We start from the raw sequence: 288,358 nt of genomic DNA on the forward strand, positions 1-288,358 counted from the left end.
CACCCATGGGACTTGCCCCCACAGAGCACTACACAAAAACGGTCACAGTGCAAGGTTTGCAAAGTGTAAGGTTTGCATCGATGACATCTGGTCATGTCAGGAAGCTGTTGCTGCAGGGCAGGGAACGTGCAGCTGGCACAAGCAACAGCTGGCTAAATCACCCATGACAGACTCCCCCAAAATGAGAAGAGTAACTTCCACTGTGCAGTTTAAGACTCCCTGAGCAGCACTGATGGACTAGGAAAGGCAAGGGAAGCATCCTTGGGAAGCTAAGGAAAGTAAAGTTACAGCAGGAGCTGGAAAAGCCCCTAGTGAGGTATCAGCATCGATCCCTTGAACAAAAAAGCTGGGGAATTACAAAATGTGACCAGATCAATGCACCTATGAACCCTTCAGACTTAAAGGAGCTACGTCTGCACTGACCTCTGCCATAGGCCATCCTGGGTTCCTGCACTCCCCAGGTGCACAGGCGATGGACTGGGGAGCTGAGCTTAACAAGGAACACATATCACTGCTTCACTTCATGCTCTTGTGTGCGCACCCAGTAAAGCTCATCTGTTAGAGCAGCTGCCTGTCTGGGGTGCTGACTGCCCGCTAACAGGATTTATCTGTGCGAGGAACTAACCGCTAGACAAACCACTCGGACCCATGAAAAAAAGCAGTCTCTGGCATTTCGCAACAGGAGTCATCATGAGACCAGCTTCCTCTTCTTTAATGAACAACCTAGATTTAACATCACAAATGATCAGTCGGCATTTTAGTTCCTCTCCTGCTTCCTGTTTTTCTCTTTTTTATCCCAGAGGCTCCCAGGAGTTCTTCCCCACAGGGATCACCTTTATTTCTTTTTTCTACCTTGCATTTGGCCAGTTCCATACCACAGACCTAATTCTTAACAAATTCCACAGCTGTTGAAATAATCGGATTGTTGGCAGTGGTAAAAGAAGTCCCCGTTGCTATTATTTCCATCATTGTGTAGGAGTCATTCATTACTGAAGGCCAAATTAACTATTTGGCAGAGGAAAAAAAAAAAATCTAAAAAGCAGCAAGTCTTTTAACTATACCTCCTGCCAAATTCCTTTATGAATTTCTCCGTAACGTACAATACCATTTCAGGTAGAAAACAAATACATTTATGTTCTTACCTTCATTTTCTCCCTACTCAAGCTCTTCTCCACTTTCTTTTAAAGTTCTTTTTTTTTGGTCACATTTCTATTTTTCAGCACTTTCTAGCCTCTGCCTTTCTTTCCTTCAAGATGTTCTTCATAATCTGTAGCTCTTGTAAGTCCTAGAGTAGCAGAAATAAACAAAAACATTCTGATGGAACTAAAACATTGCCATATAAATTGTCTCATTTTGTTGACATCTGATCTTTAACCTGTGATCTCCCACATTTCAAAACTATTTTGTTGTTTTATTAAGGATTTTGTGTTCTCTGTCCAGAAATAAACATTCCAGATCTTAGACTCTCCCATGAACTGCGAAAAATCGTTGTGGTTAAAGTTATTTTAAAAGTAAAAGCTGTGAAGCAGGTCAGGGACTTCAGAAGGACCAAGATATAGGAAACACCAGAAACAGGTGGCAGGTTGTTTAACACTTCTCAGTGGTAAAAAAAACCTTGAGCTGTGACTGGTTTGCTTTCAGGACTTCTCCGTCTGTAAGATCAGCATTTTACCATACGCTGTTCTGAAAGCCAAGACTTGGTAAGACCTGGGACATGTTGTGAAAGATCCGGTTGTTTTACTGTCACAGTCAGAACAACTACACAACCCAACTGTTCTGCTGCAGCACTTACCCAACCTCCTGTGCCACAGACATTTCATTGTCTCACATTTGAATTTACACTTGTAATTAAATAGACAGTTTCAAGTGGAGTCACCCTAACAGAGCAGTGAGGCAATTTTAGCTACTCTTGCCCCATTTTCTGAGTTCATCTCATGCCACCTCAGCATTCCCGTATGTGCCCCGGGACTGCCTGAGCCCTCCCTGGCTGCTTCCTTGCTGTTTTACATCTCCAAGGAGTTTGGTGTGAAGACTGTTGAGGTCACCTAAACGTACTACTTTTCAAGTATTAGTGAAAATGAACTGGATTAAGCTGATGTTTAATAAACTACTAGCTTTATTTGCATGGTAAAGGGAAAAAAAAAAGGTTTCCTGAGATTGCAAAGTTATCTTTTGCTCTACATTATTGAGAAAGAAAATCAACTGGCGGTTTCAGAATCTAGTCTTCCTTTAAGCAGAGCAGCTGCTGGAAACACCAACTCCTAGGAATATCTGCTCAGATCTGACAATCCTATTGTTGCCCTGAGAAACTCGAACATACCAGAGTGATTCCTAGGAGGAGTGATAAGCTGATACCACACTTACGTGCTGGGGAGCAGCACTGAAGCCACAAGTCTACGCTCCATGAGAGTCTGAACTAAGAGACCCTAAAATTTCTGCAACGATGTTCAGTGCTGCAACTCTGGAAGGACTTTGGTGCTGAGAGTACAGAGAAGAGAATTAAGTTTCTATGTCAGAAACAAGTTTGTGAAGATAATCTGTAAAATAAAACAAAGGTACTCAGATTGAAGTCTGTGAAATGCCAGACGTTGGCAAAAGAGCACTGATAATCAGGATCAGGAGGGATGGAGAGAGAGGACCATGCAAAGGCTGGGTACTCTTCCCTAAACAGGACAAGGAAAAAAGGATTGGAAACCCCCTACAACAAAAATCAAACAAAATGTTGGTTTTGAAATACGGTGCTGTTTTCAAGTTCCATCTGAAGGAATAGTTATATGTCCCTACTGAGTAGACAGCAGAGCCAGACAACAAATGTAAGTGTAAAATATTAAATAGTTAAAAGGAAAAAAATATATTTCTTTATGGATCCAGGTATGTCCCAAGTAACCATGAGGTCAAAATTACTCATATAGATTGAAAATCTATTATGTATTTTAGGAAATAACTAAGTGGAATACAGAGGAAAGCTAGGCTGAAGGATATTTTTCCCCAGAGAAATCAAAACCTCAGTTAAAAGAACGTGCCCACTGTCATTATAAGAATTACTGTTTAAAAAAATAACCAAAAAAAACCCACTTGCTAAAGGTAAAATTAGATTTGTTCCACAAAATTATCTGTGCGAATAAAAGAGCAGAGGAGGAGGAGGAAATGCCAGATTTGCTAAAGGCTTTATTTTAACTCCTGATCTATGGAGGAAAACAGCAAAGAGCTGTGTATGGAGGAGGGCTTGAGGAAGCTGTTATCTAGACAACAGGACAGACTGTCAAAAACAGATTCCTATTTAGAGCAGGAAAATGGGATTCTGACAGCATGGTGCTTGTAAGTGGATATCCAAAATTAAAGGTCAGAGATGACAGAAGTGGACAGCGGTTCACTACTGAGCCATAGCTATTGTGTACTTTTTGCTCCTAAGGTTCCCACATCAGATTCTGCCTAAAGACTTTGAGATGCAAGAATGAAACAGAGGCATTACAGGGAAAAAAAGTGACCCAATTTCACTGTGCAAAGTGTTATCAAAGCAGCCCAACAGAGCCAAATTTGGGACACTACTACAAGGTCTCAAAGGCCAGCAGACAGATTCACTTAAAATAAAAACAGAGACAAAAATAGAGACTCTGTGTGTGTGTATGTGTGAGTGTGACCATATATATTTTAAATACCATCCTACTGTTAGAAATTAAAGGGTAGAAGAATCCATCTTGCTTCCAACCTGGGTCCAGAGCAACATTTCTTATTTAAAAAAAAAGAAAAAGAAATCTTTCCCACAATAAGAGCATGCACAGAGTTCAAAATGGCTCTGTGCAGTCCCAGTCCAGACCAGCTCTGGCTGAGAATCAAGTTCTTCCCGGTGCGCTCCGGGTGTCTGCCAGCCACAAGCAGGCACCTGCCAGCACTTCTCACTCAAGAGGATGCCGTGAATTAATTCTCTGCGGTTGGCCTGCTCTTGCTAGCTTGCTTAATGGCGCACTGGCATGATCTTCATTCGGTCAGCTTTAACCTTCACTCTGCCAATCCTTAAACCAAGCTAATCCTGCATGTCTTAGCATGCAGTGCACCCTGGCAAAGATTTGGGATGGGAGCCTTTTTTTTTCTTTTTTTTTAATGCCCATGCAACTTAAATGCGGAGGAAAATTTGGAAGATCAAAGAGAATCAGAGCAAGATTTTTTTGTTGTCTCTCCCTTAAAATCTAAGGTATGAAAAGCACTGAAATAAAACAATGATACAGGCTGGTCAGCCTTACTTGCTAGGTTGTTGTTGTTGCTTAGCACAATGTTGCTATGTTCACGTTTGCAAAAACGTGAAGATGTTCATATATATAAAAAAAAAAGCCCAAACCAATGACCCCATCCCAGCTCTCTCTACTTGAATTAGAATTTGCATAAAAATTGCATATTGATTTTTAACAATTCCATTTTAAACAAATATCTTAAAATTTCCCCATAGTGCAGAATCAAACTATATAGACAAATAGGTTTTCATATGATTACATTTGCTCCAAAACTTCACAATTACAGTTTGTTTTTTTTAAAAAACTATTTACTGGTAGGAGCTTTGGTAGCCTAAGTTCCCAAGTGCTGTAGAGTGATACGTGCAAAATCTTAACTTTGGGACAAAAAGATTTGGGAAACTTTGGAATGGGAAAAAGGCTGAGCAAAAAAATTCCTTCTTGATTAACTGAGCAGTTTTGCTACTGGTCCGGACAAGCAAGAGGTGCCTGAGAGCGTTACATAACTGCACCAAAGGCATGAGAAAGCTGCTCAAAAAAGCAGACAGAGACAAACGTGAATGCGTGAGGCATTCAGTGGGATAGTGCCAAGGTGTGCTAGAACAACAGAGCTGGGAGACCGAGGACCTTTCTGATACCATTAGAGGGACTTCAAGTTTGCCACACAGTAACCTAAAAATCTACCTTTGTTTGGTTAGGTCTTCATCGCTAAATATGTGTTTAAAATATATTTTTTTCTTAAAAATAATCTAAAATGATAAAATGACTTCAGTGGGAAGGGCTAAAGCAATTTTTCAGACAGTCTTTCCTGCTCTTCTACCAGAAGATAGACCTCTTGAAGTTTCTCCTTTGGTAATTCCTGCTTCATTTCCTTTATTTGCAGGCAAGTCAAAAACCTTTCCATCTCTTCTTCCAATTCATCCAGCTGTCCTGCTTCCGCTTGTACACGGACAGCCCAGTCTGATGACAGAAGCTGTTTGAGGTGTGAACAACTTCTCCTTCCCACTCTTTCCCAGTCCTCTTTAATTTTAGGCTAGTGTGAAGAGAGTTCTTGCAGAGCAGATTTTTTTGGTTTTGCATGAGAATGAATTAAAGACACTTCTAAAATCACTATTTAACAGCCACTGCCTGACTGGGGTCCTAACCATGCCCAAAGGAACTGGAGTTCAGAAAAAAGACTAAAAGGAGCAGGTGTTTCCTTAGACACTTATATATACAGCTTCTTGCTCACAGCTGTCTGCTATTAACGTAATTTCTAGGGTACACTATAAACCTTGGAGCATCAAGGATCTTCAACAAACTCCCAAGGGGAGTATTGAAGGGACTTTAATTTAGGCAAAAAGACCTAATTTTGAGATGGAACCTGCTAAGTTTATAAACAGAGTTTTACAGCACATTTGCTGTAAATGGATCTGGATATGGAGACACAGGAGACCACTTCCAGTCCTATGTTTCTTATTAAAGGCAAAAGAAAACAGAGCCACCTGTTTTACCTTTTCTTATAGCTGTACTAGCAGATCCAACCTCTGGCACTGTCTGGAATTCACTTGGTAAGTCCAAAGTCTTCTTCCCAAACTCCTCCAACCAGGGAGAAGAAACTCTAACTTCTGAAGAAAGCATAAGCTCATTGCAGCATTTAATTGCCTGAAAAGAAGGAGGAGAAACAGCAATGCCACAACAGGGCCACAGCCACTCTATGCCAAACGAACCTCCAAGTGGCATGTGGAGGGGCCCACCCCAAGAGCAGGACGAATGCGGGCACGCAGAAGGTCGCTGCAGATAACCGTGAAGCCGTGGGACGGGGGGCTGAGGAGCTGGCGTGGCGCCCCAGGCTGTGGGAGCTGGGCACAGCACTGGGATCCCAGCATGGGCGCCCGGGGCAGGGGCAGGACTCGTGGGCTGAGCCCGGGGACATACGGTAAGAGGTGGCAGAGAAGGATGGAGACGTTTCTTCCTGCCTGGTGCAATCCAGTGGTCACCATGATGGGGTCAACATAGATACTGCTTCTGACCCCTGAGCAAATGAAGTTGGTGCTCTTGCCTACACAATACCATGTGCTAGGAAAGAAGAGAGGACTCATTGGAAATAGTCTGGACAGTTTTACCTCTGTGACCTTCTGCTGATTCGTATCTCTGAAGTGGTTACAGAAGATTAAAAGGTTGAGGAGTGCTGCTGTGCCACACTGATCTGGTCCAGAAACTTGCATCTGCCCGCAAGCCATGTAAATCTGCATAACAAAACACACACTGCTCATGGGTCACCTTGGGTTTCAGACCTGTGTCTCTATTCTAAAGTACTCTAAAAACTCTATTTTAAATGTTGCTACCTGGCCATAAATGCCACTAATGTTTCAAGGTCATATTATTTAAAGTAAATGAAAGAAACTGGAATAATCCTCTTCTGGGATACCCAGAAGTCCATTTGCTATGTTTGTTAATGAACAGCGTGCTTGAATAAAAGGTTGTTTTCCTTCAGACTTAAATCTTTCCCTATTTGATCAGCTGATTCTTCAGAGAGGTCACGATGCTGAATGTGCATTTTATCACATTGTGCCAAACTGGACAGTGAGCAAGAGGCAGGGGGGCAGAAGGCAAGCTTTTTTTCCACCCCTTTTTTTTCCCCTCTCCTTTTTTTTTTTTTTTTTTTTTTAAAGTACCCCTCTGCAATAGCAGACAAATTCAGAAACATATAGACAGAAGCAGCTTACAAACTTGATTTTAGGCCTAATAAGCATGTTTTCAAAATGAAAATGAAATTTGAGTTGGTTATGACCATTAGGATGATCATGATTATGATGGACACTTAGAGCACAGAGAAGAAGCTGATCTCTAAAGTTTACCACTTTTTCCTTTTGTGAGATGAGAGAAAAGACACTACCCAGCAATAGCACTCACTCCTGAGGTGAATTCTAGCCCGTGGAGTCAAAGGGAAATTTAAATAAAATCTCTGGGCTTGCAGCCAGAGCTACCCCTAACACACAGTGCAATGCGTCCTGCATGGAGCTATGTGAAGGTGAAGGGCTACGTCTACACTGCTGCGTGCAGAGGGCTGGGAGCAAGCCTGGGCCCGGGGCCAAGCAGCCCCAACTAGATGCCTACACACCTCTGTCCCTTCTGGCGCAAACTCAGCTCACGGAGCGCGAGCTGGAGCAGCCCGCAGCAGAGCCAAGGGGCTGGCTAGCGACTAGGCTGTGCTGGACAGACACCAATGGGATGCCTGTTGAGGGAGAGCATGCACAGTCTTCTCCAGAAACATTAACCAAGAGCTGAACTGGAAAGCTTGAACTCAGAAGGTAGGTTAAAACTCAGTAGGTTAAAATGGTAGATACGGATTCAAAATATGAATTAGGTCTCAGCTGGTGGAAAACCTAACAGCTCTCTTGTGAGACTGAGGCCATGGCTAAGCACAACTTGTGGCTAAGAGAAGTACAACCAACCTCTTTGAGTGCGAGTGCTCACACACACACGTGTGTATGGGCAGGGGGGAGGAGGGGGAGGAGGTGAGCATCTCAGTAGTACTACTTCACACCATAAACTGGCACAGGAGAGATGATGGAGTCACCAACAGCAGCTCCCAGCCCTGGTTCAGGCTGACTCTGTCCCCACTTTCCCAAACTCCGCCAGAAACAGCCCTGCCACCCCTCCCTCCCTCTGCTGCACAACCAGCTTCAAAGGATGGGATTACATACAATTTTTTTTTAAAAAAATGCAGTGCTTTTAGGGCACTTAAGGTTTGCCTGCTGCTTTGCAAGCTGGCCAGGTATTTTCCTCCTATTTGATCATATTTGGCAACTGGGTAGCCTCAGCGGAAAAATGCAGGAAGCTGGCAAGGAGAAGGCTGCTGCCAGAACAGGGAGCAGCCCCTGCAGCAGCAAGCAGGACAGGCAGGATGAGGAAGCCACCCACCAGCCCACAGCCAGCCAGGCTGGCAGGACACCTCTCCCCATGGTGCAGGTGCCAGTAGGCCAGTGGGGGACCCATACAAAGCAGCAGCCCAGGGGCAAGAGGCCAAGCTATAGCAGTAAGGAGACAACTGTACTTCAGGCCACAGTGCAAAGGGCAGGCAGGTTTCCTAAGGAAATTTATTTATTTAAGTGTCCTTTATTTTTGATTAACTGAAGCAGCACTGAGAAGAACTACTGACAAGACAGATGTGTCCTCTGCTGTTGCAGAGGAGAAAAAGGGGACGATCTCATAGGGAAATGGTCCCTTGAGAGCCAGCTGGCCACTGACAGACCAAGCCTAATGCATGGCAAGGATGTCAGAAAAGCATATTAGCACTCACTCAGGCTTTTTGTGGGATCTGAGCTGATTCTGACAAACTCATTTAGCTTCTGTCCCTTTGGACAAAGCTTCAGGTGCGGGGCAAAGCCCCCTTCACCAGAATATACTCCTTCTCGTATTTGCAACCTTGACAAAGCTCTTCTAAGGGGAGTAATAAAACCAGTTAATGACAAGCCTGAACATCATGCCTTTTCACCCTCTTTAGAGTCCCATTTCACACAGCAAAGACCATTTTCTCCACAGCGCTTGCTTATACAAGTCACCACTGGTTGCATGCAGCAGCTCTGCAGCACAGCAGAATGCAAGAAGATGCTCCCATTCCCAGCGGGACGTTGGGCTAGGTGGCCCCCAACCATCCCTTGCAACCAGCATCTCTATGTTCAGGAATTCAAGCTGTCCAGGATTAAGCTACTGTAGCTTTCAGCTTCTGTGCTACTCTGCACAACCCCCAGCCAACATGGGTACAATCCTTCCTCACTCAGCATCTCCTATCTTTCAGAGCAGCAGCTGAATATTTCCTTTAAAATCTATTATGCAGGGTCATTTCCCAAAGGAGTTGATTGCTGTTCTGGAAGAACATGAGCGGTTGGGAGTATACAAAAAGAGTCATCTGTTAAAGTGCAGCAGTCAAACAGCACTGTTTCCCAAGCTTATAATGTTTGTGGAGGCATACTTAAATCTTAAAAGCATTCCCCAAGAAGTTAAATCTTAAGCACAGTGCTACACACTGAAAGCCGGAGCACTGACTGCTGTCAGAATGTCTTAGGAAAAGCCCCATATTTTAAGTCAGTGCAATTTAACCTAAACATGAAACTCTCAATTATATTACTATTATGAGGGTTACAGAATAGTTAGAACTAACTACAATCTGGATATCATATACAGTTAATACAATTTAATTACACACTAATTCCTTGAAATACATTCTTACCTTAAAAACATTTGAAATTCTTTGAATACATGCAAAATGTGGGCCAGGGGAACAACTATAACCATTTAAGCTAAAATAAAATCCAGGAAACAATTACTGAAATGATACCTTTGTCAGTTTAATCATAAATCTGAGAAAGTGATACAAATAGTTATGCTCCTAGTGTTGCACTGTATCCACTATTTCTCATACAGAACATTTTTGCTTTTAAGTGTACTCTAGAGTAACTTTCAACTATTAGATGAAACCTTAACACGTGCTTAGAGACTCGAACTGTAGCTCTTGAAAGAAAAAGAGCTTCTAGCTATATGAAGCTTTGTCTTGTCTCAGTATTCATTATTAGAACAAGTTTGTACAGAGAAAGTTACTTGTTTACTGAAATCTTTGTAAACTCAATTACACATTTGCAGTCTCATTGAAGGCAACCTGCAGGAGCCACAAAAGTGTAAATAAGCACAGCAAGCAATTTAAACTCTTGCAGTTTCAAACAAACAAAAACCACCCAACCCAACTCCCCTCCCAAGCCCCCCCCCCACCTTCACTCAGCTTCTTGTCCGAGTTTGCAGGGCTCACAAAAAGCTTCCCCCACCTTTGCTTTTTCTTTTAAAAGAAGTCTTTAACACAACTAGGAGTACCACAGTACGTGGAGTCACCACAGCATTTTTAGTGAACTAAATGGACAACCAGATCTCCCATAACAATGAAAATCTACAAACAGCTCAAATGCAGCAGGTGGGTATAACATCTGGCTACTCAGAAAGCTATACTGCCCATATGAAAAACAGAAATTAAAATTGCACTTGTAAATACGCAGGATCATTCCTTTGGAAAAAAAATAGTGTTGTTGGGCAGTAGGAAATGTTTCCTTGATCTAGTAGCATTTTCCTTGAGAATTAAATTATTTAGGATAAGGGCTTAATCTGTGAAATATGTTAAGAGAATTGGTGTATAAATGAATAATACTTACTATTCTTTCCATGCTGTCAGGTTGGGAATGTCATTTCACAATGATGTCAAGTTTGTTTTTTCCTCTCTGCCCTATGGCGTGATAAAGCAGTGAGGAAACACCTCCTCCCCTCTATTTTGTTTAAATGTTGAAGTTCTCAGTGGGGCCTTTTTCATACAGTACACTTACCTGCCCATAAGCACAAACACAAGTTTCTCTGCATATCAGAAAGCTGCTTTTAAGCATGGGAATGTTCAGACCTTGAATCCAGACTAGTAGCCAGCATGATATACAGTCTTTTTCAGACACCCTTATATCACCTTGTATCAGTTTTAAAATATCACTCTAATAGTGAAAAGCAGGAATCTTTCCAAATGAGTAGCAGCAACTTCTACAGATTACCAGTGTTTTACTCTAGTAGATTAGTTTCATACTTCAGAAATAGAAACGGTGTAATCATCCATTAGACACATAAAAGCCAGACTAGTATTATATTAATGCTGACTGGTCCAGTAACAACACTCAAACGCAAGCTCAAGGCTGAAATTTGCAGTGGACACTAACCAAGAGAATATTTCCTATGGCAACAGTTTTTTTAAAAAAGTTGCAACAGAGGCAGGGGCAGTAGCCAGCCCCAAATTCAGTAAGGCAGGCCAGAAAAGGATTTTTAAAATTAGTTGGAAACATCTTTCAGCAGAGCAGGGAGCTAAGAGAACTCTCTCGGAAAGGAGTGAGGTAGAGCAGCAGAAGGCTACGCTGACAGGAATCTGGAAAACCATCTTGAACTCAGTAAAGCTTGGGACTACTGATGAATGCGAACAAACAAGTGACAATAACTCCTTAAGCTGGTAATTTTCCTTATACTACAACAAGTGCCTTCAGTCGACACTAACAAAATTACCTACATCCAATTCAAAAAGTTAAATGTGAGGTTGTTTCTGTGGTTATTTTCTTGGTTATCTTCAGCTTTCTTGGATCAGCCTCTCCAATTTCGTGGCACACAGGTCAAGCTTGTCTTACCTTCCTTTACAATATGACCATTAATCACATCTATTATAATAAAGTCTTCAATAATAAGAGTTCCAAGACAGATCAAAAAAGCAGGTGCTTCCTAACTCTATGCCTGCCTCTGGGGCAGAATATATGTAGTTCTTAACAACAGTAAGGGCTGAAGCACTGTTTTAAATAACGACGGTTATTTATATACTAAGGAAAATGGATAAACTGTTTTCCTATGATTTAGAACCAATCAAAACCACTGAGCAAATGAAGAATTTTGTGGGGGAACAGATTTGTTTGTTTTGCAGTTAGGGGGCATGAGTGCATGAAAACAAGATTACATACAGAGATTGCCAAACAAGTGCGAATACAAGAGATCTGGCCAGTGACTACAGTGGAGAGGAATAAAGTTTAAGATTATACAACATCCAGTTTAAGATTTTTTAATCCAGTTTATTAAATATTGCTTTTTGGGGACATGTTTACAACAAGCCCAAATAATTTGTTTAAGGATTCAAAGCAGTCATATTAAAATACAGCTTCAATATAAAGTTTGTCACAGTTTTACAGTATTCAAAATGACAGACCTGCCTTAAAAAAAGACTATTACACCAAAACATAAGAAAAACAAAAACAAACAAGTTTGGCATTTTCATAATCTTTATAGTATAAAACAGAATATTAAATCTATTACCAGCAAGCTGATACTTCAATCTATTACCTAGTCTGAAGTGTCTCCCATTAAAACACACTATACAACAGCACTATACAAAAGTCGTGGTGATACTCATTTGATGAAAGTGCATCCCTGAAAGTTTGCCAGTTTATTATATTTAGCTCTTAAAAAAAGTAAAATTAAAACGTCCTCTTTTAACTGAAGGCTTATTTCAGAGAGGGTTTTTTTTTGTTTTTTTTTTTGTTTTTTTTTTGCTGTTTTGTCTCATTTTTTCAGCCTTCTTTTAAAAGTGTCTATGGACGCCCACCAGGGGGCAGCGTAAGATTAACCATCAAATCACGAACTGCTGCAAATATTGTGCATTCACCTAGAACAGGGAAAAAAGATATATTAGCACAACACAGAACACAAATTCAACAGTCAGGGGTTAATTCTAGCAAGTACACAAACAAGTGTGCCACTCAGACCCCCTCTGTACTGGGACTCACCCTGGGCCTGCTGATGCATGTTAAAAGAACAGCTAACACTGAGGTTACAGCCTAACACGGGAAGGGGCTCGCAATCAAACAGTAATTGCAACTTGCAGATTCCAGTTACCTCCAAAGAAGTCAGGATTTGTAATGATTTTTAACTCAAGTAGCACTTGTTTTCTCAGCGGGAAGTCTCTTGTTGTTCACAAAATTGTCAGAAACCACTGAGAGCAGCTCTTAACTTTTAACAGCTTTTGAGAATGTCATGAATCCATCACAGGGCTTATCATATGGGATTATGATCCATATTTTTCTGTATGTTCTTAATCAAAAGCACTACATCTTATCAAAAAGCTTTTCCAATTTCTATTTGTATTGATTAAGAGCAAAATCTAAACATTTCAAAAGACCTGAGTCTGGAACAGAGCTGGAAGACGTTTTCTTGTCCTAACCCTAGATGTAAAAGCAATTTTAAGTCAAGACTCGACAAAAGTCAGAAATCTTTTTCTTTCAGCTGAATTGCCCTGGTTCTAGCCTTGACTTCTACACTACAAAATAAATGCAATAAAAAGGAAGAAAGGAGAACTGTTTCAATCTGCTGAAGTCTGATACAAAGATCAATCACAGCTGTTTCAAGTTTAACAGTGGCATTTTTTGACAAAGATATACAAATATTCTGAAATAGTTTCAAAAATTAAAACCACTAGAAGCGGGTTTAATTAGCCCAACAAAAGGTGAAAAATTAGGCAGCTGTAACTTTGATCTACTGTTTCATGCTAAGAGAATACAGTTAATTCCCACTATTGTACCCTGTCACTGTGGGCTGGGTTTTTCCTGCATATTTTTAGAAACATCAATTAGAAGACACTGAATTTTATTGCTGCAGAGCAACGGTGTGAGCTACGTGATAAGAGCAGAGCATGTTAGGATGCATTAATCCTAACTGCCAAACTAGTGATTCCCAAGATTATTTTGGGCAAGTCATTAGCATATCAAACCTCACATCCTGCTACAAATCTGGGCTAAATGCCATCCACAGCATCACTGAAAACCTGACACTGAGGAACGCTTAGCAGTCAAGTGTTTTAAAGAAAACACCACACAAGTCCCCTAAGCTCCTCTCTAAGGGTCCCCCCTTGGATCTTGTAGGGACCTCCTTTCCTTGCCAGACTAAGGTCTCTTACACAACGCAGGTTGTAGACTTACAGCCCAAGTTAACCCTGTTATTCCAGGGCACTGATTCCATTTCTCAGTTCACAGAACTACTGAAAAAAGTATTTTTTCCCCCCATGGAGGCATGTGTAAAATGCTCTCAGAAAGACAGTATATTCACAATGAGTCAACATTTTACTGTTAAATACAGCTTAATGTGCTTGCCCACAGATCTGAAAATAAAACTCTTCCAGAAGAACTTACTTTTCAGTTACTAACATTTTATTAAGAGGAAAATTAGGCTTAATACAAAATAACTTTCTCACAAAGAGAGAAAGGTAAAAAAGATACAGCCAAAATGAGGCAACACTGATTATGAGTTACAACGAAAGTGCCAGTATATCAAACGTGCATGGTGGGAAGCCCTGGTCCTTTCTGACTGAAATGAAGAATTCACTTAACCAAGCAAATTGCAGTGAATGCAGCAGAAGAGCTAGCACACAGGTAGGAAGATCCTGGATAGAGCAGCAACAACATCATAAGAGAAAGGATGCGCATCTGGGATCTCCCATGTACTGCTGTTGTGAAAGGAGAAGTCTCCCAGTTATTTACTCTTATTTCTTACAGAGAATTTTCTTAAGGTGGCTCTCCTACACCTTTCAACAGCAAAGTAAAGAAGGCATCGTATACTTTTCTACTGGATATAATAAAATTTTTGTCAATAAGAACACAGGAAATTTCAAAATGTCCTCAGGGAAGACTTTTTTTTTAAAAAAAGTATCAATACAGACACATCCTTTCTATTAGAAGTTGGAAGAAAAACTACCAGAAATGTCCTCTGCTCATGCTCAGCTAGCTATATTCTTCTTTGCCTGGATAAGGTCCTGCTTGGGGCCACAAGCTCTTTCTATATGGACTTTTTCTTGTCTGTGTTCTGCTTCCTGTACTGCACTCCTAAATTCCATGAAGACTTGTGTGACACACAAAATTGTCTGCCCTCATCTACCTACTGATTGCAAGAAGACATTTCACCTGGGATATTCCAGAGTAGCTCTGACAATTACTCCCTATGCTGTGGCATTTTGTGGAGGGTTTACCTTAAAGCACAAAGGCAAAACAAGTGTCTACCCCTCCCCACTAGAACTAAGTGGGGAAAGACTTTCCAAAAGGAAAATCTGAAGTATATTCAATGTATCGTGAAATAAAAGTGCTATGCAACCAGTAGTTCTAGCCTATCACACACAGAACTCTTACAGGCAGGCCACACCCCCTCTAAAGGATATCTCTCTCCTATTTACCTACACTACATGTTAAACAGAAAATGCATGTTAATATTAATCTCATCACAATTTTAAAAAGTGTATGCATATCCATACCAATTTAAGATAAACATTACTTATGTTCTAGCACTCCAAATAAACCGTCAAGCATAGCAAAAGTTACTGCACAATAAGATAAATAAATATACAGAACAAAAGTAGAATTCAACCTCTGGATTCACGACTTCAATCTATTCACTGGGTTATACGGACAGAGACTTTGTTCTTCAGCATGCAACTACAGCAGAACTGAAAGCTTTTGTTCTTACGAGTTATTTGTGTATTAGGTTCCCAAACCATCACTTGTAGACAACATGCTGCCCAAAGAACCTGCTAGTATTATTCAGCGTTGTCAGATATTAACTAAATGAAAAGTAAGACCAACAGGAGGGAGAGCAAAGAACAACGCTGCTCACAGTGCATCATCTACAGGCCAGTGAACATTCAGAACAATCTATTTAGCTCAAACACTTCACAGCACATTTGGTGGACAGAACTGTATGCGCCTCTGCTAGTGTACACACTGACAGAAGTGCATACAATTACTCCAATTACTTTTTATCATTCACAGTACATGGACAAGTTTTGACAATTATTTTAACATCCCTTTATTCTACTGTTAAGCTCAATAACTTTATAGTTAACCATGAAAACTGATACTTAACCACAGCGCATTTATTGTGATTCATTCTGGGCCCATTTGTTAAAATGTTATAATTGCTACTGTGCAGCAAGAGTTAGGCCAACAATAGGTGCATTCTATCCCCGTGGCAAAACAGGGAAAACCAGTTTGCATCATTGTAACCTTCTGGCATAAACGTCTGCTGCATTGCCAGTACTAGCTATTAAGTTATCTATCGCCTGTCACAACAGGACTTTGTGATCACTAAGGACATAGAAATCAAGAAGAATTCAGACTTAGAGATTTAGTTTTACACTGGCGATTTGTCACAGATGTCTGGGTGGACAGAATATATCTATTGGACATGTACAGTACCTGGTCGTGGTGAATTCAGTTCAGCAAACCTCTTTAGAATATTGCTAACCATCATTGGAGCAGCAACAGAAGAGTTCTGTTGCCTGGGAATGTCAGCCTGTTGAGTTGTACCCGAAGCCATATCATAAATAATTGGGACAATAATACTAACAGCTTCCTGTGGGACTGCCGTTTTCTGTGTTAGCTGAAGCTGTGGGCAAAACAAAAAAAATGCATTAAATTGAACTACGTACTTCAGCACAACTTCTAACACAGTTAAACACTCCAGACCTACAGACTGTGTGCCTTTCCACTCCCCTCAGTTTTCAGATATCAATTCTGCAACTGGTAAGTTTTCACCCAGCTGTAAACTATTTATTCTTGAACATCCCTCAGAGATCACAACAATACAGATTTGACCTATCCATCTCCATTTCTACTTTCCTTTCCCAGCACCACTTGTGTATCATTTTATATAAGGAGTAAGTGCCTCAAAGAATAGCCCCCCCCCCCCCCCCACACACACACACAATTTAAGCATACAAAGATGATACCCACAGGCCACAGGGAACTGAACTTTAAGATACACAGTTAACATCTCTACAAGGAGCACAAAAGGAAAACCACACAAGAAGTTACATAAGAGTTGCTGTGATTTTTATAGAAAGGGGAATAGGAATACTCTCTGAACTTGCTACAGAAGAGAGGCATGCAACCCTAGGCTTCCAAACAGCAGAACATTGTTAGTTACTACAGTTATCAGACATAGCATGCATATATTTTGCCACTAACCGGTGATCATTTTGAATACATGCAGCCCACAAAAATTTTAAAACAGATAAGTGACTTACAAAAAACAACATTTTGGACTTCAGCACAACAGCAGGTGTTCCTGGAGGCGCAATTGGCGGTGCACTGGGAGGAATTGTTAAACAAAACTGCACATTCCACTTCAGCTGACTTGCCTGATCAGGGAACTGTTTCAAAAGAGCACCCCAGAGAAAGATAGCACAAGTCTCATGTCAGTGACATACGTGTCCACGACCTAGGGAAGTATTAGTAAGTAGAATATGCCTCTCTAGCTAAACTTACAGATGTTCCCAGGTTTAGCACAAGTCAGAGTAAGTCTGAAAGAACTGAATATGTAAACAAGAACACATTCAGGAAGGTTCCACCCAGGCTACTCGTATGCCTGTCATGCAGAAGCATGCCTGCAGCTTCTCAAGATCATCAGTGTAGGGGAGAAGTTTTGGGAGTTTCCAGGAGAGCTTACAGTAAATTCAGAACTTCTCCACTAATGCTGACTAGCATATATACAAATTCAGAGTAATTTATGTGTTTATAGATAAAGATAGCACCTATTTTTAATATAGTAACTGAAGCTGAGTGAACAAAACAGAAGAGTTAACTTACCAGCTCAAGTTTCATGATGTGTACACAGTCCCTGAGGATGTGTGTTGGTGCCCCTAGTAATTTTGTGAAAGCTATTAGGGTGTTTGCTTTAAAAGGTGGTCCTGCAACCTAGAGTGGTAAGACACCAATTAGTATTGCCTATTTAGACAGAGCTGTATCATTTAATATCATAATCAGCATGTCCAGCTGTTAATCTTTTACTTTGCAGCCCTTACGTATCACTATTCCCAATGAAAGTCATCAGAACCACTTAAAACAACCACAGATTAAAAGCAATACCCCAAAATTTGAACATTAGTAATCTGAGTACATACTCTTGTTTCAAAGAACTTCTCCAAAACTTGTAACTCTTCTGATTTCCACTGTCCTGTATTCTCAGGTGTTACTTTTAGTTGCAAGGTCTGGTTGGTTTTGGGATTGAGAGCAACCCTGCATTTCAGTGCCTCTGTCTTGAACATAATTACACCCGGTTCATTGGAGTTTATTAGTTGTAGCTGTATGAAAAGTATTATCATATTCAATTAGTCATTCACTAAACAGCATGAATACATTCACTCCCAAGAGTCTAGAGATTAATCTGTCCTCTCTCCAAGAAGAAAGTATTCAGCCGCACAGAAACATGTGATACTTAGAGAGGGGTCAAAATTGTGTCGAGACTGAAGCTTATGCAAGATTCATCTTCCTTCTCTGTTCCTGAATCAATGCCAAAGTGAAGAGGTACACATTTTCTGTCCCAAACCCTAAAGCAACATTCCTGGCAGAGTACTTCAGTTATTGCCAGCTGGTAACTAATTTTTTGGCATTCCTACCAAGTAGCAGCATCCAGAGTAACCCTATGGCTATTTCTAGTTATTTAACAACTAACATGCTGAACTCACAGAAGCTACGGCATCAGAAAATATGGCTGTAGTCTTGCTATTACATCAGTTATCATATTTCACCTGACCAAATAGGTTTTCCGCTCCTTATTTCTGTGGAAGAGAAGCAAAACTAAATGCTCTTTTAAAATTTTGACACTTGAGACAGCAAGATTCAGAAATATACCATAATAAGTCCAACAGCAATAAGGGTAGAGCTTAAGATATGTCTCCAAACTAGATGCTAAAATTTATGTTCCAGCCAGAAAAATGGGAACACTAACTAGCCCCAAGAACATTCTGAGCTGTTCCCTGATTTTACTGTTGGCAACTCTAAAAGAGGAGATAAGTTAGATTTGAAGCAATTCAGTTTGCATCTGATTTGAAAGACATGGGGCATAGAAGCATGAAAAAGAACAGTTGTAGAGTCATACTTGCAGGTCAATGCTAGAAGTTAAACCATACCGTTTCCTGCTGGATGATCCTCTGAAGATGTCTCCTCATAATAACTGATCCAAGGAATCGCTCAAGAGGGGAACAAAGATAGCTGCCAGCTAGTCCCGGCACAAGCCCAGGGGTAGGAGAGGGCAACAGTAAAATATTCAAGGCACTGTGAGTGAGGATTGTGGGTATGGATGCAGCCCAAGACCGTTGAGGTAGTTTACGAGGTGGAGGCATGCTAGTCGGCATTGTTTGGGAACCTATTGGTATGGAAAAAATACCTACAGTAAGCATTGTTTTAAGCTGAAATGTAAGATATGCGTTCACTTTATTTGCTGCCACTGCATAAGCAACAAGCTTTCTGCACCAAAGCTTAATCTTTCTCATTTAAGAATTTGGCTGTCCTAGGGATAGGGCTTCAACAAAGCAAAGTCAAGGAACTACAGCTTTCACCCTCCACACCCATGCCAAGAGTCTCAATAACACTCAGGCCTATTTCCATCTCTTTCTTCAGCATGCCAGCAGATACAAACTTTGTACAGACAACAGTGAAATGTAAAGACAGCTAAATCAGTCTTGCAAAAGCAGCATTACAGCTCTATAAAGTAAAAAGTTACTTTCTGGGTAGGCAAATATGCCTAGCATTGCTTTCATTCTGAAGGATTTTTCCTCACATTCACAGAACTCAATAGTTTAAGACTAATTTCTACAGCTCAACAAGAGACATGACTCCTGTTGAAATTTACGCTCTATGATTTAACTTGTTCTTCAATTTGTTATAAAAAAAGCTGGCTAGGCCAGAACGAAGGCATTGTTTCCTTATATATTTCACTGCACAAGAGCAGTAAGGACTGTTGGGCTGAAACATAGAACTACCAAAAAGACAGAACCAGAAATGTTAAACACAAGTGTTTCACAGTCATAATACTGTTAACGCGACCTACTTGTTCCAGCTCGTGGGGAATGAGAGGCATCTGGGATGGGTGAATGAAGGGAAGGGTTGGCTGGTGACATTCCAGGCATTCGTGCTGCTGGTGAGGGACCAGAGACTTGGGGAGATCCCGGCCAGTTCCCTGCACGCTGACTGGGTGACATCATTGTGTATGGCGAGCTTGGGTCTATGGTACCTACAGAGGTTACAAGACCATAGTCATCTTTAAAAAAAATAAAGGTTTTCTAATCTAGAAATTAAAAAAAAAATGCTTACCAAAATCTTTAAAATACTAATAGCAGAAATATCTGCAATCTTTTAGAATACATTTTACAACCATATAAAAAAAGTGTAATAAGCGTGTGTGGGTTGGGGGGTGTGTGAAATGAAGATTTAAGTTCAAGTGTTTCCTGGTTGTATTTTTCCAAAAAATAAAATAAAATTGAACATCAAGACAAATCAATATATTTAACACCTATTTAGCACTGAACTAAAAAGAGCTCTTCCCTATGGACTGGGTCCTCTACTGCTCCTTAGTGAATGAAAGCCTCAGCTAAACTGTTCTTTAGCTATTAAGTATCAAGAGAAGTTATCTTTGCAGAAGTACCTTTGCATTAGTACTCCCTTACAAAGACTGATCAGAGCAAGGTTCTTAAACAGTCTGTTGTATATCTATCTCACTTTGTCATCTTGCCAATTGTAATGGTGTGCTGAAGTTCTGATCTGAACTGTTTATTTATTGTGATCTATGGAGCAGTTTCCAATGTACGCGATTACAACACAATTGTTGTGGCAGTTTTCAAAATAATAAAGGAAAGGAGTGAAAGACATTTTGCTTGCATATATGTATGTCAAACGAGTAGGACTTTTTCCAACTGCAAGCATTTGAGTTTCTAATTTGTTCCAGTTGTTTTTCCAGGAAACTTAAAACAGTGAAAATAAAGTAACTAATCTAACAGGAGACTGCTCATTGCAGACAACTAAGAAGCTGCAGCCGTTGTTTAATTGCAAGTCCACATAGAATTTCCCCCAATTAGTAAGCAGGAAAGACCATGACTGATACTCAACTTTTAAAGTGTTAGAAACACCTCCACATGCCATGCAGTTACTTTTAACTACTGTTAACAAGTACACCTACAACTACAAAAGCAGCTACTTAAGCCAATAAATATTATTTTTTCCCAATTAACTTTGGTCTGCTCAGAAAGGCTTAATTTTCAGAGACAGATTTGCTCTCCCTGTCACCACATACACATACCAGTAAAAGAACTCACCATGTGGGCTGGCAAAGTTGGCCGTTTGTCCCATTGTGATTCCAAGGGAAGAAGGTGAAGGAGTTGGACCAAACGACGCTGGTGATGGTGCTCTTAAAGCTCCACTAGGTGAGCTTGCAGCATGCAGATTTCCTAATCAAAGATACCAAGACACTTACCACACACACTTCCCATTTCTCTGTCACAAGTTTTTCTATTACCTGTTACAGTTATCTCCTTGTTAGGGAAATGGCAAACAAGATGCACTAGAATTCCCTCTTGCGCTCAAAGGCTGCATTTTCTACATGCATGAGGATTATATTTTCCAGATTGATTCAGCACATAAAGCAAGCTTTCCAAGATACTCAGCTTGCAGAATGGCATTCTCTCCCTCCCCACCCAACCCTTCCCCAAATTTAGATATTATTTGTTGTTGCGCTATAACGGCTAGGAGTAGAAAGCTGAGCTTTCATGATGAAAAGCTTTTCTGAAGAAACAAGTATTAAATGAATAGGCTTTGATAAGCTTTAAGCTTTTTTATAAGCCTTAAAACAGTCCCAATGGTCCCTTCGTGCTGAGGTAAAATATTACATAGCTAAAAATGACAGTTTAGCTGCGTGTATTGCTTGGTTTCAAAATGCACTTTCCAAATTATGCATGGCAGGACTTTCCTATTTTGCACATTGTAAGATGCATTACCCTTGATTAACTTGGAGCTAAACACAGATCAAATAATAAAAAAAAGCACGCATACAGAAAGCAGCTGTGCATTTCCAGCACATGATTAGCACACAAATTCTCAGCCATCTTACCTGGTGACTGTGTGTGCATCATAGATGGAGATGGTGTCACTGTGTTGTGATAGGAGGTGGGTGGAGAAGTAAGAGGATATGCGCCTGATGCTCCTGCCTGTTTTGCAAATGGCTGGAAGCATCAACACAGGACAATGAAAATTATCATTCTGTACTAAAATTGAAGTATGTACAGCAGAATATTAATGCAAGCTCGGTCCCTACCTATGAGCTCTGATAGGTTCATCAACATTTTATTTTCTATACCACCTTGTTCAGAGCTCACCATTATTTTTTTGATTTTTTAAAATTTAACAATATGGTTCTTCAAACCATATAAACACACACCTTACACCTCTGCACCTCATTACTCTTCATCTGGCGCCTTATACAGAAAAGCCTTTTGCCCCCTCTTCCCTCCCCCAATATCTTCCATCTTAAACCACAGTTTCTCCCCTTCAGTCCTTTGCTTCTAAGGCAGCAAGTCACAAGTGACCCTCCAAAGCTGCTGCTGATATGCTATGTGCTCCCTGTGCTGCAATGAGAAGTGATCAGATTAATACATTTCCCACCAAGGGCAATTCTGGAACAGACCAGTTTTATATTCTCCCTTCACTTTTTACTGCCAATCCTTTCAGAAGGTAAGTTCTTAAAAACCTATAGTTGTGGAAGATGATCAACATTTCTTATTTTGCCTGGACGTTACCTGTTGCTGTGGTTGCTGCGGTGGTTGCTGGGGTTGAAGCTGTGATATCAATGAATCCATCATGTCACCTCCAATAGGAGAAGGTGGATTATCATCTTCATTTACAGATCGTCTTCGTGCATCCTGATTGCTGTCAACAAACATGTTCAGGAATGTCTGTGGATAAATCAATTTTGTTAGTGAACACTTTCCCTAATTAAATTTTATTATATAATTAAGCACAGTACTTGTTGAGGTTTAATACTACTACCTTTACCAGCTACAGCACATAAACAGGTAGGTCTCTAGATCCAACTACTAGTCATATACTATATTAATAGCTTAAAAAAAACCATATCAATCCATAAACATAGCTTCTCAGCGGATGTTTAAGCTTATGCCCCCCAAATCTTTTTTCTTTTTATTTTAGAAGTCTTATATAACCACCAAACAAGAAACCTTGCTCATTAACATGAAATACGTCTAGTTATCTGAAGGAGCAACAATTATTTTCCCTAAAAAATAATGAATTATCTGCACTTGGAAATAGTCCTTTCCATTCCTATACTTCGGCAGCTCTGCAGCTGTTCCAGAATGACTCATCAGTAGCTACTGGCCTACTGCACTACACCTAAAACTGCCCTGTTGGGTAAGAGTGCACAGGTCACCTCCTCTCTAGTGCTCTCTTCAAAAAGCAATTTACCAACCCTCTTGAACTATCTGCTCCTATACCTCTCCTTACACTTGCCACTGCTATCTGCACCCCTTTCCTCTTCCCCTTATTCTTCTGCTTGGAATTGTTGAGAAAAGTAGATTTTGAATAGAGTTATAGGTTTAAGATTAGCTAAATGCAGTGCCAGAGAATAAATACTCAGTAGCGATCATCAGAAGAAGAGTTAGGAAACTATCTTGTTTCATAAAGGGTCCATCTTCCAATATTTCAGCAAGACTAGGACTGGTACAAGCTGCTGTCAGCTAAGGTGTTCTGTCAAAATGGGCAGAGATTCATTTTTCAGCAAGAATGAGCTAGCATCATATTTAAGATCAAAGCCACAGGCTCCTGCCACACACCAGTGGAAATCATTTTAAGAAAAGTATCTAGAATCATCTGATACAGAACATTTCCCCATCTGCAACAGATAAGAACTGTCCCACCACACAAAGTTTGGGAGAAAGAGTCACTTTTAATCCTGAAGAATAAACCTAGCCTAGTCACAAAGCTTCAGTGAGTTTTAACAAAAGGAATGCCTAAAATGGCCTCTACATTATATTATTATGATAAAAAAAAAAAAGACACTGGATGCTAGTTGTTTTAAAGAAAATGTTTTAACTCTAATTAACAAATTACTTATGAATCAGAAAATTCATTTTGTGCTCATGGCTTTGGAAGCACTGCAACTCTTCACAAAATTCGTTAAATCCATGCTTCAGGTTAAGCTCACTTCTACTTACGACATGCCAGAAAACACAGAAACAGTCACCTTTAACCCAGGTGCAGGGTAAAAGCCTTCAACTATTTTGCTGTTGTCAAAGAGACTGTATGCTCCATCGCGTATCGCCACAACACCACGACTCCGGCAGTAGATGTCAATGCAGTACATATTCCTAAAAGCCAGCCTGATATGCGTGGGTGACTGTGGCAGAATCGAGAAACACTGATAGGCAGTGTTGGTGCGTTGAGTCAGACCCAGCATGGGCACAGTTGGAAGTTTGTTGATAGCATTTAATGGAGCCTGAGTGTCAAACAGAACCTGAGAGAGAACAGATAAAGAGATCAAGTAGCTCATCTTTAAAGTAAAAGTCAGGGAAAACCTGAAAAGAGATACAGTCTTCCGGAGGCCACTTTCTTCCAGTGAGATCCATAAGCAATCATAACACACATGTAATTTTGAAGAAAAGATTTTCATCTGAACCCAGATCTCAGTTATCTTACATGTTTTTTAAAAATAGTTTACAAAATGTTACCTGTAACAGCTGCACCACATTTGGTGTTTTATTAAACATCTCCTGGAGCTGGTGCAGAATTGTGTTGTGACAGTTACTGCAACCTGAGTTTGGGCCAACAGTTCCCAGTGAAATGTGGAACTTCTGGAGTATGGAATTCCACTGAATGCTAATCTGCAACATCAAGAACACAAAATGATCTTGGAAACTAGAACAACTAAGCTGTTATAACATGAAAGTTGTTCTGCTCTTTTTTTTTTTTGTTTTTTTCATCCGACCTCAAAAGAATCCTAACTCACCTGCAACAAAAGTTGTTGCAATTCTGAGCAAATGCTGTTGGCTTATATATAACTTTTACGTTTAGATAACTGGACTGTTGGCAACAGTAAAATTGGGCAGTTACTTTAGTAAGTCAGTCCAAAAAGTCTTTTCTGACAGAGATGTTGAGAGTGGAAGTTAAACTCAAGAGGTTCTTGCTGCAGAGAAGTGATTAATGAGTTGCTGCAAGTGGACTGATTTTGTCAGTCATAACACAGAAGCGAGAACTGGACATGCTAATATATAAGGAAGTGACATGCAAAATCCACAGAGCCACTCCTGCTACTTAGTAAGATTAAACTGTCACAATAAAATGCACAGAAATGCTCTTAAAAATTCAGCTTAGAATATAAACACAGAAAAGGCCTTTCAGGATGCAAATTTCAAGTGCACCAGCTACTTTGCCTCAGTTGTACACGAAGTTATATTAAGTCCGTGATAAATGTGTGGTTGGTTCCTCCTCTACCCTGCATTTAATTCAGTCCAAGGGTATGAGCAACACAGACAACTGTCAAAGTAACCAAATATGCTTTAAATTCAAACACTCTGGAGTACAGCCAAACAGTAAGCTAGAGTTCTGAATGATGGAACAGTTCTGCTACAAAATAATTAAGGACTGGCTCATTTGAAAGCACATCACTACACTGAAATCTTTGCTAGAGTGCTTTCTTTCAAGGCAGCATTAAGCACGTACCTTGCACTCAGATCAAAAGTTCCATATATCCTAATATGACAGTGACCACTTAAGAAAGAGACTTGCATATAACCCTGGTACACCATACCAACTTTCAATCCATCAGCAGCTTCAGAAGCATACAGAAAGAGCACACAACTGTCCTTAGAAGCATATTGTAGAAATCCTCAAAGATTCCAAACACCCAGGCACCTAGCAAATTAGTAATCTAGCACCTTTGTATCTTCTACATTCATCAATATTAATTTTACAATAATGTAATACAATGAAATATTTTGTAGATCAATTCTGAGAACTCTAAGCCCATCCATTCTGTTTTCACACAAACATTTTAAGTGTGCTTAGGAGTTACTTACTGAGCTCCCCTTGGTAGCTCCATAACAAAGGATAAGTTTTCGATAATTGTAGACACGAACTTCTGAAAAAATGTTTAAGTGGTTGGGTATGTCTTTGAAGAGAGGAAGGAAAAGAGGTAGAGTGAGAAAGCTGTCGTAATCTATAAACATGTAATAAAAAGAATAATTAAAAAAGGAAATCATTTTTGTACCTGGTAAGGATCGTGCAAACTCCAGGACACATTCATACAGCCGAGCAATACTGTTCCAGTCATTGAGGAACATCTCAACAACTTTGCGACCCCCAACTGGTTCAGACAACTGGTTTTCATATGTCAGGTAAACATGACGTGTTGGTCCTGCAGTGTTAGGAGAATGGTAAATACTGGTTAAACTAGAGGTTCCCAAACTGTGGTTTACAGACTGTGGTTGAAGTGTGGTAAGTGACCTGGAAGCATATTTAAATAGTAAGAATGTGCCATCTCAGCAGTCAAAAGTTTTATTCAGGTGAACAGTGGTTCACCAGAAATCTTGAGGGTTGTCCATTAACACAGAGATTGGAGCTACTGGATCAGATTAATGCAAGACACAAAGAAACAAAATTTACAAGACTTCCCAAATAAAACTTACCTTGCTCCCTGGATGAAGTGCTGTTAAGCGGACAATTTGCAAACACCAGCTCAGCCACCCATGTGCGATTATTTCTACCTTGTAATCGGAAAGTGCAATCAAGAAGAGATCGGTCCAGAGCCTTCTGTGTTTCCTCATTTACACCTTTACAGGGAGGAACTCTGTTCAGGAAGAAAAGAGCATATCAACTGTACACAGTGCAGCTCCAAAAGCGAAAAAAATAATTTAACAATTCCTGAAGAAATTAAGTAAACCTGAGCATGAAAGAATGAACAAATTAATGGTAAAAAAACAGAAACAGCTGGACTGCAGAAGAACAGTCAGATATCTTACTCCTCTTCACAAATTTGGGGGGGGGAGGGGGGCGCACATGTGGAGAGATAGAATGAATTATAAAAGCACCCTTAGTTAAGACCAACTTTTATATTGATTCAACACCTGCAAATTATAAACTGTTAAGGGATCTGCCGAATTGGATTGGCCTGGTCTCCTGATGTGTATGAACACATTGATATAAAGATTTTATACAGAGAAACAAGCTAAAAGATGAAGATAAAGAAATTGTGACAACCTGAATTCATGAATCAGTTCTCCTCTTAGAACAAGTTCATTCAAAATGCAATGAACAACCTGGTAGCTATCTTAGTACCCACTTATTCATATCCCAGTGCAAGAATTTAGTTCAAAGGACAGACTAAATAAAGCTTAAATAAAAACACACCAAACTTTCAAACCCCTGAGAGTTTGTTCCAGAAATCTGATATACCACCTTTAACTTCAGCTCACAAGTTCTCAGGACTTCTCTGCTCATAGGCAAAGTTAAAAAGGTAGTGCCTGATACATTTAGAGTGAGGTATTCATATCACTGTATATTTCTGCAGTATAAAAGAAGTTAGGCTGTTTAAATTCAAAAAGGTGTGTTTGCTTTTTTAAACAGAGATAATCTGTTTTATTTGATGACATAAGCCAAAGTTTAACTAGTAGACTTAAGGTGGACTCCAGGGAGTGTGAAAAGCTGGCCGGACTGCCAGGCAGAAAGCACTGTGGTCAACAGTTCTAAATCCAACTTGGAGGCTGGTTATGGCTGGCATTCCTCAGGGGTTAACACTGAAGCCAATACAATTTAACATCTTCAATAACCTACATGATGCAGAGGAAGAACAAGTTGGAAGATGACACAAAATTGAGGGGCGCAATCAATAGCCTGGAAAGCAGCGATGCTATTCAGAGGGACTGCAGCTTGCTGGAGAAATGGGTTAACAGGAATGTCATGAAGTTCAGCAAAAATAAACGTCAAGTCCTGGATTTGGAACCAAATAACCTTATGCAACAGTCCAGGCAGGGCATTGACTGGCTGGGTGGCAGCTCTGCATGAATGGACCTGAGGGTCCTGGGAGACAAGCTGAACAGGAGTCAGCTGTGTGCCCTTGCGGCAATGACAGGCAACTGCATCTTGGGCTGCATCAGCATCAGCATAACCAGGCAGTCAGGGGAAGTGAGTATTTCCCTCTAGTCAGTATTTGACAGATAACACCTCAAATACTGTGTCCAGAGAGGGCACAAAACTGTTGGAGATTTGAAAATTTGGGAGGTTGAACGGGAGGTTGAACTAGATGACCTCCACAGGCCCTTTCCACTCCAAAGTGCTGTGTGGTTCTAAAGCGCTTCCTCTACAAGTTGTTTATCATGCAATCGTCCTTTTTGGGATTCCTTTATTTTCCTCTGGAATATCAGAAACTGGGCATTGTCAAATAATATACAGAGTAAGCAGGCCTCTGATCTGATCTAAAATTGCAACTCCATGTTCATGAATCATTGCACCATATCTTCCTTAGCACTGCTGAGATTTTAGGCCTGAGGACTGTCAGGAACTGTTCTCAGAGTTCCCTAGTTTAGGCTAATGAAGGAAACAAACCCAGTTCAGGCTCTAAGTCTATTCTTCTTTTTACTTTCTTCAGTATCCCCCTTTTCTTCACTTGGGGGTTCAAGATCCATGATAGTTAAAAAAACAGAACAAAAAAACAACTCCCAAAATCCCTAAGATATTTTTAGTGCTGCTCTCCAGATTTATTCCTTCTTCTTTTAGGCATATATACAATAATAAAATCAAGTATGGGAGCACATCCTCTTACTTTAATAAACGTATGGCATGGCTGAAGCCATCTCCTTCTACTTGTACTCCTTGGTGAGGAATGTCCATATTAGACAGCTAAGAATGAACGAGAAAAACATTATCCCAAGCAAAAAGTCAAGCAAAACAACTTTTTTGGGGGGCTAAGGGTGGCACAGATGTTTCATATTCTGAAGCACTGGAAAGCCAAAACCCAGATGTATAAATTTGGTATAAAGTTTTCTCCCATCCCCTCCTCCCACAAGCATCTCTTTCATCCTCTCCCTTCCCCCCAACTTTTCGAGCCTCTTTCACAGTGCTCAGTATTAGAGAACCAGCTGCAACACAACTAAAGCCACCCAGTGCGAAACATCAGCCACCCAGGCTCAGCTGGTCAAGGGGACTATGAAGTGAACATGTCTACAACTTCTCCAAACAGTCACATCTAGACAAGGGAATCAGGTGGTGAGAGGGGAGAAGTGGGGAAGGCAGAAACAGTGTTTAATACATACCTCCATACGAAGCCCTATAAATGGCATATTTGTATCACACATGGCTACAATATGAGCTAGGACTTTATTGAAGGCACACATTTCTCCTGATCGTTTTGGTTTCTTAGGTTCTGTTGAACATGGGTCACCAGATAACTAGAATTAAAATAAAGACAAATGTATTTGCATGTTTGGGGTAAGCATTTCAAAAAGATGTCAGAATAATTTCATTTATCCAAGTTTTAAATGAATTACACCCCGAGGACAAACTTCTCTGAGGAAATGCTTTAGTTTAGGACTAAAACAATTCATTTAAAGTAATGTTATAGTCACCTCCTTCCTCAAAACAGTATTTACACATCACCAAATTTCCATATGTAAGCTAGGTCAATCTGATCCCATAAAGCAACTCTTTGTGGTCCCTTGAAGATTATGCCTACATGGCACAATGCATAGATACCAGTGCTATGCTTATACAAGTTAGTCTAGCTACCTCGGAGTGTTCTGCTTTGGGTCTTTAGACCAGCTGAGAAGGCCTGGCATGAATTAAAACACAATAACTATTGCAAAATAGCTTCCCAATATCTCTAGAAGCAGACCAGAGAAACAAGCTGCAATATATAAGACATCAGCCATACAATTTTTGAAACAATACTACTAAAGTTGGTACTGATCCTCAGAACACGCATTTAGCTTTCATATTTTAGAACAAGCCTGATGGCTTTTGAAGCACATACCTTGCGTTTGACACCACTTTTAATTTGTTTGCCACTTTTTGTGTCTAGTACTAGCTCTTCAATGTTTGGTTTGAACTGCTGTAGTAAAAGTGCAGTAGCAGGGCTGTCATCTCCTTCAGCATAGCTCACAGAGAGAAAATGGTATTTGTATTCTAGTTCTGTAGGGTTGCCAGGAACATCAAACATCTCTACAACCTGCATTTAAACAAAGCAACTAATTGAGAAGACCCTCAAGTTAAGACTAAGTGCATCTCAGTTCCTGTCTGCCCCCACCTGTTTGCTGAGTAATAAACTTATGTCCCCTCCTTGTTATGAGCCTGACAGCTTAACAAACCCAGTGAGAGAGAGAAGGGAGGCAGAGGGGATAGTCAAGGCTTATAGCAATCAGCTGGTTCCTAATGCTAGAGTTAACAGTATGAACTGGCTCATATATCCATGCCTGGGAGCAAAAGATAAGAAGCATTTCTCCATTACTTACAATGTAGTACTGTGGAAGCCGGGTGAGTTTGATAAACAATTTGTGTTTGGAAAGATTTCCCACTGGATGGCTAGCATAATTAGCCAGCTGAAGAGTTTCACTGCTCACTGTAGGCAGATGTTTTATAGACTGTTTGCAACGTTGCTGTCCAAGCCAGAACCTTGCATTGAAAGAAAGGCATTAGTACCCTGTGACTGTATACTGTTTTTCAGAGCACTAGTGTCAAATTAAGAGTCAGTCATATTCTAAATTAACATTTATCACTGTTGTACAAGTTACACACAGGATGTTACACAGAAGATTTCAGGGGTTTACCTTTCCTTATCACTATCTTTACTAATTGTCATCAGCTTGGGAAACAGACAGCCATTAGAAAATCTTTGCTCCCATATGCTGGTAAACGATACAGTATAAAGGTCAAAGCTGGATTAAGGTCACTCTCGATGATGTTATACATGAACTCATTCGCCTGAATAAGTTTGGAAACGCAGAACCACATGCAAGACAGCAAATTTATTCTGATGTTTTTTTTAACCAAGCTTCATTATATTCCAATGGATTTTGGCTATAGTGATAAGACCACAAAGCCTACCCAGGCTTGAAGGGGGTTCGGAAATATACAGCTTAGTTTTCAGTCAAACTTCCACTGAAAACAGTAGTGGAAGGTATGGGTGCTCAGCACCTCTCAGGCAAGACACATGTTTATTCTTATAGATACATTTTAGATATATTTGTCCTAAAATACATTTCAGGGGACTGTCTAGCTGCTTCAAGAACTGCAGCACTACCCAAACCATCAACTAGATGTCATTTGTAACAAAGAGAGGTTGATTAGTTTCTCCAGGGTGCCAGTGCTTCATGCGTCATCATGCTTTTTTTAGAAGCAAAATTCCTCAAGTAGAGGTTTCACCCTGAAATTTGGTCAGAGTATTCAGAATTTCCAGAAAGACTGAACAGGTGGAACTTAGTTTTCACATAGATGCAAACTGTATTTGTATTATTTGCTACAAGCACTCATGGGAGCCCAGTGCATCTTGCGTTAAGTACTAGTGGGCGTCTAAATCTCAGGGCTTCAAGGGGGCAAGATCAAAGGTTTAAACCAGCAAGGGTTGAAGCATTAAAAAGAAAAATGGCTATTATTTAAATCATCTTAGGCCACTTCCTGGGTTTCCCCTTGCATTATGAAAAGGGAGGTCCTTCTTGCAGAGAAACAAGCAGTGTTCAGCTGTAGAAACAGACTGGAATAAAGGAGAAAGGAAACAAGCATGAGCACAAAATAAGATCCCCAGGAAGCAAGTGTTTTGCTACTGACTTAAAGTGAGAAGATTTCATGCAGCGTGTGCACACAGCAATGCATGGGACTATGTGCAGGCAGGCAGACCAGGGCTGATTATAGAATTGACTCCCAGCAAAAGCAGTTTCCTCCACCCATTTAGAGGGGACAGCAAGGACTCGAAGCTGCTTAGAAAAGGGATAAAGTATTTTCCTGTCTGTGTTAAAGCAAAAAGCTATGCAAGTGTGTCCCTACAAAATACAAATATGGCGATCATGCTATGAAAACTAAATGGATCATACAAGTTGCTTACTTGAGCTGCTGGAGCCAAGGAATGATGCGCTTCATATCATCATTAACAGACTTCTCTATGTCATCTAGTGTCAGTTGATCTATAAGAATATTAGGTGAGTGAACAGTCCTAACATTCACATTTCAAACAGAAGTTTTGACCTTTTAGTGAAAGTGTCTCAATTTGACAATCACAATTAAGATACTCAGAGTGATCCACGATGCTTATAGAACCACAGCATTATGCTGTTAGGCAAATAAACTAGAACAACTCACGTTCCTCCTTCTCCTTTTTTTAAGCAGTCTGAAACACCAAGTTAGGATTTATTATGTTGAACAATATCTCAAGAAGTGTAAGGTTCCATAACATAACTTTCAATTAGGTGTATATTACATGACTGCATCCATTAAGGGCACTGCCCTGGCAGCGTGAGTCATATAGAACACGCATTGCAAATGAAGCCTAACAAGATTTAGCCTGTCCTCCTCTTAAAATATACCTAGCTGAACTATGAATCTAAGCACAAAGATCAAATTCTCCATTCTTCATAAGCTCAAATACCTAGCTAATGACCTAACCTGCAGTGTTCAGTTGCATGACCCTTACTTACAGAACTTCAGAGATTTGATAAAACTGTTCACGCAAAATTACCTTAGTAACTGAGAATTCTCTCAAGGTATTAAGTACAAGCTGTTTCAGCTACTTACCAACACCATGCAGCATCAGTTGAAACATTCCAGAATGGAGATCAACAAAAACATGTAGGCATTCTGATCGACCACATGGTTCCAAAATTGGAATTACAAGAGTTGGAAGAGCCGTTTCAATGAATGCTACAGAAAAATTGATGTTAATAATTTGACACGAAATTCAGGCTCATTATAGTAAAACTTAGCCCATTATAATCACAAAATCTTTTTCTTTTTTTTTTAAAATATAGTTTACAGGAGCAATTTTTACTTGCAGTAGTCCTGAACTCGTTAAATCTATTTGCATGTTATTGTACAGTTCATGTAAAGGGGAAATTGAAGCAAATGAACTCCTCTGTGAAAATAGGTCTAGTAAGATAAAACCAGCCATTGGGGAAAGGGAGGAAAATCAGATTAAATTTAAAGGAGAAGGATGATTAAATCCTTGAATATCTTAACTGACTTCATCAAGATTATAGGCTCAATCTGAATCCCAGCAGTTTCAACAGTAGTTAGAGCAGTCTCATCTAAAGTCAGCTCAAGATGGTGAAAGATTAATTTTGATTCTGAACACAAGTTTTTACAGTAGACAAATTTTAATCCTTCCCCCAGAACATAACGCACTACCAGCTTCACCTATTACACTACATTTAGAGGTAGATATTGTTGAGTATTTTACAGTTATTAATGCAGAACGATTTAAAGCTGTCTTGTTACTTCTGAACACACTTCCCTTTATTTATGTTCATATATTTTCTATTCAAATTACTGAAAAGAAGCAGTATCAAGAAAAAAGGAAAACAATCGAAGGCACAGAGAGAAATAAAATTGACACAAAGTTCAGCAGAAAACACATACAATTGTCATTAACATTGTAGCTCTTAAGAATAGCTTTCAGCTCCTGGAGTTTTTGATGAGATCTTGCATGGACACTGTCTATTAGGAGTTTTTCTATGGACAGGTGGTCAATCTGTGAAAAGGAATGTACATGGGCAAGTTCAAATTTGATGTGCAGACATTATGCACGAGCACACTTTAACCAAGCTACTGAGCTTAATAAAATGATCACTTTAGAAAGAACCTTCTTCTAATTAATCTCGCATTGCTTTGCAAACTGTTCAAGATGAATCAAAACCAAATTTTATTCTAGCAAAGAAAATAAATGCAGAAGAGATTTACAGCAGTACAGAATTATACAGAATTTCAGTACATGTCTTTGTATACCAGAATGACCTTCCCCTGAATATTAGCTTTCCAAAACAAGGCCTTAAAAAAACATGTATTTATCCATCCACAAGAGCATTTCAACTCAGCAGCTGCTACTACTTAGTGTTCTTCCTCACAGAGGACTGAGTAGAGCTTCTACTCTAGCTAGATCCAATTTTCAGTAAATTAATGTATAATAACCTCCTCAGAGAAGCATACTTGTTTGTGCTATTGTTATGTATTGTATTTTAAATAAACAGAAGCATAGCTTGCTATGTCATTACAGCTATGCAATCATTATTTAAGTAGTAGAAGAGCAATGTATACAAAGCCAATACAATTTTTAAGTTCAGGTCAACGAGTTATAAAGGGAGTCAGTGTTAACATTGACATATAAAATGGCCTCACATCTAGTTCTACAATCTGTAGTCCTGATTCTGTAAGCTTCCTTAGATTCCACCAACTCCAGCGGAACTTCAGCAGATGTTCTAAATTAAGTACATTTTCCTATATTTAGGCATAAATACAGGATCTTCACTATAAAGACTAGAAGGAAGTTGTTCTTAGATACCATCAGCTGAGATCTGGAATTACCACAGTGAAATCTCATCCAAGCAGGAAGGAGGACTGCAGTTCTACATTTTGGATCATTTCAACTATCCCATCTTTAACATTTAGGCATTTGCACAACAGAGAGATACAATCAAATAGGCCAGCTGACATAACCTGGTTAGTGATAATGTAAGACCAGGCTTTACATAACACTTTAACAAACAAGCCATGTTCACTCCTTCGTATAACACTTCAAAAGCATAACATAAGACTTTCCTAAAGGGAATAGCAAATCAAGACACAGAGAAGCTGATTTTCAGAGGAAGATTACACAGTATCTCCAAAACAGGAAACGGAAGAATTGTCTCTTTCAAACCAAACACTAACCATAACTGAAACTTGACTACTGTTTCCCCACTCAGCGTTGCCTCATAACAAAGTTTAAAGACACTGAAAAAAACACGTTCAATTTTTCAGATGAATTCAAGACCAAGAATTTGTAACAACAATTAAGATCTCAACAAAAACACATCAATCATGACCTACAATAACAGGCAGGTAGAAATCTTAGAAACAGCTCTTTAAAGAGAATCAAAGCAAAACAAATCTTTAACACAAAGTATTTAAGTTTTTGATTTATAAAACTAGATGCCTACTGCAAAGCAAATCTTTACCTTCATGGCTCTTTCCATCAGTTTGGAATCACAGGCTGGCAGGGGAGGCTCATGAGATATTTGTAAGGGTTTTGAGACATCAGTTTCATCAATCTTAATAGTGACCTTATGAACAGATGCAGTTCCTGTTTTCCTGCCAAGCACCTGTTGGCTTAAAATAAATAGAATAATTAAAACATAATCATAATGGTAGGAAGTATGTGCTTCAGTAGCCAATCCTTGATTGTAGGAGTTCTGCATAAAAGTAACTTCTTCATTGTAATTCAGCTGACACTGCGTTTTAGTTTAAATGTTAATACAGCATTTAGTAAACTATAACCCATAAAGATGTCTTAGAATGCTAAAAATTCAATACAGGAGTTAGATGAACATCTGGACTACTCTTTTTTTTTTTTTTTTTTTTTTTTTTTTAATGTAGGGCCAGTCAAGCAATACCTCCAGGGACCAATAATGATCAGGAAAGATCGACAAAGAACTAACATATTTAGACACCCACCTAAACATGAGCTGATTTTATGACTGCATCCATTGCCCTCCTGTACATTAGTGCACATCCCTCGCTCCTTTGCGAGTCAAGCACCACGTTTAGGCATTTAAATACAGGAATTTAGGAGCCTCACGTTAAAAATAGAAAATCCAGTCACAAAAATTCTTACTCAAGCTTAATAAATAAAAAGGATCTCATCATTTTATTAAAATTTATTAAGAACAGCCCTTGGAAATTAACTTACTTCCAAACAGAGAGCGAGAGGCATTTCCCTGCATGATATCGCTCCACTTGCACAAGGTCACCCCAGCGTTCTCGAATCAGCATTAGTGTTTGTGAATGCAAGACTTCCAACTGAAGCGCTAAGCAGAAGGAGTCTAGAGAACGGAGTTAAGAAAACACAACAAATCCAAACAGAGTCTGCACACTACATAAATCCATTTGTCAAAGACAAGATGTTGTCTGAAAATACACTAACATACTAACCAAGAGATAAACACACATAAACAGCATCAACTATTTCAAGATTTCTCCCCCGACTCTTATCTAGGACAGGGTGTTAGGCAAGAGTAGCACAGTAACTTTGTCTCAGAGATTTCAATCCTGATCATCTTTTGGGGCAAAGATTACTAGCAAAGAAATTCAGTTCACATTATAGTTACCCATCAAGTCCGTCTTCTGCATTCACCCTTAAGAAACATTGTGTTTGTTTCTCCAGAAAAACAGTGTTTCACTGAGAGCCGTTTCCCATTATGTCAGTAACTTGTCCTTTGCACATTGGAAGTCACTGCACTGACTTCCTGCATAAGCTCCACCCTACTACAGTACTTGAGAGTAGAGATAGTTAGCTACTGCATCTTAAAAGCCAGCACTGTATTGCATCTCCAAAATCAGCACATGCAGCCAGCTGCTCCTACACTGACTTATCATATATCCTGCTGTCTCCAGTATCTCACCTTTACCTTTGATGATTAACTGTGTACTGATCTGATTCCAGATGACCAGCCCAAGCAAGCCAATAACAAGAGACTGTTTTACATGCCAGTAAGTGACAGTAGCTGTCTCGAAGGCCATCATTTTTACTCCACTTACAGACATTCTCCCCTAGCATCCATCTTTCTTGACCTCCAGCTACTGGAAAGACCAAGGCCATATCAGTTTACTCAAAAGCAACTTTCAGAAGGATACGCAGACAGCTGTACATGTCCTGAAGTGGCTTTTCATCAGCAAACAGCCGTGACTGAACCAACTGATGGATGAAGTTGATCTGCATGCTGTGAACCAAGGCTCGACCATCTTTCACGAATTAAAAATAATGCACATTAGGCATCAGGCAAAAGGTTAATATTAAGAAATATTTACCAACCCAAATTTTTAACAAAATAACCCAGTCTTTGGTTTACTCAGGAAACGTTAGCTACAGTCTACTATTGGCAAGGAATCAAATACATACAGTGCAAGGTGATAAGAAAACAGTATAGTATATATAGCTTCATTATCTTGAGTTGTGGTATGCAAAAGACACTGTATAACAAGGACTTATGCAACAGAGATGAACATCATGCTAAAAGAATAAAACGTAAATATACTTTATTTATTTATTTTTACCACCAGTTTCTTTGTCTTCAACCAAAATTTCCAGTTTGAGAAGGCGCCAGGGGATGTCAGGGTCATCACCCATCACTGTCAAGGTGGCCTCGAACTCACCCTCCACTCGAAACTTCACACGACCATTGGCTAAAGGAAGGAAGAAAAATGTTTTACTTTACTCAATCTCACAAGATGCCTCAGAATATCAATATGGTAGCTTCAAGCACTCAAAACTGATTACTTCCCTATAGAGTTTGCTGTGCAGTATATATTTCCATATAACTCTGATGATTTGCGATTTTTTGCAACAGAACCAGTGCCAATGAGCAGCATGAACAGAAGTAAAAAAACTGTCTTGAACAGCAATACTTTAGTCATGATAACTTGTTAACATTCATGTTACTTTAATATAGAATAACATTGAGATGACTACCAGCCTGACAAGTTATACAGACAAAATGTCTAGTTTCTTTTTTCCTTTTTTTTAATTCTTTGCTATATCAACAATGAATATCTTATGTAACACTGCAAACCACTTATATAAAGTTAATATTGTAGCTCTATTTTCACGTGGGCAAGATATTCTTTTGTACAATTTATATATAATATATGTATAAAAAAAAATATACACATATATATATGCACACAGGCAAAGATATGTAAGACTATCCAATTGACATGTATATCCTCACAACTTCTGGACAATGTTATTCTATTTCAAGAACAGGGAACAGGCAAAACTACATAAGCAAAGTCATAAAGGAAATGAGTGGCAAAGCAAACGATTTCATACAAGTTCTTACTATAAACTGTGGGTCAATCTTCTTCTCAACCACCTAACAAAATATGCCATGCATCTTGACAATTCTTTACACTTAAAATTTCTACAGGAATATTTCTAACTCATGAACTGAGTTTGATTTTCAAAAGCACCCTAGACATGCTCTTAAAGCAAACCACCAAACCAGAAACTAACAGTCATTCAAATATTTAATTAACTGAAAAATCTGAAGAACTCAGACACACCATTTACACTTCAATTAGACAAAAATGGATCCAATATTGAAATTGCAATGGTTCATAGAGGGAGCAGTGAAAATTATTACTAAGGTTTTTCAAGGATATATTCAATTTGTATCTGTGGATATGGTTTACACATGGTTAACCTTGCCTCAAAAGCATAGACTAGGTCCATTCCAGCCCTATTTTTCTGTGATTCTGCAATAATCTAGTCCAATTTTTAGCCATCTTTCCTATAAAAAAGTTTTTCTTCTACCACTACTTGGCTAAATGAAAACAGCAATTAAAACAAAGTTACAAATTAGCAACAAATGGAAGATACCCCACACCAGAGGCAGAAGGAGTAAGGAGAAGTGGGGGGGGGGGAAGGGAGAGAGAGAGAGCGCGTGCTGGAGTGAGCTGCAGAACAAGTCACATGCAGAAATAGGAACAAACTTTGTGCATGAAGATGAATATCAAAACAGATTTAAAAAAGGAGCAACATTAGACCAACTTGCTTAACCTAAAGTTCAAAGAGTTTCCACACAAGCACTTAACAGTTTAATTAAATTGGATTTTTAAACTAACTTAGGATAAAAGTTATATTTTTACGCCTAACATGGACTGGGATATGAGCATCTCTATCTATGTTATTGCATTATCTTCAAAGAAGGGGAGAACCTTTCATAATATATTTGTTGAAAGAACAAGACAGTGTCTACAACCTTTTACCATTATCAGCACAGGATTTCTTTTTGAGAGTAAATATTATTTCAGCAACATTATCAGTGTCCTGTTTTTTCAAGAGAGGAAAAAACCATACTTTGTTGGTATGCAGAGACAGGATCCCAGCCTTACTAGATTAAGTATGCCTAATGACCTTGTGTAAGCTATCTTTTAGCTTTGCTTTAGCACTAAACCAACAATTTTAAATCAGCCTGCAATAAACTATTCTTCAAAAAGTAACTTGAATTCTCACCAACTGTAAGGTTTGCCAGCTGGGGAGGGAGATCCGTAGTCACTAATCGATGTCGAAGAATCTGGTTTAGCTGATGAAGTGTGGTTTGCTTTTCACTCTTTGTAATGGGATCAGGAGGGATTATTTTATCCTGTTAAGATGAAAACAAACGAATTTACACATCTCAAACATGTAAAATACATCATCAGTAACAATGATGAAAACTAACCAGACTAGAATTCTGAAAATATAAATACTGCAGGCCATTACACACAAGCAAAGCTTTAAATTTTGCATTCAGACTTTTTCATCTTCCAGTTAATTAGATTTTACCCAAGACTGATCACTGTGGACAAAATTGTTCAACCCAGACCAATCAAAACAGTTCTGGGCTTTATATCATGTTAAACACATTTTCAAATATTAAAATCTAAAGCCAATCTTTATCTGTAGGGATAGATATCAGTTACAGTTCTACTGTTTAAATTACTTCGCAAAATCGTGTTTAATTTCTCTTTTCTCAGGAAGAAAAAACAGCAGGATTAAAGATAGTTCTAAGCATTTCAATACATCTAGATAAAATATGCTGCAGCCAAAACCACCGAGAACAACAGATGTCAGTATCTCATTTTTAGACTGCATTTTTCTGGGATGTTGGCTTAGCATGTGCAAATACATAAACAACCAAGGGAGAAGTGTTGCTATTATACTGGTACTAGAGCAGAACCAGTTCAAACAGAGAATGAGAAAGCATAATGTGTACAAATAGGAAATGCTCTATGTCAGGATCTGACACTACAGAAACCTGACACCTGGCATGCATTAAACTACACTTCCATTTAAATATATCAGAAAAATAGTTTCATTAACATGCGTTTGATATCATACAGGGGATTTTTCTTTCTAGCCATGTTGTAACATTACTTACCCTTATGCAGGTAGGCAGACGTGGGTACGATCCAGTTGTCAGGACATCAATAGCATACGGGATAGCAAAACTGGGTAGACGAGCATGAACCAAAGCATCTCTAGCTAGTGATGCCAGACGATCAGCAGTGTCCACAAACAGAATGGCTTGCTGATCTAGAAAGCTTGATATCATCTGCAGAGGAAGGGGGGGTGGGGGGAGAAAACACACATGCATGTCAACAAATGCACAAATTAGCACCCCTTGGCATTCAGCTCATCTAGTATACATGACTAAGAAGATTATTTGACACTTCCTTTCAATTCAAGTAATCAGATCTATAAAACAAAGAAAGAATGAATGCTCTGGCCATTTCTTACATTCTTATGCAAGGATGCTTTAAATGTGTATGTCATTTCTGATGGTGTGGCAGATGTGTGAAGCATCACAGCTCTTCATCTGATGATTGCTATTGGAATGCAACCCATCTTGTTTGTATTCACTCAGGGCTGGCTTTTTACAACATTCTGGACTTTAGTCTTATTTAACCAAGAGCAGGACGAACATGACTATAAGAACTAACACTGAGATCACCATCTTTCCTGTCCTGTCACCTAACCCCAAGCACTCCTGATACAATGTGCAGACATGCCTTTCTTCACCACTGATGAGTTTTGGAGAACATTAACTGCAAAATGACTAATTTATATAATTCCTCAATAGGAAGAAACAGGTTATAGAGGTTTTTTTTAGATGTCTATATTAAGGAAAAGTTAGAATGTATCAAAATCCCATACTACTTAAAGATTATTTCATATTAAACTCTGTTGCTAACTTACCGCACATTTTTCCACCTTTCCAGCATTATTAGCCCATTTGACTAAGGCTAACAAACGAACAAACAGTTGACGAGTGCGGCTTGCAAACTGCACGATTTCTATTTTTCTGTAAAAAAGAAAAAACATTAAGCCAGTGCTCAAATATCTAATATGGCTGCAATTCAACTCTGTGCTAATATAAAGCTGTAATGATAACTTCTAATTGTGTTAATGCAGGCATCATTAACAGCAGACTTGTTTGAATAGAATTACTGAAAAAAAGTTGAGCCCGCTGTTTTGAATACCTAAGAACTAAAAAGATACATGGATTCTAAGCAACCAAGACTGTCTGGGAAAACAAAGAAGGCATGCTCACATGAACAAATCACCTATTTTAAGAGAAACAATCACATGGTGAACTCAGATTTTTTTTTCTTTAATCTTTGACAAGATTTCCCCAGAATTTATGATTGAATTTAAAGCAGACAAAGCAAACTACCTAAAAGTTACAGGACCTGATAGTACTATTACACTGATTTAAAAAAATACAATCAAATACTAAATAAAATACTACTCTAGTAGTTTTGAGAAGTCTTTACATTGTACATTACAGTATGCTACCATGTTGCCAGAAGGGAGGAGGGGAGTGACACAAAATTCTTACTTTCCCCATCACTCCTACCTTGCAAAGAGATCAGTATAATGAGAAATTACTGATATCCAATATTCTTCCCACTACGCTTTGTATGAGATAGTCTAGGTGTGCCCCTACTATGCTCTCTTTAAGGAAAAAGAACTCTAGTAAGACATGGAGATGTACACTGCTTCACTTTGACTTTTCCCCCATCATTATGGAAGGCACCCTGAAATCCCATTTCATCTACTGTTCACAGATGTTTTCCTCCCTTTCTACACATCATGGTTTTTCAGTTACTTGGTAGGGTGGGAGGGGGGGGAAACTGTTTTACTGATGACATTTTCTAAAGTGACAAAAGCACATTCATCACCACAACAGATAGTGGCCTCTACCAAACAACTTGCACCTCTTTTCTTTGATTCTAACCTAGAAGGCATCATCCTCTACCTATTCTATGGGTATAATGTGTTCTCAGTTTACAGCAGTGTTTCTGCTGAACATGTTGGTTAACCCTTTGGTTTTGAGGTTAAACAAGGTTAATCCTTTTGGGCAATACATAAAGCATAATCTGATGATAGCTGACAAACTTTTAGGGCAGAAGCACCATTAATATCATCCACTTCAGTGTCTGCATAACAAACTACAGATCTCATCCAAGAATTTATGCACTGAGCCAATAACTTCTGTGTTCTGGAGAATATGTTTTAGAATGACATCCAACCTGATATTAAAATTCCAGGTGCTGGACAAGCTGCTGTATGTGCACATAGCTCTAATAGCAATTACAATATTAAAGCAAGATGTTGAAGACTTTAAAAGATTCAGAAAACCATTATGAGATTTGGAAGATGTCTATAGTGAGACTTTGAGTTTGCCTAAGAGATTACTGGCACTCTAATATACAAGTTGCTAAAATCTAAAAGTAGTTATGTCAATCAAACTCCTGAGGGGGATTAAAACTAGTAAGAAAAATTCAAAATGACGTTTTGTGTCTGGAAATCAAAGCTAGGCAAAACTTAGGAAAAAAGCATAGCAATTTAATAATGTAGTTTTAATTACTAAAAAAGTTAGACACAGTCTTTCAATAACCATTTTATTAGTATGAAGCTATAGAAGACTTGTTACTTCCACTTGACAGAATGCTGCTGCCATAATCACCACCATCACCCCCAAATCACAACTGCCCTGGGAGTTCATATTCCTCTACTTGTCTATCAGGAACCCAAAGAGTCATTCAGCGTTGCTATGCTCCTTTGCTCTTCATTACAGATGATCTCATGCTGAGCTGCAGGGGAAATTATATTCAGGGAAGGTGGAACTTAAGAAAAGAGTGCATTTAAAAGGCCTATAAAGGCAAAGCACATTAAAGAGGTTTTCTAATGATCACATCTAAGAAACAACCCTTCAGAATAATTCATCTTTAATACAAATAAGAATCACCAAAACTTGTTTTTCTACAGTTTCTAACAAAGTCCATTCCAATGTGCAGCAAGCTGAGCAGGTGCAGCAGAGGGCCAGCTTGGCTGAACTGGGAACTCCTGAGTAAACTCAAATGCAAACAGGAAGCACAAAGAAGGTGAGAGAGGGGAATGGGCTACTTAGGACTACACAAAAACTATCCAAGTATGCAGGGACAAGTGTAGGAAAACCAAAGCTCACCTGGAAAAGAAACTAGGAAAGGATGAAGGACAACAAGAAGGGCTTCTATGCAACAGCAGAAGGAAAACTAAGGAAACATGAGCCCAGCAGGGCGAGATAACAGACACTGAAAACCCCAAATCCATTCTTTACCTTGGTTTTTACAGGTAAGTTCTGCTCTCAGATCTTTCAGACCCTTTGGCCTAGTGTTCAGAGTCTGAGTGAAGCATTAGCCACAGTAGAAGACCACCAAGTCAAGGACCATTTAAGCAAGCTTGACATACACAAGTCCATCAGACATTGGACCAGGTGGGATGCACCCAAGGGAGCTGACCCATCTCACTGTAAGGCTGCTCTACATCATTTTCAGAAGGCCATGGTGATCAGAGAAGGTTCTTGATGACTGGAAAAAGGCAAACATCATGCCCATCTTCAAGGCAGAGGAAAGATCCAGGAACACAGAGGCCAGTCAAACTAATCTCAGTTCACAAAAAAATTAATGGAGTAAATCTTCCTAGAAGCTATGTCCAGACAAATAAAGAACAAGAAGGTAAATGGGAACAGCCAGCATAGATCTACCAAGGGCAAACTACCCCGATCAACACGAATGGCTTCTACAGGATGGCAGACTCCACAGAGGATCAAGAGGATTTATTTACTTTGACTTTAGCAAGGCTTTTGACAAGATCTCGCATAATATCCTTGCATTGGTAAAATATGGCCTGGATAAGTGGACAATTAGGTAGATGAAAAACTGGCTGGACTGCCAGGCATGAAAGGTTGTTACTGGCTGCCAGTTGGACTTCCACATTAGTGGCGTTCCTTAAAGGTCAATACTGGGGCCAATACAGTTTAACCCCTCCATCAACAGACTACATGATGTGAAGGAACACATCCTTTACAATTTTGCAGAGGATACCAAACTGGAAGGAGCAATCAGAAGGACGTCAGCTGGCTGGAGGAATGGGTCAACAGGAACCTCACAAGTTTCAAGAAAAACAAATGCAAAGTCCTGCACTAGGGGAATCAAATGAACTCGGGTAATAGCACAGGCTGAGAACTAAGTGACTGGATAACAGCTCCACAGAAAAGGACCTGGGAGTACTGGTGAACCAGTGGAGAGGAATCAGCAATATGCCCTTGCAACAATGAGAGGCTGTATTAGCATCAGCACAGCCAGCTGGTCAAGAAAGTGATTATTCCCCTTTAATCAGCATTTGTGAGACTGCACCTAAAGCAATATGTCCAGTTTTTGGCTCCACAGTGCAAGACAGACATTGATGTACTGAAGTGAGTTAGGGGCTGGAATACATGACGTACAACCAGGGGCTGAGAAAGCTGTATTTGCTTATGCTCAAGAAGAGAAGGCTACGGCTACTGCTGCCTTCAAATACCTAAAGGAGTATAAGAGAGAAGATGGAGCCAGACTCTTCTCAAAAGTGCAAAAGGATGAGGGACAACGATTACAAACTACAGCAGTGAAACACTAGCTAAATACTAGGAGTAAAACCTCTCCATCCTCAGAGAAAATATCTCACTCAATTAGATACAACCCTGTGCAACCTGAACTAACTTTGAAATGGGCTTCAGCTTTAAGCAGGGAGTTGGACCAGTCGTTCTGTCATTAGAAAAGAATGGAAATCAGTGTTTCACAAGAAGTTAGGTGTGTAACTGCACTGTTCTCAGTCATGAACAACCTGTTTTTACAACAGTACTAAAAGTTTGTTTTTTGATCTTCCTGTGTATGTGATAGAGCCTTTGCTGCAAATTTGAGAGAAAATAGCTTTGTTCACTAACTACTGCAAAACATTTAGGAAAACAACATGTCTGTATAGTTGTTGGAAATATTTGAACAAGACTCTAGAATATTTCTCATCAGGAACTCTTAGTTCAGAAAAGCAGGTATAAGATAAGGCCTTGTGAAATCACTATAACCCAAGTTCCAGTTAAAACTTAAACAACCATTAATGTATTTGGATAAAAATCTGACACATGCTACACTACTGGAGGATTAAAAAGGAAAAGAGGAAGAAGTATACTGAGCAAACAAGGTCTCCGTTCTCAAGAAACAAGCCCCTGGATTTCCCCTACCATTATAGATTTTTCACATTCCCAGTACTATTTTGCACCACAATAATAATGTTTCCCATCCAACTGCTTCTCTTCCTTGCTGCAAAAGATACTGAAAGTGATATATTCTTATTAGTGATAAAGAACAGCAATGATTTGCAAAGAAAGGCCATATTATATTAAGATTCATGATTTCCTATCAGTTTTTCTTATCTTAGAGTCCTTCAGCCAGGCATCTAGATGTTGTATTTTCATTAGAGAATAACACCATTACATCTTCACTAAAGCATGTATGCCATGTCACCAGGCCAGCTTCAAGAAACAGTGCTTGAAGTACATCTACTGCTGTCATCATGGCTCTCAAACTTAGGAAAAACAGAATAATCTGAATAATTAAACTGCCTCCCTTACAGATTTCCTTCAAAGAGCTGGAAAGCTACTTGATCAAGAAGAACTACAAGATCAGACAAGTTTAATGAGGATATGAATATTTAAAGCTTCAGAACATCTTCAATTGCAAGACATTCTTTGTAACCATTCAACACTATCTTATTTAACCTGTAATCCACTAGGACTTAGCATGTTGCTTCAGTCCTCTGTGCCCCACAAAGTAGGTTTTAACTTGACCAAGAAGTGCTGAAAAGGTAGATGGGACAAGCCCCCACACCAGTAAGAGGAAGCTCTGGACACAGTTGAGTGTCACTACCTAAGCAAATAGAGCGATAATTAAAAACAAAATCTGTTGGTTTTTTTTGTAGTTTACTTAATAAAATATTATGCAAGAGGAAAGAAAAAGGAGGTTCAGAGAATCATCATAGGTCTTGATTTGCTGAGAACAGGATTAACTCCACAACAGATTACGACAGTTTTGGAAGATTTGAGTTATCTGAAATGTTCATCCTGGTGCACAGAATTCTTTATTAATATTCTTAGGAACTTCATAGCTGCAACACATCTCCAAAGTAAATTAGATCAATTAGAGTGCTAACACAGATAAAGGAACCAATTTTCTGGCAACTTCCATATTCAAAGAAACAAAGAAGCAAATCAAGTTCTTTCATCTCAGGGTGGGGAGGGGAGTCTGTTCTGGTCTCTTAAGTCTGTTTTCTGGTAATCTTTATACTTTAGAAATACACAGAATAGACACAGAAAGCAGGGCTCTCAGTTAGCATCTTACGATGAGAAAGATGACTAGGTTGCATAGAAAAAGGCAGAAAAGAAGATTCTACACTGTTTCCACTGTTGAACTGCTATTCCGAACAAAAAGTTTCTCCATTACAAAAATCAGAATCTACTTAGGTTTTCCAGTTCCCTTTCACATTCAGGTTTATTGTCACACCATTGCTTCAAGATTCATCGTCATTAAAGGAAAAATGTCCTTAATGGAGCTCACCTACTAGAATAGCAACAGTTACAACTCCTCCTGAACAGAGGAGCAAAAACAAACAAACAAAACCCCCCCCCAACTAGTATTGTCATTGATGCTGAGAAAAATCTTGAATTTATGTAGTAATAGCAAGACAAACAAGGCTTATTTTATTGTATAAAACCTAAAATTATGAAAAAATATTTTATTTGAACAGTTCCACGTTAACCTTAACACCTTAAACAGAGTTCTGTACTTTAGCATGTGTCACAGCCTATCTTGTTGCAACTCACCTTTCCATATCAGTCTTTCTTGGTAATCTATATTAAATGAAAAAAAAAAAGCATTATTATACATTATTCTATTATATTTCAAGCTATTTGAAAAGAAATTTTAATCAACAACCTTCAGTTAAGTACAAGAAGAACTACTACACACCTACAAAGAGCATTTTAAAACATTTTTTCTTCCATTTAGGAAATATTCAAAATCATTCATGGTTAATAAAGAGGGTAGCTTGATAGTCCTAGAAAACAGTCTATGGGGGGGGAGGGGGAGGGGAGAACAGAACAGGTGTGTAATAGGACCACAGGGCACCTGCCACTACTATATGCCAGTTAAATTCATTTGTTCAGTTCCAGGTAAAGTTAAAAGACTGAATGGTGTTCAAATCTCAAGACTTGCCCATTCAGTGAGTCATGTAGTACCACAATTTGTGCTTTGTAACTGATGATTTTCACTAAGTATTTACAGCTAGAGTTAATTGATTAAATATGGTAAAGGAACTCATTTTGGGTAAGTCAGGAAATAGCCAGATTTAACAGTTGCTGTAGATGAGCTAGGATTGCTACTATGAATTAACCTAAAGGTGAAGAAACGCCTATTCCTAAACTTTACCCACTACCAAGATAGTAGATTTTGTACTTTTGTAAACCAGCACGTTCTGGAGGTATCACAGCCATCTCATTTAAAAGTGTGGTTTTTTGTGTGTTTTTTTTTTTTTTTTTTTAATTGTAGAACTAGGCTGATGCTGACAAATGAGAGAAAGTTCACTTTGGTGGAGGGAAGAGGAGAATACTTTCCAAAGGAGTTTTGTTTTTGTTTTTAAAGCCAAACCCACACTTTAAGGGGGAACACAGCAGAAAAACTAGCTCACTCCACTTCTGGAGAACTTCATAGCTTATAAGCCACATAGTTTATAAGCTTCTGGGCAATTCAGAGTGCCCAAAGCATTGTCTAGGCATTGTTCACACCACCCATATTACTTTGTACCTTAATTATACACTGAAGTCAAAAGGACCAGTTCTATACCATAAAGCAAAGCGTAAGAGACAACATCACAGACACATATTCCTACCAGGATGCATACAGTATCAATCGCTGTCTTTGTGCATCATAAATGCATAGGAAAGACTTACTGATCAACATTTCAGAAGTTTTCCATGAAACAAACTGAGATTCCCAAAGTCCTTGTCCTTTCTAGAGCTTGAACACTCTTGACACCAAGTCAAGCAAAACTACATTTGTGTACTTATCAGATACAGTATTCTACAAGAAGTATGTATTTTTTTCCATCTGCTCTGTATACCATTTCTAAAAAGCACACAGCCCTCATAGGAACCTCTAAAGTTAGACAAACTAAAAAGGAAACAGGTTTATTCAGAGTCAAAATGTTTTCAGGGAAGTTTTTCTAGACCCCAAAACACTCCTTTGTTTTGCAACTCCAAACAACAAAATCAGCACATCTGACTGTAAAACACAGTAAAGAGTGAGATGTAAATAATTTTATTCACCTCTTCCAAAATAAAAAAATGGTATTTGAAGCAGCATATAGGTAATTCATGCGTAAGGAGTGTAATATCTGAAATATCTTGGCTTCATATGATTCAGTATTTTAAGGCATTAGTGCAAATAATAGAGGGTTTTGGGGGGGGGGGCGGTGGGGTAGTAACCTGGGGACGAACTGAATTATTTAACAAGATAAATCGCATTCAACTATTCTGCTTCCCTCCCAGCCCCTTTTACTCTTTATCTGACAGGTCACTCGGCAGCTTTCGCCAGGCCCTGGAGTACAGCCCGCCGCAGAGACGGGGCACTTCCCCAGGGCGGGAGAAGCAAAGGAGCCGCCGCCGCCCGCGCCGGCCCCGCTCGGCGCCGGAGGAGGCAGACGGGGCCCCCCCTCCCGCCCCCCGGCAGCGGCACGAACCGCCGCGGCGCTCCCGGCGGCGGAGCCCGGGGGGCCTCGGGGCACTCACAGGTCGGCGAGCACGGTGAGCTCGGCGTAGGTCCGGTGCAGGAGGAAGTCGATGAGGGTGCTGAGCCGGTAGCCGGGGCTGGCGGCGGCTGTCACGGCCCCCGGGGCCGGCGGGGCCGGGGCTGACGCGGGGCCCCCGCCGGCCGGCACCAGCTGGTTGTTCTCCAGCTGCACCGGCGCCATGGCGGCGGCGGCGGCGCCGCCTCAACCCCGGGCACGATCCGCTCGGCAGCCCGGGGCGGCCGGCGCTCCCGGCGGCGCCGGGACCCGGCCCGACTCGCTCCCCCCCGCACAGAGGGAGGGAGGGAGGGAGGGAGGGAGCGAGGCAGCCCCGGGGAGGGGCGGCGGGCGCGGGGAGCCCCGGCGCTGGGGCGAGAGGCGGCGGCGCCGAGGGGGCTCCGCGGCGCTCAGAGCCCGCTCGGCACAGGGGCCGCCGCCATGTTGGGGGCACGGAACCGGAAGCGAACAGCTGTGGCGGACCGGAAAGAAAACCTTTCCGGGAAAGCCTTATTCGGAGGGGCCCCGCTGCCCGGGAAGGCGCCGGAGAGAGGGGAGGAGCAGCGCGGGAGGCGGGGAGAGGGGGCGGGGCATCGGGTGAGTAGGCGGGGTTGTAGCACCCTGCTCTGAGGCGGCAGGTGCGGGTGGGGTTTCGGGCGGCGGGGGGTGCGCGGCAGCCGCAGAGCCGTTGGGGCGGGGCGTTGCCGCCGCTTGAGGGGCCGCGCGCGCCGCCGGGCGCCGGGCGGGAGCTGTGGTGGGAGGGCGCCGCGTTCCGGCTGGGGACGGGTTTCTGGGGGCTGCGGGCGGGGCGGCTTGGGAAGGCGCTGGCGGGGCGGGGCTGCCGTGCCCCGGGAGGCGGCTTCGCGCGTCGTGCCGCGGGCTGCCGGCGGGGCATTCGGCCGCCCGGCTGGCTGCCCCTCCGCTGGGGCGCGACGGGGGGAAATGGCGCCGCGCCGAGCTGGGCAACGGCTCGGCTGCCCTCGCGGAAGGGCTTCCCGGCGGCGCCGTGATTGAAACATCTATAAAAGATAATGTGGAAAAACAGGGATGGCTGTGCCATTGTATCTGGCCGTGTTAATGAAATAAGGGATGAAGGAGCACCAGATTACAGATTTAGCGTCTCAAAGGGCCTTTGACGGAGTTCTTTCGGCTGTCAAGGAATCAGGGAAACAACGGTCTGTGTTAGGCTCAGGGTTGGCTAATCCCTTTCTAATGACTTGGAAAATGTGAGACATTTGTAAAGGGTGCAAAGCGATGCAGGGAAACCGGGATTAGAGGTAGCTATACATCCTCCTTTAAAGGTGTTATGAAAGCTAGAAGAATGAGCAATAAGCAGCACAGTGGGCAATGGGATTTGGTGATAAATGAGAAACTATGGGAAGTTTCAGATGAACTTTTACATATTTCTGTCTTCCAAATTAACTGATGCTAAAGGGGGGAGGGGGAAAGATCTGTAAATTACTGAACATGGATTTTTGTGTGTACCAGTTACCAACGTGACTGTGCAAGGAAGGGAAGAGTAAATGCTGGGCGTTTAATATCATGATTCACACAGATGTTATAAGTTCTTGTCTTATCATTACAAAGAAACCCCTAAAATAGATGAGCTTCAGGCAATAAACATCCAAACTTTCAATACGTGTTAAGACAGTACCATTTGTGAAACTTAAAAAAAAATAAAATTACTTGCTTTGTTTAGAATTGAATATAGACTTTTAAAAAGCTTCGCTTATTCATCTCCTTCCAAGAGGAAAGTAAGCAATAAAAGAATAAAAGGAAACATTTATCAACCTGAGAAACTTTTGGCCAACAGTTTATTAAAAAAAAATAAACAGGCACCTATGGCAATAGCTAGAATGAGCAGTTGTATTTTTACAGGGGGTGTGTTTCTTGTTCAAGGTTATGAGCCAGTTACCAACTGAAAAGGAGCACTTCTCCAACAGGCAAGCTCTCCCATAACCTCTGTGGAGCTTAGAAACAGTATGTTGAGCAAGATGGACTGTTAATCCACACTGGCACGTCAGCCCCTGTGTTGCTGAATGGGCTCACAGCCAATTCCTCAACTCTAACAACAGAATTGATAACCATCTGCAATGGAGCATTGTATCTAACCCATCTGGTTAGGAAGAAGCTGGATGGCTACAGTGGTGAGCCATGCCAGCCCAGCCTGCTTATTACTGTGCAATTCAGAAGGATTTTTGCAGGCTCTTCTAGTGGAAGTGAGATGAGCCCAGAAGTCCTAGACTGGAGAGGGCGGCTCGTGGCTGGGAACTTTTTACCCCTAAAATCACTAAAATGTGTTTAGAGCTAGTTTCTATTTCTTTTTTTAGTTCAGTGGAAGGTATTGACAGAGAATTGATAGAATTGATACTCATGCAGATGAAAGAAATGTCTATTTTGTGCTATTTAAAAAAATGAATCTGTAAAGGATGAAATGACAAATACTGTCTAGGTGACACAAACAAGTACTTTTTGCTCAGTGTATTCTAACTTTTTGCCCCCTCTGTTGCAAATATGCATTTTTCCAAATATATGAAAATCATTTTTTTCCTCCATATGCATGAATAAATGCAGTGTACCCATTTTATGGCTAACTAGTTGCACCACTGAAGAAAATGCTAACTTGCATACACCAGAATGTGGTTGGGCTATGTATTATGAGAACTTTGACTTCAAAATACAGGCGTTCTCATTATTCTTTTCCCTTCTTTCCACCTCCTTTATTTCACTTTAATCTGTAATAAAATTCCCATTGATTTCAGTTGTACAGGCTCAGACTTTGTTTTTGAAAAGGCAGGTGAAAAAAAATGTTGTGATGTAATTTGACTCAGCCCTTATTAAAGCTGTTCTGGCAGTACTTAGAGAAGCTCTAGTCTTGCTGAATTTTTCAGCCTTGCCTGGGGGAAGGTACCCTCTGCTTGGCTGCCTTTCTCCATTTTTTCTGGAGAGGAGAGGCTAATCAGAGCATTTGCAGGAGTCATGCTGAGTTCTCCCCTCACTTTGCTTAGGAAAGAAGCTCTTGATGCTGTTTTCACAGAAAGGAAGAACAACCACAGAAAAATTTTAGAAACTCGAGGGTTACATGCGTTTTCACACAACAATCATGCTGTTGGGAGACTCACCAAAATTAATTGTTGGAAGAGTATGCTGGAGATGAGTGTTAGGAGTTCAGAAATAAGACAACTGGCCTCCATAAGACTCTTGTAAAAAAGAAATATATCTATGGATTTTCTTCTTGTTGACTTTTTGAAGTTGGCAGCACTATGACTTTCTGATACAAGAACTTTTAAGAAGGATGTGCATTGTATCTGAATTCAAAACCTCAGCTTGGAAAAATTGGAAGTAGGTTCCGAAAGTCTATTGGGGTGGCAGAAACAAAGCTATGGGAGGGAGAAATAAGGGACAGTGAGATTACTGGAAAGGGTAACAGAAGACTTAGGAGGGAGAGAGGGCTTCCTGCACAGTACTTGCACGTAGACCTGATAAATTGTGTGTGTGTGTTTGGGAGTGTGTGTGTGGGGGGGTTATAGATAACCTCTGTATAAAGTATCTTGCTCCCTGAGATTGTTGAATGGAGTTTGGATTAATCAAGTTATAAAAAAGGATAATGAAGCTTTAGTTCTGATTGGGACTGTTGATTTCTGCAATATTATAAATACTCAATTTCTTAGCATTTAAGTACATACATGAAAAATGGTATACCTGATTGTGGACTGAGAGGTCAGGGCTGCAGTCATTATATAGGCAAATTTTCTGCACATAGGTAACAGAAAATGTCTTACATTAATACTTCAAGATAAATAGCTCTTTCTAGTTGCAATTCTCCAAATAACAAAACACTCCAGGCACAGTATAATGTAGCATTTAAGCAGAATAGTCAAGCTGAAATACTGAATAATACTGAAATTTTATTCAGATTGCATTATTTCATACAGTACTGTCACCAAATTGTATGACTTGGGAGACTCATTATGAGTTACAGAATTTTGCAGTTACCAGATGCAAGAGGATAATTCAGCATAAAATATAATCTGATTTTACTTGACAGGTGTATTTTATTTTTCTGCTTATAGTTGTTCAAGCTTTCTATAGTGCCCATAAACTGTGATTATGATATTTTATTGAAACTTGAAAATGTGCTGTTGAACACTTTTCAAAAGCAGTGAAATTTTAGCAATCTCCAATTACTGTCACACTTTTCTAGTGGCTCTTTGCTAAGAGGTAGACAATGCAGTGCCGTTTGTGGGGAAGAGGAGGAGGGTAGTGTTTATGTGGGATTTTCAGCTAGTTAAATATAGATTTCTGCGTTAACTTCATTTGCATTTATTCTCTTAATTCAGCAGTTTTCAGTCTTCTGCCAGTTAAAGCCCATGGCAAATTAATAACGGGAAGAAATCAGACCAGGTCTTGTGCATGGAGTGTCCTATTCACACAATTGGCTCTCCCCTCAGGCTTTCCTGCAGACAGGCAATACCTCACATGCTTACGCAGTGTGGCTCTGAGACCCCCTCTCCAGCTCTGCGACCTGACATGCAGAGCATGGCCCACCAGTTCAGTCCTTAGCTTGATGATCAGCTCTACCTGGCTCACCTAGTCATGCAGCCTTGGCCAAACCTTAGCATTGCAGGGAAGCCGGGGAAATGCCTGGTAGGAAAAATTGGGTGGGCACATGGAGGAGTCTAAGTGATGTCCCCTCTCTGGCAGCTGCCTGGTGTTGCAACCTGTCTCCTGTCCTGACAGAGCTGGCCAGAGACACCCACCATGATCTGGCTGGCCATGGTGTCCTCTCACATCCCACTGGAAAAGTACTTGAAGGACATAAGGAAGCCTCTCCCAGTGGCTGGTGAGCGGCAGCTATGCCAAGGCTTGGTTGTGCTAATACATCCTTGTTAGGCATGTTTTTCCTCCTACTCTCACCCACTTAGCTGGATCGCCTAAAGCCCTTTGATGCAGTTGTGTATTTAAGAGCTTGGTCATTCCATTTCTCTGTCAATCTCTTTTTATCTGGAAGCTGTTTAATCACACAGACACCTCCTGGACTTGACATTGAGGCATTCTTTTAATAGTACAAAATAATAGCACACAATTATTATAGTGTGAGGAGTTCTTACTAATAGCTTGTTTTATTTTTAAACAACTGTTGTAGCATTTAGCAATATAACATCTGAATGCCTCTGTAAAGTACGAGTAATAGAAGTTTGATATCTTCCATCCTTAGCAGGGGAAATCAGAATCAGATAATGTATGAGTGAGTTCCCACACATCAGATCAATTATTGCAATGCTGCGTATTGTGGAATCATAAAGCTTCAAACTTGTATTCAATAAAAATTAAAATATGTATTTAAATTCTAATGAGATTACATGCATCACTATACACGAAATATATACCAATAGCCAAAATATCTAGATTTGTGTAAACTCAAGACTTTCTCTGTGATGTTACAGCCGCAGTCCAATTGAAAAATATTGACCTTGTAGTCACAAAATAATAAAACAGACCAAAGGATGGGTTTTATCACCTATATCTTTATTAGTGATTACATTCTCCTTTGATAATTCAGGACTTTGTGACACAAACCACTGGTTTGTGAATTGCACAGGGTTATTGTATGTACAGTAGACCACTCTTTGCAAAAGTGTATTTGTGTGTATTAGAGGAAGGGGGTTCTTAGCTGGTTACTGCACATGTGCTCTTCTTCTTTCTTTTTATTAGAAGTGGTGCACAGGGAGCCAATTTTGTTTTAAAAAAACTTATAAAAACTGTAAATTTTAAAATCATAAGTATGTTATTTCTCTTTTCTGTTCTCTTTTGTTCATATGATTGGGTTTGGCAACTATTTACTTTTGGAATGGTAGAAAATATATAGTGAGAGATTGAAAGGTCTCTGGCAGTCACTCATGCTTTGTAAGACAGTGTGCTACTGTGAGATAGAGAGTCTCTTGTACAGTTTAGTAAAGTACACTGCAGTTCCAGTTACATGTTCTGAACAACTTAAGAAAAGAAACATTCTCCAAGTCACAAAAGAGAATCTTTGATTTTATTTGAATTTACAAAAGTCCCTTTTCTTGTAATAATGCAAAATGCATTATTTTTTATATGCTTAATATAAATATGTTCGTCCGAGCTTCTTTTTGGGCTTCTTTACTAACAATGTTGACATCCACTGTAAATTTTAAATCAGTTTGTCTCTGTCAGACTGGAACTAAAGCTCGCTAAAGGCCTTGCTATCCTCAGAAGAGTGTGGTTTCATTATTATTGTAATTCAGTTAATTACAGCTCAATTTACTATTTCAACCATACAAGCTGCATTTTCAGTGGGTAAAAAAATGCATTGTTCACAAGTAATTCTGAAATAGGAGCAAAACAGTAACATCCTTTCTGGACCCCACATCTTTGAAAAGCTAACAAAGGAGAAAGAACCCCTGATCTAGCTCATGGCACTGAAGTGATGAATTGCACTGTTCAGTCATTGCCTTGAAAAAGTTGACAATATCATCCATAACCTGTGGTTTCTCCCTGTCTATCACTTAGTGTTACTCACAGAATTTGAAAAAATACATGTATGCAGGAAAAATGCAAAGTGAGCATTTATCTCAACATGAAAGTATTTTTGGTGAAAACAATTTATCTGCACAAACACCTAAAGAGATGGAGAAAATATCAGGGAAGTAGATCTGATTAGTCATACCCAGTGGGAGAAGGACTGCAGCTGTGAAGTATTTTGTCCTAAACTTAGAAATAGACAGCTTGATTGTATTTAACTGCTGCTGGCTAATACATTCAGACAGTGCAAACTCTCATGCTCTCCTAAGACAATGGTGGGTATGAGAATATGCTTAATTGAAAATGCTTTGTAGATCTGCAGCTATAGTGAGATAATGTTGAAATGGTGACCCTCATTCTCAGAAGCAAGGACATAAGAATTATGCCTGAGCTGCTATCCTCCACCCACACTTAGGATATCAAGGGAGTTGTCTGAATTTCCATGCTAAGGTGCTGTCCTAGAGTTTCCTTCTTCCTATTTGAACTATGGGCTTTTTTTTTCCCCCCCAGAAAGTATAAATTAGCACTTCTTACAACAGTTAGGAGAAATTATCTGAACTCTACCTATGTCACAAAAGCCCAAGTAAGATGTCAGCTCTGGCAAAAGGGGATGCCAGAACGGGTTTGACTCCAGAGACTGAACAGCTGATAACATGTTTAGCTGTGTGACTACAAACTTCATTGGCTGTTAGTGAACTCCAGGAACTCTTTAATGAGAGGTCCGTTAAAATTGAAAGAAAAGTACACTGAAAAGACAGAACGTTACATTTTTAGTTGTTGCAGGAATATTGGTTCTCTGGAGGATTACTCTCAGAAATTCTGCTTATGGAGAAGAGAAGCTGATTGCTCTCAGATGCAGTAGGGACATGCACACACAGAGAGAATTTCCAGCCAGTGCCAGTTTTGGAACATAAGATAATGGAGGTGGAGGGTGGCATCACCTCTGTACAAGGATCCCAGTCCCCCGGAGACATGAACTTCATGTACCAAACTAATTGTTGCCTGTTGTGCCAGAGAGACATGTGGCACTTTGTGTGAGTGAGGCAGTGCCTGGCCTGCTAGTTGTTTAGAGATTTTTGTGGGGCACAAACCACGTCTTGGGATCTGCATATTGCCCACACTTTCTGCAACATACATTTTGGCTTAGAAGGTTCCCAGCCCCACTGATTGTAAAGGTAAACTAGAGTCTGAGGCTCAATGCAATGCTGTCCAAGTCTGCAAAATGCTAAAAAATACTACCCTTCTGCACAGCTGGAGAATGCAGAAGGCAAAATAGAATCTCACTAAATCCTAGCAGTGTTTTACTTTACGTTGAAGTTCAGCTGGGAAAGCTGTAGTCCACTCCCTCTTTCGTTTTCTCTTTAGAAAATCATCTGATCCTGAAAATGGGCACTTCTTGGGAAAATGCCTTTCAACAGAAAATACAGTACTGGTACAATGGCACTGTAGCACACACTGAATAAATCGTGGGGGAAATGACTGAGCTTCACCTCTGTACATCCCTTATTAAAATTGTTTCCTTCAGGCTTGAGAGCATGATTGGAAAGAAGAGTAATAGCAAAACTATCTCTGACCCTCTAGTGCCTGCAGAGCCAGACTTTTTAGAGTGTGGCAGCTCAAAGTAAGATTGAAACATATGCAAAAAGCTGATGTCTTTCTACAGTGTATTTAGGACAAGCAAAAGAACATTCACAGCTAATTTTAAGCAGCCTTCAGAATGCAGTATAACACCTTATTAACTCACTTGTACTTAATCCATTGCATTCTGGTATTTTTAGAAGCCATCATGCAATTCAGCAGTACTTTCAGCCCATATCGTCTTTGTAACAGATGACACTGCTCCATTTCCCATTTTAGTTTAGAATTAGCTTTTCTGACAATAAGCCTTGCTCACACACAGAAGTTATACTGATTTAACTAAATTAATTTAGAAATGGAATTAGTTAAACACACGCACTTTTCCTTCCCCTCCCCCTAATGTGACATTCTTAAATTGGCTAAAGAACGCCCTTTGCTGCATTTGAAATTAAACTGGTAAAGGCCTGCCTTAACCACTTGCCCATGCCTGATCCTCTGCACCTTGATGAGAGTTTTGCCTAGCTGAACCTCTTAACAATCTGAAACAGTAAGATGGCAAAGTCACCTTCATAGATTTAAGACTCCTTGCCAGAGGGTTAGCTCCCTTGATCAGGTTTGTAGTGGAAGTACCCCTACGAGTGCCGGATCACAGCAATTTGAACGGGTTTTCAGCCTGCTGAAGATGGTGTCTCTTCCTTCTGAACTGAGAAGCTTAGTATTTTTTGATCACTTGGGAACTCAGGGCATAGCTGTATAGAGTATCCACAGTCCTATCTTGCCTGCACCTAATTTTATCTTGAGGCAGTATCCCCCAACCAGAAGCTTTAAGTCAGCTTTGGGCTGTCCCTAATGAGCTACAGAGGAAAACAGAGTCCTCCTAACCCCTGTGTCTCTTTGTTAAGTGTTATCAAATCAGGAGTCTCTGCAAGGGACTTTTGGAAAGCTGTTCTCTGCACAAGCACGTGAACTAGACTTACCAGATAATTCGTGTGATGGCAGCTGTAGAGCAGAGAGGAGCTTAGAGACATCTTTTTGCTGTAAGTTTCTCTAAGTCTGTAATGTGCTTACTTACACATAGAGAAACATGCACCAACTCCATCTTTCTCTCATCTCTCCTAGTACAGTTTAGCTTAATCTGTGAAGAAGAAGAGTCCATGTAGTGATCTAGTGCAGAATACCTGCTGCAAAATAACTGGTCAGACCCATTTCTCTATGCAAACGAGCTCTAGCTTAACTGCAGTTAATACAATCAGAAAAGAGCAACAGACTTCTGTGCATGAGGCATGTATCAGTCTAAAATGTGACATGTAAAAAACAAAAAGTTCCTCCAAAGTGCTGAGCCTAACCTCATCTGGAGCTTTCCCTTCATTTTCCCCCAAAGTTTGTCCATTAAAGAGATTCACAACTTTAATTTGTATTATATTACTACTTTATTTGTAATATTACATGATATGAAGAATTTGTTCCCCAGTTCATACTGGGACTTCACTGTGCTGGGAATTGTATACCCACATCTTGAAAAGAGAGGCAGAAGGGCAGAAGGAATGAATATGCAAGAATTCCATAAGTACCATAAGTATTTTACATGGGTGCTTGAATTTGGGGGAATTAATTTAGACTCTTTGTGTGCTCTGAACTGTATCCAGTTTTGATGCCCAAATGAGCTGATGTGAATACCACTCCTCTACACATGCACAGATACAGCTAGTGAAGGTGAGTATCCATACACAGTACATAGCAGCAGGGAGTGTTGAACTTGACTGGGACCATTATTCTCTTGTATGATCCTATGATATGAATAATAAATCATAATATTCAGTGTTTGCTAAGAGTACAGCTGGGTAACATCTGCACATCTCTTTGGCTATGGCATTACAGCCTTTTTATTATGGGCTATAGATGAATGAGGACTTGGGAAGCATAGTAACAACAACAAAACAAGTCTGCAGAAATACAGGGAACAGGTGTAAATCTATTTGCCAAGCAAAAGATCTTTTTGGTGGAAAAGCCTGATGTTATTTAAGAAGGAAGAAAACTGGCATTCATTTAAAACTCTTTAGTGAACAAGAAACACCACAAGAAGAAACTCACTGAGTTCCATGTACAGAAAGTGCAGGAAAAGTAGCAAAGAGCTCTGAAGATGGAGGCTTTTTCCCCACCTCAGAAAAATAGAAAGGCTTGTCTTCTAGTTGAGAAAAACAAGCAATTCTATCCAATTTTTTAGGCTATCCCATCAGGGTGTAATTTTATTCTCAGACACAAAATCCACCAACTATCTTGAAGAGATCAACCCCCCTAAGCAGATCAATCTGCAAATGGTCTTTCTCATCTGAGAGGGAATGACCAGAGGCCCAGTCTGTCAGAGGACCCACCCTGCTTTCCTCATTTTTTAAGGATTCATCTGACCTCTTTCTATCAATGACTAATAATCTTCTACTAATCCCAAATAGCTGTTCTTAAAATGGTTCTGCCTCTGAACAGATGTGGTTCACCTTAACGTGTGTGATGCTGCAACAGGAAACCAACTTGCTACAAAACTATACTCATTATTTATGGTAGCACCAGAGCATGGGTGGAAACTTGTGACAAAGAGATTTTGACTCAGAGAAAAGAGATTTGTTATAGGAAAAAGGGAGAAAGTAGAAGAAATGAAGAAATTGAGGGAGTCAAGAGGAGATACTGACTGCTTTTAATTTGAGGAGGAGAAATGAAATCCATAACTTGTCATGACTGATGGGAATGAGAGCTAACTAGGATACTAATTAAGCCACTGGTGGACTCTGGTTTAAGGAATCTTACAGAAAGGTGCTTTGCATCAAGCCTATTGTTATAGCAGGCACTTAAGACTTTAATATCTGTTGTTCTGATTGTAACTTTATGCGTGCATTCTGAATGCAAAAAGTTACACTGAAGATGATAGGAAATAAATGTGCTTAATCCATGAAGAGAAGCTTAGAACCTCACTGTAATAAAGTATCTCCCACAAATTTTGTCATCAGAATAAAGATTAAATTTTAAGGGACTCAAAGGTTTCCATCTGGGATCTAATCTTGCATCCTCTGCATTTGTGCTCTCCACACGTGCTTCCATCATAGCCTGAGCAATGAAGGATTGGGACAGAGCACGTAATTTCTTATTGGCATGTGAGAAGCAGAAATGACAAAAGCCTTTCCAGTACACTGATAGGAGAATGCTGAGGTGCCACAGGTATATTCAAGAATTACTTTTCCAAATAGAGAGAAGGCCTGCAATTTCTGTGATTGCTGGTTCTGTATTCATGTCCAGTGCCTAGAATAGATCAAAAGAAAGGGAGCTGTCATCATGTTAGCTAAGGGAGGATGGTGGTATCAATAGGGACAAACTACTAGTCTTCTTTGTTTTGGAAGAACAATGGGAATTGGTTGTGCTAACTTCCTCATTACCCAACAGGCCCTGCTTTAGCCTTTTTTCTTTTTTTGTAGTCTGTGCTTCATAGATTTACAGAGTCTAAGAGCATCTCCTTTGACCTCTTAAGTATCACAGATCCTTCAGTTTCACCAAACTAGCCCTGTTACTGAGCATAACACATCTGTGATGTATACCTTGTCTTTGACAGAGGCATATCTTGAAGAAAGTATCCAGTCTTGGTCTCAAGATGTCAAAAGATGGCACATGCAAGATTTCACCTAGTGCTTTGTTTCCAAGGGGAAACACTTTCACAGTTTGAGAACAGTGCTGCTGTTGGTTCCTCTTACACCCTCCTCCTTTAGTTTAAAGACTGTAACAGGAAAGGTTATATTTGATACTTAGTGGTTTTCAGTGCTCCACACATTTGCTGTAACATTCCTAGGGAGAGGTTATCCTGGGGTATAGAGATGTTATGCTCAAAGGGGCCCCTGTAACACTCCTCTCATTCTATGAATTGTGATAGTACAGGCCAGCTCAATATGAGAGAGAAAGAAAATAAAATACAAACTCATTATGGCAGAGCTAATGGCAGCAAGGATCTGTTCCCTCTAATTCTAGGCTCCTAAATTATCTTCCCATCTAGGGATACCAAACTGAACTGTTCTGACCACTTTGTGCTGCTAAAAGGGACAATCCTCCTTGCTCTTCAGACTCCCTCTTACATGATCCTGACTTACCCTTGGGCTGACTTTCATGTTCATCTAACCCTTCACAGAGCTGATTCAGCTCATTAACCCATCAGAAAACTGTCCCTTTTTTACTTCTCCAGATTAGTTTTCTGTGTGTTCAGTGAGCTGAATCAGCTCAATGAGGGGTCAAGTGAGTGTCAAAAGGGCTGTAAGGAAGCATGGGTGGAGACCATAGAGGTAAAATTAAGGGAAAGAGGAGGAAAAAACAGGAAAGAGTAAGCGTGATGAAGGAGCAGGATTGCTTCTTTCTATGATAGAAAGCTGTAAGGTCAGCTAGGCACACCTTGTCCAATCACAACTTCAGGAGGCTAATTTGCCTAGATTTCCTATGGCGTCAGTGCAGAGAAGAGAGTTCTTTGGGAGTTCCGTGGTTAAAAAGGAAATAAAGATGACTAACCTCCTGAATTAGACACATAGGGTAGGTAGTGTGAATACGTCTGTCCTTCACCACAAAGACCACTGTAGTTTAAAGAATTTAAAATATAGTTAATGACCAAATGCCAGGAAAACCAAAATGATGATCTCTAGATGCAGAAGTAGTCTATTGAGATCTAAATATTCAGAGTCACAGCAGTCTAAAAGGCCTCAAGTATGATCAGAAAGACCATATTAGTCCGGACAGCAGAGCATGAGCAACTGTTGAAGCACAGGTAAATCAGCTGTGTGAAGTCATTGTCTAACAAAGGTTCATGAAGATGATGTTATCTGGGATTTGTTCAGGCTCTGACTGAGAAGAAAACTGGGAACAATCCTCCAGTGTATGTCTTGTTTTCAGCAGAGCAGTTTCCCCCGCCATTCCCTGCATGCCACTAACTCTCTCGCTAACTTTGTCCTCTCTTGCTCTTTTCACTTCCGCCATTATTTGTAAAACTACTACTGAAAATGACCTACATAAATAAATAAATTGAATGAATAAATTATGAGGGAGAGAATGAATGTGTGAGTGTGTGTATGTGGATGACATAAAGAACCAGGCTGGTGGGAGCAGCAGGAGCTATCAGTTCATTTGCTGTCAGCACCAGAGCCCTGGGTAGGGTAAGGACATTAAGTACCTGATCCTGCAAGGTGCTGAGTGCCTTCATCTTCTGTCATTTTTGGTAATAATTGAAAGTATTTCCATACCTTGCCAGTAGGGACTTCAGGGAAGGAAGAAGAGTGATGCAACAACCTGTGATTTTCAGCCTTTTTTTAGTTTGCAGATACCTAAGAGTTTCCCCCCATGTAATGAATCTCAACTGACTGACAGAGACTCACTTGCATAATTACCTTTTATGGAGCCTTTTAAAATAATCAATGAACCCTCAGGGGCTAGTGCAACTAGTGCAACTGAACTGTTGGCTTTCAGCTAAAGCAGCTCAGGAGAAACTTCTCTCTTCCAAGAGCAAGGCCAGAAGTGTCGTTTCAGAGGTGCTACTGGAATTGTCTCAGGTACAACCACCTCTGGTCCAAGCGAGATACTAGCCATTAGACTCATCGAATAGCTGATCCACTGGCCATTGATCTACCAGGACATCTGCTCTACAAGAACATGGCTCCACAGTGCAGGGAGTCAGTGCATGGGGATGCAATGCTCCCTTGAGATTTGCCACATCTTGCCCCTCAGATGAAATGTGCCCATTACACTGCGTTGTAGAGCCACAACAAGCCAACAGTTTTTTTTCCCTCAGGATGGAATACATACAACTAGGATTCAACTGGTTGCAGAAGAAGACATTTGTGCTATTTATTAAATGGATAAATATAGAAAAATGCATTTTAATCATTAGTACCATTTGTAGTAAGTACTTAGTAATGCTAACACTGCACCAATCCTCTCTTTTCTCTGAAGTATTTTAAACCTTTTTATATTTCCAGAGTATAAGATTATATTATTTTATCTGGTGGACTGAACAGCCATTTTAAGTGTGCTTGGAGATGTGTGTCCGTATCTGTATATTTTGTGTGTGTTTAGAATTTCCTCTCACCTTTTCTAAGCATGTGGCTCTGTAGCACTCTTCATATGGAGTCTGTCCCTCACAGATGGTAAATAATAGGACTAGGGCTAAATAAATAGTCTTGAATTTCCCTTTGAAACAAATGTAGCTTGTTCCTGATCACTTCTAAAGGATCCAGAGTTGTTGCCCTGACATGAACATCTCTTTACAGCTGTCCATTGGTGTTGTTGTGGGAGATCCAAATGACATGCTGTGCAGCCAGCCCTTAGGTAGATTGTGTACTCCCCTGGAGAACACTGAAAAGGAAAATAGGATTTTCAAAATTTCACAGTATTCAGGATAGAAGCAGAGAAGAGAATAGAACATAAGGATGAGGTACTGTTGGTTGCAGGCTGTGTTTTTGAGAAGATGTGATGTTCTGAATTGATTATCACTTTAAACTTGGCAATTCTATATGCAAGAATAGGGAATTACAATAGTAATGCCTGGAATTCATAAATACTTTCATGACTCTGGTCAAGTCCAAATCACTCAAATAATAAGAAAAGGGCATGATCTGCTTATCAGTCACAGGTAAAATGGTCTCTACAGATTGCTCTACAGTGGTTGTTCTTAATCAACCCTTTATTCAGCTGCAAGATGCTGCTAACATATAAAGCAGGCCTGTCTGTCATCTGACTGTTATTGAGAGCCAATCCAATGACTGAGTCTAGAGTTTGTTACAGATGTGTGTGTAAGTCCAATAGTTAACCCAGGAAGAAGGAGAGAACTAGAAGGAAATTTGGGGCAGTTGCACCAGCAACCTAACATGAATCCTGAAGTCTCCAGAATGACTTATGAATGTCCCTGCCAAGTCAGAGAATATCACCATCCACTCCTACAGAAAATACTGCTTTCTGGAAGACTCAATTGCTCAACATCACTTACATACTGCATGAGCTAGCTCTGTGCCAGGGCAGCTACAGGGTGACCAAAGGGGCTGTGCAGCAGCATGGCCAGCCCAACCAGGTGGTCTTGAGCCTGCTACTGCGGGTCATGGCAGGTACTGATGCTGGAGCTGTGCCTTTCACTGATCTGGACATGCCACCACTCGTCTGTATCTTTACTTGTCTTAGACATTTTGTCTTCATCCTCAGAGCAATATGACTTGAAACAAGGGAAGAGGAAGTGAGGCCTGGCCGCAGGCCAAAATGAATAGCAGTAGAAATGCTGCTCTTTTAGAGATTATGCACTTAATCTTCGATTTGATCTCTTTTTCAGGTGGCTAACAATGCAAATAATAGAAGTTTCTACATGGCACAGAACCTGCATCCCATTTTCAGAAAGACCTAGAAGGCTTTCATTACTTAAGGTTCAAATTGATTTAAAAGATAGGTGCCTAACTACTTAAGCATTTTTATAACCTATGAAATATGTGTTTGTGTAGATGTCTAAATATTTTATTTTTTTATGGCACTCTGTAGCTCTGAAAATAAGGCTTATTATCCTGCTCTGGTCCAGAAGCCCATACAGTCATGCTAACAAGGGACTGTCTCTCAGCACGGGTTATTAAATCTGGCACAACATGGAGCTAACTCAGTTATATGACTTCTGAATCAGAACTGCACTTGGATCCCTTTAAAAATACCACCCCATCTTATTCAGCTAGAACACAAGAAGTGAAGTTAGCAGCCCGTTTGTGGGTGCCCGCTGCTCCTTCGGGTAAAGATTATCTTCACCGCATTGTGCTGAATGCTGCATCCATGAGAAACAAGAGAGGTAACTGCTCAGCACTCTTTTCCAGGTATGTCGCTGTCAGTATTCTTGTATGTTTCTCAATCCTGAATCTAATAAAACTGGGGAAAAAAAAAAGATTTAGAAGGACCAGAGATAACATTCACTTACACAGTTATTTGAGGTTAAATAACTCTCACTGCCTCAGCCACCATGCCTGCTAATCAGGATAGCAATACAGAATATGGTATGTTTCTCCCTTTCACCTCCACTCTCTCCATCAGTGCTGCAATCCAGCACCCAGACTACCACTCTGAATACAGATTTTCTTCTTCCTGCTATGCTTGGTTCCTTTAAGGCATTTTTTCCCTCTTGTGCATTGACAGACTTATCAGCACTGGCTAAGATTCATTTAATATGCCTAACGTTAGCCAAACAGCATCCTGTCCTGTTGCTCCATATTCTTTTCTCCCAAAGAACTGTGTTTAGCTGTTGTTATTTGTTTGTCTGCTTAAATATTTAGAAAATGAAGTAGTTTGTTAGTCAGGCATTGCTGAAATCTATTTAGAATTTAAATACTGTAAGCCAAGTCTTCAGCTGCCCCATTGGGTTTCTGTTTTGTTTTTCCTTCTGGCTGTCATAAGACAATATCCCCAGGAACCCCGGCACCTGGGGCTGGATGCTGTGCTCCCTGCACGTGCAGATCTTGCAGAGAAGTCAAGGGGAATCCGCACATAGCAGGCATGCAGAATCAGCCCACATGCCAAACGTTGATATCAGTATCTTATAGAGGGTCTTTGAAATTTCATTTTTCATTCATTAAAAGACAGTCAGAATGAAAGAAACTCCATTTTCATCCTCCCAGGTTCTCTCTGTCACACTCACCCATATGCACGCACAGAGAGATATACTGCTGCCTTCAGAGTTCAGTATCATGAGATATAACAGCACAGTAAGCAGAGTGCATTATCAAATTTACCTGGATTATGGACTATATTTTTGTGGATCCTGTTACAAAAGGATCTTTCCTATTTTCTTTAGGTTTTGGTATCTTACAAAAAGATGTCTTCTCCTTCTCCTGTCCATTTTAAAAGCTCCTCTGACACTAGGCAGAACGTTTTCCTTATTAAATCTAACAGGTACAATCCCAGTTTGCTACAGATTCCCTGCTGGGTGTCCTGGCTTTTCCCCAAATCATTACAAACACTTATTCTGAATGTGCTTATCTACCTGTAGGAGTACTTTGCTAGACTACGATACCCTTCGTATGGGCAAGACTCAATGGAGTAGCTAGCTGTAGGGCAGCAGCATTCACTGGCACTTGAGTCATCTTTTTATCTGAGATTACAGGCCACACTTATCATTATACTCTCTTTACACTTTGAGTTGATTTCTATGCACAAAACAGGTGCACACTGCTCAGAGCACAGCTGTATCACTTCTTCAAATTCTTCTAAAATTAGGTGAAAGAAGTGCAAAAATTCCATGGAAGTTCAATACAATAAGCAGAGGAATGATTCTTTTTCCTCAGAACGCTTTAGACTTCAGAGAACAGCTTTTCGAGTGCTAGTAGACAGAGTGCAGGCAAGACTGTCAAAGGTATCTGATGAATGCAAAGTGGTCACATGGATATCACCTCTTGGATGCATAAACTAATAATATCAAAGGAAAAAATGCTTTTACTGACTGTTAAGACTATGGCAAGACATGCCCAGCTCACCCACAATCCTGAAATCAGGTGAAGAAGAGGAAAGACTTGCATGTCTTTCCCCTTCTTGCTGTCTAAAAACCCATCTCTAACACACTCCAGTGCTCCATAAGTCTCTTTCTTCCATTTCTGATAGATATGCAAAAGCCTGCAAAGCCTAGCTTTATCCAGCCTTCACATTAACACAAGATCTTATCTGGGACATCCTGGCTTTTATTCCCATGATACTGGCACATCAGTGCATTATTTACCAAACGTACACATTTTTAATTGTAACACTTGTGTGAGGCTAGTATGGTTTCTACAATTTTTTAAGGTTTTTACCATGTCTTTGATCAGCATTTCCCAAACTGCAAACAAACTTTGTTTCATTCTGGTGGGCTACACCCAAGTTTAATTGACATCTGCGATGATGGGGCCATTATAAGTATGTATACAGAGCATGTATTTATTCATGAAAATAACAGTCTGAGCTGTTAGGGACAGTCCTTTCTCTGCCATTGAACAAATAGCCTAGGGAAAGTCCCCTTACAAGGTAAGTCTCTTCTTGAGCATTTAAGAGTTACAGAGTAGTATTCACCTTCTTTGTCAAAAATAGCCTCTGCTCTTCAGAAGGGTATATGGAAGTAAATACAGGGCAAAAGTGATGGGCAAATGTAGTCTTTGTAATTTGTGGCCATCAAAATGTAGACAGATTCTTACCCAGTGTAAAAAGAATAATCTCATGGTACTGAAAATCTGTGGCAGGAATACAACAATAGGGAAGTCCTTGAGCTATAGACTGCTAGAGACAGGGAAATATCATTCTGTGCTTGCTATCTTTTTATACACTTTTCTGGGCATCCAGTTTTGGCCACTGTTGGAGAAAGGGATACTGGGCTAGATAGACTATAGGTCTAATTCAGTAAGTCATTTGTTACTGGATATGTAATAGTTAATGCCTGAAAGAACCAGGTGATCAGGAAGCAAATTTTTCATGCAATTTTGCATCTTCATTGGCTTCAGCTGAGATGATAGGTCTCAGATCAGAATCAAACCAACAGCTGAGAAATGTTTTGTCAACACAAGCCAGGTATTTTCTGTTCCTTTTCAAAGTTATGTGTGACTCCACTGAATAGTCTCTATTATCTATTTCACAGTTAAGAAGCAAGTACAAGCCACATACTGTGGATTACGTTCTCTGTTGTGGTCAAAGGGTGGTAGATAGAAATGAAAGTTAGTAAAGCAACCAGTTAAGAGAAGGTGCTTGCCATATAACAAACAGAAGTGACTAATACAATGCCCCCTTTGCCCTCCTGTCACTTTATGAATCATCTCACCTTGAAATATGATGCTCTATCCAAGCAAAGCTCAGTTCAGTTTCACAGTTCTTGGATGAGTATTCAATTAAAAGTATTGCAGGATCAGGACATTATTTAGTATGCAGCGTTATACAAGCTGTTATTCTGTTATAGCATGAGACTACAGTAAAATCCTAATAGAACTGTGTTTCAAATGTGCTCACTATGATAAACATACATCTTGACCAGCTCTCACTCATTGCAGACACAGATTTTCCTCCTTTCCAAACTCATCTGGTACTCTCTCTCTCTGCCTTGTTATTTTTAATTGTTTACATTAGAAAGGAAGAGTGATGAGATGGAGGAAATGACATTTTTGCTAGAGGAAAAAGTTCAGACTCATTTAAAAACTGCCATAGAACTGGCATTAATAAAATATTACTCTGTTGTGGTATCAGCTGCAAACCCATCCTAATTAGGCTAAGAGGGGCATTGGCTTTCTTTTGCTCCTCCCTAACATTTGAGCTGTACTGACCTCTTTCTGTATCATTCAGAAGTTAAGGGAGAATAAGTATTGCTCTGGAAAACTTCAACTTGTCAGAAGTGACACTGTGTTGGTACCAGGGAAGGATTCTTCTGTCATATCGGCTGGCTTTTCCATGACTCTCCTCCTGCTCCCAGCCCCATCTATTTCCATATTACACTCTTGTTACCAGGGACTGCAATAGTACAGGAAGAAATTCATCCTAGCATGGATTTATTTCAAGACACATTTCTCTCATTCCTGTTTGTCTTGATCTTTTGTTAACTATCATAAGATAAAATCCGACAGTCCGACATCTGTATTGTTTTTTCCACACAGCAGGCTGAGTTAACCTATGTGGCATTCCAGTATGTAATTTACTCAGCTAACTTATGTGTTTTCACCAACTATGTTGTCCCACATTAGATTTTAGTTTGAATTAGCTATCTCAGTTTAAAAGCAAACCTCATTTCAAAATGAAGAAAAGATTTTTCACCTTCTGAAGTAGTTTGTCTTCCTGCATAGATATAATATAAGGGACCATATAGATCTTTCTGTTGTTTCCTCTTTCCAGTTCTACACTGAAAACGCAGAGGGAGAATGGAAAAGAGATGCCCTGCGAAGTCTGGTTACTGCCATTACTATACCTGACAAATGAATAAAGAGGTAGTGAGGCTTCTAAAATAAGGTGTTTAGATTCTAGATGTAGGATCATGTTTGATATTTTAAAACAAAACCCACCTATTTCTGTTTGCGCCATGCAAGGCTGCACACATCCTGGAAAAATCAATTGAAGGGCTTCTGTGTTATGAAACATATAGTCGCTTTTTTTTTAGTTATTGCACTTATCTTAAGGCTATGCTTCTTGCTGACTGGCTAACCTGAATCTGTTAAAACTGCTTTACAACTCAGAATTCAACAGCATTAGCAGTTTTGTTTGCACAGAATTGTTATTGGAAAAGCTTGTTCTGAGTCTGACTTCAAATATGATTAAAGCAACTAAGAATTTAAGTCTTCCTATTGATTATTTAGCCTGAATACAGATTAATAAGGATGTAATCCTCCGTCTTTATGTGAAAAAAATCATTTGTTTTTTTGGAGGGGCCAGAATGTAAGTTGTTCTGAGGTCTCAGTGAAGTGTAAAGAGCACTTTTGCTCACTGGAGTACTTGGTTTGATACTGAACAAAATCATTCACAATTTTATCAGAGGAGGTTTGAAGAGACCCATCAAAATCTCTTTACGCAGACTGGCCCTGCAGCTTAGGAGCAGCAGAATGCACTGCCACAGGGGAGATCTGTCTAGGCATTTATTCCATGCTCATTGCTATGGTAACAGAAAGCCTTACGAAATGTAGACATTATAGGCAGAAGTGTTTGTGCATTTCTCCCTCCCTCACCCTCACTCTTTCCTTCCACCCAACACTGAGGCTTTTATGGATGCTTTTATAGTGAGGAGGCCTGTTGCCAGGGTGTGACTTGCATTGATTCCCAAAACGTTGAGGTTCTTGGGCCAACCCCACTGACTTCAGTGTGCCCTGGACTGTGCCCTTCAGCACTGAATCCCCCAGTCCTGCAGCCATCCACAGCTGACAAGGTGTCTTTAGCTCTCTTGAGTTTGGCTGGCAATTTTGTATGGTAACAAGTCCCTTAGCAATATTCGAGCTATAAAGACATAGCTGTGAGGCAGATCACCAAGACTTAACTCATAGTGGGTCTCCAGCCTCCCCAAGGAAATGGGACGTCGCAGTCGTGGGGGCAGGAAGCACCGTCCTCAGACTTCAGTCATGGAGTACCTGCCAGACATATTGGCAGTTACTGTGGGATAAATAAAAAGTCATGTGCTCACTCCTATGCTCTGAGGAAACACTGATGTGGCACCATGCTGCTCTCCATGCTTTAAAATGGCTTAGATTGGCCTAGCACACATGTGCATGTGTCCACCCCCACCCCAGCCAACTGGAGCGTTGTTTTTAAACTCTGGACCATGGTATCCATTTCCTGCTTCATTATAGAAAACATTTTCTAGTTAAGCAGAAACATCCCAGAATCATTTGAGATGGGAATTCTTGCTTCTGTGGTCATATCTGGCACTGACCATGTGAATTTTGGCAAGGTATTAGTCATGATTTTCCACCTCCATACCTCACAGGAATGTCATGAGACTTTGGTCATTAATCGCTGTTAAGTGCCTGGGAGATCAGTGAATGAAGCAGATATCAATAAAGGCATCCTAACCAGCTTTCCAAAGAAATTTCTATTTCTGCTTCTGTCTATATACAGCTGGGTTTAATGTGATGCTTCAACTGAATATTCTGATATAACCTAATTTTCTAAAGAAAATGGCTGACCACAGGTTTTCAGAAGGAAATATTTAGAAATGCTATGCTTAGTTCTATGGCATAGCCGTATAACTTTTGCTGAGGAAAATCCAAGATCAGGTTTGGGGCATTTTGGAGTAGCAGAAGTCGGGAATGCTGTCAGAAGCAATGTGTACTCAGTGCATGTTACCTTTTGCTTCACTGGAACTTCTTCTTCATGCTATAAAATATTGCTCTAGTGGATTTCAAAGAACTATACTCCACTCTCTTTGACCAAAAGGAGAGTTTATGAACAGCAGGGAAATTAAGCCAGGAGATTCTGGGATGGGCCATCTGGCCATCTGAGATGTCTAAAGCCAATGGAAAGGTGCATTGCAATTGCAGTATATTGTTGTTTTCTGAATTTGTTGCTAGATTGGTTTAAAAAGGGTTGTATTGTTAACACAGTACTTTTTTTGCTGTAGCTACACACGTAAGTAGGCATAATACAACACCAGAAATTGCTACCTAGAGATCTGGTATTTTGTACACAGTATGATTTCTAATTGCTTGAATAATACTGCACAAAGGAATAATTTCCTGCTCAGTGAGACTTGTTTCTCACTGCTTGAGATATAATAACCTCTTGGGAAGTCACGGAGCTGCAAACTATGATGATCTATATAGAGCATTTTTGCTCAGTCTGTACTCTTGAAATGCTCAGCATTCAGAAAAAATGAATCAGGAGAAAGTGGTAAAATAAGTTGCAGCAACTGAATGAGATGGCTCTTCGGAATTATATATAGAACTCTTTTTAAACACCCACAGGCCCTATACTAACAACAGTGATTCAGAAAATCAGCCAGCAGATTCCTGAGGCAAAGTATTGTGTGTAATTTTTGCAGTCTGCATTTAAAAAGATGCATTGTTTACAAGAATGAAGTGAGCATTACAAGACACTTTTTCATTAAAGCCATTTTGCAATGTAGTCTCTTTACTTGGATAAGAACTCTCCTAATGTTGCTATTTTTAATATACCAGTTTAATTTGTTACATGCATCAGTGCATTTATAAAAACAAAATTTCCTCTCAGAAAAATATGGAACAATTCACCCATAAATATACATTGTAATATTCAAAAAAACTGAGTGGGCCTGAAAAAAGTAGTGGGAGCAAAGTCATATATCCAATGCCTATGGCAAAGAAGCTGGTGTTAGGAAGGTATTTCACTTAAGCATACCAGCAAGTCAGATATTTGCCATCCAAATCCAGAACCACCTTTTGCTTTTTAATACATGTGTACCGCACTCACTGAGCAGGACTTTAGGGGCTGAATGCAGCCCAAACTCCATGCATCACTCTTCCAGTCCTTACAGGTGAGGGGCCATTTGAAACATTTCGGTTTGTCGGTCAAACCACTGTTGGAAAATTTTCGTTAAACTCCCTGGAAAGGCAAAGCAGTTTGTAGTTTTCACATCAGCTAAGTTGAGCTGAAGGGGAGGTCTCTCTGGAGTGATACTGTCTATTCCCTGTGCATGGGAACTCCCAGGGCAGGGGAAATGCCTAAATACGTCAATGCCAAGGACCCAGCTTGCATCAGGACCTGGTACAGGGGCAGAGGCTGCCCCAGCACCATTCCCCAGAGGGACTTAGGATGTGCTCCAGAACAGGAACTGTAGCATTATTTAGAAAGCTGCAACTTTTCTGTATTAAAGTACTCTTGCTTCTTACCAAACAGTGAGACAGGTCAGAAGTTTCTTGTGGCAATACCCAGCAAATGTGAAAAGACAGTAGCCCTGTTGTGGGGAGACCCACAGACCCAGGCCTTAATGCTGGGAATCAGACTGCAACTGCTCTTTGCACAAGGAGCCAAAGGGCTTTTGTGTCCTTTCCCTTTCCTTCTTCCTCATTCACAGCAGGGTGAGAGGTTGTAGTTTCAGTACGAGCAGCACAGATGGTGGTTGTGCACGTTATATAGGCACATAAATGGACTGGAAGCTAAACCAGTCCCAAATGCAAGCTAACGCATTTCAGAAGGTCATGAGCCCTGAAACCATTTTGTATTGGTGCATGTTGATGAGCCGAGGACTCTTTAAAGTTCTTAGTATTATTGACCTACCTGTATAGGAGAGTGAGCTCGGATTGCAAAGATTCGAGCAGACGGATTGCTCAATAACTGCAGCCAGTCCTGGTTGCCCAGCCTGAAAAGCTGTTGTGCAAGAGCCGCTGGCCCTAATGGCAGCTGCCCGAAGTGAGACAAGAATTCCCCAGAGGGACGGCTCTTTGCTCAAACGCTGCTCAAAAGCCACTGAAGAGAGGAACTACCTAATGCAGAACCCTCCTTCTCTACCAGAGAAAAACTTATGGCATGAGGGTAAGAAAAATAGCACATTGCCAACGAGATGCTGTTACAGTACCTCTCCAAAAGAAAATCTGCATATTCACACAGCACAGAATATGACCTTTTTGCATGCCCTTGTCCAGCTGAGTATTTCATTTTTGTTCAGAATTATATTCTAGATTCAGTATGGAGCAACACTGATGGTGGCTGTGCATATCGTGTAGGCACGTAAGTAGATTGGAAGCTAAATAACAGAGACAAATTTGCATTTAGGACTTTTTAGGGACCCTAAGGACTTTTTAGCCAGTTAGGGCTACCTAGCTGGACCGAACAACGCTAGCTATTTATTCTTTGCCAGGCTCCTCTGCACCAACAGCAGTAGAAGAATTTTGTAAAATATCAGTCAGTGTTGCATCCGCTGCTATGTACGATCTTTCTCTGGACTGAATAAATTGTGGGAAGGGCTTTTCTAGATGGAATCTAACAGTAAATCTAGTACTTCATAGAAAGAACAGACCTTTGTTTCCCTTCTAATATTGGCAAGGAAGAAAGGTCTGTCATATAAGATGAAAGTAACTAGTCAAAAATGAAATAAAGATTCACAATAATTTTCTTTGTTGTTTCAAATTAGAAATCAGTGTTGTGCCATCTTCTGAGTAAATACAGAGGTCAGTCTTCGCTGCACTCTAATATAAAGGGAGAAACCGTCGTGCAAAGGCAATTACTGGCAGAATTCCCATGGACTTTAAGGAAAGCCTGAATTCATACATAAGGAATTTAAAGCAGTTGGTAATACTTTGAGCGTGGCCTCTTGTGCACCACGACCCTAGCGCTTTTCAAAATGAGACTGGTGCTCACAGAGAGAGCTGCTGCCTCATCAGCCTCCCTTCCCCTTCAGATCACCCCCAGCCCTGCATGAGCAATGCAGGACTTCTACACAGTCCCCTTCTAGCGTGGCAGGCCTACGCAGGAGCACCCTGCTTTTAAAGTGTATTTTAGACCCATTCAGTACTCGACCTCTCTGCAGAAATTGCCAGAAAATGCAACAGTAGCCTGAACAATATGGGCCAGCAGGCAGAAGTACTTGACTAAGATCTAAGATGGTCATCTGTATACAAGTAGTTCAGAGTGGTTTCTGAAGGTGCTGGGCTAGATTCACATAGGATGAAGAAGGGAGATGGCAAGTGTTATTTCACTGCTGTCACTTGGGGAATTAATGGCCTCAGAGGTGATGTCTCTGGTGCAGAAATGAACTGTCAGCCTTCAGAGAAAGCTGTGCTCAATGAGAAGGGGATTCCACTAATAAATCTTTCACTTACTGTCACTGAGATTGTGTCAGCCTACCACAAGTCTGCTTGTGACAGAGGCTTTCACACAACCAAGAACTAGAAAATACTTTTTTCTAAAACTCCCTGTAACCCAGAGCTAGACAAATAAACAGCACTGATACAAAATGCATGAGGGCCTACAAAGTGAGATTTGTCTTGTTCAGCATATGCAGAATGCATCAGAGGTATCCTGCCAGTGTATTGATTTGTGGGAAGGGCTGTACTTAAAACTAGGCTCTGTTTGACTGTATTAGCTGACTAGTATGGGGCATTGTGCAGGGTTATATAACCTGAATGAAAGACTTTATTGTAATGTGTTCTGCTTATGGCATAGAAAATTATTGTGAGATTTACAGGCTAAAGTCTCCTGTTAACACTATCCCAACACTATGCTATTTGTGCATAGATTTTGTGCATAGATTGTGCTATGTTCCATTAAGGAGATATTAGAAAACGACCCAAAGGAAAGATAAGTATAGTGAAAGGGAAAAAAGAAAACAGTGTATGGATTGCAAATGTAGAAGTATACTTGAAAGCCCATTGTCTTTTACTCTAGCCTTGCTACAACATAGGGTACATCTACCAAGTATAGCATTTTTATTTCTTTTATTATATCATTTTAAACATTCTTACACAGCAATTCTGTATTTAATGGTAACTATGTAAAAAAATGCTAATGCATAAATAAATTAGGACAGAACTTGATAGTTGATAAAGCCTGATGTAGACAGTGTGGAGTGCTAAAAAAAGATACCAGAAGAATAAACATGAAAGATCAAGACCTGAGTTGGACTAAAAATGGTTTAAGCCTATGTCTGAACGCCTAAAACATCTACAGTTACATTAGATCACATTTCAGATATTTGGAAGCAATACAAAGTTTCCTCTGTTAGTAAATTATTCCCTTAACTGACCACTACAGAGTTGCTTTCATTTCCTCTCTGAAACATCTGGTAGTAGATGCTGCAGAAGCCCACAGTCAGCACGATACGTAAGCACAGGCCTAACTTTAGTTCATGAGTCATCACAGCGACTCCAGGGGGACAGCTCAGGTGGTTAAAGTTAAGCACGTGCTGGAGTGCCTTGCTGAAATGAAGCCAGAGAGAGGTTACTGGCTAGGTGGAGGACTGGCCTGCTAGCTACCAGCATGTCCTTAACTGTGTGTAACAGGGATTCCTTTTGAAACATAATTAGAAGGCACACCTTTGCTGTTAGAGCAGTGATTCCTAAACACTCTAAACAAATGAACCACTCTCAGGCTTTACAGTTTCTTACAGATCCCCCCGGTGCTGTTAATTGAAAACACAGTTTAATATGGTTCCACAGAGCAGTGGGCAATTGCTTACGATGTCCTTAGAGGGCTTGAGGAGTCTGTGGGTCACAGTTTGAAAAGCATTGCTCCAGCAGCAGGTGGGCATACCTGTTAGCTACAAAAGTTCTGTTTTTTCTTGTTAATAACAATTCAGCTTGAGGTCTATAACTAAGTTTCCAGGCAAAGATTTCCATCTATAGAGTTATCATTCAAGTGCAGTCATTACCACTGCAGAAACACAAAAAAAGAGCACTTCCTCTCTCATTTAGACATTCATTGATCTTAAAAATCCTTATTTTTTAAACTTCCATTTGGAGCCATCTTATTCAGGCCATTGTGAACATATTCATTGAAGCCCTTGCAATTCCAATCAGTGCAATTCCTAAAATTTATTCTGCTCAGGCTGCAGTCCTGAATCCGCAACACCACTTGTGTTTGCTTTCCCTCCAGCTTTAACATGATAGAAACCCAAATGCAGGTAGCAGGTTGGCAGGTTAGATGGGAATCGCAGTAGGGGTATCTGAGCAGTGCTCACTTAGGAAACAAGACTTGAATTATCAGGCTTTATGATGCTTCCAAATAACCCTTTTAATGAAATCACATAATTATTTGTGACTGCAAGAATGGTTTCAAGGCTCTTTTTAAGAGTATCTGTGTCACCAGTAGTACCTTTTTTTCCAAATGTAAAAACTGAAATGTATTGCCAAATACAGAACAACTTTTCCTAAGCCCCAATATCTATATATGATTCCTTCTTTAACATTTTTTCCCAAGCTGTCAAAATTGTAAGACTGAAAATTATAAAGGCCAGAAGCTTTGTTTGTTGGAAAATTATAAAGGCAAGCAGCTTTGTTAGAAAATGTCAAGCAGCCACACATTTTTTGGAAGAACAACAGAGTACATTTTATGCTGGGCAGCATTGTTTGAAATTGAGTTTCAAAAGTCCCCTATTTTTCATTTCCAAGTCAGGGTTAAAGGAGATATTTTACTTCCAAAGGTAAGGTTTAGAGCAACTGAAAACAGGGATTTAGAAAAGTGTCATCTCAGCAAGCACTTTTAACATTAGTATCTTCTGACATTTTGAAACTGGGTGCAGTGATTTACCTAGAGGAGAGACTGAACTAGGATTTGTTTATATGTTTTTCAAATACTAAGCTTCAATCATCACTCTTTTAAGTCTCCATTTTTTCCTCCACAGGATCTCAATAAGCTCTCAGGGTTTCTGTCATCCACTGAATTATCTTGGAGTGTGGACTTCATTAGAGTTTCCCCATTCATCATTAAGCAAATTTTTCTTTCCCTCAGCAGTTTTGTTCTGTGCTTAGTGAACATGGCCTGAACTGGAAGCTTGTTCCTGGGGTTTAGGGATCAAGCTAATGCCAGGTAGTGGTGTCTCCCATTTCTACCCATCTGTAAACTGAGGCTGAGATCATGACAGTCTATTGAAAGGCAGATTGTAGGACAATTGGTTGAAAAAGGTGTAAGAGACAAACCAAAAAATAACTAAGAGTATGAAAATAAGTAACATTAATAGAAGCTTTGGATAGTTTTGGGTTGTCATCTTTGAGAGAAATTAGCTCAAGGGACTTCTGTTTTGTCATAAAGTAAATGAAAAGATTGCTTTGGCCAGATCCTAGGGGTGGATGCAAGACCGCACTGTCACACAGTAATGCTCCCTGCTGCTAAGCAAATATCATGGCCTTTATTTGAATACACATACATAATAAATCTTGGGCAGACAGCTCACAAAAACTAGTAAGAGTTTCCTTGAAATTAAGAACATCCAAGTATTTCTCCATGTTGAGAAATTTTCATGCAATGCCTCTGTTCTAGCGAAATGCTTTTTCCAGTCCTGCCACTCAATTGATTGCCCACCTTCCTTTTAAAGTGCCACTCACTGAACCTGGGCGGCAGCCTGCTACCTGGGGCTGGGGAGGTGCTTGACTTCATTTGAAGGCTGGCAGAGGGAAGACCACCCACATCGCAGGAGAGGAGCAGGGCAATTGAAATTGCATAATGCAATTCATAATGCAAATGACTCCTGTGGCACAGAAGTGGAGTCAAGAAGCGAGGTCATTCTCTCCACAGGATCATCAGCTTCACCCTTCAAACACATGTAGATAGTCACATAGTCCTTGCAGGCATGTTTCCTGTTTATTGAGGCTACAGGAAATAAGGTAGCGGAGAACACAAATGGGTCAGGCAAGGGAACTGCCTCAAATTATGGCTTGTGCAGCTGTCCCTAGAGCAAGCTGGGCTTGGAGGAGAGGAAGGTTATTCTAGTATAGTGAATTCTACTTTTGGCTCCCTTTTCCCCTGTATCTCTTTTCCCTTCACACACCTTTCCCCCGACTTTTGTGTCCTGCTTCCGTTCCTTTTTGTGCCTGCTCTGGTTTGCCACCAACTTTGTCACTCTGTTTCCTGCACGACCAAGTAGAGAGCACATTCTGAGCATGGATGCTCCTCTTGCCCCTACCCTCCCCCCATTCAGGTGCTTCGGTTCAACACAGGCAAGACATTTCCATGACATGTTCTCACAAGCTGCTGATGAGAGGTGTCAATGAGTTTGTCTTCTAGCAGTTGTTCATCTGTGATGGAACAGGCACATATACATCAGAAAACATCTTCTGTAAAAACATTTGCCTTTACATTGTCCAAAGTGATTATTTAGCAGTAGCCTAAATTTATTCACATGAAATGTGTACTGAAACATACGTATCTATCATTTTTGTCACAGACAGAACCATAGCAATCTGCTGACTTACTTGTCTCTAGAGACACAGTATATCACCCTGAACATTTGAAAGTGCTCCTGCAGGGCAAAGACTTATTTCCAGACTGATTACTTATCTAATGCAAAATTTTCCAAGGATTGCTTCCATTTAGAGAATAGGAAAAAAAAACCCCTCAAAAATTAATTGTCAGTTGCTCTGTGCTAAAGGAATGTGCGAGTGCTTGACACACTAGTCATATTGATGTGCTCTGTGAGTTTGTTTGGAATAGGAAAGGAATATAAACACATTATTTCATACAGTGTAGTTCTGTCTCTGACAGAGAGGAAGTGAAGCTGTTTAATGAGACTATTTAACCCTTGGAGGATCAAATATTAGCAGCCTGGCTTAAACAGTGGCATTGTTTTGCATACTCTCTTCATAAGCAGAACTAGAGGCAAGGAGAAACAAGTTCTCAGACTGTATGCCTACCTCCTCTCAAAAATATTACAGAAAGAGTGCATATTTTTCTGAAGCCAAATAAAGATCATTATGCCATGGCCAGTTCTGCCCCCTCATTTAAACTAAATGCCAGATTAATCCCAAGGTTAGGGAGGGAGAAGAAGAACTTATTTTTAAATATGTATTTTATACATAGGCAAGCATCTTGGAGACGTTAAGAATAATCATTATTTTGAGTGTGTTTGGGTACTATTTCATAAAATAATACAATGGAAGTTTAGCAAACTGTGATGAAGTGTGACTGTTTTAAAAACTTTCGGAAGAGTGTTGATTTGCATTAATATGGCAAGTAACCCATCAGCAACAGCCCTAAAAGAATGGGGTGGGTAAAAGTCAGCAGATGAAATCTTTGCTAAAAGAAGTAAAATGTACAGACATCAAGGACAAGTACAATAAGTACCACATCTTGTACCGCGGCTGTGCGAGAGAAGTCTGACCTAGGCGCTTTATTGACAAAACATCCCTTTTGTGGATAAAGCTAAACTGACAAACCTTTGCTTCTTATTGCTATAACAAAACCACCACCCCTTTAAGGAAATAAGTGATATCATTGGAAGTGCTATATTGCTAGTATTACTGTGTCTGCACTAGGGGTTTCTTCTGGCACCAAAGAATATTTTGCCTTTTTATACTGCCAGCAGACATAGGTGTGTTGGCAGGATCTTGTAGCTGGCAAGACACTATAACAGAGACCTGGGCTTTCGCACTGAAGAGTGCAATGCTATTTTTGAACAATTATCTCCTCTGGTGTTTACAGACCCCTAAATCTAGATTAAAGTTCAAAATGAAAATTGAGTAGCATCTACCAGCACTTTAAAGGGGGCCAAACAACACTTTTCTAAACAAAAAATAGATAAAAAATAGGTCTTAAGATACTATTGTCAAAACAAACTGAAACAAACTACATTACAGGTGTCAAGGTTTAGCTGTAAAGAAGCAGCTGAGTGGTCAGCCTGGCACTGTATAGAAATATCTGCGTCAGTCCAGAACAAAGCCGAATTTGTGGCAGTTTTCTTCTTCTTTCAAAAGCTTTTTGTTCTTTGTCCTTTGATGAATGGAATGCAGTTCCTTCTTTCATCACTACCTTTCTCTCCAAGTCTGATGCAATTTTTGGTTATTGCTTTATGATGAGAATGTGTTATGATTCTGAAAACATGGAGAAATATGTTGCTCACATTTCCTCATGTTTCACGTCCTGGGAGAGAAATGGTCATCTGGCCAAGAGTGTGCTCGAGCAACCCACTGAAGGCTCTCTGGAGTCTCAGCTGGAAAGAAACAGGCCCCCATAGCACGCGATCCTCTCATTCAAGAGATCTCTGTGGAGAATTTAGCCCCTTTACAATGTCAGAGAAGTATTTTTCACTTTTAGGTGTGTGTATCTACATCAGGATGGGATGAATTGTGTCCTCAAAGAGCTTGTTTCTCTCCAGGTTACTCTAAAGGGAGCCTTGCCAGCTACCTCAGGTGTAACTGTCTACACTGTAGAGGTCTAAAGCTAGAAGAGATCAGTCTTGTACCAAAACATCCTTCTACCTCAGTTTCTTCTGTAACACTGCTGCACAGGCACGCAAATTTAGCATGTGCTTTCTACTTCCCTGAATCTAGTTAAGCAACCCTGACTCTCCATTTAACAAGACCCCACCTGCAGGTTGACCTACACACAAAAGACCTCTTCAGGTTTACCTCTACAGCTAATGGGACTCACCCCATAATGTGAACACTTCCTTTAAGGCTGCAGGTAAAGCTAGCCTTGAATGAGAAGGCAGTTGCATTAACAGTATGACAATAAAATTGAGCAATGGCAGATGGCCACGTTACCGCCCATCAGGTAACTGCTGGTAACTGATCCCACGCACGCTCATAGCCAGGCTCAGCGTAACCTGTGGTGTAACTCAAGGTGTGGTTAGACAGTACAGCTAAGCCTGTCTAACAACTTGGAGTAGCTGAAAAGGCAGTCCCATTCCCCACTGCTATCCCCAGCTCCTGTTCCCACCCCTTCTCCTCCTCCTTGCTGACATTTGGGTTCCTCCAGTACTGCTGGGAGTCCGTTAAAACTAACACTTCAGAAGGAGGGATTTGTTTTCTGCCATTCTGGCTCCCTGGAGTGGCTCACAGCAGGAAAGGGCAGGAAGGCATAGCTGAGGCCAGAAGGAATGGAAAGGGCAAGGACTGCCCTGGCTGAACCTCCAGGGAGAGGTTTTCTGTTAAGGTACAATACCTTTCAATTGAAGCAGGCTGAGAGCATGCTCAGAACAAGTTACTGTGCCTCAGCTGATAAGAAATAACCCGTTTAACTGCACTAACTTCACCACATAGCCTTAACTTTTTGCTTTTTAGCATTTTCCTAGCCTCCAAAAACATTAGAACATTTCCTTTGAGCGGGACCAATGCTGCCCTTTATGTGGGTCTGCAGAGCATGGGAAAGTGCTCTCCTTGGAGAAGGAACAAATGGGTAGGGTCCAAAACCTTGAGACTCTTGCACACACCATCCACATTGCTGCCTCACAGCTTGCACTGATGGGAGATGGATCCTATCAGGGCCCTGAAGACACTAACAGACCTTAATGGCCCAGACCAGCCTCACCTGGGACTTTCCTCCACACCCCCTGCCCATGGGCTCAGATGCCCATTTCAGCTCAGCTCTGGGCCATCAGTCCCTGTCTGAACTACATTGGAGGAGTATTGGTCTCCAGCCTAGCTATTCCCATGCCTGGCCATTGACCCTGTTGATCCAACTCCAACCTGTGGATTGACTTCCTGGCTTGACCCTGGACCTTCCTTATCACTATGGACCTGCCTGGAGATCACTGGACCTCTTCCTGATCTTGACCTGCAGACTGAATTCCCAGCTTGAACTTGGACCTGCCTCGTCACCATGTACTTGCCTGATGCTTTGGTCTGTTGGTTGAACCTGGCTGTGATCTCCAGGCTTTCTCTGCTCACCTTGCTTAGGTCCTGTGGGGCTGGGCCCTGGCTGGTCAGAGCTTTGCCTTGCTCTGCTGCTCATCTTATCCCCCTCTGCTCTCAGCCCACATCCCTCAGGGAGCCACCAGCCCTTGCTGCTCCCTGACGGATGCCTACAAACCCTGCCTAGGCCACTGTCTCAAATACCATCTGCCTTCAAAATGGCAATTTAGTAAGGCTAGTAGGTGAGCCAAGTTCTTCTGTGCAGCAGCAATGATCATGAGACTTTTCTTCTACCAAACAGGGTTGTGGGTTTTTTTGAGTGCCCTTAATACTTATTTACTATTAATCCATCATCTTCTCAAGTAACTGTTGCTTCATCACCATTTTTTCATTCTTGGCTTTATAAAAGGGGATTTGCTTGATTATTTTGCATAGCTGTTTAATTCTGCACAGTTGTCCTCAAGACATGAGACCTTTGGACTTAAGTCTATCATTTGAAATGTTCCCCAGTCTCTGGTCTATTTTCCCATCCTACTACCTTGAGAGATGGGCAATGTTGACCTTCTCCCATGTATCCAGAACCAAAAAGGGATCAGCAAGTAGCTTTTCAGTGGGAAAACTACATGCAGGAGCCAGAGCTTTGAGTCAAGCCTGACTCCCATCCCAGGGACCTCAAATAAGGCTTCAACAAAAAGGCAGGAATGGGAGCAAAGAACAAGTGCTGAGTCAGAGAGGTTGCTACTGTTGTCATGGTCATTTTCACCACCATCATGGCTTCTCTGCCCTGACCCAAAGAGCACCTACATTCAACACAAAGTCAGGGATTGGGGTCTTTTCTTAATTATTTGGATAGTCTTGTTTCTTTTTTATCTGTATATATGATAAAGCCAGCCCAAAAGACTTTTAGCCAAACTTGTTGTGGAAGTCATTTGTTGACACTTGGTTCTCTGGCAGCCCTGAGGAAAAGAGCACCCAGTTCTGCTTTCCATGGGGCTGCTCTGTCTGTGCTCAGAGCAGACAGTGGCAGGAAGGCATTCACAAGTCTCTCTTTCCTCTGGAAGGAGATGTGGTGAAGTACATCCTGTCCCTCTTCCCAGCAGGTTCCTCTCAGATCCCAAGTTGCCTGGTAGCAGCTTCTTCTGATCAACTCTGCTCTGGAGCAACACACCACCCAGCACCTCCATATCCTTCTCAGGAACAGCCACCATCCCCAAATCCTCCAGGCTGTCCTGATTTTCCTATAGCATTAGTAGTGTGTATAATTATGAATCAGGTGGACCTGCTGAGTTTGTAATGAAAGGCACATTTATTAACAATGTAATCAAAGAACTTTCAATTGGATTAAGACTTCAGTGTGCTAGTGGTTTAATTACAGGAACACATAAGCACAACTAAGCTTTTGTTTTACTCCTGCCTTTCAGATAGGCCACAGCTAGGTCTTTCTGCTCATTTGTTATCTGTCATCTAATGTTCACTGAGTATTTGATCCTAACTGTGGGTTGAACTCCAGTGCCCAGGACTCCTACATGGTATCCCAGGCAGTAAGAGTGAGCCCCAGACATGTCTAGCTTCCAGTGTGAGATGCCACCAGATGCACTCAGTCAACATGGCAAATACCAGTGATTGTGAAGAATTCTTTAGGAGGAGGCGTCACTTGAAAGGTTGAACTGAAGGGTCCAGCACTCATAACCAGCACAGCCTTTGAAAGAAGCTGTCCTGCTCTCCGCTTGCCTCCAGCCATCATACCCAGCCATGCTGCCTCCTCTCCTGTGCCAGCAGAATTGGTTCCATGTTCACATAGTAAAATAGCATCAGGAGACCGATCTGGTTGAAATCAATTTTCTCTTTTTCTTTTCTTTTTTTGTGCCATATTGGTTTTCAGCTAAATCAGTTCCTTGATCAACTGCACAAATATTTCTGACAACATGAAGAACCAGGGAGCCCACTGGCAGGGACAAGGTGCTGGGCACAAGCAGAACTACTTACTGTGATGGCAGTGCTGGCTTCTGTCTGCTTAAATGTCAATCAAATTGCACTCAAAGAAAAGTGAGAGTGACTGTTAGCAGAAGTTTAAAGGTGGTTATTAAGCATATGCCCTATAAGGACAAATTATTCTTAGAATTTGGTAAAAGCTAATTATTCCTGCACTACAGCTCTAGAAAGGGCAACGTATTTGAACAGCATTAGAAAATGTGGTCTATCTACCAGCTTCAAACAGTCCCTGTTGGCAAGCTTCCTAATTTGGGGCACCATGAGATGTTATACTGCATAGGAGGTCTAAGCAATAAGCAAAACACTCTGGGAGTTTAGTTTCACTTCTGCTTTGTCTTGCTTGCAGCCCAGTCATTTTCTAGTTGCAGTCTGTGAACTTTTACAAACATACACAGTGCTTGATTTAAGGTTTGTTTGGTAGGGAGGATGTGCTGCAACTGCCAGAGTAGATTAATTGAAAGAGAAGTGTAAATGAACACCATTAGCAATACACACACACAGAAGTATCAATTTGACTACTTTAATTTAAAAAAAATTGAAATACATTGGTACAATCTTCTTGTTTGGACAAGAACAGCATTTTGAACTACACCATCACCAAGAAAGGGAAACTGCAGGTGTGACTCTATACCAATTACAAGACATAGTTACGACAGGTGAAATAGGCACAAAAATGGCTCTGAGCCGCCCATATTTTTACAGAACTTACCTCCACATAGAGAATACTCATTTTAATTTTGGTTGATGGTATTTTTCCAGTAGCAAAGAAATAGTTTTGTTTTACTGTGGGGTGTTTTGCATAATCTGTCTAGAATGCATTTGCATTACTGACCTAGCTTGGTTGAAGTCACTAGAAAGCTCGTGGTGATTTCAGGATGACTAGGATTTCACATTAAATTATTAAGGGCAACGCAAAAAGAATGCAACAAATACAACTCCGTAGTGACTAAAGACTATTATGTAGTTCCTGAGATCTCATAGACATCTGTAATGCATTTATTCAAAATACAGGTAAGAGATGCTATTATTACAAACAGGTGTGTTACTCTTGCACACAGAAAAACACATGGCCAATAGTCTTGACCAAACTGAAGCATCTGTGAACCTACCTAAGACACAGTTTATTTTGATTGTAAAGATTCAGCGTTGAAACATTGGGTCTCTGCTGATGAGTACGCTATTCCATTTTTCAGATGTTATTAATATTATTATTAGTTATACCTGAAGGGGAAAATGGAGTAAAACCTAAAGGGTGAGAGTCATCTGTCCAAATGTAGGTGGTAGACACCTAGAGGCCCTTTGGCTACCTTAGCCAGTACAGAGAGATGGGCAATCCAGGTGCCAAGGGGGTGGTTCCTCTCAGTCTGGAGTAGATCAGATGCACCTATTCCTCCCCGGTAAACTCTAAAGAGCCGAGAGCGAATGTCTCAAATAGAGGGATGTGAAATTAAACCAAGGGCATGCCATCCAATACTTTTGCCATCACTTTTCCAATCTTAATGGTACGTTGATGCTTTTCTCTTCACAAAGTATCTTCTAATGCACTTTTTACCTTCCAAAATGTCTGAAGGGACATAACTGAATGTTTAATTTATGTAGTAAATTTGAGCAGAGATGAGAAACAGGTCTTTCCAAGAGGAGAGAAAATTGTAATTATGTCAAGTGTTACTGAAAATAGGGAATTATGATGGCGACAGCTGCTCAGTTTTACCTCTAATGTAAGTGCTGCCACAGGCATTCACATGTACATTTAGGAGTAAAGGGAAAGACTGTTTGTAAGTTGATTTGTGTTAGCTGTGTCATATAAAAGTCCTGGCAGTCAGATTACCTCTCTTAACATTGCAGTGAGAGTACTCATCCCCTGAGGTGCTGAACCAAAATCATCACCGTAATCTGGGAGTCCCTGGAGAAAAGTGGGGAAGTTCCAAGTACATAAACAGCTGTTGGAGGGGAAATTTAAACAAACTACATGCTTCCTCAGTGCTAAATCCTAGCACTCACAAAATGCTTTCAGACTACTGCCAAGAGGATTTTTCATGAGGTTAGTTTATGTCACTAGAAGGATTCAGGGTGAATGTCATTACTGGGTTTTGCTTTCATTTTCGGTATTACTGAATTTTATGGCATAATTATATCAACTCTTTCCTTTTAAATTCAGTTTCGAGTCTTGCAACAAGTTTCTATCTCCATGTCTATAGTTAATGAAAGGCAAGTTTACCTACTGAGCTGCATAAGATACTGAAACAGCATTTTATAGACAATTTTTCCTTCCATAATATTTAATTCCTCTGACTAAGCAAATACACCACTCTTCTAGAGAGGACTGGGATTTTCTTCTTATGCACGCTACCTCAAGAATGATTAAACTTGGGGCTTATTTTGCAAAATGCAATTTCCACTTCATCAAACAGCTCACAGTGGTCTTTTTATAGGGCTGTGTACTGTGGAGCTAAGTGCTAGTGGAGCTGTTCTTCTGCAAGGATGCCTTTGCCACATTCCAAGGCAGGTTAGGAAGAAACCTCCTCCTCGTTGTTTCTCCCAAAGACATAGCAGGGAATGAGGGGCTCAGAGCTGCCCTCTCGGTAAGAGCAAACAAGACCTTGGCTGCTCGCTGAGATCTCCCTGGGAAATGCACAGTTCACAGTAACTCCGGGTGTCATGGTTCCTCTCCACAAATGTTGCCTAAAAATAGAGCTAAAATGTGACTGCTCAAGATACAGCCTTGCAGTAAACAAGGAAATTGAGTACATAGCCACACAAAGCTTTGTTTATTTTTCTGTCATGGCATGTAAACTATTAAAATGTATTGACTGTAGCTTATTATTTCAGGGCCAATTCCCAATAAGTTCAAGAAAACCTTCTGTTGTTGCACTAGTCTATCCTACTGAGGATCTTGTTGGCTACTTTCACATTTACAAGCTTTTCTTCTGCAGGCATTTTGATTCATTGAGCTTACAATGTAAAAGTTTTGTAGTTACATGCCAAGTAGCATAAAATTTATATTATGATTGCCTAAAATTATCTATTATAACTTAATTTTCAATTGCCTATGACTTGAGTGAACATTTTTCAGTTTTTATATCAGATTAAAAGCAGAAGTCAATTCTCAAGGCAAAAAATAGCTCAGCCGTTTAAAAATACTGAAACATAGGTAGTTTTCCTAACACTGACCATTTTTCTCCCTAAATTTATGTTGCTTAAACATCTGAACAGATAACTGGGAATTAGCAACTGTGGACTTTACAAAAATAACTTTTGATTTCCATTAGAAAGCCCGTTTCCAGATTTATCAGTCTTTCATTAGAAAGACTTTAAGTCTTTTGTAAGAATCATCTTTTGCACATGCAAGACAGACTTGTACAGAGCCACAAGCAACACCACACGCGGGACCTGCCACAAAGAACTGAATCTCTCGGGAGGACATCAACAAAATTTATGATGCTTTTCCAGGCTTGCATGGCCAAGGGCAACCATGATTCTGACATTTCCAAACCCCTGAGCGTCTGAATTTGCAACCTGAATGATGCTTTAGCTCAGCTTGCAGTGTAGGCATAGCCTGGTGTGTTTGTGTTGCATGCATGCCCATAGCTGTTTGTCATTTATACCTAAAGCTTTAATATCTCATCTAGGAGAAAAGGCTGCCTTGGAGGGAAGTAGGGCAGATTCTTGAGGTCCTGGCAATAAGGAATCTAGAAAGCCTAGCGAAACAGCCTCCCTCCTTTGCTAGCTTCCTCCAGATGTTTGCAGCTGCTTCCTTCTCAGCTGCTGTATGGGTGAAAGCAGCCATGCCAGCAGGAGTGGGAGGAAGGGTGAGACAGATATGTGTGAGACAGTTTACCCTAGCTATCAAGAAAGCCCTTGCTTTCCCTTGTTTAGGATAAATGCAGCCTGAACTTGCAAGCTTTGCTTTGATGACGGCTGCATACCTACTGTAACCTGCCTTTCCATTTTTCCATTACACACTATGAATGTAGCGCATCCCCAAGTAGCAAGACTCAAATACAGACAACCCTTCTCTGCCCAGTTCTCTGCATCTCCTGTACACTCCTTTTTAGCCTCTACTTCTTGGGAGCTGGCATACTTTATTTTACCATGCACGGTCTTTAACCCTTGTGACTGTTCCCATGGCTCACCTGGGCTCTGTCAAGCTAAGGAAGTGCCTCTGACATGCATGTAGCTGGCCAGAAGAGCACGCACAGATTCTCAAGAGTTTATGGAAGAAAGACTCCAGGAACTACATTTTTTTGCCACCCCACCACAGTTGTTCACCACTACCATGCCATTTCTGGAAGCCCTGGCCATCGACAGGAATAACTCCCAGCGTCAGAAGCAGATCAAACATCCTGAGCAGCAGTACTACAAGGTGGAAGCCATAAACTGGACTGCCTCCTTTCTCTAACACCAAAGCATCACAAATACAGCAGAAAGCACAGAAAGGAAAAAAAAAAGTGTGGAGACTTGATCAATGAGGATTCAGCAACGTATATGTGGAAGGATTGTAAAAGGTTATGTGGAACTTCTGAAAAAAGGCAATGTCTCACCCATAAAAGTTGTTTTATGAAGCCTGTCCTGCTGTCCTGCCTCCTCCCAGTAAGCCTGGCATCCCTGACATGTTTCCCCCCGGTGTAGTATCTTTTCCCTCCTGGTGTAGTATCTCTGGTCCCCTCACCACCACTGCCCTTACGGATGTTGCACAGTACTCCAGCTTCTTCCCTAAAGGAAGGGGTTTATTCCCTAAACCCCTCCACCATACACTTGGCTTCATCTCATTTCTCCAACGTTCTTGCTGTTTCTACTCCCGGTCTGGAAGATGACACATGCACATTTGTCATGCAGCAGGAATGTCAGTCAGTCCATGAAGGTAGCCGGGAGGGCAACCTTTGCGTTTTTTCCCCTGCAACTGACTGACCCTTCGCCTCACTGATTTGTCATGCTTTCAGCTGGCTCTGAAAAATCCTGTTTGAGTGTTACAGTGGGACTCCATGCCAGTCTCACATGCCTCTTCTTTTCCTTTCAGAATCTTCAGATATTTGCCTTCAGTGGCTTACCTGGAAAAGGATCCAGGAACCAGACCTTAAGATGAAAGCCTTGCTAGGTATCACACAAAACTTCTGATATGGACAGCCAACTTTACATTTTAAAAAAGCAAGCAACATGGTACAGAGTTTGGTAATGTTTACAGATGTCATCTTACTAAATTTACACCTACAGTTTTTGCACAGCCAATCTCACAAATGACAAACACAGTCATACTAAAAATAAGCTGAAAACTGCACAGAGGAACAAGGCAGGAATGGAAAGGATTTTGTTGTTGTTGTTGTTAAGGACTGCGTGAAAAAAAGGAAGCAATGAATGCACTGTCTTTCATTGCCTCGGCAGGACAAGAGCTATGCGGGGGCCTAAGCATGCTCAGTGCAACAGAAAAGAGAGCGAGAGGGCCGCAGATGACATGCTCCCAGGGATGCAAAAGAGGAACAGAGAATACAAGAAGATGCAGTAGGGCAGGAAGAAGCAAACACAGAGACAGTCGGAGAGTCCCTGGAGCAAGGGGGGAATGGGAAGGAGTGAGGCTGCGAACTCACTGAATCATCTGTGCAGTGGCTTTGGCCACAGCTTCACCTCTGGTCTCCCTAGGGTGGGCAGCAGGAAGCTGGGTTCTTCTCCCACATCTTCTTGCTGTATGTGCGTATGCCCAGGGAATGACTGCAGCTAGACCAGCCAGAGAACATAAGGGACAAGGCAAGGTGGATAAACGGAGATTTTGCCTAGTTCAAATGAGCAAGGTGTGAGTATGTAATGGGGTTAGACATGCTCCTGACTATAGACAAAAGTTTGTTTTGAATGCCTTACTCCTAAGAATACAACATTCTTAAGCATGCTGCAAGACAGGAGTCAGAACAGCTATTATCCCTTCTCCTTTCAAACAGGCAGACCTTTTCAGCAAAGTCCCTCCCTCAGCCAGAAGGGCCAGGACATGAGAAACTAAAGGTCCAGGGCAGCTGGAGTGAAGAAAGGGAAACCAAAGAGAGAAAAGGAATCCCCCCGGTGAACCACATGTGGTGGAGGCGGAAGGGAGCAAGGGATGGGGGCAGGGAGGAGAAAAGGAGATAAAGTTATGATGAATGGCATGGGAGATATAACTGTGTCACTGAAGCAAAGAGAAAAAAAGGGCAAGTGCAAAAAAGAGCCAACAGGGCTGGAGGTGGGGGAACATGCAAAGAGACATAAATAATTGGGTGAGGAAATCTCCTTGGAAAGACAAGTGGTATTGGGATACCGGCTTTCACAGCACTGTGGCTAGGAAAGTTTGATTTACAGCTCTGTGGCTTGCACTTACATCCAGCAGTTGAAATGTCCTTAGAAGAAAAAACTGGTGTCTCCCAATTGGTGATTATTTCTTCTGGACAATACAGAAGCTCAGAAGTTGTTAGTGTTCATGCTGAGGAATTTGGCACTGGTAATCATTGTTATCATGTGCATTTATAAAGGTCCCCATTACCCCAGCACCTGAGTACACAAGGAGGTTGACAGAGTCAAGCCAGCCTGCTGCAAACCTGCCTCCAGCAGGTAGTCATCATTGCAAAGAATTTTGCAGCTCATTTGAGACAGCCTCTGCCCATACTGCTGTACATTAAGTACTGAAAAGAAAGCTTCTGACGCACATTGGCATCCATAATGGGAGATTACAATTTTAAAATATTTGTCAAGAATTATCAAGAGCCATGCCAGAAATTATATGTACAATAAAAGCATCTATAAAGTGCAGGAGGCTGCCCTGAAAAGCTGATTTTTTAGACTGCAAACACTGTGGTATCATGACAGCTTTTTGTTGAGAGTTGTAGCATGTGTGTTTGCACTTTTATTCTAAATCCTTGTTCAGCTGCTGAAAGAGATAAAGCCATTCTTAGATTCCCTGAAAGATCTTTTTAATTCTCAACTCTCACTGTGGGAGACTGGAGGCCAGCTATTCTTTCCACTTGAAGATTAGGTACCTAGAAATTTTGACAAGTAAAGTTCTTTGTAAGCAGACAAAAGTCATTTAAAGGCAAATACATTTGTTAGGAGTTATTTCATTAAATACAGAAATAAAGTACTGCTAGTTCTTGTCTTTACTTGTCATACCATTTTTCTAATATGATAATGTCTGTTATTCTCCCTCAAAAAGAGCTTTAACTTAAGCAAAAATTGTTCATATTTATATTGTTTGTGAGATAAATATCACTGATAACATGATTGCAACAAAGCCAAATTAATGTGTTTAAGTGCCCATGTAGCAAAGTTTTAAAAGATTCACTCATTTTATGCATCAGTGGATAAAAAGTTATTCTTCTAAAACTGAATTTGTAACTATCTTTTTCGTCTTCTGTACATAGAGTGTTCTTGCATGTCTTATGGATTTGGCTAGTATATGTAAGGAACAAAGTGATCCTAATTCAGAATCCAGAGCTTTGCCCACAAGATTTTACCCAAAGAGAATTCACATTTGCAGGCCACGGTAGATCAAATGAGTTTAAAAGAACTAAAGAACCAATAATGACCTTCAGTCAAAGTTTAGCTTTCAGTATTAAGCTTCCTACAAAGATTTGCAAAACATCCAGCCTCCCCATAGAATAAAAATAAATTTGTAAAGCAGCAGAAAACAATCATTTTAAATCTTTAATACAAATACTATTAAACATTTAAATTTTCCCTTTAAATATGTCTCCTTTTATTTTTATAGACAGAGTGTTTTTCTTAGTGCCTAGTTTTATCTCAGGAGACTTAGTTGCCTAAATCAATATTTACTGCAATGATTCAGTCGAACCACTAAATAAGATCTTAAATATAGAAGAGCAACAACTTAGTATTTTATGTCAAAAGATGTGAATTCTAAGAACTGGGAAATATGGACTATAACCCTGAATTTGTCCACCCTCATTTATTTGCACTGCCAAAGTTTACTACCATAGATAAGCTCCTGTAAAACAACGCCATCACTTTATATTTATCTTTCCTTTAAATCACATCATTAGATTAATAACGGTTTAGGAACCATTCACCACTTGTCATCAAATAATACCTTTTGAGGTTACATAAAAGAGAGGAGAATATCACCAACATTATTCACATGGATATATTCCTTATGGCATCAGTTCTCCATTATCTAAGATGACCTGGGCCTGAGATACACCAGGTACAGAAAACCCCAGTGGCAGTACTGGTGCAGATCCAAGAGTCACTCTGGCATCTCTGTACCACATTCCAGTTTCTGCAAGCGCTCATTAGTCAAGCAGGCTCTACACAGATAAGATACAGAAAGATGCCTGAACCAGTAACACAGTCTGCTCACAGACTGAATAATCTTCCCCCAGGTTTTGGAGAGTGAATGATCTTAGAAGTGAGACTCTCAGAAACTTTACTTTTGAAGTCTTAGTCAATGCTCTTGGTAAGGTATCCTCCTCGTCAACATAGAAGAAAAAAGTGAACCCTTTATTTTCTAATCTTTTTCTTTATTCTGTTGCTTTTCCCAGTGTTATATTTTAAATTGTGCCTTTCAGTTGCAGATGAGGAAACAGTTATATATAGAGAGCAGCCATTCTAGAGACAATCAACAAATCCAGGGTGTGATTTTTCTTACCTTAATTATTGATTGTCTTTGATTTTCAAGATCTGTTAGTTGTGTATCTGTTGTTCAAGGACAATTTAAATTATTGTTTAAGCTGGTAGGTATACCTAATGTGGTATAAAATATTAAACATGTTTTCCTAAAGTATCCCCTTTCCCAGTGAGACCCTATCTGGTAAGACAACTTCTTAGATCTTTTTAATGTACATCCACTTTCAAATTATGATAATCAGAGATTGCTAGTCCTATATATACACTCAAGCATGTAGAGACATTAAGAATATGTATCCTTTTTTTAGTATGCAAGTTGTAAAATAAGCAGTGGAACAAATGTAATTTGTTTTCCTGTGGGTTTGTGTCCTTCATCTTTTGATCCTCACACTGCAATAACTTCAGCAATCCCTGTCCTCCAGGCTATATCCATTCTCCTAAAGGCACTGCCGGCGAGATCCTGCAGGTCAGCAGACCTGGTGGTGTGGAGCACCCCGTGCCTGCCCTGAGGGACAGCCCTCTCCAGCATGGCCACCTCCACACCATATGGTGCTCAGCCCTCACCTCCGCGGGGCCCCTGTGGCCTCAGGGTATTCTTGTGTGTGCCTGTGTTCTCAGTTCACAAAATAATAACTGTCTTGCAGCCCTCACAGCAATGCTTTCATAAAATTAAGCTAAAAGTACGTGTTGTGCACCCTGGATATGGCCTGCTTGGTTACAGTTGGAGGCCTCTGTAGGACTGTGGGAACTAAATCTGGTGAGGTCTCATTCCTGCTGCTGGTAATGACCAGTCCCCAAAGCAAGCCACTCCTGAACCCCATAGCAGTTTTGACTTGGAGGGAGGTGGTTGATTCACTCCAAAAGAGAGCGTGGGAGTGATACAGGAGCGTATACCTGCAGTGCAGGGCAGCCCAAGAGCACCCAGAGAACTACATGACCAGACGTGCAAAAACAACCCATGGTCCCCACCATCGCACGTGCAAGCTCTCCCCACCACCCCATTGCTTCACCTCACAAAACTGCCCCCCTCCCTGGCTGCTGGTGGAGCAAGAGGAGGCCTGTACTGGGCCTGGATGTGAGCCATCACCAGCTGTCCTCTGGGCTGGCCACAGCAACCTCCTCCCCTTGCTTCACCCGTTCCCCCAGTGGGGCACTGCGCTGGGTCCCTCTCTTCTGCCCAGACACCAGGCTTTCATGACATCTGCAGGAACCAAATAGCTTTCTGACCTCTACAATTAGTTGGTTTAAGTCAAAATCACCCAGTGGGTTTCAAACATGTTTGAGGGAGCCGGGGACCATCAGAGCAATTGCACATAGCTGACTTTCTTAGGAAAATAGTCAAAGGTGGAAATTAACTTTGTCACCTATATCCCTAATCTCCTAAGCACCGAGAAAAGAAGATCCTAATCATCTGGATGTGCCCCTTCTCACAAAATAAAATAAAGTTTTGTATTATAGTTTTCTTAGCAATCGAGACTTTCTTTCTTTTAGCTTTTCCTGTGTCAGTGAGAATAAAGGAGATTTTAGAACAAATTACTTCTTTTTTTGTTGTTATTCAGTTCCTTCCTAGTACCCTGCATTTTGGAGTTTTATATTTTAAATTAGTTCTAATTTTGACGTCTGTAAGTTCATCACATTAATGCTTTCATTAAAAGTGAAAAAAGGCGAAACCTGATGCATTTCCTTTTATGTTTTTGGAGAGAATTCTCCAGGATGAAAAAACTTCTTTCTGGTTGCATTAGCTAATATTTACCATCTGTATTTGTCATTTATTATAACCTTTGCTCCTGCATTAACTCATTTCTTAATAGAAATGTGCACTTTTTTAGTATTAGATACTATGTCTCATCATTGTGTTTTATCACTGGCAAAAAAACAAGAGGAGTGCAGCTGGTGAAACTCTGCTATCTTAGAGCCACATTTAGGGTTTTTAAATAAGTGTTTAATAACTGTCCCTTTTTTTTCTCTCATCTTTATGTAGAAATAGCTCTTTAAAACAATAGACATTATTTTGAAGGTACACTCAAGCACCATGTGAGGAATTCCCTTTCATTGTGTGCTTCTGATTGTCACATACCATTCTACCGTGGCATCTATGCAGAAAATCCTTAAGGACCTGCCTCCTGCACAGGAGATGATTTTATGCAGAAAGCAAGCTTCACAGAGCCATCCATCCTAGTCTTCAAACCATTCTGCAGTCCCACCAGGGATGTGATCAGAAGCAAACCCCTTGCAATCTGAAGTATACAAGTTGCCTCCAGACTGTATCTAATCCAAGAATGTAAAACTCTCCAACTCTTGTCCATTATAGCCGTAGAGGAAATATTATCTACAACAGAACCATCGGTGTCCCAGGATCCTATTCCTGCATGTCCAGGAACATAATATACTTCATCCAGTGCAAAATAACTAGCAAGTGAAACTAAATAACTGTTGTGTCCCAAAAAGCATTCACACAAAATACCTATAAAGGAAAAAGCACCTAATTGCCAGCACCTAATTTTGTTTCTGACAAAGCTGTCATTCCATCCTAATACTTCGGTCCTGATCCTCAGGGAAAACCCACAAACACCTCCTGAAGATGAGCCTGGGAACTACGGTCTCATCCGTAACTGTGCAGGATACCAGAGACTTAGTAGAGACATTTCTTTTTGACATTTTATAAACTCTCTTCACAGCTAACCTCTCCATTTTCTATAGGTTGTAAAATACCAATCTTTCTTTTGAGGTAGCAAGCTTGCAATTTCTCTCTCTTGCTCTCTTCCCCTCTCCCCTTCTCTCTCCCCTTCTCCCCTTGTGTACAGAATGCCCCATACTTCATAGGTACTAATGACCGGTATTTATAAGTGATGATCTAATCGGTACATAATTAACTAAACTTTGATCAATTCTTTTCAATTTGTATTTAGCTTTGAAATCTGCTGCTTTTATTTCAGTTCTGAAGAATGGCTTATATGCTGAAAGCTTGACTAAATTTTTCAACTATGACAGTTGGTCTTTTGAAAAAATATTCCCTGTTCCTACAAGCCTATAAGACCAGCTACAGCAAAACACTCTATCATCTCTATCTGATATTTTATATTAAATATGTCTGTAATGTATATTAAATGTATCTATAATGTATATCAAATATATCTATGTATTGCTAAGGTGCTAGAAATGCTACACTTCATGATTATTTTTCAGTTTATAATTAAGCATCCACAGTATTTAAGCACTTAATACACTAGATACACATGTATGACAGGCTTAAGGCTGAAAAAAGGTATGAAAGACTTAAGGCTGTGCATTTTATTTTCACATTTCCTTGTGTGTGAACAGCTGTGTAGCTTTACCCTTGCATTTTGCAGTATTAGATATTTAACTTTGTTTAATACTACTAATAAAATTAACACTTATAGCTCATATTTTGATTACCCTGGGATAGATCTTTTAACTAAGCTTTACATATGTTAAATACATCATCCAGTTTTGCTGTACAAAACAACAATTAATAGATTATGGCATCTGGCAGTGCTAGTGATATCTATGAAGTCAATGAAAGCTCTCTGTACGCATAGAAGAAATGGCAAGTCAAAGCTAATTAATGCAGTGAGAATCTGGGAGGAGAATTTGCTCACTAACTTTGAAATTTTCCACCTCTCGGGTGAGCTGATCAAGCAATACCTGCTTTGTGACAAGCTGCGAAGCCGATTATGCACCTTTGTTTTGTATTTGTTTTAAATAGTATTTCCATGTTAATATGCAGCAGTTTCCTAAGTGACGGTGTAGTGCCTACTTATGCAGAAATAATACATTATCCTTTATTATAGTTTGCAAGACAGTTGGTTTTAAAATTTTACATACACAAAAGCTGAGTAATGCACACAGCTGTGACTAGTTTTTTGACCCTTCATCCTACAGTAGATTCCAGTAGGAGAAACTTCCTTAAGAGATATCTGCCAGAAGAGAGGAAAATGTGCTGGTGTCTTACACCTATGTGGGAAAGTTACACAGGTAGATATAATATTTATTAAGTGCAGTTTTATAAAAGTTTTTCTTTAATCACATAGAGAAATAAGGGATTTAGAGAAAATAACAGAGTTTCTAGTATGTTCAGAAATTAGCATGTTGTGTCCTGCTGCACCAAATTGGGAAGTGAGATGAGAGAATTCAAGAAATATTCATAGAAAATATGCAGCCTACTCTTCCCTTAGATTTTTATATGTATCCAGTCAATCTGAGAGTGAATATTATCAATCAGAAATTTATATGGTCCTTCACGAATGCACAATGTAAAGACAAGCAATGCAAAAAAGCATTTCCTGTTGTTTCGCTGCTTCTGCTGTTGTTTTCTCTGTATAATCTGGAGACAATCTGAACTCTGAAAAATGTGTCCCAATTAAATCCAATAGTGTTACAATAGGACTGATGAATTTCTGAGCTACATTTTTTCCCTTTAACTAGGGGATTACAGAGTTAAAAAAAACAATAATCCTTCCAAAATATTAAGAAATAGCATTTGAGAAAACTTTTCCAGCTGGCTGTTAGTCAATTTGCTAGTCATCCCAGATAATAAGGTGTAGTAATATCAATTAAAATACTTGGTGTCAAGTTTTGCCATTGAGGTGATCTACATGACTTTCAAGGATGACCTTTGATGACCATTAAAAGTAAGTGAACACAAAAGTATCAGCTGCATGTAGAAACTGAGAGAAGTGGAGTCCTGATGAATTCTTCAGATGTATGAGACTGAGCTAGTCTGTCATGTATTGATTCTTCTAAGCATCGTAGGAATCCAAATTTAGCACCTTTTAAGGCAACTCCAAGATGCTACACTTGAAAAATGTGTGCAGCATGATGAGCCCCACATCTAGAGTCCAGTTTATATTTGGTAAATTCATTTAAAAACAATTCTTTGAAAAATAAATTTATGTGTAGTTTTCTAAGAACAATTTGGACCAACAATTTTCATGCTACACATGAAACAACGGTCACCTTGTCATTTCTGCTCCCTGATACAATGAATTAAGCCTTTGAAGCCAGAAAACGAGGAATAATGCTTGACTAAAGTCAAACAGTGAATATCCTCAAGTTCAGGACAGACGCTCACTTAGAAGATCACCCATTTTCTAAACAGCTGACCAAAAGATTAACCATACCAATGTCCATGAACGAGCATAAACATGGTTGATTCAAGCAGCTGTTTGCTATAAAATGAATGTTCTCAAGTACTACATAGGTAGTATTTTGCCAGTGTAACCCATTGTTTTGGTGAGTTAAAGAAACTGTTCTCCTGAAATAATTGTTTCTTCTCTGACTACCTGTGACGGTGTGCTCCTCCCCCCCCCACTGATGTGCTCTCTCCCCCTCAACCTGACCTCCCTGTAAACAGCACGTGTGTAGGGGCTGGTTGAGCATGCGCCAACTACGGCCCGTCTAGTATGCAAATATGACTATGAGTCAATCATCTCCCCCCCATAAATAGGGGGCAGCCCAGAGCCCCTTGAGCTCTCCTGCATGGCAGCGGGCTGCACTGCAGAACCTCCTCTTGAGCAGGGACGCCTCTCAAGGTTACTCCTCGAGGTTGAGAGATCCCTTACCCACGACAGATCCTTGGTAAGTGATTAATAGCATGCTGAACTTTTGCAAACTTCATGAAACTTTGCTGAGTTATATCTCTGACTAATTGCACACATAATCCCTTAGACATAAACTGTTGACCAAGTCTGAGACTAGGACTGGATCCAGCCGCACCTAGGCTCCTCTCCGAAGGAGTTTAGAAAGCCGGGGGGTCCAGTCTGAACCTCGTGACTCAACGGGAGGGTCTCTGTTGCACACGCATCTGACCCTATCCTTCATGCAGTAAATAACTGAGTGAACCTTGCCAATCGAACTTTGTTAAATTGTTCTTATTTACGATTGAACTTTGTTAAGTCGCGGTCTTACTGCAATAAACATAGTGCTGCTTCCCTCCTACGAGTGAAGTGCATCACTCCTTTCGCGACACTACCATTATCACATCTATTTTTTCACCCTATCTTTCTCTCCCATTAGCTGCTGTGGCACCTCATCTACGTCTGGTAAAACAGATAAGTGGTTGTCATCAACCCCACTGCATGAATTACTCATTATATCTGCTTTTTGAATAGTTCAGATATTCTGAACAGTACATTTCTCTTCCTCAGGACTGAGCAGTTTGTAATACATTTGGTGTCTGTTTGCTGACTAAGGGAAAAGTGAATTCCAAGGTTCCTCTGGGCGCTAACCACAGGCACTTGCTTGTTAGTGCATGCTTTGGTCAGCTTAGTCAGGGCTGCGAAATTCAATTCTGTTTAGACATTCAACTTTTGAGAATCCGAAGTTCACATCACTTCAAGTTTGCAGTCAAAAAGTTATGTAGCCCTCTACACTTTCTCTGCAGTCAGTGGAGAAAGGAAAGTGCCTCTGGAGGACAATCTTGGAGTGGGATGAATCATGCCCTGGGAATGCCTATCTTTCTCCACTGATTACTGAGGGATCCAAGGCAGCCACATTAGACAAGGTGCCTGATTTGTACATGGCTACAATTAGGTGACGTAGTCTACTGAAAGGACCAATGTTTAACATGGGCCTAATTCTCCTTTGAAGCAGAGATAGACTTATGATGGATTGAGCCCGCTAACAGGGACTAGATCTGTGCTGCACTGCAATCAGCTGGAGTCTTTCAGCCACATGTTTTTGATACTTCTAACATTTCCTGCACTAAGGTCGCTGAGGACTTCGAAGACTACTATTGCTGAGTGAAATTAATATTACTGATGGCATTAGCCCATGGACTTCAGTTGGACTCTCCACCTGAGAACAGTAAGGAATTAGTATTTTGAAATGGTGCATAGACACTAATTAAAATCCGTAAGAACTGCTGGCATTTTGTAGTTCATTTACTAGAAATCTTCTCTGAAGAAAAAAACACACAAAATATGGATGATTTTTTCTGTCATTTCAGAAAATAGAGAGGTAACTACTTTGTCTTCAGAAAGTTAAAATGTTATTTTGTTCATTTTTGTTTGGTTTTGCATTTTCTATTAAAGATATTCAGGGAAAAAAAAGCATAGAAGTACACCTAAACCTGTATTAGTACATGTGCATGTAAGAGTACAAACATAAGAAAAACCAAACAATTCAGGGGACACTGTGATCTGAAATTTGACTCTCGTTTTAACTTGGGAAATGAACAGCAACAAGTTTACAAGCAGCAGAAATGCAGCATTATAGTAGTTAAAATTTCAAAAAGAAAAGTAACTTGTTGGTATCAGATTTGTTCATTTGGTCTCAATTTGTAACTGAGAGCAGAAGTGGTGACAAATCATTGAACTTGTAAACTTTGTTTTGCTTATATTCAAAAAGGCAATATACAGAAATACACTTTGTTTACAACATAAACTTTGGGTTTTTGTCCCTTGATGTTATATCCATGCACTTGGATCCTGAATTATATTTACCTTCCCAAAATAAAAAGATAAAAAAAAAGAATGGAAAAGAGTTAGTGCACTGAGAAAAAGCAGACTGCCTGTGGATGATAAAGGTTCTATTTATATATTGTTTCAATAGACCAACTAATATGTCTAGTAAAAACAGACGGGCTTTGATGCATACAAGCCTGTTTTCAGATCTAATAAAAGATATTACCTCTCCTTACAAGATTTGGCTTGCTTATAGCCTTATACCATCCTGGCTACAAGACAGTGCTATTGCTCAAACAACATCATTACTACTACTAACCTCCCAGCTAAAGTAATATTACTACCAAAAAAGTCTTAATATGAGTTAGTTGATATTTATCAAACACATATTTTAATGTATGTAATCTCTCAGAAAGGCTATAAAGCTACATATAATACAGTATGGCATAAAGTTAATCTACATTAGCTTCTGAAATGAGCTGTCAGTGAGATGATAATGGAATAGCAATATAATTGCAGTTACCAAAACCCGGTGTTTACAAATCCACAATGTAAACTGAAATTTTCTTTTATTAATATTCTATGAACAGACAAATAATGTTTCTTAGAGAAGTTTTTGAGAATGGGAATTATTTTTATAGGTAATTGGCAATAAATATAGATAGATGAGAAAAACTTCTGACAATGAGGGAAAGACTGGAGTGACAGAGAAACACATAACTAAAGTTTCCAAAACCCTACTGCTCTGCATGCTGCAGAGTTAAATTCCTCTGTAGTCTGAGAAGAAATTAATTCTTCAAGTTCCCAGAAAAAAATAAGAAAAATGGTTTTACAATATTACAAACTTTGCTTCCTTTCTCATGTTATGTACATATTTTTAGATTTAAGCTTTTCTGACAAGCTATTTTATAAAGCTTGGATAAAACTATTGATACAAAATCTGAAACAGATCTGTGCTTTGGTTCAAAACATGTTATGATGTTTGCTTCAACTGTTGTGGTTTACTCTTGAATAATCTGCTTCCATTGTTTCTTTCTCTCTGATAAAGATCACACCTTTGCCTTTTTTTTCCTTCCAAAACTGCGTTACTAGCCTTTCTCCCACTAAACTACGTTATTCTGAAATTTTTAATGGTTTCTTAATGATCCCAGTTTCACATGATCCTGTTGTATATCTGTCCATCTGCCTGTCAGTTCCCCATGAGCCTTTCAGGCAATTTCAATAAACTTTGAAAGAGAGATCAGGGCTTTCAAAGAGAAGTTAGTTCCTACAAAAAGAGAAGTTAATTCCTACAAATTTTATGAAGAGTGGCAGGAAGAGGAGGAAGAAACGCAAAAGAAGTAGAATTTAATTATGATACCTCCTGCTTGCCATTAGCCAGTCAAGCTCCTGAGTAGCCCACATATGTTATATTTACCCTGGTAGGGATGCAGTTTGGGGTTGGAAGGAGTTGGGGTATAAGAGTTGGGCTCATTTGTAGAACAAGCTTCCCTGGTTTCACTGCTCACATAGCAACTCTTGTTTTTAGAAACCCTATGTAAGCGAAAACGACTGTGATATAACTTGCAACAGACCTAATTTTGTGAACAAGTTCCCCTCAAATTTATACCAGTGCAATGACAAATGCTCTGTGTGCAGACGGACATTCAGAAAAACTGAGGAAACTGCAGTAGCTCATGAATCCACAAAATTTCTTAAGCTTTGTTGATAATGTTCTCATCTAGGACACTTAGGAATATCGCTGGCAAGTTTTAAGAACAGTTCCCTTCTTCTTTCCTGCTACTCATAAGGCTGGAAGGAAGCCAGACTTCTTCAAGGTTCATGTGGATGAAGAGGACCATATGGTTGTCAAATCAATTTGTTGAACCCTGTCCAAATCCTGTGAGACTGATACAATTCACATGGACACCACATGGTTTATCCGAGGACAGTTAGGCTAGGAACCAACCAGACAGGAAAAATAAACTTCCCTGATTTGCTGCTTCTCCAAAATATGGACAAGATACACTTCTGGGCCTGTAAATAGAAGTTTTCACAACCAATCTCTTCATATATCTTAAGCATTTGGTAGATGCACACAGAATTTCTGTTTATGTTGTTTGTTTAACCCTTTTTTTGAACAACTAAATGAATAACAGCAAAATACTACACCATTCTTTTCTTATCATAAAAACTATTCATAATGAGACACCATTCTTCTTTCAAGTTAAGTGACCTGGGTTCCCTAAAGAATCTTTTTTCTTATCCAATTTCTATGATTTCTGTGTAAGTGTGCATTCTTCTGCAATTGTACATACAGAGCATAAGTTCATGGGTTTAATTGCTTCTACAGAAGATTTCAAGAGTGACGTTACACTTGCTCCAGCATCACTGTTAACATCTCATACAACCAGAAAAGAAGAGTGGAAAGATGGAAAGTTATGACTATGGAGAGAAGTCTTACACTGATGTGAAGAATATTAATTACAGCAGCCATGTCAGTAGAAACTAAAAGGAGATGTCCATACTTGACCTTTATCCATAACAGAAAAGAGAAACAGCATCACCTGAGAATAGTTTTTACTACATATGGATACATTACTTCTATAAGAATGTTTTTTACTATTTTTGAATGTTAATTTATATGTATAGTGAGTGCTGTCTGATATCTCATGGGCAACCTCCCCCCCATCCTATTAAACACAGGATAGGATGGAAGGTAGAGGTTCCAACTGAGTTTTGGAGTATTTAAACAATGGTTATATTTTTAAAATTACTGTATTGGGATTCTGGCTTTGTTCCATACAGAAAAGCTTAAATAGATGGTATCCAAATACAGTAGCTATATATTAAACACTTTTAATCAATGTCAATTATGTATTATTAGAATACCCTTATTGGGTTTTGCTTACTAATTTATGGGCTATACAAGGCAAAGCTCTCACTGAGATTCATGGCATTTTCCTATCAGATACACTAATTACTTGTTTACCATGTTGGCTAGAAAATGCAAACATGTCTTGGCCCTGGGACCCCAGCAGCCCTTGCTATTCCTGCCCCGGCCCTGACCTGCAGGCACCTGCCCATCCCATCCCCGTGGTGGTGCCTGATGCCCAACCCGGGGCCCTGCATCCTCGAGGAGGGGGGATGGGCCCTGGCAGGACCTCGTGGGGCCCTGACAAAACACGTGTTTCCTCGTGCTAGCAATTCCTAGGCTGGGAAACATTGTACGCCTTTGGGATCATCTTCTTCATGCATTACCCAAGTAATGGTACACAGCAATAAGCCTGCAGAACATGAATCTGAAAATATCAGGCACTGTCCACTGCTAATATCTTGTGTTTCGGATTCATCATTATTCCGAAGGTGAAAACATCATTTCCTAATCTGTAATAGTCTATTACCACTACAGTGTAATTATGTTTTACATTAAAAATTATAATTGTGAAAAACAGAAGTCCTTTTCTGAAAGGGATGATGCCCTACAGTTCTGTTTTGTATAAAATGATGTGTACTCATGCATGATTATTGCCAAAATACTAAACAAAATATCTGCTGTATAAACCAAAGACTCAGGCAAGTGCTAAGTATTCTTTTCCTTACTGGCACTTACACATGGGCTTAAATAAATCAATGAAGAGCTATGTAAACCAATAACACTACTCATGTGCTTAAGTGATTTGCTGGATGGGGACCAAAAATACTCAAAATTTTGCAAGATTGATCATTGACATGATCCCTTAAAACAACACTTAATGTCCAGGCAATAACTTGTTTCATTTTCAAGCACTATTTTATTTTCTTTTTAATATAAACTTTCTTATCTGCTGTACCATCTATTTTGCTTTCTAAAAGTTAGTAGATATCACACAATGCAGTGTTTAGTTGCTGAGATGGAGGAAAAAAACAAATACATACTTTATTTATAAATGTAATTACTTCTGTAATTTGTAAAACAATGGCATTGTACAGAATATAATTGATGTAAATTTTGCTCACAAGTTAGAAAGGAAGAACTAATGTTAAGGAAATACTGTATAAAATATATGTTGCATCTTGGTACTTTTAAAAAAAGAATTTAGAAAGGCAAATGCATTAGAGACACCTTGCAATAAGAAATTCTCCTTGGAGTTTTCTGTTTTGGGTTTTTTATTTTAATCTGTTGATTGAGGTGAAATCATAATTCTGGAATGTTTGATGCAAACTAGATTTGGCTATTTTTCAGGCAGGTTAGATGAAACACCTGTAACATTTCAAGGAACTCTGTAAAACTGACCCAAATGGCTTTTATTACACACAGTTAAGATTCAGCATTTGAGGAGTAATTGCTGAATAAAGGACAGTGCTCAGGACTGTAAGCAGCTCCACACAGGTAGATATATAACAGAAATCAGTGTTGCCCTGTGTTTCATGGACTTGCCGTATACTTTAAGATAGAGACTTGGAAATGTAAGCTTCAAACAAAATATTTTACAGTGTATAAATGATATCTTTTATTGGTCTGTGGTAAAATTCTGCTTTCTCTCTTACGTTATTATTTTTTTATGCCACTGAGTTGCAAAACTCTAGAATATTACTCTGTGTGAGCAACTTCTATTTAAGTTTTATTTTCATCTGTGGAGCAGCACAACATAAATCAGTTTACTGGGGATAAATGCATTTATTAATACAGAAATACTGTGAACTCTGAATCATTCTTCCACTGAAATGTTTCCTTTTTCATTTCTTTTGGTTTAGTCAATGAACAACATAATCAGCTGTTTTGAAATTAGTTTCACTTTTTATTTGATATGCTGACTGCAATGCACGAGCTGGAAAGACTGCTGGGAAATGCTTCAATTCCCCACATTTTCCCACTCAATTAAAAATGTTGCAAAAGCATTTCTAATCATACCAAAGCTTATGTACACAGGCAAATGAACCAAAATGACTACTGAGGAATAAATTATCCTGTAATAGTTATTAGTGTGGACACTTATTTTAAAACAATTAGCGACTCCGCAATTTATCTAATCCCATATCTTTTTGTTTCCATAGTTGCTGCACAAAAATAAATTGGAAATATTTATTTGCAGTACCAAAAAAAAAAAAAGGGACAATCTTTTCTGAAGGAGAAACAATGCTTTATAAGATGAGCCAAGGCAATCCACTCAGAGAACTCTGGAACATATCTAAGGAAAAAGCCCAGGTGAGCAGGAACTGGCACACTTCTTAGTTGAACAGAATAGAAAGAATTCCACAATCAGAAGTCTTGTGTGTAGTTTGCTTGTTTAGTAACCATAAAGTGCCATTGCTATTCCAATATCTTCTTTTATTTGGTGCCATAAATAGCTGTCTACTTCAGCCTATCGTGACCTTTGATTAGCACAGCTACAAGAAACTGCTGGTCTGTCAAAGCACTTTAGAATATACTTTTAAAACAGGAAGAGAGGTATAATATAATAGTACAAGAATCAACATGAAGTGATTAATTTTTTTCCCACACAAATGCAAAATTCCTCTTCTGTGTCCTTATATGTGACAATATCACACTTTTTCAAACCGTAACTAAACTAGAAAAATACCACCAGCGTCCTGGAAAGCTGAGGAGAAATCAGTTCTTAGTTTGTTCCAAACTCAAGTTTTCAATTAAATTAAACAAAGCTTCTACTCCTTCTCTTGGCTGAAGGAACCCTTCTACACCCAAGAGAAATCTTGCTAAAAGTTGTACCAGTATTGTTTCTAGAAGTATTGTTCGTATCTTGTTTTTTTGTTGACTTTGATGTGAACTGACAGACAATTTGTTGGTGGACAATTACCTACTTTATAAAAATCTACTGATGTGTCACGATTTGGCTCTGCCAAAAAAGCCGTAACAGTTAGAAGGAACACAATAATTATTTGGCATATGTTATTAGAAACTGAGATCTACTTAACTAGAACAAAAAAATGAACTTAATAAACACAGTAGTTTAAGGGTCAAAAGTTGTCAAACTATATACAACTAAAATTGTTTGAGGTGTAGTCATGCCTCTGTAAGTCATCAGAAACAGCCCGAACCCAAGGGAGAGTACTGAGCCAGGGAAGGAAAGTTAAATGCATTATAGGTGCAGTAATTTTAAACAGCTTCCCAGGAGAACAGAATGGATAAATTGGAAATAGGAGGAAAAGCCCAAAGCAATCAGCTAATGGACAAATAAGGCAAAAGGAGGCCACAATAAAATGCTCATAGGTATGAAAATCACTGATATAAAAGGGCTGTTCTTTCTGTGATTATACATACTTTTAAAACAAATGTGAACAGGCTTACACTTGCACACATTTTCTCCATGGTTATGGCTTGTTTTTACTGCTGGTGAAGAAAATACATGTAAAACTATGAAGAAACTGTTGCATCTGCACAGTGGTTAGGTGGCTGCATCCTCTGTTTTGTTTACTGAGTGGTTAATGCAAAGAAATATTTCAGCTTTCCTTCCCAAATAATAAATCCTGAGGATTAGCAAAAACCCACTAACTTTGTTAAAATAGGCAATCACACTAGATATCACCACTTGCTGTTGAAGTTCTAGCTTTTTACAGAAAAGCACCCACCCACAGCTCCCACAACGAGCAACTGGTATTTCAGTCTTTGCGATTGCAAGGTCCAAAAGATAAACATTTTGCACAAGAGTTAAGGCTCTAGCCAAGAGCTCGAGCAAATTCCAACCCATGTGACCTAAATTCCTCCCGTGTTTTCAGTTGGATACTGTATTCTTCACTTCCTGCTCTGAAGTTCTTGGATGATGTTGTTAAAATGAGACTTTGACCTTGAAATATAGCTAGGCAAAAAAAAAAAGAAAAAGAAAAAGAAAAAGCCTTCAGGTACTGAGACCAAGTTCCCTGCATCTGCCAAACTGCTGTCATTTCACAAGATGCGATTTCTTATTTTTAAAGGTTTTATTTCCCAGATCGCTATGTAAAGCATATAACCAGACCCATGATACTATCGACTCCATAGCTGAAAGTAATGGAGTGTGGAAATACAACCGCACGAAGGGAAGAAATAGGAGCAGCAAAGGATTTGGCTTTTCGAGATCGCTTGTGTCCCTTCGCCAGGTATCTACCCTGACGGAGGCAGCACCGCAGCGAAGAATGAAGCCGCCCCTGCGTGTGCCTAGGTCAGCGCGGAGGCCCGGCCCGAAGATCACTTTCTAAGTTAATCTCAGGGACAGACCGCAAGTCTGAGGCCTACAGCAGCAACACGCCTGAGGACCGCAAGGGCCGCGCGTAGCCGCCGAGCCCGGTGCGGCCGCCGCCGGCGCTCCCAGGGCACCTCCGCACCGCCATGGCTCCCCGTAACGGCCGCCGCCGCGACGTCTGCCAGCGGGGAGCCGCGGCGCCTCCGCCCCCCCTCCCGCGGCTTTGTCCGCCCGCCCGGCGGCCCCAGGGCGGAGCGACACCTCCCTCCGCCGCTCCACGGCCGGCACGACCAGGCCCGCGGGGACGCGCCGCCGGAGCAGCCCCGTGGCCGCCCTCCCCCCCCGCGGGGCCCCGGCGCGCCCCTCCCCCGCCGGGCAGAGGGAGCGAAAGAGAGCGCGCGAGCGAAAGAGGCAGCGGCCGCGCTGACGTCATTATCCGGGCCCTCCGCGGCGGCGCGGTTGGCCCAGCGGGTCACAATGGAACCCGCTCGAGCCCAAGCGAAATGAAACGGCCGCGCGCGCGCGCGCGCCCCCGCCCCCCTCCGCGGTCACCCTTCCCTCCCGCCTGCGCACGCGCCCAACCGCCCCGCGCCCGGCAGCGACCCTCCTCGCGCTCCCCGCACGCGCAGGGGTGGGGGCAGGCAGGCGGCCGGCAGGCAGGCGGCCCGCAGCCCGGGCCTCGCCGCGGCGCCGTGAGTGACAGCCCCGGGGGGGGGCGCGGGGGTGGGCAGGCAGTCACGCTGTTTGGGTGGCGGAGCCGCCGCCGCCGCTGCCGCCGCGCGAGGTCAGAGCCTGCGCCGCGGGCCGAGAGCGCTGCCGGCGCCGCCATATTGCCCAGGGCCCCGCGAGACTGAGCTGCGCCGCTGCCGGGAGCGCGAGGAGTCGCCGCCGCCGCGTCCGGCCTCCCTCCCCCCTCCCCCGCGGCACGCACGGAGCCGTCAGCGCCGAGAGCTCCAGCGCCCGGGCCGGCCCCTCCGCTGCCACCTTCCTTCCTTCCTTCCTGCCCCCGCGCGCAGCGGCCGCTGCCGCCCAGCCGAGTCGAGCCCCGGGCCCCGGCCAGCGGCGCGGGGTGCGTGCGCGCCCCCTCCCCCGCTGTGCCTGCTCCCCGGACGGGGCGGAGCGGAGCGCGCAGGCCCCGGCCAAGCCCCAGCCGGAGCCGGAGCCCAGGGCTGCCGGGCAGGAGCTGGTGACGCAGGAAAAACGCCCCGGCGTCGCCGCCAGCACCGGTGAGAGCGGAGCGGCCAGGGCCAGGGCCGGGATCCGGCGCGCGGGCAGCAGCGGCGGCTCCGGCCTCCCTCCTGCCGCCGCAGTACACGGCACCCGCCCGGGGGGGACCGGGGAAGCGGAGCCGCCCCCTCAGTCAGCCGGCTGCACGCCCAGGATCGCGGGGCCTGGCATGAGACTCTGCCCTGCTGGCTGCCTGGGATGAGACAGCCCCCGGCCACGCTCCCTCGGCAGCACCCAGGAGAGCACCGGGCCGTCGCAGCAGCAGCCGCGGGAGAAGGGGACGCCGTGCGGGGGTGAGTGGCGGAGCGCCGGGCCCGGGCGGGGCCGCGGCCGGCGCCGGGCCCGGACGCGGCGAGGCGGGGCGGCCGTGTGGGTGCAGCTGTTTGCGCTGCCGCCGGCCGCGGCTGTGCCGAGCGAAGCGGCGCGGAGGGAGGCGCTCCCCGGGGATGGGGCTCCCCGAGTCGGGGTACGGGACGGCGGGGTGCAGCGGGGCGGAGGGGCGAGCCGGCCCCCGCGGGGCGGCGAGCGGAGGGCACGGGGGGGTGGGCGGGGGGTGCGAGTAGATAACGGGTGGCGGCAGCGCCTCCCTCGCAGCCCCCGGCGTGTGGCCCTGCATCGCCGGTGTTTTGGAGGGCAAGGGAAAATGGCTGACGGCTCCTCATCCTCTCCCCGGGCTGCCGGGTGGTGGGAGCGCTCCCCGCCCCGCGCCCCTGGCGGGGCTCGGCCGCCGGAGCCGGCCCCTCCCGCCGCCGCCGGGGCCGCCGCGCCGCGCCGCCGGGGGAGCGGGGCCCGGCGGCGGCGCCGCGCAGCGCTGCGCCCGGCGCTGCCTGCCCGGCTTCTCGCTTCCCTTCGCACCGAACGCCATTACTGAGGTGGAGTGATTGGAGCCGCGTAGGCCCGGGCGACGCCTGGAAATAAGGCCCTGCCGCGGCGCTTCTTCTCCGGCCTCGGTGAACGCCACCAGCACCAGCTCATTCACGCCCGCTGTAAACATTATTAGCACGTAGGCCACTCCTCTAGCCTCGGCTTCCAGCAGGCCTGTTTTGATGAATAAAAAAAACCGTTCGTCGCTTTGCTTTGCTTTTCTTTCTTTTTTTTTTCTTTTCTTTTTTTTTTTTTGGTAGTATCTTCTTCCTCTAGTTAGCCTCGCTGCTTCTCTGTGAAGTTGCGTCTTAGGGCTCGACTCTTGCGACTTATTTTAGGAAATATAACTCTGGTCCCCTTGTTCGAGGTGTGAGGCAGGGGTAGTTGGAGGCAATTTGGCCACAGCTAGTCTCTGTTATTGTCTTCAAGAAAATTGAGGATTTCACCACTTGGGTGGGTTGCGGGGTTTTTATGCTGGTAATCACACTATTAGTGTGTGCTGTCCCACTTTGCACAGCATTGTTTGTATACCAAGAGAATAGCTGTTGAAAATTCTTCGTTTCATTCTGAAGTAATTTTGTTCTCATAGAAACATCCAAAAGTGTTGAGGTGGGTTTTAAAATACAATATTGAATTTTCAGGTTGCTCTTTAAGAAGTCCAGTAGAGTATTTTGAAGATACACATTGTATATACACACAACACAACTATGTAGAATGAAAAATTTCTTTCAGAAAAGAATTGTTCTAATTAAATGTTGAAGGAACTCCCAGGCTCATTGTAGACATATTGTGTCTGCCTCACCTATCTTTATGTTGTCTGTACAACTTGATTTATATTCACAGATCTGCAGTTGTATTCCTATTTGTGGATGTTTGTATCAGTCCAAAGACCCTCTGAAGTCACAGACTCAGAGCAAGCACAAGGCCCACTTGTGCTGACCTAGTTGCACAACTGGGGCCTACATTTTTAAAAGCTGTTGAATTTAGGTATTAATATGCTGTGTTAAATATACTAGTGGCAGCACTTGTTATGACAGACTGACTGGGTAATCTATGTTTTTCTTCAGGCCTATCAAATGCCCTGCAAATAGATAGTAAAATTGTTATGTTTAGGAAGGGACTAGTGAAGGCTGTTTGGAGGGTTGACCTTCTATTGACTATGGAATTGTAATGGCGTCTCTAGTAAGAAAGATTAGGGGTAACTGTTGGAAATCTGTAGGCTTCTAACTTTATTCTTGATCTTTTAAGGTTTTACTGTAAGAAGTTGGCAGGACTCCCCACCATAAATGTTCATGGTCAAATAATACTTTTTTTTCAGTGAAATCTAAGTCATGCATGAGGTTTTTAATCTTTTTTTTCTTCAGTTTTTTAAAAATAATTTTTATTCTTAGAATTGGAGTAATCTTTTTTCCTTGAACCAAAAGAGTACAGTAGTTCATAACAAGAATTTTGGGGAAGCATTTAAAATACATTGATAGAACTTAGTTCAGGGCAAAGGCCAGATACCCTGTACAACAGTGATACTTAATGGTAGCTTTGAACAAAAAACATATTTTAGAATGAGCTGCAGTGGAGGAAACTCAAGCATCAGCTTGTTTTTTTTGGGGGGGGGATTATTGTTAAAAATGAATGTGTAAGACTGTATCATAGTAACTTTCTCCTTTCTATTCTGTATCATTTGTACTTTTCTTCTTGTCTTTTACGCAGGTTTTTTAATAGTATTTTTTTTGAAGAGCCTCTGTCTTGCTCTTTCCATACTGCTGCTTCATGTCTTGCTGAATTTGCCTTTATGGTGGTACTTCTGTCCATTGAATTGACAGGAGGACTACATCTGGAAGTGGTAGTAAATAAGGATAGTGGTAGCAAAAGTGTTTATTGTTTCCATATCTCTAGAAAGCGATCACCCTTATATGACTGTTTTGTTTCCCACATCATGATGCATTTGTATTCAAAAACAGACCAATGCAACTACTCTCTGTTGTTAATGTGGACTACTAGGTTTATGCATTTTATTTAAAATGCTAGAATTCTTACAAATGAGACTTGGAATAGGCAAAACTAGTGGATAAGCAAAACTAAATAGATGCTTAAGAAAGTAAAGGTCCCTAGCTATAGTACTTTTGTTCCAAGACATCTTAAATTTAAAATTGAAGTTAGTGTACCTTCCAAAAGGTATACTTCTTTGAGTAAAAATAAACAGGAATTCAGTTATTGATTAGGTTGAGCAAATAATATAAAATAACTTTAAAGTTATATTTCTGTCAGGTATGTAATGGGAATATTTTTTCAAGTTCCATAGGAAATACTTCCCTCCTTCCCTCTCCAGTGTATGTTCAGAACTTATTTTAAGTATTTGATTGAGCTCTATTGTATTAGGCAGCACTCTGAGTATTTTTTTTTCCCGGAAATGCTGTTTTATATTTCTTGCTAGTTTAAAACCTGTTGGTATATACTGAAAATGTTCCAAGCAGATTAGCCTCATTTGTGAAGTAAATGAATCAATGTTGTCCCTTAAGTTTTTTTTATCATGCTTTAAGTGAGTGTGGGGGGAAGATCACTTACTCTAATTCTTTTATTTACGATCATGGACATTCTTTAGTCAAATTAATAGTCTTGTTTATCCAGCATGCAGCTGTTGCGGAGACTGATGTTAAATGGTTCTTTGAAGATTTAAGAAACTTCGCTGGGATAATGTATTCACTTGAAGAGCTAGCTATACATGTGAAGGTTTTTATGTCTTTCAGAAAATTCTTTTCTGGATGTTAACATTAGTATTAATCTAAGCATGTGGACATGGTTTCTTTTGTTCAGGAATCATCACTTTCTTTACAACGTGGATGTGTCTGCTCTTGAAACTCTGTGCAGCAGCATCCAGTTTTATTATTCGAATCACTCTGGTTTAAACTTAGAGTTCAAAATTTAAAGCTGTGCTTTAGGGCATGTTAAGGGAACTTAACTTGATAATGTCCATCTATTGCTGTAGTATCTTGCTCTCTGCAAAATGGACAGTGCTGTGTACCATTGCTGTAGACTTTCCTTATTTCATACATGGTGTTGCATATAAATACACAAAATCTTTTTTTTTCTTTTTTACATAACTGAACTTTGTTATGCATGCTGTCTCCCTGGCGCAAACCTAATGAAAACAAGAAAAATTAAAAATTAAGCTATACTACTTCGCCTGCCCTTTATTGTTAGTGTAGAACATTTGTCACAACCTTAATTCTGCTCTCCTCCCATCAGTTTTCTTTAATAGGTTCTTATTGCACAATATCTAGTAGTTGCAAGCATCTCTTGCTCAGTGGTCTAGCCAAGCAGTTGGTTATGTTTAGGGAGAGCAATTTGGTAAAGCTTTGTTTTGCAGAAAGGTAATTAAAAGAAGCGATTCTCCTGTAACAGAGGCAAGGCATGGAAACAAGCTCTTTCATGAGTATATGCTTGCATGTAATACGATTTGAATTTTTCTCTGAGTGACCTGGGAAATATGAGTTACTTGGATTCATGAGTTATTAACACCAGTAACATTTTTCATATATTAAATCTAGTTTTTGTTCTCTTATTAATATAGCGACATCTTAAAGCTCTCATACTGCTACAATAAAGACAGTTTCATAAGTCCAGCTATCTTCTTAAAACAGTTTTGTTGTATTGCATGCCTCTTAACAGAGAGTTTTGCTTTGCTCAAAGCTGTAGCATGAGTTAGGAATATGGTTAACAAAGGTTCCCTCTGCACTTCTTGAGAACTGTGTTTTGACTTGGATCTTCTCGTTTCCAGTCTTGAATAGATACACAGTTTCAGAAACTCCTGTCTGTCATGATTTTGCTCCCTTAAAATGTCAACTACAGCATTTCCGAGAAGCTTCATGTGTTCCCTCAACCCCATTGTGCGCTTTAAGCACTTTGGTAGATCATGTTTGGTGAAATCTTTTAAAATACTGAGTGTTGGTAAGGTTGCAGGAAAGCTGTTAATAATTTTCCCCACAATAGTAGATGTTAGAAGGAAAGTAAATAAGATCTTAAAGTTGACAGTTGTGATTTAGTGTAAAAACTCTTTTAAGGTAGCTTAACAGTACAGTCAGTTCCTTTTGCATTTTCCCTTGTGAATTTTCTGCTATTTTCTTCTTTTTATAAGAAGCCATTAGTTACTCCCTCTATTTGAGTTGATCTTCAGTCTGCTTGGTATCAAGGATTTTTGGTTGCCAGCTGTTGACATGTTTTCAAATAAAAGCTAAAATGTTGGGGATAGAAAACATTTGGATGCATGTTTTCATAGGCTTGCTTTTTAAAAGAAACTTTACTACTTTATGGTTTCCTTAAAGCATAATTTAATATTAATTGTGAGAATGCTTTTATTGCTTTTGGTTAACTTCTTTTTGCTGTTACAATTCCAGAAGGGGTCCGTAGAATGTAGATTTAAAATAATTCGGTCATGTCTTTAGTGCTAATATTTTCAACTTTATTCATGAAGTTAAAATGTAGACTGATTTAGAAGTAATGATTAGATCAGGAATGTTAGCATGGGATACTTTTGTTTGTAGCATCCTTGATGACCTGTTTACAAAACAGTATATAAGCATGTTCTGTGATTTAGTTTTCATTCCAAATGTAACTGCTAACAAATATGTGATTCTCTTGCATGTAAATTACAGCTTTTTCTGCTAAATTGAACCTTACTGGACATCTTAGCAAATCGTATTGTTTGGTAGTTAGCATTTAGCCATGAATTCACTCATAGGAGGGGAATTCCACATTGCATCACTTCTTAAAGATGTGCGTCTGTGAATGGAGAACTCTAACAGCAGAAACCTTCTTCCCAGATTTTTTTTTTTTTGAGCTAAGAATATGTTCAAGGCAAGACACAGTAATCTCTGTGTTACTACTTGATGTTTGCTCATGTTCTCTTCCCTTCTCTGCTATGAACTCTAAAATATTCCCTAATATTTTTTAACAGAACAGTTTTCAAGGAGGGAATGTCAAGGCTAACTTTTTGTTAAGCTTCCATGCAAGATATCCAGAACTTAAATAGTGGAAAGTTACCCCTGGAAAGCCTTCGTTTTAGACACAAAACACCGTTTTATAACAGCTAAATGACAACATGGCATGACACGGAAATACACTTTGCATTATAAATTTCGTAGGCCTCGACTCTTAAGACGTTTGCTTGCTTCTTAACTTTTTGCCTAGCTTCAGTGGAACTAGATGTGGGCAGAGGAAGAGGTTGAAAACGTTTTTTGTTTGGCTGGTTGGTTTTTGTTTTTGCAGGGTGGTCTTACCTATAACACTCAGAAATGGTGAATGAAGAAAAAGGAGATCGTTTAGAAATGTGTTCAGTAAAGAAAAAACAGTATTAATGTGTGCAAAATAAGATCCCTTTGTTACCAAACAGGCTTTTATGGTTGGATGGGAGTGTAATTGTTAGAAGTGTGCTGTATCAGGGTTGTGACAGATCGTATTGGCTTTGGATGGAATTTCATATTTTTGTCCTCTTTTTTCCAGAAACGAAGATTGACGGTGAGGGGAGAGAAACTGTCTCTCTGTTATTACTTTTTTTCCTCCTTAATTTAGGATTAGAATGAATGTCATTGTTAAAAGATATTGGCATCTAAGTATGTGAGCCTTGTATCTTTTGATGTTTAATTTTTCTGCTGTTGAACCAATGAAGTGCTTCAGTGTGTTTTTAAAAAGTTGCAACAGAATGAGTCCATGAATTTGAATCTTAAAGGAGAAAAGTGGATCAGCTTAGCCTAGATTTTAAGTGAATGGAGATTGAAAGACCAAAATTTTGATAAACCAAAAGCTCAAACCATAATTTTGGTTGCTATTAGAGTCCATATATTCATGATTTGTAATTGAAGTGTTAATTGTTCAGTGAATTTCTGACCTTGCCTTTTTAAGTGTTTTTCTGAATCCTTTGGCTCTGATAATTTCCGTTTTTTTTTTTTTTTAAACTGTGGCATAATCTCTCTGGAGCTTGAAGGCAAAACCCCAGTGATTTTTTTTTCCCCTGCAGTTTTAGGCTCCAGTTTTGCACAGCCTTCCATGTGCCTTGACTTGACTTCCAGGCAGTGCTCTGTTATCTCAGTGGGACCTTAAGATTCCAAGTGCTCTTCCTTGCTGCTTATAGATGTTTTTATATGCATGTATGTATATATACACGCGCACACAGGTATGTGTACAGTATTTTAAGAAGAAATGTACTTTTTTTTTTAAAAGGTAAAGTAGTAATGTCAGTTTCTTTAGTGGTTTATATATATCTTGCTCCGCTGGAGTTTCTTTCAGATAGTTCTGGTAATTATATAGGAAGATAACCTATACATGGCCTGAGAATCTCTTTATTCTTGTAGCAGTTTATCCAGATCACTGTGGTTGACAGTTTATTAGGCGTATCCTGAAGGCACAACTTGAAACATGCATTCCCGTTGTGACTCTTGAAAAGCCATTAATTTCTTTGCCTTTTCTTCCTTGTTTTAGAACTGGGAAAATGGTTTGAAATTCTTTCATGAAATGAAAAGCTTTATTTACATAATGGCGGTAGATGTAGCAAGTTCAATACAGTGATAGTGAAACCTTGCTATAAGCTAATGTGTTTTCAGCCATGGAAAAAAACAGGTACTCAGGATTAGCCTCTGGTTAGCAGGTGATGACTGAGGGTTATGCAATAAGTGAAAACCTTAACACTTATATCTGCTGCTTTGACAGGATAAAGGAGAATTTGGTGATGCATCCTGTCATGAATTTCTCTTCATATTACCTCCCTGATAATAGAACAAGTATTTAAAACCCATAGCAACTTCTGGGTATGGTGCGTGGAGGCAGCTGAATAGCAATAATGGATGACCAACATGTTGTTAGTTTCATTTTGTTGTCAGGAAACAGTAGTCAAAAAGAGAGTTTGGTTTGGAGATTCAGTTGCACTGCATTGATTCATCCTGCATTTGTACTTTAGAAGGGTATCTTCAAAATTATGTACTACTTTAGAAAATTCAGAGCTTACAAAGCTGATGGTTTCAGGTCTCTGAAAACTTGTGGGGTAGTTGGGCACTAATGAAAGTGATAAAAGATGGTGTATAACACTCTAGAATTAAAATCGTACTCAAGATGATGTGCTGTTTGTTTAAAAGTTTTCTACTTGCTTAGGTGTGTCTCTTATGCAGGAAAATTGAGATGTTGCAGAAGTTGTATACCTTACCTAGACCAGCAGCAAGTTACTAGCAGTTGAGAGCAGAGAACAGAAATCTGTCCTGTGAGAGCTGCTTCACATTTTGAAGTGTAGTATTCCATTATACTATATCTAAGGTACAATTTGAGTTTTTTTCAGTGTCAATGAGCCCACGTGGTTCTTTGTGAGTCCGAAAATATGATAGATAATAGTTGTTCACACTTATAATGAAGACAAGCTCTTTACTTTTACTTTGCATTATTCTAATTTCAAAAACTTGCTTTAAATGAGTTTGTAATTGTACATTGCTTAGCTTCTAAATGGCAGTTGCCCACCAAAATTCTTTATTGTTCTATATCTAAGATAATCAGCTTCCTTAGTGTATTTGACATATGTAAGTTGTTTTCTCAGAACTTCTGTGCCAGAAGCAAGAAAAAACTTAATAAGCATTTTAAACAGTTCAGCTGCAACAATTTTTCCATCTGTAGGAATTAGAAAAATTATTTGGGGGTACATTTCTGTTGTTGATGCACAGACTGGTACAGTAGGCATAGAAAAGGCTTTTTTATGTTTCTTTCACAAACTCAAAGTCTTTTAAGATGCTTTCTGTTGTTCGTTAGTATGTTTTCTCCTAATAGAAAAAGGGGAAGTTTTTTGTCTGAATATTTAGATTGATCCTAGCTGCCTGCTTAGTCTGGGGTTAACTGTTTGGTTTTAAAGAAACTCAGTGCTGAGATTTTATTAATCTTGAAAATTATTGTCTAGGCTTTTGCCAGTTTATATTTTTCTTCCTGAGTATCTTCTGTTTAATCCATTCTTTGTGTTCTCTTACAGTTTTTCCTTTAAAAAAGTTACCTGAGAACTTAGAGTACCCAGTTGGACTTTTGTGTACTCTCTCATGCTTTATATGTTCCTGTGTAGCTGATGCTTTGCATTCTCAAAATGGGTGAGGTTGGGTGTATATATCAGAGATTTTTTTGGAAGAAAGTGCTTTATTTACAAACAACAACAACTTCTCACAGGATATATGGTCAGTTGGTTTTTTTTGCTTTGAGTTTTTAAATGGGAGGGTGATGTTTGAGGTACACTATTTTTGCTCAGAAATTTGATAGCTGCAAGTGAAAAGTTTGTTTCCCTAAGCTCTCCCCCCAAAGATGAGACAAAAATAGAATTTGGATAGGAGTATTATTTTTTTCCCCCTCTCATCTATAGTATATATTATTTCATCAGAACTTGCAGCTTGTCATATTTCAGAATAGATCCTGCAACAAAACTAAAAGCTCATTTTTTTTTAATACTTTAGTGATTCATTTTTCCTGTTGAATTTTCAGTTGGCTCAGTGAAGTTTCTTGAAAATTGTGTGCTGTGAAAAACAAATGATGCAAAGAGCCTTGAAAAATACACAAGCCATATAATCTAACTAAACATTTTACAATTTAAAGGGGAAATTATAGCTTGAATTGCAGATAGTTTAAATGGAGATTCCTTTACGTTTACATGAAGAAGGAAAATTGGGCAGTGTGAGAATCAAGCTTGTCAGTACAACCCTCTGTTTTTCCCTACTTAATTATGAACTTTTCCTCCACTGGATCCTTGACTCATTCAGTTTGCAATACGGGTTGAGCTGGATTATCGTTCAGTATTTTACTGTTGCAGTTCACTGTGTAAATGCCTGTGTTAAATCAGTCTAAATCCTGTGCTGAGTAGAGTTATTAATCCATTAATGAACTTCATAGGTACTTTCATTCTCTACCTGTATACTTCACAAACATTTATGTATTACTTCTCACGTCACACTGTAAATTGAAATGCTTGTATTGTCTCTTGTTTTATTGATGAATTGAGATAGAGAGGTTATAAACATCAAAATTTCTTCCTATCATAAGGTTTCTCCAGACTTTTGATATTCATGTGCTAGACACACCTTATGTTGACTAAAGTTGCTTTGTGCTCCTTTACTCTTCCTCTCAGTTTAGCCTCATGTGTCTCAATACCCAGCAAATGAGAGGAGGATGGTGAGGGGTAATCTGAAAAATCTGTGGTTTGTCCTGCAATATGTATGAACAGAACACAGACAAAATTCAGTTCTTAGTGGTTCTGTATAGCTGCTTATATGCTTTAACACTGCAACCTCCCTTCAACTTCCACAGTTCTGTTTCTTGTCTTGTGAAACATCGTTTAACTTCTGCAACAAATAAGGTATGGACAGTTTTTCTTTCTGGTGTCTCAGTTGATTACTATTCATCCAGAGGACTGGAAATAACTTTGGTTTGATGGAAATTAAATTACAGTAATTACCCTGAAAATCCCAAATTATACAGGAGCAGGATGACAAATTGAGCCTTTGTCAAATTCAGAAACCATGTATCAGGAGTCTCAGTCCCTCTCCCTCGAACACTTATTCCACTGAAAGTAGTGGAATAAGTGATAGTGGACACTGCTGTTGTACTCTTCCTCATGCTCTGTCATCTGTAATTCCAGGTTTTTTTGACCTGCGTCTCTGGATTATATTTTAAACTTGCAGCTGTGTTTACAGTTTCATAAGTCTGGCTTTTTTCCTCTTTATCAGCAGAAGTAAAATCTCTGCCTGCCTCTGTGTTTTGCATCTTCTACCTTACCTTCTACAACTTTGTCACTGACCTGTTGTACCTGTGGTCACATTATTCAGAGTGTACTAAGTTCATTTTCCTGGCTCACTGTGATCAGAATGCCCTCTTCTGTTATGTGCTCCACTGGCTTTATCTTAATTTCCAGGGCAAAGACACAGTTTTTGCATTCCCCTTCTCACACTTAGCCTTGATTGCTCTAGCTGTCTAATTTTTTTTTTTTTTTTTTTTTTTTTTTTTGTGACCAAACTTCTGCCTTTCATCAGCTGATGTTTCTAGCATTTACCATATACTGATCAGCTTTTTCTGTGTGCTTTCTCCTGTGATAACCAGTACACTTGAGGAAAAATTTTGGTCTGTATGACACTTCCACGGTGTCAAGACTCATCTCTGGTCTGATGTATGTGAACTTTGGTTGCTGATCGTAGCTAAATAAATGCTAACTATAATTATCCGTATTATGTTTCCTTCCTTTTTCCTCCTCTAACTCTCAGGGCGTACTTTCATGATAGATTTGCACTGAAGCTGAAATAGGTAGTTCTGTCCATGGTTATGTATTCTGCCTGTTAGTGCCGTTGTTACTGTTCATATGGCATGTGATCCAGCTGAAAACTAAAATAATTTTCATTCCTCTCCCCCTTTTCTCCAGTTAGCTTTCAGCCAGATTGATTTCTTGATCTGGCTGACTGTGTGACTACACAAGGGCTAATACTAGCGCTGCGAAGGTGGTTAGGATGAGAGAAGGCAAGATCACTCCCCTTGTGGCAGTGTAGGCTTACTTTGTTTCAGCAGGCTGTGAAGCTGTACCTTCAGGTAAGGCTTGTCCACATGCAGATATCTAATGAAACTTCTGTTCTGAAATCTACCAGCATGTAATGCTCTTATTTGGGAATAAGATTGTCTTTTCTCACTGAAATTCCAGTAATACAGGCAGAATAGATGCACTTATGCATTATGATGGTAAAACTACCTTACAAGAGTTCTGCAGTGATTACACATGCCCCAGTCACTTCGTGTCAATTTAAGCACTGTCTCTAAAAGGAGCAGTTGGACATTCCTGCTGTCTTTCTTGGCCTGTTGGTGGAACGGATTCAGCTGAAAACTGATAGCTTTATTAGACTATCTTGTGTACTGAGTGAAGGGGAGTGCACTTTAGCAAGGGGGTATGTGATTTAGCAGTTAACTATTGGGTACAGGGAGGTTAGTTCATAGTGTTCAGCTTTTCTGAGAATGACTCACTCTTTTAGTATAGCATTTTGGTCATCAGCTACAATGGAGTTTTGAAACCCATGCTCAGTCTTTAGGATGCGGTAGTATTAGATGGTTATCTTTTGCATTTCACAGTAACGTGCTTTCTGATAGGTTTGATGGATACAGGAATATTAAGTTTCTGGAACAGTGGATTCACTTTCTGGTTCTGCAGGAGAATGGGTATAGTGGAAATAACCCTTCAGTTTCCATTCCTGCTTGGTTTGTGATCTGCTTTCCAGGGGATTCCTCACTTGTTCCTGTCTAACTTCCTCTGCTACTTAACCTTTTGCATTTAAATCAAACTACATCCTTCATTATGTTGACAGAAATGGCATTAAGACAGAAGTAGAAAGTGCTGTTCCTGTTGCCCCTTCTTATTTCCCTACAGAGAGACCAGGGTTTTTAAGGCAAACTGTTATACAAGTCCTCTGCAGCAGATAGATTGTTTTCAGTCATGTTCTGAGGATTCAGTATGTTTGGGCAGATGGCTTGAACAAGTTTAATTGGAGTGGAGCATGTTTAAGGCAGACAGTCTTCCAAAAAAATTAGCTATCAGCTTATAACACCTCTACTGAGCTTGTGCAAACGTGATTTTTTTCAGTGCACGTATCTTCTGACTGAAATGGTTGTGAGGGCTGATTTTGGCAACAGGAAGTAGCAAAATGTTTTCTTGCAAATAGCTAGCATATTCTACATGGAACTCTACAAAATTCTCCAGGCTGAATGAGGTATGTAGTTAGTACATTGAAAAACTGCTGGAAGTTTGGCAAAGTTTTAAGGAATTGTGAAGAAGAACCTTATAATTGAAAGATGAACCTGACATTCCCAGTAGGATAGATATCACCTTCTTCTGTTTGATGCATTCTAAATTATGCTTGATGATGATGATAATGTCCAATTTCCCATGCTTAGTTTGTGCTTTCTGATTGAATACTAAACTAAAAGCAGAGTTACTGTAGTGGAGTTAAAGCTAGTACCGTGGGAATGCTTAAAGTATTTGTTGAATTCAAAGCATTTGAAAATGTCTAAGTATTTCATAAAGTTAATTTTGTCATGATTCAAGAATGTAAAACGCTTCCAACTTGTATCAGGTGTAGATGCTGTTCCATGCTTTAATCATTTGCAGTTAATCCAGTGGTAGATTGTCTGAATCTTATTCTTTGAGGGACAACTCCTATAATGTATTGATAATATCACAGAGTATTATGAAAATGACTTTGAATAATTTTCTTTCAGTGTAATGTTTAAATTCTTTAGAGAAGTCTTTAAATTCCATTGTTAACTTTGTTCTCTTCTGACTCCCTTCATCTTTATGTCCACCCTGATTTCACACGCTAACTTTTCCATTTGAAAATTCAAAGGCTAGCCTTGTAGTGTGATGACAATTACAGTAGTAGCATGGGGTACAGCACACTGTGATATATCTGGAGGTGTGTTCAAGTTTTAACAGACTAGTGCACAAGTAATATGTAAAAGTAACATTGTAGTAATATCCATAATTCATTGGCTGAATGGCTTTTGACACATTTTGAATATTTATAGTATTGGGTTTCTTAAAGTCCTATGTGCTGTATACTATAAATAATTTCATGTTTTAAAGCCACAAGTGGATTGAACCTGGAGGATGCCATAAACTTCCCTTCAAATACTTTAGGAAGAATCAAGGTAGCACAGGCAATTCAGCATCTTCAAAGGGCTGTTCTTTTTAAGTAGCCTGGTAGAATATATGAACCTCATCAGAAGTAACAGAACCTGTGATATATATATGTCTCTCTGGGGGAAACCAAGAACAGGGATGCCAAGGAACATGAAAAATCATAATTTGAACATCTGTAGAGTTCTGTAATGAGTGGCCTCTTCCAGGGGTGGAACGTCAGTATTGTTACCTTTTTCATTTGGTTTGCCAACAAGAATTGAAGTTTCCAAATGTATTAAATTGCTCTTGTGATTATGAGCTATTGACTTTTATATGAATAGTATAGCAGATCAAAGGGAGCACTTGTGATTTAAGCTGTTTTTTCTTAAGCTTCTAGATTTTTGTCTGCAGATACAGACATGTGAATTAACATTAACTCTTTCATTGGCAGAGGAGGTGGGTACTTTGTAGTTTTAACTCCATCCCTCCTGCCAACAAAATTATGCTTAAAAAAAAAGGTCTGAGATTTCTTTGTGAGGCCTGCAGCAAAGAAAACACAGCTTTCAGGAAGTTTCAGAGGTCAGCGGAACAAGAGGATAAAGGTTCTTAGCAATCACTAAGGGTTTGAGCCCATCTCCAGAAAAGAAATGAGATAGCTTGTGGATACTTCAGAGTTTGCAAGACTTGTGTTCTTCTCTAGTAATCCTTTTAGGACTGATTTAGAGAGAAATCACAGAACCTAATTCAACCTAAAGTAATAATAAAAGCTTCCTGTGCAAGTTACAGAATTAAAGTTCTGGATATGCATCAGTGGTTTTACTGCTATCCTCAAAATGTCAGAGACATTTAAAAAAAAAACCAAAAAACCCCCCAAAGCTTTTACAAAACTAAAAGCCCAAAGATTTCATCGTGAAAGAAGAGAAGAATATCCTTTACTCAAGATGATACAGAAGGAGCTTCTGAAATATTTAAAAAAACCTGGGGCTTGCAGTTTGGAGCAAAACTCTGTATATAGATATATTTACATTTGTATTAAAGTCAGCCTAAATGTGAATATTCCAAATTTCTTATAGCAAATCTGAACAAAGTATAAAACATAATTTTCTGTGAAGTGATGATATGTCCAGACACAAACACTTAAGTCAGTGTAAGCTACTGAGAAGTGTAGCAATGAGGATGTTCATTGACGAAGATGGAACAAAACTGAGATTGGCAACTTACTGCAAATGATTTTCAGCCTTGTTTTTCCTGAGCTTTAGTGTTTTAAAAGTGGGTATTACTCAGCAGAGAAAAACATAAATAGACCATTTTCTTATGTTGGCTGAATTGCTTGAAAAGTTGCGTGTTAACAAAATTAGATTTGCTTAATTTGTTTTAGCATTATGTAGTAGAAGCTAGCGTATTGGATTGCATGAATTGACTTTCATGCTGAATACTTGCTTTAAAATCAACTTAGACTTCGGTAAAAATGGTGCTTGGTGCTCTGTTTCTGTCATGATGTGACTTTTAAGAGCCTTTTTCTGAAGTGTCTTTTTGTTATTGTTGTTTGTTTGTTTGTTTGTTTGTTTTAGTGTTGAAGATTTATCAGTATTTTCCTGTGCATAGCCAGTGGTAACTTTTTTCCTTCACTCATTACTCTTTTTTTTTTTCTTTTTTTTTTCCCCCAAACCTATTAAATACAGAGTTTCCTCTCTGATTAGTTTTGTGTTTTGGCTATATTTCATATCTGCTATCTGCTTTAATTTCCAGCTCAAAACCATAACAATGTCATTGTACTTAGCTGTTAATATGTTGGAAGATACATTTCCTAGCCCCTTTCAGTGGGTTATACCTTGGAAAATTGCTTTGCAGTGAATGGAAATGTTACTTCAGTTTTACCCAATGTTCTGGGTATGTTTTCAGTATCATCCCTTCTCATTTGATATGAACAATAGTGTTATTGAACTTATTCTTTATATCATTTACATTTTAAAAGTTAAGTTTACAAATGGTTTCTGCGTATGGACATTAATTTAAAAAGTAGCAATATATAGGTGGTAGGGATTTCAGCTGGTTGTCTTAGCTTTGTGTGCCATTTCAAGCAGCTGAGAAGCTGCAGCTTCAAAGCTCTTAGCATGAAATAATATTTTATTATATTTACAATTTTGGGCTTCATAACTGAAAAGGAAATATTGTGTAACATGTGGAAAATTAAGCTCCTCTTCTCAAAAGTTGTAGGGGGATGGCAAGTCTTCACTGCTTTTTCTGTTTTTGCTTGTGCTTGTTTGGCAATGATTGCGTCTTTGAAAAGAAATGTTGATTTATAAGTATAGTTGATACAGTATTTGCCTACTAGCTTTTTAGTTCTTTCTCCTCTGATAGGTCCAAAAGTTGAAGAAGAGAGTAAACATAGAGGTCTAAAAATGGAAACTTCCCCTTATTGTAAGGAGCAAAAAAGATAAATAGCACTTTAAAACCCCAGAACAGCTAGGCTGCCTCAAAAGTGGATGGTCCCTAGCATTCTGTCCTTTGGCCAATCTTGTAATTGGTTCAGATATTTGATTCCAGATATTACTTTCTCATCTCATTGAAGCAACTAACTGGTGGGGAGAATTTCTTTGTTGCTACTTAGGGCTTTTCTAGATGTAACAGGTTGCAATTCACAAGTTCTTGTCAGTTCTGTTACGAAAGTGATATGCTCCTGCTTAAAAAAACCAACAATCCTGAGATTTGTTCCTGTGAAAACACGCAGTTGTGGCTTTCATTCAGTTGCTTTTCTACAGTGAGCGTTCTTCTGGTCATGTTTTCTGATACATACTAAGTATTTTGTATGTCCTTCCCACCACCTCACCTCTTGAATGACCTTATACTTAGCTACGTTGGTGCACGTTTTATTGTGCTCAGTTTATCAGATGATCCAGATTATGCTCTTCGTGACATGCCTTCAATTTTATCACTCCATTGGTCTGTGTCATGTGCAAACTTTATTAGTAATTTTATAGTTTCCTCTAGGTTATTGATAATACTGAGTAGTATGGGATTGAGAACTGATCCCTGAAGGATTTGTCTAGGAATATTGTCCCAATTGTTAAAACTCTGTCGATAGTTCTGATTTCAATCAGTGGAGATTTTTTGAAAAATTTGTTTTGTTTTGTACTATAAACTTAATCAGAAAAGCATGTAAAGACAAATGCAATACAAAAATTCAGGTAGTCACTAATACCTTTCACATTTACGATAAAGAAAAGCATTAAACTGATCTTACATTTGCTAGACTATAGGATGCCACATTGGTGGCTCTATGTTTCACTCAGCAGGTTTATGTCCTGAGTTGGTAGTCTGATTTCTTTTCTTCATCCCCCCACTCCCCTGTTTTCTTCTGTGCTATTTTGTACCATATCCTGTTTTTGAAGATCTAGTAGAAATAGCTCTCTAGATTTGTTTGATTCTTGGCCATCTTGTATTCAGATTCAGATCAGAAATAATACTTAAACATTTTAGCCTTCTCTGCCATGATACTGTTTCACTTATTTAGTGATGTATACGATAGTTGCTAGGAAATTTTGACTGTGTATTTCTTAACTATGGATGATGATTGTGTGTCTACTAGGAAATACATACTAGATAAGAAATAAGGATAACCAATTAAAATATATTCAGGAATCATGTCTTAAATAGGTTGCATGAAAAATCTCATTAAAGAATATATAATTCTATTTTGTTACTATATTTTAATGTTCATCAAAAATTTTTTTTCATGATTAAGTTAAGAAAGTTAAGAAAAATGGGGTGTAGTTTTCTACCTGCATTCATATATAAACCTATATATTCTCCTGAAACAGTTTTAAACATTCATTCCACTAGGAAATTAAATGAGTTGCTCTCACATTTCAGTTATTGTTTTCTGAACCACTGCTTGATGTTGTCTTAACTAATAAAAATCAGAACGCTTTCAATGTCAATACAGAAATACAATTTACTTTTGTCTGCTCTTATGATGAATGCTAATTGGCAAGCATTGGGAGGCTGTATTGTGAATATCTCCATGCTCAGAAAACAGAGATGAGTACTTCTGTGTAAATGCAGGTATCCAAGAGATGCCTAGTTTAGCCTGTCTTTTTCAGATTCTGTAATATATTCTATCTGTACATTTCCAAGGCTTGTCTTTCTCCTTCTGTATTGTGCTTGGGCAACTGGTAGGAAATCACTGGTAACTCAATTCTCTGAAACTTTAAAATTTCTTCTTTTTCCTAGTGCCTTGCTGTAGGAATTCATATCTTGGTGAGAGAAGCTTTCATTAAACAGCAGTCTGTTTTTTGCTGCCTGTAATAATGAGAATGTATTTGGATTTGTCCATTGACTTCTGAGCATCCAGTAATAATGCTCCTTGTAGCAAAAAGGCAGAGCAGTTGAGTAGAGTGTGAAGTAACAGTAAAAGTTAATTATTTCTTTTTAAAATCAAGTAAGATTTAATCTTTTAAAAATGTTTAATAGCATAACTTGTAATTACGAACATTTGGATTAATGCTTTAAGGAACAAACAGGGTTCTCAAAGCGTTATGGACAGTAAACCTTGCTACATAGCTCTGAGGGGTGTGACTACTACATCCATTTTAGAATTGGATAAACATCGTGAAGTATTTAAGTAGTATGACTATGACTACAAATATAATGGCAGTCAGAAATGGGGACTAAAAGCATTTTGTCAGTCCTTGATGCGAACTTCAGACATATTCTACTTTCTTGCAGTGTCAATAAGTAGACATGATATCATAATAATATCACCTCAGAAGGTGATAGCATAGAAGGTGACATATCTATTGCAAATATGTGTATTCTTTTACTAAATCTAGAGCTTTATTTAAGTGTAAATATTAAACTATGATTTGTCCTTGTTTAATGTTCTTCTGTTCTCTGTAAAGGACTAGGGTGGTGGAAAATGTGGCTTTTGACAGAATTAGACCTACAGGGTCTACTCAGAATAATTATAAAGGATTTAATTTCATTTCTGAAATGAACAAAGGCCTGAACATAAGTTAATGGTTTACAGTAAGTGAACACATTCTTAGTTACCTCTGTCATCTTTTGATATTACTACCATACCATCTTAAGTTAATGCATGTATTCTGAAGCATCTTGGAAAAAAAAAATCTAATCCCTAAGCCCTTGTTTTTCCTGTTATCCTCCACTGTATCATATTCTATGTAGATTTTATTCATGTTTTTGAAAGCTTGTAGTCATTCACAGTATAGACTATAATACTTCATTACATCAGCTCTGACCTCAAGAATGATGAAAGATAGGAATTTATAGTGTAAATGGCCAGTCGCAAGAAAAAAATACTGAAAATTGTGACATGCACTCTTTGTATTCTCTAAAACATAAAGAGTAGTCATAATTGGCTCTGATTGCTGAGAATATACTATTTTGGGTTGCAGAAGGGCAGCCTCTTGAAGATATCAACTGTAGCATAATTGGAAAAAAATATAGCATAGTGTTGCTCAGCAGCATGATATTGAATCCAGTTATGTCTGAAAAAAATATACGTAATCAAGTACTTAGATATGTGGTGTGGGTCTTTTTTTATATATATAGTTTTGGAGTTGTTTCCTGTTGTAGCTTGCGCTTTTAATATGAGGTAAAAGGAAATCTCATCCACTTTTTTGCATGGCCATTAGTGAGATCAAGAAAAGGGCTGCATAATAAGCAAAAGGCCTAGTTATAAGCAAAAGGCCTAGTTATAAGCAAATTTTAAAATAGATTTTAATGTTTTTTAGCAATATTCAGGTAGAAGTGACTCTAAATGAAGTTTGTTCTTCTCAGGTTATAGTGCATGCATTTACCAGTGTTTGGTTTATTTACTCAATTTGATTATGTTCTTGCAAGGACTAGTTTGTTTCATTATCATGTGACCAAAAGCTCCTCTTCCCCCCCCCCCATATAAAATACATTAGCTAGCTACTTAGCAGTGGCTTGAATGTAATTTCTTAATCACTTGAAAATGTTTAAACTACAAATTTAAATAATAGAATTGCAGGATCTGTAAAACTTACCTCCTTCTGTCATTCACATATTTTTTTATTCACATTTTTGTCTTGAAGTAAGGCAATGCTTTGGATTCTAAAGTATTTCCTTGGTGGTTTTGAAGTCTTCTGGGAAGTTATTCCATGTGGAACCAAAAAACTAATATCTGTTAAATATGTTAAATCTGTTGTCTTGACATTCTGTGACAAACACTGGGTTTTCAGCCTTAGCTTGAATACAGTTTTACTTTGGTTAGAATTTCTTGGACCCCAAACCTGACACTTCAATGAGAGTTTTATACTGAAACTGAAAACTTTTATTGGAAAGGAGGCAACTTTGGCCACAGAAATCTGAGAAGGGGCTCTGCTTCTGATTACCTGAAAAGGGATTCTATAAGTTCTTCCTTGCCTTAAACTTAGGCTACTTGTTACACCTGGAACAGTTAAATGTAGTGAGTCAGGTTGTTCTTGTCATCAATATCTCAAGCAGAGTTACATGAGGAACCAATCCCATTGTCCCTTTTGGTGTTTGGAAAACTCCTAAATATATGAAATCTGCATGGTTTTGCAGTAACAGAACTACTCAAGAATTTTCTCTTTGCATCATTAAGTCTTCTAGGTCTAGGATGTGTGTTGGGTGGGGGGAAGTGTTTTTGTTTTCATTTTTATATAGTGATGGGAGAGAATACTGAGTTTTCTGTCTCTGTACTTGAGTTGTACTTGAATTACGCCACACAGTTCTCTTAAGACAGGATGTAAATAAGACATTTTCGTCTCCTTGAGGTTGTTGAACTTTGTTTTCCCCAAGTCTAGTTCACATTAAAACTTCGTTCTTTGAACGTTCTCAGAACTTGAAATTTTCAGCCAGACTACTGCATAAATTCCACAGTGCTTTAAAGTGTGGGGCAAAGACATTAGGATCGGACTGTCATATCTCTAAGTCTAAAATACAACTTCTATTCATACTTGTTATACTTCACTGTTGCTCAAGCAAAAGATGTCATTGTTTAAAACTGGCATTTTCTGCAGCATCCCTTTATGCTGTCTTCAGCATAGAATATTGTGTAGCTGGTACTAGGAGATCTGGCTGCTCTTAGGCAGTTTCTTCTGTGAGACTGTATTTATGGAGTTGAGAATTGTGGTCCCTTTGGTTTCCTGTTGGCCTGACAGCAAAAGGTGATGCTTTGTTTTGGCAGTTCACTTTCTGTGCTTCTCCTGCTTGTTAAACTCACGTGAGCAGTAAGTATAGAAGCTTTTCGTAAGAAGTGAAGTTGTATACCATTAAGTGGACATAGCTTGGCCTTTACATATCTCAACATTAATCTTTGAAGTTAAAAAAAATATACATATAATTAATATATGTATATATCCTGAAAGAACTGAAGGATATTTGAGACTATATCCCACTTTATTCTTTAAGTCATATGAGATTGAAGAAGGTAAATTGAAGTATAGATTTTTGTGGAGAATGTTCCCAACATTAGAGAAACTTGTGCTGCCAAAGTCTGTCTTTTCCTATGTCTTGAAAATGTGTACGATGAAATTTCCTAGTGATCAAAATATTTTATTTTTAAATAATGTTTGAGGACTGATCCAGTTGACTGACTCAGATGTGCAGGTACTTCCTTGCTAGGAGAAGGAATCTAAATAATTGTCTGTGTAATAGGAAACATTTGAGATTAAAACAAACAAACAGAAAAACAACCTTCCTTCAACTGCTGCTGATCAGATATATTTTAAGCAGCGCTGCAGCTTAGACGTTTCTTGCTCTGTTGAATAGTTGTTGTTTAATGACCAGTTTTTGCTAATCATTGAATATGTCTCAGTCTTAGTGCATCATCTTTCCTGAGCAAATAGTTGAGACTACTGTAGTTTTATATTCTGAATACATAAATCATTTCCTCTTTCCTGAAAAACAAAGGTACAGAGTAGAAGAATGATAAAATTGTGGGGGTGTGTATAAAATGTAACTGCTGAATTAGGTCAGTGTTACAGGTTTTGGGGAAAGTGTTTCTAGACGAGCAGACGTTTTGATTGAAAGAGAGGGATGAGGTAGAAGGTCAGATTCCTAAGTCTAATTTCTTACACTATAACCACATCATACCCTTGTGATGAATCAGCATTTATTAGGTTTATAAGAATGCTGTTTGCAGAATCTCATATGAAACAAAGCTGTGATACTTTTCAATCTAGAATTTGTATTGCTGCAGTTACGGTTTTTGCAGTACAGCTCTTATGATGAAAAGGCACATCTTCTGTGAGACCCTGTTGGGATAGGAACATTATTTCATATATAATTTTGGTAAAAACTTCTTATTGTTTCTTAGTGTAGGTATATGATTTTAGAAAGCTCTGTTCATAGATGTTGAGTAACTAAAATAGATTGAAAAGGTGTAAAAATTTGAACTGTGCTAGAACAGACTAATACCCTGGCATATGTTGTTATCACACTGCAGAGCAGATTGGTTCTGTGGCACGCATCCTCGCACCCTTTATATAGCCAGAATCTTTTAAATAAAGGAAAAATTGGTTGGGGTTTCTAGTCTAGGACTTGGGCATTATAAAGCAATGTTATTAATTGTATTTTGAGGTCTGCCACAGTCTTTTGTCACCTTGTATTTGCTTTCTCTGAGACTCAATATTATAAATAATTATTTTGGGAGGAAGGCTGTATATGTTGTTGGAGTATTTCAGTTACTCTCGAGGAAGCTACTTTGAGAAACTCAGATGAAAGGCGTTCCAGAAGGCAGTTGTATTGAAAATTACGTATATTCCTTAATCATTAGTATGCTAAAATGTTATCCTTTGTATTTACTGCGTCACGCATTACCCTGTAACAGAGTAGTACGTACAGGTACATATTTGAACAAGTACATTTGTTTCTTATCTAGCACTGACCCCGGAGCCTATGTCTGATGGCTTTTTCCCGGCTTTAGAAAATGTGTTTGATTTCTTCTCCAAACAAAATGTTCTTATTCTGCCGCACAGGTATGAGGTTGCTATGAATGTAGGCATCACCCAGTGCTTCTGCTACCTGTAGAAGCTAAGGTGAGGCTCAGGTGTGCAGTCGTACTCAATTCCTGTGCCCGGAAGCAGAGGACACTCTTGCTGCAAGGGCAGTGCTGTTTCTGAATTCTTTTGTGCAACCTGTTGCCGGTGCAGATTTGGAATGTTACTTACAGTATGTGGTGTGTCCTAAGAGAGGAGTATATATAGTCAAAAAAGTAAAATAGTATTTTCCCAGTAGTATTTACTGAAATGACAGCAAATTAGGTGGGGGGAAAAGTTGACTCTTATCTGTAGTTTAATGACAGATCAGAAGGACAGAAAGAAATGAAAAAAATAAAACAAATTGTGATTTATTCAGCTGACAATCAAAACAGTTATGCCAGTCTGGGGTTCATTTGACTCGGTCTTCAGTCTCGTACATCACTGTTAATAATGGAGTACTTAATGTGTCATTTTACAAAGGTCTGTATCCATCTTGACACTGTGTAAAAACATCCTTTCAAAGGTTTGGACAAGGATGGTAGGTTTGTTTTAAACACAGATTAATATATTGAATACAAAATCATATATAGTCAAAATGAAATGCATAAATAAATATAATAAAATAAAAATTAATATAAACTCTCCAAAGCATTCAGCTGAATGCAGGCAGTTCAGGTTATTTCTATCGGGCTATCTGCAAACTCAGACATGTTGTCACTGCATCAGTTTAGATTTGATTAGAGACAAGTTAATTCTAATACGATTTAAAGGTTAATCTTGAGCTGAACCAAACTACCTGCCTTGGTGAGTCTTAACTCTAAAAATTTGAAATTGGTGAATCTGAATTCAAGAACTGTGATTGGAATTCAGAATTTTGTGGGTAATCGGTTCTAGAGGATTAAAACGGTAGTGTTCTGTGTGGGCATGCAATTTGATTTTTGTCTAAAATATATAAATGGTTAAATCAGTGGCTAAAAACAGGACTGGTAAATGACTGCCTTCTAATATTATATAAAATGCATAAATTGGATGATGATTTGCACTTACAAAAATACATTTGTATACTCCCTGTAGTTAGAAGGAAAATACCTCATCAAGGATATCTTTGCTATTTAACGTATGCAAATAGTATAAGAAGCAGTCATACCGTTTACTGGAGATGGCATGCTTTTGGTTAGCTTCAGCATGACTCGAAGTTACTTTTGTATCTCTGGGGGCATCACAAAGACTGGGGTAAGGAGAAGTGATGAGCTTATTTCTTAAGAAGTTGTCTGTGTCTTATGCGTTCTGATGTGGCCAAGACAAGTGAACTTGACTGGACACCTTGGAAATACACTTTTATGAAGAATGGGTTGAATGTAATATAAGCAATACACATTGAGTTTAGTGTCTTAAGCAGTCATCAAACAGGAGAAAGAAAAAAAATACTTTGACTTCTCCCCAGTCCACTGTCTTTGTAGGGTTTTTTTTGTTCCCTTTAGCAGTACCCTTACCTGGGTCCCTTCAGGATCATTTGTGCAACAGCATTAGTATAGGAACAGGAAGACATTTAAGCAGCCCTGCCTGCACTTGATGTAAGTTCTTCTGAAACCACAGCTTTAAGTGATCACTTTACTTTTTAGCAGTTTAAGTTAACCTAGGCCAGGATTGCTGCTAAAAGGAGCTGTTCAACCCTTTTCCTGTCTCTTTACTAGCTCACTCCTTGTGCCATCACAAGCTTTTTTGTGTGGCCGTATTGTGGACCAGCCAGTGGAGGGAGGATGGAGCCGTTTATTGTGGTGGTAGAGTTGGCTTAGGCTTGTTGAAAAGTACAGTGTAAATTGGGAACAGTTTGATTTCATTGGTTTATGCAAATATCAAGAAGCCTCAGTCAGGTTGTGCAGGGGAAACTGAGTGCATTGAGCTGCAGTAAACAAAGGATATATCCTCATGGCAGGGAACTTAGTCTTGTTCATACTTTTTACTTAACAATCTTTTTAAACTTCAATAGAAAACAGTTAGATACTCAAAAAATGAAAGAGGGAAAAATTTTAAAAGGAACACCAATTTAAATAATAAGCTTAACTTTTAACATTGTATTTTAAAAATTAGCTTCTTCCTAAAAAACGAAACAACAGCAAAAAAACCTTCAAGTGGTAGTCTTTTTCTGACCTAACAGACTTTGAGTATAAATTCTGAAGGGTGAGGATAGATTATAATTGACTGAATTCCAAGAACGCAGTTTTACTTTTGTTCAAAAGCAGACATTATTGTAGCATGAGTATTAAAAGAGAGATCTCTAGGTGTGTTGGTGCTATTAATATTGGAGACTGGGCAGAGGAGGAGTAGCATACTCACAGTTAAAATTCACATTGTATATGTAACTGGACTTGCAAACTGCATAATGTAGGAAAGGATTTTATTGTCTTGGAGAAAGACAACAACAGCACTGAAAATTAATTCGTGCTGAGATGCCCTAGTAAAACAGTTAAAAATATGCATAGTGTTACAGCATAAATTTTACTCGAATCTGTAAATTTGAAGCTCTTGCTGATTGAATCAGGAATTTAGTAGGACCAAATAAATCATTCTGGAAGCTCGTATAATTTTTTTTCTACCACCATGCTTAGTTTTTGAACTTTCTGAGTACTGTTGTTGGTTTATGTAGTGCCTGGAAGTCTGTGAGTTGTTCTGGAAAATTGTTTTGTCTTCCATGGTTTTACAGTGCCCTGTGGTATAGAGCGGAGTTGCTGGTGTAGCTTAATGCAACTTTTTATTTCTTTACTTAAATGATACACAATAAAGTTGAAATACGTAATGATTATTGAACTGCTTGTATGTCATGATTACAAGATTAGCATGTAAATTGGATGTCACCATTTTCTTCATATAATCCCATAAAATACTTGATGGGGCTAAGATGGGCTTTGTAGTGGGCCTGAAAGGTCAGCAGACCTAGGCTTCACTAGGTGAGAGGTGGAAGAAGGGAATACTGGTCAAATGCCCTTGATCAAGAAGTTTGTCTGCAGGATCTCTACTGAGCTTAGCTGAGGTAGAAGCACTCTCCAATAATTTCCCTCAGACATCTGCTGTTGGGCAGTGTCAGGACAGAGTATTGGAAAAGATTACAAGTGTGGCTGTTTATTCTTAACTAGGTTCATACCTACGCTTAAATCAACACCTTAATTTTGTTTTTAAAATCTACTATTGCAGTTTAAGCAAGACTGTGTTAGAGTGAGCAACTGTGTTCTGGGTGTCAATTTCTCAGTGGTCTAAAGGTAAAGATCTGTGTAATGTTTACCTGCAGCATAATCAGGTTAAATTACTTCGAATGTTATCTTCTTTGGATGTCAGCTGTACTCAGTAAAAAGGAATACTAAATTTTAAATAAAAGATTCCTTATAGTGGTGTCTTTTTATAGTTTTCTTTTCCAAGCATGGATTACTTTGTTGTTGTTGTTAATGCATGTATCAATATAGCATATTATCTTTCTTTCAGGTTATGCAATGGTCTCTGCAAGATGGCATGTTCTTGAGTTGGAGCTTTTTAAGGCAAACATATGCTGGTACTTCAGCTTTACTAAGTGGACTATAATTTCTTCTCTCACAACAACTACATAAGCAGACAAAATTGCAAAGATCTGCCCTGTGTCGAGTATGACAGCCACGACTCGTGGCTCTCCGGTAGGAGGGAATGATAGCCAGGGCCAGGCTCCTGATGGACAGTCCCAGCCTCCTCTACAGCAGAATCAGGTATGATACTAACAGTCAAGTTGTTCAGAAGTATGGGGTTAGTTCTTTAGACATAGTGTTTCTGAAATATATTTGAACTGTGATTTTTGTGTATTCCTGGAGAAGACTATTTACATTAGGTATTCTTTTTCAGTCTGGAAGTACAAAAAGAATTTAAGGGTTGAAGGCAGTGCTCTTGGCAAAGTAGATATTGTTAGGGAGCACTGTATTGCAAAAGGTGTTTCATTTTCAGGCCATGATATAGTTCTTTCAAGCATGTGTATTTGGGGTAAGAAGTTTTCTTGGAATGATGTCTGAAGTTTCCTCAGAACCACGTTGTTGACTTGACCGCCACAGACTGGCAACACTACTCCCTGTGAATTCTGTTTATGCTCAGTTCTGCCTAAAGCACTTTTTGCATAAAACAGCTTACAGGGAGCTCTCGAACGTTTAATATCAGCTTCAGCTAAGTTTCTGTTCATTGTAGTAAACTTCCTGAACCACAGAATAGTTGGGGTTGGAAGGGACCTCTGGAGATCACATCATCCAGCCCCCCTTCTCAAGGAGGGTCAGCTAGAACATGTTGCCCAGGACCATGTCTAGTCGAGTTTCAGATATCTCGAAGGATGGAGACTCCACAACCTCTTTGGGCAAGCTCTTCCAGTGTTCAACCACCCTCACAGTAAAGTGTTTCTTTTACGTTCAGATGGAATTTCCTGTGTTTCAGTTTGTGCCCATTGCCTCCGTTGGGCACCACTGAGAAGAGTCTGGCCCAGTTGTCTTTACACCCTGCCATCAGCTTAGCCTGGCAAGAACAGCTTAACTTAGAACAGCTTGGCATGTTTCTTGTGAACAGACTTTCAGAAAGAAGCAAAAACTTCCAAATGCACTGTGTCATAGTGTGATTACTCTTTTGTCAGGAAAAAATATCAGAAAAGAATGTATTTAAACTGCAGCTAAATCCAGAAAAAAGCCACACTTTTTTCCTTTAATTTACAATGAAGATGGTATTTGCTTGAATATCATAAGGTTTAATGGTTGTTCTCTCATGAGAATTAATTGTTCTTCTACAACATGTTAAAAATGTTTTTATGTTTTGGTACCCATTTGTCCTACTGAATCTTACTGTTTCAATTTGAAACTTTTTTTGGTCCATCGTCAGTCTGTACTATTTCTGTATGCACGTAAGCTTGCAGCTACAAAATGCATTTGAACTGGCCCATCAAAATGGGTTTAACCAATCAGTGTGCTTTGAGGTTGTTTAGGAGACGGCTTCATAGATGTGTTTTACTCATTTCTGGCAAATCTTTTTACAAAGTGTTTTCATGGATCGCTCTTGATTCTTCTGTTCTATTGCTGAAGCTTGACTTTCTGCCTAAAACATCCATCCTCTCTTTAGAACATTTGTAAAAATAGAGCATTTGTATAGTCTTTGTTTTCACCTTCTCAATGGGCGGTCCACTGAAAGTAGAAGTCTCCTACAAAAAAAACGCTTTCTTCTCCTTTCTAGGAAAGTAGCTTAATTTTTAACCTGTCAAGATATAATGCTTATAGCAAATTTAATGTTTCTTTTTCTTTTTTGTTGATAGATCTAAAATGCCATGATTTTGTTATGTTGTATGGTGACAGATATTTTCTTCAAAGTTATTCTTTGAAACATAATGTGAAGGAAAAATACCAAAACGTGGCACACAAATGCAGACCATTTTTAATCAAAGTATTTTTTCCATACCAATTTTAGACATCTTCACCTGATTCTTCCAACGAGAATTCCCCAGCTACCCCGCCTGATGAGCAGGGCCAAGGGGATGCTCCACCTCAGCTTGAAGATGAGGAGCCTGCATTTCCACACACAGACCTGGCAAAGTTGGATGACATGATCAACAGGTACTTTCATACTTTACACACTTTTTTCCTCAGATGTTAAGGATTATTTGTGCAAATATATTGATATGAAAAGCAGAATTCATATGTCTTTTTTTTCACTGGATTTCCAGAAATACTTTGTTTAGTGGGTTAGAGTTGTGAAGAAAGAGTCACAAAACAGAATGCCTTTTTTTTGTTTGTGTGTTTGAAAAGTAGAGTTCTCATCAGTTCATTTAAAAATGTATGTTTTTACTCTGTTTTAAAGTATTACACATGGCCATGGATTCTTTATTTTAAGAAGCACAAATAAGTGTTTTGTGTTTTTGTTTTGTTTTTTCCTCAATACAGGCCTCGATGGGTTGTTCCTGTGTTGCCGAAAGGGGAATTAGAAGTTCTTCTAGAAGCTGCTATTGATCTGAGTAAAAAAGGTAGGCTGTAAAGGCAATTAATGATTATTAGACCAGAGTGTAAACTCTTTGCTGCTGAGAGTTCTTTTGAATCCCTGGTGGAGGTTTAAAAAATGCTTATTTCTGTTACAACCCTGATCCTGAAGATACTGTATCCTGAAGCAGTATGTAGAAGCTTCATAGTTCAGAAACTTTAAAAACTGTCAATATAGTTAGACATTAGGTGCCTTAATATGAGCATGGAGGTTGAATAAGCTTACAATAATAAAAATCAATCCTGTCCTACCCGTTTTCTGTATTCACTTTGATATCAGACCTAGTCTTTGTAACAAATATTAAAACAGAAAGAACTTTAAATTTTTAAAAATAAGTTACTAACCTAGCTTTCCAAATGTCTTGCCATAAACTTTTGTTCAAATCTGAAATATATATGCTTTTAAAATTCTATTTGTTCCTAATATTCTCAAGCATGACTTAGAGAATAGTAATTCTTGGAACTAGGACAATTCCTTCTCAGGACTGTGCATGTGTTCACTACATTGTACTAGTCAGAGTGACAAATTTGCCATATGTTCTGGAAAAGTTTTGTCCTGGTGGAAATTTGCTTTGGTCTATTGTTCTAGTCAGTATTTTTTGATATTACTTGTATACTTGGGCAACAGTCAGATAAATTTTCTTTAGGGTATCTACGCTTATGAGCTAGTTGTGTGTTAAATGACATACAAAGTACCTCTTCCTTACTGTGACATAGCTAGACCAGGATGATTTGATGTCTGTGATAATAAAGATTATTTTTGAACAGTTCCAAGAATAAAAAGCTGGCTGTAGTTATGAAATTCTGGGTATCCTGATTATTTTCTATGAGTGTCTGGTTTTGCTCTGGAGCTCTCTGAAGAACAAAAAGTCAGGGCGCATACTTGTGATCCAAAATAAAGTAATGATATGCTGTTGCCCACACTGATTTATCTGCCAGAGTTGCACTTGGAATCAGCTTTCTTTGCATGTAGATAGAGCTAGCAGGAATCTTCAGACGAGCGTAGAGTTTTCAAGAGATCATACCTGCTCAGGAGCAAAATAAATGCCACCTTATGGAAAGAAAATGCAGCCATCTATGTGTCTAGGCTGTTTGAGTACAGCAGTAAGGAAGAAATTCTCCGTTTATGATTTGTGGGAGAGGAGAGGTATGTACTGTTAGCTGTGCCAGTGTTGTACATAATCTTAAGAGAGGAGAGGAAAAAAAAAAAAAACAGAACCATCCTTGATGCAATGAAGTAATATGAGCAGAATGAGATTTTTGGCTACTCTAACATCCACGTACTTCCACAAAGCACCACACTTGACTTTTGGTTTGAAAACTTTCAGCTATTTCTGGCTTTCCTCTTGAAGTTGTGAAAAACTGGACATCTATTCATATACTTTATGCTCTATGATTTTATTAATTTGAAGTTCATTTCTGAAAAGTGCTTCTGCATTTGTTATTTAATTTTTCCTGTCACATTCTGCTAGATGAATTCCTATGTGTGAGCATATGCAAAGATTATTGGCTAAGGAGAAATTAAAGAAAGTTGCTACAAATAGTTCTTTAATTGTTTTATCTTTCAGCTACCTCCTAGTTTGGTTGGTTGGTTTTGTTTGTTTTGTTTTGTTTTTCCCTCACTACTTGAATTTACAAGGTGGCTAAGACAGTCCTTTTTTAATAACTGTCAATGCTCAAGGAATATGATAAGTGCTCACTTGCTGTAACTGATTTTTTTTTTTTTCTAGTTCAGAACTTGGTGGACACTATTTCAGAGTTGTGTATGTATAGAAATGATATAAATGTTGTATAAGTGTCTTGTTAATAACTTGAAAATGTATTCTCTTATCTCAGTGGGATCTGAAATTGGGCACCTTGCTACCAATCTGTGGGCTTTTTTCTTAATCTGAGGAGTTCTGACAGAGAAGAAAATTGTGGGAAGAAAATGAAAAATAACAGTTGAATTACATAAATCTTATATTGCAGTCTGTGGCTCATTCAATCGTGAGGTGTCAGAAACTACTTTAACAGCCTGCTAAACTGTTGTGTCAAGCAAGGTTTTCTAGTTGGGGTTCTTAAGTTGATTTTATTCCTAACACTGCCAGTAGTCATTGGTATTGCCTTTCTGAAATGACTCTGGGCTAGCTGCTTTCTTTGTGGCTCTGTCTATAAAATAAGAGGGATATGTACATCCTCTTAAAATCACTTCAGGAACTATGACTTAAATGTACTGTATAAGAATTAAATTTCATCATTACCATGTTCCAGTGAAAGGAGAAGGTTTAACAGAGTAGTACAAATCCTGTCTAGACTGTGACTTGCATTATTGCCTGGCAGATATTTATTTATGGAAGACTATCTTTTTATATCTAGGCATCAATATATTCTTCATTAAACAAGCTGTATGAATATCAGGTGATAATCTGGAGTTACTTGCTAATTGAAAAAAAATTTTGAAAAATAGTGTTTAGCAGCAAGAATGATGTTTATCTTTGCTTGATTATTCTGGAATACTTAGTGTTTTGAATAGTGAGATTTGCTCCAGAAATTAATGTCGTAGTGAGCTGGATGCTATACATTTAGAAGGAAGAAACTGTCCATGTTAGTGTGTGTGGGGGGGGTTGCTTTTTTTTGTTTTTTTTTTTATTTAATAGGTTCAGTCTTTCTTTCAAAATCTCCTCAACAGCTTTGTCTACTTCTCTGCCTTTTTTGTGGATTTGGTTCTTCATAATGTTTATGTTTGTTTTTTAACATGATGCCAAAACTTCCCAGTGCAACACACACAAGGAAGATTCAAGACAATTCTTACAATTTTTAGTTCATTCAAACTGAAATGAGATTCATAGCACACCTTAAAGCTGCAGCTTTGGTCCCAAGTCTTCATTTGTGATGAATTGCAGGGGCCTGCTGAGTGGGAAGGAGGAGAGAGGCAGGCTAGAGCCTCTCACAGAAAAAAAAAGGGGTGTGTGTGTGTGTGTGTGCGCGCGCGCGCAAAAGCTAGGCCACCCAATATCATTGTTTCCAGCTTCTCCTGTAAAGACCACTCTCTCTGGATGAACGTCTGCATTTCTGTGGGATAACTCTCGAGTATATTTCCAAAACTGTATCTTCTGCATTTTGTTGAAATGCTTGCTTTTTGCCATCTTTCTAAAGCAAGGACAGACAATTTCTGTGTTCCAAATTTTCTTAGCTAGGTTTTCGGCCTAGAACCAATTCAGTGGAATGAACTACAGCAGGGTCAGGACTGTTATCTTGGTGCAGCAGGACTTGAATGTCCCTGATGATTAAGAGTTCTTGAAAATCTGCCAAAGGTGCTTTGGAGTATGTGGTGAGTGCAGTGTGTAGCCACTGTGCACATGGGGCAGCTTGGGTTCCCCAGAGCTTAGTAGCTCCAGATCACCATCCATTCCGCAGGGTCTGAGCGGCCTTGCTGAGCTGCTGAAGGATTTCTGTGCTGCCCTTCATGAGGCTCCAGGTCTGAGGGGGCTTTGCTGGCCCAGCACTGGATGAGGGCATGGAGCTAGTGCAGCTCTGGAGTTGCAGCTGCCCTGAGTTGTGCAATCAGGAGTCCTGGGAAAGAGCTGGGTGCTTCTGCCTGGGGCTGTGGTGCTCCAACCCTGTGCTGCTGAGTACCCCTCAGGTGCATCGGAACTTGTTCATATACGGTTGCATCTGGACTTACAGGTTTTGTGTACCCAGAGTGTTTCTGCTCTTGTGGCAGGGTTAATTCACAATCTGTTATTGCTGTGCAACTTATCTGGAGACTTGACTGTTCTTAGGTGTGGATTCAGAAGTCAAATGGCCCCTTTATTCATCCTCCAACCCCCTCATTACAACTCCCATATACTGAATGTTGCCTATGACCTTTTCATTCCATATCCACTTTTTTCTCACCGCACAATCCATTTCCCCAGCCTGTCTCTAAATACTGACCTCAGAGCAGTATGCACTAACTTCTTTCTTTTTTCTGCCTTATCCTTTCTCTGCCTTCCTAATTTGGACAATAAGATAAAAATAGATGCTTGTGGTCCTACCTAAAGAATTAGTGATACTGAATCTGATTTAAGCAGCAAATGCTAGGTGAAGTGTAGTTGCTGTTCCTCTTTGTACTTTTCTTTGGCTTGTTGCTGCCTCCTCTCTCATCCTGCTGTCTTTTAGGACTCCTGTACCTTGCTTTTCATGATATTCCTGTCCTTGCAGACCACTAGCCTTGGTTCCTTCTGTGAATTTCTGCTGTTGCTTCAGCAGTATGGAGCATTATGGGAGAAGGTAGAAGAAAAGTAGTCTGAAATGAAGCACGTGCTTACATGTGTTACTCCTGGCTATGCAGTTACCCAGTATCTTCTAAAATTTTCCCATCATCCCTCTCTTTCAAAATCCAATGAAGTACGGAAAGGACGATGTATTTTGCAACATACTCTGTTTTAGGTTTTCCTGAAATTTGTTTGAAGTGTCTTGCTGGCTGAAGCTGGCCCACCATTGTGCGAATAGATTGTGCCGGAATTATTTGAAAGTTTGAGAGAAATTTCAGGGTAGTGTAGTGGTACTCTAAGGAGCATTAAAATAAAACCACTTGAATGACTGCTTAGTAACTCATTTGTATTCAAGACTTAAGTTCACTGTTACATTTAGATTCAAAAACAGAACATTTCCCCTAGGTTGGTGAACAGTCTGGATGCCCTCTGTGCCCTCCCCTTTGTACAGGGTGACGTTGTGATCTTTACATCCTTGAGGAATTAATCTAACAAAGTTTTTTTTTTTTTTTTTTTTTTTAACTGCAAATACCTAAGTTTTAGGCGGTGTCGGTCTCTCCTGCTCTCTTCTTGTGTCATGTTGTTGTTGTGGTTTGTGGCCTTTTAATATTGGTCTTAACACTTGCTATATAGTATAGGGATGCCTAACTAACCCAGACTGAGCTATGTATGAAAATATGATATTTTGTTATTTGGCTACATAATATATATCATATACCTCTTGCAGTGATAAGAGGGAACTCTAGAGTAGTGCTCAAGAAGGGAGGTGGCAGTGGCTCTTCAAAGGCTCTTGATTTACTTGAGCTGCTTGAGAGCTGCACCCACCATAAGGCTACAGGCTCATAAGACATGTTAGAAGCTTTTGGGAAGCTTTGTGGTCTGTAATAACTTGAATAGTTGTGTGAAACCCTTTTGAAAGGAACCATGGTATGGTTGCTTGTGACTATGAGGGACTAACTTGATAACTCGGGTCAGTCCTTCCCAAACCTGTAGATCTTACTGTCAGAAGGTCTCATTATTGGGTATATAGGTTTTTCTGGCAATATTTTCTATGAGTCTGAACACTCTTGTTTCATGAATGCTAAGACCCTCCAGTTGAACTTGCTCTGTAGAGAAACTGCAGGTTACAATTTTGTTGCTATAATGTGCCTGATGGCTTTCGTTGTCTGCAGTGTGTACTCATGTATGTTAAACATTTTTCTTTCAACTTTTAGTACTATTAAGATTTTTAAGTGAACTTTTGAAGGGGAAATGCAGCTTTCTTGTAATACTGGGATTATAAATAACCCCAAAGTTTAAAAATTACTAAAAGAGTTTGGAGAACTCTCCTTTTAAGTTTAAAACTTGATATATGGTCAGCTGTGAACACCAGAGCATGCATATCTCTCATGCACATGGATTACAGAGGTTTATGGCAGTCTTGGGGTCTAGGTATGTTGTGTCCTGTCAGCAAAACTACAGGAGTAGTTCAAGTTGCAGTGACAGGTGAAAGGATGCTTATTTATTCTTGCAGGTTAATTGTGTCTGGGAGACTGATCAGATCTCGCTTTCTCCTCCTTGCTCACTGAGTTTTATTGGTAGTAACCATGTAAGAGAGAACATGAGTGCGTGTATATCTAAAGAGCAGAAGTTAAAGATTGTTCTTACAGTTATTCTTGCTAGTCTAACTTTGAGTGTTAAAAGCATGGAAAAAAACCTCAGATGTTTTTACTTACAAACTTACGTAAGTTTGTCTTGGTCCAAGGTTTGCTTTTTAAAATAATTCTGAAACTTTGAACACCAAAGGGTTGAAGTCCAAATCACTACTTTTAGTGTTTAAAAGTTCATGTAACAGCTAATTACATTGCATATATAATTTTTTTTCCCCTTTTCTATTTTAAAATAGGCCTTGATGTTAAAAGTGAAGCGTGCCAGCGATTTTTTCGAGATGGGTTAACAATATCTTTCACAAAAATCCTTACGGATGAGGCAGTGAGCGGCTGGAAGTTTGAGATTCATGTGAGTTTTTAAGTTGTATTTATGAAAAGCAGAGTAACTTAAATGAGGATGGAGACTGCAGAGGTCGAGTGTCATATTAGAAAATCATCTCAACAGAGAACTGGGAGGAGAGCTCCCATATACGTGGCTCTTGCAGCGGGGGTGAGGGAGTGGAGTTTCATCCTTCTATGATCATTTTTTCATCTTATGGCCTCTGGTGTTTTTGGAAGGAAATAAAACACCAGAATATGGGGAAGAACTGAAATTTTGTATGTTCAGTAGTGCAGCTCTTGTTAAGTGGGCTGATGGCTGTCCAGCTAGATGTCTAGAGACCTGCTTATATTTATGTGAATGCTAGGACATGAAGGCTTGCTTTTGATTATTTTATTTTATTTTGTTTAGTAAAAGCTTTTAGCAACTTGGTTAACTTTTGAATATATGTAGCAGCTGCTTGAATATGAAAATTATCTGTTGGGCAGCTAGTCATAGGCCAAACTTGAAACTGTAAAGATAAGCAAATTAAAATCTGAGAGAAATATATGAAAATAGGAAAAATCTAGTAGTTCGGTGGTGATTCATGAGTATCTCAATGAAAAATTTTTTTTCCCTAAACAAATTTAATTTTGAGCTGAAAACAGATAAAAGTTTAAAGCCTTTATTGAGAGGAAGTACAGATGAAAAGTATTGCAAAACTTTTATGCAACTTTGCTTGCCAGGTACAAATGGTACAGTTTCTATAGTTCATGTTAGAATTCAGTCACGTGTCTTATTGTTGTGTGTGTGTTTGTTTGTTTTTCTTCCATTAATAGAGATGTATTATTAACAACACTCATCGCCTAGTGGAACTTTGTGTGGCCAAGCTGTCCCAAGATTGGTTTCCCCTTCTTGAACTTCTTGCCATGGCCTTAAATCCTCACTGCAAATTCCATCTATACAATGGTACACGTCCCTCTGAAACAGTTCCTGCAGGAGTCCAGCTCGCTGAAGATGAGCTTTATGCCCGTCCTCCTGACCCACGATCACCAAAGGTATGCCAGCTTTTTCAGATATGTATTTTTTAATACGTATTTTCGATTTTATTCAGAGTTATCTAATTACTCAGTAACCTTATAAAGGTGTTTTTAGAGGGGGAAAAAAAGAATAGTTGATTCTGTGTATCACTGAAGTTTTGCTGCTTTTGACTCTTACCTGATTATGATTTAATCTGCCTTTCCCATTCTGTCTAACTCTTCTCAGTCTTTGGTCCACAATCAAACTCTCACTGTCATGTGTTCAACTGTGGTAAGCTGGCACAACTCCACTTGGAATGCCGTTCCTACTGTGTTAATTGGCCCACTTATGTTTGCCAGTTGATAGATTTACATCTTCTTACTCAACATGATTTTCTAGGTGACATACTTCTAAGGAGGGTGTTACCTGGTAAAAGCAGTACTTTTCTTCCTTCTTTTCATAGTTCCCAATGATGGAAGAAACATTCTTGATGGGACATAGAATGCCAGTATTGATTGATTATTTATTTATTTACTTATTTTTGATTTGTTGATTCTGTTTGGATTCTTGGATCTGGATTTTTCAGAATTGTGTTCCCAATGGCATCAGTCTAATTCACTTAGCTCTTGAATTTGGGGTGGTTGTAGTTGTTGGTTGTGTGTGTGTGTGTGTGTGTGTGTGTGTTTGTTTTGTGGAGCTGCTAGCTCTTGATATGTGAGAATTGAAGATAAAGACTTGGACTTCATTACATTGCTAGCCTTGTTTATAAGAATGTTATTTGCTGTGTTACTGCTTTTATATGCAGCATTATCACTTCCAGGATCAGAAAGGAATATCAGAATCATCATGCTTTCTGTAGTAACTTAGCAGTGCAACCTCGATCTGAAGTACAGGCATTTTTATTCTTATGTATTTGATAAATTTCCTTGAATAATTAATGTATACAGAATCTGTCCAATGATGTGATAATGGAAAAGCTGGTATTACCTATTTCTAGCTGTTTTCTTAAAACTGAATATTTGGTCTATAAAGACAAGTTGCCTGTCAATTCTATTATCTTCTACAACTTTGCTGTGTAAAGTCTTAAAAAAAAAAAAGTTTTGTTACTAACAATTACTTAAAAGTATTTCTAGGTCATTTGTAAAAAACAGAAAATGACTGTTTATTATATTGCAGGGTTGGCTAGTAGATCTTATCAACAAGTTTGGCACATTAAATGGGTTTCAGATCTTGCATGATCGCTTCATGAGTGGATCAGCATTGAATGTTCAAATAATTGCAGCTCTCATCAAGTAAGTCTTTTTGTTTGTTTTTTTAAAACGATTCACGTATTTGGAAAAGTTGGGCTATGTTAGGTAAAATATGATATTAACGCAGAACTGGAAGTCTTTTCCTGAGGCACTTCTCTTCTTCTCACCACCACCCAAAGCAGAGCTATCTTTTCATTATTTGTGTTTACCTTCAGTATTTCATGTATTTGTAAAGTTTCTTGAATGAATTGCTCCTTACTATCTTAAGAAAAATAAAAAATTATTCACTGTGGCACTGATCCACTCTTTCTTTTTAGGCCATTTGGACAATGTTACGAATTTCTAACGCTACATACAGTGAAGAAATATTTCCTTCCAATTATAGAAATGGTTCCACAATTTTTAGAAAATTTAACAGATGATGAACTGAAAAAGGAAGCAAAGAACGAAGCCAAAAATGATGCTCTGTCAATGATAATCAAATCTCTAAAAAACTTAGCTTCAAGAGTTCCAGGACAAGAAGAAACTGTAAAAAACTTAGAAATATTTAGGTTAAAAATGATACTTAGGTAAGATGCTATTTCTAATGTATTATGGTACTTTTTACATTTTCTTTCAGGCTTCTTACATTTAATTTCTCTTACAGGTTGTTACAAATTTCTTCTTTCAATGGTAAAATGAATGCACTAAATGAAGTTAACAAAGTAATATCTAGTGTGTCATATTATACCCATCGGCATGGTAATCCTGAAGAGGAAGAGTGGCTTACAGCAGAAAGAATGGCAGTAAGTTCTTATCACAGAAATTCGTTGAACAGGCTTTCTTTCTTCTTATCCCTTTAATTGTTGAACTAGTTACATTTAATGATCCTGCACACACTGCTAATTTTCATGCTTCGTGGTATAAGCAGCAGGTATTACATGTCATGGTAATAAGTTGCTTTAAAAGAAGTAGTCTTTTAGAGAAGGATTGTTCTATTTGTTTCCAGGCTTCTGTTAAGAAATATTTTCAGTGCTGTTAAAGATACGCTTTAAAAAAGGGATCGTTGAATAGAATGATATTGATACAGTATTAAAAAAGAAAAAGAAAAAAACCCAGGTGTGATTATTTGGAAACCTCAGTGCCACTGTACCTAAAAATTGAATGTTCATTTAAATAAGGTTCTATTCATTTTTTGCACTTCAAATGAAATTCTGTAATGGGAGTTCTAAGTGACTACTCTGCTTTTCACATTTGAGCATCTGAATTTTTTAGAAAAATAAAATTGATCTACATTTGTTGGTACAGAAAGTTCTGGACATCATATTTTGTGGTTTTTAAATATATAATTTGTATATTTGTATATTTTAATACTACTTTATGCTTGAGTGATTATGTGGGGGAACTATTAAAATGAGCTTTTATAAAGTTGCAGTATGGTGTACTATAAAGACAATTCTCTCCTGATCTTCATGGAACTTAATTTTATTAAATTATTTTTTGCACTATTCTGCCTCAGCTTTGTGACTGACTACCTGGTGTGAGGTTTATAATCTGCAAAAGGACTGCTGCCAAGAAGGAATTATTGCAAAGTTTGACCTTTTCAAGCAGTAGGAGGAAATGGGTCTCTCTTTTTACACATTCCCATAGTTTGGTATCTCAAACAAGACTGCTGATCTTAAATGAAAACATTTAGGTTTAAATATTTCATGAAAGACTAGTTTGAATGTTATAGGTATGTAATCACGGACACTGTGTTGGGAGGTATGATACTGTGTGTATTTGGGAGTTTTTTGATGCTCAGAGCACACACTGCTTTGCTTCAGTCTGAACAAAACAGATTACATGATGCCATATACTTTATCAGTACATACCATTGAAAAAGTTGCGGCTAATTAAATATTGTAGACAGTTTGATTCAGGTAGCAGCATTAGGGGAAAAAAAAAAAAAGCTATAACTGAAAAAAATTAAATCTAACTTTTTTTTTCTTTTATATTTCAGTGTTAGCTTATGCCCTCTTAATGTGATTGTACTGTAGGCATACCAGTAGAGCTAGAAGTGTCTTAAATGGTTTGGTTTTGGTATAAAATGATTGTGAACTGGAAGAAGAAAATTGTCCTCCTTGAAGAAAATAGTTAACTGTTCTTCCCCTTGGCTCTTTATATTTGAAGTTGTTTGAACATTGTTATGCTTTGAGTTCATGGTTTTAACATGCCTGAAAAAATGTTTTCCACAATATGTTACAATGACGAGCATATTGGGATGTTTAAAATATTGATTTTTTTTTTTTTTTTTTTTGGTAAGAGGAAATGAAAGTCAGAGATAAATGCCTTCCTCTTGTGCTGCATCTTTCTGACTTCTTGCAGATAGAATATTGTGTATAAAAAAACATTAATCCGTAACAGATTGGATTTTTCTTTTCATCTTAAATATTATCAATAGCACTTCAATAATTTGAGGTAAAACTACTTTCTTTTTATGTTCAGGAATGGATCCAGCAGAATAATATTTTATCGATTGTGTTGAGAGATAGTCTTCATCAGCCTCAGTATGTAGAGAAATTAGAGAAGATTCTACGTTTTGTCATCAAAGAAAAAGCCCTCACTCTGCAGGATCTTGACAACATTTGGGCTGCGCAGGTAAAGAATTAAGCTATTAATCTGCTTTTGAGCAGGAGGGATCTTGTTCTATGTCATGTGTTGAAGTTTAAGTCACAAATAACTTCTACATGAGGAGTGCAATTTTGGAATAGAAAGTACTGAATTTCATACAATAGAAGCTGTTTCAAGACTTGTGCTTCTTATGCTCAATGTTAGAAAAAACTAAAGGAAAAATTGAAACCAAGTGTCGTTCTTTTGGGTCCTGAGTCTCAGAATTGTTGTCTTAATGTGTTTAGTAAGTGATAATGGTGCATGATTTACTTGAGTTAAGGTCTGTGATAATACTGTTTGTTTTCAGCTTATGGTGTGTAGACCTTTCCAGACTTGTCTTTTAAGAAGTCTGCAAAAACAAAACGAAACGAACTTTGATAAGTTAGTTTGTAGTTAGTAGGCCTGAGAATGGGGGCACCTGGGTAAGTTAGTTTAAGCCAAACTGTTCCAGTTCCAGAAAACTGAACAAGTAGCGCCACTGTTAAAAGACAGGGGTAGTCTGCCCCAACAGTTGCAAAATAAATTTAGGAATAAACCTTCCATGCTGTCAGATACCTGACTGACTTTGCTCACTTCTTATGCTTTCAATAAGACAGTTGCCACAGTGCACTTGCTGCACATTTGTCTCGCATTTTCCATGTGAAATTTGAAGTCAGTAGACCATGTTCAGTCATGGCTTTGGCCATGGAATTAAAATAAGACATAACAAAACAGGATGAGTATCAAAATCTGCTAATATGAAATGATTTATGGCAACTTTGCTATTCCCTGCCTATAGCAGTTTTTAGAAGTTCTTATTAAGTAACAGCTTCTAAGAGCAGCTGGAGTATGGAATTCAGTAGAGGGCAGTTGATTTACTGCGTAGCTTTATGTAACAGGCAGGCTATTTTAGCTCTGGCTCAGTGCAGTACTGATGTGGTTTTGCTTTCAGACTGGAGCCATGATGTTTCTGCCTGGTTTAGAGGGTAAGCATGCACAAATTTACACTTGTTGATATAGATATGCCCTGAGAAGCTCAGTATGCAACTAGAATAAAAATAAGTAGTTTATGAGAAGTAATAAAATCATGCTGCTCTAGCCTTTAGAAAGCATACATAAGTTTTATTGAAGCATTTTACAGTCTTACAAACACAACACTCACAAAATAAAAGTATTTTTGGTGCAAGGATTAATGCTCAAAATCTCTAAAGACAAGTATTAAATTGCAGCCTGTTGATTTGCAGGGAAACATCTGGATGGAGAAGAAGCGAAATTGCAGAGATTAGTGTTGGGGCCTCATTACTTATGTTCTAGAGCATTTAGCTAGAACATGACACATACTTCCCTGCTTCCATACAGCAAGCTCACAGTTCACACACCAGATTCCTTACCTCCTCCTCCCGTGCTTCCCCTCACTTCTGTTACTGATCTTGTCTTGGGATGTTTGTATATTCCTTATTCTTACTCTGCTTGCACCCCCAGCGGCTCTGTGCATGTTTCCCCTTGTTTCAGTTCTGTTATGCTGCAGGTGCTCTTTCTGCCCTGTGTGCGCTCATTCTTTCTTTGCAGGAAAATGTCTGAAAAGACAAAAAAATAGCAACATGTTTTGTGAAGTTGAGTGATACAACTGGTGTAGTTATTGCCTCTTTTACAGTCTGACCCATAACATGAAAATGAATGTTGCTGCTTTAAATAAATAAATATAGGACACATTAGAAAGAATTTCACTGTGCAGCATACAAAAAAAGGTGTTGGTTTCTTTTTCGTTGTTTTCAAGTGAACAACTGATGCTAGCTTTTAGAAGAAAGCATTTCAGAACTGACGCATCTGTTTTTTATACTGTATGAGATTAATTACATCAGAGTTTGTTTTTAGGTGTTTGTTTTGCATTGTTTTAGTCTTCACTTACAGAAATTTTCTTACAGTAAATCAGCTGTTGATTCACTTAGTCCAAAATTATTGTTTTTGATGAGTGTAGAGATGAACTATGAGATATATTTTCCAGCCTGGGAGTGCAGGAAAGATATTTTCTCCTCACCCAGGGTTAAAATTCAGTTGGCTGGTTTTCTTATTTGTCTTCATCCTTAAATGTCAAAATTGTAAGGTACTCCAGAACCTCATTTAAACCGTTATCTAGTATAATAACCAAACATCTTACTGTAGGTTGTTTGATTGTTAGACTGTTTGTCAGTTTATAAGCTGCTGTTAGACTTACTAGCAGACAGCATTTTGAAGTCCGTTTTGTTTTGTTTTTTGGTAATAGAATGCTTTAGTTGTGCATGAGTCCACTAGCACAAAGAAAATACTCCAAATTAAAATACTGGAGATACTAAAAATCGGTTTACACCTTGAAATAGAATGACATTCATTGAAGAAATGGATTTTGAGTTTTTTCTTAAAAAAAAAAACCACCTTACATTAAGTTGAAATTATTGATATGTAGGTTAAAACAACCTGTTAGACTTTATCTTCTACTGCCTCAGTATGTTGTTTTAAATATTGTAACATTGCAGTTTTTATATTTGTGTGTCTATGTACACACATGCACACACTTAAATACTTACATATATATGGTAAACTTAAATATTGTGACTTCGCAGCTAGTTGATGCTGAGAGCAGTGTGGCAGTTCTTGCTGGCCACCACAGACAGTTGTCTTATGAAAATGGCACTGAATGTCATACCACTTTTCTTGGTATGGATTGCTACAGATGTGTGGGTTTTTTTCTTTATTTGTTTGTTTTCTTGACAGGCAGGAAAACATGAAGCCATTGTTAAAAATGTACATGATCTCCTTGCAAAGTTAGCCTGGGATTTCTCTCCTGAACAGCTTGATCACCTGTTTGATTGTTTTAAGGTAACTTTGCATGTTTTGAATATATTCACAACATGTTTTCTGAATGGATACAGAATTGTGACACTCTTTCAACATTTACTTTCCATTTATGTTAGATACAGGCAGTTTACTCGGGTTAAAGATTTCTTTCTGTGTATAGCAACAGTCTAACTTTTAATATTAAAAAAAACCCCTAGATTCAGCTATACTTCACTGAGTATCCATTTTGAGATTTTCAGTTTAGTTCCTGTCTAAAGCAAAGGTAGTTATGCTAACTTCATTGACAATTTTGTTTTCTGGTTTAACTGCTTTTCAGAAAATGCACTTTCATTGAGGCCTGTGAGATTGCTGAATGTCACTTGATTAATTTGAATATTGAACTTTTCAAATGAAACCAGTTATTTATCTTAAATTCCTTTCTACATTGTGTTCCAAATTAAGTGTTGATGGCTTATTTTCGGTATTTTTCTCCCAGTATTAAAGTAGCTTTCGTTTAGTTTACCAGGCGTTGCTACTCTTGTGTGTATATATAGAAGAGGGAGATCAAGGACTTCCTCCCTCCCTCCCCCAGTTTCCTCTATATCATGTAGTAATTTTGCCCTAGTTAACATAAACATAGAATGAAACAGTCTCAGGAAGAAGAAAATGTCATGTTTTTAAACATGTGATTTGGTTGAAATCAGTGCACTAAATGATTTGCTTCTGAAAGATAATGTTAATCTGGCCTGTTTTCGTATTTCACTTTCGGAGGGCAGTCTACTGCACTAGAAAACGCAAGCCAGCTTTGTAGACTTGATTTTCTGGTTTTAGATAAGTGCCTTATAGTCACATTTTGGCTTGCATATAATTTGTGCATAAATTAATGAGTCTCTCCTAGTTCAGTAAATATAGGCCTAATGTTTAGAAATTTAGATATTCAAATAATACTTAGAGATTCCATGCAAAAAACATTATCACTTGTGTCTTACGCTGAAAGATAGATGTGAAGTAATGTTATATTTGTAACTTTTTCAGAAAAAGGTTAACTTGATGAAGAGAACATTTGTTTTGGTCAGATGCAGAGGCAGCAGTGATATTAAAATTTTACTCACTAGCGATTATAAGTAATTTAGGAATCTTAATTATAAGCAAAAGAGTTTTTAGAAAGTAATTACGAGAAACAGCTGAGTCCACTCTATTTTGACTACTGTTGAGCTTGTCAACAGTCGTGTTAACTTTAAATAAACATCACAGATATGCTTGTCAAAGATTTTTAAGAATTTTTTTTCAAGTCTCGAAGTTGAATACATGTCAGCAGTAAACACTAGAAGAGCTATTCAGTTGTGTTTGACTGCTGTATTGATATAATGTGCTATTTATTTACATTGGAAAAAAAACTTTATGTTGTCACATCATTTATAACAGTGCAGGTTATAATGTTTGGAACTAAATTAAAAAATGAGTTGTTTTCATATTGAATAAAATCTCTCAATAGGCAAGCTGGACAAATGCAAGCAAGAAACAGCGTGAGAAACTACTTGAGTTAATCCGTCGTCTTGCAGAGGATGACAAAGATGGTGTGATGGCACACAAAGTGCTGAACCTTTTGTGGAACTTGGCTCATAGTGATGATGTTCCGGTGGATATCATGGACCAGGCTCTTAGTGCCCATATTAAAATCTTAGATTACAGCTGTTCACAGGTGAGTAATCTGGTATGTGGGTCTGTTGTGAAATCAGTCACTGAAAGTTTCCTTCTACTCCTCATGTAAAATTTAAGGAGTTTGGTAATTTAACAGAAATTTTGCTGTTCATGAGACTAGTATCCTTCTACCAATGTCCAGGTATTCTTAAAGTGTTATGGGATGTGTTATAGGTAGCAGAATTAGGGCTTTAACTGGAGAGGGCTAAATATATTAATTTGCCTGTCTTATTGTCACTAGTAAAGCAATCGGTGACATATTATTGTGATGATCATATTGGAATTAAAGCTACCAAAATAAGTAGGAAGAAAGGGCAAGTGTTTTTTGCTCCTTTTGTCTTTTCTTCAGTTTAGAAAACAGTTGCTTAAATAGAAAGGCAGCTAATGGCTGTCCTCATTTTTGTTTGTTTTCAAGTCCTTTACATGTCGTCAATAATATTAGAAAAGACCTAGAGAAGGGTACTGAAACTACCCTGTTTTTTGTGCTTTGAACACAATTAAATTTTTCTCTATGATGATATTTTTATACTATTCTCTTCTAACGTCTCCTAATTTTGCCATAATACTAATTCCTCATGGTTCCGTATTCATCCATCATCCATGCCTGACAGCCACTGGCAGGTTTTATTTTTTCTTAATTGTTTCTTGTTATTTTATAGCAATTTACTCTGAATAATGAGTAGAAATAACTGAAAGAGGAGAAATTAGTTACTGATGGCCCTGTCTAGCTGTAGTTTTTGTTTTAGCATGTCCTGAATACTTGAGTGCCTAAAGGAAGAGAACTTGTATTGTGCTGGCTTCTGTTAACACCTAGTGCCACTCAGATATTCTTCTTGTGAATGTACACTTCAGAATTCAGTTGATACAATCTGATATTTATGTGGCTTCGTACATTCTATTCTGTCTTGGAAACAAATAAAATAAGGGAATGTATGGGTTTCTGCAATGTGCTTGATTGTGAACACTTGCTCTTTAAGGACCGAGACACACAAAAGATCCAGTGGATAGATCGTTTTATAGAAGAGCTTCGCACAAATGACAAATGGGTCATTCCTGCACTGAAACAAATTAGAGAAATTTGTAGTTTGTTTGGTGAAGCACCACAAAACTTGAGGTAAGAATGGAATGCAAATGGGATTTTGTCTGTTACAGTTGAATGGGTTGGAATGAGGCAATTTTTGTTATGAGGGGCAGGGAGAATTTAGTTAAAATCATTATCTGTGTTTAAACATGCTCTTGGGTTTGTTTTAATACTTTAAAAAAAATTCTCGCACATACTGTGTTTAGTAAGAGAGCATTAGCTGTTTTCTCAAACGTGCTGGTATTCATTTTTAGAAGGGTAGTTGTCTGATTCACAGAAAATCTGGATTCATTTTTTTCTGTTATGCGTGGACTTCCCTGCCTAACAATGGAGTTACCTTACATCGTATAAATAAAATATATTGTGTGTGTGTATGCACATGCATGTACCTGTTCTTTGATCATAAGTTTATACAGGTCATGTAGTTCAGATACTTGAAATCAAAGGTGACATTTTTCTATTGTGGAAAATACTCTAGGAAAAAGGCCAAAAATCTAAAAGCTTGGTTTCATTACTTTAAGTGTGTTTTCATTACAGAAATGTCAGAGGTTCTGTGCTCTGAACATTTTCTTTTATATCCATATAGAAGTCTTTACAAACTCCAGAAAGATGTTGGTTGCATATCACTGTATCATAATTACTTTGTTTTAATTCTTGTAAGCAGGTAGACTGTTCAAATCAATGTTGCTATTAATGTACTAACAAGAAGGGCCAAGGGCAGGGAAAGTTGAAGGATAAGCCTTCAGTTTACATGCAGTTCTCTCTTTACTGATAACATTTTAAGGAGCTGTGGTACTGCTGCATTCCTGGCTTTTGGATGTTTCTTTATTCATTTAGATTGCAATAAGTTTTTCAGTTTTCATGACATTTTAATCCTTTACAATTTTTCATAAATATTGTTTAGGGGTTTTCCAAGAGGGTCACAAAAATACCTGCTCCTTAGCAGATAACAAGTTTCTTTTCTGTTTCTTGGAGTCCTTGACACTCTATGTGCAGTAAGGTCTGAGGGAACGTAGCTATCTGGTTGTTCGTGGTATTTGAACAAGTTGGATGCTTTTTAGTTGGTGCCTTAATGAAGAAGCTTTGCTTTAAGCAATTATTGGAGCGGGGCTCATTCAAGGCACCGGTTAGGTTTCTGCTCTGAATTAGTCTTGGGAGAAACCTAAATTTCTCTTTTGATTGTAGAAGTTCAAGTTCCTTGTATTGCAGGTGTATGTACAGTTGGACAGTTTGAATATCTCCCCTTTTTATCAGGCCATCTCTTCAATTTCTGGCAAGCCTGTGTTTGTGTGTGACAATACCTCAAATTTTTATGTAGAGTTTAAAAACAAATATGGCAGAAAAGCAAGCTTTGAGGTTTTGAGGCTTAAAGGTTTTAATCAAATGATCTATAAAGACCTCTTCCAGTCTGTATTCTGCTGATAAAGGAGAAGCCTTTATTGGCAAGATATTGTTGAGAGAATTTTTTTAGTCAGTCATTGATACTGCCCAGGTGACTGGAAGTCCCTAGTGAGAGAAAAGATCATTTTGAGGTAATCAGTGACTCCCAGTCCTCTGATTATTCTGGTTTCTGATAACTCTTTAATGTTGATGTAGTTTGGAAATAGTAATGCATATATTTAGTACTTATTACTATCAGCATACCTTTTTTGACTTAAAATTTTAGTCTCTAGCATTGATTCTTCTAGAATTTGGGTTGAAAACATAAACAGATGTTTGTAACAGTTGACTTAAACATTTCACTGAGCTTTGTCTGTGCAATATTAATAGCATAAACTATATACTCTTTTGGGTGTTTCAGTTCGTTGGCAATTAAAGGTCATTTTGGAAAGACTAAGGCTACTGATTTATAGCAAAAATACATATAAATTACCTTATACCATTTGTACTGTAGAGATTCTTTTCAGGAGGAGGATTTAATTATTGTAGCTAATCCTGCAGTTGAATAAAATTACAAATTGCTTATAAAGTTATTTTGGCAACATTTAATTCCCTGACCACAAAGAAAAGCTACATGTTTTGGGAAGCTTAGCTTAACCAGAATTGCAACAATGTAAAAAAAGTAATGCTTGGATATGTTCAAGGATACCTATTAATATCAGGATAGCCAACTTTACATACTAATGTTAGTGTACAGGAAACTAATGATCTTAATTTTCTCTGTGTTGGGTGGCTGAGATAGAGCCTCATCTAGACCAGTTTCAAGCACTTGAGTTTGACCTGTATCTACTTTAGCAGTATAAGAAGGTTGGTCTCCTAAATTAATTACTGAGGAGAATCAACTGAACACTGAGAGGACCTTCTGTTGTGAGTTCAGGGATTTGTGACTGCTTTAAGACAACAATGAATTTAGTTTCAAGTCAGTTTTTAGCCTAAAAAGTAGAATTTGCTGGGTTCTGTCCCTGTTATTTGATTCTTTAATGTCTGCTTCTAAAGGTTGATAGCGTATTGGTCTAATAGAAGAAGTCTCAACTTAAAAAGCTAAGTTGCATATGCAGTATTACATTGGGCAAGTTATATGTGTGATAAGCTCAACTTAAAAAAAAAAAATTAAGTTCAAAATTTGGGGAATTTTGCCTTTGTTACTTGGAGAATATTTTCCTATCAGATATGCATTCTAGTCACTAAATTTTCTTTAGTATTTCCAAAACACTTTGGCACCCATCTCAAAATGATAGTTTTTCATGTTCTTATATGTAGATCTTTGATATCCATTTAACAGAAGCACAATGAAAAGATGACAGTTCTGCTGTTAACTTCCCTTTTTCATACGTGCTTCTCTGTTATTGATAAAGCAGTGTGTCACAGTGGCAGCATCGCCAATGAGCCCAGCCTTAGATGCTTGAGGAGGAATTCAATAGTTGTGCGTGGAGCTTGCTTTAGTTCTAGAAAGCATACTAAAAAGTCTGGTTGTTGTCAGATCAGCTTTTTTCTGTGCATGGAGACAATCATCTTGCCTTTGAATCCATCCTAGCAGATCATTAGAATAACTGCTTTGTGCATGTTGCTCACAAATGCTGTGCAACAATATAGCTCATAACTCTAGTTCTTACAATTCTTCAACTTTCTGAAGTAGTTGCTAACCAAGATGCATCCATGTGTCCAAATTTACTGTTAGTGCATGTGGTTGAGGGGAAAAAGTGAAAAATATCTACCTCAGAAGAAAGTCTTCAGCTGATCCAGCTTTGCTTTTGCTATACTTAATATGATTGTATTAGTTTTCCCATAAAATAAAAACTTTTATATGTATGTGCATACATATGTGCATATAAATACAAATGCATGCTATTATGACTATATAATCTACATGCAAATAGCTTAATTCAGTAAAATACCCATTCCTACTTATGCCTGTTCCTTTAGTTGTATCATCATATGCATTGTCAAAGTCCTCATTTAATATTATCCCTTGTAAATGCATCTTTTTGTCTAAAGGTAAAATCTCAGCCACTAAAATAGAGAAATCCAATATTCTGTTTTGCTACTGGATTATCTTCAGCAAGGAGGGTTGATGGAGATGGAATGATGTGTAGCTGGAAAGTTTCTGAAAGTGAAAACAGAGGAGATTGTCTCTGTGTAATATGAAGCCCTGTATGCTTTCTGCCTTCATATTCTTGTCCATTTGGTTTTCTCTCCTACAAATGTCTGCTTTTTTTTAAGCACAATTTGTTTTAAGCACATCTTTTGAGCTGTTTTAGAAACCTCTGCTTATTCTAAAATTGAATTTTCTGAAGACCTCTCTGTTTAGCAGGCCAAATACTGTTGCTTGCAAATAACAAAATTATTGGATGTTTGGGATGGGTGTTAATGACTTCTCTGTCTTTTAAGCCCAGAGTGACAGTGAGCTCTAGCCCAATAAATCAATTGCTCTGTTGTCATTGCATCTGTAGTAATGCAGTTATCTGATGCAAGATCATTGTCAGCTGATGCTGGATCTGGGATTCCTTGCCTTCCCTACTGTTCTCAAAAGGTGTGACAATACTACTGAGTGCTCTAGATCATCTGATGCTGAGACCCTGTATCCCAGGAAGGATGAGAGTTCCCACCAGCAGTCTATTCAGCTAATTCTAGAGCCTATCTTCTGAGCATTAAAGGAAAGGAGAGTAGTTCTGAAATCACACTTGTATTTCTTCGGGACAGGCTTTGGGATCAGCTGAGTGGCAATACAATGAGTAATTCTTTTTCTCCCTCTTGGTTTGGAAGAGAAACCCAGATTTACGTTATCTGTACAGCCAAGGTTGAGTGTCTTGATTGAGGCTTTTTGAGGCTATACCACAGAGGTGATTAGTCCCAAGTTTTGGAATTTGATAGTGTTCATGGGATGTGGGACTTGAGCCCTGTGTTTCCTCTTGCAGCTTACTTTGTAAAATGAGTATGACTAATGTCTCTTTAAGAAAACATTTTTTCAGATCTTGATAATATACTTAATTATCACCTGATTACTTATTTGGGGTGGTATTCCTTCTCTTGAACTCTAGTCCTGTTTCTTCTTGGAGTATATATTCCTTGTAACTATGCTCTTTTGTGTTTGTGCCAACTCTTTTTGGTAGCTATACCATTAGAAAAACAAAGAATGCAAAGTTGTTCAGACTTTCCAAGTGTCAGAAAAATTGTCTTGCGTTCTTTGCTAGTATGTTTCATTATAGTTTTAAGAGTGTGAGCTTTCATTTTGAAAACTGACATAGTTTTACATAATACTTATCTTCTAAATTTAGGAGAGAGACTATCAGGTGGGCATTGAGAAAACTATGCTTATAGAGATTATAGCTATTTTACCATCAAATCTCTATCTTTACTATCCAGTTTGCAAGCAGACATTACCTTTCTTACCCTGCTGCAGACGTTCTCCTCCTAGCATACTGAACTCCTCAGATTGCTTTGATACTTTTCATACTGATTGTAACTATAATCCTGCTTAACTGCTCTTAACTGGTACAAACTGTTAATGTGTCAGGGAAAAAAGAAGGAAAAATATTGTCAGAGACTTAATATGCTTTCTATAATAAACCTTTTATCAAAATTTGGAACTTATTTCAAAGACACAAGTTTTTAGAATCAGTTTCTGAACTGTTAGTTAGGTGCAAGACATATCTGCTTTTCTGTAACACTTGTATTTTCATTTCAGTCAAACTCAGCGAAGTCCCCATGTGTTTTACCGACATGACTTAATCAACCAACTCCAGCACAATCATGCCCTAGTTACGCTGGTTGCAGAAAATCTCTCTGCCTATATGGAAAGCATGAGGCAGTATGCTAAAGGTAAGTTCTATATAAAAATTGCCTCATAAATAAAGTGTGCGAGAACTCCAGTTGAAAATGGACTTGAAAGTAAACTCTTATATTGAAATAACTGATAGGTTTATTTGCTTAATTTTAGAGCAGGTGTGGTATTGGCAGCCTTTGTGGTGTTAGATTGGGTCAAAACAAGCTTAAAATGTAAACATTTTGTTTCATAATTGAAAATACATGGTGTGTTTTACAGTAGAATATTGGGAAGTGACTGCTCATGTTTATCTGTGGATTGATGCACATCATCTTGCCCTAGTTAATTTAGGGTAGTTATTTTGTGGAAAGTCCTAATAATAGTCTTGAATTTTGCCCCACTTCTGGTCTTGAATTTTTGTAAGCTCCTTTGAGAATTTTTTAAATAATCTGTATTTGAAGCCAGTGTTTGGAATTTGTCAGGGACTTAAGACCACTGGCATACCATTTCCTTTTACCATGCAACTCCAGTTCTGTTTAGTTGCTTTCTCATTGCATATGTTATCAGCAATACTTTGGCAGCACATCACGTCAGTTTTTATATATTTCAGTCTAAACAAAACCCTATGCTGATGAGTTTACACTCTTACCCTTGGAGGAAAATAGCCTTCTAGCTACTGAAGTAGAATTTGGGCAGTAGGGAAGGCCTTTCTCTGTAACACTGGACTATAGTATTCTATAAAGTAAGCCAACAGAAGTGAGGGGGGAAAAAAGATGTAGGACAAGCTTCCCCCTCTCCCCCCCACGCCTACTGGGACTGGAAGTAGGGACCGTTCTACCCTGCCATAACATCCTACCAGCCTTTCAGTTACATCTCAAAAAAATTAAATGATATATTATGTTAAAGGTTTAGGAATTCAGCATTGGTTGTTCAGAGATATTAAGATATTGCACATTGTAAAATATATCTGTGTGTATGTTTATCTTCCTGTTTTTTTTTTTCCTTTTACTTGAGGGAGTTACTTACCAAAAGTAAGTTTTGGTTAAAGTATGCTTATGTAGGTTGCCCCGCCACCTTTAATTCTGGAATTCATTTAATTCTGGAGTGTTTGTTATCTATATCTAAAATATGCCTTCAAAGACCTTTGTTTGAGTTTTGGTGCTCTATGAAGGTGTTGATTCAGCTAGATGCAGGTAAATGGGAGTGATATTTAAGACATTTAAGACCTTCAGACTGCAGCTGTATTTTTCCACTGAGGCATACATGGGAGGGTTTACCTTAATTTAGTTTGCTTAATTTGTGATAGTGTTGTAGAAATTAATGTTAAAGTTGTATTAAAGGCTTTTTATTCTCACCCCATAGTATTTTAAGCTTAGTCTTGTCCAGAAAGGTGGAATAGAATATGCATTATTTCATGTAACTTCTGAAAGCTGTCGAGTGCCCTTTGACTTTGGTAAAGGGTGGGAGAGGGGTTACAACTGAATGACCTTACTAAACCAAGGCAGTAAACTTAACAGGTGGTTTAGGAACTCGTAAGCTTTGTTCATTTGATGCAAAAATGACATTCCAGTTATAGTGAGTGTCACATTTTAACTGTATGAACAGCTTTCTCCTTGGGCATTGGCCAGCTATGAAAATCTTGGTGTAGGCCTCAGGATTATGGAGGAAGCACAACCAACAACTATGCAGTGCAATGTTGTTTTTGTCCAAAGATGGCCTACATGTACTATTCATGTATGAACTGATCCATTAATTTCAATTAACTTTTAACTCTGGAACTGAAAAGTCATTTATGACAATATTGTTTACCTATCACATTGTTGATTACTTTGGCAGAAAAATTAGCCTAATGTTTGCTTTACATTTCAGAATGTCTTACGTGATTTTTCTGGTGCCAAAAAACACATTCTTTCCCCTCCAGTCAACTATGACAACTCAATAATATAAACATTTTTGGCAAAATAAGAATTGTAAATTTATAAAGAGTATAATTTAAATCTAATTCCAAAGCAATTAAGTTTTGTTTTCTTAAGGTAAAGCTGCTGCCAAGTATCTGTTCATTTGCCCCAGAGTTCAAAGCCGGAAGGATCACAGTGCAGAATTTTTTCTTAGGTGCTTTTATGCACAATTAAGGCCAGCCAGAAAGTGTCCTCTAATGTTCTAGATACTGTACTAAGACAGTAATAGGCAGTTCCGGTCTATACAACTTTTATTTCAGTTTCTATTTTGTATACTAAATAGATCAGAATACAGTGAAAGCAGTGTGATGTTTGTAAGCATCCTAATATTTCCATGCCTTCCTGGAGAAGGAGAGAGAAGATGCTTGGTGGGAAATAAATGAAAGGAGAAGAAAGAAGGTTATGCTGATTATGTAGAAAGCAAGAACTGAACAAATGTAGAATCAAGCTGAGCTGGAGAATATGAATGAGACAGAGGGAGAATATACAAGGCAGGCATCTAATCATAGGAAAAAGAAATGCCATAGGAAAAAAAAATCTGATTGTTCACAGATCTTTATGGAAGTTAACTCCACAACTAACTGAATAATTTGTGAAAATGTTTTTGCATTAGTTTTGAATTTGCCATAATTTGATTTTCCTTGAAAGCTTTCATAATTGTGTTCCGTGATGGAGAGAACAGATGTTCCTGTTCTCCTCTTATTCATTAATGTATATTCTTCTCTACAATACTCCCTTTTATGGTTTTGCCTTTTAAGTTTTTTTTAAAAAAGCCTAGTCTTTGTTTCAAAAATTTTTTTTTCTATGATCATTGACTTTATCTTCCACTGAACTTGCCCTTTCCCCCAACTCTGCAAAGTCCTCCATGAAATGAAGTGACTGGTATTGTATGGTATAGTCCGGAAGGAAGGCATTCTGTTTAAGTAATTATGTTATATTTGTTCTTGTTCTTTCTCCTTTTAATCTGGACATTTTCAGTACTACTTTTACACTGCTTGATAAGGTCTTCATGGGCAAGTTAACAGTGCTGTTCAGATCTGGAGTTGATAGAATTAAGTATCCTGTACCATTTACAGTACTCAAAATTTCTGTTCAGTGATCATTTGCAACATTTGTTCCCCTCCCCTTCCACTCCTCTGTGTGGAAAACATTTTTAATGAGATCACGCTTAGACTTCCTAGGGGAAATAGTATAGGATTAAATTAGACAGATGTTTAATGAAGCCGAGATGGAGAATATTAAGGGAGACTGAAGGCTTTTTGTTTATTTGTTTTTTAGTTCAGCAGTTTTAAGAATTCTTAAATTCTTACTTCATTGACCTTGGATGACTTCAACACTCAAATTCTTCTATTACTACCACTTCTGACACTTGAGTCTCTGAATTAATCTCTATTCATACCAGGAAAAAAAAAGCACAGATAGTCACCCCAGTTCCTAATAAAATCTGCTGAACACTTAAAGTAACTAATTTTTGTTTCTCTGCAATGTCCTTATCTACCTTAGTAGCTTCTTCTACTGGACTCACAGCGTCTTTTTCAGGTTTTCCTACTTCAAATACTTATATAGCTTTTCTGTTGCTAGTTTTATAACATTTTCTTTAGAATTGATTTTGACCTGTTTCTTCTTTTGAAAGTTGCCTGTTAATGCTGACTCCATTAAGGTTAATTTTAAAGTTTTGAAAGATTTCTAGTGGACAGAATGTTTCCAGTCTTTTAGACATACCAGTTTACTACTAATCTTCTGACTTCCCTTATTTAATTTTTAAATTAATGTACCTTTTGCACATTGTATATAGACAGCAGTATTTATGACAATTACTTTCTCTAATTCTAAAACCCTTCTGACGCATTTCAGCAGTTAGACTAGCATTTTTTTCCTTTCTTAGTATAATAGGAAATACTGATTTTTTTTTTGATTTTTTTTTCAATTTTCAAGATAAATTTTACCATGACTCTGGATTTTGTCATGGTACAATCTCCCACAGTTGAGTCATTTCAGTTAAATGTAATCTGTATAACTTTACAAATAAGGTATATAGCAATAATTAGATTATAATGGAGGGGTCTTACTGAATGTGTGTGATGATGAAATATTTCTGACTAGTACAGATCAAAGACCAGAGCCGTGTTATCGAAGAAGCATATAGTAAAATGATGCTTCCTGTTCTGAAGAATTCCCACACCCACAAAGGTCCAGCAATCCTAATTTATGATTAGTATTTATTGATTTTACCTGCTAAAGGAAAGGACCATTTTTCTGAATTTGAATTGATTTAATGGTTATGAAACTTCTACCTCTGTAGGTTACGTTTGTACACAGTAGCATGTCAGTGTTAAATCCGAGTCAGGGTTCCTAAAGTTCTTGGAAGTACTGCTAGTTCGTAACTGCTTTCTTCTACTGCAAAGAATAAAGATCAGTACATTAAGAAGTTCTTTGAGAGATGTCTAGATTGTATCTCTTAAAAAATAAATAAAAAAATCAAGTTTCCACAAGCAAACAATTGTTTGTTAGGCAATATTGTGCTAAGATTTGAAAAATTATGTGTAAAAGGTGATTTCTTGGTTTATTTCCAGTTTGAACAACTATTGTTCTGTTTCAAGCTGTCAGTATTACAGGCATCTGGGTTTTATACCTGTAAAATTACAGTAGATAAAGTTGTCATCTTCTTTCCTCCTATGTGTGATCTCTCTCTCTCTCTCTCTCTCTCTCTCTCTCTCTCTCACACACACACACACACACGTGTGTGCACACGCACACATACTTATGAGGGTACTAAAGAACTGGAGTTGCAGTTTTCTTTGGAGAAATAAAACCTAAAAACTTAAAACTGACATTCTTGAAAAGATATCCTGTAATGAAACTAGACCATCCTTAGAAAAAGAAACACTGAACAATCTGAATGATATGTTTGGTATACTTTTACTTTACCAGACTTCCTTCCCAAAGAAAATGTTTGAAATATGGAAGAATTGATTTGACTAATTAGAATGCAGATTCTTAATTGTTCTGTAATACTTCTGTTATACTGAATGGTGAACACATCTGCAAATAAGTATTTGTTGATTTGATTATAGGCTTCAGCAATCTTTGCCTATGCCCGTTTTAATTTAGGATGCAGTATTAGCTGTTAGCAGGCTGCTAAAAATGATTTTTATACTTCTTACTGGAAATTTATTGTCCCTTGAGTGGTTTTAATTATGTTCAGAACAGCAAGTTGTCAAACATGAGCTGCCCTTCAAAGTCAGTATGTCTTTTCTGCATGTATTGTCTAATAAAAGTTTTCATATTTGCAGAGCATGGTGAATATGATCCTCAAACTGTAAGACCAGGGAGTAGATACAGTCATGTGCAAGAAGTACAGGAGCGACTTAATTTTTTACGGTTAGTTTTAACATGATCACTTGTTAAACTTCTGTAGGAATACTTTGAATACCTACAATAAATAGCCATGGTAATTGTTTCTCCTGTCTAGTTTTAAGTTGCCGTATTAACTTCTTTCAGCATTCAGAAAATGCAGCAAATGCTTTTGGGTTTTATCCATTGGGCTTGTATGTTAATATTGGAATAACCAAATACATGTCTCCTATACAGATCCTAAAAATATTTATTTTTTCCACTTTACAATTCAGGGCCCTGATTCTGCACTAAGATCTGCTTGGGCTTTTTTCTGTCTGTATGCAGAACCCTACTCGACTTGAATATAGGGTGCGAGTGGATACAATTACATACTTTAAATCTTCAGCAATGTTACATTAATATGTATTTCAAGTAAGGATATGCCCATGTGTCCTCATTTGTTTTACTACATCAAATCTGAATCTATGATCATAAATTGACACATAATTGCAACAAACGCTCCTATTGGGTTGTCAGCAGGTGAACCTTAGGAAGAGGTTAGAATAAATGAAAAATTATTAGACTTTTGACCAGATGCTGATCGAGTGAAATAAGAAAGCCAAGGATCTCTGCTCGTCACAGAGCTGCAATTATGTTGATGCTTTTCAGGCTGTATCTCACAGCTTTTTCTTACTTCTTCTACTACTTTTTTAGACAATTTAAAAATACAAGAACTCTCAAGTTCTAAAGTATTTTAATAACTTTGTAAGGATGGGGCTTTTTTACTTTTTATAACTTTACTAAGAGTGTTTCTGAATTAATCTGACATGTTAAACAGCTATTTTATCAATTTATGCAACAGCCTATGGCTAGCAGACTTATCACTCCTGCATTTTAACAAACGTGACATTCTTGAAATTTAAGTTTATCAGTTATTAATATCAAGGAATTAATGATGTCCTGTGACACTTCAAACATAGAATATGTAGGTAGCAATTCCTGAAAAGCAATGCTGTGCCCTAGTCCCTCATTTCTTTCACGTGAAAAAAGATTTTGAATCAGAAAAAATGACTTCTGAAGAACCTTGATTATCTCATGTTTTTCCTGAAATGTTCTTAGTGCTATCCCTCATAATATAAGATTTTTAATAGTTCTTTAATAATAGCTTAATGTAAAGCTGAAACTCAAATAAAAGGAAAAGTTTCCAGTTCCTTGAGTTCTGTTTCAGGCTGTGTTCCAATGAATTGGTCTCTTTTTTTTTTCTTTTGTGTGTGTGTGTGTGTGTGTGTGTGTGTGTGTGATGTTGCCATTCTGAATCATCAGAAAGGCATTTCAAATAATCCAGCAAAATGAGTGCTGCTAATAATTGCGAAAGAGGGCAGAAATAATTTTATCTCATATGTTGTGACATGACTTTTAAACGAAATAGTTTACCTTAAGAGATTTGTATTTGTATATAATATGTAAATCATGTTCAGTATTTTTGTAAGAAACGCTTTTTGCCTAACTTAATTCCTTTCTTGTTTGGTAACTAAAGTTTTGATTCTGCAAACTTTTACTAAGAAATCACAGGACTGCTCGCATGAGTGGACTGATGATGTGAATAAAGTTTTCAGGGTCATACTCATGATATATACATGTGTAAAATGCATATTCACATTTTTTTCCTGTACTTTTTACTGAATTATGACTCTAGATGTCAATTAGACAGTATTGTTAATTGTCTTTTTTTTTGCTCAAGATTTTTATTGAAGGATGGTCAGCTGTGGCTCTGTGCCCCTCAGGCGAAGCAAATATGGAAGTGTTTAGCTGAAAATGCAGTTTATCTTTGTGATCGCGAAGCCTGTTTTAAATGGTATTCCAAACTAATGGGGGATGAACCAGACTTAGACCCTGACATTAATAAGGACTTCTTTGAAAATAATGTGCTTCAGCTGGATCCTTCCCTATTAACAGAAAATGGAATGAAATGTTTTGAACGTTTCTTCAAAGCTGTGAACTGTCGAGAAGGGAAACTAGTAGCAAAGAGACGAGCCTATATGATGGATGATCTGGAATTAATAGGATTAGACTACCTTTGGAGGGTAAGTTAATTTGAGGAAACATCTGAAGAGTTGACTGCTAAGTGTCTCTCAAGCTTTTATATTTTTAACAATGTGTAAGTTGTTAATTGTAGACTGAAATTACAACAATCTACTTTTTCAAGCTAAACGTAGAGGCGTTGACTTCCGTGTCTTCCCAGTAAAGATGTAAGTTGGTAACTTTGTAGACTAATCCTGAACTTGAGTTTAGCAAGGAGAGAAAGTTACTTGAAAACATCAGGTTTATTAGTATCTGTGTATGCACATGAGATGAAAAATTTGCCTATCCTGTTTAAGAAAAGATCACTCCAGTTGTCGTTGTCAGTAGGACACTGAAACGTGTGATTTAGTTGCTCACTTTGCCTAAACAGTCCCCCCCCCCCCCCCCCGGCCAGGCTTCTGCTTAATAGTTGCTCAACTCTGGGAAAAGTTGAGAGGCACTTACTCTCTAGTTAGAACTAAACTTTATTTTGAGCATTTTATAAGCTTGTTCATGGTATTCATTCAAGTATGGGAAACGAACTGAAGTGATTCCTATTTAGACCAAGTCATCATTGGTCTGAATCTTTGTCTTGTATCTGCACTCTTTTCTGAACATGGTTGTATCTGTTCAATAAAAATATTGTAGCTTTTTGGTCAAAGCTTTGTTTCTTTCCAAACATAGTAGTGAAAAACATCAATCTGATTTGATGCTTAATTTTTTCAAGTTCTTTCCAGTTTTCAAGAACTGCAGTAGAACACAAAGTAGCTGCACTGTGGCATGATAATGGTGCCGGCATTTTGTAAAACGTGTGCCATATATAAAGCAGCAGTCTCTTGTAATTTTGGTTGTGGCCTGTTGAAGGGTTAGGTAGTTTAATTACGGTCACAGTTTTGATAGCTAAAACCAAAATACACTGGAGTTTTATACAAATAAGTTTTCACACAGTGGTGGTGTACAGAGTGCCCACACAATGCCAATGTGTTAGTTGTGGGAAGTAACTTAGTTGGCTCTGCCCTGCTGCTTGGCAGGATGACAGAACTTCTGAAGCTCCAGCCCAGTATCCTGCAGGGGCATTCCATAGGGCTGCTTTCAGTATCCATTCAGACCTGGTGGCTAGTAATGAAAATTCAGATTATCAGGTTGGAAGCAGTACTTCTTCCTGCTTCTGCCCCCCTCATCTAAAATGCTTTAAAACTCTGTTTTTAAATCTTCAGTAATGTAGATTACTTAAGCATCTGAAAAAACACTAGTTTTATAATGCAGTTCTTAGTCTCCTAGGTTAATTGCCCAGAAATTCTAAACTAATATTAACATAGAATGTAAATTTGGTATGTCTAGATCACTAGAGAATAGTATTTAAATACAGCCAAATAAATACCACTTGAAGCCACAGACTTGAATGATAGTATTTTAGCAAGTCTTATTCTCTGAAACTACTGAAAATGGAAATGTAATGTGGAGATAAATGTAAAACCACTACTTCCATTATATTTGTAAAGTTTAGGCTTTTTTTGCTAACCCTGATGAACTCCTTTAAAATAGCTTATTCATCTTGACTCATACTATACAATCACTTTCAGTGTAACTTGTATTGGTTGTATTTATTAACTAAGCACTTTAGTCACTTTTACCTCATTAATGAATTAGACTTACCCCTGTGTGAAGATGCTTATGTGTAGTCATTTTGTTTTCAAACTTTATTCCAGAAAGTTTTAAGATGTCCTAACACTTATTTTTTTATTATACTAGGTTGTGATTCAGGGAAATGACGACATTGCAAACAGAGCAATAGATCTTCTTAAAGAGATCTATACTAATCTTGGCCCAAGGTTACAAGTTAATCAGGTAAAAATAAATAATATGAAATCAATGTAAAAAAATGGGAAAACAATGGTAAAATTGAATTCAGTGATATTTTTATAGTTGAAAGCTGTGAAAATAGAGAATAGTTTTCCTGTTTTGGAGAGTGCACTCCTGAGTCCAACCACCAGGTTCTAATAGAGTGCAGAATTAAGAATCTGTTGGGATATTTAGGGACTGAGCTTTGTTAAATTTTTTTTTTTATTAAACTTGCCTGTTGTATTTGCTCTTTCTACTTACGGAACAGCTCATGCCATAGACTCAAGTTAGCCCTCTGAATTTCCAGGTGTGGTACGTATTTATACCAGTAGGTTTATTGGCTGGGCCTGTTGAGTGTTGTCATGAGCTAGCCTAATCTTTTTTGTTCATGTCATATCCCTTACAAAGGATCACAGAGTTCTTGTGTAATTTTCAAGCTGAGCTCTAGCAAATCAGATATTTTCTTCTTATGTTAATTTTTGCCTGGAGATGCATTTCAGTGGACAGAAAGAAGAGATAAGTTTCTGAAAAGCTCAAAGGAAATAAACTTTCAGGATTTCAGAAATCTCCCTTGTCAGTGTCAGGCAGTGTTACAAGTATCTTAGTAGCTTGCTGCAGGAGGGAACTGCAAAAAAGGCTGTTTAAATAGTGGAACGCTTTTTATGTTTCAGATCTTGGAAAGGGGTGGGGGGGGGGGCAAGGGAGGGAAGGGTGTTGTCCTCCAGACAATCTCCAATTGGTAGCTTGCCAGTTGTAATTCTTAAAACTCCATTTTCTTAGCTGTGTCCCCCAAAAGACTTTTAAGAGTCTTCAGAGCTACCAGTCTACTAGATACAGCACAACTGCTCTAGGTGATGCATTTACAGCCATGCAAGCTATGTCTTACTGTAGTGGCAGATGGGCTGTATGCCTCTTCCTTGCTACATGTCTGGACTTACCAAGTGTGGATAGATCTGTCCATTTGGAAACAGTTAGATTGGACACTACCAGGAAATGTTAGATTTACTGAACATGCACACAAGTATTTTGCTTCACTGTGCTGGGTACTCATTCCCAGCTCCTGATCTGCCTCTAAGAAAAGTGGCTACTGGATTGGGATTACTGCCACAGCTACAACTGTTAATGTATTCTGCAGTAGAAGTGTTTTCTTGCACCTGGAGTCATTACAGACTCTTTCTGTGATACGGTAGGTGTATGTCAGTCTAGGTCAGGAGCAAGGAGATGTTAGAAATTGGAAGGAAAGATGAGATTTGTTGCAACTGCCACTATGTGGTATCTTGCCCAAAGTCTATTTCTGAATTCCCACAGGAAAAAAGGATATCTGGAATTGGGTTATGAGATAAAAGATTTGTTTTGGTGGTCTGCAAATGTCCTGTGATCACTCCTAGTCTTAAGAAAACCAGCCTTTACTAGATTGCCAATTAGAAATCCTTTAATGGAGTTTGAAGAACTGAATAAGAAAAGGTGCAATTTGCTTTTCTCAGTGCAAACTTCCACTTTTTCTGTTTAATAACGAGTTTGCACTGTACAGCTACTGATGCCTTGTGCAAAACTTTTGAGGCGCATACTAAATTAAATCTAGCTATCAATGGGTGTTTTAATGTGAAGTAAAACAGCTTTAAAGAATAACTTATCTGTTTTTTTCACTTGCACCAATTTATTATCCAGCTGAAAGGTCATTTTTAGTATTTCTTTTAATTGCCCCAATTTTTTAACATATTTAGGTAGTGATTCATGAAGACTTCATTCAGTCCTGTTTCGATCGTCTAAAAGCCTCCTATGATACACTGTGTGTGTTGGATGGAGATAAAGACAGTATTAATTGCGCAAGACAAGAAGCGATACGAATGGTGAGAGTGTTGACTGTTTTAAGAGAGTATATAAATGAATGTGACAGCGATTACCATGAAGAGAGAACTATTCTACCTATGTCAAGGTATGTGTGAAAATGCACTACTGTGATTTCTGTTAACTGAAATATCACTAATATCTTGGCAATTTTACATTATAAAGGGATTCTATTCATGGCACTCATTTATAGAGCCTCAGCATTCCATTTCCTCTGCAGCTGAAGTCTGATCTGAAGTAATCTGAATTGAATCTAACAAACTTCAGTAAAAAAGTAACTTCTTTTTCAAAAAGAACTTCAAATGAATGCAAGCCATGGGCAGAGTGAAGGTCTGTCAAAAACATGATTTTTTTCCAAAAATTTTTTGAAGCATCCAAGCAAATACAGGCATTCAGCTATGTAGGAAAGGGGTGGCAGACCTGAGAATAAACTTGTGTATCTAGTGTTTTGTTCTATAACTGACACAGTGTATCTTGTGGCTAGATTGTTTTGGATGTATTTCCTTTTTTCAGATAACTGTTTAAAAACAATACCATTCTTTAAATCACTTATACAATTAGCATGGGCAAACCTTTTTTGTTCTTTTTTTCCATAGTTCTGTCATACAAAAACATGTTACAAATGTATATTTTACTCTTTCAGAATTGTTTACAGAGATGTTGCTCGCTCTTTGCAAGCTTAAATTTAGAATTATCTTTAAGCTCAATATTCTGGTTTTGGCATAAGTTTAACCACAGTTCCCATCCCCCCCCCCATAAAAAGGGGAAGAGAAGGCATGTTGAAGTATATTTATTTTCTGTATTCCTTCCCTCCTCGTGCGTTTGTCCTTGAGTAAAAACTTATCTTAAATCCTTTCTGTTACTCCTTTAACTCAGTCTTTGTATCAGAGAAAAGAAAAACCTTTAAATCTAGTATTGTGTAGATGATTTTCACAAGTGAAGTATTTTATTTTCATGGAGAGAGAAGCAGAAGAGAAGACTGTTTAAATGTTCCAGTGTTAGTAGTTGCTGTATGTAGGAAGAAATTCCCAAAAATGCATAAGGAATATGTTGAGATGGCTATGGGATTATAATGTAGTTAACTTTTTTTTTTTTTTAATGGTATGGAATTTTTGTCCACTTTCTTATTTTTAAGTGCCCTTTTTGTCAAGCAAACTGAAGACTGCTGTTTCTTTATGATGTGATGTGTTCATTGGTGGTGCATCTTGTTTATATGGGCTGTTTATTGTTTTAGACTTTTTCACAGGTCTTGTTAGCAGGGAGCTGTTATGAGGAATTTTTGCCTTCCTTTGTAGTCTGGGATCAGTTTGTTGAGGTTATCTGGGCACATCTTTCCTAGCGAGTTCCCTGCCATTGTACAAGTGGGGTCACTGGTAGTATGAAAATGTTTCTTCTGTTTTGATCCCTATTTTAATCTTCAAAAGCATTTTGATTTTTAGATGTGGAGTTCTAATATTAAACTTTACTAGCTTTTGACAGAAGGCATTCAGACTTGGTGACCTGATGACTTTTTCCTGGTGTTTCTGTGTTTGAAACAGTTGTTTCACAAAAAGAGCAAAACATAGTTGCCGGTCTAATGGGCTTCATTGCATTTTGATCAGGAAATTACAAGCAGGAGAAAGGATCTAAAAGTTTATAAAAAAACTTTTTACAATTCCATCAGTGTTCATAACCTAATGATAAAGTTGACCGTATTTTTATGTGTGTTTGGTGTGCACAGTGTGGTTTCTTGAATGCTTCTGTATATGTTAAGTTTGCAGTTCCTGGTGCCTTCGCAAAATAATGGCATGCTGGCGTGTACCACCATACATAAAGGTTTGGTGTTGAAATATCTTCAGTTCAAAACATAACAGGAAAAATAATTAGTTTCATTTAAAGTATTTCATGAGGGCAAAAAGAACTTTATCTTAATTGTTTATTTTCAGAGCTTTCCGTGGTAAACACATCACGCTGGTAGTTCGTTTTCCAAACCAAGGCCGCCAGGTGGAAGATCTAGATATTTGGTCTCATACAAATGACACAATTGGGCAAGTACGACGTTGTATTCTTAATCGTATTAAAGCCAACAGTGCGCACACGAAAGTAGAACTGTTTATTGGAGGCGAGTTGGTGGATCCTGCAGATGATAGAAAATTAATTGGGCAACTGAATCTCAAAGATAAAACGGTAAGTGTTGCAAGTCAGTTAATTATGCTGATTCAGATATTGCTTCACTTTTGTAAATGCTTTAAAAACACCATGCATAGGATCACTTATTCTTGTGAAATAGTTCCATTCCTCCCTCTTCTTGTAATATTACATTAGTACTGTATCAGTTGCTTATTTAGTAAGGAATCCTCATTTTTGCATAGTATTGATCAACTGTGATTGTGTTTTTCAGCTAATTACAGCTAAGCTTACACAGATAAATTCTAATATGCCCTCAAGTCCCGATAGTTCTTCTGACTCTTCAACTGGTTCTCCGGGTAACCATGGCAATCACTACAGCGATGGTCCAAACCCAGAGGTTGAAAGCTGTTTGCCTGGGGTGGTAAGCATATACTCTGATTGAAATGAACAGTTTAAAAAATATTTTTCCCCCTGTGTTTCATCTTTAACTGTTGTTTTTTATGCTTTGTTTGTTTGTTTGTTTTAAGATCATGTCACTGCATCCTAGATACATCTCTTTTCTTTGGCAAGTTGCGGACTTGGGCAGTAGCCTAAATATGCCACCTCTTAGAGATGGAGCACGTGTCCTTATGAAGCTCATGCCACCAGGTAAATACTTAATTTCAACCTGCTTTATCTTGATGGTTATATCTCGCCAGTTCTGTAAAAGTGAAGATAGGGAAATATTTTCTGCTTTCTGCTAGTTTATCGGTGCTGTAATTCATGTCTGTATTATCCTAATTAGAGTTGTAAATGTATTTCCCAAATAATTATGTCTTGTCTGTCTTATAAAGTTACATAGTTTGCTGTTTGTTCTGGGGTTCGGTGCCCTAGTGTAGTTCAGCGCAGTAAAAATGAAGAAAATATTGTATTTTGAAGTGGTTTTATGGCATTACTTTAACAGTCTTGGTACTGACAGTAAGCAATACTGCAAAACACTTCATAGTCTGTGTATTGGTTATTTTCTGTAACTTTTTTGACACAGTTAAATTTTTCATGTTGATAACTGTAAATACCACTGGCTTGTTCTGGAGTAGCTATGTTACAAAATATTTAAAAGTTATGTTTTTATTGCAGATAACACTACGGTTGAGAAACTAAGAGCTATTTGTTTAGATCATGCAAAACTTGGTGAAAGCAGCCTTAGTCCGTCTCTAGACTCTCTCTTCTTTGGTCCTTCTGCCTCACAAGTGCTGTATCTAACCGAGGTTTGTGATACTTCGCCTTTTCTTAAAAAAAATTAAAAAAAAATCTTTAACTCCATTTTTTTATTGTTTCTAAACTTTTTTGGCAATGCTCTCTGTAACATTGTAGAAGCCCAAGATCAAATTCTGTTTTGAAACTAACAATTCAAAATACTTAGTACTAGTTTATTGGAGGGCTGTATGGACTATGCTACCAAAGCATAGGATAGAAGTATTCCAGCATAGTCTTGTGTTTAATCATCTATATTCAAGCTAGCACACTTTTATTAGCTAACTTGCTGTATTTTGTTCTACAGGTAGTTTATGCCTTGTTAATGCCTGCCAGTGCACCTCTGGGAGAAGATGCCAGTGACTTCCAATACAACTTCTTAAAAAGTGGTGGTTTGCCTCTTGTATTGAGCATGCTGACTAGAAATAACTTCCTGCCAAATGCAGATATGGAAACTCGAAGGGGTGCCTACCTTAATGCTCTAAAAATAGCCAAATTATTGCTAACGGCAATTGGATATGGCCATGTTCGAGCTGTGGCAGAAGCTTGTCAGCCAGTTGTGGAAGGCACAAGTCCAATCTCACCGGTAATGTAAATCTTCCTTGATGCAGATAGCAACATCCTATGATTTTATATTGTCTGCAGCAGCATCTGTCTTCCTACAACTATGGTGCTCTTAATTGACTTAGTCTCTCTGTGCAAGTTGCATGTCAGCAGCTCACAGTACTTTCAGATAAGGTTGTTTCACACTTAAAAAAAAAAAAAAGAGAGATCAGCTTATTTTTTAAGCAAATTCTGTTCCTTTCTGACTGTAAAAAGGCTGGTATGAGCGCAAATCTTAATGATGTAAGCTTAGATACAGCAGGTTTTGTTTGCTGTTTACACATGCTTTTCACTGGGTTGTGTGGTTGTCAGTACAGATAACTTGCAGCATGTATTTATCCCATAAATGTGAACTCAAATTTTTTTGGTTTGAGTGTTTTGAAGGACGTATGGCTTCCTCTGGATGTTTCCATATCTCATAGGTACTATTACATCATAAAAAGCAGAGAATTGCAGTTGGATCATGTCACCTCTTTTTCTGCACAAAAATAAAGCATGCCAGACTCTTAGTTCAATCCATTGCTTGTAGAAAATTCTTGCAGAAAACAGCCAGGTAAACTGCCAAGTTAAATGTTTACTGTTGAAAGATGCACTACTCTTAAGTTTCTTTGAGTTGAAAAGGGAAAGGGTGGAATGACAGAGCACCTGTATTACACAGCCAAAGTAGTAGATTTTGTACATGTTTAATATGGCTAGTACTTCTACATGTGGACAGATGTGTTATAGGTCAAGGTTTTACTTCTGCTCTCTTATACTAGGGCTAGTACATAGAGCCCCAAACTTAAAATTTGCTGCTGCCCTTCTTGGACAGTTGCTTCCTGGTATTCCAGCTATCTTTTTGCTTTTGTGGAGTTCCATCCCAAACAGTTGCTTGATCTGTCAAACTATACTCAAGAATACATAGAAGGAGAGGCCCACTTTAGAGGACTTTTGCTTGGAATATTTGCCAAGATCATTCTTTGAAGCAGAGAAATACAATCCCATTAAATCTGAAAAATCAGCATCTGTTCTGGTTATCTGCATCTGCTAGAAGATACCAGGCTCATTCTTTTTCAAGGAGATCAAAACTCTTGACAGAATACTTTTATAGAGAGGTAAAGACTTTTTCTTGTCTCTTGTCAGAATATAACAAACATCTTTAAGCAAGTGTGTTTGCCACCCTATTCTTTGCCTATTAAAATGAGTAAACTTTACTACCATATTGTCTCATTCTGATTATCCAGAAGGCTGTTTGGAACACAGATCAGCATCAGCTGAGTGTCTTAAATATTGTTTAAAACTGTTTTGTGCTGACCACTTAGATGGTGGTAACATTTGTCCATGTCTGCTGACATTCATTATAGTGCTGCAAACATCTGATCTATCAGAGAAAACATAGTTATTCTTGGTGTCTTCATCCTCTTTAAAGGACATTGGTCTTGATCTTTTCTCCTGCTGCAGCACCAGTGAGCTTCCTTCTTGGGTTGGAGGTGGGAGTTGTAAAGGTTTTCTATTACATCTAAAGTGTAAGCAGCATAGCATAACTTTCTGTCTTGGCCAGTTCTTAAGAGAATGAGGTAAGCAAGACTGTCTCTGCAGTCTTCCAGTTATCAGTCTGATACCTATCCCTATGGCCTTTTTGAAATATTCCAGTATTTTCTTTGCTTTCATAGAAGCTTAAATTGATAAGGTTATTGAATTTACCTCTCTGTTACATATATCCTGGTGAGCCCTTATATTATGTTTGATCCTTTTACATCCCGCTTCTGATAGCTTATCGACCATGTAAGCACTATAACAATCTTCAGTGGAAGTTCTGGAATTTTGCTGCCTTAAATCAAGTGCCTTTCAGAAGCTGTAACAAAGCAAAGAGATATGACCGGTGCCAGGTGTTATAGAACAACTTCATGGTGTGTCTTCTGAGGAGCATTTGAGTAAGGAGTGGAGTGGGGGTTGTTTTTTTGTGTTTGTTTTTTGTTTTTTGATGGAACTATACCAGATAATGGAGAAACTTTTGTACAACAACTTCTAATTTCTAACCACAGTGCACACAGGCTTTTCAAGCAAGTTTATCTATGACAGTCACAGAATGGTTGAGGTTGGAAGGGACCTCTGGAGATCATGTCATCCAGCCCCCTGCTCAAGGAGAGTCAGCTAGAACAGGTTGCCCAGGACCATGTCTAGTTGGTTTTAAATATCTTGAAGGATGGAGACTCCACAACCTCTCTGGGCAAGCTGTGCCCGTGTTCAACCACCTTCACAGTAAAGAAGGGTTTCCCCGTTGCCTCTTGTCCTGTCACTGGGCACCACTGAAAAGAGTCTGGCCCCACCCTTTTTGCACCTGCTTCTCAGATATTTAAATGCATTAATAAGATCCCCCTTCAGTCTTCTCTTCTCCAGGCTAAACAGTCCCAGTTCTCTCAGCCTTTCCTCATAGGAGAGATGCTCCAGTCCCTGCTCTAGTAGGTCACTCCAATAGCTCCATATTTCTCTTGTGCTGGGGAGCCCAGAACTAGACACAGTACTCCGGATGTGGCCTCACCAGGGCAGAGTAGAGGGGGAGGATCACCTCCCTCGACCTGCTGGCAACACTCTTCCTAATGCACCCCAGGATACTGTTGGCCTTCTTGGCCACAAGGGCACATTGCTGGCTCATGGTCAACTTGGTGTCCACCAGCACTCCCAGGTCCTTCTCCGCAGAGGTGCTTTCCAGCAGGTCAACCCCCAACCTGTACTGGTGCATGGGGTTATTCCTCCCTAGGTGCAGGACCCTGCGCTTGCCTTTGTTGAACTTCATGAGGTTTCTCTCTGCCCATCTCTCCAGCCTGTCCAGGTCTCTCTGAATGGCAGCACAGCCCTCTGGGGTATCCGCCACTCCTCCCAGTTTTGTGTCATCAGCAAACTTGCTGAGGGTGCGCTCTGTCCCTTCATCCAGGTCATTGATGAAGAAGTTGAACAAGACTGGACCCAGTCCTGACCCCTGGGGGACACCACTAGCTACAGGCCTCCAACTAGACTCTGTGCCACTGATCACAACCCTCTGAGCTCTGCCATTCAGCCAGTTCTCAATCCACCTCACTGTCCACTCATCTAACCCACGCTTCCTGAGCTTGTCTCTGAGGATGTTATGGGAGACAGTGTCAAAAGCCTTGCTGAAGTCAAGGTAGACAACATCCACTGCTCTCCCCTCATCTACCCAGCCAGTCATTCCCTCATAGAAGGCTATCAGATTGGTTAAGCATGATTTCCCCTTTGTGAATCCATGCTGACTACTCCTGACCACCTTCTTGTCCTTCAAGAGAAGGAAACCTCCATTTTAGTGGAGCTGCCAAGGCTTACAGAGCTATGTCAGCCTCAGGAGAAGGAACTCCAAACTCAAACCAAGACAGAGAGGATAGAAACTTGTCCTGGATTCTGTTCCTTTTGTGAAAGGATGGTAAGAACAGGAGAATGTAATTTAGAGCACTATTAAAGAACTTTCCGTTCAAACTCAAATGCTTGATATGTAGTTAAATATAATGAACTCTGCATCCATGTTCTTTCTGGCCACTAGTAGCTATTCAGAGGGAGACGTTATCTTAGAAAACTGTTTCTTTCGTACATCAGCAGAAAGGTAAGGAGGAGTTGTAATTCAAAAGATTCTATTAACTTGAAACAGCCAACTTGAAATTAACTATTAACTTGAAGTAACTAAACAAACCTGCAGCAATAAGTAGTTTCAGGCAAATGCCTCTCTTATCTACTTGTACCCTATAATCTTACACTGTAATGTACAATGTCTTCAGATGTGATGGTATCTAACTATTTTAGAGTGAGAGGTTTTCTTCTTGGCGTATATGATTTCTAAAGGTAGTTCTTCTTCCAAGATCATATCTATCCCCAGCAAACCCTTCTCAAGTAACTTTGTTTTCATATCTTCTTTTTTTTTTTTTTCTCTCATGTAAAATAATTACTAAAAAATATTTTCTTCCAGATAAACCAGGCTACACATGACCAGGCAGTGGTGCTACAAAATGCCCTACAGAACATTCCCAATCCAACTTCAGAGTGCATGCTAAGAAATGTAGCAATACGTCTTGCACAGCAAATATCTGATGAGGTTGGTGAATTCCCTTCTGTATCACCTTTTCTTTTTTTATAGTATCATTTATTTCTTTACCCTTCTTAAATTTATTGCTATGTAAGAAATGGAATTTCCTCCAAAAATGACGTAAAACATTTGAGATACCATTCATACTCTGAATTAGTCAACTGCCTGTTAAAAGTATTTAGTGAGCTGTTTCTATATGGAATTGTGAAATTCAGTGTCCAGTATCATAAAGAGACACAGGTGAACTAGACAAGTTTCTGCACAAGCTCTTTAATGGATTGTGAATATTATCTTTGGATCAGTATTTCAGAAACTGTGTCGTAGATTTAAATAAATCAAGTTAACATTTTTCTTTAGAAAATATTTTCATGATGTTTTCTTCTTTTTGTTGTTCTTACTCTTGTGTCTTTGGTTTCTGAATAATATTCTCTTCTTGAAGAGAAGTGGAAAAAAGGGAGGGAGTTTTGAATATTGAGTATGATTTTAAAATGCTGTGGAGATTAAGCAAAAGTCCAAAATCATTACCAGTACATCTTTATATATTGAAAATGCTTTAATGACACAAGTGGAAAATTGGATTATGGATTTGGGGAAGGTTAGGCAATGTGCTTTGCAAATACGCTACTCTTTTATCTGTATAGTATGAGCAGCTCTGTTTTGATTTGGAATTATGAGTCATGTTAGTGAATAAATTAGAGAATTCTGCTGAATTCAGCAGAAGCTAAAGTCAGAGCTACTGCAACTTCTTCTTTCAAGGTGAATGAAGATCCCTTTGTTTCCGATGTGGAAGCAGTGAATAAAATTGTAATTGAACACTATATAAAAACAATCTCTGCAAGCCATCTCCAGAACGTTTCTGAGATACCTAAATAAAAGCAGTCTGGTATTATCATCTTAATGTCAAAAAGTACAGCCTCTTTTATGAAGAGGAGGATCTGGAGAAATCACAGTATATTAAGCTGCAAGATGGAGCCATCTGTCTTCCATTAGTGGTGATACTGCATTTGTAGGCTGTTGTATATGTAAAATTGGCCAGTTGAGCTCTGATTTAATTAACTTTTTTCCACAGAAGAAATGGTTTTTGAGATCAAGGTATGAACAAGTCTTTTAAGTTATGCCTTTGTGTCTCTGGAGGGCTTTTGGAAAAAATATTTTAGCAAAGCACATCAAAGCAAACAAATCTGAATCTCTTTTGTAACGGGTTACACAGTATTGTTGGTAAAGTATAGTCTTTAATTTTCTGTAAGTAATAAAACTGCTGTAGATCTAAATTTGGTATTTGTTCTAGTTTGCTATTGAAAAAGGTTTTTTGGTTTGTTTTTTTTCCCATGTATGTTTTGGTGGTCAAAGACTTTTCCTGTCACCTCACTTTTTTTTCAGAAAAGTTCTGACATGTTTTCTGTAGACCAGACAAGACTACAGGATAGAGAGAGGTCTTTCACCTTTCTGTAAAAATTTTGATACTTGAAGATTTTAAAACTAAGGGAAGATGAAAAAAAAATTGATCTTTCTTGGGGGGGGGTGACAAATTTTCCTTGTGATGCTGCTAGTGTAAGGTTGCTTTGCTTGTGATGAAGGTGAAATACTTTATTATTATTTTTGTTGTTTTTCTTCTAGACATTGTTCATACCAGTAGCAAGGATGCACATTGTTCAGGCCTCCTGATGAGGCTAGTGGATTAGTTAAGAGTCTTAGAGTCTCATTGTTGATTCAGTCTGAGCATTAGAAAAATGAAATTGGAATATTTTGAGAACTGTTTACCTAGGACAGATATAGAGTCATTTTTTTCTGCTTTTAAAGATTGTCTAATTTCTTGATAATGCTACCTTGAATATAGACTCCAGATACCTTGTTGAAAAGTTGATGCAAACTATAAATAATGGTAGATGTAGTATATAAATGTTTTGTGATGTTGTAAATTCACTATGAGATACACAGTTGAAGCCCTGTATCACTTAAAAGCTACCAACGTTTTTATGGGTCAGCTTTAATAAATGTATTCATTGTGTAATTAATTTAAAAAATGTATTCTGTAAATTGCTGCATCTTGAAAAGCGGTTTGATATGTTCTATCTTCTAATCTGAGATTTTAATTCTTCCGAAGAGGAATAATGCATTTCTATAGACAGTGTCAAACAAATACATAATATTTGGCACCTAAAGCTAATGTTTGCCCCACCATCTTGTCACTTGAATTTAATTTTAGAAATTATTGGTTACTAAGGAGTGTTACAATGACTCTGTGTTTGCTGAATTTATATTACATGGAGAAGAAAAATACAGCTGTTTCATTACGTTATAGCTGATGCTTACTTTTGCTAGATTCTAATTGGGTTTTATACTAAGCTGCACATTAAGTGGGAAGTAGTCAAATTCTAGACTTACTTGATAAATTCTGGACAAATATCTGACAGTTGTTTTTCATATAGTTAGAGAATCCTGCTTATTTTAATGTTTGAAGAAATAATACTAAACTTAGCTGTATAAATGGGTCTGGCTATTATAATACATTTCTGTATAATAAAAGTGGAATTAAATTCAAAATACTTTAAAAAAGAGCGCAAGATAGTAAGTTTTGGAATATAATACTTCTGAGCAGTATGGTTCCTTAATTTAGCTCGTTTAAGTGTGAATTCTCTGAGCCTAAATTAAGAAACAGACTCTTTTTGGTATTGGCTTATGTAAGCTATTGTGAATATGCTTGCCATCCCCTAATTTACGTGTTTAAAAATTTCCTTACCTTTATATGCAGTTGTCACTTAGTAAACTTGGGTGATTTTATAATCTGTCTAATATAGCCAAAGTAGAAAGAGAATACAATCATCTTCAAACCAAAAGCCTTTTCCCTAACTTAAATGGTTTAATTTTCTTCCTTAAAGAACAATTTTAAGGACTTGTTACTATGTTCATATGGGATTAGAAGCAAAGGGCAGAAATAGCTAAATGAACAGGAAATCCTAAAATATTTTAAATTGCTGTGATGCATCATACACAATTTGGTTTAGTTTTCCAAACACCTGTTCTGTAGGAGTTTGTCTGTAATGAATGCCTGCAGTACATTATAGAAATCAATGGATGTTAACTCAAACAATGCCTGAAATACTGAAGAATGATTCTGCATTCATAAGATGCATGGTCTGTGCATGATCTCATTTGTTTTAAAATCTGTATAACTTGAATATAGAAGAACTCTCTTTATAATTTATCAGGTACTTCGATAAACTTTAGTTTGTCTAGCTATCAGATAGCATGATATATATCATGGGAGAAGAGGAGAAACAACCAGAAACAATCCTTATAGTATTTAAATGTTACATTACTTTATAGGCTAACTGCCTTCCAGATGTGTTTTGGGGTGTGTTTTTTTTCTCCAAATCAAGGTTGTTCTAGAATTGAAGTAAAATAAAAACAGGTGAAACATCTGTTCCAGTCATCCCAATGGTCTGTTCTCAAAATTTAGTCTGTAGTTGGCGATTTCTACTAAATCTTACTCTGAATCATTATCATGCATACTTACATTCTAACATAAAATGAAATATTAAATCATGAGTGAAATACAAGTGCTTTTCAAGGTGCAGTTTCTCTTTTATTTTTCCAATTTAAGGAGAAATTCTTGGTGTTAAGCTTTATACTTTTTATGAAGTTCATTATTGTAAGAGTTTAGATTCCATGATAACATTATTTGCAACTGTATTTTAATGTTCCTCTGATTTATTTCTTTGTTCCTAGGCTTCAAAATACATCCCTGATATCTGTGTTATCAGAGCAGTACAAAAAATTGTCTGGGCCTCAGGATGTGGGTCAGTTCAGCTGGTGTTCAGCTCGAATGAAGAAATCAGTAAAATCTATGAAAAGGTAAGAATTCCTAAACAACAGCTTTTCTAGTGTCAGCCAGTTCAGACTCGGAGTGTGACCAGCTTTTAAGTAGTTATCTTGGTGGGAATGTGTTGTGGAGTCTAACATGTCTCCGCTGTCACACCATAGTTAAATATTCTGTTCCAGTTACCTCTTCTCAGTCACTATTTAATTGTAACTTGGATCAGTTCAAAAATGCAACCAGTCTGTTAACTGTTGTAACGTGTTTCTAGCATACTTACATTCCATATCTAAATATAAAATAAGCACTTCTTGCAGTGCTAATTTTTGTAGTCTTTAAACTTACGCTTAATCTGTAGAACAGACCTTTTATGTGCAGTCTGGAATGAAAAACATGAGCAGTTATATATCTGAGATGGGCATTGAAGCACTGGTGAAACTAGATAATTGCTAATGCTGTGTGGCTTTTTTTCCTTTATTATATACATATGGAAGCCATCAAATCTTTGAATCTTCATGGTTTAACATGCAGTTTACACAAATAGTTTGGGGGTATATTTCAGTAAGTTATTGCAAACCTTGTGCTTAATGAATGTGCATAATGAGTGGATTGCCTACTGTTAACCTAGAATTTTGACTGTGATCAAAAACACCTTCATGTTCTCTAAACACTTCAGCCTGATTTTATAAGACAAACAGGTGTAGTACTCATGAACACTTGCCTGAGAGTAAAAGGGAAAGGACTCTGAGATGTTTTATTCTTGGTGTATATTAGCCGTTGTGTTTAAATGATAAATTAGAGAGAAAATTTTTACTTTAGAAAAAAGCAGCATCTTTTCGTTTAGCCAACATAATGGTATAATGGCATCTGCTTGTCTCAAGTATCCTGCTCTCATTGCTGCTAGAATCACAGAATTGCAGAATGGTTGAGGTTGGAAGGGACCTCTGGAGATCGTCTAGTCCAACCCCCCTGCTCAAGCAGGGTCACCTAGAGCACATTGCACAGGATCGCATCCGAGTGGGTTTTGAATATCTCCAGAGAAGGAGACTCCACAACCTCTCTGGGCAACCTGTTCCAGTGCTCTGTCACCCTCACAGTGAAGAAGGTTTTTCCTCCTATTCAGATGGAATTGTCTGTGTTTCAGTTTGTGCCCGTTGCCTCACGTCCTGTCGCTGGGCACCACTGAAGAGTCTGGCTCCATCCTCCTGACACCCTCCCTTAAGATATTTGTATACATTGATAAGATCCCCTCTCAGCCTTCTCTTCTCTAGGCTAAAGAGGCCCAGCTCTCTCAGCCTTTCCTCATAAGAGAGATGCTCCAGTCCCCTAATCATCATGAAAATGACTTTTCATGAAATGTAAATTTTTTTGAGTGATATAATTTGCATTTATATTGTGGTTTAGTTAGTGTGACAGTTCAGAAACAGCAAGATGTGCACTCTTATATCTGTAGATTTGATGTGTGTATGAGGAACAGTAGTGCAGTAGAGAAAATGCACTTAATGAAGCTCCTTGAACTAAAGGGAGGGGACCAGAACGAAATAAAATTCTGTGCACGCTTCTCATCCTCCCAGTGCGCTGACCAACATATAGTTTCTGGTACAGTTGGGAGTATACCTTGTGCTGCAGGTTTAAACCTGGCAAAGTTTATTTCCTACTTGGCTCAATGATCAAGTTGTTCAAGGGTAATGTGGAAAGGTATTGTCTCTTGCTGTGGCTTAAAAATACTCTAAATATGATCGCTTCTCCTGTACACTGCACTGACTGAGATGCTGTTTTTGCTGCAGCGGTTACTGCTGTTGATACGTAACATTATTCTGCTCTTAGACATGCCTAACTTATTGTGTCTGTGCTCTTAGAACTAAGGAGGCTTTTTCACTCTGATTTCAGTATCTTGCTTTATTTTGGTTTTTATATCTTTCTGGGTGAAAATTATACAGTTCAATTCTGTAAAAATATTTTCAAACAATTCAAGTATTAAAACAAGGTGGAGTTTAAGCTTTACATAGGCCTTGTCCTCTACTTGGGGAAAAGTTATCAGTGTTTTGTATGAACGTTGTTATTGGTCGTTCCTCAAAGGTTGGTGGGGTTTTCTGTTTTTTTATTATTGTTGACATTGATACGGACACTTGTAGTAACACTGATCAGCTGCATTTCATTTATATTAAGCAAAAGGGAAATAGTAGGGAAAAATTTGGAAACTGTAAAATGTGGAAGAAATTGCAGAAGTAGTGAGAAGGAGAAATAAAGTACATTTAGATAGTTAAATTTTTAACATTAGAAGAGAGAAAGGTATCACAGAAATTGAGGAATATGATGCAAGAAAAGACACATTCTTAATTTAAGAGACGTACTTGGTTACAGAACACAGCAAGTAACTCCTTTGGTAATTTTATGAAAATTCAGTATTCTGGTGACTGGGAAAAACTGGCTTATGCTTACATCGTAACCACATAATACAGAGTTAGTTAATCAGCCCATTTTTCTCCCCGAGGAATTACACTAAGAGGGGAAAAAATGATTTAAGAGAAATGCTTCTTGTTTCCTAAGTTAACCACTAAACCCTAAATTTTTTTTAACCCTTAGATTATAGGAGCATTTTGCTAAGTCTGAGGGGAGAAAATTTACTGCTAAATAGTAGTTTAAAAAAAAGATTGATTTTTGTGGAATCAGGAAGGACATGTCAAGATTCTTAAAAACAAATATGAAAGGCAACTATGGTAAATGGGTTTTGCAGTGACACTTCAGAATAGTCATGTCAACTGTGACTTCTGAAAAATGTTAAGTTTAGAATCCTCTTAAAGTGCTCAACTGGTGAATTCAATTAAACTTTTTACTAAAGTCAAGATAAATTATTTTGAGAGTACAATTTTTATGGGATCTTTTTTGCCTCCTACCAAAAAATATCTGACATGACAATCCTCTTAGTGGCCAGAGATGACTACATGTGATTTTCTGTAACATCAGGCTGCCGTTTCATTACTAACTGAGAGCAGGACCTTACCTATCTGAAGCACTGTTAAGTATGCTGCTTATACAGACCAGTCAGCCTGGGTTGACTAAGTGCAGGGAAGTTATTGGGTTAGTATAAAGTTTTCTTTGCCTTTCTACTAGATCCCTGCACCCATGCAGAAATAATTATTTTTCTAAACAGGGTTTCAGTGCAGAGCAGGTGCATTCTTGAACTGCTGAAAGCATTCTGCTTTTATTTTCATATCTTTAGACAGGTCAGAAATGCCAGATCCTCCCACTGTAGTTAGTGACCTTCTCCCATTTTAGTTGTGCAAAGACAAAATAGTGTCTGTTGCCAGCCTGAGACACACTTCGTCTTCTGCTACTGCTCTTTACAGTTACTTCTCTTCTGCATTCTAAACCTTTCTTTTTGCCTACTTCCTATTATCTTTCCATGTATAAAACAGATACTTATTTTATGTTTCTGGTTAATATTGCTAACCTGCAGCCATGATTACTGATGATTTAAGGTTGAAACCTGCTTGCATTCAGTTTCTCCATAACTTCTTTAAGCTAATTAATTATGGCTTAAATGGAGGAGAGGGCTTGCTTTTATTCTCAAAGCAATTATTTTGGGAAAATGTAACAAAATCAACTCATTTGGTTCAAGTATTTAATGGAAAGAATAATTTACGTTCCAATTAGAAATATTATCCTTTCATATTTCAAAAGTCACCAGAGCAACTCCACTTGACATTTGGTTCAGCTATTTCACATTTTTGAAAAATAGTGAAGTGCTGAACAAATTCTAGCAATGTTAAGATGATGTTGGTTAAGTCAGTCTGAATATCAAAGTTTGTAAAACTGTGGATTTCTTGAGTAATTGTACATCACTACAGCCTTGCTCTGCTGAAAGGGTAATTGTTTTCAAAGCTTTAAACTCTAGATTCTGAGCAGAACAGGAAAGCATCTTGTTTTTAAAATATATAAATATATATTATATATATTTAACAACAATACTAAGTCATGTAACTTTTGCTTACAAGCTTTCCATTTAGCTTATGGCATCTTAAGTTGGTGCTCTGAAACCTCCTTTGAGAAATACAGTACTAGAAATTTAGGTCATCCCGCATAGTGCTTTGAATCGCATTTGAGTGTAGTGTGTGAAAATATATGGCATTAATAATCGCTTAGTATACAAATTCTTGGTTTGTGTTTGTATTTAGAATTCACCTGGAAGCTGATGGGGTTTCTCTGATCTTTTCTCCGTACCCACTTCATGCTATCTCATTTTCACAGACAAATGCAGGAAACGAACCAGACGTGGAAGATGAACAAGTTTGCTGTGAAGCGTTGGAGGTGATGACACTGTGTTTTGCTTTGATTCCAACGGCACTGGATGCACTCAGTAAAGAAAAGGCATGGCAGACATTTATCATTGATCTGTTATTGCACTGTCACAGCAAGTAAGTTTTTGTTTTTACATCACATGTATTATTTTACAATTCAAAATGAATATAAAGCCTAAACATAGTGCAGTGATTTCTTATTTTAATGTTTTTTTCTTTTAAACTGAGTGAGTCTGTTCAAAATTGACATGATGAGCGTGTGTTAAACTTTTGATAAGCTTTGGGCAATTCTGATATTTTGTATGAATCAAATTTTTATGATAAATTGTCACTTGCAATTGTCTTAATTTATTGCTTAGCAATATAGTTGTGCAACTTGGATACCTATCCTAAAGTGGTAGCTTTATCACTCCTGCCTTCTCTGTACTCCTAAGAAGCACATTCTCAAACCGCATGGACACCTGATAATGTGCTGTTTATGTCTTCAGAGTAATTTATATAGAATAAAACTTTAAGTGCTCTATATTTCCTAGAAATTATGCAAATACTTGATATGTTAGAATATTTAGGTGACTTAAGTGTAGTAGAACTTTACCATAAATATTTTTTCTCCTTCTGATAAGTAAAGGCAAGATACAGTGCTGGCAGTATGAGGAGGTGGGAAGTTAAGATTTAATCTTCCGGGTTTCCTGTATCAGAGTGGTCAGCTTGTGACTCTTGATCTTCATTTGACTCTCAAATATTTTATGTAGAGCTGTCACACTGGGGGTGTCATGGCTGGCAGGAGCAATGTCTTGTGGAACCCTTAGCTAGGTTGGAAGGGGGGAGGACAACCTAACAGGAGCTGCCAAGAGTGTGGTCAGGTTGTCCTGCAGTGCAGTTCAGGGACCTCTTGTTATCTCCAGGTGAAGCTATCCCTAGTGTTCTCCTCCTTTTCTGCAGTACCTGTACGATGCATATCTTGTGGCTTTTAGACCATCTGAAATTGTAACGTGAACTACCCATGTTTGCATTTTTAGAAATCATCCAGGCAGAAGATTTTTGCATATTGTTACTAAATTTGAGGTTACCAGAGTACAAATGCGTAGAACTATTACTAAAGATCTAATGATAGTTTTATCAGAAATTTCCACTGTTGTTCCAGGAGTATTTTTAAATTTAAGAAATGATAGAGATCAGAAATTACTCAAGTCATAGTTGTCCAAGCAGCATGGTGGGTTGTTTTCTTTTTTAGACAAAACAGGTCATAAAGTTTTATGTCCAGGAATATTCACCATAACAAGAGGATCGATAGTATTGTTAAAGCATTCCTTTATAGTTAACTACTTGCATATGTTGGTGGAACTCTGGCATATTGTAATTAAAATTTCACCAGTTTTAGTGGGTGCAACCTGTGATACTGAATTTTGCATTTTCAGCTTCGCTGAAGCTTGCTGTCCTCATGTAGGTTAGATAAGTTGTTATATCCAGGTGTGTGTGTCTGTCTGTCTTTTTGCTGCAAGAACTCATTCACAAAATAGTCAGCTGCACTAATGATTAAAAAAACCCCTGTATATAGAATGAGATATGTTTCACTGTGTTACTCACAAAATTAATTTACTCCCAAATTTTTTAAGTTTTACATTTACAGTGTGATGTAAAATATTAAAATAGTTATTAGCAAAAAAGCAGTGTTTTGGTTTTACAAACATATAGTGCCAATGACAAACCTAAATTAAAGACGAGTATTCTTACTGTTTCAGTCTTTGAAAACTGCAGATGCTTTTTGTGATGATTTTCCTGTTTTGGTCATATTTCCATAAGGGAGTGAACACTTGGTTCAAACTGGGAACTTTTACATCTATAAATCTTAAACAGTTTATCTCTGAATTCCATTATACAGTTTGAGATGAATCATCAGTCTGTTGCATCTACCAGAGGTTGTGACTGAGCTTGAAAGTCTTTTCAGCAAGGCCTACAGTCTTTATCTACAGATGTGGAAAAACTGTCATGGCTTTGCCAGTCTCTTCCAATGGTGAATCTTCTTGCTGGTTTGGATTTTGCTGACTGAAATTTGACTCCCAGTTATTTCATATTGTTGTGCCTAGTGAATGGCTGACTGTTATACTTTCCTTCCTATAATATTGGAAGAAACTAAATTTGCCTCCAAGCTGGGGCTTCTCTTTCCGCATGTTTTGTTGTCGTGATAGCCAGAGTCTGAACAGCAGTGGGTTTGTTCCCCAGGTTTTTTTTATCTTTTTGTCCTTTAAAAATAATGTAGTAGCATTAATGGATGGCTTTTATTTGTTGTTCTCAGAGGAAATAAAAATTTTTAAGGGATTCTCTTATTCAAGTAGACTGCTGATCAGCGCCTTATCTTTGTTTTTTCTCCCCCCAGAATGGGAAATGAGCTGAATTTATTGTATGAAAAAATGGATCATATCTGTTCATACAAGAAGCTAACAACTGAGCCCTTTTTTTCCTCATACGCTTATAAAACTAGTGATACACATGGTAATCTCGCTAAGAATGCAGCGGTACTGTCCATGATTAAATGATCGGTTGATTAGGATAGCTTAAACATCAGGAGAAACAGAAGACGTTTCTGAAAATGAAGGCTGTGCAGTTGATCTAAGCTAAAGAAATGTTACTCTTATGAGTTAATATGGAAACAAATGAGTTTCTGCAGTGCGGAGAAGGCTTAGCAAGCATCAAACACAATTCCAATTACCCTTCCATTTTTAACTGCTGTTCCCTTATCTTCTAATGGTAATCGGAGAACAATGTGAGCAAAATTATGCATGAGAGAAAATGTTTTTGGTGCACCATAAAAGACAGGGGAGATGATCAAGTTCAGATCTTGCAAATATGATCTTTTTGGAAAAGATTGTTCATTTGTTTTTCCTTTCAGAGGTTGAAATCGTGCAGGACTTTTCCTGGTTTCATCATAGCATACCCAATATACACATAAACTGAGAAACAGAATACCAAATGTTAAATCTAAATACTAGAGCAGCTCATATTTTCCAGGCATAAAGTCATTTGGTCTCATAAAGGTAAATGATTTAAGTCATGAATCCTGAATGTTAGACTGGCTTTGGAAACAATAGATAACTGAATATAGTCCTGGAACCCAGAAGTGTTCCACTGATAGCCCCAAGTGTTGACTGGCAATGTCAAAGGTACATGTCAAAAAACCAAGTGAAGTAAGAATTTTACTGTCCGTGAAAAGCTGTGGCACTTAAACCCATTGAACAGGCTGATTTCTGTTACGTTAACTAAGCAGAAATAGGTATCTTGGAGCTGTCAATGGGATGAGATTCAGGTTGCCTTAGTTGGAGGCATTTGGCCACCAGCTGACTTTCCAGATGAACACGAGTTCATCATGCATCTTGTCCTATCTGCCAGCTTTAGGCAGCTGTTCTGGTGTCTAAAATGGCTCTAGATCCCTGTGGTTTAGGCTTCTGAATGCTTCCCATGGTTCCTTAATAGAATAGGAATACTCCTGTAAAGCAGCAGATTCTTACAACCTCACAAAAAGACAGTGCTTTTGTTCAAATAATACATACACCTTAGAGACGTAACAGCATGAAGTATGTATTTCTTCAGTTGTCTTTCTCACTTTAGGGAAATACCATCTTTTTATTATTATTATTATTATTATTATTATTTCATTCTGCCTTTAAATGCCTGAACCTCAGGAGTGTCCATGTGATGTGTTCCAAGCAGTTGAAGGCTTGCATCTTAAAAGAAATTCTTAAAAGAAGTTTTATGAAAACATCAGCTCAGCAGTCATATCCTATAGAATGTTACATATTATTAAGAACAAAACAGGCCCCCTTCATCCCAGAGTCTTCTACAACTCAAAGCAATATAGAACTTGCAAAGATCAGAAAAGGGTGACAAGGGAGATCAAAGCTCTGAAATGACTTCCATCCGAGGAACAGCTGAATAGCTTGGGGCACTTTGTATTGGAAAAGGGATAAATGGTAGGAGGAGAATACCCCAGAGACCTTTAAAATCAGAAGTAGCAAAGGGAGAATAAACAGAGAACAGTTTTTCACTCCCTTTCGTAGTGTAAGAACTTATTGGGCATAATATTTAAGCAATGTAAACCTTCAGTTTGGAAACAGTTTGGGGGGTTCTTTCATGAATTTGTCCAGTGAGGGCTATTAAATGTGGCTTTTGGTAGTCTTGTTGAACTGCAAATTGCTAGAAGCTGAGAGAATATTCGGGAGAAGTATGACTACATGCTTCCCTCTTCTTGTGCTCTTTCCTAGATGTATACCAGAGACAGGATGCTAGGCTGGGTGCATCTTTGCTCTTACCCAGTAAGGTCATTCTTATCTGTCTTTGAAGCACAATTAACCATACTTGAAGGTACTCTCAAGGAAATGAGATTCTTATATGTGCCTTCCACAGTGACCCCATGGGCAGAATAGAGTGACAGCCACACCAAAAAGACTCTAAAATCTAGTTTCTTGTATGTTGAGACATTAATTTTTTTTCTCCTTCTGAGCAGAATTGTTTCAAGCAATTTTCACATGATAAAATATTGAGACAATTAAGATAGGACTTTTAAGAATAGGCTTTGCCTTATACCTTTTTCCCTTAAGATTTCCATTCCCAGTGCAAGATAACTGGACAGATTAAGTTCTTAAATGGAAAATTTCTCTCAACTTTAATTCTGGCCACTTGAATGTTCAGGGCACTCCTCTTTTCTTATTTCTTTCTAATGATAAATTTTGATCACTTTAGAGATGCTCAGCAAACTGCTTTAGTGATATGGAAAAGTATTTTTATTGGGATTGTTTTATTTTGTCTTTCAGGCACAACTGAGAAGTGATTAGAAAAAAAAACATTTAGGGTTTCAAATGGCATGTTGAGCTATGAAATATTGACTGGCAGTTGTGCAGATTTGTGGCTAGGTGCTAGTAAGTTCCTGTTTGTTTGTGGAACAGGTTGTGTAATAATAATTCACATTTCTAAAATTTTCCTGCAAGTGAGTCTGTGAAGAGAAACAAATGATAAGCAGTGAAGAATGAAACTATCCCCGTTTCTTTCTTACTGTTTACCGCCATTTTTCTAAAGCTGCACAATAACAATAGATAAGCACAGCTTTCAAGGTTTTTTGAGTGTTCTTTTAGATGGGGAGATTGCATGTAATGTTTTTTATTAAACGATTTTCAGAACTGTTCGTCAGATGGCGCAGGAGCAATTCTTTTTAATGGCTACCAGGTGTTGTATGGGACAGAGACCTCTCCTTTTCTTCATAACCCTGCTGTTTACTGTTCTAGGGGTAAGTGTCTAGAGGTAAAGGCTTTCAGTACAGCGTGAATTTCTGTAAAAAGTAGTAAGACACAATACCTACAAGAACAGGCAAATTGCTATTAACAGCAATCACTAAAATATTACTTTCTTTTGACCTATATCATGGCAGCACAATCCATATCAGTTTGAGTGTGAGGGGGAACTTTTATGCATGTTCTGATAAGAGCGTGAATAAAATTTAACATATGCATTTGATTTTCGGTGAATGCTAACCTTAAAGTAAAAAGTTATCATTAGCAGATTAGATGGGGATACCTACACTTTTGAGAAGTGCAGTTCTTGCCTTATTTTACTAGGCCTGCCAGGGCTTTTTAAATTCTGCATGCTTGTGGTTCTTGAACATTGGATCATCTCACTGTTTTTTCCCACTTCAGGTATAGAAAGCCCTGGTTAAAATAGTCCAGAAACAAATATGTTATTTACTAACAGCTAAATACAATTGTTTAACTTCCAAAAGACTAAAAAAAATCTTGCTGCTTTTATTTTCCCCTTTCTCTCCTTTCATATTTACTCTCAGTTTAGGAAAAATGTTTGTATTGCACTATAAACAGAAACACATATGAATTACAGATTATTTATATTTTTGGTTTATGTAGAGTACTGCAAGAGAGAGAGCTAAGCATTCTGGAGACTACTTCACTCTCTTAAGACATCTTCTTAACTATGCTTACAACAGTAATATTAATGTACCCAATGCTGAAGTTCTTCTCAATAATGAAATTGACTGGCTTAAAAGGATTAGGGTAAGTTTTAGAATCAGTTTATTTCTGATAATAAGCTTTTTGCTGTTTGGTTGTAAAGTACGGTTTTAAGCTTTCTAAAGGTATGTCATTTAGAGTATCCTAACTTTCTTTTAAATGACAGGATGAAGTAAAAAGAACAGGGGAAACAGGTGTTGAAGAAACTATCTTAGAGGGTCACCTTGGAGTAACAAAAGAGTTGTTAGCATTCCAGACACCTGAAAAGAAATACCATATTGGTTGTGAAAAAGGAGGTGCTAATCTCATTAAAGTAAGTGCAAGTTTTCTGACCTGTGATGTTTTTTGATCTTTGCTATAAATCAGTGAAAGGCAACTTCATATTTTGTGGTCTGAAACCACAGAAGATACCAATTTACCTGTTTGATAAGGGCTTCTAATTGGAGTTTAAAATTCTCTTAAAAAAAAAAAAAACTTCATTCATGAGTCTTTAGCATTCTGGTTCTTCAGAACCACTGTGTTTGGACTTGCTATGACCTAGTAAACTGTTACACCAAGACTCAACCATCACACAAGAATAGCAAGCTAAATACATGATAGTCCTGTATAGGACTGCTTTCTTTCCTTAGCCCATATTCCGCACCTCCCCCTTCCCCCCCCCACCATACACACACACATGTTCCTCCTTAGTGCTATTAATGCTTATGGTAGGTTTAAACAAATAGATAACATTTGAACATCTTTTTAATATCAGTAGTGTTTTCTTTGTATCTATCAGTGTTTGTTCAGCATTAATTGATAAAGGGCTTTGCAGATAATACCAGTTTGGCATGATTTTTTTTTACTGATTAAGATTAATACAGATTTATACTCAAAATTTTTTTGGGGGGGGGAGGGGAGAATCATGGAATTGTTGTATTTGAAATTTAAAAGCTCAGATCAGTCCCAATTCTAACTCTTGGTATTTTTAAGGACTCCTTCAGTTTTCAGACATTTATTCATGTAATAATTTCCAGTCTGTTGTAAAATAGCAAACATTTTTATGGTAACAGGTAATTTATTTTCTTTTGTCTCTTTCAGGAACTGATAGATGATTTCATCTTTCCTGCATCCAATGTTTATTTACAATACATGAGAAATGGAGAATTGCCTGCTGAGCAGGCCATACCTGTCTGTAGTTCACCAGCTACTATTAATGCTGGCTTTGAGCTACTGGTTGCACTAGCAGTGGGATGTGTCCGAAATCTCAAGCAGATAGTAGACACCTTGACTGAAATGTATTACATAGGTACAGCAATCACTAGTATGTAATATTTTCTTAACCATCTCTTTTCTATTTATTTAATGTCTATGTTATGTATAAGTTTTGTTTATTTTATCAGCTGATCTAGATACTGGTTTTTTTAAGTTTGTAGTTTGTCTGTAGTTCCTTTTAAGGTTGCAAAATCAGGCCATCAAAAGTAAGAAATGTTTGTTAGTGTAGCCTTTATTTGGCCTTCTTTATGCAGCTAACACGCCAACTTGCATTACATGGTTGCTTCCAAGTTCCGGCTTCAGCCACTTCCACTGTCTGACTCTTCGTACCCTGATCTCTGGCTACTCCTCTCTGTCCCTGCCAGCTTGCAGGCACCTCATACTGTCTGCATCTTCTGCTTCTGTTTCATTGTTTCAGGCTCTGCCTAACCAGACCCAGCACCTCATCAGGTATCTTCTGCTTAGTTCTAGTTTCAGTCTCTTGGCTGCTCACCAAATTTGTCATTATCATCCGTACACAGGCACACGTTTGCTGTCCTGTTTCCCTTTTTAACTCTGTACTACTTGTCTGCTTGTCGTAGTTCTTTCTCTCTCCTCAGTTTTAGTCTTGGATTCAGCCCAGCCATGCGCTTAAAGAACTTTCTCCTTCTCCCTGGAGAAAGGTTATAGCAATTGCAGTATGTACAAAAGTATATACAAGTTAGTGTTTCAAAAGCTTATGGTCAAATGAAATTTGGGCTGGTTTTCACAGGGATGGCAAAAGGCACATACTTGATGCAAAGATCTTGTTACCAATAAAAAGCACACAAGACTTTTTAAAAATGAACTAATGGGAACATATTTTGTGCAACCCTAAATAGGATAGTTACGCGGTTTCAGCTATAATATTAACAGGAAAAATAGACTGATGTGGGAGATCTCACAGAATATTTAAACTTGTATAGTTTAGCAAAATTGTAAGTAGAAATGGTATCCCATAGTAAGAATTGCCCATTGCCTATCACGATACCAGTGCTGCTTGCCCAGTTGGTAGTATGAGTCAGTCATTTGAGTCTCTGTGCCTTATCTGTGAGGTTTTTCAGTCTCTTGCTATTTGTTTCCATCTTAAATGAAAAAGACAGCTCTGTAGTTTCCCCCCGCCCCATCCTTTTTTCTTCACCCTCTCATATTGGGGAATAGTATATTTATTACTTCACAATTGGAAGGATTTTATGGCATTTCCTTCAATTAAAATATTTAATAAGCATATTGGAAGGCCAAATCTTCACAGAATGTCAGACAGGAGAGAGTACATATGTTTTGAACAGAACTTCTGTGTTTATTGTGCTTCATACACCCAGGAAAGCTATCCTATAAACATGCATGTGCGTGCACACACACTTTGCTTTCACACCGGAATTGTTTGTGTTAAAAACCACAGAACAACATGCTAGTGTGACAAGCCTATGATTGTAAATGTACTTTGAAGTGATGTGACAGGTCTAAGGGAGGAGACTCGGGAAAAAAATCTACCATAGGTCATATAGATAGCATTATCTAAAACTGTTTTCCATCTTGGTAAGGAAAAGTGAGTCAAAAGCGAAATGTTGCAATGTGAGAAAGATTATAAGATGGTAAAATGATTGTGAATTGGTTATGTACTCTAAATTCACTTCATACTACTAACTGATCTTGAATTCTTCAACTGAGAGATTTACTAGTGTTGAGGGAAGACTTCTGTTTGGTACATAATTATACTGAATTTTGCTTAGCCACCTTTTTAGCTAAGCAATAAAACAAAATGGTGTAATGCATTGTTAAGGTTACAGATAGAATTATCATTAGTAAAAATTGTGTTGATTTTAGCAATTAAGTTTTCTGGGCAATATTTGTTTTATTAAACTGTGGTATGATACAGACTAACACTGATTTTAATTTTGTGGAATTGTCTTCAGTACCATAACTGATGCTCTAATTGTTTGATAATAAAGTAGTTTTCTAATCACCTTCTGCTTTTTTCTCTTAGCTTGTGAAGCGCTTACTGAATGGGAATATCTACCACCTGTTGGGCCTCGACCACCAAAGGGATTTGTAGGATTAAAAAATGCTGGTGCCACTTGTTACATGAATTCTGTCATTCAACAACTATACATGATTCCAGCCATCAGAAATGGGATCCTTGCAATTGAAGGCACAGGCAGTGATGTAGATGATGATATGTCTGGGGATGAGAAGCAGGACAATGAGGTAAATTTGATTATGTAGAATTTGTTTATCATCTTTAAAATAGAATTCTATTTCATGAAAAGGTTATAAATTTCAGTTACTAATCACTTTGCTTTCTATTCTGCTAGCAGTGGAGACAACAGTGTAATATTTCTTATTTGAACAGGCCTGCTGTCAGAGAAGGAGTTCAAAAGATCCAAGTAGCAGGCTTTGCAGATTCCACCTCTTGGATTTGTGCTCAGAAGCACCATACGCTATTTCTGTTGCTGTATCTCAGTTAACACATACAGAAAACTTTTCAGACAGGAGTATGGAATGCCTTTGATATGTAGGTGTCTCATAGCTAGTTGTATCTCGTATTTATTCTAACAAAATTAATTGCACACTTTTTTTTTTTTTCAGAGTAATGTTGACCCACGAGATGATGTATTTGGTTATCCACATCAGTATGAAGACAAGCCAGCGCTGAGTAAAACAGAAGATAGAAAAGAGTACAATATTGGAGTTCTGAGGCATCTTCAAGTTATTTTTGGTCATTTAGCAGCTTCCAGACTCCAGTACTATGTACCAAGAGGGTTTTGGAAACAATTTAGGTAAATAGAAAATTAATTTTTAGTATTGATATCCGTTCACTGGAACACTGAAATAGAACAAAATTAATTGTAGTAGAAGAAATGATAGTAATGTTAAGAAATTTAAATTAGCAGAACTTGTGCAGCTTGGTACCTGCTGTCCTACATTTCCACCATTCTGTGGAAGTCTGTTAGTAGAACAAAATTTGAAGCAACATGGCAAATTTGAATTCCAGCAGTTCTTGAACTAGATATTAAATTTTTGAATTAAATATTAAGTTATACACAAAAGCTTACTTTTACTTACTAGTTGGTAAGTGTCAAGGTCAGAGTGCCAATTGGTACACTACTTCACAAACCAGTAGTTTTACCTAGTAAGGAGGAGGGATGAGTAACTTGAATAATTCTTTGAAAAAAAACTTGTCAGAGGACAAAATGAAAAATATTTGACAAAAATGTGGTTTTCTTTTCAGACTTTGGGGTGAGCCTGTAAATCTGCGTGAACAACACGATGCTTTAGAATTTTTTAATTCCTTGGTGGACAGTTTAGATGAAGCTTTAAAAGCTTTGGGCCATCCAGCAATGTTAAGTAAAGTTTTAGGAGGCTCCTTTGCTGATCAGAAGATTTGTCAAGGATGCCCACATCGGTAAGTGTTTAGGATTCTCCTTACTAACAGTAAATCAATCCGTATTTGTATAAGACGACTATAACAAAGATACTGTAAAGCACACAACCTTATAAAAGTGAATGAAGAATCAGGAATGTGTGTGGTTCTTTTTTTTTTTTTCTTTTTTTTAATTAATTGGTTTGTTACTTTTGTTTGCTACAGACTTAACATTCATTATGTTATACTGAAGTGCCTTGAAATATTTTATTTTTGCCTCCGCTTAACAGACTGAATGTGAAGCATTGTATGTTAATCAGGGGAGAGAAAGGTGTATTTTTTTTCATATTAAAAGTGAAAACATCTTGAGGACCAGTTGCAATGAATAAAACTCTTGGATATGGCTCACAGCTTTTGCTGTCTTCTGTCTTATTTCCATAGTGTGAGGATGGAGCTGACCAAAGTATGAATTTTTATTTCTGAGTAAAACACCATTCATACTCCTCCTGTAAGCTGTAATTGAGTTCAATGATATAGTTAATTTATCTTTTTCTTAAGATTTGTGTTGTATTTTTACTTGTTTTAAAATTTGAATATGGAATTCTGGAAACTCAGCTTCACATGGGTTATGTTTTAAAAAAAAAAACCAAAAAAACCCTGAAGGTCTGTAGCTGTAGCCCAGTAACTTCTTGATGATGACAATTAATAACTAATGCTTAGGGAAAGAATAGAACTAGGCACTGTACTCTTCTAGACTTGCTCTATAACCCTTTTGAGATGGATGATCAGAATTGCGAACAAGATTCAAGATGGCCTAATGATGGACTACTTTTGTTCTTTTCTTTATAAATTCTAATGTTCTGTTTACCTTTTAATTGCTATTGAATTCATATTTCCAAAGAATTACTCACAGTCAAATTTGAGATTTCTTTCCTGAATCGCAGTAGCTAACACAGAGCCCATTATTGTATAGAAACTGGGCTGATTTTCCCTGCGTGTTACTTTGCACTAGGGACATCAAATTTTACCTCTCGTTTTTATTGCCTGCTTTCCCATTATCATGATATTCATTGGGAATTTTTAACAGTTGGCTTTTTTATTATTGTGTTAAATTTTGTGTTATTAACACTTGGCCTTCTAGCTGTTCACTACATCTTTCAGATAATTTGTGACTCTTAAACAGTAAAGATCTCTGGGGATTATGATTGCGACTTGATCTGTTTGTTAAAACTTGACCATGTGTTCCTATCCTTCAGTTAGTAACTAAAGCACAGGAATAAACACTGATGTGAACTGATTTTATTGTGATAATATTTCAACTTCAGTTGAGCTTCTGTGAGAATTAAGACTTAAATGGAATATTATACTTTGTTTCATGGGTTAAAATACATGAGAAGAAAGTTGAAATATTGTAAGATTTGTAAAAAGAAATCAGGCTTTTTTTATTTTTGTATTGCCTAATAAACAGAAGGTAAAGATGGAAAATAAGCTGAATTATCATTCGTTCCTTATGTTACATACATGTCTTCAAATACTAGCTCTCTTTTTGTATCTCTACTAGATTTGCACAACTGTGCTTCTTAATAAAAATGTTAGCCTGACTGTATTCAAGGGAGGAGAAAATTGATGCTGAGTGTAAACTATTGGGGTATGGCAAATGAACAGCCTTTCTAAATTTGTAAGTTAATACATGAATGAATATTATTGTTTTTGTGGAAGTGCTTCTAAATATTAATTTATTCACTATTATGTAAAACCCTTCATATGCTTGGTTGCATATCAGAGAAACAGGCCCTATAAGGTTATGTTGGAATAGATCTAATTTATTTATAGCGTCTTTTTGTCTTAAAAAAAAAAAAAAAAAATCCATTTGTGTCCAAGATGTCTTAACTGGTTGTCTCTATGTATTGCTGGTTCATTGCTAGGATTGTTGTTTGAAGGTCGTATCAGAACACAGAAAGTCAAAGCCAATCATAATTATGAAAAGTGACTTATAAAGACAGCTACCTAGTTTTTTTTCAGACAGAAAAACATAAAAGCTTTCTTGGAATCTGTTCTGAACTGTTTTCTTCAGCTGTAATACAGTATTTGTGTTTATCAGTCTAATTCCTGGCAGTAAAGGTCAGCAATGAAAAAAATCAGATTATTGTAGAAGTACGGTACTTTTATGTGCAAAAGATGTGCAAAAAGATTCAGAAAGAACTTCCACCATCTTTTCAGAGAACTTAAGACACTTGTAAGTAATTTCTGTGATCTTCATAAAATAACTACCATTAGTGCAGATGAAAAAATATAGTGTGCAGACACTGTAATATAATCATATGAAGACCACAATAAAAAAGAGAGTTCAGGAAATGTTTTTTAGAACACACAGTCACTAGAAGGCCCTACAGATTTTAAGGTTCTACTAGCTTAAAGCATATGCATTGGAAAAGAGCTTCTCCTCATAACTCACATCTTAGGTTTATTGTCTCTAAGTTAGGAAAATTAGAGATACCAGAGTAAGGATTGAACAATCTTTGAAAAAGATAACAGAGGAAAGAGAAATTTTTTTTGACTGCATAGCTATGCAGCTTGCTCTATATTTATTGTTTTAAACATTTTTGGTTATAGTTTATTACTGAACTGTAATAGCCGATTTTAAGATTAAGTGTAGTTTAATGATGCTATTCAGAAAGGAAATAAAGTATGTAGCTGTTCTGAAAGCCCTTAGTATTGGATTTTCTAAGTGCTATTGTGAATGCTGCATCTAATTTATAATTTAATTCTCTCATAACTCATACTTCTGGAGATGGTAGGAGTCATGCTGAATGTTCTCATGACTTAGGATTAATCTACATGCAATTTATCTCATTAAATGTAAAAGGCTACTTTGACATGCATCGTTTGGTTTAATCTCTGCTTGTTTTGTGAAAACAACTAAGGATGGAGGATCTGCAGTGTTCACTTGTTCGACAAAATCATGGAAAAGTTGTACAAGAACAGCTTCTCTGCACTTGAAGAGTAATGTATAAACTACAAGCTGTATCACTCAATTTAGTGGAAATTTCATAAAGAAATTATATATGTGTGTTTTCTATTTGTCTGGAAGCCTTGACTTAACATTTCGGTATTTGCTGTGAAGTTAATGTTATATGAGGAAATACCTGTTTGTGTTTTGAATAATATTTGGTTCTCAAAGCTTGTGAATATTGCTAAGTGGATATGCAAACTGTATGGTTAATGCCAACTTCCTTATTGTATACTCTAACTTATATTTGAAAGACTGAAGTATACCAACACTTTTCATGTCTGCAGAACTCAAGCAATTTAGTTTTTGCTGAAGCTTTAAAAAACAACTATAAGTCTGGATTGATTAAGAAGTATGATCTTTGTTACGCAAATACTTTGTGGGGTTTGGGGGGGTTTTTTGGTTTTTGTTTTTGTTTTCGCTGTTAATGCAGCTCTTTCAGGCTGTATTTGTGGTGAGGCTGAGGTGACATTCCATCTCTGGCAGGTGTGATAGCAGTCTTCTGCTTGTTTTCTTGGGAACATAACATTTTAATCAGGTCAGGTAGGCAAAAGAATAATTAAAGTACTCATCTGTATTGAATGCTTTCCTTTTTATTGCTTACGTCTTTTTGCCAGAGGCTGACATCAAACGCTGAACAAAAATTTTACTGTAGGGTGCTATGTAGCACCCATAAAGCGTAAGTTGAACGAACTTCTATCTTTCTCTTTATATCTGTGCATTTGTAGGTATGAATGCGAGGAATCCTTCACAACTCTGAATGTAGATATAAGAAATCACCAAAACCTTCTTGATTCTTTGGAACAGTATGTCAAAGGAGATTTGTTGGAAGGTGCAAATGCATATCATTGTGAAAAATGCAACAAAAAGGTAATGTTTCCTTGTATATTAAATTCGTATACAACTATATTGTAACAGCTCTACTAATAAGTTCAATTTTAATTCATGTTCAGGAAAAATGTTATCCTTTAACTCTTGAATTTGGTACTTAGTGTGTGGAAACTTAAGAGGTGATAACCGTTAAAGTACCTCTTTTACTTTTAGGTTGATACAGTGAAACGCTTGTTGATTAAGAAGTTGCCTCCAGTTCTTGCAATCCAGCTGAAACGATTTGACTATGACTGGGAAAGGGAATGTGCAATCAAGTTCAATGATTATTTTGAATTTCCACGAGAGCTGGACATGGAGCCTTATACCGTGGCAGGTGTAGCTAAATTGGAAGGAGATGATGTAAATCCTGAAAACCAGATAATACAAAATGAACAGTCAGAAAATGAACGCTGTGGGAGCACAAAATACAGGCTTGTTGGTGTACTTGTGCACAGCGGCCAGGCCAGTGGTGGACATTATTACTCTTATATTATACAGAGGAATGGTGGAGATGGTGAGAAAAATCGGTGGTATAAATTTGATGATGGAGATGTAACAGAGTGTAAAATGGATGATGATGAAGAAATGAAAAATCAGTGTTTTGGTGGAGAATACATGGGAGAAGTATTTGATCATATGATGAAGCGTATGTCCTACAGACGTCAGAAGAGGTGGTGGAATGCTTACATTCTTTTTTATGAACGTATGGACACAATAGACAAAGACAATGAACTAATAAAATATATTTCAGAACTTGCTATCACCACTAAACCCTATCAGATTAAAATGCCATCAGCCATTGAGAGAAGCGTGCGGAAGCAGAATGTGCAATTCATGCATAATCGTATGCAGTACAGTCTAGAATATTTCCAGTTCATAAAGAAGTTGCTTACTTGTAACAGTGTCTACTTAAATCCTCCTCCAGGTTAGTACCTGCATGCAATAATTATGGTTTAATTTCTTCCACGAAAAGTTTTGATTGTATTGTTTAGAATTTGTGTCCTAGCCCGCAAAAATGTTGCACATTCTGCTTTGAATGCTCTTGTCTTTCTGGATTTCTACAGTTAGACATCTGTTGTTGAGCTGTTCATTAATGATACATGCCAGAATATTTGGCAGAAAATATTTGGATAAACTATCATTTCAACTTTTATTCAGTTTATGTACTAAATCATATTAAAATATTTAAGTGGTGGACTCTTCTACGGTAGGCAGTTTTTGGAGGTGAGATGCTGAAAGGTGTCTTAAAAAATCAGGCATACATTAACCGTCAGTTACTTGTTACTGTCTTAAAGCTTGCATTTTTAGGTGATGAGATATTATATAAGTTAAGCTAAAAGCTGCTTTGCCCAAGTTTTGTATTAAAATTTGAACACAATCTGTCAGACAGCAATACTAATCTGGAATCAGTAGAATTATTAAAAGTAAACTGTTTTGCTTTGTCTACATTTGAGTATTTTGATTTTTCTTTAGGACAAGATCATCTGTTGCCTGAAGCAGAAGAAATAACTATGATTAGTATTCAGCTTGCTGCTAGATTTCTCTTCACCACAGGATTTCATACAAAGAAAATAGTCCGTGGCCCTGCTAGTGACTGGTATATTCTTTTAACAACAGTTTTTAAGTTTGATTTCTGTTTAAAGATCCCAGTTCTATAAACATGGCAATAAAAGATGTTTTGGTGTGTCCCCACTCCTCCATACATGGTCAAAACGCACATGGAAAAGGGAGGAAACTTGAACAAAAAATACTGGAAGAAACTGAGCATTAAAATGAGCTGCTCAGTTCGGTTTCTTCCAGTATTAACGTACTCAAATCTGTACATCTTCAAACTTGTTTCAAAAGGAGCTTAAATCTACATTTTTGTCTTCCTTTAAAAAAGAATAAAGGGATGGAACCTAGTGACAGAGCAAAACTCGTAAGTTATGTATTCTGAATTTAATTCAGAATGATTGTTCATGGTTTGAATAGTTAAAAAACACCTTTTTTCAAGCCAATTATGCAGCTTTTATGTGTATGCTTTTTGTGAAATGTGTAAAAACCCTTTGGACTCCGTTAGCTTATATGCATTGCTGTGGGGCCTGTAACTCCAATCTGTGTAGTATAACAAACTACACAACCATACTCATAGCACCACAGCATTTCAGTCTTTTTTTAAACTAAACTATGTTACTTTGTCTGTGGGAGAGGAATGGGGGTTATTACTGGCAGAACTAGAGAGAGAATCTGATATTACCGATATTTTATCAGCAGCTAGTAAATAGTCCTGTAATACATGGTGAATGTTGTACCTCAAATTCTTCTTCAATAGCAACTTTCAGAGCAGCTAAGTTACTCCTATGATTTTAGAGATCATGGGGAGTTCAAATATTGCTGGAGAAACGACAGAAATCAAACAAGACCTCTCTAAAAACAGATACTTTACTTAAATATTTTTGTGGTCTGTAAAGGAAGATATAAATTCCTGATAGATTACATATTTACTTACCTGTCACACACAGCTAATGAAATCCCCTTAACACATTCTCCCCTACTGACCTCTTCCCATGTTCCAATACAGAGGTAATGATTGCTGCCAGTTTAGGACCTGCATCAAGTAGTAGTTTGGAGGTTAGGGGATGTAATGCCTTCTTAGTTCTTAGGGGTGATAGAAATAAAACACTATAGTTCAATATTGGTTTTTCAGTTGATGTAAATTTTTTTTATAAGTGATTCTGAGTATAAGAGAATACTACTACAGGAATTATAGTTTATTTGATTGTAAGCATTTTGTAAGCAAAAATGTTTGTGGATCACCTTTTAAGATGTATTTTCCTCAAATTTTGAGAAGGAGTATATTTGCCGAACATTAGTGCCTGTATGGCCGTAATCTTAGTTGTATCATCTTCTATTTCAGGTATGATGCATTATGCATTCTCCTTCGTCACAGCAAGAATGTCCGCTTTTGGTTTGCACACAACGTCCTTTTTAATGTTTCAAACCGCTTCTCTGAGTATCTTCTGGAATGCCCTAGTGCTGAAGTGAGGGGTGCATTTGCAAAACTTATAGTATTTATTGCACATTTTTCATTGCAAGACGGACCATGTCCTTCACCTTTTGCCTCTCCTGGACCTTCCAGTCAGGTATTTAATTTCCTAACTAAAAACTTTTGAAATTTCTTGCTTAAAAGTGTTCAATATAAAGTTATTTCTGGAGTAGTTGCATCACAGTGTTAACAGGAGAGCTGTACAGTCTGTTTTGTGTTACAAATTTACAAATTCTACCTTTGTATGGAAGATACTGTCAGAGTGATTATTTCACCTCATTGGTAAATCTCTGTCAAGAATAAGTAGTATGAACTTTGAGTTTAGTGTGCTTTAGTTGCCAGTGTGAAACACTGGCAAAATAAAGGAGTGGCTTGTAACTTGTTTATGTAATGTGTAGGGGAGTGAAACTTTTTTTTTAAATAAATTTCTATATGGAAAACAAAAGTTACCTAAATTTTCTTCCCCATGTATCCTGCAACAGTGAAATCATAAAAAATCATAACTTTGTATAGGAGGAGGAAGTACACTGCCTAATTTTATACACCTAGAACTGCCAAAACAAACAGATTCCTAATACAATAATTGTCAAAATAATGCTTTTTTCTGGGCTGTGCTAAAATTTAAAAGGTCAACCTATATGAACCTTTGCTCAGTCATATTTTTAAGGTTTTCAGTGTCATTTTTAAGGTTTTCAGAGAGACACTTGTCTTTCATTTGTGTACTTCCATTTATTTCTTCAGCATACTTTAACTACTGTATTCAGCAAAGGAATTTGTAATATGTTAAAGCTACACATGCTTCAACAGTGTTTTGTTTCATGAGGTATTTGAGATACATATGTAGATATGATTTGGTTGTCTTTTAGTCTTTGCAGTTCAGTAGGACTGGTTGTGCCTTGCTTTTTTTTTTTTTTTTTTTTTTTGAACAGTGATTAGTGATGGGAGTCTTATTCCCTGTGCGTGTCTCTTACTAGGATATTAACTTAATGCTTAATTCAGGACTTTGTTCATTTTGTATGAGAAACAGAAGGCTAACCAGCTGCTAGGATTTTGGAGCCTGTACGAGTCCCTCCTGTCTGGCAGCAGCCCATACCTTTTAACCACTCTGTTTTCTGCCATGGTAGAAAGTATAAACTAACAGTACATCCTGCAAAATATTTATTTAATATTAAAACTTTTTTTTTATAGGCGTATGATAACTTAAGTTTAAGTGATCACTTACTGAGAGCGGTACTAAATCTTCTTAGAAGGGAAGTATCTGAACATGGGCGCCATTTGCAGCAGTATTTCAATCTGTTTGTGATGTATGCCAACCTAGGTAAGCAAATTGCACGCGTTTGCTGTTGTTGCTGTAATAAACTGAGCTTTCATTAATTTTTCAGTTATCCAGATAATGGCGGGAGAATCCAGTTTATCAGCTTCAGGCAAATTGTTATCATTAACTACAGTATAAATGCTCTCTAGAGAATCTGTGTTCCTCCAGTTTGGTGTTTTGGCCTTTTGTGTTCCTGCTGTCCTTAGAAGACTAATACAAAAAGTTCAAAGCAGTGGGACACTGTCCTTCTGAGAGGATGTGGGAGTGAAAAAAATAGCAAGAGGAACTGCTTTGTTCCGGACTCTTAACTCTTTTGAGACTGAATAAGTTGAGGAAGACGATAGTTCAAAAAAGAGAAAGATGCCATATTCTGTTCACGGAAGCATCAGCAGAGATGGCCAACACTGTCTGTTTGTTGCAGTTGTGCCACGTCCATATTGGTTCCTTCAGTTCACAGCTATGAACATGAAACACTTGGTTCTGTCTTCCCTGTAAAGCCTCATTGGGAGGCTGAGGAAATAGGCCACTTAGAAGTCTAAACTCAATCTGTGTTTGTTACTAGACAACATTGCTTGCCAGAATGCTTTCATTGTAGGCTTCATATGAGGTAAAAGAATGCAAGAATTCCTGATAAACTGATAGTGGAGTTTTCTGATTGTAGTTCCTCCAAGATAAACAAAGGCAAGAAAAGCCAGTGGTTTTGCAATATGGGAAAGCTTAGGCAAGATTCTCCCAGGCTTGAGACAACGAATCTTTTCCTAAAAACTAGAATCCTAAATTTTCTGATGAAAGATTAGATTAGAGATTGAGTGTGATTGCACATGAATATTTCAATTTATTCTTAGCATCTTCGAATGCAAGGTTAGTAGGGCTACCTGATTTTGCAGGTGCTACATTCAGAGCCCATTTATATATATGCTGTAATATAACTGAGATGAGACGATTCAGTTTTGTAGTGATGAGATGAAATACTGGCTGTGGTCCTTCCAGCATCACCAGTTTTTGGTATGTGTTTTAGATGTAGCCAGCATTATGAAATCAGTAATAAATTTAGATTTAAAAGGATAGGCGAGCTTGTATTGAATTCTGGATTGTGTAGATTCTTTGCATAGAAAGTCTGTATCCTAAACAGTTAATAAAATAAATTAACAGTAACATCTCCAGGAATTATTCCAAACAAAGATCATTTTTGCTGTTATACTGAGATCAGTCTTAATTGCATTCAAGTGAACCACTGTATCATGCTTTCTCTTATTATCAATACACTGAAAAATCAGTTGATGATGGGTGGGTAAATAGCTATTTTATATACTTGCCCTCAGGAAGAGCAATTAAGAGCAATAAAATGCAAGTCAAATGAATAAATGATTACTTCTGCACCCTCAGATTGATGAGGGCAGCCATGGGTTCAGAGCTAGTTAATTATCATAGAGGTCTGCATCCTTATCTTTCCTGGTTATGAGGGTCTTCTGTCACTGGCCCATTTCTCTTTCTCATCTGGTAGCCTGAGTGAAAAAGCATCTTTCTGTACAGCAATTCCTGAATAAGACACAACACTATTCCATAGCAATAGTCTAGTAGGCTCTCCCTTTTATTCTAATTCAAGAGATACTTTCATTCTTTTGCATCAAGTAGTGTGAAACTAGGTGATCCAGTTCTCTTGGAGATTTCACAGAGTGCCCATATGTTGTTTCTGAGCAGCTCAGCCTCTGCTTCTTGTCACCTTATGCAGGTATGATTATAAATGTGAGTTTCTATTAGATTGCTTTATGGCTTAAGTGTATGTTAAGCAAGTGTATCAATCCAAACTAAGTTACTTCAGTATTCCCCCATAGGGTTGACACCCACAGTTCTGGCAGCCCTTCAAATTATCTTTGCACACTAAAGGAATTTGATTCCATGCCTTATTTTTGATAAATAAGTGATAATGATAAGTGCTTCTTGTTTTTATTGAAAACCACTCAAGTAATTAATTTCTTTGAGAAGATAATTTCTTCAAATCATTCCTTTAAAACAAGATGATTTTTAAGAATAGTACATAGTACAATACAATAGTACATACACTGAAGCTTATGTTTCCGTTGTTAACTTGTAGGAAATCATCCTTTTTGTTTTATTCAGCTTCAGTACAAGCTAGAGGACAAGCTTTTACTGAAAGGACAACAAGTAACAATATACTTTTGGAAAAAGTAGTGCATTTGGTAGAAAATCTTACTTTCTCACTACATGCCTGTCTTTTTAAGTGGTGTATTCCACTGAATGCCAATGAAAATTGGAGTCCTCTTTCAAAATTCCTGAAAAACTGTTCTAAAAAGTGGGTCTGTCATCATTAGAGACAATCTGTAAAATTGACTTAGGTAATCATGTTAATTTAATTTCACCTATATTGTACTGTGTTTTCTTATACTTTCTCTATTTAACCATTCCTTGTCAGGCAGTGTTCCATCGTGACCCCAAGAGTGGATTTAATGTTGTTATACGGAAGAGAGGTGCAATTCTTCTGTTCTAGTTTCTTTCCTTCTTTGCTAGTTTTTCATAGTGGTCAGAATCCAGACAGAAAAGCATATCTGCATAACCTGATTTCATCTCTGAGACTGATCTCATAATCTATCTTAGATAGATTTATCCAAGATAAATATGAAATAGCAGTTTAAGGCAGTTCATTGCACTTGTCTTACTGCTGTTAACTGAAGGCTTCTGTATGGATGCGAACTGCTCATTCAGCAAAAGCTTCTTCCTGCAGCACCCCAAGTTCTGTGAATAATATTAAATTGCCTAATGTTTGAGAAGCTGAATAATAGAACATTCATGTCAAAGCAAGCAACAGATCAGTTCTACAAAGAATATAACTACAAAGAGATCTAACATCATAATCGAAATATACTGTAGAAGAGCTCTAATAAGGTATTATCTGGATTCCTGCTTCTTGTAAGAAAGATGGTAGGTAAGGTCCAGTTGTATTTCAGAATAAGAAAAAACTTTGCAAATGTATGAAAAGTCATGATTTTTTTAAACCAAATGGAGGAACAAAATACGTATCAGATATGTTCCCTTCTGATCTCATATTTGTGTAGTAGGTGTAAGGTAGTCTTGCAGTGAAACTAGTGGGACTTGGGGCGGGGAAAGAGTTATTTTAGAAAATTGTTTTTGTCACACATGTACATTCATTTTGTAATCTGGCACAGTTGGATAAGCCTTAGATTCTTAACTGGTGGAGGATGTTCATGCTATCTTGGGCCTCGCAATAAACACATCTAAAAATTATTAATTCTTTGTCCAAAAGGCTTCTCTGAGACTTTGCTATTAACACAAACACTAGTTACTTAAGTACTAATGAGCGCTATTAAAAATTGCTGTCATTTACAACTCTTCTTGAATGTGATTTTTTTCAGCTGAACACAATTTCCTTGAGCGTTTTACTGTTTCTCCCCCCCCCCTCAGAAATATGGTTATAATAAAAACCTGCAATTGCAAAGTTATCAATCACATAAACAGTAGTTTTTCAAAAAAAAAATATGTTGGCAGTACTAGAAATAAGATTTTGTTTGTTTTTCCTTTCTTCTGTAAAGGTGTAGCAGAGAAGACACAGCTTCTGAAACTAAATGTTCCTGCAACATTTATGCTTGTGGCTCTGGATGAAGGTCCAGGTCCTCCAATTAAATACCAGTATGCTGAACTGGGGAAGTTATACACTGTTGTGTCACAACTGATCCGTTGTTGCAATGTGTCATCACGTATGCAGTCTTCTATCAATGGTATAGTGAATTTTAAGTTTTCCTTAAATGAGTTGAACATACCAATAAATGTTTTGTGTGCTTATTTTGTTACTATGTATAAACTGCATTAGCTGGAAAGTTATCATTATTAGCTGGAAAGTTTGCCTTTTTATGCTTAAAATTCTTTAAATATAAAGAGAAATATTTCTTGATTGTTATAGGCAAATCTGATTTGATATACCAACATACTAAAAAACAGAAGATAGATATCCATTCTGGTGTTCACACTCCTTGACATATTCCTAAATGATGTAGGAAAATAATTGAGTACTGATACGAAATATTAGGATGATTTTTGAATAGTTTAAGCTGACAGCAGAGAGTTGCATTGAGATCTTTTAATTCTGAATAGGCAATAAAATAACAGATGATATTCCTGTTACCAGTATAAAGTAATCTGGAAAAAAACTATAACAAGCTCTGAAGTAGCTAATACCAGTTATCAGTAAGGAGATCTTGCTTTGTTGTGGATATCTCCTGAAGTTGTCTGCTCTGTGCTCAGCTGCAGTCAAAAGGACAACAGAAGCCAGGACTTCTGTGCATAAAAGAACCAGCAAATTAGTAGACCACAGTATAAATCAATATTCCCCACAGTATAGATTGAATAGAGTAAGCAGTTATTTTTGAGATGCACCGACAGAGTATTAGGCTACACGGAGTATAGCCTGTATATGTTCTACATTAAGCATATTTTAGAAAACCTAATTATGAATTTGTAGAGATGCTATTTACTATTAAACTCGTTAGTGTTTCAGGCTATAAAGCCAGTAGGCTAGAATGTGCAATAGTAAGGTTAATGAACTGAAAATTTTACTCTGCTATAATAAGCTTCAGAACCTTTTGGCAGTTTTGATTTGGCTTTGCTTCCAGTGTATTATTTGGGGCTCATACTGAAAAGATGCTACTTGTGAAAATTAATTGCATGTTCACTATGTTCATAATGTTTTACAAGAAAACATTACTTTGTATGATCACTGGTATGACTATTAATTATGATTCCTGTTTGCAGAGTAATTTATTTTTGCTTCAGCGTATTAACCTGAAAAGTTCTTTCTTGAAATTATGTGCATCTTTGAGCAATAACATAACACTGCTAAATCAAGAAACATCAGCAGCAAATCAGCAGTCTTTCCTTACACAAAATGAAGCCAACAAAATAAGATTTGCCTATCTTGATTCTTTCAAGAGTATACTCTTATCTACACTCCAGAGACTGACTGGACTGTTCTACCATAGATATTCCTCTGAATCCTTTCCCATTGCCTAGCGAAGTTAAATAGACTGTGTCCTGAAATTTGATAGATTTGGACTGTATTACACAAGCAGGGAAGCACATACATTTTGGAGATAAGAGGATTTCACTGAGGAGACTCTCAGTAACTCCTCCTGCATATGAACATATCTACAGCTGTTCTGCTTTGGTTGTCGCTGCACTCCCTCTCTTAACTGAGAAGTAGCTCACTCAGGTGGCAAGTATCAAGCTTTGCAAGCAGAAGATTCAGTTATTCCATACCATAATATTTTTCAAAGCAAATTGACTGTTGCAAGTTTTCTTCTGTCTGTTTTTTATTGATGAGTTACAGCAACTTACATTTTGTTGTCTCTACACTGAAAGTATTTAAGTACCTTTTCATCAGTAATAATTGCTTGTTCTAGGTAATCCCCCACTTGCCAACCCTTATGGTGATCCTAATTTATCTCAACCTATAATGGCACTTCAGCAGAACGTAGCAGACATCTTGTTTGTGCGAACTAGTTATGTGAAGAAAATTATTGAAGATTGTAGCAATTCAGAAGAGACTATCAAGCTGCTTCGTTTCTGCTGTTGGGAGAATCCTCAGTTCTCTTCCACTGTCCTCAGTGAACTTCTCTGGCAGGTAAAAATAAAAAGCTAGGAAGAAGATGGGGATTTAAATGTGTGTGGTGCAATAGAAATGTTGTCATATTAAAAGTTGAGCAGGTATTTGATAAACTTTCCTTAAGGTATCATCGTCTGTTAGGCTTCTCACTGTTGGTTCTATACATTCATACCAGGCTATTATGAGAAGTCCTTTTATGAGTTTAGGAAAGCAGTTAAGCTTTTATGAGTTAGGAAGGCAATGTTAAGGATGGAACGTAGTAGACCAGGCTGGCCTTTATGTATTGCAAGGACATTACCTTCAGCATTTCTGTCACTGTCCATAAAAGAGCTCCTTTCGTTACACAGAAAGTTAGAATCATTTCTTAAGATCTCCCTTGCATTTATTTTGAATATGTTTATAAGGTCCCCTTTTACAAGTCTACAAAACATACTTGGCTTTAGGCTCAAGAAGGAATCTTGTTTTGTACTGTGTTGTTTTTCCTTTGTACTCTGTGCAAGGTTAGCCACGTTTTGCCACTTCAAATAAAAGGGTTTTTAAATCTGGATGGCTTGTTATAAATTAGTCTGTTGTGGGTTTGGGGTCCCCCCCCATGTAAACATCACATTTTTGTGGTGTTGTGGGTTTTTTGTTTGTTGGGGTTTTTTTTGGTAGCATTTGAAAGAATCTTAATAAAAATTGCTTTACTGTTAGTTCACTTAGCCATTTATTTTGCATTCCAGGATAACCTTTGGACTTACTGTCTAGAAGTAGCAATATCTGTGGAAAATGCTATTTCATAATTTTGCTTTTCTGAAAGTATTTTTCAAGGTTGCTTCTCTAGTACCTCATGTTGAGGGTTTCAGACCAATTCTGTTAAACTCATGAGAAAATATTTTGTCTTACAAAACCTGGTTTAAAAAAATGTTGGTAGTGTCAGGGTGGTGGGTTTTGTTATTGTTGTTTTTAATATAGCAAAAGTTTGTGGTATCTCAAAGTTTTCCTTAAATTCCCTGTGCTAAAACAGCAAACTTCACTTCAAGCAACTGTATTTTTGTATTGCATCATGTAATCTGTATGCCTTAAAGAAATACTTTCTTGCATTCTCTGCATTTTTGTTTAAGGTTGCATATTCATATACATACGAGCTTCGACCTTATTTGGATCTGCTTCTGCAAATCTTACTAATTGAGGACTCTTGGCAAACTCACAGGTTAGTATTTACCTGTCTTTTTATAATTCAAGATTACTGTGTCTGTACAGTTGGCTTTCCCAGTGATTCTGTTGCTAATCCTTTTCAAGACCATTGTTTAAAATCTATTTTTGATCAAAATACAGAGATAAAACATTTTTCCAATTTTTAATCTCAGTTTTTGAGACAACTTAGATCTACAGTTTCTTACCTCTGCCTTCCTTACTATTGAGAAATTGCCTCTCAGTCCTGTAAACTCAAGATTTTTTATATAAAAGAGAAATTTTCACAAACGTGCTGGTTAAGCTGAACTCATTGGTATTTACTGCAAGTTGCTCAAATTGAATCTTGTAAACATCTCATTAAAGAGGATCCAGTGATAGCCTGGTTCTACTAGCATGAACAGTCATAAGAGTGATACCAAGATACAGATGTATTGTGAAGTTGGGAGCATAGTATTGCATGTTTCATAGAAATAAATATTCTCTATGTGACACTTCTGTATAATTTTACCTTTAAAATAATCCTCAGGGTTCAAGCTTAATTTTCATATGTCGAGAGAATAAGGATTTTGAAAGTTGAAATTTAAAAAAAAAGCAATTGTTGCAAATATTGACTATTTGCAAGAAAGCTTATAGCCAGTTCCTCAGAAGTTTTATATCGAAGTAGATGAGGTATCACAAAATAAATGTAGACATGCTACTTGGCAATATTTCAAAATACCTCTGTTTCTTAATTTGTGATTATAGGCAATTTACTAAATCATATAACATTTAAAATACTTAGGGTAAGAGCACTCTTGCTTAGTGAAAACTGACTGTAGCAGTAAGGAGGGAAATGATAAATATTCCCTGTAGAAGTAGACTGGACTCTTACAATTTCCTCAGTTGCCCAGACTTTAGAAGATACTCTCAAAGATGATGGTTGTCATGTTCCAAAATCTGAGGACTGAATTGAAGGGACTTCTTTGTTTTCTTTATAGGAATTATAACTTAGGTAAAGGAAGAGAATACTCTTTGCAGGCTTTTCAGTTTTGGTAACACTTGCATATATAATGTGGTTTGCGTATATTTTCTTCCTGCTACATAAGGTGTCTTAAGTCTACAGAACACTTGGAGGACGCACATAATTGAAGAGGTGTGAAGTAAAATAAAATATTATTTTGCGTTGGAAATGCAGGTTAGAGATCATAGAAGTGTCTGTATTTAGGATAGTGCTTTTCAAACAGTAAGAAATTAAACACTGAATTTCTTGTGTCTGGGGGAGTGGGGAGAGTTGAGCATTTTGGAATGGCTTTTTCATTGGATCTGGGTTGCCCTCAGCAGAGGGGCATAAAGGAGTAAACTGCAATTGTCCTCTGATTTCTTGCTGCCACTTTTGGCAGTAGCTTGGAGCAGTGCTTTCTGTCCTGTTCTTAGTTTTGCTATGATAAGAGTTCTAGTGATCTTTCTCTACTCTTTAAAAAACAGATAGTAACTGTCTGTAGTAAATAGTAATCCCTTCCAACTGCATTGTCTCGCAGAAAATCAGCACCATGGGGTCTTAAACAGTGGGCGTCCTTCAATGTTCCTTTTATTCTCTTACTAATAACTATAGCTGTTCTTTGGCATCAGACCCTCTCTTGTCAATTTTTCGTGAATTGACTACTGCAAGTACAAGTTTGGGGATAATAGTTTTACAAGTACTATTAGGTTAAATCCACTGAAGCGAAGCTCATCGTCACTTCCAGGTGGAGCCTAGGTTGTCAGCTACCTGGAGACTGTTTGTTGATTGTTGCCAGAGACTTAAGGAAAAGAGGGTATTTACTTTTCCTACAACAAATGTAGTTCTCTGAGATGCTGTCAGTGTAGATTCCTTGGCGTCCTCTCTGATTTTTTTCAAAGCCAAAAGTATGTGGATTTCTGAAATCATGCAAGAACTTGAGGATGGTAACCAATTCCTCTACCCCCCCCATTCAAGAGCAAAAGGCATAGAGAGTGTGTTTAGTTCCAATGAATGCCCAAGTCCCTTATCCCCATGCACGTATATGTATATCTTCAGAAGAACTGCATTTAAAAACTGTATCTTGGGGAACCATAACTATAAGGTAAGTAACCATTCTATTGAAGATTTAACTATTCCAACTCTATAGGGACCTATCATGTTAAAAAATCAATTCTGTAAATGCAGTTGCTCAGAAATGAAAAATTCACCAGTTAAGCTTGATTTCTGTGACTAGGATTAATCATATCTCATTCAGGAGGTTTAAAAAACCGACATGCTTAAACATTACCAAATGTTATGCTAAAACTATAAATTATGCCTGCATTCTGTCAAGTTAGTTTTTCTGTTAAAAATATCTGTTATCAAAATCAGAATATTCACTATACAGGTCATCCTGTTTCTAATTACACTGTAACTGAAGCCTTAATTTAAAGACTAAAATTCTAACTCTTTAAATTCTTGTTTGCAGGATTCACAATGCACTTAAGGGAATCCCGGATGACAGGGATGGACTATTTGACACCATTCAGCGCTCTAAGAACCATTATCAGAAAAGAGCTTATCAGTGTATAAAGTGCATGGTAGCTCTCTTCAGCAACTGTCCTGTAGCCTACCAGATCCTTCAGGTGATACCTTTCACTCTGGCTCTTGCTGCTTTTTTTCCAGTTCCGTGTAGAAAACATTATCCACTTTTCACTGACTTGATGAATTACCACTTCCAAGTGAAACTCATTTGGACCTTCCTATACCAGAAAGTCAATATGTAGCATTGAGAGCATTTGTGATTGTGTGACGTAACTGCAAACTGCTGCTACTGCAAATCCCCATGGACTTCCTTTTGGATTTCAAGTTTTCCTTGAGTAAAAAGGATATTTGAGGGAAAACGAGAAAGTGCTTCAAACAGCAGCATATACAGTTGATGGTCTGTGCTATGAGGGCTGATGTATAGGAAGAAGAAAATATTTGTATTTTTCAGAATAAAGAAAATAATTATGATGTGTTAATTTTCCATCTGCAGAGCAATGGAGATTTGAAGAGAAAATGGACCTGGGCAGTAGAATGGCTTGGAGACGAGCTTGAGCGTAGACCATACACTGGCAATCCCCAATACACCTATAATAATTGGTCTCCACCAGTACAAAGCAATGAAACATCAAATGGCTACTTCCTAGAGAGATCACACAGTGCTAGAATGACTCTTGCAAAAGCTTGTGAACTCTGCCCAGAGGAGGTAAAGAATTAATTTGACACCTGGTAAAAAGTAAAATAAAATGCTTCTGTAAATAGCTAATCTTAGTCTCCATTCATTACAGAGGTAGCAATTTTATGAGTATTTTATAAATATGGATTTATGTATGAGTACTTTCATTGACTTCAATTGTATAGTCCCTTTTTTTTTCCCCACTTTTGTTACTGTTTATGTGGACATCTGTCCCTTACAGAATTATCAGTATAGAATTGAAACTGACCAGTTAAAGTAGACTATGAATGGATAAAAGGTCTGTTTTTTTTCAATTATATGGCAATTGTAAGAAAATTCTTATGTAGCCCAATACAAACTGCAGGTTATTATTGTTCTTTTAAGATGATGTAGGGGAAATAATTTTTGTCCGAGTATGCTTGAAAATACCACTTACAGATAGAATTGGTTCTGGGTAGAATAATCAGTGCACATTTTACCTAAGCAAATTGAATTTTTTTTCCAACTTCAGGAACCAGATGATCCTGATGCCCCAGATGAACATGAGTCTTCTCCACCTGAAGACGCCCCACTGTATCCCCATTCACCTGGTTCCCAGTATCAACAGGTAAAGAGCTCAGAGTTTGACCATTTATGCTTAGCCCAAGTTTGCTGGGGGTTGGGGTTTTTTTGTTTGTTTGTTTTTTTAAGCATTCAGGCTAACTTAAATTCTAAACATTTAGCCAGAAGCATGTTGTTATGAAATACCTCACCTGAAGGTATGAGGATAAAGATTCAGCTCCACTTTGCCAGGAACAGTTTCACCATGAGAATTTTAATGTGAGAATTTTAATGTTACCAGATCAGGGATTAACCATCCATGGATGCAGGGGAGAGCAGATGTCATCCCAGGCTAGTACACACTGAATTTGATTCAGTCATATTTTTTTTACATTGAAAAGTACTTTATTTTGTGAGTTGCTTTCTTGTTTTTTAATGGTAGAATAAGACCTCAAGACCTGATTTTTCAATTTGAGTGTTTGGAAGACCTTCATAAAAAAATGGATGTGTTCGTTTTATATAAAACTTGTCCTTTGAACACTGATCTTCAAATCATAAATACATATAAAATTTAAATCTATTTTAGGTTAAATGGCTGCTTTGTTAACATCTTTTAGTGGAAAGCCATATTTGAAAGAAATCATACCAGAATTTTTTTTTTTTGAATGAATTGACTAAATTTATAAATCCCCTATTCAGTTGCCATTTTTCTTTTCTTTGTTCCAATTCATTTTATATATTCTGAATCTGCTAATTTAATTTCCTTTCCTGCCCAAACCCATATCCTCTTCATCTTGCTTTCCTCACTTGATGTTCTCAGCAGAGCAGTTGGTAAGTCAGGCAGATCTTCCCACTCCTTTGGAATTCAGACACATATCATAACCTCACCGTTACCCATGTGATGTGTTCACTTTCTTGCAATAGGTGGTATTTCTCACTAACACACACAATTGTTGTGTTCCTAGTTTCTCCACAATTGGTCAAACTCTGCAGAACAACAACATAGATAAGATGATGTCATTTGCTAGATGTGTGTGTGATTATTTTTAAATTGTACTATTTTGGGACAGAGCATCTGGAGAAAAGGACTGGTCTAGATTTTATTAAGTTGTATAACTTTAAAATTTGCCCTCTTAAAAATTAAAATATGCTACATAAATGCAGGTATGTTTTCTCTAATGTTTTTCCAATGTTTTAGGGAAAAAAATCAACTAGTTGAGTCTGTTGTTTAAAATAGGTGCACAATTTAATGTTTGCAGCACGTAGGCAGCCTCTTTTCTTTCTTGCTTTTTTCTTTCTTGCTGCTTTTGCTTTGCATGTAAATGCTTGTTATTCAAAAGGTGAAATTACTATTTAGCTAATCCTTTTATCTTTGCGAGTTCAAAGGTTTTTTTACTTTTGTGAAATTAAAAAGGTAAGTGAAGGATGTAATTCACAGGAATGAAGAAACAGTGATGTATGTTCATACAGTTATTACTACACAAGATTCAATGTGTTTTAGGGATATTTTCAATAGCTTGAATGCAAAGGGCAAATTCAAATAACTTGTTAGGAAGCAGTCCACAAGTTTGATGTCCCTTCAAAATGTTTATGCTTTATTACAGAATAACCACGTGCATGGACAGCCATATACAGGCCCGGCAGCACATCATATGAACAACCCTCAGCGAACTGGCCAACGAGCACAAGAAAATTATGAAGGCAGTGAAGAAGTTTCCCCGCCTCAAACAAAAGATTAGTGAAATGCACATAATCAATTACCTTGCTCCATCAAGACTGTGCACCCAGGCCTTACAGTCCAACCTTTCTCTGTGTCTGGCTAATATTTAAAACTAGAAAAACTATTCCTAATCAACATGGAGTGGAGAGTCTATTCACTGTCTTATCTGCAGAAAATTGCTGTCAATATATAACCCGCCTGCAGTGGAAAGTGTATAGTGTTTTGTAATAAATGGCCTGATGCTAATGTGTAAATGGCAAAGGTGTATATAGTATATTAATGTTTGACTGTTAATTCTTAAGCAAGAAACTTTTTTTTTTGTCTTGATGAGACTCACAGATCTACAAAAACAAAAAATAATTTCTTGATATATCTGCTGCGCTCTGCAACCAGTGTTGCCTGCCTCACGGCAGTTGGATCAACTCCTTTATGAAAAAGCCTATCCATGTCAACCACAAAAATAGTTTCATGTTAATTCTTTGCCACTGAAGTCGATTTTACTATGAGCAACGTAATGGCTGGTAACCTTTTAATTATTTGGTTGATGTGGAAAATTGGTGATGTAACATTGTTTCTAGATCTTTTTTCATTGCCTTTTTCATTCTGGTATTAGGTTAATCACTTTGAAGCTATAGTTATGCTGTAACATTTAGCATGGCTTCACACCAAGTTAGTGTAGCCAATGGGGGTGGGGGGGAACGTGACAGCAGTTGTCCCAATGTGACAACTGTATTGCTCAGAACTTTTTCTTCTTACACCTAGACTATAAAATGGGGAGGGAAAATGTGACAAACAAGTGGTTTTCAGTTTCACATATGTTCCTCACATCTGATGTTTGACAGTTCTGTCTCTGGGTGGGATAAAGAACACTTAGTTTTCAGTAATAGGAATTTAAAAGATTTAAAACAAATATGCAAAAATTTGCTATGCCAGGATGCCTGGAGCATAATAGACTGTATTTGGTGTGCTTGTTTTGTTTCTTTGGTAGAGCTTATTAGATAAACTTCTAACACTTTCCTTCTACTGCATCCCAGTGAAGCGGAAGTCAACAAAATCACACAGTACTTGTGAGTGCCACTGCACCAAGTTAACTTGCTGGTTTTCTGCTCGTTCACAGTTCTACTTGAAAGCAAGAATTGTCTTAGCTCTTTATCCATTATACAGGAAATCTTAACATTAGAAGCAGGGTTTAATTATAAAAGAAACTACTGGTTAGTCAAGTACAATTCTGAGGTATCTCTATTCCAGAATAAACATTTGTTTAAAGACTTCAAGAAACGCATCAGTAAATACTGTATTTAAATGAGAATTGGTAACTTGAATGTGTGTAATTTTTCTGGAACCTGTCTAAAAACCAAATACCCCTGCAAAACAGATACAGCCCACCCTATACTATTTAAATATTTTGCTGTTTTATTTTATAGAAATTATTTTGCTGAATTCACAAATAGAATTTGATTTAAGAAGAATGTTTTGTCCTGTGGTGTGTGTTGTTTTGGGTTTTTTTGTTTTTGTTTTTTAATGAACTGCACAGAGAGGTGAATTCTGTGCAGTGGCACTATGCTGAATTCTGGAACATCAGTCACATTGAGATTCTGTGCACAAAAAATTTGGCCCTTAAGAATAAAATAATCAGGACAATTACACTGTAAAAGTTTCTTAATGTGATTTATCTTGTACTTTTTGTATGTTTTTATATATACATATATATATTTAATGAGCACAAGCTTGATGGTTTTTTTTTACAAATGAGTTGATAGAAACAAAGCTGCTTATCAAATTAAAGGTCTGTAGTTTTGAGATGAACAAAGGAAAAATCGCAAGTGCATTCTTATGCATTTAGTGTGATAAGGAAAGGACAGAGAAGATTTTTGAATATGCTGTGTAGCAATGATCACTTCTATGCTTCCATGTTTTCTCTAGTGCTCAAGTTATTTCAGATCTTTTCATAGTTTTTTAGTAACACCATTTTACCTGGACTTACTAAATTTGGGTAAGGTTTTCCCATTTATTTTTGGGGATGCTTGTTGGAAATTTTAACTCAGAAGTAGTAGCCTGAGTATTCAAGTTGAAATAGTTCATATTTATTTGGACCAGTAATTGTTAAACAAGCTATCTCAGAGGTGATTATTATGTATTTTTTACTATATAGGTAAAATATATAATGTGCTAGTTCAGCCTTGCCAAATGTGTTTGCTTTTAATAGTGCGATGATTGTAGAGACATGTAAAACCTGTGACATTTTAAGGCTGTGACTCTTTTCCCTGCCCCTGAATTGAGAGTGAGTGCTGTGGCGATTACTTTTCAGGTGGCAAGTTGAGTGTTGTGCCCCTTTGTGACTTGGAAGAAGGATAGCCTGTGTCGTTTGTTGCAGCTGCTGCTTTTCAACAGATAGCTACAGTAAAAGGTGCAATGTTTTCTTTGCTCTGGGCCAAACAATTTTAAATTGTATTTAACAACTGTTGTACAAGCGAAAAGTTTCATGTGCGTGTTACTGTCACAGCATTACAGCAGTGGTCATTTTCAGGTGATACACAGTACCTCATTGTTGATGGCACACGTTAAAGTAGTAGTCCTTAAAGTGCCTAAAGATTTAATCCCCCCCCCCCCATTACTAATTTCAGTCCTGTTTTCTGTTTAAAACAGTTATTAGGGAATCTTTGGTCTTCCATAAAATGAGCCAATAAATAATAAAGCAATTTCTCATGTTCTTGACAATGTAAATCAAATGCCTAGAAACAGCATTCATAGGTGATGTTACATGGTGGTTACTGTGTGGTGTGGGGAGAAATCTATAACCTTACTAAACTGAATTTCTCCCTCTGTACATTTGGATTGTTGTTTAGCAACTAGAATAAGTTTTTTAACACTTGCTGCTTTTAGTGTTGCAAAATGAGTACAGCCACGTATGCAAGGAAGTCTGTTACTATTTGTGCATCCATAGGTGTACTCATTTTCAGTCACAGCTGGTCAGCTACACCTGTGTTGTCCCTTTGACAAAAATGGGATAGCAGAGCATTCAGTGAAATCTTACTTGACTTGCCGAATCTGATTTTGTGGTGATGCACAAACAGAAAAGATCTCAGCTTGACTTGGAAATTCTCAGAGTATTTTCCCTACTAACTGCCAGCCCTGAAAACTTAAGACCTCTCTTTTTTTAAAAAAAAAATAGTGCATCTTGCTGAAATTGAGCTGGAAAGAAATGAAAACCCGCAATGCCGTTTCATACTAATTTTCAGAGTGAATCTTGACTTTGAGACAGCATGAGAAAATTATGTTAAGGTAATTATTGTTATGCCTTCTCAGCCACTTCATTGTGCTTAGCTTGTGTGTTTCAGCATATATACCATGGGAAAGCACTTACTGTTCCAAAACTTTATACATATTTCTTAAGTTCCAGGAAAGAACAAGATTAGCCATTCTGCCAAAGCTAAATGGGCAAAAATTGGCTGCTGTAGCAATTTACTTCACTTTTTGGTTTCAATAAATTTTGTCTACCTCCGAGTCTTGCCAGAAATGCTGATAACTATGTTGAGGCAAAATGGCTCAGTGTTTTTGTTGACATGTATTTCAGTTACAAGCATTACAGTGAGGCTTTCAGTGCTGGTATTAACTTAAAACAAATGGGAGAAAAAAAGATAAAGACTAAATATATAAATTAAAGGAAGAAGTGTCATGTTAGGAAATTCGCAGAGTAAAGAGTTAAGCATTTAAGTATTTTAGTTAAATCTTGTTAGCCCACACTTGCAAGTCCACATTGAAAGCAAATTCACTCCTCTGGTGAAAGACTCATCCCTTCATTTTGGGGAGGGTGAACCGCTGTTTTTGACTTCACGTTTCTTAGGTAGGGGAGTTCCCTATCAGCTGTGGCCCTGCTCCAGGACAGTGTAATGCCTTGAACCAGGACAACAGTGATTTGCATTCACCATCTCATCTACTGTGCTCTCCATGTTCATGCTATCCTTTTTCCCACAGCCATGACATCTTGGAAATAAAGTCTAAACCTAAAACCTTCTATCTAGAGCAAGGCAAAAGAGTCTGGGGGAGGAGTAGCAAACATCTTGTAGATGCTGCATGCTGTGCAAAGGTACTATAATAAACTGAAAGAAAATGGGGTGAAGGAAATCTAGCTGTATCCTTCTGTATGATTTCTGTTCCTTTCACAAGTGATCTCATGGGGAAGACAGCAGCAAATAGCGCTTGTTAAAGCTCTGTGTTTTCCTTCTGATTTGCAACTAGAGTCGGTCACTATGGCTGTAGTGACCATAGAGTCACAGGGTGCTATGCAGCAGCAGCCCAAGCAACACCCTGTGCTTGCCCTTGATACTGTCCAAGGGTGTTTATTACGCCTTCCTTGTACTGGTCTTGGGAGATTGCCGTGCTCGTAGATTAGTTTACGCTGAGGCTCTCCCTTCATTAGACTAGCAAATCCTACTGTACTAGAAGGGCTTTAATCCAGTCTGAGCACTGTCACTTTTTACACTATGTAACTTCTTAAGGTTCATACTATAAATGTACTTTTATTTTTAAGCTATAAAAATTTCCCTTCAACTAACTGTTTCAAAACGTCAGATAGCTTGGTTGGTTGGTTGGGTTTTTTTGTTGTTGTTTTTACAAGAGAAGCTGTTCAGTCCTGGCCCTGTAGAATCCATTATAGTAGACTATTATAATAGGCTGCTCACAGAAGTGCAAACTTTTAGGTGCTGGAATCTGTCAGAGATCCTGATCCTGTAATCTGATTTGACAATGAAGGCTGTGATTGCCATTGGATCCATGGACTTCAATGGGGTTTGTGTGGGTCCTATTAATGTCATAGCACAGTTGCGTTGAAGTTGATGTGTGGATCAGCCCACATAAATCACAGGGTGGAACAAAAGAAAGCTAATTCATTTGCTTTGTTTACACTTACTTGCAAGTAATTAAAAGAAGCACAGGTGTACCAATTTCTGAGGGAGAAAAACACTCTCCTGAATAAGGGCTAACTTTTCACCAGATTTTAAATACCCAACTTACATTTTTTAGCTTTAGAATTCCATTAAAGCCACTTTTTTTTGTAACAAATTGATCTCTAGGCTAATTCTTTGCTTAGAAAAATGAAGTATAGCCTTAATTACATTAGCACAATTATAAAATGATAGTGTCATCCTTCAATGGTCAAAATAATGTGCAAACGTCCTCTAGTTTTTAATGTTGAGCTGACCTCCCATCCCCATTTTCATTATTCAAGGGGAATAGTAAACAAGTCTTAAAATCGCCTGCAAAATCTAGCCATAGAAAAGCAGTCCAGAGGAAAATCAGATCATTTTCTCCCTCTCTCTGTCAGTCTACTATTTAAATGTCTAATAATGTTAATTTTTATTTTTAATTTACAACTGTTCTCCAGTAGCTTCTGTTACATTATCCTAAGCAGTGTCAGCTGCATAGTTTATGGCTTCCTGATGCATTTGTAGTTCTGTCTCCTTTAGTCCTTACCAGAACAAAATATTTAAGTGTTTGTTTTTCCCGCATAAGTTAGTTCCCTAATCCTCATTTCCATTTTTCTTGTCATGATGTGCTGTTTCTGTTTATAAAAAGACCAGGACTGAATGAATGCTTTACAAGTGTGGTTTCACCTGAGCCATTAAGAGGGGAGTTACGTTCCTTTTCTGTAATAATACCTCGGTGGATGGAGCTTTTTGATGTATTGGCCTTTTTTGTAGCTTTATTTCACTGAAATGCTGCTCAGTTCCTGTCCATCACTTCTAAATCTCCTTATCATTCTTTCTTACCAAGTTTCTCATTCTGGATTGCCAGGATCATGTACTATTTAATATTTTTGTATTAATTGTCTTAAAATCAAATCCTTTCACTTGCCATGATTTTTTTAAACTCCTTTTCTACCACATCTGATGTATTGCTAGTAGTTACTACAAAAGAACAATGTTTACCAGGCTACTTGGCTCTTAAAAATGGAGCCTCTTGCAGCGCAGTAGCAGCAGCCACATTGTTGACGAGGTGGGATTTATTATCTTTTAAATCGTAGAAACTTACCTGGGATGTAATACTTTCATGCTACTGATGGTAGTCGTGAATTCAAATAGATTGTAGCTTATTGGGGTTTTTGTTTGTCTTTGTTTTCTGTCCTGAACAGCTAGTTTCTACTGGTGAATAGAAATGTTACCTAGATCTAGCCAGAATCTCTGCTTTGGAAAAGAAGGCCGATTTACGACTTCCTAGTATATTTGATAATATTTAAATACATATAGGTGCTTGAGGCCTTAGAAGTCCTGGAAGCAAATTCAAAAGCCTAGAAACATAAAGACCAAGACTTCTAAACACGATTTAATATGATCTTCACAAATTCTATCCAGCTGTCCTGACGAGTGAACAGGTGGAATGGCGGAAATGGAAATTCCTCACTGAAGGAGGAGAGGCCGGTGCTCCTTCAGATCCCTTGGGACCTGGAAATGCTGAGTGCACTCGGCCTGCTCTCGCTCCACTGGTAGCAGCGGAGTTTGAGCCCTCCTGGTGTGAACTCTCTTCTGAAACACAGGCTCCCACTGAAGAATTAAGTTCTCGGGATCCCATCTGCAGGAAGTCCATTGGGTAGTACCTAAGTAAGGCATTTTCTGTTACTTTCCTCCTCTAAGATTACTTTACCAAGTTGAATTCTCTGAGGAAATAATACAGGTAGTGGGCTGAGTGAGAGACTTCACAAGCTTGTTCTGTTAATACTTTCTACCTCTTGGCATTCATTGCAGAGCCACTACAGGGCCATGCTGCTGAGTGGCTTTAATGGCATGACAGCTTCTTCTGTATCAGGCCAATACAGGTGCAGAAATATCTGGTCAGGCAATCTTTGATGGGCACAGGGCAGCATCTGCCTCCCATTAGAAAAGATGCCTGAACTCATTTAAAACATGATTCCAAGGATATGTTTGTTACCTACATTAAAATGAAGGAACTCAAAATTTTTCAGCTGGTGTCACCACATGGTTTCATGAACACTCAGTCTCTCATGCTACCTCCTTACCCATCTGGAGTAGCATAAAATCCTTTTGCAACTAAATATTGTTCAAATAAAGCAATTTTAGGGAGGTATTTCTGTTTCTAGCTATTTTGACATGTTGAGTTGTTAGAAAGGGAGGATTGCCATTATGTGAAAAGCCAGTACTCTGTTGATGAGCCTGACTGTTCATCTAGTAAGAAATGTTTGCTACCTTGGTTGTGTGTAAGACTGAAATGCTGAAAGAGAACTATGTAACCCTGCCGTTTCAAATCTGTGAGAAGTCTAGCATTGGCTTTCCGAGCACTTCTGCAATCTGAACCAAAAAAACTGCTATTGGAATGTAGACACTACTATATAGCTATGGAAGAAAACTTCAATCATGTCATTTCTCTCGGTCTTCAGAGCAGTCAAAATGATTTTGATGTAGGTTTTAGATTATGTATATAAATCTGATTGAAGTACCATCAGCAAACCATAAATAAAATGTGGACTTAACTGAAGAATGAGCTGGTGGAGAAGTTTTGTGTTGAATTTATTAAACTGCAATATCCTGAAGTTGTTGCTGAAGGACACTCACTACAATGAAGACAGAGAAATAAAGCTGGGATATTCTGAGCTCAGAAACATAGCCAGGTTCTCCGTTGCCTTTGACTCTTGTTATAGCACTATAAAGACTGACTTTTGATTGCAGAGTACTCATTGCAGAAGAGTTGACTGCATGGAAACATTCCTGGGGGTTACTAGATCCTCCTACCTGCTGAGGGCCAAAGGTTGCTTTAAAGGATACTTGACTCTCCTTGTTACTAAGTGGTTATTCCAGGAACAGGCGTCCTTTTACACTCATGGTTGCGAAGAAGCTTACAGAGGTTGCTGAAGAGTTGGTGTGGCGATTCTGTGTTATCAGTGTATTTCTCTAACATGCCAAATATTCAGCTGCTTTGTACTACCAGAGCAAGGGACATCATAAAATGAATTTAAAGTGGGTGTGATGGAGAACTCTGGTTTACTATGTTTGCTATTAGCACACACTTTGCAGAAATGTAAATGAAAATGCAAAACAATGAAGAATGACAGTCAGTTTGTAGTATTAAATTATAAAAAATTTGGAACGTGACATCCATGGAAGTAGATAACACCAGAGTTGTTGTATCCTGTCCATTCCTTTTGATGTAACCCACCTGAGTGGGCATGCCTATAAATTCTCTGGACATTGGCATGTTAGTAAAAATAAGAATTCATGATAAATTTTGCTTGTATTCCAATGGATTACTACCATTTGAGAGTTTCTTATAAACCGAGAGAGGAAAGCTTTTGATCAAGGCAATGCAAAACTTAAAGTGACTCCCACAAATGTTTTCTTTTCTCGTATTTCTTTCTGAGGATTCATTAATGCTGAAGGACACACACCAAAAAAAAAAAAAAAAAAAAAATTAATTAAACTTGCATGGAGACTGTAAAATATTTAATGAGTTATTGATCAGCCAACTCCTTGAAACTCTTTAGAATTTGGGCTCCTGCTGCTTTTACATTAGTTGAAAATATGGCCCAAAGCATTTTTCTCAGTTCTGTTATTCACTTGCTTAGTAACTTGAATGTGACAAAGTCAGCACAATTTTGTTGCTAAAGCTTTTCCCCTTTTTCTTTTTCCAAAGCTCTCTGGATAGATTTGTTTGACCTTTTTCTACCTTCTATGGTTTCCTTGCATTTCCCGTCGTATTTCCTTCCTCTCTCACCCCCTCAGTGTGTAGCAGGCTGTGGACCCTCTGAAATGCAGCAACCCTTCTGATTTATTGAAGGTGGGCAGTTAATTTTCAGGCATTCCAGCAGGATTGGGAGATGGTGGCGTAAAAAGCACTGGAGTCTGAAGCCCTGCGCGTACATGGATGAAGTCTTGCTCCTGCCATGTGTGTCTTGGTACCAGTTAAAACTGTGCACCGCCCATACAACAATCTTCAGGCTACTGATATTGGTAAGGTAGTATATCAGAAAAGGATAATAATGTTAATGAGGGTATTATATTATGATGAAAAATTCATAATATGTGTCCATGCTTGGGATGTAGTATTTCACAATATACTCTTCAAAATGTATAAAGAAAATACTATTTGGTCTTTCAGGAGGTGGAATCTGAAGCACTTCTTAAGGAAGACTTCAGTGCTTCACTGGTATGTATCTTTTTTTCTTTCTTTTCTTTTCTTTTTTCTTTTTTTTTTCCTTTTAGCAAACTAAGTTTTTATACTGGAAATAAACCACTGAAGCTCCTGCAAGAACATTTAATGTCTTTCTTCCAAAACCCAGTTTGCTTCACTTCGAGAGTTCTGATGTCTTTGTAGCCCTGCTGATTTTACTGGAAATTTGTATTTCCCACTTCTTCTTTCTTTTTTATTTTAATAATCATGACTGTAGTTTTAAGTTTGACTATATATGTAGCAGCTAATGTCCTGCATGCAGCACTCATCCATGAAGTAAATGTCCTGGATAAAAACTATATAAGCAAATCAACTGTGTAATCTGTCATGCTGATAGTAACAGCTGGTCTGAGCTAGAGGTTGCTGTATATAATGTACTTTTTTAAAATGTAATTACTAGGAGTGAAGATACAAACATATGGTGAGTTATAGGGGTGGGAGGAGCACAAGGCACAATGTGAGGATGCTGTGGGTTTTCTATTAGACAGGCTTCATGTTTATTTTGCTCACTTACATGCCAAGGTGTTTTTGTAGTAAAGCTACTTCTATAAAGCTGAGGGCAAACAGGTCCATCCATTTCACCAGGTTAGTGCTTCCGTCTCCGGCTCGCTGTGGTCTGTGACTTTGTGGCAGAAGGGGGGAGGTGCTCGCTAGCGCATGTACAGGATGGGAGGGAGGGGAGGATGCTTGAGGTTTCATTCCTTCTATTTACAATTTACGGCTTTGGTAATACCCAATCTGTGCAACACAGGAGTGGAGCAGACAGATGTGTCCTGTGCGGTGGAGACAATACCCACCAAGAAGAAAAGCTGGAAGTAAGAGCAGGTTTGTGTGGAGGTTGAGCCCAAGTGTCAGCAAAGTGAGTCAGAGGAGCAGCCTGGCTGGTGGCCAGGGCAGTGACTGTGCTGGCTGCTTGCAGGAAATGCGATGAGTTACAGAAACGCATCGGTTACAGAGGGATGGAATGGGCTTCCTTGCCTTTCCCTTCTGCCCTGAAAAGGCAGCAGAGGCTTTTCCAATGTCCTCATAAGACCTTGGGGCTCCTTGTGTTATACGTTGTGTTGGTCTCTGGTCAAAATCCTCTAATAGCTTACAGGAGGAAAATGCGCTTCTCCACAAGTGGTGGGGAATATTGGTTGAATCTCATCCTGCTCTGTCTGGAGAGAGGGACTGTATTCCAGTTTTATTTATGATGTTTACTTCATAGTACAGAAAATCACTCACCTGTGAATCCCAGGATCAACCCTAGATTTTTATAGAGGAGAAAAGTTGGTGTTTACTCCCTTTCAGTTATCTGATGTAGCAAGTGATGTTGATACAAACTTTGTGTACGGCTAGAAGTTCAATTTTTGTTTAATTTCCTTCAGAACTCATGGCTAAATATACCAAATCCCAGTCTCTTTAATTTATTGTCCAAGTACATCTGTGTTTGTGTAGCATTCTTGTTGTTTGAAAAGAGTAAGCCTGCATTAACTATCTTTCCAGCCAAGGTGGTAAAGGAAGGCGCTCTGCTTCTTTGCAGTTCTCTATTTTGTTTAATTTCAGATTTATACAGTGTACTTTCAGAAGGAGCCATTAGACTGCTTAGTTGAGCCTCCTGCATGTCACAGGTGGTTGATATGATGCTCCTCTCAGCCTATGTGGATGCCAATAGCATGTTAACTTAAACCATTTTTCCATTTTATTTTTATTCAGTGCTTTTATGGATTCTCACAGGCTACAAACTAGTCAGGTTTTTAGTAACACAAAGGGGAACTCTTTGGTATATTCTTGATTCTTCTCGCATTCTTGGTTCTCTTAATTTCTCCCATCATGTAATCTGCTAGTTTACCCTCTAGTCTGCAGTTCAAGCTAGATCTTCAGTGTGGAAAACATACTTCTTTTTAAAATAACTTTTCTTTTTAAGTTTTTTTTTCAGAGCCTCTGATTTTTGTCTGCTTCGTTTAACAACTCCTTCCCCTGTTCCTTTTCATAAATTTATTCCTCCTGTGATAGTTTTGGGGGATATTTTGCCCTCGGAGAATGCTGGTCTTATTACACTGTGTTTTTTTTTTTCTTTAATTGAAGTTATGTGTTACTGGACTTGATGTCTCTAGGGTAATTTCCACTCTGAACGAATTAAGTTCTGATATTGCTCTTTTATATTTTGTCCTGTCAGACCATGTAACAGTCCATATGTAGCAAGCTACTATTTCATTAAGCTACTCTTTTCATGCCTCTCCATTATGCATCGAGAGGCTTTGCCCAAAGCCATTAGTGCCAAGGGTAAGGTTCCCGTTGATTCCAGTGTCCCTTGTGCTGCCTTCTGTGTCTTCTTCATGACCTGGTGCAGTTTCAGCTCCAGTGATGTGGGGGGGTTCCTGCAACTGGACACTTGCAATCATAATCAGCTCTGCTCTGTGCATGTGTTGGGGGGGGGGGGGGGAACGGGGGGCTTCCCACCACTTCTTCAAACACCATTTTCCATGAAATTCCCCTGCTGACTCCATCTGCTTTTCTAGCTCAGTTTGTCTGGATATTCCTGTCCTGCTGTTCTGAAATGTGTGCTGCCCCAAGGACCGCTTTATTACCTGTTTATGCTTTTAAAGCTTTCATGGGTTGATAGATGGACAAATCTAATTATTCTTTAGTTGATTGGCATAAACTCCATCTAGCATAATTACAGGGTGGCTCTTGGAAACAAATACTCTAGAAAAGGGTTTTTCACAACTCTGACTTTCCTGGAGGTCACAGGTTTTTGTTTGTTGTCATTTCCAAAGGAGCAGTTAGAACGTGTTGTGCGTACTCAGGCCTGTAAGATGCAAGTTAGAAGATAATGTTCGCTACAAATTGGAGGCTTGTAACTATTACTAAAGTACATTCTTGTTACCTGTGACAAGAGCCCTTGTTCCTGAGTTTGGAGAGGAAATGGACTCAGGTCTTCAAAAATCCTCAAACAAATGTATGAATTTAAATGGATCTGTAGTTGCCTTGAGCACTATAATATGGTATTTATTTATTTGTGCAATTATCCTATACCTATCATTTCAGCACGCTGATTTTCTACCTGTTGGCTGTGGACTCCTGACAGTCTGTGGGCAGTCAGAAGCCTAGGATAGGCAACAAGGAAAGCAAGAGTGTTGTCAGGAAGAATCCACCGCTTCTCTAGAAAATTTAGGGATCAGCAAATCCAGGCATGGCTGGAAACCATGGCTTCTGTCAATTCTTTAGGTGCATTTAATGCAAATTATTACTCTGTAAGTTCTTTGCACAAACAGCCTTAAACAACTGCTCTCATGCTAGGAGAAACTTTTAAATGTATTAGAAGTATTGTGAAATCCTGTTTAACTTGGTTCTTGCCAGGTTAGTCATTTGAATATTAAATACTTTAACTGTTTTTTTTTCTTCTTCTGATTTTTATTTGGGAGGTGGAATGCTGAATTTAGATCTATGTCAGGAGAACGGGGGCTCACAAGTGAGGGGTTCTGACCTCATGGCAGGAACATGGGAGAATGAACTTTCACAAACCAACAGTGATCATGTGGTATGAAAAAAGAAACAAAACTTGTCAAGTTGCTTTTTAGATTTTCCCCAAATGTGCTCTGGTGTCTTTCTTCAGGTGCTTTTTATTGCAACTACTTTTTCCTTTCCAGACATTTATGGCCAGCTCTAGTAATAATATTGTAGGTGGATCTAGAAAAATCTTTCTGGATTTCTTCCTCCTTGCTTTCCCTCTGACTGAATTCCTATCAGTATAAGGTCATACTAATATGCAGAGATCTGGCTTTGACATGTGAGGATCAGTAGGATTATTTTAAGTGACTGCCCTGCATTTTAAGGGAAAGAATATTTTGCTCTGAGGAGCAAATGTTTTTGGATTGCATGTAACTTGTCATGTCTTCCAAATGGTGGTCATCTTGCTATGTTTGAGGACATTTAGTTTTTAGAGGAATCCATGTCTATTTGAGTAGCACTTCTAGCAATACAGGGGTTCATAATCACAACAGTAAAAACAGATTGAATGATCTGACTACAGGAAGCTTAAGAATGAGTCAGTGTTAGAGAATCTGGACATGACCACCTCCCTCGGTCACTGGCTTGAAGGGGTGATATTGTGCTGGCTGAAGCCAAGAGAGCCGAACAGCACTTGTACGTACCCGTACACCGATGAACCACAGCCACAGAGTCCATGAGACCTGGGCAGGAGCCCTACCTAAATGTGAAGTGTGCGCTGTTAGCCGTGGATGCACACTCAGGCTTCAGAGGTGCAAGTTGTAACTGAGATGTGCTGTAAGTGGCAGTCCTGTTTTAGTGCCTTAGGTACTGTGTGTGTCCAGCAAAAATCCAGATACTGCAGAACAAGGAATAAAAGTTTTTGCTTTAGGAGTGCTCAGCAGTGATTGTGAGCTGCCAGTTCTACTTTTCCAAGGTGAAATCAGCAGGGCTGTGAGTTAAGCTGTTTTACAGTAACAGTTAAAAATTTCATCTCTTCCTTTCCTGCCAGAAAGCTGGCTTTTCATCAGACAACTTTTCTTACAGCACAACCCCCTGCTGCGAAGCATTAGCTCCACTACCTCTATTACTATAGCACTGTGATCCCAGTCATGAACCTGACTCTACTCAGCTAAACAACCTGAAAAGAATGTTACAATTTGTTTGCCCTTTTCAAATGCTGAAGAGCAAAGGTGACAGACTTTGTAATACTTCAAACTTTTGAGCCTGTACTTAGAGGGAAGTACCTTTGAGGTGGTTGAAGCTTGATGGTTTACAAAATATTCTGTACTTGTGCAAAGCGCAACCTCCTCCAAAGCATCTTCTACTACTGCCCAGCATATTTGGCCAGTTTAATCCAGATAATTATTGTAAATAGATGAGCCTTCTTAAATAAGTGGCTGTCTTCTCATACCATTTATTTCTCTAGATTATATTTTAAGACTACTAGTAAGCAGTGCTAAGTCACTGCGCATGTACCTGAATTCATGTGCAGTTTGACAAATAGCACTTAATTCTTTGTACTGAAAAAAAAAATGCCATGGATAGTGTGAATTGTTTAAAAACAGTATTTTCAAGCCATAATGCTTACCTTCCAGTTCTTTAGTGCTAGCACAACTGCATGTTGTTACCAGTGCTTAAAGAAATTCAACATAATAAATATAATAAACTACTTTTAACCTATAGATACAGAATACATGTAAGTGCTACAGTTCTGCTAGATCCAGAAAAGTGATTGAAATGCAACTGTCATAGACCTCTCAGCCACTGTATTAATGCAGCAGCATTTATTGACTTCTACCAAAGAAAACAATGTTCTACCACTCCAGTGCTGAAGCTTCTTTTGCCTAGCCTAGTTCAGCACAACTTCCCCTCCCTACATATAGCACTACTCCTTTTGGGTTACTGTGATCTTTGACTTTTTACCAAAACTATCACATTAGCAGCTGCTGCAATCATGCTATATAAAAAGTACTTTCTACTTCTATTGCAAATAATGAAGAAAATAAATATGCTGAGGCTACACTATGTGATAAGTTTGACGCAACACATCATCCCTGTAGTTATGATTAATGCTCCTAAAATAAAGGCTTTAGTTACTCTCAGCAGGATATCCATTCATCTTGACAAGTAACAAAACACTTTCTTGAACCTTTTGGTCAGAGGGCTTCCTTTTATTGGGTCCCAAACTTGACAGTAGTGGTTGAAAAGTATTTTTCTGGGTAAGAAGTTCCACTACGCTTGGAAGCCTTTCCTCCAAAGAAAAGTAGCAGATAAAAATGGAAAACAATTCTTAGAATCCCCTTGAACTTAGCAAACTCCATATATGTGAAAAATCTTTAACCATTTCAGCTAGACTTGCAGATCAAACCACGTAATTAAAGGATTACTTGGCAAGTCTAATGTTTTGTCAGTCCTGAGCAACCACAGCACTAAGCTAGTGTGAACATCAAAATCCTCACCCATCCATCTAGGCACAGAAGCATCACAAGGTGCTGTGCCAGGCTGAGGTTCCAGCTCACTGAAAGCACTGGCTGAAAGAACACCTGACCAGTTCTTGAAGGGGCAAAAACAGCTTGTCTCCAATCATGACTTTCCCTGGTGAGCACTATCCAAATTTTAGCAACACATCAACAACACATAAGCTTCACACAAGCTAAATTTTAAAAATTTATTCTGTAAATTCCATACTGGGTCATTAGTTCTCCTTTTCCTGCACAGTCTTTGTTCCACGCAGTCTACCTGTACGACGGGCAGCAATGAGACCAACTTTGCGCCCAGCAGGAGCATCTCTCCTGATGGTTGAAGGCTTGCCAATGTGCTGGTGGTTACCACCACCAAAGGGATGTTCTACAGGCTGTGGAAAAAGAAATCAGGAAGTCAGTAGAGTTAACAGAAATGATCATTGATGTTTAAACATCAAACAGCAACAGTGATTTAAGGGAACAAGAAGTTTAACTGCTTCATTTTCATACAGTACAGTAACTATCAAGCACTGATAACTACCCTGACTGAATGTGTAATCACAAAGTATTCTGGGAATCTTTCTTGGCAGATGCCTCCCAATATCTTTTCTAAGTCCATTCTACTTTAACAAATATTTTCCTAAACAGTAAAAAGTGAAATGAAAAGCATATTTGGAAATTGACTCACATTCATAGCCACACCACGGACACGTGGCCAGCAGTTTCTCTTTGCCTTGTATTTATGATAGGCACGGCCAGCCTTTAGGATAGGCTTGTCAATACGACCTCCACCAGCAACAATACCTAGAATTAAATGCAGAAAGGGTAACATGCAAGTACAACAGGCAAGAATGCAAGAGAAAAATGCTTAACAATGAGACTAGTTCCAAGTAATATTCTAGTTCTAAGACTAGGCATCTAAAGACCAGTCTTCAACAATCCCAGCTATATATTCAAACCGGTACCTGCTAACCCACACAAATATTAACAAGATGCTGAAGCTCAAGCTACCTATATTCAAAGTCCCATATTCAAAGTGATCTGTAAAGAGACATGCTTTAATTAGAATTTTTCAACGTTCACATACAGGATTGAATTTAACACTATTCCTAAAGCATTATCAATTTTCTTGCTAAGCTGTCTTGAATAACACAAGCTAATTAACAACAGTTTTTCAATTAAAGAAAGTATCAACTCAAAGACCTAAAAAGATTGGTTCCTTGAGGCTTAACAGCTAGTTATGAGTTCTGTAGTCTATTACTCTTGTAGAATTGACTAGTTGTTATTCATTTTGATGTCTTCTGTTCAGAGGCAGGGACACTGGCTGCTGCTCTGTCTATCAATACATGTATAACTGCTTAAACCCAGCAACAATTCTTCCTAACGTAGCACCTTTTATTTTAACGCTCGCCCAGGACTACATCAAGTGTCACTTGCTGAAATACAGCAGCTATCACTCTGCTGCCAGCCAAGGGGCCAACAAACCTGATTAAACCTGTTTCTTAACAGTGGGATTTCTTCTATTCATTGTCAGGCTTTCCAGTATACTTCATCCAACTGATGACACTTACAGCAGCTGAACACCTTTAGCACTAGTCCCACAGGCTTAGTCAGTGCATCAAGAGCAGGAAACCATTAGTGCTGTTTTCTGCATAGCTTTTTCCCAGAGGACTGGGGATTTTACAGCCTGAACAATTCCATTATGGTTTGGGGGCTATCAGCATCCACTCTGCTATCCCCTCACTGGCTCAAAGCACCCCCAAATTTAAGAACTTCCCATTACCTCATGTAATGCTGGCATAGTACACAAGTCAGGTACCTGCACACAGACCCTATCTGAGCACATACGGCTGCGGGTTCAACCATACAGGTCATTTAAGAAAATGGAAGTCTAACATTACTTTGTAAATCTCACTTATCTAGATAGTATCGGGAATTGGGACCCTGTTTGACAGTTTGCTTAGCAGTATGCAAACTCAGTAAAAAGGCAAGTTCATAGCTGTCACTGCTTACCTACAACAGCTCTGTTTGCAGAAGAAATCACTTTCTTGGATCCAGAAGGCAGCTTTACTCTGGTTTTCTTCGTTTCAGGGTTGTGAGAGATGACAGTAGCGTAGTTTCCAGAAGCACGCGCCAGCTTTCCACGATCACCAGGTTTCTCTTCAAGGCAGCAGACGATGGTGCCTTCTGGCATGGTACCAACAGGCAGAACATTGCCAATGTTCAGTTGAGCTGCAAAGAGCAAACACAGAGCTTCATTCAGGCTCCTGGACAGTACTCAGACTACATTTCTATTTAACATAGCCTCTGTGCATAAAAGAAAGGTACCACAAAAACACTTCAACAGCATTAGGCAGGGGCACTTTTCATTGTTTGACTTGAAAAAACAAGTTTCAACCTTTAGTATAACAAACAAGCAGGCAAAATGTGACTGCAGATAAAAACAATCTGAAGACCTGACAAAACTGCAGTTAGGCTTGTCAGTCCAAACAGGCTGCATGAGAAGACTTCGATCCCAAGAAGGCAATCTAGGTTTGCTAGTGGAAGCCACTGCTTTGTGGCTTACAACTGCATTTAAACATCCTGAACTTTACATAGGCAGGTCACATGTGTTTTAGCCTTCCAGAAACTACCTTGGCAACACGCTTCTAGGCTTAACTCACCTTTCTTGCCGCAGTAAACAAACTGACCAGTATGAATACCCTCAGCAGCAATGAACAGTTCAGTTCTTTTCTTAAACCTGTATGGGTCACGGAACGCAATCTTGGCAAGGGGAGCACCTCGGCCAGGATCATGAATGATGTCCTGTTGGAATTAAGATGTACTTTAGAACAGACTAGAGCATTTGTTACAGGTTATGCAGAACGCACAGAGTTACAGAACAGTGAAGATAACTACTATTAAGATAACTCTCGCTAGGATCCCCCTTTATGATGTCTCCTGAAGTTGGTGAGTTAAAAATAAATTCACATTCACAAGAATAACCCAGACATCTCTATGATAAAATGACAACTCTGGTTTAGTGTGCTGCTTCACACTAATCCTGTCTGAATTGGCTTATTCCTAATATTCTGCTGATACCAGATCTCTCCATAAAAAATTCCCTTTCTCTAGTTGCCTATTCTGCAGTTTGGGCAGACTACAATTTCTCCAAGTGTTTCCCTAGAATGAGAAGTTTTCTGAATTTCTAACGTATGTTAAGGATACTGCATTTATACCAGTCAGGAAGCATAGACTTATTCTTTCTTTTTCTCTTGGAAAAAATATGCCAATTCTGTCCCTAAACTACATTTACAATTCAAATACACAACAGTATACTTTACACTGCACCTCAGCCTAAGTAATTACAGCTCTTCAAGACGCATGGCTTATCTGGGAACACTCGGGTTTTGCTGGTGCCCAGTGTTAACATTTTTTTCTGCTGTCTTCAATCCTGCTGGGCAAAAAAACCATGGGTATTACTTAAGTTTAGGTCAAAACTACCTACCTACTTGTTTCAACCTGAATTATGCAGAATGTGAAAGAAGTTCCTTCCCCAGTCTGAAAATCATCCTGCTCTAAAGGGCTGAATAGATAGCTAGATTTTTCAGAAGCATGTAGCTAGGTACCCAGTGTCATTGCTTGCACTCTAAATCACTGATATCCAAAAAACACCTGGACCACAGCTGAAACAGCATTACTGCAACCAAAATAATGATACTGCCTAGCCCACACAGCTCTGAACTAAGATGACAGATACTACTAAAGGTTTAGGAGTGTTTGTTTGGAGGTTTTTGTTTTTTGTTTTTTTTTAAAGATGCAAGCTGCTACCAGGACAACTCCATCCACCCACGTTTCATGAACTACAGCAAGTTCTTAGCGGTATAAAAGCATGTTGATATTCCTATGTTTAGCAAAGCTCTAACAGACAATCAAATCGCTGCCAACGTGCTATCAGCTTCTGTATTTAAACGCTATTACAAACTTAAAGTAGTCTAAAACCTGAAGGAACACGATTAGTTTAACAAAGCATCAGAACACTGAATAAGTCATACGGCTTAAAACACAGCCGAAAACCAGGATTTCAGATCTCTCATGAAAGTTCAGCTTAGCGGGATATATGTCTTAGGGGCCTCGGCTCCGAGAGGGAAGGGCAGCTGCGGAGAGCCCCCAGCGCAGGGGGCTCGGGCAGCACCCCGGGAGCCGCAGGGACTGCCCGCCGTCGCCCTACCTTCACGATGCCCTTGATGTAGCCGTGCCTCTCGGCGAAGTCGACGGCGCGGAGCTTGGCCGGGCCCTTCCTGTGCTTCACGTGGGCGCGGAAGACGGAGCCGGCGCCCTTCCTCTGGCCCCGGATCACGCGACCCATGGCGCTCTGCGGGCACAACGGCCGTTAGCGCCGACGCGAGGACACCCCCGCCTCTCCTCCCGCCGACAGCCGTTAACGCCCGGCCCGGCCCGGTCCGGCCGGCCGCGTCCATCCCCCCGCGCGGCGCAGCGCGGCCCCCCAGCGGCGCGGCCGGCGCCCGCAGCGCGCGGGGCAGCGTCGGGGCGGGCGGCGGCGGCGGCGGCGCCACGGAGCGCGGGCGGATGGCGGCGGATGGGGACGCGGCGGCCGCCACCCTCCTACCTCAGCTCCCGGCTCACCGCGAAAGAAGGAAACGCCAACGTCACCGCGGCGCGAAGACCCTTCCGGGGCGGGCGGGAGTCGCGCTCGCCGTGACGTCGCGCCGCGGCGCTTCCGGGCAACGGCGGCGCGGGGGCCGTTAACGGCCTCGCGTGTTGGCGCGGGTGACAGGCCCGGGAGGCGCCCTTCGCTGTGACACTGTTTGACACCGCCATTTCTCTTTTTTTTTGGAGCCAGTTACTCTTTACAGTTCTGGGGGCGAATACCTGTTGGCTGGAGACCTCGCATAAACAACTGACTTCCTTAAGCAAAGGCGGGCATTCCTGAAACAAGCCGTCCTAGCAAAACCTCTCTTAATTAGCCGGGCAGAAGATGCCATTTGCACGAAAAGGCTTCTTGACTGATTATATTTTTTTCAAGATTTCTGTGTCATGCAGTTTAACAGCTTCTGACTTCAGTCTAGGAAGTGACTTAAGATAAAAAAGATTCAACCATTTTAAGCTGTCTTTGCCAGATTTTTATCAATATTAATTAGGACATAATTGAGAGATAGTGGAAAGCAGAGATAATCGTCTTAGTGTTCCTAATCAACTTCTGCTATGCCCTGAAAGGGCTTAAACTTCTGTAACTCTCCACTAGGTTTTTAGCATCAGAGGCCCTGCTCCCCCTCAAAGAGGTCACTGCTGATGGCCGAAATCACCCTTTCACTACAGTTTTTTCCTTCAGTTCACTACAGTATTTTACTTCAGTTTGGGTTACTGGAGGTCAGGAAAAGCGCATCAGTCTGTGCCCATACATGCAACTTTTCCTCCTTCCTTTAAACTGAGAAGAACCTAAGTATCCACAATTTCTTGGTAGTTAGGTCTTCCCCCCTTCCCGGGACGAATTGAAGTTAAATCCCTCTCTCATTACAGGCAAAAAATCCTAATACTAAGGGCTCTGATTCATGATCCTTGTCAGATTTAACTGTGGTGGCTGAAGAGATGAGCACAGCTAGCTGTCTGCCCATCTGCTGGATGTTATTGCCCCTCCAACAAACAGCCAGTGTGCCAGCTTCTCAGCCAGTGCCACTTACAACTCAACATATTAGATAAACTGCCAATGATTTTGGTTTACATTAATAAACTGAGTGGGAATAACATGAGGCTTTGTTTTATGATTCCTGTTGGCTTTAGTTGTGGGGGCAGTAGCCTTGTTAGTTCCTGCTACTAAATCTGTCAAGAATCAGACCCTTAAGGAACTATCTGAATTTCCAAATAATACATGTATAACCAGCAAATTACACTTTCATGTTCTTTGTAACAAATTAAGTAAAGGACTTAGTAATTATAAAAGAGGATGGGTAGTTGTGTCATGATTTAGTACACACAGTCATTCATCGTGCTATCCTGTATCAGCTATACTTCCTATTCATTTTATTATTATTTAATACATGGTACACTCTTGCATGCTGCTGTCACCATCTGTGAGGTGGCAATCTTTCAGTTAGATTCTGGGCTTGGTCAGATCCTTAGCTGTTAAATTATTGTTGCAACAGGGAGGGTAAATCTGAAAACAGAACAATCCCTTGCTTCTTTTTCCTCACCAGCTTTTTGGAGATTCTGAATATTGCTAGAAATGTCTGCACCACAAAAGTGTGAAGAGTCCTGGGGTCACCATCTCAACAGATACTGTTTTAGCCTTTCCTCCCAGTAACACTGACCTGTTATTACTTATTTGTATTACCCCAGCACCTCAGGCTGTGTTTACACTTACCTCTGGATCACAGCATGATATTTGCACAGGGCTCTTGTCCCTGTATCATCCAAACTGGTTCTTAGTGTTTTTCTGTCAGTGAAAACCAGGAGGAAGCTGGGAGAAGTATTTATCTAGATTTCCTCTCTATAAAGGCTCATGATTTCCACAGGGCACACACCTGGATGCAAAACCCTGAAAGCCTTCCAAGTTTTCTAGCCTCAACAGCGCTGGGAATCCCAGTTGCACACCAGGATTTGTGTGAGATGACGCAAGTCTGTACAAAAACAGATGGTTCCAAAGAGCTCACACTCTGAGTTACCTCACACCATACTGGTGAGAGCTACACTTTAATATCTTGTCAAGCTGAGACATGACTTGTGCACACTTCAGTATGCATCACTGACTGGGTAAATAATTAGTGGAAGGGATGGCAATATGGGTTGTAAAATATATTACTGGGCTGTCTTGTGCCATTGCTGGCTCAGAATAATCACAGTATTGTTATGGGTTGGATTAAGCTGTGTTGCATATGTATATAACAATCACAGTTACTCAGAATAAATGTAAAGAAGCCATTAACCTTCTTTCTGTAATTATGTAGCAGAACTACAGCAACACACAAAATGTGAGCACCTGGAGAGGTTTGGGTGAAAACACTTGTAGCACCTCTCCCTTCTTCAAATCCCCTTGAGACTGGCATTAAAAAAATGAAACAAAACAAAATATTGCTTGGTTTGGAACTGTGTTTATCTGAATGTCCAGGAGAAAAATAGCAGACGAAAGCTAAAAGAAAAGGCAGGGATATGCCAGTCTTAGCCACAGAGAGCAGCATTAAGGCTTGATGACAAGCAAAGAGAGAAAGAAAAGACATGCAAATAGATGACAGACCTGCATCAAAGATGACGTAACTTTATAATCAAGTTCTCCTGCTATAAGAGACAACACTAGCTAAACACTTTCATCAGCAAGGAATAACAGCATTGTATTGCCTGATGCAGCCAAGCATGGAGAGTGTTTTTCAGTCCCAGTAAAGCTGTGTTGTGCAGGGCTGAACTTACAGTATGGTTAAATATTTTGCTTAACTGTGACTTGAGATACTCATGGATCCAAATAAATGTAAGGAAGTAGGTTATACCTAATTGCAGTCGAGAAGACTGTCCAGGGTTTGTCAGAACAGTGTTGCTATGGGTGATACCATTTGAATCTTGACTCTGAACAAATAAAAGTATTGGGCACTACCAATGATCACTACACTATTAAACTTTTAGGACACGGAGGTGGTGAAGGTGGCACAATTTGGAATGAGGCTGCCTCCCTCCTCACTAAAACCCTGTTCCCTGAGCTGATGTTGTCTCACTGGAAACCATCCTTAGGGGATTTCTCTATGTGAGAAGGGGGTAGCAGTGCCAGAGGTTTGACAGGACAAGTCCAAGCTGGATGACCCAGCAGGAGAAACAGGGCTAGTGATAGCACGACAAAAGCACCACTCCTAGTATTGGTATGATCTGGCATTGCCTACCAGCAGTACTGTTGTGCTGTCACTCTTCTTTGGTGCAGCCTTGAGTCCAGAGATTTTGGGCTTTGGGACCTCAGCCCTGACAGCTGCATTGACTTAAGATGTTATTGCCTTTAGCTGTCTGCCTGGTCTCTCTGCCAAAAGTTGCAGTTGTGTGGGAAGAAGAACATAAGCAGGACCAGCATGTTGGATTTCCCTGGACAAGGCCTCTTTTTCCACCAGAACTCCGGCTGTGTTGGAATTTGAGGAGTTTGTTCCTCTGCCTTAGATTTTTTAGGGGCCTGGCAGCCTGGCTGGATCAGCAGGAAGACGTCCAGATATCCAGGGCACGTCCAGCACATCTGCGCAGATCAACTCCACTATACAAGGGCCAAAGGTCTAAGACTTTACAGAAACCTTGGCCTCAGTGTGCATGCGCTAGACATGCACACAGAAATCTGGATCAAGGTATGACAGTGCTAAGCAAAATAGGATATTGGTCCACACTATAGCTGCCACACATCACAATCTAGTATTCTGGCACCACCCTCCTTCTTTGGCTGCTTAAATTACAACATGAAGTTGAGGTGCCTGAGGCACTTGCTACTGGGGCAGTATCATTCAACAGAGGGGAAGCACGGACTGCTGGGGGAACTAGGGTCTTATATCACCACAGCTACTTTCACTCGACTGTGTCTGTGAGAGCCCTTTCTCCTGCATCTCCCTGTGGTTGGCAAGTTTGCTACTATAATACAGAAAGCATAAAAACATGCCACTTAGTCTGAAAGGGTTTTGTCAGAGTCTTGGGCACACTGCTGCAAATGCAGTGCACCACTTCAGTGGTAGGAACAAGTCAAGGCGGTGTGTTCCCTTAATTAATCCTTTTATGACAGTCATAGGTGAATTTGTTAAAGCTTAATTGCACTGTACATAGCAAACGCAGTGGTGCTCTGTTTGTTACTGATGACAGGGAGGGAGATATTTTGATGAGACTGTGGTTTGAAGAGGGGGAAGAAGAAGCAGGGCTTCTGCAGGACTCCGCTTTGAAAAGGGTTTCAAGAAGAGGGCAAGCCCCTAACTCTGTCTGTGCATCTTTCTCAAGGGAAAGGGAAGAACATAAAGGATAGTCATAGGATTCCCATGAGCATTTCCTCTCTGGCAGTGACATACTGTGACGAAAATAGTCTTCATTTCCCTCAGGTGAGCACAAACTGCTGTTTACAGTCTTGCCGACTTCTGTAGGGCTTTGTATGCAATTAGGAATCAGACACATGGATTCCAACCAAGCTGCAGCATCAGAGTTCCAGTTTGCAAAAATAACATACATGCTAATCTGCAATAAAAATACCCAGTGCGATCCTATTACTGCGGGCTGCTGCTCACAGAGCAGGACACAAGGGGTGCCAGCCACTTGCTGCCACTGAACCAAAGGAAGGATGATGAAAAGGAATGTGGAAGTGACTGCACAGACTGTTGAAGAGCCAACTCCTTGCTTCCTGCTGTGTATCCAGAAAAACTCCCTGGACTGTGAGGAAACATCATGGGCCCAGCATATCCTGTATCTAAAAGTACAGGGGCTGTGAGTGAGGATCCCCTCACAGCAGCCCCCATACCATCCTCAGTGCCATGCTTCTGCTTTCAGCTCTCCTGGCTCTTTGGAGGAAACAAAATCTCTCTGCAGAGATACCACAGGCCTCCATTTCAATGACTACTCCCAAAATACATACCTTCACTCTTTTTGCAGAGGAATTTCTACTGAAAAGACCAGCTTCTGTTTGCTGTTTTGTGATAAATATTCCTCCTCAGCTGTACTCAACTCCCTCCTCACCCAGCCTGTCTCATTCCTAAACCCTGGGGAGAGCTCCAGGAAAATTAGTTGAGCTTTTCCTTCTGCTCTTGCATGAAGCAGATGAGGTCTCCAGCAGATCTGGCTGAGACAACATAAGCAGTGGCAACCACTCTTAATCACAATTAAATTGCAGCTCCTCTCTAAACCTTCCCTGTAGAAATAGCACTGGGTGACCTGGGAGGAAACCTCACTGTTTACAGATCTTGTGTTTTCAGATCATTGTTCACAAGGTAAAATATACATAGAAAAATCCTTACCAATTGCCTGGGCACACTCAGCCTGTGGTCTTTACGCTATCGCTTACATGCATCAACAGCAGGAAGAGAACTGGTCTCCCTCACAGTTTCGTAACGCTCATAGCATTCGCTGGGCTACTGAAGGTGGACTGAAGAGATCACCCATGGGGCACGAGAGAGCCCAGACTCCAGCTGTGCCAGGGCACCTTTTTATCACAGAAGCTTGCAAGTAAGATTCTGAACCATTGCGCAGAGGAAAAGATGCCCGTTTGGAGACTTTGCTTTCTTACACAAAAGGGCTCTTATGGTGAAGTCTCTTCAGGAGGCTATGGTTTTGCAGGCATTTTATGTTATTTGCGACCTAATGATGTCTGGATGCACTGCAAGAGGGGGGTCCACAGAGCTGCAGAGCTGTAAATTCACAATCTAAACAGCGGTTTACAGTTCACATGCAAGTTTAATCCTGCCTTATTAATTAGGTTTTGGTGACCTCTAGAGGCGTTTACCCAAAAGCACCTGATTTCTAAGGATCCTATTTACTGCCTAGGCACAGTGGACAGGACAGGACAGCTTTGCATTATTTTAGTTTCAAACCAAGATTAATTTTAGTCCTAACGGTGAAGGTACTGGGAAATAATAGTTTATAGTAATTCTTTTCCTCACACTAACCATGGTAATAATAATTTCCTGTGTCCAGCAATTTCAGACTCTGCACAATAACTGTCTTAGGTACTGAAATTCCCATTTTGCAAGAGATTTGTTTTGTGCATTGTCACAGTAAGAGAAGATCTGCTTCTCTCACTTCGTTATCTCTACAGCATTATTCAGCTAATCCCTGACCTGCAAAAACTGCACACATACCTGGTACAGTAAGTCTGGTTGCTTGTATGCATATGTTATATATGCTGAGGTACATGCATGCATTAAGATAGATGTGTTTAAGTCTTTGCAGAACCACAGCATTGGTGGTCACTGTGCTAGTCCTCTCAGATTTTAATCTGATCATCTGACTTTTCCAAAAAATTATTTTCAGCTGGGAACAGTGAAAAAGCCTAGAACTCACCAGATTCAGGGCCAAGCCACAATATGTGTGGGAAGATTACTTTTTCCCATATCATAAAACAATCATAAAATTACAGAAAACAGTGTTGTAAGAAATGTTTAATAAATGCCTAAAAATGTTTTTAGTTATATATACAGATAAGTTTTTTTTTTTAATTAGCCAGATAATAGGGGCAGCTGATGGAGAAGGGGAGAAATCTGCTAAACTAATTTTCTTTTCTCTTGAGCAGCTGAAATATGGGATTGAAACAGAACTGAAACAGCAGAATTGGAAGGAGAGAAGAAAGAGCACTGAGACACTCTCTAGAGAGACATTGGGGAGTTCACTGACAGAGGCTCACAGACATCGACAAGCTTAACAAGAAAAGCTGGAAGAAGTGAAAGGTAACTTCAGCAATTCACAGCTCAAAAAACTCTTGAGCAAACTTGCAATCTTACTGTGATGTCTGGGAGACCTCCCAAAGGCTTCTATTTTAAGAGCACCCAGCTATACGTCCAGATTTATTTATTACTTGCTTTTCTTTCTCTTTCCCCCCCCCACCCCTGCATTGTTTTTCTCTTTTGCATTTCCTAATGGACCTCCTACCAACATTTTAATGACAGCATTTGTTTGGTGGCAACGTCCCTGGAGGCTACAGCTAGGGTGGCTTGTGTATCCAGCTTAGAAACCAAATAAAATAGGACAGGATTTGCTCTTGCTTCATAGATGTGACCCATAAGAGGGAAAAAAAGTTCATGTTTTGATATTTTTGTTTTTCTTATGGCATAATGCTGGATAATGGCTTTTTTAAAGAAATTGCCTTTATTTTCTTGTTTTTTTTTCAGAATCTCTTGCCTTGTTTTAGCTCTGTAGCCAACAGAGCTGATGGGTGTTAGCACCTCTCAACAAAGAAAGGAAACCTGAGCTATTGAGGGGGGATTAAAAAAATGTGGAAGGGAAGAGATAAAAAAAAAAATGGATTTTTATTCAGATGATTGTGTAAAAATTCTTCAGAGCCTGTTTGAGTCAAAACTCCTGAGAAGTACATGGGAGAAAATCTCAATTTGTTAAAGATCTATATTTTCCTGTATGTTCCAAGTGCAATCTACAAAACTCAATACATTTCTTTGATCCTCCAAGAAGTCTTCTAGCGAAAGAAAGCCGTGGGGAAAAAACTATCATTTTGGTATTTGTGAGATAAAAGAAGAACAAGCTCTAAGGCCACTTGCATATGCTTTGTAAAGCAGTATGGAGTAAAAAAAAAAAAAAAAAAAAAGCATTTCTTATATAGTTACCAATAAATGCTGACTCCATTTAATGTGCATGCATTTTTGTTTCATGCAGATCTGTTGGCTGGATGCTTTTGATCAGCAGCACAACAGTGCTAATCAGAAAATGGCAGGTACTTTTCATGATGGAAAAGACTTTTTCTGGGTGAAAGCTGTTGAATTTTTCTAATTTCTTAACCAAAAATGAGAAGAAAAATTGTTCCTTCCTATTTTCCATGTATTGTTTGTTCTTCTGTTTTCAGAGATAAAATAGAAGAAGGGAAAAAGAAAAGATGGGAGAAAGCAAACAGACAAACAAAAAAGGGAAAATAGAAAAGTGAAACTCCTCCTTCCTCCAAATAACTGTTGTTTTTTTCATTAAATATGTCTTTAGATTTAAGATTTCCAATTCCAAATGGAAAAAATATGACCAGCTCAAAATACAAGAACAATGCTTGAGGACAGGCCTAAAAAGCGCAGTAAGTCGGAGCAGAAAATATTCCACTTGGGGAACACATCATGATTAGAACATAAATAATCTTATTTTCTTCTTCTGTGTACAACATAAAATAAACACAGCTGCGTGCACAGGCACACTCACATACACGTGGTCATACACATGAGCCTCAGCCCCAAATCCTCAGGGCAGTTCTCTGACTGCACGAGAGGTGAAGGGTTATGATGGAGGGTGCTATGAGACAGTATCTGCTCAAAAATCTCAATAGAGTATCAAAGCAGAGCATGCAGGTAGCCCTCAGGGGTGTTACCAGGATGCAACCTCTTGGCTGCTAGTCAACAGGAAACTTCGTGTACCAGTCCCTGCACTAAAATACTACTTCTTTCTTAGTAATCATGACAGTCCCAAGATACCTGCCTGTCTGTGGCAGGATCGTACAGTGGAGGGCGGTCTTAAATTGTGGCAGTGCTGAGACAGAGGATTACCAGGGTATGTGTCTGCTCCAAGCTCTACTCTGTGCTCAGGACTGCTGCAGAAATCAGGCATGGGTTGCCTGTATAGATTAGATGCTCTTGTGGGGCTGGTTTAAAACACAACATCTGGAGCTCCTCCACTGGACCTGAACTCTCAGGAGCCTGTTGCTAGCATGCACCAAACTTGAGGCCCACACAGCAGAAGCCAGCTTCACTGCACGGGCAATGCACAGACCTATCTCATTGTCTATGTGAGAGAGGGTGCTCTGTGCTGGGCAAATCACACATGACACCCCGTGCCATCCCAATTCTTCACCCAGTCTCACACTCAAGACTTGTTTTCTCCTTTTTGTGCTCCTCTGCTGACCTTCTGAGTTTACGCTCCTGGTAAACGTGGTATTATTCTTCCTTTTCCACCTGAATAGCTCCTTAGTCATTTTTAGCACCAGAAATGAACAGAGAAGTTTATCCATTAAAGACCTTTGAAGAAAGGTAGCTTACTTCAGTTTCTTCTGGGATGCTTCCAAAATCCATCGGATGGAGGCCTGCAGTGGGCCACCCAAGTGGGAGCAGGGCTTCTTTCCTTACCAGTCTTGAGGAATTTCCAAGATGAAAACAATACAATTTAAAGTAAGTATGAGGCATCTAGATGGATCCTGGTGGGCCAAAACCTTTTTGCAGGGAGGAAAGCAAATTCATCTACCTTCTAGCAGCACTTGCTAGGATCTGTGTAGCAATTTCCTTCCTATCTTCCAGTGAATGGGATAATCCAACCTAATCACTTCCATTTAACCTAGTTTAATCACCACCTTCTTGAAATGGAGTTAATAGGAGCTTAATGCTTACCAACAAGCAAAGAAGATAGATAGTTCATAAAGATACTGGAAAATCACTCTATAGTTCCTAATGCACTCCATTTTTTAAATTCATGAATGAGTTGGTAACTCCTGAGGTCTAAACCACACCACATCTTGGGCTCACTAAGCTAAAAATACTGTCTAGCCACAATGACATAATACTAATGAATCCTCCATAGGAAAACTAATCTGACATTCCCTCCCCACAGAAACACACACAAGTGCTTAAATATCTAAAGATTTTGTACAGCCTCACTGTCTGGAACATTGTACACTGGGCATATTTTTTCCATCTTTCAAGATTTGTTTTGGGGTTATTATTCCGCAGCTGTCATCCTGCAATAGAATTGATTTTAATTCTGCTTTCCAAATATGGGACAGCATTCCCAAACAGAGTCTTTGACTTATGATTTTCACATGTTTTTGGTTTTATTCTTTCAGATATATGTCAGGGAGCAGCAAGAGTGGGGCTGCTGCATGAAGGGAGATGAGCCAGGAGCCTGAGGGTAACCCTGGGGCAGAGCAGAGAGTGCCCTCACTGATCAGGGTGCAGTCCTACAGCACCTGAAGTACCTGAGCTGGGCCAGGATGGTGACTGTAACAGGCTCCATCAGCAGTTCGGTGATGATCAGACCAGGCAAGTAACAAGGCAGGTCCAAGGTCAATCCGGGGAATCCAATCAACAAATGAGGACAGCAGAGGACAGGGCTGGGCCCAGGCCCAGGCATGGCACTCCCAGGCCAGTGGGTGCCTGGGTGGGGGTCCTAGGTCAGGCTAGTCAGGGCTATTAAGGCCCTATTAGTGCACTCAGGGCCCTGACAATTGCATAACAGAACAGCACAGAACATTACTGTCCTAGTTAAAGCTGAAGACTGCTTTCTATTTTAAGATAGGCTATTCTATGTTCTCTAAAATTCCTATCTGTCACATTGTCTTGAAATTTCCTGCAGGCTAGGGAATAGATTGCTAGCAGCCCAAGTAGTGGGTCATTTGAGCTGGGATTGTCACGGTACAGCTACATCCTCTTCCTCTTCCTTCTCCTCCTCCCTTCCAAAAATGGCATTTTATAAATATTTCCTTGTTCTCCTTTGAGTGACAACTTCTGAAGCCCTTACACTGTAGTGGTGCATGCACTTAAGGTGTGCAAGCTCGGAGAATTATACATATATGGTACCCCACGTTGGTGCTAAGAGTATGAGGGGAGACATGCACTGAGCCCACTGCAGTTCACCTCCACCACCTCTTGGCTTGAGGCAGAGTTTCTGGCTGAGTTCATGCTGCAGCAGTTGTTTCTTAGTAACTTTATTTATTTGTCACCAAATTAGACCAAAAGAGTTGTTTTTCACCCTTTCCTGCTACCTGTGGGCACCCCTTTTTTGGTTTGTGGTATTTTTTATTCCAATTTGTTGTTGCTTTTGTTTTATTTTCAAAAGAAGAGAGAAGTAAAGAAGGAAGAAAATTATTTGCACCCTGACAAACTCCTTGGCTTTAAATATTGATCTTTGCAAAAGTAAACATACTTAGTGCTTCCACTGCCTGGCAAAATCTCACATGCCAGGTCTGAGGCCCTAGTGAACTTATACTACAGGAGTCTGAACTGCTTGTTGTCTACTCATATCTCACTGATGGTAATGTAACACTGTGTATCTTCAACACTAAGCTCTGCTGCTGTTCTTCTACTGGGAAAAAGACTTGGGCATCCTCTGTGGAGAGAGCACATTAGCTCTCTTCAACCTTGTCATCAGCTTCAGGGGTGAGTGGGATTCAGTCTTTACATAGAGCCCCCCCAACAGAGGGGCTTTCTCTCATGCCCCAGCCAGAGGGGGGTACCACAGAGGAGCTGGCAGTCTTCCCATGGAGTACAGTTCCTGGCTCCTTGGCATTGGTAACTTATTCTTTCATGGCAATGTGATTGTTTAGGGTAGAGGCCTTAAACAGCAGATGTTTATCTTACCACTCCAAGACCCCTTTGTAATACACCTGTTTTTCCCAAATTAGTGAGTCCAAAGATAAGGAAAGAATTCAGGAGCAGCTAGAGGACTTGAGCAGCCTGTGCATTCTTGCCTGGGGAACTGTTGCCAAGGAATGGAAGGCTGTGGAGGTGGACAGCTGGGCTCTCATATATGTAGATACTGAAAAAATACTATTTATAAATAAACAAACAGGAAATTTTATCCCCAAAAGCACTGTTAGCAAAGAAGTGGATTGCTTATTGGAGCCTCTTTGCCATTTAGAATGTGAATATTTTATCTAACATATAATGAAACCTCTGACTATCAGAAAATACATGGTTATATGTCCCCACTTCCTCCCTACGTTGCCACAATATGGCCTTCATTCTTTTCTGAAGCATCACCTTTCCAGTGCTAACACCCAGTCTCTAACAGTGTTACTACATAGTCTGGAAACAGAGCACATGTAGAACAAACCCTGACAAAGCAAAACTTGGATTTAGGTCAGGTATGGCAAACAGGAGATACTGGTACAGTATACCTGGCTTCCATTCAAACATGGAGCCTGATGAATTCACGCTAGCCCAGACATGCAGAATGGTATCTCCGTTTTTTCTTTCCACAAAGATTTCTTTGGAGACAGTACCTTCAGCTCCTCATTTCTGTGCTCCCGTAACAACCATTTATGTAGGCTGCCTGACTGCTGGCCACCCCCATGGCAAGCAGACACACTTGTGTGCTCCTATTATTAACACAAACTGCAGAATTCATAATTCATTGCTGACACAGTGCATGCTTAAACCGTCAAGAGACACACATACCTCTCTGCAACCACAGCTCTGCCACTGTGCTGCTACTCACCCCTCTACCATTCAATACAGCTACAGCTACTGTCATAAAGCAAGACAGCAAGCAGCAAACAGTGCTGAAACTCAAAACCGCACATTGTAAACCATCTAGATTGTCTAGCCTGGCCTCCTACATAACTGACCAAGGAATCCTCTGCTGAACCTAACAGCTTATGATAGGCTATCAAGACTAATAGGGCATGCAGCCTTCATGTGATGATGCCTAAAGATGGCACATTCACCTTTTATCTAGATGGTCTGTTAACTTTGTTCTCTCACCTCACTGTTTCTTGAATCCTTCCCATTTTCCCTTGGCTGCTATTACTTCTGGGAGACCAGACTTTAGTCTGTGTTTCAGAATTGGCTGAGACTTTTAACTCTGCATTTTAGTTTGGTTTTGCAGAGGCTTCAGTTTGTACTACCTTAACTCCTCATTTGCTGGCTGTTGGAGTTTGAATTTTGCCCTTTCCCATATTCTGGACTAGCACAAGGCTCTCCCGAGTAACTGACCCTGCAGTAATGAAGTTCTGGACATATGTTACAAATCTTTTGCTTCAGGTAAGTAAAATCTTCCATAATAAATGCATGATGAGATTAGACACCTATAGGGATTATTTTTGCTTATATTTTGTTATATTCAAAATAGAAAAATATAAATATCACAAACATAAAATAAGGTGAATTTAGCCTTAAAATATTTGCTTGGCTTTGCCAGTCCCTGGTAGAAAAGAAATTAAATCAGACTGGAATTTTAGTAACCCTGCCTACAAATGTAAGACTGATTGGGTGTAGGACATGACATAGATACCATGGAGTTTACAGGAATTCTTGGGATTATGTTGCATCTTGAGTATTTTGTCAGGCTGTACTAGAAACCAATTTAGTATGGTTCTATTTGTTCTTCAGTTCTCAAAGTTTAACATGTACAGGCTTCAATCTTGAAACAATTTTCAATGTTTCTATTGAAAACACATGTAAGTTAAGGCACAGGTAACTGCGGTATGATTTCTCTGAGATTTATCTGAAGTGCTCAGTCCCTGAAAAGCTTTCAGACTGTTCTAAAGGGAAACACACTGTTCCTCTCTACAGCACCCCCTCCTTCCTAGAAGCTGAGGGGGATGCACCTGGATGTGGGTCAAGTTCAGATAATGCAGTAACATTTATCATCCCCATTTCTTTCTGCTCTGTGTTTTAATAATGTAAAGATTTATAGTAGTAGCTTGGTTAGGATAATAAATGAAGTCCAGATTCTCTGCAGTACCCAGTATCTGCTTAGGTACCAGAAATAGGAGGCAAGTGCCTCTTATTTTCACAGAGAAATGAGTTTGGCTCCCTGCTTCTGAAGCTGCTGGCATCCATGCACTTTGCTATCTAAGGGTTCTGCATAACCAGTACGAGAGACCCCAAGGAGCAGCTGACAGAGAAGAATAACTAAACTGAGAATTTCTCCTCAACTATTTCCAATGCAGCCTTTATACTTTGTAGGGATAGAGAAGTGGCTAAGAAATCTGATCAGCAATTTCTATGGTGTTTCTTGGAAAATAAAAATTGTGATTTTAGCAAGTTAGCTCATGGTTTCTTACACTCTTGCAAACAATAATCCAGGCAAGGCACACTGACTTTTACACATACTAAAATGATTGTGACTGGGGTAAGGAGAAAGACCATGATACCTTGCCTACACCAAGCCTTTCAGATGTATGTGATCACAACACATTAACTATTGTGGATTTTCTTCACATCACTAATTCTACACTGGCTCTTTTATGTTTGGGCATTCCTGCCATGGGAGATGCAGTAACTTCCCAGCCCTGGTATTTTCAGAGCACAGCTAGAAGTCTGGAATGGGGCACTGGACTTACGTGGTTTGTGTGTGCTGCAATTGTTGCTTTGGATGTATTAGCTTCTTTCCTTTTCTACCTTATTTCTGTGTTTGTATTAAAATTAAGAATCTTTGTGCATATTTTTAGTGCAGGCTCCAGAGACTTAGGCTTTTTCCTAAAGGTTTAGCTGGGGGATTATGAGTTCTTTGTTGGCCAATGTGTTGTCTGTACTGGTGCCATGCATTAAAGGAGCTGGAGTAAAATTGGCACAATATCCAGTTTCACCCAAATCAGGTTGTTGAGCAGGATCCGGAAGATTTGTACCCACAGAGGGCACAGTATTGAAACAGAAGCAAAACGTGTGATTTATTTCATTATTTACTAAGTGCTGTCATGGTGCTCACTATTATATAAACATTCTCTGCCGCAGGTTATTAATACTACCAGACACAAGCAGATTCAAGATGCAAATATCTTACATGAAATATGCCAAGAACAAAAACTTTAAGGACAGACAAGTTAAAGGTCTGGCTACACTGCAGGAATCATCTTAATGAAACTTTAGACTTTAAAAATAGCTAAGTGTTCCAATAGGAATAAATTGCCATTTGAGGAGCTAACCCTCTACCTATCCCCTTATAACTACCCCTCGCTCACTACTGCTATAATAAATTATGCCCTATTGAGTGTGTAAACGATGCCAATCTGATCTTTTTGTTATATGATGATAAGGAATATCTACCCTTCCAGTGAACATTGAGACCTAGTAGGGTAGCAGATTTTAGGGGTTACACTACATAATGATCTCATATTTAAGATGAACAGGAAGCTTTTGGTCTTTAGCCTGCCCAGTTCTGTGAGTGTTAGGGAGTCACTGCAGGCTCCTTAGCCGGTGTTAGGAGTGGGTGGACAGTAAAATGGAAAATGGTGTGCTAGAGGAAAGAGAGCATGAAAGGACTGTTAAAGGGCTTGCCTTTACCTCCTGTGGGAAGAATAAAAGAGGCAAACTATTTGGAGACATACTGACAGAAGAAAAAAAAAAAGGAGTGTTTTACTCAGTGATAGCTTAAACACATTATAAAATCTTGAGATGGGTTGGGAAAGTTCTAGTTTTACCTCAATGTATCAGGCTGAAATAATCCTAAAGTGTATGATTTCTTGATGAAAACAACAGCAAGTATAAAAAATGTGTCTGCACACTTAGGTCAGTGAAGATTATAGGCCCCTTAAAAGATGGAGCACTCACAAGAATTACAAATTATTCTGGGCCCATGAAAATCATCCTGTTTTTAATTGCAGCATTAAAGACAAACCCACAAAGTTTTAAGTTCTGCTGGCAAGGCAAGCAATCATCATAAATCTGAACAAGGGATCATACATAAAGTGTAAATAATGACTGTGAGATGTTTCAGTAATAGCTATTTTTGTATTTAGAAATGTTTTTCATTTCAAAAAGTCATTAGCCCTTGTGCTCAGCCAAAAATTGCTCATAAGACTAACTAGGATCTTATACCATAAACTGTTCTTAAAAGGATACCGTGAGCTCACAACGAGTCATTTTTTCAAAAGACTTTTAAAAATGTTTCAGTACATTAATCCCTGGGGCTATGCTTGTCCTTTTGTCACAACACTTTAGCATGTTTTTCAGTGCTTTACTTTGCCTCGTCACAGCATTAAATGCTCCACACAAGCCCAGGGAACCAGGAAATAAGGAGGAAACTGAAACAGCCTGAAAAGCACAGTCAAAAGCTGAAAAAGGAAGGGGAAGGGGAACTGAAAAGGTATTTTTTATTAATTATCAGTTCTAGGAATTGTTAGGAAGAGAGAAAATTGTTAGGTAACAGAGTCCCTGTAATTTAACATTTAATTTTAGCAAGTACTGCAATAAAAAGAGGAGAGAGAGGGAGAAAGAGAATTCTCTTCTGAGATTAGAACAAGAAGACTTTAAAATAGAAAAAAAAAAATTAAAAGGACAAAAATTGGGCCAAAACCAGAGTGCAGCATGTTGTAGAAGAATTGTACAATACAGTTCCCCTGTCTTCTCTGCAGTTTGAAACAAAAGTTTATTAACATTGTGATCGAATGCCAGGATAAGTTGCTGAAGTTAGTTACACTGACTTCAGTGGGTACTGAAGGCCTAACTGGGAACAGTTACATAGGTCATCAAACAAGAAATAAAATAAATAATAATAAATTCAGTAATGCTTTTTATTATATCACATTTGTATCACATGATATATTAGATCACATTTTTATTTTATCACATTTGTTTCAGCGGTCCTATCCTGCCACTGTGTAGCTGGGCCCTTCTCCTTGCAGGAACCCTAAAGGGTATTAACAAAAATCTGTCAATAAAGATTACACTAAAAGGTTGTGGCCCAAGACAACAGTACTAGGTGGCAGTCGAACAGGGTGGAAATTCATCTAAAGCTGAAGCTGCTAGAGTTTAGACTACACTGCTTCTGTTATAATTATCTCAATGTTAGTCACATAATCAGTATTACATAGGAAAAGCTCTGGCTTCCTGGTTCGAGCTATACCGGCATTTTACTTGGAGCGTAACAAGGATAACTGGGTGTTTATCCAACTTTTGCTGCTGACCTGCTTGGAAAATTATTTGCATAAGATGAAAAACCCTAACTCTTCCTCTTTGTTGGAATAGATTCAAGAAGCCGGGAAATGTGCGACTGACAAGACAGAAACTTGTACAGCTAGACCTGTGTAAATAAGGAGTATTATCATGTTCTGACAAGCAGGAATTCAGTCCATTAAAACACCACCCAAGAATCAATTTCTATGCAAGTGAAAGATGAACAGTGGGCGAAGACGCAAAATTGCTGACAGAGGGCTGGATACATTTCCTGTGTAATCCTTTCTCTTCTTACAATGCTTTTTTAGCAACTTCCTTGTCAGAATTCACACACTGATGCCCTGCTTTTAGTGCTAGATGTGCATGAACATAGATCCTACCTTCGTTTGGCTTGTTCTCACCTTTTGCTTCTGCCTGAGAAGGCCTGCAGGGGAGCCCCAAAACAGCCACTGCAGGCTGCTGTCCAGTCCAACGCAGAGCTTACATCAGTGAGCTTTTGATCTAGTCCTCCATGCAAGATGAATTTCATGCTTAAAATGATAGGCTCATACCTCGTAACTTTAGATGTCTAACTTTAGATGACAAGTAGGCAGAATCACCCTTTGGAGGTGCTTGTGTCTCCTGTTGACTCAGCAGAATGACTAACATCCTAATAGTCTTTATCAGTCTGGCCTGCCTTAAGCAGAAGCAAGCTGTGCACAGGTAAAAACACCAGAGCTGTGTTAGTACTGGTAGTTCCACTGCCATTTTTACTACTGGAACTGTACTGATGAGAAATTCCTTGAGAGCGGCAAGGGTGAATGGAGTCCAGAAACAGCTCCCCACTCCTATACTTAACTTTCAGCTAGGCCCTACAGAGGTCTTAAACTAAGAGAGTTTTCCACTGTTCCCATTCATGAGGTGAGTTTCCTGCAAGCCATCTCTGCAGTTCTGCAAGGAGACTCATAGAGAGAGGTGGAAACTTCCCCGATTCAGTAATCGCAATGCCCATTCTTGCAGGTATAAAAGGGCAGCATGCAGTCATCTATATAAAGAATGTTCTTCAGATGGGTTATGTATAACTCCCTGATGGCAAGGGTATCAAATGAAGGTCGAACATCAGAGACCTTTAGGCTATTACGAAATATGACTCATGGATTAACTGCCTGTCAGATTTTCCATTATGAAACTTTAACCACGGCCCATATCTGCACAGGACCAACACCTGTAAAAGTACAAACAAGTTGTTGTGTATCCACTTGCATGGAAGTGGGTCAGGAGATGTGCTATGGTATCAAGAGAACCTTTTTTTTTAATTACCAACTATTAACTAAGGAATAAAAACAAGGGAAAAAATGAAGAAAATGCTCTATGGTAGTAAAAAAGATTCTTAATTTTGAAGTACACCTTTTCCAAAGGTTCTGCAAGATAAGTCTTCATAGTTCAGTTGTATCAGATGAATCCCACCTAAAAATCTGTGTCTGCAGAATATCATTATTTTAACCATGATGAACATCACTGCTTCCTAAATCAAGCATCTCCTTTTCCAACTACACATGCTAGCATGAGCAAAACTGAAAAAGCAACTATTCCTGTTCTGAAAAATGATTATTAAAGTACTAAACTAAAAAAGAACAAATTAATTTATATTTTGAAAATCAGTAAGAAGATTCAGCCATTCGGTGGAAGACTGTTATTTGTCAGTAGTCATTACCTCTGGCTGTTTAGAGCTGGCAGTAAATTCAAAAAGGCAGAAGGTGTGCTCTTTACAATGAGAAATGTGCTCTTCATCTGCATGTCACCAGTTTAATGGACTCAACAGGTGAGATTCAGCTCACCTAATTTTAGATGTTTAGCATGTACATGTCTACATCCAAGCTAGGTGCCCCATAGGCACTTTAAAGGTATGTCTTATCTGATCTATTTTAGACATCTACCTTAAGATGAGGCAATTCATGACCTCGGAGTGTCTGTTTCTCCCCAGTGGCTGTAACAGGGGCCTGAGGTGACTAGCTTGGATCAAGTGTTCCATGTAGCCATCTACAGTTATCAGGTGAATCGTGCCTGCATACTCTGTCTCCACAAGGCTGGTAATTTATGTGAAATGATTTAGCCAATGCTGTTCATTGCTATTAAAATGTTTTTTCTGTATCACAGGAATACTATCACATCTGGCATAAATGAATCCTAGTGGGCTGAAAGAGCCTAAAAATTTCAGCACTAAATTATCTTCTTGCCTCTAGAGATGTTCCAGATCAGAATTTAGGTATGCAGTTTTCACTACAGTTGCCACTGTGGCATCTAATCTGTGAACACAGAAATCTCAGTTTCTTTGCCTGTTAGTTCAATTCATTTCATAAGCACTATATTAATTTAAAAGCACGATATTCATCTAAATGTTAAACTACTGCTCTGCTGGAAGTTACCTATGAGGAACAATTTAGTCTCGAGAAGTCTGAGGAGAGGCAAGATAGCAGTACACAAATATATAAAAAGTAGCTGCAAGAGGAAGGAAATAAACTACTCTTCCTGTTTACTATGAATAGGATAAAAAGCAATAAGCTTATAGTACTAGTAAGAAGATTTAAGCTGGGCTAAAGTGAAGTGGCATGCAGCAGTGAGCCATGCAGTGACTTCTTTGAGTTGAACAGCACCATCCTGCTATCTTTTAGACAAAAGGTTTTGTAGCAAGTGTTGATGGAAAGTCGAAAGGAGCCATTTCTCACAGAGAGGCAGCAGCTTCTGCTTCCTGCAGGTTTCTGCTGACTCTGAACCACTGCCTGTGTAAGGGGTGGGAGTACTGCTCTGCTGTGCCTGCGAGCACCTGAAAGGAGCTGGGAGCTGTTGACTCGCTAACAAGCTTTTAGTCTCAGCGTGAGGCAGGTGTTCCTGGCTCCTGTGATGTTCGCAGCTGAAGAGCAGCTGCTCTGGTGACAAAACAGGAGCCTGGTACCCTGCCTCTTAGGAAGAGCCAGTTGCTACTGGGGTTGGGAGCCCTACTGTGGTGTTAGCATGTGGCCGATGTTCTGAAGATCGTTAGATGAGCATCCATCCAGGGTGGTTAGATATAGTTAATCTTAAGGCAGTTTCATGGACTAGATGTCTCAAAAACCTTTTATCTTATATAACTTGTTAACTGGAAAGGGTCAAATGTGCAAACTGAAGCCTGAACTAACCCTTTTACAATGGAGTGCGCAAGAACTCCAGCTACATGTTTTAACTGCTTTGAGCTGCACTGTTGACCAACTCTAGCAAAAGAGACAAGGTGGTCTTGGAAGAACCTATCCAATAAAAAGAGTGTTTTCCCTTGACATGAAAGTTTTTGTTTCTTTGCTGCCATCTCAAGAAATATGACTGGAATAAAGATTATGCAGCTGGGTGCTCCTATTTATTACTCATTTTCTTCTCGTTCCACTCTAGGAAATACTGTTGCACCATTGTATCAGCAATCCAGCAAACATCCATGGGGAGACCTTACAGGAGGACAAGGTGATTTTATTTAAAATAAAAACAGAAACAAGACAGGTTTCACTCACCCACATTCACAGTCTCACACTCACAAGTGTGTGGTGTCCAAGAAGTCCATCCAGCCGCCAGGCACCAGGGCAGGGTGTTCAAGGCATCCAACAGCCAGGCACCACAAAAATTGTGGCCAAATGTTAGGTCCAGGATCCACTGTGAGGGCATGAAGGACAAGTGATGCCAGCTACCAAGTCCATCTCACATCTCCTGGGTTAATCCTAGGATGGTGACCATATGCAGGGTTTGGATATGCCTTTTGGAGCTGACATCTGACAGGATCTCCATCCTGTTCCACCTGTAGTAGTTATCAGGACTAGTCACTGCTCTTTGTCTCGAGATCCGGGTGTCTTGTGAAATGGCAGGTAGACATCCTGGGGTCTTGATCCAGGTGCCATTATAGAGACCATATGAAGGGTTCTGTCCTTTCTGCATGCTCCTGCTGGCACCTCTGCACCCAGGCCTTCTCATTTGTTCTCCATTCATACCAATATGACCTTTCTATTACAATTTTCTACATCACTTTCTCTCCCTTGTGATCATTAGAAATCCTTCACTGGCCAAGGGACAGACCTAATAGTCAGCAGCAATGGTAGGGGAGTTAGAAAGGTGGGCCTCCATGCCCCTTTTTCTTGATGATCAGTATTGGGTTCTGTCCATTTGCCCTTCAAGGTTCATGACTTAGTTCTTTTAGTCCCTGCCAGGGAACAGCAAAGGCTGGCTGCTCAGTAAGGCCCAGGAAACCAGAAGCCAAGGGCAGTACCATGGCTGGCAGGACAGGGCCCCCAGAAAGGCAAGCAGCCCCAGGCATCAGGCACCTCTGTGGTGACAGGGCTGGGCCAAGGCCAGGCTGGGCAGTTGACCCACAGGTTGGGGCCAGGATCAGATGTGGTGAGAGCAACCAGAGTCAGACACAGCCCTGTGAGGGCCAGGCAGCTCTGAGGCTAGGCTGGGCGGTCAGCCCATGGGTCAGGGTCTGGATCAGACCCAGTGAGTGTAACCAGGGTCAGACACAGCCTTGTGATGACGGGTCAGGGCTGAGACTAGGCTGGGCAGTGAGCCCATGGGTCGGAGTCCAGATCAGGTCTGATGAATGTAACAAGGGCCAGACAAAGCCCCATGAATGCAAGGCAGGTCCATGGTGATGAGACAGGTCCAGGGTCAAGCCAGGAAGTCAGTCTGCAGGTCAGGGCCTGAATCAGCAGGATCTACTGTCAGACATAGCTGAGGCTGAAATGGAGACCAGTACTCCCACAGCATAGCTCAGGCTAGGACTGAGGGCCCCAGGCTAAGCTTAAATGGGCTTCTGGGCCCATGGGCAGGGGTGTGGGTGGAGGCCACAGGTGGGGCTGGTCTAGGCCATTAAGGCCTATTAGTGCCCTCTGTGCCCTAAGAATCCTGTGAGCATTTTGAGCTGTCATCACCCTTATATCTGGTCACTAACCACTGTATAGGGGCTGTGTTTTTCACGTATTTTGGTGTGACACAAAAGTTACATTTAGTATTTAAAAATGGTAATTGAAAGAGAAAAGGCTTACAGAAACTAAACAGAAAAGCATTGGTGCTTTCTTCAATGTATAATATTAATACTGCTTAATAGAGGAGCCATCTTGACTAGGTGCCTGTTTGGATTTAGATAATTACCAGCTTACCAGTTCAAAAATAAGAATGCAGAGCAGCCAAGATTTACTGGCATGCCTCTTTCATTTCTTCCTGCTGCTTTAAGTCACTCTTCTTTTGCCTTCATCTTCTGTTACTTTAAGCTTGCCTGCAAGAGAAAGATACACTCGTAAAATTGGAATCTGCTTGTAAACCAGTATGGTTAACTCCAGGCATCCATGTAGTATTCAAAAAGGGGCATAGACAGCTAGGTATGAATTTTTTTCTATTGAGCAAGATCATACCATAATCTTTTTCGGCAAAGGGCTACATTTTTAATACCAGTAGGAATGCAGTGGAAGCTGATAGCTTGCACAGGGGCAACCATCCCTGCTCCTCCTCTGTCAGTGCTGTGGAACAGGCTGCCTTATGTAGGAAACAGGTAGTTGCTACAGTGTGAAGCAGCCTGCTTCGCAGCACATGCCAGAACTTAATGGTAGCAGAAGCTGCTGCTTTTCTGGGACTAGCTGACTAGTAGTATCTTGCCTCTGTCCAGCAGATCGTAACTCCTGCTGAGGTCTGGACCATGCTCCCAACTTTTTTTCCCATTTGGAGGACAAAATCCACAGAAGCTGCTGGACTCTCTTTGTGCTAGTGTAAGAAAATCTATTGCTTTGCAAGTTCTTCCTGTTCCTTATTGACCTAATCTAACCTGAAAAAGGCCACTTGTATTCCTGCAAAAGAATACCAGTGTATCCACATGGCCTTTTGCCCAGGTTTAACATAATTCCTTTAAAGCAAACTGCAAATTAATAGTGGTGCAGCCTTCCTGTGCAGGCAAGCCCTTAATCTAATTGGAACAGGGAAAACAGCATTTGGGAAGGCAAAGTAGTGCATAAACTTGGGGAGTGAGAGAGGGAGGCAATATAATTTGGAGTCTGGTGGGGATGATAGATGTGTATGTGGAGAGCTAAAAGAGATTAAGGTTTTTACAATACAAGATATCAAGGAATCTAGGGATGTGAAAAACAGACAGAACTTTTCAATGTTCAGAGAGATAGATTATTCCTTTCTTTCAATCTTCCACTCAGAAAGACAACAATTCTTGATATTTTAGTCAGAAACAACTCTCCCTTGCATCCCCTACAACCTTGAGCCACAGAACCCGCCCCCCCCCCCCCAAGTTTTGACTGTGCATAACTTGGAGCATATAGTTACTACTGTCTCTCCGTACCAGTCTTTACCACTTCAAAATATAGCTCTCACTTAATAAGGAGTACTAGCAACCCTTAGCATTCCTCAGATAGCTGAAGCCACCGCTGCTTAATCCAAACACTCCTGTCAGCCACACTGTGTTGCACAACCACCACCTGTAGAGGTAAACGCTTGTCAGATGTTGGCACCCGGCAGCAGGATTCAAAGCTGTTCACACAAAAGGAGAGAACACTGGCAAGGTATTTCCTTCTAACCTCAGGAAATATCTGCCCCTTCCCACATGCACAGCACTGCCAGGGTAAATCCGCTACAGCCAAGCAAGCTGCTTGGCAGAATCAGAGAATCATTGGCATAGCAGAGACAATTACCTAGGACACAGGCCTGAGGCTGGGAGTGAGGGACTGGCTATTTCACCAGGCTCTGGTCTGGGTGCTAGTTTGTAGCAGTAATCCCTACTAGGCTGGGCTGAGCACAGCTTTCTTCCATCCTCCCACAGAGTGCTCAGCCCACATGGCAGTTACTTCCATAGCCTGCTAGCTGTGCACACACAGTGCTTAGGGAGGGAAGTGGCAGAGTGAGGCAAACGTCTTATGCTGCAAGTATTACACGCATTCTGGACTCAGATGAGCGAGGCAGTCCCAGTAAGACACCAGGCCAGTCTTTTCTTGGACCAAGCATGTAACATTTTAGGTTCACAGCAAACAGAACTGGTAAATCTTTGCTTGTCTGGAATACCCTCTTCTGCCTCAAAAGTGGACTTAATCGAAGACCCAGGTCAAGGTTGCAAGAGACACATAGAAAAGGCAGTGCCATTAGAAACTATTCATCTACAGCAGAGAATTAAAACTAACTAGCTCCTTTGTTGTTGTTGTTGTTGTTGTTGTTGATGTTGATGTTGTTGTGCCTACACTCCTCCCTTTGCCCACACTTTTGCCATTTCAGTGGCAGCCTTGGGCAGCACTCAGGTCACCAGTCCTGGGCCTTGACCCCAGCTAAAGAAGTATCCCCTGTTGGCCTGTGCTGTGAGGACCTCTTCTCAGAGCAATGCTCTGGGGACGAATTTAGCACGGCGATGGAGAGAAAAGCTTTGTGAAATTCATGGACTGGTTCTTTCCTGGTGTCAGATCTTTGACTGCAGCAGAGGAAATAAGGGCAGAACTGCACTTGTACTTCCCCAGCTCCCACAGTAGCCGCTGACTACCACACTTGATCTTGTCACCAAACTATTATAGAAAAGGAGGGCTCCATTAAAAAATAAAAAGCGTTGAGTGCTGCACCAAATAAGGACTAGCATATGACCAAACCCTTTCTGTGCATCCCTAGTCTAGAGTCATAGCTTCTAAAACTTTTCTGTCTCTTCTTTCTGTAGAGTCTTTTGCGTTTTTTCAGGACAAGATATGAATCTCTTTGAAGTTTTCAAACATGCTCCAGGCATCTTTTCAGAGAATTATCATGAATCTGCTCTTCATCAACACTTCCCCAATCAATTCTGTCATTGGTCTGGGAGTGCAGCAAGATGGGGGAAGGGGAGCTGGCATGGCTTGGGTGGCAACACACTAATCAAGGAACAAAGGAGCTGTTAATCAGATTGCCTTTTAATTCTTCATGTAAGTTAAACACATTACGTTCTCCATAAGAATTAGGGTAGAGGTGTATTCAGCATATGCTGTGATAGAACAAAGTATTGCAGCATAATGCAGGAGGTTTGGTAAATATTCTGTCAAATTCTGTCCAGGTATAGTTTAATAGCCATATTTTTTATTCTTAGTAGCTTTATTCCTTGGAATAAGATACTGTATCAAAACAGAGATGAAAGTACTCAAACCAGAAACTATGAGAGAAAAACAAACTGTGCACATTTTGGCTAAAATCCCTGTTGCAATTCTACAGGCAACAGAAACTCTGCCCAGATTTTCTGGAAATTCCCCACTGAATCCCACAGTTTGTGCTAATGAGATGAGCACCCTAGTGCATTCCTTCCCTGAGGAGACGTGGGTGCACATCTTATGCTCTCCTGGTCTGCCCCTGCCTACCAAGAGAATGAGGCTGTGGCTTCACATAGGTTTCCTTAGTAACAACACTGGCTTAAGCAGCTCTAGGCCTTCTGTCTTCCTTGCTAGTTCCAAGGCTTCCTTGCAACTTCCAGGCTAGTTACCCCTACTCATGTTGGACTGGCATAGGCATTTGTATAGCCATCACAACCAGACTGAAGGACTGATCTGGGTGAAAAATAACTTTTTTTTTCCCCTGTGTTATTTGAGAGGCAGAAATGAGTTGGGGGTGCAGAGAGGTAGGGATTGTGTAAGCTAGCAATGCTGCTTAAAGAAGTGCTTGGTTTAAGTGTACCAGCTTTGCCCTGCACACTGGGTTAGAGCACGTATGGTGGGAAATATCTATTAAATTGAAGAAACTCATTGACTAGGAAACAGTATCTGAGCCTCTGGTTTCACAGGCAGCAGAGTTGACTTAAACAGTCTTTTTCCCTACACCTACAAATGAACAGTTATTTTAAACTCAGATCAGTTTCTTCATTCACTTCACTGACCGGCACCACTAACAGCTATGCTGGGTCAGCCAAGGGGATGCCTTGAGGGCAGGAACAAGTGGCCAGTGCCGGGAACTGCCTACACCAGTACTGCCACTGAGAGAAATGTCTGAAGAATGACAGCCTCTGAAATGTTAAGAACCTGAGAAGGCCATTTAATCCAATAGGCCTGCTTTTGTTTTGAAGTTAGAGGAACACTGCCAGCTTTAAAAAGGGTGGGTTTTTTTATATTCTACCTTGAAAATTGCCTTTACATGCATTATTTAAAACATTATCCATTGGTCCAAAAAGTTTTGTAGCTGCTGCTATAGGGAAATGCAGACTTTGTAGAAGCTGAAGGCTTGACTAGGAGTATATCAGTGGTTGCATGTGCTTCTTCTGTTCCTGTTCTTCCTCCAAATCAATAAGAGCCTGCCCTTTGATACCTAAAAATGTCTGCAGAAATCTGGGAACTGATCAGATGCAGCATTAGAAAATTATGCTGATAAAGGCAGATCCCAGATATTCCTGATACACTGTTGACTAAAGACTTCACAATATCAGCTGATTGCCAGCACCAAAGCTGCATTAGTAAAATAAATTATGGCAAATATATGTTTAATTGTTATGCTTGCCATAATTTACTACATGAATTTAGTTCTTGCATTTTTCTACAAAAAAGTTTTAACTACAGTCACTTCACACCAAGTTTAACAACTAAGTTAAAAATATCTGCTTCCCAGCCCCTTGGCTAATTTGTCTGACTGGACAATACTAACTTTGTATTTTTTAATTCCTCACCAGCTTGCATTATGGAAGACTCACAAAAATAGAGTATGCGGCCCTAGTGTCATGACCAGCTCTATGGGAGAAGATACAACTTTTCAATATTGCAACCTGAGAATTATATGCATGGTAGGATTTATATTTTATCACACTCTGGATTTCACGACCTAAGTCTGAGTTGCCTTATCATTAGCAAAATACCTCCTTACCTTTGAAGTAAGCCCATCTTCTCTGTAAGATGGGAAATCTGGTTGTAAGATGTCTTGTACCACAACAGAAACACTGAGGCCTTATGAAGAAAAATGCTGAACTTGTATAAAGTCACTCTGGCAGATCAAAGGTGTTTAAAAATTTTTGAAGTGGAGACTGCAGTGCAGCAGAGTTTATGCTAGACCAGGCAGCCCCAGTTAAACAAAGTATTCCTCCTATTCTCTATTTAAGGATTCTCATTTCCAGCCCCTTTCACTTCTCTTGAAGACCACTGGTGAGAATGGTTCTGTCTGCATGTTCCAGGGTGGGGATGTCTCTAACCAACAGCTGGTCTTGAAGTCTGGGAAGAAGAAATATGGTGTAAGAGCAAAGGGAAGAAGGGTGTTCTACAGCTGATGGGATGGAGGACATACTCTGAAAGCATGGGGGCTGGGAAGAGGAGCCTGCAGAGATCAGCGGAGACTTGGCAAGGAGAACATAACAGTCATAGTGTAGTCAGAGCAAGCCAAAACAAGCTTGAAGCATGGCCAGATATCAATGGCCTGGCCAGTGAAACAGATCATCATTTTTCTACGGTCCAACAGGGAGAGAGATGGGAGCTTGCGGAACAGATAGCAGCTCCAGTGAGAGAAGTCAATAGAGATCAATAGTGCTTACCTGGAGTATCCTGTCCTGCTCACGTATCTCTGACTAGGAAAAACATGTGGTAAATATAGGCCTTATGCATCCTGTCAGACTAGCTGACAAGAACTGAAGCAAAACATTTGTGATGATGCACAATGTACAACAGATACTCCTTCTAGTTGACACAGAAGTAGGAAAAGCTGAAGGGGGCGGAGGGCAGAGGGTATGTATATATGATGTATCGATAGTCTCAGACCAGATAAGGAAACTCATGTAAGCAAGGCTGGCATCCACCAACCTTGGGTGATAATATTTTAAAGGGCAGCTCCACTTAAATAGTGTTGACTTTCCAATCCAAACCGACTGGTGGCAACCAGGGGTACCACTTTCCTAATGCAGGGTAACTATCCTCTCAATACTCAGAAAGTTGTATCTCTAACTGTTCTCTGAGGCTAATAGCGTAGCCTTTGAGAATGCATAACAGATAAGGCTCTGCAGGTGGGCAAATATCAAATTTGAGAATCCTGGTAGGATCTGAGTAAGAATTGAGTGTCCAAGCAGCCAGCAGTGTCAGGTTTTAAGCACTTTTGGTTGAGGCCATCAGCAAAAACTTACTGAGTTAAACAGACACTGAGCAGGAGTTGTGAGGACTCCAATGTTAGCTAAATGCTTGACTCAGGTACTCATTAGCTGCTCAACTCCCTCTGGCAAACTGGCTGTAGGTCAGGTTCATGAGAATAAAAAGTGAAACTGAGAACACATAGTTCTGTCCAATGCAAATGGTAACCTACTGACAAGTCAAAGGAATACTAACTTCCCTAAGCAATAGAATGACTTGTGTGCTTGCAGCGTAAGACTTCAACTTTGTAATTTGCTCTGCTTGGCTGAACTGTGTTGAAGCAAACCTCCAGTATGAAACACACAGCCCCCTCTACTAACCTATCACTCCATCATGCTTTGTGGAGCTTCACAGAAGCATGTGGGCCCACCCGCTTTCCTGACTGCAGGACCAGGAGTTAAATTATCATTATCCTTTTAAAACTTGTACAGTTAAGAAGGCTTAGTTAATGTCATTTTCTAGTTTGTATGAATTATATCAAACAATGCTATTGTTTACTAAAGCTTTGCAAACATTGTAGGGATGTAAACATTGCAGGAAGTGTTTAAATCAAAACAGAATTTCCTTAAAGTTATAAGAAGAAAAGGAATGAAAAGATTTTTTATTTAAAATTCAGTTTTAAAAACACAGAATTTGGGCCTAGATCTCATAGCAGTTTTCTTTAAAATATAGAATCTTTTTTACTTTTAACTGATCTGAAGCAGCCTTGGTCATGTGAACACACCTGCAACTTTTTAAATGATATAAGTAGATGCATCTGGGGAAGAAATACAGGTATAAACCTTTAACTCTGGAGGTGTAAGGTAGCTACAAAAGCAGCATGGAAGACCTAAGCAGAAGAATGGTAAATATTTTGTTTAAAGACAGGAAGTGTCCTGCATAGAACTGCCTGGTTTGTTTGTGAGGAGTATGCATGATTTATTTAAGGATTTGTTCATGTGTGTTTAAATTTTGTGGTGCTTAATTTTTGGAGTGGAAGGACTCTTGCCCTAGAGTCTTTAAGGGAAGTTGTGTTGACTCAGGTTAAGAAAAACTAAGATAGGTTTTGGTGTGTGAGCACTCTAGGAAAGCTTTGTCTTAAGTCCCATGGTGAATCTAGCTACATTTCTGGGGTAGGAATCTTCCTTATGCCCTCTTGATAAGAGGCAGAAACCCAAAGGAGGTGATGGTGGATGATTAATGGCTATATATGGATCAAAGACAAGCAAACAAAGCCTGTTTCTTTCTCCCCTGTTAATAACTGCTAAAGTGCTTTGAGCCTGTGTGTTTGTTAGTACTCTTTACTGATCCAAATTCAAGGAAACAGCTCTAGTGTTTTCTGCGTCATCAGGCCTCTTGCTTGTGATGGTGGAGGGGTATGGAAGTGTCTCCCTCTGAACAGCGAAAAGTAGGTTGTTGCTTGTTGTTTGACTGGCATTTTACAGGCTAATAGTAGATTTGAGTCCTAATGAGTCCAAGGTGCTGCCTTTTGTGGATATAATGGGATAGCTTGATAAAGCAGCCAGTACTGGGAGAACACAGGTGACCTTTGGCAGCTCAATAGATCTGATGGTTAAAGGCAGCTTTGGGAAAAGAAGTGATTAATATTTGTAATAACTAATGCTGACTACCAACCCTAGCATGTTAGGGCTGTGAGTGCCTAGATATCGAGTGCTGCCTAGCTGCATGTTAATGAGCTCGGAGCACCTGAGGCAGGACACTCAGTAATAGTCTAGAGAGGCTGCCTTGAGAGAGGTTAGGTGAAATGATCTCTTGTGAAGTGTGGAGAAACTGGTGGAGGATTGCACAGTGGGGCAGACAAACAGAGGAGGCCTGCTCTGCCCCACATGAGCTGCTAAGGCATCGTGTAAGGACCGGCGTCGAAGGGCCGCCAAGGCTAGTCGGCGGGGAGGCGGCGTAAGCGGGAAGCCGGAGTGTCCGTGGGTGAGGTGGCCCTCCTTCCCCTCCCCCGCTGGCCGTTGCCCTGGCTCCCGCGCTAGGTCACACTCAAGCCGGGCAGGTCACACAGCGCACCACTACTAGCGCCCTCCTCCTGCCCCCCTTCGCGCCCGAGCCTCGCACCACCGGCCCGCCACCCTTCCATCAGAACCTACGCCACTGTGTCGGGGGAAGCTCACAAGATGGCGGCGGGCGCCGGCAGGGCCGCCCACGTGACCTAGAATCCGACTCCTTCTAGAGACATCGTCGCCGCGCGCGCGACAGAGCTCTCGCGAGCACGCCGAACAAAAGGAGGGGGCTGGGAAAGAAGGAAGGGCACCGTGATCTCGCGAGACTCCGTGGCGAGGCTAGGGGAGAAGAGCAGGCAGCCTGGAGGAAATCTCGCGGTATTGTCAAGAGAGCCCGAGAGACCCAGCCGCTGCTGCACGGGCTCGGCCGCTGAAGTCTCGCGATATCTCCGGCGCCCCCTTCATAGAAGACTGAGCAGAAGGGCCCGCGCAGATCTCGCGATAGCGTGGGCTGCCCCTCTCCCCCCCGCTTCTCCCCTGGCGCAGCGCGGTCGTTTTTTCTCGCGATAGCGCTCCCGCAGGAGAAAGGGGGAGGGGAGCGATCCGGCAAGGGGCGGAGCTTGCGTGCTGAAGTCAGCGCGCGCCGCCGGGCAGGCGGGAGGAGCGGGGGCACTATATAAAGGCCGGGGCCGAGGCGGGGGGGTTTCAGTTAGAAAAGCGATTCGAGGCGGACGAGCGGCAGCGGCGGCGAGTTCCCCAACCCGGCGAATCTGAATTTCTCGAGGCGGAGCGGGGCACCCCGAGACGATCTCTCGTTATGAGTCATGTGGCGGTGGAAAATGCCCTCAGTCTAGACCAGCAGGTGAGGAATGGGCCCCGGAATGTGCGCTTGGGGGGGGAGGGGGCCCCGCTCCGTTAACCGGAGCGCGGCGGCGGGGCGGAGGAGAGGCGCGCAGGAGGCTCTGGGTGGGTGGGGAGGTAGGGATGGAGAGAGAAACGGCCGAGATTCTTCTCGTTTAGGATTTACCTCCTGTCGCAATCCGTGACTGCTCGCGTCGTGGTCTTTTATTTTCTTACCCTCCCCTCTTCCCCCTCCCCCCCCGCGCGTTTTGTGTCTGGCAACCCCACCCTTTCCCCCTCCCCCCCCAGCGTGGCCGGTTTGTGGCGCATTCAGTTGTTGCGCAGTTTCCGTCGCGCGGCGGCTCCGCGCCGCGTTGGGTTTTTTTTCCCCCGGTGGGGGCGCGCGATCCCCGTGGCGGGGAGCGCAGGGGTGGGGGGCGGGGGGGAGGGAGAGAGGAGGAGGAGGGGCGGCGGGCGAGCCGGGATCTGCGCGTGCCCCTGCGGCCTCCTCGCCACGCTCCAGGCCCGGCTTTTGTGTGGCGGCGAGCGATGATGGTAGCGTTGGCTGCCGGGACCCCTGGCGGTGGTGGTGGGAAACGGCCGGGCGCGGAGGAGGAGGAAGGGAGGGGGAGGGAGAGAGAGCCGGGATAATGGCGGTCATTGTGCTTGTGACGGCGCGGGGGGCGGCGCGGCATGCTTTGTGTTGGCGCCCCCCTTCCCCGGGGAGGGGGCTGGGGGAGGGGGCGCTCGCGGCCGCCTTTGTTCCAGCTGCGTCAGCAGGGCCCGGCGCCCGCCTTCCCGCTCCCTCCCTCCCTCCCTTCTTCTCTCCGGTGAGCCCCGGGCCCCGTGACGCAGCTGAACTCGGCCGCCGGGTGCCTCCGCCGCAGCCGGCAGGTCTGCGGGCGGCTCCCGGCACCGCGACGTTTGCTGCTGCTCCCCCCCCCCCCCCCCCAATTCCTTTTCCTCCCTTCCCCCGTTGTGCGGGGCGGAGTCAGGCGCAGGCCCCAGCCCAATGTGGCGGGGGTGGATGGTTATCTAATCCTGGGAGAAGCGTGGGGGGGGGGACCCGGCCCCTGTGTCGTAGCGAGACCCAGGGCGGGCAGCTGGCACGGCGAGGCAGCGCTAGCCCCGGTTGCCGCTGCCCTGGAGTCTCCGGCGAAGTAGGTCAGGGAGCCGGTCCCCCCTTACCCCCCCCCCGGCAGCACGTGATGAGGGCCGGCTGCTGGATTAGCTGGGCGGCTGCGGCTGCTCCCTGCTGCGCCGAAAATCCCAACCCGCAGTGCCGGCTGCGCCACCACACTGAGATGGCGGCCGCGCCGGCCTTCGTCGCTGCGCCATCGCCGAGATCAGCTTTTGGCTTGGAATGCCCCCACAGTGGAGGCTGTCGGGGACTAGCGGGAGAAGATCTAGGCTTCATTCCCGTTGACTAACTGCCCATAGACAGATGAGAGCGGCTTTTCCCCACTAAATCGTTAAGGGTTTTTTTATTATTGTTCAAAAAATGCTTGTGCTTTTTTTGACCTCATGTGGATGCTTGGATCAAGTAAAGAAATCGGGCTTTAAGTAATAACTGTAGAGGAGGTCATAAGAGGTGTGTGTTCCCCCCCCCCATCAGAGGCTTTTCAAGAATCTGAATCCTAGTGTTCTAGATAGCAGCGCATGTAATCGGACATCTTAAAGGACAATGTTTTGGGATCTTTGCTTTGGACTGATTGAGATCCTGCTGGAAGATTTTTCTGTGCGGTTGCTCTTGGCTAAAACTTAAAATATTTAAACATGTTTTGGTCTTTCCAAATAAGTTTTTCCATCTTACCATGCAGACATAACTACTATAAGCTGCTCCTTATTTAGCAGGTTGCCTTGTGCTGAAATGAGTTTGTATTTTGCTTAGCATGTAATTATAACATTTCAGTTGAGACCTGAACTGAAATACCTATTCATGGGCTTTACTGTGAGACCAAAGGCTGCATACATGTGTAAAAAAGGCAAATCAAAAGCTGAGTTTGCTAAGCTAATTGTAGGAAGTAGTCACCTGACCTTTTGAGAACAATATCTGCTTTGCACTTTAAGACTGTCTCAGTAGTATTAGTGCAGCCTTCGAAGAAATGGACAGCTGTCCACATGTCTGCAGTTTGAGTGCCTGACTTGGTTTATGCTGTCATCAACTTAGCTGCTGTAGACACTTTACTGGTTTTATAAGTTAAAAGTTGTGCCTTTGACCTCAATCAGAATGTGTTTCAATGGACCGAAAGACATTTCGGAGTGATACTTATCCTGTCCATAAGTGAAAGTCTGTAGTATTTCATTTGATGGGTGTAAGATAGTCTTCTGAACTTGCTGCCTATGTGGTGCATGTTTAATGGTGGCCATGAAAACACTTGAAGACAATATTCACTGTTACTCTTTGGTACCAAAGATTAGTTGCAGGTTTTTGTCATTGATGAGACCATAGAAACCAATTTCTTCGTAGCAGTGACTTGTCAGAACACTGCCCTTTCATGATCAATATAAAGGGATTTTTCTTTTTTTCTTTTTTTAATCTTAGCATAAACTCATATAACATGTCTAATATTTACTTGGCTGTTTTATTTCTTCTAGTTTTCTGGTCTAGACTTGAATTCCTCAGACTCTCAGAGTGAAGGAAGCTCTTCAAGCAGTAAGTATATGCAAGTTTGCAAGTATGTTGTTTTAAAAATGGACAGCTCTTGTAGCTGTGAAAACTTCTGAAGCCAATATTCACAGAGAGTGATGAGGAAATGCAAGGAGGTTGTTAGTTGTCTGGTTTAGTTAGGACCACTTTATTCAGCAGTGGTATGGCATCTGTAAATTTGTTTTAAAAACTTTAGTGATGTTTTGCCTTAGGTATTGAACTAACCTGAGAGACTTCAGTGTCTCAGTCCTGTTGCTAGCTTTTCTGTTCCCTGCATTAAGTCTGAGAGAGTCCAGTCTTCCAATTTTGTTGCTAGTTTTTCTGTTCCCTCCAGTCAGAAAGCTGAGGTTAGTGATTGCAGTAGTAATGTGATGACCTGTCTTTTCAAAATATTCAGCTAGAGCCAGAATGTTTGAAACCAAAAGTTCTAGTAGTTCACTGCATTAATCATGATTCACTGGCGTACAAGCATTCTCTGACATACAAGACACAAATATGCTGAGAAGGGAACTTCTAGGGGTTCATGTTCTGCTCCTGCCTCTGGTGCGTTATGATTTACATTGTTTAGCAGATCGATGCTTCTGGATTGTAGATAAAGAATGTTATTTAGAGGCAACTACTTGGGACTGTTGGCTAGATATCAGCTGAACTGATTGTGAGAAGGAGAAGTGCTTACTGACACTTACAATACTGCTATCATTATTTGAATGACATAATGAAAATCTTCAGATGCTCAAATATCTGGGACTGGTTTAAGCCTTAATTGGTTTTAGGGAGACAGGCTTTCATCACACATACTGTGATGTCAATTAAAGGTATGTTTGACTTAAGCAAAGGAAATGCAAGACGTTTGTATTTTAAAAAAAGACAGCTACATAAATAAGAATGCATTCCTTGCTTTGGACTTCTGGAAGAGCTTTTGAACTGAGAAGTGTATTAAGTGCTGTATTAAATATTATAGGGACTCCTTGTTTAAAGACTGTAAAAGGCCCTACAACTCTGATGCAAGACATCTTCTAAGCAAAAGCTGTTTTAAAAACTAGTATCTCAATACACCCTAACCCTGCAGTCTTGTAACGCTCACTTTTTTTTTTCCGCTTCCTTTAGAAGGCAGATACATTCCTCCTCACTTACGGAACAGGGAAGCTTCAAAACAGGGTATGTATCAGAAATATGGTGGCAACACCTGTGTTTTTTTGTTCACTTTTGAATCTGTTTTAACAGACTGCTTATTAAGGGCTTTGGTACAACTATTAAGTGACTGTACAGACTGCTTGACTGTTCTGTGCAAAGCCTGTAACTTAATCTTGCTGGTAGCCTGCTAGTGTTGATTTCTTCATCAGGTTAAATCTTAAGCTTGACTTCAGTATCTGATTGGCAAAATGTCTTCTGTATCTCACCAAGCAATTAACTGTGATTGAACCAAGATGGAGTCTACAGCTGAATTTCTATAGCTTGTAATCTTGTGCATCAACTTTGAATGACTTCTGACAGTGTCAGTTTTTCTGTTAGTGACTGTGATATAAAACTTGCAGTAACTAGTTTAATCTTGCAGCTGATGAACTTCTAAGCAAAAACTAGTTTCAGTTTTTAAACAGAGGTTTAGGTGCACTTGACTGTAGATGCATGAAAAATAGAACAGAGAATATAGATGTTGCCCTTTCCTAGTTCTTGTAGTTTCAGTGGAAAAATACAAGAGTACTTGCAGAAGGTTATGTGGAATGCTGACACATGAAATGTGAAATGCATGACCAGTGTTGGTCATATGTTTGCAGAGGGTTTGTGCTGGGAGATGGCTTTTTTGCTTGATTTCTTTTTTCTAGAACAAAACTGGATAAAGAAACATTTTGTGGAATGCTTCAGTAGAGTAAAAGATGACTTTTAGTTGTAAGATGACGGTTGCGCACGCTGCAGTGTTTGTTACACACAGTGATAATGCCCTGTGCAAATACAAGAAAAACACTTTATCCAACAACTATTAAACTTCTGGAATGGAAGAACTAAAATACTTTCCCCTATGATAGAGGTTAAATTAGTAATTGATGATTCATAGTATTGTAATGAGTGAACTTAAATCCCATCTGTTTCTAAAGCAATATTGTGGACTTGGTTGCTATTTTGTTCCAGTAAGACTCTATGCATGGCAACAAGACTTTCTCTGGAAGAGCAACAGGCTTCTGCCCTCAAGAGGAGTGAGTGGGAGAAGAGTATTGAAAGACATGCTGATACAACTTTTCACACAGTATTTCTGGATGTTAAGTTTAGGACTAGATTAAAAACAGTGCTCTGCTCCTGTTTTGTGCTATCTGAAGAAACAAAATGGTCTTTTTTGCCTTGTCTTCATGTGTTTCTAAAGTAGTCTTTTGCTTAATGGAAGCCTGGCCTACAGCACCAAAAGGATGCTGAACAGCCTGTTATGAGGACTGAATGTATTGAGGAAAGTACAGTTACTGCTTTGCAACTCAGTGCTTTTGAAATTCCCAGTCACCTCAACCTCATATGTGAGCAGTCTTCCAAGAAGTCCACAAGCTGAACCCAAGCAGAACATGCTGGCTTTTTGAATGCGAGGAAACCAGAGTCTGAGTTGACTTGTGGCCATTTGCTGTTTATATATTTTTTTCTTACATGGTAACTTGTACCAAATTCCAGGTTAATATTTGAGAATATCAGCTAAGGAGTTTGTAGAGAGTATTTTTTATCTTCCTTCAATTTACAGTGTGACTTGTAGGTATGGGGTGTCACTATTTCACCTTTTTATGGAAGGCCGGTGTTGAAGCATCACAATACACATGTGATCCAGTGTTTTCTGAAGACTGGGACCTTTGGGTGACTTAAAGCGGAAAAAGTACCTGTTATCCCAGATTCTGCCTGTGAGATGTCTTAAAAGTGTCCGTATTAAAAGCTGTCCTCTAAAACTCTTTCTCTGGGCTGGAGACCATCTTGCTACACTTGAGTGAGATATTTGAGCTGTCTCCTCAGTGAATTCAGTTACCTTTAAAGTGGAAAATGCATAGGTGTTCCAGTTTAAACCTTAGCCTTCCAAAGGTTGGTTGAATCCTGCATTCGTATTACTTGGACTTCCATAACTAAAAGATCATATTATGGTTATTCAGGAAGTAATTCTGTTTTCTTTATGGTGTTTTTCTTTTGATAGCTATGCTAGGTTTAGACCTTAACACCTTTCAAAAAGGTATACAGAAATCTTGATCTAGGTTTTGCACATGCCTTGTTTGAATAACTGAATATGCTGTCAACTGCCCTTGGTAACCTAGTAGTTCTGAATTTCCTTTATACCTGATTGAGTATTATATCGCTGTACTCTTCATGGTTCTGCAACAGGAAGAACATATTAGCTATATAGAAACTACTATTTGGGTCAGGGTTTCCACCAAGAAAAGCTGTCACTGGATGTCATCCGTGCAGTGATGTAAAGCTATGCTATTCTATATTGTAATTTGAAGTCCTGCAGTTTTAACATTATAAACTAAGTAGTCATATGTAGATTTACTTTGTACTGTTAAAGATGGCTACTATGCTGGCTGTATTGATGCTATTCTTGGAGACTGTGCTAGCCATGCACGGGATGTACCTTAGTATAACAGGCAAACCAAACATTAGATAATAATGGTATGAATATGTAACAATTCTTGATGTAGCCTTACAAGTGCAGTAGCCTGTTTGAGTTTTTTATTGATTGTAAAAAAAAATTGGTCAAATTACATAGTGGAACTGTTGCTCTTCAGTAATCCAATAGAATGGTCTTGCTCACGAACCATGACCTGATGGATTTCCCAAGTAAGTGTTAAATAAATATTGCAGCTCTTAATGTAGCTCTTACTTCAAAAGGTAAAGGAATTGTAAGGAAGAAAAGGAGTGTGTGCTGTTTTGTTTTTTTTTTTTTCCTACTGTCTTCCTAGATAGACTTGCTTAGAACAGCTAGGCTATAGTGTCTAGCTTGGGGTTCTCTGTTTTTTCTGTAGCTGATTATGGTGTAGTAATTCATAGATGCTCTGTTGTGCAATGGACTCATGGCTAAGAAAGAAATGACTTATGGAAGAGGACTCAAGCATTTAAAAATAGCTGTTCTTTGTTTTGTTGTACATGAGGAGCTGATCATGCTTGTAGTTTAACTAGCTATTGGCAGGGGAAGCATGTTAAAGGGTCTAGAGGTTTTCTGTTTAAAAAACCTGCAGTGCTCCTCTAGTATGTTAGGTAGCTTCAGCTTACTCCTTTCCATACACATACAGACCTGCTCCCTATTTTAATACTAATCCATTAGCTTTATTCTTGGGAACAAGCCAGTACAGAATTACAAGAAATGTGATAATGCATAAAAATACATGGATGACTTAATGGTAGTTTTACTTTTGAACTACTGAAGCTACAGTTTATGGAGCTCAGTATGCTGGGCTGTCTGGTCAAGAAGCCTCTTGCATTATGAACTTCAGACTCTATATCAATAAAGCATGATGATATCAGATCACTTGCTTGATAAACTTCCTGAAAGCTGCTCTTGAATATTTCAAGTGAAACCTATTGTGTAGTAGTAGATCAAGGAATAAATGCTAGAAGTATTCTCACATTTTAAAACTGATGATTGCTGCTGCATACAGTGGCTTTTCAAGTAAGCTCAGAAAGATAGGTGATAAGCATTGTAATACCTGAATGAAAATACAGTCTATCCTTTGGAAGCATGTGACAATAACTTAAAGGATTGAGAAACAGCTTGACAATACTATTCTTTAAGTGTAAGAACTGCAAAATTGCATTGGAAGTACATTAAATTCTTGAATTCAAACTTAGTCCTTCAGTGAGAAACGTGTGGTAGATTGAATCTAGCATGTATGCTTTTTATTTTTTTTAAAAAAAGGTCTTAATGTTTTAAGGAATCTTCCAATTCCTACAAGGTCCCTGGGCTGGCTTCTCTAAAGTAGACAAAACTGTCTGTGGTCTGATATGGGATGCTTTAGGTACTGCATTTCTTTTTGGCGGTGACTTTAATGTGCTGTTGGCTGTTTTAAGTTATGATGATGTCTTCTGTTAGCTGGTTGCTCTTAAGGGCTGAGTTTTATTGCCTGGACATCTGTTTTCTTCTACACCAATCAACCATTAAAATCAAAATAAGAATACCAAAATGAACGTGGAGTTAAGGGCACTGGTCAAGAAGGGTACATAGGTATTTAAGGTAGTGCAGCAACCAAGGTGTGTGGGGTTTGTTTTTTAAAACATGGCAAAGTACCAGCTTAAATTGGTGCAGCTTTAGAAAGCTAACAAGCTACATGAGAAAGCTTACTTTGTATGGCATTGGGAGTCTAAAATCTTCTTTCCATTTGGAACTGTCTGGACTTGATTGAAAGTCTTGATGTAGTACAGAGCCAGCCCAGTTTTCTGGATCTTGGCACTAATCAGTAACTAAATCTATGTTTCTGAAAATTGCCCTATTGGTATGACTGCTGTTATTTCTGGGCAGGATGACACATCTCTGATGTTCAGTGTGGCTTAGCCACCAAGTGAGAGTTACTCATACTAAAATCTGGGTTTTGGTGTCTTCTAAACAAGCATAACTTTATTTCATTCTTAGAATTAATGAGGAAGTAGTATGGTGCTCTTGTTCTTTCCTCAGAAGTCTCTTTAAAGTTAGCTTGTCCTTAAGTACTTGAGTGAATCTTTTTTCCACAAGAATTTTCACAGCAGGCTTCCATTATCTTGCATGGTAATAAACTTCATGTGTGGGTTATTGTTATCTGTTCCACTTTAGTCTGACCAAGTGAGTGATACTTATTGGACTGGCTCTAAAGGTGCCTTGTACCTGACATTTGCCCCATTCTTGTGGAGTGGAATTGCTTCCCCCCCCTCCCCCCCCCCAAAAAAAACCAAACAAACAAACCTCTTCAAAGAACACCTAACAAGTCACAGTAACTGCTGTAGCAAAAGTCTGTGAGCCCCAATTAGGGATACAGGTCTAGAAGAACCTCTTTCTCTGGAACAACTGTATTGTCTGTTACTTGCATTCTGCCACAGTGATGCAATCCAGCAGCTGAATTAGTGCTGTGGGGTTTGCAAAAAAAAAAAGTGCTTGTTGGTATGAGTGACATCTCCCTTTATTTCACTGAACTCTGCCAAAGAATTCCTCAGCTGAGACTGGGTATGTAATATATGAATGGCTATGACAGTGACAACAAGCTGAATTGCTGTGGTAGTGATCACAGTGGGTTTGCAACTAGAAGAACATCTGGATTTGATGACAGAGGTAGGTGTAGGGGAGGACACTTAAAGCTGTCATCTTTCAAGAAAAATATGAAAGTGATTATTCTTTTGAAAAACTTAATATAGTATTGTTTTCAAACTCTAACACCAAAGCAGTGTTTAATGCTCTGCTTTTTCTTCTTGTCTCACCCCTCCAGTAGCTGAACAAAAATAAGGCTTTTTATCTACTCAGTTTGTTCTTAGGATCTGTTGCAAAGTACCTCATCTTTCTCTTGGAGCTAATGTTATAGTTGCTAGCATCTGCTGTAGACAGGTTTAATGTTAAGTGCTCTGCAAAGTTCATGTGGTAATTCATGGTAAAGAACTTAAGCTCCTTATTTCTGCATGGTGTGTTTAAAATTTCTCCTTTATTCTGTCTGTATAGATTGTTCTGTGTACCTGCAGTATGACAAAACACTAACTTCTGTGTAGGATTTTTAATGCGGAGACTTTATATCAGTTGCTATACTCACCAGAGCCCTAGTTAATCTTCCCCCACAAAAATGTGTCTTTAATGTCAAGGCTCTGTGAAGGCAGAGAACTGATGTGGAACTGGAGGAAGAATTCTAAACTTGGCAGGAATTCCAGTGTCTTTAATGTTTGTTCTATTGATGTATCTGAGGTTTTAGTCCTCAGGTATTTTGGTTATTAAATTCAGGACTGGATTCTGATGGTAGTGTGTTCAGCTTGAACATGCTTGTTCAGCTTGCCCTATGTTAATAGGGCATTAAAGCTTGGGGAGGCTTATGCTGTTCAGAAACCCCCAGCCATATTGTATGTCAGCTTTAGTTTGAAGTGCCCCTGAACCTACTGTCTCTAGAACTTCTCTCTCCAAAGTAAGCAGCTTAAATGTTGGCCTAATATAAGTGTTGTTCTAAACATGATGTGCTTGTATGTTAGTGTCCTGAAAAGAGTTTTCAGCTGTCTTGTAGCTTCATGGTAAATCCTGATTGGCAAGGAAAAAAGGTTAATGGAATAACTCCTGCACTTGTACATTTTCCCTTGTTTTGATGACTACCTGCCTTTTCCTGTTGCATACACCTCACAGGGAAGATTTGCTGGGCAGAATCTCTTGCTTTTTCTTATAAATGCCTGGACTAAGAAATATTTTCTTTGCTAGGTTTTGATAGCGGTGGCTGGAGCTCTAGCAGAGACAAGGATGCATACAGCAGCTTTGGTGCACGTTCTGACCGTGGAGCAAAATCGAGCTTCTTTGACCGTGGAAATGGGTCAAGAGGAGGAAGGCAAGTACTTTCTTTGGATGATGCATAGTAATTCTGCCTCAGCACCTGTTCTGGTAGCACACCTGCTATCTCCTCTGTCAAAAATCTCTTCTAGATGTGAAGAACAGGATAAAGTAGGAGGACCTTGGGAGGGAAAGGTGGAATGAGAGAACCTTGCTTTAAAGCTACAGGTGTTCCAGGATGGGAAACTTGCTTGTGTTGAAAGATTTGCCCTATAGCCCAAGCCCAGCTACTCCCTGATGCTGTAATGACTTGCTATTTCATGAAAAAGTTGCTAGATGGGCGGCTGCTATCAGAAAATCTTTAACAGCTGTTGGAAGCACTTAACATAAAATACATCAAAACTGATTTTTTTTTGAGCTTTTTTCCCCTTGTTAAAAAGTGTAGTTAATAAAACTGGGTGAGACTCTTGCAGGTTCTCTGCCTTACTTGATCAGTCTTACACACATCATGCGTATGCACAAGTGTGGTGAGAGTGACCTTTATCGACTAGTAAAGCTGACGCTAGTCCTGTATCCAGCCTTTTCTCAAACATGGTTTACCAGACCAAAAACTAAACAGTTGAGGTAAGGATTTTTTTCCACCTTCTTTCCACGTCAGTAATACAGGTGAGCTCCCTCTTTATATAACCTCAATTATTTGTCACACTGCAAATTTTATAATTAAGTTTGGTCAGGTGAGTGGTGGGGGATTACAGGAACAAGTTGCAACGCTTAAAGATTGTGTCTCTTCTGGAGACACTTGCACATAATGTGGAACTCTGGAAAAGGTGTTATGGGGAGAGGGAGGAGACTACCAGTGTCCTCATAAGAGGTTTAATTGAAGCTCTCTCAAAACAAAAAACAAAACAAAATCCACCAAACTTGAGTTGCAGCTCTGCTGGCAGAGCACAGATTTCTTTAAGGTACACTTAACCAAATCAAAACTTTTGTATTTTGTTTGGATTTAGGTTTACATTGTTAAGAAGTTACTTTGATCTGCCAAATCATGACAGAAAAGAAACTTTCTTTCCATAATATAAAATAATATGATCTAAGGGTTGGGACTAGACTTCAGTTTTGCATGTCAAACAATCCTTTTGCCCATGTGTGGTGGTCTGATGTTCTTGCTCTGTTTAGGTATGAAGAGCGTGGAAGAGGTGGTGACTATGATAGGAGTGGCTTTGGTAGATTCGATCGTGGTGGAAGTAGCCGCTGGTCTGACAAATCAGATGAAGATGACTGGTCAAAGCCTCTTCCCCCAAGTGAACGCCTGGAACAGTAAATAATAGAGTTGTATAAATTAACATGTAAATTAAAATAGTTGATTTGACTAGCAAGTAAAATACCATCTTTTCTGCTTTTAGAGAGCTCTTTTCAGGAAGCAATACTGGCATTAACTTTGAGAAATATGATGACATTCCTGTTGAAGCAACAGGCAGCAACTGTCCTCCACATATTGAAAGTGTAAGTCGTTTATTTATAATCTGATTGGTGTCTCTGATCTTGACAATGTTAAATGTATTTTCCAGGTGAAACTTGATGTCATGCTTTCTAAGCTGGGGAGGGAAGGAAGCATAAGAATGTTCTAGCTAAGCTGTTTTGCAGGAGAGTTGCATTAAGACATGGGAGAAGCTGTATATGCTTATTCAGTAACACTTGTTCACTTAATTATGTGAGATTTGTCTTGGAACTATAAACACAAACAAGTAGAAGTGCTTAGGTGTTAGTCTATTGCAGTAACTGTTCAAGCATGGACAAATGATTTCTTGAGCCTTTCTGGTTAGGGGAGGGTTCTGGTTGAAGGGAAAGAATCCCCATTTTAACCTTTCAAATATCTTGCAGTTCAGCGATGTTGACATGGGAGAAATTATTATGGGAAACATTGAGCTCACACGATACACCCGTCCTACTCCAGTCCAGAAACATGCAATACCTATTATTAAAGAAAAGAGAGACTTGATGGCCTGTGCTCAGACAGGTAAGTTAGTAATTCTGCTTGCTACTTAGTAAGTAGTAAACTAAATAACTACTTAGCCTCCCTTAATAGAAGTAGAGTTTTATATACCTCAAACTGCAGTTAAGAGACTCCTAAGGGAGTACAACCTCATCTTCAGAGTATACTGAAACACCTCTAGTGTTGGAAACTATTAGCTTAGTCTTGCTACTGCTTTAGATGTGGCTTGAGTGTGGATTTACCATGTTTGCCTTCCCCTTGGAGGGGAGAAGTTTATGGCTTAAAACACATTCACTTCAGAGGTGTTGTGCTGAGGTGTTTCCTTTTTTCATAGATAGCATCTTTGGGCTAAAAAGAATGCTCTAATGCCATAGGTAGTGTCCTTATATCTAATACAGATATTGCTGGGGATATGTCAGTGACATAGGTTTAGGTGCCATAATTGACAGTACAACAGCTCTGATGAAAGTTACTATTAATAACACCGAATTGTGTCCCCATAGGTTCTGGAAAAACGGCTGCATTTCTTCTACCAATATTGAGCCAGATCTATGCAGATGGCCCTGGTGATGCCTTGAGAGCTATGAAGGCAAGTACTTCAGTATCTAGTCCTGCAGAATCTAAACATCTTTTTTGCCCCATAGGCTGATTTTGACTGAGAGCAACATCTGGGTTTCAGTGCAGTCATTATTTTGGGGGGCAGTAGGCAAGCTTGTTCCAACTCCAGAAGCCTCTAGCTTTTCCCTTGAAAAGTGCAGTCTGTGGAACAGCCTGTCACTTTTTTCCTATCTAAAGAATTTATATGCATGACTGTCTTTTTAAAAAAAAAAAAAAAAAAAGCCTGTTTTCAAGTGGTGCTTTCTGTGTAAGCTGTAGGAGTGCTTCACTAGCTACAAAAAAGCTACCTAGCAATAGTTGTATGTTATAGTGGCTTTAGGATAGGAAAAAACAGGCTTTCTGATATTCTGTGGCTAGAGTAGATGATGGTGCTGGTTATAGGGGACAAGCTTGTGCAGCTATATTACTGTTAACATATGAACAAGTACTTGAATCTTGGGTGCTGTAATAAGGCAAAATTTTGAGTTGCAGTGCTCAAAAGCATGGCTGAGAGGTAGCTGACAGTAGCTATCTACTTGCTTTTTGAGTACTCATTCCAAGTGTTTTTTCTTCAGGAAAATGGAAGGTATGGACGTCGTAAGCAATATCCAATCTCGCTGGTCTTGGCTCCAACTAGAGAACTGGCTGTGCAGATCTATGAGGAAGCCAGAAAGGTATATTATCTAGGTGATCAGTATTATAAAATAGTCTGAGTATGGTTTTTTTAGAGAGCTAACTTATCTTGCTTTACAGTTCGCATACCGTTCCAGAGTTCGTCCCTGTGTTGTATATGGTGGTGCAGACATTGGTCAGCAGATACGTGACTTAGAACGTGGATGTCACTTGCTTGTGGCAACTCCAGGACGACTGGTTGATATGATGGAGAGGGGAAAGATTGGACTGGATTTCTGCAAGTAAGTGAACTGCTCTTGTCTGTATACTGATGACTTGACAACTTGAAACTCCACCTTTTTGAGGGGAATCTAGAGTTAGATGACACTTAAGATCTGGCTTTCAGTTTGTAAACATGTTGAGAGAACATTTAGTCCATTGTCTGTCCTGGGTTAAGAGTTAAAGTTTTGAAGCATAACATGTTTTTTTTAATAATTATTTAGGTACCTAGTGCTAGATGAAGCTGACAGAATGCTTGATATGGGGTTTGAACCTCAAATTCGTCGAATTGTTGAACAAGATACTATGCCACCAAAAGGGGTTCGTCATACCATGATGTTCAGTGCTACTTTCCCCAAGGAAATCCAGGTATCTTCTTTGTGAAGTGCTTTAATGTTATGGCAGTTGCTAGACTTGAATTTTATCTCTGGAAGGGGAAAACCAAATTTTTTTTTTTCTGTATTTTAGATGCTTGCTCGTGACTTCCTTGATGAATATATCTTTCTGGCTGTTGGCAGAGTGGGCTCTACATCTGAGAACATCACACAGAAAGTGGTGTGGGTGGAAGAGTCAGACAAACGGTCATTTCTGCTTGATTTGCTAAATGCCACAGGTAAAGACTGTTTCAGAGAATTTCAAGGCAGATCTAATGACTGACTGAGGTGGTAACCTATATTAGGTGAAGGAAGAAACTTCCTTTTTGTTTTCTTAATGTGCAGTGGATGTCTTGCATGCAGTTTTAAGTTGGTGCAAACTTTTCTGGTACCAGAAGGTGAGGGTGGAGAGTGGGTTTGTGGTGGTGTACTTGGCTGTGCAGTTTCTGGTGCTAACCTGTGATCTAATTACTGTTAGGCAAAGATTCCTTGACTCTGGTGTTTGTGGAAACCAAAAAGGGTGCAGATGCTCTGGAGGACTTCCTCTACCATGAAGGGTATGCCTGTACAAGTATACATGGAGATCGTTCTCAAAGAGACAGAGAGGAAGCGCTGCACCAGTTCCGTTCGGGCAAGAGCCCAATTCTTGTTGCTACAGCAGTAAGTGAAATGCATGAAAATGGGAGGTGATAGGCATATTTTGCTTGTGGAATTTTTGCTAAGATATGATAAAATCTCTTCACCACTAGGTAGCAGCAAGAGGACTGGATATCTCAAATGTAAAGCATGTCATAAACTTTGACTTGCCAAGTGATATTGAAGAGTATGTACATCGTATTGGTCGTACAGGCCGTGTAGGGAACCTTGGTAAGTAAAGTCTAGAATGTCACAGACAATTTCATAAAGGAGTTGCTAAGTGTAGTATTGGCTAAGTAGGAGTTTCTAACTACAAAATATGTCAGAGAAGCCCATGCATACCCTTCTGTGACCAAAATGTATTGCTAGCAAAACTGTAGTATTGGATATAGCTTTCCTTCCTAAGGAATTTGAAAGCCTTTTTCAAGTTGTTATTTACAACTGGAAAAACACATAAAGTGAACTTAAAGTTACAGCTCTTAAACTGTGAACGAACCCAGAAAATGGAGGGTCTGTTTTTTAGTTTGTACCCTAGGAGAGCTTCCTGGAAATACCTACAGAATTGTATTGAGCTTAAAATCCCTACAAAAGGCATACAAGTACCTGGAATACTCATTGTGCTTAAGCACAGAAAAACTTGATTTGTTTAAAAGCTTACTGTAACTTTCTGGTGTCAGACCACTTCTGGTAGATCATGTAGTGTGTCTGGTTTTGGATAAATAGAGAATGGGGGAGGGTAGGGAAGAATGGTGTGTGTGGCTTTGGGTTTTTTGTTATCTTTGTTTAGCAGTTAGGCTTAAAAAGGCTCACTCATGCTCACCTGCTTATGTGAGGTCCCAGCATATCTGAACTTGAAAGTCCGCTCACCCTGTGGTGATGCTGTTAGAATGTAGTCAAAATATTAAAGCAGTATCTAAAACAAATGCTCTTGGAGCACTTCCCAGATGAGTAGCATTCGGTAAGCAGCGTCTTGGTGACACTCAAACATTTCTCAAATCAAATAACACTTTACTTGTGTTTCCTTTTACTACTGTCTAGTCAATGTGGAAAGTAACCAATGGTTTTATTATGGCTAGCACTGTCACTGCTGAGTGATGTTCTGACACCATATATAAGCTTGATTTCTGTTGCTCACATAAAGGGCAAGGGGTTATGTGAGTGAGTATGGTAGAATGCTGTTGCAGTATATTTGCTTTATGTGGGGCTAAAACTGACTATTTACTTTAGGCCTTGCCACCTCATTCTTCAATGAGAGGAATATAAACATCACCAAGGACTTGCTTGATCTTCTTGTTGAAGCTAAGCAAGAAGTACCATCTTGGCTGGAAAACATGGCTTATGAACAGCATCACAAAGGGGGTGGCAGCCGCGGGCGATCTAAGAGGTAATGATCTGAACTTGGACTAAAGGTATACAGTCTGTTGCAGTGCTGTTCTGTGACTTGTCTTCAGGTCTCAAAATAGTTAAGCTCTCATTAGATATATCAGGAGGTGACAGCTAAATGTTAATTTAGTTTTGTTTTATCCAGTCATAAAACAAATAAGATGCTTAGTTTGCTGCTTAAGAGGAGAAACAAATCTTGTGTAAGTGTTTATGAAACACTTCTAGAAATCCTTATCTGCGTGTGCCAGAGTTGTACCTTAAGAGTTATTTTGATGCTAAGGAGATGATGTATGGTTTTTGGCTTAAAGCAGAAAAGGTACGAGAGCTAGACTGCAGATGCTCCGGGATATAAGGGTAAGTAGGTAGTACTAGTTTAAAATGGAACTACATTCTGCTGGATTATAGTGGAACTTCCCTTGTAAAAGAGACTATTTGTGAAATAGTTCTGCTACAAAAACCTGAAATGCTGCTGTGAACTGGTAATGGTGAGATATGTAAATCTGTGTTTGGCTGTGAAAGTTTTGTCTTAATTCAGATAATACAATTCGACCATGTGAATCCATATAATGGATTTTTCTTAAAGTATGCATGTAAAATGGCTGTCATCTTCTGTGGTGTGATAGATGGTCATAAATGCATCACCCAAACAGATACTCCAGGTTTGGGAATTCCATGGAAAAGAGGCTGCAGTGAATCAGATCTCAGTAGGACCTGAGAAAGTAATTCTTAGTGTAACATGAAAAGTTCAACATAGTAAACTTTCCTTTGCTGTCTAGAATGTACGTGTTGCCCTTTCTGGATGCTTATGGAATGTAGCACAGTGCTTGTACTTGTTCTTTGCTAGCTCTGTCTGGTAACCTGAAATGAAGAAATTCTGTACTTCAGTCTTGACCTTTGCACTAAAGCGTGAGCAACTATACTTAAGTACTTGTTTTTTCCCCTCTATGTAGCAGTAGGTTCAGTGGAGGATTTGGCGCCAGAGACTATCGAACAAGTAGCGGTTCTGGCAGCAGTAGCTTTAGTAGCAGTCGATCAACTAGCAGCCGCAGTGGAGGAAGTAGCAGCAGAGGATTTGGAGGTAAGAAGAAAAGTGGGTAGGCATGGCTGGCAATACAAAACCAGATCCGAAATGCTTGCTGTTGTATTCCAGAGGTAATGCTTAAGCATTATTTCTCTGTGTGTTATGCAAAGTCTCTTTGACCTTTGCAGAACTAGGTTAGCACAAGTTACCTGTAGCCATCTTTTGAATAGTAGTACAACTGATGCTATCTTTCCAGCATCTTGGCTTAATGTGTGTGTTTGACAGTGCTTTGTGGGGTGGGGGGAGGAGTTCATTTAATAAATATCTTGTCTGTGCCCTGGGATTTTTCTTGTTAAGAAGATGCAAGTCTTCAGTCGGTAACTAAGCATCATTGGTTTTCTTGCCTTTCATAGGTGGTGGCTATGGAGGCTTCTACAACAGCGATGGATATGGAGGAAACTACAACTCCCAGGGGGTTGACTGGTGGGGCAACTGAATCTGCTTGCAGCAGATACCTACCAAACAAGCTAATATGGAAACCACATGTAACTTAGCCAGACTATACCTTGTGTAGCTTCAAGAACTCGCAGTACATTACCAGCTGTGATTCTCCACTGAAATTTTTTTTAAGGGAGCTCAAGGTCACAAGATGGAAACAAAGGAATAAGTAGCCCTATTTTGAAGGTGGTTTTGAAGACTCTATTGCTGTAGTCAGGATTAACTCCCCTCCCACCCATCCCCACCCAGAAACTGCATTTATAATTTTGTGACTGAGGATCATTTGTTTGTTAATGTACTGTGCCTTTAACTTTAGACAACTTTTATTTTGATGTCCTGTTGGCTCAGTAATGCTCAAGATATCAATTGTTTTGACAAAATAAAAATTACTGAACTTGGGCTAAAATCAAACCTTGGCACACAGGTGTGATACAACTTAAACAGGAATCACTGATTCATCCATAATATTACAAAGAAAAACTTATGCGGTAGCCTGCATTAGGGCTTTTGATATTTGCAGATTTGAAAAATAAAACATCTTGAAGCATATCAATGCAATTAGTTTCTAATGTGGCAAAACTGTACTAAGTTAAAGTTCTGATTTGCTCACTCTATCCTGGATAGGTACTTAGAACCTGATAGCCTTTAATAAGCCATTCCAGTCATGATGAGATGATGTATGGATACATGCATACATTAAAAGCACTGTTTTTGAAGTTAATGCAAGTAAATACAGCAATTCCTTTTTCAATATTTAGGCAGATCATTAATGTGAGCTAGCCAAATGTGGGCGGAATATTACAGGGAATGTTTAAGGTCTGATAACTTGAAATAGTTTTTAGGAGAATTCATCTATTTAGACTTTTTAAAAATGCCTGCCATATGAAATTGAAATGGTAGAATGGCTGACCATGACAGTGATTGGTCCTCCTTAAGGGCCTGACTGAATTTTTGGTCTAATAACGCATGCTAGTGTTGATGTTTTTTGGTCAAGAGGGTATGAACAGGAAGAATTATGCAGCAGGCTTTATTTTAATGCAGATTCACATTACTCTGTTCAAGCTGCATGGAGATGTTAAACTGGCTTACTGTAGACTTTGTAAAATGGCTCCAGAAGAGTAACAAACAAATCTGAGATCACAGAGGTTGGAAATGTACATAAACTGCACAAGGTTTCAATTCTGCTATTAAAGTGCAGTTTTAGTCAGTTTTAGTTGCATAGGTTTCCATTGTATTTATAGTCTGTTTATGCTAAATCTGGCCAAAGACGAGTATTGTCCACCAGAAAAATGCCTCTGCCACTTGGAATTTCTGTGCTAACTTTGTGGCCAGAGCAGGTAACAACTCTAATCTACAGTGGCATAGGAAAATGGCAAAAATTTCCTAAAGTGCAATAGATTTTTTTCAAGTGTATTGTGCCTTGTTCTAAAACTTTTATTAAGTAGGTGCACTTGACAGTATTGAGGTCATTTGTTATGGTGCTATTTCAAGTCTAGGTTTAGGCCCTTGTACATTTTGCCCATAACTTTTTACAAAATACTTCTTTTATTGCACATTCAGAGAATTTTATATATGTCTTGTGTGCGTGTCCTTAACTTCCAATCTTATTTTGTCTCTTGGAGATTGAACGCAGCTTGTTTAAGGAGAAGGAAATAGATTCTAAAACTTATTTGGGACCATGGGAATGATAGCTGGGAAGAAAACTATTTGCACACGACAGATTTCTAGATACTTTTTGCTGCTAGTTTTGTGTAATATTTATTGAACATTTTTGACAAATATTTATTTTTGTAAGCCTAAAAGTGATTCTTTGAAAGTTTAAAGAAACTTGACCAAAAGACAGTACAAAAACACTGGCACTTGAATGTTGAATGTCACCGTATGCGTGAAATTATATATTTCGGGGTAGTGTGAGCTTTTAATGTTTAAGTCATATTAAACTCTTAAGTCAAATTAAGCAGACCCGGCATTGGCAGTGTAGCCATAACTTTCTGATAGTAAAACAAAAATTGGCAACTTAAAATTGAACATGCCAAGGTTTTGATACACTTGTCTTAAGATATTAATGAAACACTTCTAAACACTGATGTGAAGTGTCCAGATTCTCAGATGTTTGTTGCGTGAGTTTTGTTTAGTTGTGTGGTTTTTTTGGTTTTTTTTTTCAGTGAATGTCTGGCACATTGCAATCCTCAAACATGTGGTTATCTTTGTTGTATTGGCGTAATCAGTGACTTGTGCATTTTAGCAAGTTTTATCAGCCAGCAATATTTTCAGTTCAGATACAAGGATTCACAACAATATGCAAGAATGGATTTAAACTTGCTGAATGTGAAAATTTGAATTTCAAGTCACTGTAGGTTTAGAATTGCTTATTGTATTAGTTTAGATGCGAGCACTGCATGTGCTGTGCATATTCTTGATTTTATTAAAATAAAAAAGTTGAACTGCACAGTCTATTCATTTGTTCAGCGTCACTCTTCTGGTTAAAATATTAGTATCCCAAGTCTCATTCACGTGCAACTCTAGAAGCAGGTGAATGCAGTGTGTGGTACATAACATCAGTGGGATTATATATAGCTGCTAAACTTAGGTTATGGCTATAGCAGCCACAATGCTGGCTACTTGTATTATGCAAGTTTTCTAGAGACAAATCCTAACCAAGTAGTTGCAGTACAGAGGAAAAGATGCTCTGCCCCCCCTCCCCCCCCACCACCCCTTGGGTACCAAGTTTGGCTTCAATGGTGTAAGCTTAAGTGAAGTTCATTGAGCTCATGCTTGGCCACTCTACTGTTAAAGCTCTTAAGTCTTATCTCAGTCTCTGAACTTAGCTTAAATGTCTTGCAGGAGAGAGCTTTAACTTTTACATCCTACCTGTTTTTTTGCTAGGCAGCCTCCCTGAAAATGAGCAAGTGTGTACTAGCCTGGGGTGATGGTAACTTTTTTTCTCCCCCCCTACCTGCTCCAAATTCTTTTGAGATTAGCAGCTCTACCTTTTGATTCTAGTTTTAAATCTGTGTTTCTAAAACTATGGGGATTTAGAGCTATTGGTAAGCTGGACTGAGCTCACGTAGTGGAATGTTCAGGAGGCTGCAGCTGAAGGAATAATTTTTGTCAGATGTCTCAAGTCCATCAGTAATGTATGTGCACTTAGAAGTGTGGGAAGGAGGAAATTGGAGCATGCTCACAAGCATGGTTTGACAGCTCTGCTCTGAATGCACTTTGTGGACCACACCAAATTTACCTGCTTTAGACTTGCACTAATCTCCATCCTGCAGGGCTTTGTGTTGTCATGCTATGTCCCTGGATGTCCAAAATGCAGTTAAATAGCTTCCAAAAGCTCTGACCTGGTAGGTTGTTCCATATATCAGCTGAAATTGTAAAAGTAATCATGAACTACAGTTTGGAGAATAGCTGGATGAAGTACTGTGCAGTGTGGAGGGTGGCTCATGGGATCCAGGAAACCAGGCCTCAAGCAGAAAGGCCTGCATTCATTGCTTTGAGTGCCAAGTCTGGTCCTGGCATTGCCTACGTGGATGGTGCAGACATGGCAGAAGTCATCAGGCAGCTGAAATTGCAGGAGCACAGTGAAGCAATTGTAAGACCTTTGGTGCTCTCTGGAACAGGGAAAACAAAGGTTAGTGGAATGATCCCTAAAACAGGGAGAACAGGACTGGAGGAGGAAGCATTTTAGTGCTATGTGTTGCAGAAATGCTTGGGAAGATGAATACAATGAAATGCTTCTATTGGGTGGGACTGGAGGAAGGAATTCACCTCTCTAATGTGAGGTTGAAAACAGGCCATTGGAGAAATGGCAGGGAGAAGTGTATGGCACTTAAAATGTGCCCTGGTAAGCTCAGACCTCAGAAGTATTGTACTTTAATTGCTTTCAGTGCACCTGGCTGTGTAATTCTCAGGATTTCTCATGACAAATAGGAAGGCATTTAGGATGGGTGGAAGAAAAAAAACTAAGCTGAAGGGAGCAGATTGAAATTAAATGATGAAAAATGACCATTCATTTACTTTGTGAAGCTGTGCTGTAGCAGGTCTTCTAAAAATGTAAGGCAGTCAGTTCTTGCTGTCCAGAAAATGGCTTCAAATACATGTAGTGATAGAGGCTATGGTAAAAGACTATAGTAAAACCTTATTCTTTCTCCCAGTGAGATTACTCTGATTAGTGCAGATAAGCAGTGATCTTCAAACATCGTTGTTTGACTATGGTGACAGGGATGGGAGCAATTTAGAGTAATATCCTATTGTGGATTTTCATGCAGACTTGGAGAGCACTGGGGTTAG

General features: G+C 39.2%; 5 protein-coding genes and 1 long non-coding RNA gene across 10 annotated transcripts; 2 read left to right on the forward strand and 4 right to left on the reverse strand.

Moving 5' to 3' along the window:
- Positions 1 to 5,007: 5,007 nt before the first annotated feature.
- Positions 5,008 to 6,433, reverse strand: C1HXorf38 (chromosome 1 CXorf38 homolog). Its single transcript, XM_067289810.1, has 3 exons — positions 6,332 to 6,433; positions 5,687 to 5,870; positions 5,008 to 5,186 (listed from the first exon to the last, which is right to left on the reverse strand). Exons 1-3 carry the CDS (start codon positions 6,431 to 6,433, stop codon positions 5,008 to 5,010), a joined length of 465 nt encoding a protein of 154 aa, XP_067145911.1.
- A 5,385-nt stretch (positions 6,434 to 11,818) lies between these two features.
- Positions 11,819 to 48,733, reverse strand: MED14 (mediator complex subunit 14). 3 transcript variants are annotated; one of them, XM_067297769.1, is made up of 31 exons: positions 48,499 to 48,731; positions 46,537 to 46,563; positions 40,554 to 40,659; positions 39,736 to 39,909; positions 38,829 to 38,958; positions 36,869 to 36,997; positions 36,449 to 36,556; positions 35,505 to 35,637; positions 34,774 to 34,924; positions 33,200 to 33,311; positions 32,360 to 32,485; positions 31,674 to 31,752; positions 30,088 to 30,247; positions 29,610 to 29,804; positions 28,894 to 29,028; positions 28,404 to 28,480; positions 26,272 to 26,432; positions 25,854 to 26,000; positions 25,663 to 25,754; positions 24,316 to 24,468; positions 23,832 to 24,101; positions 22,372 to 22,527; positions 21,687 to 21,798; positions 20,896 to 21,027; positions 19,635 to 19,817; positions 18,715 to 18,950; positions 17,707 to 17,886; positions 17,393 to 17,500; positions 16,831 to 16,956; positions 16,001 to 16,190; positions 11,819 to 12,429 (listed from the first exon to the last, which is right to left on the reverse strand). In XM_067297769.1, the coding sequence occupies exons 1-31, from the start codon at positions 48,678 to 48,680 to the stop codon at positions 12,356 to 12,358; spliced, it is 4,344 nt and encodes a 1,447-aa protein (XP_067153870.1). In that variant the 5' UTR covers positions 48,681 to 48,731; the 3' UTR covers positions 11,819 to 12,355. The 3 variants fall into 3 exon arrangements, with proteins under 3 accessions (XP_067153870.1, XP_067153885.1, XP_067153876.1); XM_067297784.1 differs by lacking the exon at positions 16,831 to 16,956 and having other exon boundaries at positions 48,499 to 48,733; XM_067297775.1 differs by lacking the exon at positions 36,449 to 36,556.
- A 58,562-nt stretch (positions 48,734 to 107,295) lies between these two features.
- Positions 107,296 to 217,852, forward strand: USP9X (ubiquitin specific peptidase 9 X-linked). 2 transcript variants are annotated; one of them, XM_067297797.1, is made up of 45 exons: positions 107,296 to 107,998; positions 133,692 to 133,945; positions 135,666 to 135,811; positions 136,139 to 136,218; positions 142,352 to 142,464; positions 143,253 to 143,471; positions 144,610 to 144,725; positions 145,001 to 145,252; positions 145,330 to 145,468; positions 147,150 to 147,302; positions 150,045 to 150,149; positions 151,603 to 151,809; positions 152,786 to 152,922; positions 158,015 to 158,148; positions 163,344 to 163,431; positions 165,128 to 165,470; positions 167,200 to 167,295; positions 169,014 to 169,225; positions 171,063 to 171,303; positions 171,518 to 171,667; positions 171,774 to 171,894; positions 172,363 to 172,493; positions 172,787 to 173,065; positions 177,035 to 177,160; positions 180,881 to 181,006; positions 185,220 to 185,386; positions 190,439 to 190,547; positions 191,176 to 191,322; positions 191,444 to 191,590; positions 192,358 to 192,580; positions 194,537 to 194,757; positions 195,139 to 195,329; positions 195,782 to 195,955; positions 199,652 to 199,793; positions 199,968 to 200,718; positions 201,267 to 201,390; positions 202,690 to 202,915; positions 204,007 to 204,136; positions 207,703 to 207,888; positions 209,566 to 209,786; positions 210,872 to 210,960; positions 213,392 to 213,548; positions 213,941 to 214,153; positions 214,635 to 214,730; positions 216,268 to 217,852. In XM_067297797.1, the coding sequence occupies exons 2-45, from the start codon at positions 133,850 to 133,852 to the stop codon at positions 216,400 to 216,402; spliced, it is 7,659 nt and encodes a 2,552-aa protein (XP_067153898.1). In that variant the 5' UTR covers positions 107,296 to 107,998; positions 133,692 to 133,849; the 3' UTR covers positions 216,403 to 217,852. The 2 variants fall into 2 exon arrangements, with proteins under 2 accessions (XP_067153898.1, XP_067153902.1); XM_067297801.1 differs by having other exon boundaries at positions 192,358 to 192,565.
- A 13,836-nt stretch (positions 217,853 to 231,688) lies between these two features.
- On the reverse strand, positions 231,689 to 236,195 carry RPL8 (ribosomal protein L8). Its single transcript, XM_067297812.1, has 6 exons — positions 236,106 to 236,195; positions 235,707 to 235,850; positions 234,160 to 234,301; positions 233,510 to 233,728; positions 232,185 to 232,300; positions 231,689 to 231,888 (listed from the first exon to the last, which is right to left on the reverse strand). Exons 2-6 carry the CDS (start codon positions 235,842 to 235,844, stop codon positions 231,730 to 231,732), a joined length of 774 nt encoding a protein of 257 aa, XP_067153913.1. The 5' UTR covers positions 235,845 to 235,850; positions 236,106 to 236,195; the 3' UTR covers positions 231,689 to 231,729.
- Positions 236,196 to 255,905: 19,710 nt separating this feature from the next.
- LOC136992256 (uncharacterized) lies at positions 255,906 to 266,027 on the reverse strand. Its single transcript, XR_010884383.1, has 3 exons — positions 265,898 to 266,027; positions 262,561 to 262,901; positions 255,906 to 257,995 (listed from the first exon to the last, which is right to left on the reverse strand). It is a non-coding gene; the product is annotated as an uncharacterized lncRNA (long non-coding RNA).
- Positions 266,028 to 266,431: 404 nt separating this feature from the next.
- On the forward strand, positions 266,432 to 286,514 carry DDX3X (DEAD-box helicase 3 X-linked). Of its 2 annotated transcripts, XM_013941695.2 has the most exons (17): positions 266,432 to 266,612; positions 269,189 to 269,246; positions 270,348 to 270,398; positions 276,607 to 276,730; positions 277,849 to 277,989; positions 278,076 to 278,175; positions 278,554 to 278,689; positions 279,169 to 279,254; positions 279,838 to 279,936; positions 280,016 to 280,176; positions 280,378 to 280,522; positions 280,622 to 280,766; positions 281,006 to 281,187; positions 281,277 to 281,394; positions 282,391 to 282,547; positions 283,497 to 283,624; positions 283,981 to 286,514. In XM_013941695.2, the coding sequence occupies exons 1-17, from the start codon at positions 266,568 to 266,570 to the stop codon at positions 284,061 to 284,063; spliced, it is 1,959 nt and encodes a 652-aa protein (XP_013797149.1). In that variant the 5' UTR covers positions 266,432 to 266,567; the 3' UTR covers positions 284,064 to 286,514. The 2 variants fall into 2 exon arrangements, with proteins under 2 accessions (XP_013797149.1, XP_067153930.1); XM_067297829.1 differs by lacking the exons at positions 266,432 to 266,612; positions 269,189 to 269,246; positions 270,348 to 270,398; positions 276,607 to 276,730 and adding an exon at positions 276,771 to 277,296.
- The last annotated feature ends 1,844 nt before the right edge of the window (positions 286,515 to 288,358 follow it).

The sequence above is a fragment of the Apteryx mantelli genome, chromosome 1 (genome assembly GCF_036417845.1).
Source record: "Apteryx mantelli isolate bAptMan1 chromosome 1, bAptMan1.hap1, whole genome shotgun sequence".
In the NCBI taxonomy this organism is placed as follows: domain Eukaryota; kingdom Metazoa; phylum Chordata; class Aves; order Apterygiformes; family Apterygidae; genus Apteryx; species Apteryx mantelli.

Bases quoted from the DNA above. Each gene is read 5' to 3' on its own strand.
- C1HXorf38 (XM_067289810.1), bottom strand. From the start codon at position 6,433: ATGCAAGTTTCTGGACCAGATCAGTGTGGCACAGCAGCACTCCTCAAC. The intron at 5,871-6,331 runs GTAAAACTGTCC...CCTTCTTTTCAG, and splicing joins ATCAGCAGAAGGTCACAGAG to GCAATTAAATGCTGCAATGA. The intron at 5,187-5,686 runs AATAAGAAACAT...TTCTGTCATCAG, and splicing joins CTCTGTTTTCTTTTGCCTTT to ACTGGGCTGTCCGTGTACAA.
- MED14 (XM_067297769.1), bottom strand. From the start codon at position 48,680: ATGGCGCCGGTGCAGCTGGAGAACAACCAGCTGGTGCCGGCCGGCGGG. The intron at 24,469-25,662 runs GTAAGTAACTCC...TTGATGTTGCAG, and splicing joins GAGCTACCAAGGGGAGCTCA to ATTAGCATTCAGTGGAATTC. The intron at 17,501-17,706 runs GTATGTACTCAG...TTACCACTCTAG, and splicing joins AGAAGTTCTTTGAAACAAGA to GTTGCAGGACCACCTTTTAA.
- USP9X (XM_067297797.1), top strand. From the start codon at position 133,850: ATGACAGCCACGACTCGTGGCTCTCCGGTAGGAGGGAATGATAGCCAG. The intron at 191,323-191,443 runs GTAAGTTTTAGA...TTTAAATGACAG, and splicing joins ACTGGCTTAAAAGGATTAGG to GATGAAGTAAAAAGAACAGG. The intron at 207,889-209,565 runs GTATAGTGAATT...TGCTTGTTCTAG, and splicing joins TATGCAGTCTTCTATCAATG to GTAATCCCCCACTTGCCAAC.
- RPL8 (XM_067297812.1), bottom strand. From the start codon at position 235,844: ATGGGTCGCGTGATCCGGGGCCAGAGGAAGGGCGCCGGCTCCGTCTTC. The intron at 234,302-235,706 runs GTAGGGCGACGG...TAATTCCAACAG, and splicing joins ACATCAAGGGCATCGTGAAG to GACATCATTCATGATCCTGG. The intron at 233,729-234,159 runs GTGAGTTAAGCC...TGCTCTTTGCAG, and splicing joins TGTTTACTGCGGCAAGAAAG to CTCAACTGAACATTGGCAAT.
- DDX3X (XM_013941695.2), top strand. From the start codon at position 266,568: ATGAGTCATGTGGCGGTGGAAAATGCCCTCAGTCTAGACCAGCAG. The intron at 270,399-276,606 runs GTATGTATCAGA...TTTCTTTGCTAG, and splicing joins CAGGGAAGCTTCAAAACAGG to GTTTTGATAGCGGTGGCTGG. The intron at 280,767-281,005 runs GTAAAGACTGTT...AATTACTGTTAG, and splicing joins TGATTTGCTAAATGCCACAG to GCAAAGATTCCTTGACTCTG.